Source organism: Megalobrama amblycephala, linkage group LG18 (assembly GCF_018812025.1).
Source record: "Megalobrama amblycephala isolate DHTTF-2021 linkage group LG18, ASM1881202v1, whole genome shotgun sequence".
NCBI lineage: Eukaryota > Metazoa > Chordata > Actinopteri > Cypriniformes > Xenocyprididae > Megalobrama > Megalobrama amblycephala.
The window spans coordinates 10727107-11015464 of NC_063061.1; the positions used below are offsets into that span (position 1 = coordinate 10727107).

At 36.1% G+C, this 288358-nt stretch overlaps 9 protein-coding genes across 20 annotated transcripts in view; 4 read left to right on the forward strand and 5 right to left on the reverse strand.

The window, feature by feature from the left end:
* Positions 1-16536: 16536 nt before the first annotated feature.
* mrpl22 (mitochondrial ribosomal protein L22) lies at positions 16537-20190 on the reverse strand. Its single transcript, XM_048165875.1, has 7 exons — positions 20075-20190; positions 19935-19977; positions 19638-19773; positions 19477-19542; positions 19307-19384; positions 19069-19138; positions 16537-16840 (listed from the first exon to the last, which is right to left on the reverse strand). Exons 1-7 carry the CDS (start codon positions 20100-20102, stop codon positions 16632-16634), a joined length of 630 nt encoding a protein of 209 aa, XP_048021832.1. The 5' UTR covers positions 20103-20190; the 3' UTR covers positions 16537-16631.
* Positions 20191-20624: 434 nt separating this feature from the next.
* On the forward strand, positions 20625-62769 carry gemin5 (gem (nuclear organelle) associated protein 5). Of its 2 annotated transcripts, none has more exons than XM_048165870.1 (28): positions 20625-20892; positions 20976-21130; positions 23170-23351; positions 23455-23606; positions 24696-24797; positions 24900-25032; positions 25870-26032; positions 27714-27926; positions 28008-28093; positions 28307-28389; positions 28743-28879; positions 28964-29037; positions 34416-34597; positions 37405-37544; positions 39625-39796; positions 45910-46125; positions 46263-46379; positions 50688-50810; positions 51755-51850; positions 51946-52083; positions 53220-53367; positions 53456-53575; positions 55828-56038; positions 56440-56694; positions 60107-60269; positions 60751-61183; positions 61268-61343; positions 62496-62769. In XM_048165870.1, the coding sequence occupies exons 1-28, from the start codon at positions 20751-20753 to the stop codon at positions 62658-62660; spliced, it is 4377 nt and encodes a 1458-aa protein (XP_048021827.1). In that variant the 5' UTR covers positions 20625-20750; the 3' UTR covers positions 62661-62769. The 2 variants fall into 2 exon arrangements, with proteins under 2 accessions (XP_048021827.1, XP_048021826.1); XM_048165869.1 differs by having other exon boundaries at positions 20626-20892; positions 61265-61343.
* Positions 62770-64191: 1422 nt separating this feature from the next.
* On the reverse strand, positions 64192-72244 carry cnot8 (CCR4-NOT transcription complex, subunit 8). Of its 2 annotated transcripts, none has more exons than XM_048165872.1 (7): positions 72111-72244; positions 71221-71408; positions 70414-70607; positions 70143-70304; positions 66152-66296; positions 65958-66068; positions 64192-65005 (listed from the first exon to the last, which is right to left on the reverse strand). In XM_048165872.1, exons 2-7 carry the CDS (start codon positions 71335-71337, stop codon positions 64877-64879), a joined length of 858 nt encoding a protein of 285 aa, XP_048021829.1. In that variant the 5' UTR covers positions 71338-71408; positions 72111-72244; the 3' UTR covers positions 64192-64876. The 2 variants fall into 2 exon arrangements, with proteins under 2 accessions (XP_048021829.1, XP_048021830.1); XM_048165873.1 differs by lacking the exon at positions 72111-72244 and adding an exon at positions 71946-72098.
* Positions 72245-73898: 1654 nt separating this feature from the next.
* Positions 73899-127646, reverse strand: wwc1 (WW and C2 domain containing 1). Its single transcript, XM_048165871.1, is given in 23 exon segments — positions 73899-78366; positions 80523-80641; positions 80728-80756; positions 80759-80957; positions 84469-84561; positions 84668-84832; positions 84943-85090; positions 87160-87224; positions 88203-88343; positions 88487-88679; positions 90750-90917; positions 91003-91120; positions 94294-94862; positions 97453-97542; positions 99646-99888; positions 102480-102550; positions 102687-102833; positions 108944-109073; positions 113427-113506; positions 113743-113819; positions 116092-116295; positions 117356-117465; positions 126615-127646. Coding segments are annotated over 23 exon segments (3345 nt in total). The 5' UTR covers positions 126734-127646; the 3' UTR covers positions 73899-78299.
* Positions 127647-129254: 1608 nt separating this feature from the next.
* Positions 129255-134336, forward strand: arl10 (ADP-ribosylation factor-like 10). The gene is made up of 4 exons (XM_048165874.1): positions 129255-129526; positions 130364-130547; positions 132659-132834; positions 133216-134336. Exons 1-4 carry the CDS (start codon positions 129389-129391, stop codon positions 133381-133383), a joined length of 666 nt encoding a protein of 221 aa, XP_048021831.1. The 5' UTR covers positions 129255-129388; the 3' UTR covers positions 133384-134336.
* Positions 134337-137575: 3239 nt separating this feature from the next.
* nop16 (NOP16 nucleolar protein homolog (yeast)) lies at positions 137576-141390 on the reverse strand. The gene is made up of 5 exons (XM_048167323.1): positions 141191-141390; positions 138631-138739; positions 138484-138538; positions 138268-138374; positions 137576-138166 (listed from the first exon to the last, which is right to left on the reverse strand). Exons 1-5 carry the CDS (start codon positions 141295-141297, stop codon positions 138029-138031), a joined length of 516 nt encoding a protein of 171 aa, XP_048023280.1. The 5' UTR covers positions 141298-141390; the 3' UTR covers positions 137576-138028.
* A 1443-nt stretch (positions 141391-142833) lies between these two features.
* grk6 (G protein-coupled receptor kinase 6) lies at positions 142834-204506 on the forward strand. 3 transcript variants are annotated; one of them, XR_007181424.1, is made up of 17 exons: positions 142834-143088; positions 153253-153348; positions 171415-171527; positions 176498-176575; positions 177460-177560; positions 179234-179326; positions 179904-179967; positions 180809-180949; positions 181554-181744; positions 181902-181939; positions 184434-184523; positions 184611-184819; positions 187039-187176; positions 187671-187808; positions 194539-194673; positions 200098-200435; positions 201588-204506. XR_007181424.1 is itself a non-coding variant. In XM_048167321.1 (16 exons), exons 1-16 carry the CDS (start codon positions 143037-143039, stop codon positions 200146-200148), a joined length of 1728 nt encoding a protein of 575 aa, XP_048023278.1. In that variant the 5' UTR covers positions 142834-143036; the 3' UTR covers positions 200149-204506. The 3 variants fall into 3 exon arrangements, 2 of the variants coding, with proteins under 2 accessions (XP_048023278.1, XP_048023279.1); XM_048167321.1 differs by having other exon boundaries at positions 200098-204506; XM_048167322.1 differs by lacking the exons at positions 200098-200435; positions 201588-204506 and adding an exon at positions 195899-195917.
* A 15426-nt stretch (positions 204507-219932) lies between these two features.
* LOC125252914 (proline-rich protein 7) lies at positions 219933-229574 on the forward strand. Of its 2 annotated transcripts, none has more exons than XM_048166586.1 (3): positions 219933-220399; positions 221779-222592; positions 226485-229574. In XM_048166586.1, exons 2-3 carry the CDS (start codon positions 222292-222294, stop codon positions 226919-226921), a joined length of 738 nt encoding a protein of 245 aa, XP_048022543.1. In that variant the 5' UTR covers positions 219933-220399; positions 221779-222291; the 3' UTR covers positions 226922-229574. The 2 variants fall into 2 exon arrangements, with proteins under 2 accessions (XP_048022543.1, XP_048022545.1); XM_048166588.1 differs by having other exon boundaries at positions 219940-220399; positions 226488-229574.
* Positions 229575-229644: 70 nt separating this feature from the next.
* Positions 229645-288358, reverse strand: part of dbn1 (drebrin 1) — a 95158-nt gene continuing 36444 nt past the window's right edge. The window contains exons 2-15 of one of the 7 annotated variants that reach the window (XM_048166581.1): positions 265075-265130; positions 262157-262269; positions 260569-260643; positions 253388-253534; positions 251625-251702; positions 250330-250481; positions 250179-250242; positions 249814-249867; positions 248422-248536; positions 246157-246261; positions 240556-240663; positions 234719-235173; positions 234388-234493; positions 229645-232305 (exon numbers count right to left, since the gene is read on the reverse strand). In XM_048166581.1, the coding sequence (XP_048022538.1) occupies positions 232253-232305; positions 234388-234493; positions 234719-235173; positions 240556-240663; positions 246157-246261; positions 248422-248536; positions 249814-249867; positions 250179-250242; positions 250330-250481; positions 251625-251702; positions 253388-253534; positions 260569-260643; positions 262157-262269; positions 265075-265130 (1681 nt within the window). In that variant the 3' untranslated portion in view covers positions 229645-232252. Of the gene's footprint in view, positions 232306-234387; positions 234494-234718; positions 235174-240555; positions 240664-246156; positions 246262-248421; positions 248537-249813; positions 249868-250178; positions 250243-250329; positions 250482-251624; positions 251703-253387; positions 253535-260553; positions 260644-262156; positions 262270-265074; positions 265131-288358 lie in introns of all 7 variants that reach the window. The other 6 variants (XM_048166582.1, XM_048166579.1, XM_048166585.1 and 3 more) reach the window with 6 other exon arrangements.

Below are 288358 nucleotides of genomic sequence, written 5' to 3' on the forward strand. Positions count from 1 at the left end.
AATATAAATTTAAATTCTAATATATTTCTGTTTAATTGAAAAAAGAAACATGCAATTTTAAAGGATTAGTTCACTTTCAAATGAAAATTAGCCCAAGCTTTACTCACCCTTAAGCCATCCAAGGTGTATATGACTTTCTTCTTTCTGATGAACACAATTGGAGAAATATTAATAAATATCCTGAGGCCTTCTGGCCTTCTGAAGCGAAGCGTTAGTGTTAAAAAAAAAAAAAAATCCATATTTAAGCTTCCGCCAGACGTAAACTGTAAACCGGCATTGCATCAGTTACACTTTTTCTGTAAGTTGAATAGGGAAAGGCGTTGGACGTAGCGTAAGCTTTTTGAACTACAAGAGTTTTACACTTTCTTCGTACATTGAAAACAGAAGGCAGTCTGCTGGAAGCTAGATATTTTACTTCATAACTTGTTAAATATGGATATATTTTTTTTACACAAACGCAACGCTTCGCTTTAGAAGGCCTTTATTAACTCCCTGGAGCCATGTGAAAGTTAATGATTGATGGATGTGGATGGAAGCACTTTCTTCAGCATATACTTGTGACTCCTGTTAACTGCCATTATAAAGCTTGGATGCGTCAGGAGGATATTTATCTCATATTGTGTTCATTAGAAATAAGAAAGTCATTTACACCTTTGATGGCTTGAGGGTGAGTAAAGCTTGGGCTATTTTTCATTTGAAAGTGAACTAATCCTTTAAGTGTCTGAAAACATTACATCCAGTTTGTACATAGTCAGCATGAAACGAAAGTTGCAATAGTCTTTTCGTCCCTATTGTGATGTATATCCAAGTGAAACAGCTACTCGAAGAAGGAAAAATGTAGGCCGGGACTTGATTTTGTCCTCCAGGAATTGAATGGTTTGCTATTGCTGCGATCTCATGTGAGTGACAGGTTGTCCCGCCCTCGCACTGTAAAACGTGCAAATGGGAGGGGAAGATATTTTGATTAAAGATTATGAGGGCACATGAATTTGAAAAAAAAAGATGTGCACAGATAAATCATTTATATTAAATACTACAATTCGCACAACGCAGGAAATTCAATAACAAAGTCTTTACTTGGAAACATGCAGGAAAATACAGGAATCAAACTCCTAGAACACTACCACACAAATATAAATGAGACTGAACAATGAACAGAGGAAACTAAGGGATTAATTACACAGAGATTGATTAACTGAACTAAGAACAGGTGCGTAATATAATCAGTGACCATGAAAACTACCTATAGCAAACAGAAATAAGGCAAACCAGAACATGGCAAAGTATAAAAATAGAACAAAACAGAACTAAAACGTAACAGCAATATTCCATCAAAAATTAGAATTGTCCATTTTGATTTCATGGTGACTTTTAAGTATATTTGAATCTGAATCTCCATGAATCTCCATTCTCCATGCAAGAGAGATGTTGATTTTAAATATATATTTTATTTAATATACAAAAAAGTGTCAATCAAAAGCAATTCATATATTTATTTGGTTGCAGTATAACATTGTTAGCTTAACAACATGCTTCAAACTCTTCAAAAAATTAATTGAAATCAATTGTGAGTCAAGTCTCCCATGCAAGTGTTAATTAGGGCCTATTCATAGGTGTCTATTCAGTGTCTATTCAGTTATGAACACCTTAGAATACTAATAAGCTTAGAAAGTGTCTGTGGTCTAGATAACAAGGCAGCTCACTTGGTTTTGGAGCCGAGATATAATGTAATGTAATTTAAAGACAAGAAAATGAGAATTTGAATGAGAATAGGATTTTATTGGCAAAGTAAAATTGCTCTTACAAAGAATTTGACTTGGCGGTCATTGACATGGGACATGGCATTCAGTAAGAAAATAAGAAATGGTCTGCGGTCTTCATAAATACAAGTAACATAAAATTCCATTAGGGTAAAAAAAAAATCGAAGCTTCTCAGTACCTGATAACTAAAAAAAAAATTCTCTGGAAGTTATATGGATTAACATTCATACCATAGCAAGTGTTACTCAGTTTGTAGAAGACTGCATTTTAAAAAAAAGAAGAAGAAGAAGAAGAAGAAGAAGAGGAGGAGGAAGAAGCAAAAAAGAAATAAATTAATTTATCCTATTGGGGCTAAGAGCAATTATGAAGCATCAGTTCCTTAAGATCCCATTAACACCTTTCAAAGTTGTGTGAAATTTTCAAAGCGATTATGATTTTAGTCATTGTGAAGGAACACCTGTAGAGAGCAATCACCATGGGACAGTGAGAAATGTCAGCACTGAAATTAATTAAGTAAAAGCCTTTTTCCAATTATTCATGAACAGTCTGCAGTGAATCCGTTTGCTTTAATGATGGTATCATTGCATTAGGGTGAGAATCTTAAGGCTCTCAAGACAGCACGCTCAAATGACTCAAGGCCATCATTTTCCAATTGTTGTTGTAAAATTAATAAGCCTGCGTTTATTTAAAGAAAACTAGGTTGGTAACTGAAACGTTGACGGTTCGGACTCCGCAGAAGTTCACTTAAATAGTCCTGCAGATGATCACACAGTCAATCAATTACAATTTTATTAAACTGTAATTTATCACATGAATTGCTTAAACTATCTGTGGACAAAGCTGTCTGTTAACTAATATGTGTATAGTACGCAATATGATAATATTGTGTATGATCTCTAACATCTTCTGTAATATACAAGAAAAGATATATAAATACCAAAAAAGTGTCATTAAAAATAATTTAATGTATTTTACGCTTATTGCAATTATGCATTGTTAGCATTGTTAACTTTTCAATAAAAATATCTGCTAACTGAATACAGTGCCCTCCACAAATATTGACACCCTTAGTAAATATGAGCAAAGGCGGCTGTGAAAATAAATCTGCATTGTTTATCCTTTTGATCTTTCATTCAAAAAATTCACAAAATTCAGAGAAGTAAAACAATTGAAAGTGGGGGGAAACTCACATTATGAAATAATTGTTTTTCTCCAAAACATGTTGGCCACAATTATTGGCACCCCTAGAAATTCTAAAAATAAAATATCTCTTAAGTATATTCCCATTCATATTTACATTTTTAGCACACCAGGGTGACTAGGAGCATGAAATTGTCCAGCCATGTTTTCCTGTTCCAAAGGAGTACAAATATGTGTAAACACAAAGGCCAAATTCCCATATTCATTCATCACAATGAGAAAAAACAAAGAATATAGTTCTGATGTGCAGCAAAAGATTGTTGAGCTTCACAAAATAGAAAATGGCTATAAGAAAAAAGCTAACGAATTGAAAATCCCCATTTCCACCATCAGGGCAATAATTAAGAAGTTCCAATCAACTAAAGATGTTACAAATCTGCCTGGAAGAGGACGTGTGTCTATAGCATGCTAATACACAGTAAGGAGGAGAGTTTGAGTGGCCAAAGACTCTCCAAGGATCACAGCTGGAGAATTGCAGAAATTAGTTGAGTCTTGGGGTCATAAAGCCTAAAAAAAATTAGCAAACAGCACTTACATCCCCAAAAGTTGTTTGGGAGGGTTTCAAGAAAAATCCTTCTTTGCTCATCCAGAAACAATCTCCAGCATATTTAGATGTCGGACACGACTGGAACTTCAAAATGGACTGGCTTCTATGGTAGGATGATACTAAAAAAAGAGCTTTTTGGCAGCAAACCCACCAGATGGGTTTGGTGCAAACAGGGATAAAATGTACTCCATTCCCTCTGTTAAATATGCTGCTGGATCTTTAATGCTGTGGGCCTATTTTTCTGCTGGAGGTCCTGGACATCTTGTTCAGATACATGGCGTCATGGATTCTATCAAAAACTAAAAGATAAAAATCTTAACCTGACCGCTTCTGCTAGAGATCTTATAATGTGCCATGGTTGGATCTTCCATTCGGAAATGATCCAAAACAAATATCAAAATCAACACAAAAATGTGTCACTGAGCACAAAATGAAGCTTCTGCCATGGCCGTCCCAGTTCCCTGACCTGAAGAGAAGAAGCACCAACATGGAGCTGGGAATCTGAAGGATCTGGAGAGATTCTGCATGAAGGAATGGTCCCTGATCTCTTGTCAGGTGGCCTCCAAACTCATCAGGCATTATAGAAGAAGACTCAGAGCTGTTATCTTGGGAAAGGGACGTTGCAATAATTTGGTGCCTAACTGGGTGCCAATAATTGTAGCCAACGTGAACTAGAGAAAAACATTTATTTCATAATTAGCTTTTCCCCCCATTTTTAATTGTTTTACTTAAATGAAAGCTTAGAATTTTGTGGATTTTTTAATAACAGATCAAAAGGATAAATAATGCAGATTTATTTTCACAGCCACCTTTGCTCATATTTACTAAGGGTGCAAATATTTATGGAGGGCACCAGGGGCGGATCTAGAAAATTATTTATAGGGTGGCAGAGGGGTGGCATGAGGTCTATGAGGGGTGGCAACACCAAATCAAGCACCCATGCATAGTTTTTGGAGATTTATGGCCTGACATACACAATTGTGTTCACAAACATTGCATTACCAAAATGAATAACAAGATTTCAATATCCATCATGGCACCAAGTAAAGGCACTATATGAAAAACATCAACAGACTTAAAATGAGTCTGACATTGTATCACTAAAGGAGATGAGCAGTTTTATTAATATTACACAGGTTACTTCGATGGCATAAATCACATGTTTTAGTGCAAGTTAAAGAACAACAAAAACTTGTTTTTTGCAAACAATTTTTGAGTTTCTGTTATTAACAGAGGTGGGAATGTCTGTGTGTGTTCACCCAAAACACCCTATCAACTACATACTCTAGACCCCAGCAATTGCAGCAAGAGCCTAGCAACAGATTCTCCTAGAAACCACCTAGCAACACTTTAGCAATCACCCAGAACATCTATATTCTGGCCTAACTCTAGTTGAAATGAAACAATTCAACATTTTCTTACAAACACAATGTCAAAACTATGCACCAATTTGTACAAACCTCAAACTTCCAGGTCAAAATAAAATGTTTAAGTCAAAAACTTATTCTTGTTTGACAAAATCAAACTCTGGCCTCAGATGACACACAAAACTTAACAAATACACAGACTACTGCACTGCCTAGTGAACACTAGTGAGATCAATTCATGTAACACTGTAACAAAAATACCGCTTACTGGGATTCAGGAATTATTTTGCAGCTCACTGTCTACTACACTTTACAAAAATAAATTTACAGATACAGTAAAATACAGCAGTGAATTTTTTTTTTTCATTTTACTATTGTAAATTGATCACGCAGTAGATATGTATGAACTTGGTATGCAGCACAATACAGTATACTGTCAATTACAGTAAACTAAATTCAGCATCCTCTGCACATTTGGCCAAATTTTATTACAGTATCTAAGGTACTATAGGCAGTGTATTGGTCTTCTGACACAAGGCAGTCATTTCTCAGTTCTGCAAATTACAGTATAACAAATGGCTACAGAGAAAGTTGACAATCACAAGTTTGAGGGTGTACAACGTGCTACAGTTTACTGTACATAGTGAAATTTCCCTCATCTAAAGTACTGGTACTGTGTAAGTTTAAAACCCCTGTAAATTATTCATTCAGCTCTCTCTCAGATTTTGACTGGTGTGTCATCAGTTTTGCTACCTAATGTAGTCATTGTTAAACGTTTTGAGAAATGTGTCTTTGTTTTGAGAACTGATGGTTTGGGAAACTGGGCCAACTGAATCACTTATAATGTGTTAGCAATTGAGAAAAGCTAAAATACATTTAGATTCTTACCTAACTAGTTTCTGTGATCGGGATCTTCTTATTGATTTCATGTTACCGTTTCGTCGGATGGCAAAACGACCTTTATCCATGATGAAAGTGGAGTGGGCAGTCGATGAATCAGCTCGCAAAAAATTACGAAAACTCTAGGACTTCTGAGTTAGCCGAGAAGCAGTAATTTTCCGATTCACGAACAAATGGAAAACAATTCGTAAGTGAACTTGGCTGTGTTTTTGACTCCCAAAGAACCAGTCCATACATAAGAGTCATTTGTTAATGAAGATGACTACATTGGGCGCGCTGCGTGCGCGTGCAACCGTCATGCAGCTTATTGAAAGACGTGTTTTCTTGCCATTATTTTGCAATACGCTGTCTTTTTTATGTCATCACACTGAAGCGCCGCTGCTGAAAAGTAGTAGTACTTGAAACACTGCTAACATTTATATTTTATTCTCTGATAATTTTGGGGTGGCAGATGGGGTAGCAAAGCTTTTTCTTAGGGTGGCAGTTGCCACCCTGTGCCACCCCGGTAGATCCGCCCCTGGAGGGCACTGTATATGTAAGCATATAGCTTTAAATTTTGCATATTAAAGCTAAATTCTAATTCTAACATCAAGTCTAAAACTTTTAAAGTGTCACTTCAGATAAGAGATTAAACTTAGTACATTATCAATAATGAATCTTTCGAATAGCCTTCTTGTGTTCTGCAAATAGCTTGAGGTTCTGCTAATTATTGTACAATAGCCGCAAAATACCTCCAGCCCGAGGAACATTACCACTCTGGAGTCGGGCACAGAAGAAAGTAATAGAGGAACAAAATGGCTCCCAGCTAAAGCACTAACCGCTTTAAAAACTTCCATGGCTTACAATACATTCTCAAATCAATATTTCATTAACTGGATAGAGGCGAAATGTTAATATATAAAAAGAACTTTTGCAGCACTTACACTGAAAGTTTAGCTGAAATAAAACATTGAGGGTGATGAAATGTTCATACTTTTTCGGTTCAATACTGCAATGTACAGACAGTACAGTATGATGCACTGAGGTAACAAAAAATTACATTTTATCTAAGCATTTTATTAAAAATGTTTTAAATGGAAGAATTTGGAACATTTCTGCTATTCATGCCTTCAACGTAGTGCTAAAGTGCTAAAACTGATGTCCTCAGCAGTTAAAAAGGTTTTTAAAAAGTAATGAAACAGAGTAAAAATGTCAATTGATTTAAGACAAATGAGTGACAAGATAAATATATTGGTTATGAAACTAAATCAGCCTTATTTAAAACCTAAAATTCTGAAGCTAATATAGATATATAATTTGCAACTAAGTCTTCTATTCACTTGTTTCAATGTGACATTGCAGTGAAATTTATTAAAACATATATAGCGTTATTGGTGTATTGAATGAAAATAAAATCGAATGGAATAGAAAGGATGTTTTTATTTGCTTAAAGATGTTGTGGAGAGAATTTTATCAAATTCCAACAGTGACACCTAGAGACTGCATGAAGAGGAAGCGTCTCACAGTCAGAACACTGCTCTGCATGTTTTATTCCTCTAATAAGAGTTGGAGAGATAGTACCGAGTTTTCACATTTAACATAAATGAAAAATGAGAACAGGATCAGGAACCCTGCAATGCAGTAGTATCATTCACCTTGTTCATGCTTATTAACAGAATAAATTGCTTTTCCATTCATACACATTTAAGCTTGCAAACTAAACTGTGACTAAACTGATTGCAATTTCATCTTTGCATTTGGTGCAAATTATTATTCGTTTGTATAACCTGGAATGTAGTAAAACAAAAGCTAACAGTTAAAGGGACAGTTGGGTTGGGTGAAATTGTTGTGTGGCTTTTACTTTGGCTCTCAAGGGCAAAACATCCCATAATGCCTTGTGGTTTTGGCCAAGTAGTACCTGCCACAGATTTTATTAGTAAGCTAAAATCATTTGTTACTAACACCCCCTACCACCCCCACAGGCTGATAAATGAACTTCTCTATGCACTCCCTGAAAACAGTGGACAGCTCAAAGTAAAAGTGTTTTCCTTCTTTTTTTTCCTGTGTCAACCTTAAATCGTACATTACAAAGAATTTCTTTTTTCTTTTTTTTTCAAAGAAGTTAAGGAAATTTTTTTACAAATACAAAGTAGGCTTTAGTTTACACCATAGCCATAATCCATGATTTTCTACTTGCTGTTACTAGTCAGGCAGTTGGTAATAGCAACAGGGGGCATACTAATTATAGAGAGCTTTTCTGTATATGTAAGATGAGTCATCAATGTTTTTTGTGCAAGACAAAGTTTTTACATTTGTTAGTTTATAGATGACCTGAAAGCTAACATAAATGGACTGAAAGCCACGGAAATCCATTTTAACACTGGATTCCAAAGGCAAATCACACTTACAGGTGCCTCAGATGCACATTTCACATTGAACCATATGCTATATATATTGCATTTAAGTAAAATGCTGTGCACATAAATTGCCTAAATCTTGGTTTGAGTCTAACAAAATGTCTCTGCAGCCGAGTGCCATTTGCTCATCTTTACATATGTCTTATTTATCATCATTTCTCATGTATATAAAAGTTTAGAGATGGATCAGGCTTTTGGCTTGTCTTGACATTTAAATTTCATGTTTCGTGATGAGTTAGGCAAGTCTCTAAAACCAATGACAAAATCACAGCAAAACAAACTGCCTGAATGAATACAAACATGTATTTTTTATATTCAACAAGAAACACTGAGCCCATGATATTTAGTTTTCCAAGAAAGCTGTTTACAGATTTTTTTTTTTATATATATAGGTTTACATAAGTTAACTGGAGGTCAACACAACATTAATCTGCACCTGATTATTATGTTTTCTACATTTTTCCCCTCATTCATTCATGTTTATGTAGGGGAAAGTGGGGTGAGTTGTGCCAGTTTTTACTCAAAGTGACTTTGAAGTGAGGCCATGGCAGTAATGCCTTCAACTTAAGAATGTACATATATTTCAGGATGTGGTGCATCCCTGAACTTGAGAACAATAACTTTGGATCTGAAATAAACTGTTTCAGAAATATAGCTTTTGGGAAAAAAGTGGTCTCGTGGCACAACTTGCCCCTGGTGCGGGGTAAGTTGTGCCTTTGGGGAGAATATGTTGGGGTAAATTGTGCCAGTCATTTCTGTAAAACAACATTTTAATGTTATGAACTGTAATGCTATATGAAATCAAGACAAATTCAATACAAAATTACTCATTTAAGGTTTATTTAGATATTGTCACCCTATTAAACTGTTGGAATAAGTCATATTTTGTAGTTTTTGGGAAAACACAAAAAACTTATACACAATATTTGATATTTGTGAATCATTTCGGAAAAAGGCTTTGGCAATAGATGCCTGTTGACATACATAGAACACTGTCTGTCAATTATGTAACATATAAGAATACACCGCGTTCCAAATTATTATGCAAGTGACATATCAGTAAGATTTCAGTAGAATAAACATTCAGATTTTAGTTTTTCTAAGAAAATGTTTGTTTGTTTATTTATTCATATCTTTTTAGATAACTGGTATCAATCTCAGACAAAAACCCTACATAGAAGTTGTTCCACATTATTAAGCAAGTCACAGTTCTCATGCAATATGGGGAGGAAGAAGGATCTTTGATGAAAATACCTGTTTGCTGCTCAACACTGGTTTTTTTTATAGCTGGCCTTGTAATACAATAATTTTGTTTGAACTTTCATTAATAAGCCTTTATCTGACTGAGTTCTGCTCTGCCCTAAATCACTCACAAATCATTCGATAATCTCCATTCAGTTTTCACACAATATTAGTTGTTTTCATGCCTTTTGCACAACATTGGACCATTTCATGCTTTTCATCTTCAGAAAGTGCGTTTTATAAGTGCGTGGCATGATGGGTTTTGGTCTAAAATCAAGGATGTCACATAGTTTAATTGCTAAAATGTAAGAGTACAATGTACAATTACAAATTAATAATATGTTGAAAATAATCATAAGTGGGGGTGAGTTGTCAAACCCACAAGATTGAAAAACTAGCATGATCCAGCAGTTAAGAGCTAACATCATGCTAACTGTGTAGACTCATTGTGTAGCCGTCTAAAGCACTAACACATGTGTGAAATGTTTTCTAACTTGTCCATAATTGACCCCTCGCAAAGACCCGCCCACCTTAGTTACTGTTGCTTTGTCCGACAAGCCGTGGCGCTATCACGCCACACAGTGAAAAATACATCGCGGAGCAAAGAGGACACTGTCAACATGTCGACAGACAAGACAGAGCAGGTTACTTATGATATTAAACAAAGTACCAGCTTTCAAACTGTGTAGTTTTTTAAGAAATTCAAACAATAAAAAACGTTTTGTGGCTCCACCGAGGTTAATGTTCTATACTGACTGCTTTGTCTGACAAAATGGCAGATTCGGCGTTCTGATTGGTTAGATCGCTTGTCACTCAAACTCCTGGCGAAGGGTGTTCAGACACTACAATCAAAAAACCTTGATCATAGAAATTTTACTTTGAAGGGAAAAAAAAAAAAAAAAATTTTTTTGAGCTAAAATGTGCTTTCCTCTCATGCCATGTGTCTCTCTTCTTTGGAGGATGAGTCAAAAGGATGGCTTTTCAAAATTATGTGGTCACATGACCAATTTCTTCTATGGTTTTCCATGGTTTTCTTCTATGGTGTTGCTTGCCCATGCTAAACATGTAGCCTGATGCTAAGGTGCTCTAAGTGGTGGTTAGCACACAAAATGCATTTGCTAGTTGGTTACTTATACAGATATTTTACTGTATGACTTGTGTCTGTCCTGTAGAGTAACATCATTGGATTTATTTATTTTTATCATCCACCATCAAAATTGTGTTTTGGAACACTTAGAAAGTAATAGCATACCTCTCCTCGTAAATAGGCACATAATACAGTGCAACAGTCGGGTTCCAGAAGTAAAAATCCTATTGATTTTCTCTATATATAGGGGAATAGAGTGCTGCAGGAATAGACCAGAGCTATAGTATTGGTGATGCTATAATAGAGATACTATAACGTACTAGTCAATTATTATTTGAAACAACACAAATCAAAGTTGCATACTCAGGTTAAACAGGCTATAAAAAAGCAATATGTATTTTGACATGGTTTCCAACTGTTCTCATAGAAATGTGAAGAAGTACTTGTAGTGCTATGTGTTGAGCAGTGAGAGTGAAAGGGAAGACCGGGGCTCTAACCTGAAATTGAGGGCACTTGTCCGCTGAAATTGGGGCCAGGAGATAGCATTTCATTTAAGACCATATCACAGGCCTCAGGAGCAGAGCTGTCTAACAAGAGCCACATGGAACTATGGGACATTAGCGACAACATTGAGAGCCTCAGCACTGAAATCTTGCTCTTACGCTGATCCAGGTTTGGGTTCCTCTAGTGATGGCTGGGGTTTTAATGGATTAAAAAAGAAGCCTGATACTAGATCAGTGTAAAAGGGCAAGATATGCCTGCAGCACCAAACCCCAAAGTTCCAGTGGCGAAAATTGAACAATTTGCAGTAAACAGTATACAGCCAGCATACAGTGTAAATAGTCCCAGCCTCAGATGTCACGCCCACATGAGATGTTCAACAGAGTTGAACATCTCATGCATAAGGTGTTGGTTTCCAACCCTGGTCCTGAGCTGTGTCCTAATTCAGAGTTTGCATCCTTCGAAAGGCCTCGGACTTAAAAGACCACGCCTTCAAAGGCCGAGAAGTTCAGACTGAATGTTGTTAAATGGGATGGTCAAGCCTTTGGAGGAATGTTCTTGTCACCTAGCAACTCTGACAGCTACTGTTGACGAGCGGCAGTAACGTTTGTACTGGCCTTTTTATATTCAACTGTCTTAAAACAAAACAGGGTTCAAAAGCTGTTTAAAACTGCAGTCCGTAGGTTTTGCCTCTTTGTTGCCATCTCTGTTTGAAACCTGCAATTGCAGTTCTTTGCAGAATTATAATCTTTATGTGGGTTGTGCATCGGCATGGCTCCTCAGCACGGATGAATCTAATGTTTGTTTGCTGTCAGTCACCACATCGGTGTGGATACTGTACTTCAGAATCACAGATTCTACATCTTGGAAGTATGACCAAAATAAGAATTTTCAACGGAAAATGTCATGTGAACAAGTAAGTAACAAATCTGCCACTTTTGTTCTGACCAACTGAGAAAAAAAAGCATTACAACAAATTCTGCTGCAGCATTACACCATCGCATTGATGGTAATTAAATCTAACGATCGCTTAGCTTGGATCAAGTCAAACCATACATATTATTATTGTTATACTTTGTTCTCAAATTGTTAATGTTAACAACATCAGTGTATTTAGTATATATGTATATGTATATGTGTATTTAGTGTGTATTAGCATTACCTATAGATTTAAATTTCTGTAGCCACTCCACAGTTTGGACCTTTCTGGATTACAATCTGCCATCAAAATGATAAGTTTAATTATTGCAGCTGCTGTGAGAAAAGGCTATAAATGATCCTCCACATGCCATAAAGCCTACTAGCTGGAACTCTTTCTCTCTGTAAACAGACGTGACGTAATGACACAAAGACGAATGGCTGCATGCTTGAATTTCCTGTGGAAACCCAGCATCCGGATTAGAAAAAAATATTACAAGCTTACTGTAGTGAATTGGGCTAAGGTAAGGAGATAGTTTTGAACACTGGCTGGTTATGTACTTTCTCAAAAATTGATTTTGAATAATTTTTTTTAGAAAAAAATATTACAAGCTTACAGTTGTGAATTGGGCTAAGGTAAGGAGATAGTTTTGAACACTGGCTGGTTATGTACTTGCTCAAAAATTGATTTTGTATCATTTTTAACTAAAAAAGTTATGGAATGCAGCTTTAAATATGTACACCTTGGTGTATTTGTGTACATAATTCAGAGCATAAACTTTATAAAATCACATCTCGATAAGATAAAAGTCAACAGTTAAACATGTTTATATAGAACCACTGCATTAGATTATTCCAGTAAAAAGTTTTAACATTAAAAAGTGTAATCTGCCAATTTCTCTCTCAAAAAAAATCATGTTGTCATCGGCACACAGTGAAATCTGGGGTAGGGTAGGACGCGAAGGATCAAGAATTGGGACAGAAATGGATCTTCGAATGCGGCCTTCGAAGGATGCAGCCTCTGAATTAGGATGCACTGTCTCCCTAATCAAACACACCTGATTCATCTCATCAGCTCATTAGTAAAGACTCCAAGACAAGTCAGATTAGAGAAACATCAAAAATATGCAGTGTTGGGGGTACTTCAGGACGTGGGCTGGAATGGGAAACACTTTGGGAGTTTCAAAGTTGCTATCTGATTGGTTGAATTATTTCCCTGGAGACGTGTGTCGCATTTTTTAACGGTCCACCTGGAAAAAAAGCCGTTGTGATGCCAAACCCTCTCATGGAAGAAGAAAGTCTTAGGGGCCGTTTACACAACACCGTTTTCAACTAAACATGGAAAACTTTTTATGCATTTTGGCCATTCATTTACACAAAAACAGCATTTTTTGGGTGGCCTGGAAATGCAAACTTTTGAAAACAGGTTTCAGAGTTTTTGAAAATAATACCATTATTGTCTATGTAAACTACAAAAAAAGCAAATTTGTGAAAAGGGTGACGTCATGCACATGCGTGTTACGTGTTCAGTTGCGTAGTGTTTCTTTACAAAGTGACATCGCCAACTACTGGCCTGGCATTCACAATACAGCATTTTTCGTAGTTTTCGCAGATCCGTATGCAAAAATGCAAACGAAAAACATTTCCGTTTTTAGTATATCATTGTTGTGTTAACATACCCTTAGTGTTTAAAACTGTCACAATGAGCGCTTATCAGGATCAACCAAACGCTGGATTTTCAAAAGTATGAGAAGATTGCGGCACCATTGTTGCAGTAAACTTTCACAACTGTTATCGTAGGGACATCAACATCAACATTTTTATGCCCCAAAACATGAAGCTGAACAAAACTAACTATGATTGGTTGCTTTACATATCACTGTCGGTCAGAAGGCCTCTTGGGCGTTCCTTGGTCAATGAAAGCTGCGATGGAATTCAGACCTTCTGCCATCAGTCTGAAGGTCTGGCTACACGAGAATAAAGTGTAATAAACAGTGAACTTTCAAAGATGAAGCAGAGTAAGATCCAATTGCTGTAAACAAGGAAACAACCAACAAGGAAACAAACAAAAGAATAAACTTAAGCGTGAACTCAATGTAATGATTTCAGACACTTACATGTTACTTGCAATTAAATTAATAAGTATTATAGTTTCTTGCAACTTATATTAAATGCAATTAGTTGAACTTGAGAGCGCTTTATTGACCCACTTTAGTGGAATTACCTACATCTTTATATTTCACGAGTTCACATATCCATATAAGTAAATAGAGTAAAGTTATGCGTATTTGGCATAAACTTTCAACGAACAGAGGTAAGTCTGCAGTATATATACCTCTTGTTGTTGGTTGAATTGATTAGCTGAACGCTTTCCACGTGTGCTAATTAGGATAATTATCTGAACCTGCTCCTCCTGAACTTTGTTAATAAAACATCATGTCATTTCATAATTACTTCTGTTGTCTTTTATTATCTTCTGTTCGGCAGTGTTCTTCAAACATTACGGTCTTTGCTGGTTTTGGAATGGTGGAACACTCTTTTACGATCAGATTCAAGGTTTACAAGGTCTCGGCTGATGGAGATGGAGGGAAATGCATAAAGCAACACTATTCCCTCAAATTATAAGCCATTAAGGAGCTGCTTCAATTTCACCCTTCTAATTTAATGAGGGGGACTAATGACACTGCAGAATAGGATAGAGGACCGTGTCTGTTTCAGATAGAACAACTAGAGCTGGAAGGGTTTCAGGTAATTTGGCATTGAACATTTTTGGGTGAATTAAATCCACTTTCTATAAATAAAAAATTCATTGCCTTCCTCCCTGTGCAGATGAAACAGTTTTGTATATTCAAATAATTTATAGGCCTACCTGATATACAGCAGGATCCAAGCGTCTGGGACCACTAGTGAAAAAGCTTTTTTTCTACATTCTTTTCTGATTTAGTACAAAAGTTTTATTTACAATCTGAGTTGAATTGAAAAATCTGAATTATAAAATGTCTTAGCGTTTGGTTTACTGTTTTTGCTGTAATGACAGCAGCACTAAAGCTGTGTAAATCCTGATAATTATGTTCACCAGTATGATTTGAGAATCTTCTAGAAAACATCTGCCAAGACTTGATTAATAATAAATATAATAAAACCAGAATTAGTCCATATGATGTTTTGCATTGTAAATGTTTCCAAAAACACAAAAGAAGATATTTTAAAGAATGTAATCAAACAGTTGATGGTAGCCATTGACTTCCATAGTAGGAAAAAAAAAAAAAAAAAAAACTATGGAAGTCAATGGCTACCGTTGACTGTCTGGTTAACAAATATCTTCTTTTGTGTTTAACAGAAGAAATAAATTCATAAAGGTTTGGAACAACATGAGGGTGAGTAAATGACATTTTCATTTTTGAGTGAACTATTCCTTGAATGGGAATCTCTAGGTGTTTGCATACATGTGTGTGTTTCAGGGATAATCTCATGCCTTCATTTGTTTGTGTTCTGGATTGTACCAGGTTTCATTTTATTTTTTTGACAAATAAAAAATTGCCCATTTTACCATTTTAACCAATTTTCCATTAATTGCAATCAACTCCAGTTAGTGTGCGTGTGTTCCAATTTCAGGTGGATGAAAATTAGTAGTTCCAAATGCGTAAGACTTTCGTTCACCTTCAGAACACAAATTAAGATATTTTTGATGAAATCCAATAGGTTTTATTAATCTCGGAATTACCACATTCAAGGTCCAGGGGTGAGTTTCCCGAAAGCATTGTTGGTGAACCATGGTCGTAAGTCCCATTGAACTCTATTGGTAACGACGGAACTTGCGACCATAGTTCGCTTTGGGAAACGCACCCCAGAGTAGTAAAGATATGGTTTAAATAGTCAACATGATTACAGTGGTTCAACCTTAATGTTACGAAGCGACGATAATACTTTTGTGCGCAAAAATGAAACAAAAACAACTTTATTCAACAATTTCCTCTCTGCCGTCATACTATGTAGTTTACGTTGAAGATGCATTGCAGAGCTTCCATGTTCTACATCAGAACACTGACTCTGTATTGGTCGGCTCCTGAGTCAGCATCACACACGTATTATTTAACATGCATTTCACCAGCTGAAGAGGAGACTAAAGGCAGAAACTCCCAAAAACAAGCAACCGTTGAAAATGGCTGTATCAAAGGGAAAGCATCTAGAGTCTGGTGATGTCTATGTGTCACAGAATCACTTCTGCGATTGCTTGCAAGGGATTTACAACTAAATATTAGCTTGTACACTTTTACATTTGCTTCAAGTTAAACCGCAGGCAGAGGGATGAAACTCTAAAAGTGCTGTTGTTCTTAGTTGGTAAAACATTTTGTGTTGAAACTGTCAATAGTAAAATGTGACAGAACATTCTGTACTTCTGCCTCATAATAATCTTTTAATCATATTTGTAGATGTCTTGACACCACAGCTAACAGAGTCTTTACTGTTCCAATACTTATACCCACGCATATATATATATATATATATATATATATATATATATATATATATATATATATATATATATATATATATATATATATATATATGCGTATACCCACGTATACACATTGAACCACAAGATTAAACAAAAGCTGTGCTTGGCATGATTTCTTTATTCTTTAATTATTATTTACATGAACACAAAAACAAAAAACAAAAACAAAACAAAAATCAAGGGTAATTTTACACTACAGTGAGTGAATAATTGTTCGGTTCCTCAGTTGCTCCACATACTCCTTGGCCTGGTCGAATCCTGTCTTCTGCTCGACTTTGGGCGGCACCCCCTCAACAAGCTTTACGAAGTAGTGGCAGTGCACTTTGTCCATGATGCCGAACATGCCACGTCCATGATAACGAATGCGCTTCAGGTATTTTCCCTTGCCAGAGAACGATTCAGCTGTAGAAGTCAGACCGAAGAAAATATAATTCAACTGTTAGAATGACTGGTTTACTTTGAACACCAACAGCCATGATTATCAAATGACGTTCAATTAAGAAAATAAACAAAAACATTACCCAAAATATAATACAAAATACAGAAGAAAACATACATAAAATATTATAATTAAACTAAAATAATAATTAATGCCTTTTCATAAAATAAATTTTATTTTGTGTCTTTATCCAACAAAACATTGGTAACTTTGCAATAAGGTTTAATTTCTTAACACTGGGTAATTATACTAGTTAACATGAACTAATAATGGAAATTACTTCTATAGAATTTACTAATCTAATGCCCAGTACACATTGTAAGATTTTGGGCTCTCAGACAAAAGAGGACCAATCGTGGCGATTTCTGTGGTCGTGGCTCCTAAACGGTGGTCCTACGCCGTACAGTGAGAGATTCAAAGATGGCCATTGTCACAGTCTTGCGACCAAAGATAGCCTGTGATCATTTTCTTTCAGTGTCAGAAATTTAACATGATCATCTCAAAATGTGTTTGCTGCCATGACCTACGTCCACTGACTAGCCAGTAAAAATGTAACAAGAAATGGTGTATTGATCAACGGATAAGGCAATAAAACCTCTTTCACTTCCTCCTCTTTTTTCATCACACATAAAAACCACAATTGCCAAAGTACGATTAATCTTGCTCTGTTTACTACTAGTGCATGCTGTTGACGTTTTATTCTATTCAAGAAACATTTAATGTGTACAATTGTACAAAATATTTGTGTACAATATTTTTTTCAGGATTATTTGATGAATAGAAAGTTCAAAAGAACAGTGTTTATCTGAAATCTAATCTTTTGTAACATTATAAATGTCTTTACTGCTTTGATTGATTTAATGCATCCTTGCTGAATAAAAGTATTCATTTCTTTAATTTCTTTTCAAAAAAATAAAAATAAAAATTCTTACTGACCCCAAACTTTTGAACAGTAGTGTATAATGCTACAGAAGCTTTGTATTTCAGATAAATGCTGTTCTTTTGAACTTTCTATTCATCAAGGAATCCTGAAAAAAAAAGTACACAACTGTTTTCAACATTGAAAATAATCATAAATGTTTATTGAGCAGCAAATCAGCATATTAGAATGATTTCTGAAGGATCATGTGACACTGAAGACTGGAGTAACGATGCTGAAAATTCAGCTTTGCGTCACAAGAATAAATTACTTTGTCAAATATATTTAAATAGTACACAGTTATTTTAAATTGTAATAATATTTCACAATATTACTGTTTTTTACTGTATTTTTAATTAAATAAATGTAGCCTTGGTGAGCAGATGAAACTTCTTTTAAAAACATTAAAAATCTTAGTGGTTCCAAACTTTTGGACTGTACTGTATATTAGGTGGGTAACGGAATATATAATTCATGTCTTTGTAAAGATGTAGTTTGTACCTGTGTTTAGGCCTTTTTAATAGGCCTATATAACATATCATAATACAATATAATTTGACAGTGGTAGAGAGTAGCCATGTATGGTTTCACCTGTGGTTACCAAGTCTCACTGTGAGAATATTTTAATTTAAGCCTAATAATTAATAAAATAACTTTTTACCAATAAGAGAACATTGTGCTTGGTATGTTTTTCATCTTTAAACCAAACTTGGGTCTTCAGCTGAAAAAGTTTAAATCCCATCTGACTAGCGCACTTTCCATAATGTTTATGCATTACGTCAGTTAGTAGGAGGAGAACAGATGGTCTTTAGTGGTTGTTCAAACACATTGAAAAGTGGACCAAAACGCATCTTAATACCAGATCGAAACAGGGCCTTAGATCCATGTCACATTTATTTTTTTCTCAAACGTTCAAAACATTTTTGCTCAAAATGTTTTTTTAAATTTTATTTGAGTTTAAAACTGTTTAGCTTGCAAACATTTTTATTTTTATTTTGCAACAATGTCAAAGCACCTTTTTTGCTAACTGAATTATTTTTTAGTTCAATTAAATGTTTAAGCTCTATGATGAATGACAGATGCTAATGAAAGCAGGGAAATGTTTACAGATTTTTTTTTTATAATCTTGTACTTTTAATTATATTTTTATAGCTAAAAAATGTATAAGAAAATAAAAAATAAAAAAGGATGCACAATAAAGACAAAAAAAAAAAAAAAATTAAACATGTACTAATAACTTTGATGTTAATGTTTAGCATGTTTGTGACTTACCAATATATAGATTTGATTTGTATTCCACATTGTGGTTCTTGACCGCCATGTCCTGAGCTTCCAAAAGAACCTTTAACACAAGCAATTTAACCCTTTAACTTCCAAAACAGATTTTGTATGACATTATATGATTGTTGACATTGTATGATCACATTGTTTTCACAGCAAACATCTTTTAATCAATATTATTTGAGCAATTAAAAAGATATTTTCAATTCATATAATTGTATTTTTTTACCTCTTTGATTATTTTAGCTCCTTTCTTGTCATTGAACTCGAGCTGAGTAAGTGCCTGGTCAATGGTCATACCTCTGATCTGTAAAAACACATTCATCACTAAAATAATGCAACCAACTCTATATCATCATCATTACTCCATATGCCATTTTCCCAACATATATCACTCACCAATTTAGCCAAGTACCACATCTTGTCTTTGCTGTATTTAATCTGACGTCTGCAGTGATGGATCTCCTATCAGGCACAAACAAAAACACAAGTCAAACCCAGCATAATTTAATGAACTTCATTTACATAGTGTAAAAGTGAATTAAATATGAATTACTAACAGCTGGTCTGCGAGTTTCATCTTTCTGTTGTGGTGGATATACAATCAGATTTCTCCTTTCCCAGTGTTTGCTGTTTAACTCTGGGCTTGTGTGAAGACATGACACCTGAGATAACGTGGATGAAGATCCAAGCAACCTTATGAAAAGAGCAAGATAGACAGATTGAAAAACATTAGAGAATACACAGGCTGTGTCTCAAAACCTAGCGACCTATTTGATACCAAGAAATACTTTTTAATCAGATAGACGCAATCTGTGTCCTTCTCTTTGCACAGCAACTGCATGGGATTTTCTTACCTAGAGCGAATATGTCCACAAGCACGACCAAAGGAGCCTAAACCTGTCGATAATGTTCATATAATTCCAGGTTAAATCAAAAGCAACTGAAATGCCTGAATAAATATAAATACAAAGTAAGTATATTTGATTTGACTCACCAGCCCATGTCAATGCGGAGGCCGCCATATTGATTATTAGAGATGTCCGATTCGTGAGGGAATCGTTCTTTTGATTCAGATCTTTTTGATGAGTCGGTTGAACACACGCCGGTCAGTCAAAAATATGTAAGTGAATTGTAGTATTTTTCGATGTCAATACAAATATGTAGGTTGTTAAGGACGTTGCGTTTTATGAGCCGAATCGGATGAAACAACAAAACAGTCTCATATTAAATTTCAATATATTCCCAATTAAATAAAAGAACCGGTTCTTTAGAACGAATTGTTCAAAAGAACCGATTCTCGGAAATTAGAATCGGTTGAATATTTTACGACGCTTCACTTTGCGGCAAATGCCACTGCAAATTAGTTTAAAGTTATGCTTTTTATTATTAATTGTTGTATTGTTTCCGACTAATATATTGTAATTACAAATAAGGCTCACTAATATGTTTTCCTACCGAAATAATTATTGAATATGTTGGTCTTAAAAAAAATTTGACTGTCTCTGCGGTCCCTTCTCGCGTTCCGTATAATTTTTACAACACACGCTGTCGTTATTCGGCAGCTGGTGTGTTTTCGGCAGCATGAGTACATGTGAGAAGTGAATTCACTGTCTGTCACCATCCGTTTATTTATTCTTTAATCTTAATGCAGCGATCATTTGCTCTTTATAATGCACCAAAGACATCTGCCAGCCTCTCCAAACTGGTACTGTTCACGCTGCAGTGACATAAATGGAAAGGGAGTACTGGGTTTTGGAGCAAAGAATACAATCTATCTGTTAAATGTGACCGCAGCATCTCCAGCAGTCACAGGTAAGAGCCCAGGGTGCTTTCATTCAATGCTTTGCTTTTGCAAAATCACATCGATCTTATCTGACCAGACCTTATTTCTACAGGTGAACTCAGTGGACACACTGAAAGAGTTTCTGGTTTTGCATTTTGCTCCCATGATGGTCAAGAGCACATTTGTGCCAGCACTTCAGACGACAAGACAGTCAAAATCTGGGATTCTGAGCAGAAAATTCTACTGAAAGAGCACAATGTCCACCAAGTGAGTGGATATTTTCCCTGCCATGCTTTATAGAGTTGTGACTGGCTCAGAAGTTGTTCTAGATTGTACTAGACAGCAGCTTTCTGTCTGCACATTTTAACTTTTACCATAGATAGTAACTTCAGGACTCAATAATACGATTTGTAATTGTCCTGCCAACATTTACACTGCCTCAGCGAATAACTAACTACATGTTATTTTGTATTAGCATATTTTAAATGTCTAAATATAATTAATTATTATACATATAGGCTACATTTAGACTAACTTTAATAGTTACACATTAAATATTTATTTATATTTTTCATTAAACAATTTTTCTTTACTAAAGTTTGCAATTTTAGGGGGTTTTTTTGTCTTTTTTGTTACAAATTTAGATTTTTATTTTTCCGTAACATCAGGAAAGTCATGATGTGGATTCAACTGCAATTGGTAAAAAAAAGTCCAAAATGTCTGAGTCCGTGTCAAGTCCACCCAATGCATCCAAGTTCATTCACAATCACAGTCTGAGTCCAAGTACCTCAACTCTACTATTATGTAACTCCATGACAACCATAAAATCATAACTACTTTTGCTGAAAAATTATGTGCAAACAATGCAAAACATAATTAGTTTCTAATTTTCTACCCATTTTAAGACTATCACAAGTACTTTTGACAACCTCATCTGTCAGAAAATGTCACACTGGTGACATTTATATAAGTTTCAACAACATTCAACATGAAACAGCAATTGTGGGAGCTTTAGGGTTTTGTTTAAATTTAGATTTTTAATTTGCAGTAACACTATAGTACATCTATAACATAACTTCATGACAACCATAAAATCATAACTACCTTTGCTATATATTTTTAAAAAAGAAGAATATGTGTAAAGTTACATTACTGACGTATATCCAGGTGAAGTGACTTCTCGAATGAGAAAAAGTGCTTTCTAGGCACTTAATGTTGTCCATTTTGATTACATATTACAAGGACACATGAATTTAAAAAATATTACTCTTGGAATATTTTCTAGAAACACTACAATATTCTATAAAAATAAGAATTGACCATTTTGATTTCATGGTGACAAAATACCAACTTTTTAAAGGTGCCCTAGAATCAAAAATTGAATTTACCTTGGCATAGTTGAGTTACAAGAGTTCAGTACATGGAAAAGACATACATTTTCAAAGTTTCAAACTCCATTGCTTCCTCCTTCTTATGTAAATCTCATTTGTTTAAAAGACCTCTGAAAAACAGGCGAATCTCAACATAACACCGACTGTTAAGTAACAGTTGGGATCATTAATATGTACGCCCCCAATTTTTTCATATGCCAGCCCATGTTCAAGGCATTACACAAGGGCAGGCAGCATTAACGTCTGGATCTGTGCACAGCTGAATCATCAGACTAGGTAAGCAAGCAAGAACAATAGCGAAAAATGGCAGATGGAGCGATAATAACTGACATGATCCATGATAACATGATATTTTTAGTGATATTTGTGAATTGTCTTTATAAATGTTTCGTTAGCATGTTGCTAATGTACTGTTAAATGTGGTGAAAGTTACCATCATTTCTTACTGTATTCACGGAGACAAGAGAGCCGTTGCTATTTTCATTTTTAAACACTTGCAGTCTGTATAATGCATAAACACAACTTCATTCTTTATAAATCTCTCTAACAGTGTGTAATGTGGGCTTTAGCCCGTTAGCCACGGAGCACTATCAAACGCATTCAGAATCAAATGTAAACATCCAAATAAATACTATACTCACATGATCCGACGCATGCATGCAGTATGCATGATGAACATCTTGTAAAGATCCAATCAGTGCATAGTTAATGATGCCCCAAAATAGGCAGTTAAAAAAATTAATTAAAAAAAATCTATGGGGTATTTTGAGCTGAAACTTCACAGACACATTCAGGGGACACCATAGAATTATATTACATCTTGTAAAAACTGGTTCTAGGGCACCTTTAAGTTTGCTCGGCATAAAACATGATCGACAAATGTAAATAGTGGTGACTCTGTTTGTGTTTGAACAGAGCACCATCTCTGCAGTCCACTGGTCTCCGGTGCAGAAACTTCTGCTGGTCACAGGAGATGAGAAGGGCATTGTGGTGTGCTATTGGTTCAGCAGTAATGACACCCAGAGCTTCTTCCCTGAACCCCGAACAATCTTCTGCTTATCCTGCTCTCCACATGAGGAAAACTACATCGCAGTGGGGTAGAGGCTCATTATATTATTATTTATTGTGCTTTCATTGTGATCCTAGAAAGATCCTGATTCACTAGAGATGCTTGCTCATTGTATATGCCTCCTCCTAAAGGTATAAGGATGGAATGATAGTAGTAATAGACATCAGTAAGAAAGGGGAGGTGATCCATCGGCTGAGGGGGCATGATGATGAGATTCACGCGTTGGCATGGTGCCCTCAACCCAGAGAAGAGCCTCTATACGGACGATCAGAAGACAACGCAGGTAAGCAAATTCAAGATCCATTTTTTGCCTCAGTCAGTTAATCATTTGGCAGATGCTTTTATCTAAAGTGACTAATAAATGAGGAGAGAAATAGAAGCAATCAAACCAACAATAAGGCAGCAATATGCAAATGCTGTGACTAGTCCCAGTTAGTCTAGCACAGTACACGTAGCAAGGTTTCTCTTTCTTCCTTTATATATATATATATATATATATATATATATATATATATATATATATATATATATATATATATATATATATATATATATATATATATATATATATATATATATATATATATATATATATTACTATATGTGTAATAGTAAGTGTTAGTATTAATGGGTCAAGTGTTGATGAAAAATATGCGTCTTCAGCCATTTCTTTAAAAGATTTACATTTCTTTAAAACCCTAAATTCAGCTGCTCGGGTTGATTTAGGCAGGTCATTCCAACAGCAGGGGATAGTCCAGGTAAAGGTCAGTGAAAGTGATTTGGTGCCTCTTTGGGATGGTTCCACAAGGCGCCGTTTACTTGCAGAATGCAAACTTCTGGAGGGAACATAAATTGGAAGTAGTGAGGTACAGGGGTGCAAAGCCAGTGGTTGTTCTGTAGGCAAACATGAGTGCCTTGAATTTGATGCTAGTGGCAATTGGCAACCAGTGCAAGTTGATGAAGAGAAGTGTGATGTGCTCTCTTCGGTTCATTAAAGACCACCCTTGCTGCATTCTGAATACGGAAAGCGGAAGCATGTGCAAGGGGATGAGTAAATTATCAGGAAATTTTTATTTAAAAGTGGACTAATCCTTTAAGACATGCATATTTCTGTTGTAACTAGTGTCAGTTGGTTCCTTGAGAGAGTGAACCCAAGTGTGAATCATGTGACCATTACCTGACATCAAAGAACTGTGAACATGCGAATGTGTCAATGAATTTTAAAAATGAAAAAAAAACCTCTGTATTCAAAAAACTCTGGGGGTACCTTAATTAAATAATTTATGTCTAAGGAGTTCGGCTGTCAAAAAAGTTTTGGATAAAAATAGATTGGACAAAATAATAAGTGACATGTTCTTGACTCTTTCCGTAGATGGAGGCAATGGGGCGACAGAGGGAGCAGAAGTGGGGTGTTACCTGGCCTCGGGTAGTCGAGATCAGACCATGCGGATATGGAGCACAGCCAGGGGCAAAGGTGACAAGGAGAGCTTCATTACCCAAAGATTGCACAGACAAAACTGGTTTATAGTAGCTTTCAGGTGCAGTGTCATTTAGATCACCGTGTGTCTCCTTTCAGGTGTAATGACCCTGAAACTTCCCTTCCTGAAAAGACGAGGAGTGGGAGTTGATCCAGCGTTGAAGGAAAGACTTTGGCTGACAGTCCACTGGCCAAAAAGGAGACCTTCACAGATTGTGTCCAGCTGTTTCGGGTATGGTTGTGTAGATTTGTTCCTAACGGTTATTGCGCCTCATACATGAAACTTTTGTAAATATATGAGTAAATTCTGAGTAATTTGCATGTAAAATGGACTTCCTGAAAACTCTCCTCCGCTTCGTAAACATCAGATCTGATAGTGAAACGCGTGAATGTAATTAAAATCATTCGTAAATAGGCTGTTTATGAATGTGCACACTCATTCATATTTAGCTTAATCACCGCCTATGAATTACAACTACGTAAATTACGTATCCAGGAATGCTGTGGAATCTTCTGGGCTCCCTTATCAGGTTTGGCTCCAGTATATTGCATAAATGCAAAGAGACTAATGCCTATTGATAAATATTCAATTAACGCGCTTCTGCCAAAGCGTATTTAGCCAGCTGAAAAAAATGCCTGGTACTCCTCTCAAAACGGCCAGCTGGTGGTTCTTGAGTGCGCTTTTGAAGCTCAGTCTATTTCCAACTTGGACGCTTTGGTTGCTGTGATGTGGAATATCCACAGCAGTAACGTGTTATTAGATTAACTTTTCCGTTGTTGTTCAGTCGTTGTACAAGTAGGATGGTCAAAATTTAGTGTTATCAGCTTGCCTAAAAGAACACAGAATGTTCAAATGTTTTACGCACCATTTACATGTGGTAGGGAGCAGGTGTAAATTTCTTTCGTACCAACTAACATTTTGAAAACATTTTCATGAATCTGAAAATTTACAAACAATTTACACTCCAATTCGTTCCACTTGTGTTTCATGATTGAGGCCCATTGTGTGTTGGAGGATGTTTTGTAGTAAACAAACATGAGTCGACTCACTGTGAATGTTGGCATGCAGCGGTGAGATGGTAATGTGGGATCTCATGAAGTCAGGGAAGCAGAAGTGGAGTCTGTTGGGCAGTTCCCCAGAAGGACAGAATCACAGCCGTATCGTCTTCAACATGAGCTCGTTTTGCTCGGGGGACAGAGAACTTCTGCTCAGTACCTCAATGGACCGAGAGGTGAGGCCTTCTTCTGTTAGAATGTGCTTGTAAACTGTTTTCACCAAACTCCGCTAACACAATACAGAATAAATACATTTATTACTCCTTACCAAAAAAAAAAAAAAACATTTTCTAATTTTGTGGTATGATAATACCATTGAATTGAAATGTGATAATCTTTCAGTATAATGGTATGAGTATCATCAGTGTATTATGGTACAAAAAAGTATTATGGTAATAAGTAACATTCTCCTCAAATGTGTGAGAAGTAAATATATAATGCAGCTTAAGCATTTGATTGGACAAAAAATCTGATGAGAAGCTGAAGTGCAGGGTGATGTCATCAAAATCGTTGATCCATATTGGTGGAAGTGCGAGACTTAAAGTTTTGAATGCTTACATCTTCTAAATGTGAATTTTGTCATTGTTTTAGAGCACACTAGCTTATAGATAACAGTAAGACTAAAGGCAAGAACACACCAAGTCGACGGTCAGCTGTTGGGCTGTTCATCGGCCGACTAAGTATTCTCAGTGTGTTCCGCACCATCGGCTGAAGTTGGTCCTCAATGGCTTTTTTTCCAGCCGATTCGACATGTTGAATCAGTGTTGGAGCTCATCGGTTTGTCGGGCCATCTGATCATTCTGATCATTCTGCCACCTGCTGGTACGGAAAGGCATTTCATCTTACGCAGGCGCAGAACAAACGTGCTGCTTGGCCGTCAGGTGTTGAGCGTCGGTTTGGTATATCAGGGCAACTTTGGACCGAGACCCTGCCGGCGTGAGCCAATCCCGCAGTCTGCTTTCGTCGCCACTAGTTCGTCGCCGTCGGCTTGGTGTATTCCTGCCTTAACTTATTCATACTAAAAGCCAAAAAACTTCCATTTTGATTTCATGGGGACTTTAACAATAGCAAGGTGGAGTAAGTTGTAAGCGTGAATCTAGGTTGTTTTCACCCCAAATTCAAAAATAATTACTAAGCTACTAAATTAAATAAAAATATTAAATAATTTTTGCATTAAGAAAACGTATTCGTTATACAGTTGATGCATTTAGCATAAAATTGTTATATATATATATATATATATATATATATATATATATATATATATATATATATATATATATATATATTATGTGTGTATGTATGTGTATATATTAATTATATAAAACTCTTCAGACCAGCTGATTTGTTCCAATTGGTCTATCGTACTGTAAAATATTTATTTCTGACCCAAGCTGGCTCAACTCCATGGGAATTTTCCTAGCCTCTCCTTCCCCAGCACCACCTGCCTAGTTCTGCTAGGGGGTTGTCCCAGCTGTCCTTGCAGCAGCTTGTATCCTATTCCCTGAATTTATGTGCATGTTTCGTCAGTAACCTTTACTCATGACAACAGCAGCATAGCAAATCTAGTCCGCCAAGAAATTGAAATGTGATAATCTTTCAGTATCATGGTATGAGTATCATCAGTGTATTATGGTACAAAAAAGTATTATGGTGATAAGTAACATTCTCCTCAAATGTGTGAGAAGTAAATATAGTAACCTTTACTCATGACAGCAGCAGCATAGCAAATCTAGTCCGACAAGACAAAGCTCATGTACATTCCATTCTTATCAATAAAGTGCTTTTTAATTCTATTCTGCGATTTGTCACGATATATATATGTATATAATATTCTGTATTGATGTCTCATTTCAGATTAAGTGTTGGGACCTGGCGTCTCTGGAGTGCTGTTGGACTCTGCCCACTTTGGGTGGGTTTGTGTACTGTCTCAGCTTCTCTCCGGTGGGCACCGGCTGTCTGGCTCTAGGGGTCGGAGACAGCATGATCCGGGTGTGGAACACACTGTCTATACAGAACCAATATGACATCAAGACATTCTGGCAAGGGATCAAATCTAAAGTCACAGCTGTGAGTCAGATGTGTTTAATTCAGTTATATTTCCCACACTGCCATTCAGTTAGTTTAAAGTCAAGCCCACTTCTTTTACAGTTGGCATGGCATCCACTGAAAGAGGGCTCTCTGGCGTTTGGTACCGATGATGGTAAAGTGGGCGTATATGAAGTTTACTCTAACAAGTAAGAACAACATTCATGCTTCTTGATTTTTGAACTGTTTATGCATATGAAATCTTGCAATTCCTTAGGTTCGTTTGGATGCAAGGTTCAATATAAGATATTCATCATTGGAAAAAAAAATTGAGTTATGACCGAGGGCAGCATAAAGTTTCAAATACATTTAATTAAATGGAAAATGACACATTTCACTTCATTATTTGTTTTCACACACAGACCTCCTCAAATCTCAAGCACTTACCACCGCAGAACCGTCTACTCCTTATCATGGGGCCCTCCTGTGCCGCCCATGTCTTTTGGTAAGTCAATTCATTAAACACACCACCATGACCCAGTAGACATTGAACTTGGCGTGGCGCCAAGAACAATCCATCAGCAATAAGTGATGCCCGACTCCTCTTTAACGCTCTCTGTAATTGAGCGAGCGTAAAAAAAGCGTTTACTTTCCTTCCGTAGAGTTGTTGGGTAATCAAGGAATGAAAACTTAATTTCACCCCACTGCTGACAAATGACACGTACTTCACCGTATCCATCTCCGATGCTCGAGGGGGTGGAGATAATTGCTTTTGTTTGTTCAGAGGGGTTTGTTGAAGTATGAGCAATAGTAATAGTGATGTGATCCCACTAATAATTGTGTATGTGCGTGACTCAGGGGGATCTGGAGACAAACCGTCCTACAGCTTATACAGCTGCGCCGGAGAGGGTGTCATCTTCCAGCACGACCCCTGGAAACTCTCAGGAGAGGCCAGTAACATTGACAAACTCATCCGAGACACCAACAGCATCAAAGTAAGATGAGAAATCGCTTGTTCATATTTGTCTTTATTAAATTTGTTCATATTGATCTAAATATAAAGTTATTCTGTTCTTCAGCACAAGATCCCCCCACACACAGACCTCAGCTGGAAGCCGGATGGCAGCATTTTGGCCATTGGAAATGAAGATGGGTAATAATGTCAACCAAAAATATATCCTCTCTGATGTTACCGTTAGTAACACTTTACAATAAGGTTCAATTTGTTAAGATTAGTAACAAATTATATGATTTGTATTAATCTATTAATCATTATTAGTCTAAAATAGTGTTAGATTATTAATATACTATTAGTTTATGTAATTCGTAATTTAACGAATTTGTTCTCGTAATTTAAAGACTTTTTTCTCATAATTTAATGACTTTATTCTCAACATTTTATCTCAACTTTTTTCTCGTAATTTAATGACTTTTTTTCTCGTAATTTAATGACTTTATTCTCAACATTTTATCTCGACTTTTTTCTCGTAATTTAACGAGTTTATTCTCAACATTTTATCTCGACTTTTTTCTCGAAATTTAACAAGTTTTTTCTCGTAATTTAACGAGTTTATTCTCAACATTTTATCTCGACTTTTTTCTCGAAATTTAACGACTTTTTTCTCGTAATTTAACGAGTTTATTCTCAACATTTTATCTCAATTTTTTTCTCGAAATTTAACGATTTTTTTCTCGTAATTCAACGAGTTTATTCTCAACATTTTATCTCGACTTTTTTCTCAATTTAACGAGTTTTTTCTCGTAATTTAACAAGTTTATTCTCAACATTTTATCTCAACTTTTTTCTCTAAATTTAACGACATTTTTCTCATAATTTAACAAATTTGTTCTCGTAATTTAACGACTTTTTTCTCGTAATTTAATTACTTTATTCTCAACATTTTATCTCAACTTTTTTCTCGAAATTTAACGAGTTTTTTCTCGTAATTTAACGAGTTTATTCTCAACATTTTATCTCGACTTTTTTCTCGAAATTTAACGAGTTTTTTCTCGTAATTTAACAAGTTTATTCTCAACATTTTATCTCGACTTTTTTCTCGAAATTTAACGAGTTTTTTCTCGTAATTTAACGAGTTTATTCTCAACATTTTATCTCGACTTTCTTCTCGAAATTTAACGAGTTTTTTCTCGTAATTTAACGAGTTTATTCTCAACATTTTATCTCAATTTTTTTCTCGAAATTTAACGACATTTTTCTCATAATTTAACGAATTTGTTCTCGTAATTTAACGACTTTTTTCTCGTAATTTAATGACTTTATTCTCAACATTTTATCTCAACTTTTTTCTCGAAATTTAACGAGTTTTTTCTCGTAATTTAACGAGTTTATTCTCAACATTTTATCTCGACTTTTTTCTCGAAATTTAACGAGTTTTTTCTCGTAATTTAACGAGTTTATTCTCAACATTTTATCTCGACTTTTTTCTCGAAATTTAACGAGTTTTTTCTCGTAATTTAACAAGTTTATTCTCAACATTTTATCTCAACTTTTTTCTCGAAATTTAACAATTTTTTCTCGTAATTTAACGAGTTTATTCTCAACATTTTATCTCGACTTTCTTCTCGAAATTTAACAAGTTTTTTCTCGTAATTTAACGAGTTTATTCTCAACATTTTATCTCAATTTTTTTCTCGAAATTTAACGACATTTTTCTCATAATTTAACGAATTTGTTCTCGTAATTTAACGACTTTTTTCTCGTAATTTAACGAGTTTATTCTCAACATTTTATCTCGACTTTCTTCTCGAAATTTAACGAGTTTTTTCTCGTAATTTAACGAGTTTATTCTCAACATTTTATCTCAATTTTTTTCTCGAAATTTAACGACATTTTTCTCATAATTTAACGAATTTGTTCTCGTAATTTAACGACTTTTTTCTCGTAATTTAATGACTTTATTCTCAACATTTTATCTCAACTTTTTTCTCGAAATTTAACGAGTTTTTTCTCGTAATTTAACGAGTTTATTCTCAACATTTTATCTCAGTTTTTTTCTCGAAATTTAACGAGTTTTTTCTCGTAATTTAACGAGTTTATTCTCAACATTTTATCTCGACTTTTTTCTCAATTTAACTATTTTTTTCTCGTAATTTAACAAGTTTATTCTCAACATTTTATCTAAATTTTTTTCTCGAAATTTAACGACATTTTTCTCATAATTTAACAAATTTGTTCTCATAATTTAACGAATTATTCTCGTAATTTAATGACTTTATTCTCAACATTTTATCTCAACTTTTTTCTCGAAATTTAACGAGTTTTTTCTCGTAATTTAACGAGTTTATTCTCAACATTTTATCTCGACTTTTTTCTCGAAATTTAACGAGTTTTTTCTCGTAATTTAACGAGTTTATTCTCAACATTTTATCTCGACTTTTTTCTCGAAATTTAACGAGTTTTTTCTCGTAATTTAACAAGTTTATTCTCAACATTTTATCTCAACTTTTTTCTCGAAATTTAACAAGTTTTTTCTCGTAATTTAACGAGTTTATTCTCAACATTTTATCTCGACTTTCTTCTCGAAATTTAACAAGTTTATTCTCGTAATTTAACGAGTTTATTCTCAACATTTTATCTCAATTTTTTTCTCGAAATTTAACGACATTTTTCTCATAATTTAACGAATTTGTTCTCGAAATTTAACGACTTTTTTCTCGTAATTTAATGACTTTATTCTCAACATTTTATCTCAACTTTTTTCTCGAAATTTAACGAGTTTTTTCTCGTAATTTAACGAGTTTATTCTCAACATTTTATCTCGACTTTTTTCTCGAAATTTAACGAGTTTTTTCTCGTAATTTAACGAGTTTATTCTCAACATTTTATCTCGACTTTTTTCTCGAAATTTAACGAGTTTTTTCTCGTAATTTAACAAGTTTATTCTCAACATTTTATCTCGACTTTTTTCTCGAAATTTAACGAGTTTTTTCTCGTAATTTAACGAGTTTATTCTCAACATTTTATCTCGACTTTCTTCTCGAAATTTAACGAGTTTTTTCTCGTAATTTAACGAGTTTATTCTCAACATTTTATCTCAATTTTTTTCTCGAAATTTAACGACATTTTTCTCATAATTTAACGAATTTGTTCTCGTAATTTAACGACTTTTTTCTCGTAATTTAATGACTTTATTCTCAACATTTTATCTCAACTTTTTTCTCGAAATTTAACGAGTTTTTTCTCGTAATTTAACGAGTTTATTCTCAACATTTTATCTCAGTTTTTTTCTCGAAATTTAACGAGTTTTTTCTCGTAATTTAACGAGTTTATTCTCAACATTTTATCTCGACTTTTTTCTCAATTTAACTAGTTTTTTCTCGTAATTTAACAAGTTTATTCTCAACATTTTATCTAAATTTTTTTCTCGAAATTTAACGACATTTTTCTCATAATTTAACAAATTTGTTCTCATAATTTAACGAATTTATTCTCGTAATTTAATGACTTTATTCTAGGGCTGTCAAATGATTAAAATTTTTAATCAAATTAATCCGAATTTTCAGTGGATTAATCAGGATTAATCACTATTTGCAATTACACCTGAATCCTAACCATTTTTTTTTCTGAAATGCATACCAAAAGATAAATAACATAAATAACAGTTAATTTAGTCTTAGTCTTGTGTCAAATGTCCTTGTTAGTTTTAGTCATATTTAGTCATTCACATATCTTTTTTTGTTAGTTTCTTGATAACAGACCGCTGCTAACTATAACACACCGTTGCCATGAAAAACAGAGCGTTGCCATGGACACACAGGATTCTAACCGTAGAGACGGAGCGCACTATTTTCTTTAGCGGAAGCAATACAATCGTTTTTAAATCAATAAACTCCTTTTTAAATCATAATTTTGTGTCAAATTATTGATTTATTTGGTAGGTAGCAATGTAATAAACGGGATCCGAACTCGTTCTGAATATTTTAAAGGTGTAACAGCTGATGAAAAAGCAGAGACGATTGTAGACGAAAATTAAGAGAGTAAGTTAGTTATCTTAGTTTTTATTTTATGCAAAACATTTTCGTCTCGTCTTTTTTCGTCAAATTCATGTTAATTTAGTCTTAGTGAGCGTTTTTGGACAGTGGTGCAGTCTTGCCATCGTCTCGTTTTAGTCATGAAAAAAAGGTCGTTGACGAACATATTTCGTCTTGTCTGACGAAATTAACACTTGACTTGGTTTAATTAATTCCAGAAAATAATCAAAGCAATGTTATTTGATAAGTTACAGACTGATTTACCTGCATGGGTAGGATTTACCATAGGCTACAAGCTTGAACAGCTCCGGTGAAATTGAAACTCCTTGTTACAAATCTTGCAAATAACCTTGTACTTGTTAACTGTACCATCATCATTCTTTTTATATTTGAATCCGTCAATAGGCCCACTTTGCTCACCTTACTCCATTTCGCCTCTAGCTCCCAACCACTTCCCTGACTTTCCTGACCTGAATAATTTGTCACACTGCGCATGCGTGAAATGCGTTAAAAAAATTGACGTAATTAACAACAAACAACTAATTAACGTCGTTAACGCGCTATTTTTGACAGCCCTACTCAACATTTTATCTCAACTTTTTTCTCGAAATTTAACGAGTTTTTTCTCGTAATTTAACGAGTTTATTCTCAACATTTTATCTCAATTTTTTTCTCAATTTAACGAGTTTTTCTCGTAATTTAACAACTTTAATCTCGAGATGGTTTTATTTTTTTATTATTGCTTGGCCCTAATCCTCTTCCGAGGTAAATATATTTATATTGTTACAAAAGATTCATCAAAGAATCCTGAAAAAAAAAAAAATCACTTTTCAACAAAATGCTAAGTAGCACAATTGATATTCAAAATTGATGATGATAATCAGAAATGTTTCTTGTACATCAAATCAGCATGTCAGAATGATTTCTGAAGGATCATGTGACTCTGAAGACTGGAGTAATGATGCTGAAAATTCAGCTTTACGTCACAGGAATAAATTACATTTTAAAATACGTTGAAAACAGTAATTTTAAATTGTGATAATATTTCACAATATTACTTTTTTTACTGTATGTATGATCCAATAAATGCAGCCTCGGTTGGGGATAAGAGACTTCTTTCAGAAACATTAAAAAAATCTTACCGACCCAAATCTTTTGAACAGTAGTGTGTCTAGAAACTAATGTTAACAAATTTAACCTTTGGTTCATTTTTGAAAAAGGAGACTATATTCAGTAGGTCATGTAGGACAGGGCGAGTGTATTCATCTGAGTCATGAGGCTGAGATATTACTTAAGATCATTTTTTTCAGCCCACATGGATTTGGTTACATCAGAAAATTTTAGAGGTGGAGAAACGTAAGATTAAAAATACAAATTCATGGATTGTGCACAATAAGACCAGACTCTATTTTGATTTCATGTTGTCTTTAAATATGAAATATATCATATGCAATCATATTGTAGAGTATTATGCATCAAATAAAGCTTATTATTAGAGGCTGTATTAAGTGTCTCACTCCATAAGGGTTTTTGTTGTAGGTCCATAGAGGTGTTGAAGGCTCCCATGCTGAATCTCTTGTGCACAGTGCAGCAGCATCATAAGATCATAAATTCACTGTGTTGGCACCATGAACACTCATCTCAGAATGAGCTGCAGTATCTGCTGGCATCCGGCTCCAATAATGCCACAGTCTATGTCCATGACCTCAGGAGCGCAATAGGTGAGAATCGGCTCTTGTATCTATCCTTGTTGGCTGTTCTATGCATACAAAAACATTACATACTGTGCACTGTATACATAATATATACTACAGGCAGTGTTGGGGAAAGTTGTTATGCTTTACAAAAAACTTTACTTTTTATGGAAAGTAATGCGTTACGTTACTTTTGCGTTACTTTTTCTAACCTGGGCTGGGCTTTTTTGGGAAAATGTAAAGGCCCTTTCACATCAAAAGTGAAATGGAAAAGGCCTCAGGCTGAAGGAAATTCACGCCTGTACAGTAGAGGGCATTAAACACTCTTAAAATAAAAATAATATAAAAAAATGAAACACAAATGTGATGTTAATCTAAAGTATTTTGCTTATTAGTATGGTTGAATTGGATCATCGAAGGTCAGCAGCAAAGCCACCGTTTAATAAAGTGAGATTAAATGCATTATGGCCCGGTTTCACAGACAGGGCTTAGCCTAAGCCAGGATTAGACCTTAGTTCAGTTAGGGCATTTAAATATCTTTTATAAACGTACACTAGAAAAAAACATTACTGGTGTGCATCTTTAGTCAAAACAGTGGCACTGACATATTTTAAGATATGTCAGTACAAGTTGCTTTCAGTTAAATCAGCTCAAACATGCATTTTAGTCTAGGACTAGCTTAAGCCTTGTCTGTGAAACCAGGGGAAAGTATATTTGTGTAATTTAACATATATAATTAGTGCAGGTTTGTGTGATATTCTGAATGTGCATTTCACTGTTTTTCAGGAATACTGAATCTGTTTTTGTGCAAGTTTGAAATACCTTTGCAGTGGTATACTGTTAGCGAACATCACGGGCAACAGGGCACATTTTGCATGTCTACATTGTTTGACACACCCATTTCAGTTCTTGGAGTCGCTACTAATGACCTGAATGTGACCCAGGTGTGTTTGATTGAGGAGACATGCAAAATGTGCATGGAATATGGTTGGGAACCACCGGTTTAGATGAATATGTAAATATGTGCTGTGTGCTTTCCTTTCAATAACAAAATAAACAACAAAAATGACAGCAGTGAGAAAACAGCAGTTAATAAAGCATCTGATCATAGCGATGTGGATATGTTTGTTCAAGTTCTGCAAATCAGTCACGTCATGTTTATTTATATACCACTTCATACAATATATTGTTTTATATATGTTTTCCATCCAGATTTTGCACTGTTTTGTTATCGGCAAAGTTAATATGCAAAACATACATTTGCATTTCCATCCAACTGGCCTTTTACTGATAAAATAATGACATCATCCCTCAAAAAACATATTGTTGTATAGGTTTTGTTGTATCACAAAAAAACTGCCCGAGCTGTTTCCATACATAATTTCACATATATCATTTCAATAATGTAATTTCATAGAATTTCAAATTATATTTTATCTTTCTCATCCCAAATATTTGAAATGTAGAGTAATAAGACAATTGAAATATCGCCACTTTACTGCTTACTATTTTCACAAATAGGCTACTTTAATACTTAGTACTTTAAGTACTTTAATATTATGTAATGCTTTAATATTATTAAGTAATATTATTTAATATTACTTTGTGTCCATGGGTTTGGACACAGGGCAGGGTAAAATTTTAGGGTCCATAAAAAGATTGGTACAGTGAAATGTTCATTCTTTGCATTTTGCAGCAAAGGCCTTTTAAATTTAGTCGGTTTAACATGGCCGACAATTCATTAGATCATTCTAAGCAACAAAGTTATTTGTTCTGGTTTTAGAGTTCAATAACATCAAATTGTTCCGAAACATCAAATTGCTTTTTTTTTTTTCCAGAGACCGATGCAACTCTAAAATTCAATAGAGCTTTTTGGATTCAATCCACTTTATTTTCATAATTAGTTTGAGTTAAAATTATTTTAATAAATTGTATTTATAAAATTATTTTATTAACAATTGTCATGTTTGTGAGTTTTATTTGTCATGTAGCCTAGTGCAGGTTCTGACCATGAAATAAAACTCTTGATTTTATGATGCATTAATTACAGCTTTATTTATTCAGTTACAGAAGTAACATGTTATTTGTGTATTTTACTTTTATTTTTGTCAGCATTGGAACAGCCTTCATTTGATGAGCTGCAGAGATTTTCAAGATGCTATATGTTCCTCATCCATTTGAAACAAAACTTTATTACACATTATTAAATTATGTAAAAAATTATTTTTAAGTGTCATATTTTTTTATTTTTTTTTATTTCGCTATTTAGACCAGTACTTTTCAGAAACAGATGCAGTTGTATTATTTTTCTGAATAACTTTTAGGGCTATTAGACTGTAGATGCTTGGTAATTGGCCTATTATTTTAAAATGGGTGAAACAACTGCCTGTTCTGAATTAATACACTGTAAAAAAAATATATAAATGTAAATATAAATGACATTTCTATCAGCTGTATCGGTAACCATTTTAAAGCACTAAAACTTTTGTCGCTAAAATTAGAATTACAACTCTCCAGTGTGTTTCATATTTTACGCATGTCTGACCTCAATGTACCAGACAGAAGAAATGAACTGGAAAAGATTTCCACATCAAAGAAGGCAGAGCCTCATGCCACTCATACCTATTACATAATGTCCACAGACCAATGGTCATTCGAAGGTGTTTCTGGAAAGCTCTCTTTGGCAAGTTGTTTCTAACCCCAGAAACAAAGTCCAGACAAACTTTGTTTTGGCCTGATTTTGTTCAAAGTTTGTTCTTCGATTATGCTTGAAGTATATCGGGGGCTTGAATGTGCTTGAATGTGTTTTTCTTATTAGGGTTTTTCTTTTACAGAAACTCCATCAGAGAGTCCAGTGCTGGTGACTGAACCTTTCAGAACTCTCTCTGGTCACACCAACAAAATCACCGGCCTAGCCTGGAGTCCCCATCACGATGGGCGTCTGGTGACAGCGTGTTATGATGGAACCTCTCAGGCAAGTTAGACTTTTTTTTTTCTTTTTTTTTTTGCTAAAAAAGGTGGTTAAAATAAAAAATGACGCAATAATATCATGGAATTCAAGGTGGTTATTTTATCTGGAAATTTAGATTAGTGGGGTCATGACATGAAATTTTTATTTTATGTTCCTTAAGGTTAAATTATAATGTTAATAATGGTTTTGCACAAGAAAACAAATATACATGTGGAAAAAATCTGTTATTTTCTACCCTTATTCTGAACCTCTGTCTGAAATGATCTGCAAACAAGCTTTTTAAACTGGACGCTTCAAAGCGAACGTTGTTAATGATGATGATGATGATGATGATGCATTTTATTTATATTGCACTTTTCTCAAACTCAAAGCGCTACATATATGAATAATGTAGACAAAATACAATAAATAAAATAAACCAGCAATAACAATAGTACAATAGTAAAACATAATAGTACACTCAAAGACGGTAAGCATCTTTAAAAAGATGGGTCTTCAAAGACTTATAACTTATAATTACTTAAATCAGTCCATTGTTGGGGAATTTCAAATAGCCAAGGGAAGTTTTTTTTCCACAAACGTGGAGCTGAAACAGAAAAAGCCCATCCACCCATAGACTTCAATTTGAAAGTGGGCTGCTGAAGAGTAAAGCAGTCAGAAGAGTGGAGAGAGCGAATTGGTGTGTACAGAGCTACTAAATTACAAAGGTATGCTGGAGCTGTCCCATGAAGAGCCTTATGTTAAAATCAAGATTTTAAAATCAATACGTGCCTGTACTGGAAGCCAATGCAATTAATAAAGAACCAGGGAAATATGCTGGCGAGCAGTTGTGTAGGGCAGTACATGTACTGCAGATTTTTGAATATACTGCAGTTTCTTGATATACTTATCAGGGAGACCAGAATAAAGTACATTACAATAATCTAGCTTCAATGTAATAAAGGCATGGATAAGCATCAGGCAGAGATAGAGAAGTAGTATGGCAATATGTCTGAGATGGAAAAACACAGATTTCAAGACCATTTTAATATGGCTTCGAATGACAATTACAAATCAAAAATAACACCAAGGTTGCGCACTTGTGATGATGGAGACACAAGGTCAGAAACGGTAAACAAATTGAGATTTTTGCATTTATACAAAGCTGTCAGCATCCCTACAAGGAGAAGTTCGGATTTAGATTTGTTAAGCTTAGGATAATTGTCATGCATCCACACTGTTATTTCTTCCAGACATGCAGTAAGAAATGTAAGAGCAAGATTAGGATCAGGGTATGTGCTGACATAGATCTGCACATCATCAGCATAAAAATGAAACCCCAGACAATACTTTCTAATAATGTCACCCAGAGGCAACATATTTATGCAAAACAAAATGGGTTCAAGTACTGCGGGTCACCTTTTGAACTAATGTTGGCGCAGACTTGTTTTTTCCCAGACAAACAAATTGAAAACGTTTAGAGAGATAGTATTTAAAGCATTCAGACACAAAATCAGAAATGCCTAACCAAACACGTAACCTATTCAGAAGGATGGTATGACATATAGTGTCAAAAGCAGCACTAATGTCTAGCAGGACTAGTTGGCAGAAGTAAGAAGGTCATTTGTGACCTGGGCTAGAGCAGTCTCCGTTCTTAAACACGCATCTGTATTGTATGCTATATCCGGTGTAGACAGTGTCACTGATTTATAATGGGTTCACATCCTGTGTAGGCAAATGTCAGCTGTTAAGTGAGTGAATGCCAGTGGGTGGGGCCTATGGTGCAATGAGGTATAACTATTCGTCGACGTTTTGCTCTGGAGGCAGTCATATTTGCCTGTGTTACGTCACAGATCCTGCAATATCAAAATGAGCCGTTTTTGGAGCTTGATTAAATAAATCCTTTGTTTATAATGAAGAGAACGTTTTAAGCTATGAAACTTGCAAAATGTTTTAAGAATGTACAAAGACACTCATGTCAAGAGATCAAGGCATATTTGATTTCTCATGTCATGGCCCCTTTAAATAATCATGTGTGGATAATCCATCATCCAGAAAAAATACATAAAAAATGTTATTGCTCTGTAATAACTCATTTTTCCAGGTGTGGGATGTGCTGAAAGAGCAGCCGGTGTGTAACTACAGGGGTCACTCAGGCCGACTGCTGTGCGTGCAGTGGTCCGCCGTTCACCCAGATCTGGTCTGGACCGGTGGAGATGACTTCACCCTCCAAGAATGGGCTGTATCCAAGCAGGAACACATCACACCTCCCAAGAGTATGTAAACTATTATATTTAACTAGTGATGCACTGAAACAAACAAACAAAAATATTCAATGAAAATTAATTTTTGGTTTTGTCCAAAACAGTTTTGCAGAGGCAAAATCTTTGACTGAAAATTGATGTTTAATTAACACTTCTCTAATGGCACATTGTGCCTGTCTATTTTGTGCAGAAAGCTGCAAAAGGTAAACATGTCAGCTATGTAGACACTAGGGCTGAGTTGACTATCAATTTCTCGTTTTAATCTATCTTTATTTTGAAGCAAGATCTTTTAATCTTTGCTGTTTTCAGTTAATAAGTTTCAGTTAGTAATTGCAATAAGCTTTGTGTTTTGTTACATTTGATATGAAACAAAGTGTGAGCTTTCAAATTCTGTCAGGTTTAATCACAAAATTCAAACAATAAATATCATTTTGTCACTCTTTAATGTGGCATCGCTGTAGTGCCTCAGTTCAAGCAGCATGTGAATCAATCATCTCTTCCACTTTACTACTAGCACATGAAATAAATATGATTAAACATCAGAAGACATGTTGGAAGACAGAACAACTTACTTAAATGTATCATGTCTCATGTAATGTCTCAGTGTTTTAAAGTGTGCAAATTTTAGCGGCATCTAGCAGTGAGGTTACGAACTGCAACTAACGGCGCACACCCCTCCCTTTCGGAGAAGCTACGGTGGCCGTCTGGCCAAAATGTTGTCCTCTGAGAGAGCAGAGAGTAGCTCTCTGCTTCTAATAAACCGGATTACTACTATTACTACTTTGTGCATATTCAACGATGCAAGCTGCCTCTAAAAACACGAACAATTTAGAAGAACAACAACATTGTGACGTAACGTGCTCTGTAGAGTGTTTGCCCGTTTAGGGCTGCTGTAGAAACATGCCGGCACTTAAAGGTGCAATATGTAATGTTTTTGCAGTAAAATATCCACAAACCACTAGGCCAGTGTTTATATATTTTGTTCACTTGAGTACTTACAATAGCCCAAATGTTTCCAGCTATTTGTAAATCATGAGAAAATTGCAATTTTAACCAAGGCTCCGGGACGTGTGAGGAGTCGCCTGTCAATTGCGTCATACCCACGTTAACCCTCGGTCTGCCTCGGATTCAGGTTTTATTTTGTTGAAACCATGGAAACAACAAAGATGCTTTAATATATTACATGTTTTAATAGGCAAGGAAACAACTGTTTTAATATATTTATAGACTGAAAACTAATTATTGTTATACAGCTCAACACGTTTAGTCTTGTTGTTTAAATCTAATTTTCTTGATTTTTTGCGCGAGTACCATGCCTCAGAGAAAAACATTATTTTGTCAAGTAGCTAACATAGCATAATCAGATGGAGCTTTATTTTTAGTAACAGTAATACAGAATTTTCTCCATCATAATGAATTACATGCCATTATCAATACAAGCCATCCAGTATTTAAAATGATATTCTAAAATTGATCTGTCTTACTGCAGTGACAAGTGTCAAGTGTCTCTCAGCAGCTGCCGAGTGAACGCACAGAGTAACGCTATAACAGCATTTTCAGCACTCTCAAATGTATCTAATATGATAGTCGCCGGCGACTGTGTCATAATAAAACTTCCGCTGCTCGTGAGGCGTGTGTTGCGCAATCGCTCCAGCGGCCTCGTTTAGCTCCCACAACACTTGGTCCTGCTCTGCTTCATACTACAGTAACGTTAATAATCGCATCCATGAACATGATTTCTTGCCGAGTCCTATCCCAATTGTTTTCCACTGTCCGTTGAGGTGGAGACCACATGTCCCAAGATTCCGCTCTCAAACTTGCCGTCATCAAGCTACGCCTTTGTTTGAATAGGCTTCTAGCGACCTTTAGCGGACAGAATTCTTACATACTTCACCTTTAATGGCGACTTGACATGGAGGGGGGATCCGCGGTGGATGAAGATTAGTGATGTGTGGATCGCGGTTATATCCGCGGGCGCTGCAGATAATCTGTGAGTTGGGCGGGCGGGTCAGGTAATAAAAAATAACATTCAATTAATTGCGGGTGCGTCGCGGGTGGATGAGAGATAAATCATGAATATATTGACACAAACTCTCATTTCACGGTAAGATGCAATGAACGTGCATCACGCTTAGTTTTGTTTTCAAAGGAAAAACCAATTTCAGGGAAAACCAATAAAGAAAAACATTTGCCGAGAGCAACTCCTAGTGGACATTATAGAACACATAGGAAGAAAATCTACATGAGATATTGCTTAAAGGTGCCCTAGAATCAAAAATTGAATTTACCTTGGCATAGTTGAATTACAAGAGTTCAGTACATGGAAATGACATACAGAGAGTCTCAAACATCATTGTTTTCTCCTCCTTGTGTAAATCTCATTTGTTTAAAAGACCTCAGAAGAATAGGCGAATCTGAACATAACACCGACTGTTACGTAACAGTCGGTGTGTACGCCCCCAATATTTGCATATGCCTGCTCATAATCGAGGCATTACACAAGGGCAGCCAGTATTAACGTCTGGATCTGTGCACAGCTGAATCATCAGACTAGGTAAGCAAGCAAGGAAAACAGTGAAAAATGGCAGATGGAGCAATAATAACTGACATGATCCACGATAACATGATATTTTTAGTGATATTTGTAAATTGTCTTTCTGAATGTTTCGTTAGCATGTTGCTAATGTACTGTTAAATGTGGTTAAAGTTACCATCGGTTATTACTGTATTCACGGAGACAGGAGCCGTCGCCATTTTCATTTTTAAACACTTGCAGTCTGTATAATTCATAAACACAACTTCATTCTTTATAAATCTCTCCAACAGTGAGTATAGATATATAAACAGTATATATATTAGCCGTTAGCCCTGGATCACAGCCTCAAATTCATTCAGAATCAAATGTAAACATCCAAATAAATACAATACTCACATGGGGGCGGGGAGCGTGCGATTTAAAGGGGCCGCAGCCTGAATCTGCGCATTTCTAATTATGCCCCAAAATAGGCAGTTAAAAAAATTAATTAAAAAAAAACTATGGGGTATTTTGAGCTGAAACTTTACAGACACATTCAGGGGATACCTTAGACTTATATTACATCTTGTAAAAAAACATTTGATGGCACCTTTAATACTAATTGTAATTTTTCGTCAGGCACTAATTTGCAGACGCAAATGCGGGGTTCAATTGTTAAGCAGCAATGGAGGCAAAACAAATCTGAGAGAAATTTCAAAAAAGGAGAATTAAAAAAAGGGAAGGTAAGAAAAGTACCGTGTGGGAGCATTTTAGTGTTAACTAATCAAGTATTGGATGTGTGATATGTAACAACTGTGAAACGCTGTATATGATAAATGAATAAAGCCTATCCAGCCTTTGCTTGGGCTTAACGTATTTAATGACGTGTGTGTTTGGGAAGTTGCAGTGATGGAAACAATGACATTCCAATTTAAGTTTGAAGGGAATAAAGCCTCTAAGTCTAAAGACAAGCAATTTTGCCAAAGAAGACCCTTTTATTACTTTAAATAAGTTCTAAATTCATTTAAAAGCAGCCTAGTTCAGTGTAATATGTTACCATATCATGAGCTGATCCGCGCATCACTAATGTAGCTAGAAATGACTCATTCATAGTTATGTATGTTATATTGCATTTCTGTCAATAGATCCTTTAAATGCTGAAATATGTGAGCAAAAAACCTTGTGAACAATGTCACGTAACATTACGTTTAGGAAAGACACTCAATGTTCTTAGCTTGATAGTCAGCTAGAAAAAAGTACTCGAGAGGAGCATTTTGAGAGGAGTATATATTTTGTAATATATACACTATATTACATTATCATTATTTTTTTGCTTGTTGTGTTTATTAAGGTATGTCTGAATAAATGTCATGAAAACACATTTTATTAGTGCCAATGTTTAAATATTTAAACAATTGCAAAAGAAACATAATTTAATTGTTAAATTAATTAATTAAAAAGTTGATATAAAAACTACATCCAAAATTGTTTTAATTTATAAATAAAAGGCATTTTTCCTACCCTGATTTTAACCCGTCTGTTTTGAACGCTCTGTTTTAAGGGGCATGTCTGCTGTGAGACTTCAGTGTAAATGCCCACTGCTGTGATTGGCTAACATCTTTCCATTTGAAATAGCCAAGTATTACTCTCTCTTTTACTATTACAGCTCTCAAGGTTAACTAATCGTGAAAAGTTCTGCATTACATTTAGATCTATGGCATTATATTTAGATCGTGGCATGAAAGGTTGCAGTGATGAACATTGTAGCCGATCACAGACGTGTTGAGCTCATGAAAGCAGTGATCTCGTTATTGAAACTCAAGTTCTATACACTAACAAATGCTTTTATCTTCACTAACAGTGCAAACACGGTATAACTAAGAGATTCGTTGAATAAAACGGGAGTTTTGTGCGTCAGTCACTGATAAACACGCACTGTTTGAATGACAGCTTCAGCGTGCACTGCTCCAACAATTGCAAAGGGAGCTTTCTTTGATCGCTTTCTTTATATAATTTAATCACCATTAAATAACAGATTATTTTCATCATACTAAGAGAAACAACGCAAGTTGACGTTTTGTCACGGGTTTGATTTACTGACACACAGACAAAAAATCTGACTGTTCATGAATCATTACATATCAGATCAGGCATTAGAATTAACACAGTTACTTACATGTTGTTGCATTACTGTCGAGTCCAGGCACTGCACAATATTTTGTAATCCTCAACGGCATGTTTATTGCTTGGTAGCTCGATCTGGTTTAGCACCACGTAGGCTTATGTTACTTAGGCTACCTATTCTTTTGCATGTTATGCATGAATCGGTGGGCGGGGCTAAACAGGCAGTGATGAAGTAGGCGTTGATCTTCTTCTGCGGAGGTGGTGCTTGCTGCCCTTTGACGTCATAGATCCCCACTTTGTAAATCCTGTTGTTTGCTTGGTCTGGTGTCAATTAAAGCTTTTATTGGACTAACAAGGAAGTTTTCAGCTCTAAAACTTACAGGATATTCTTAAAGTATGATCACCTCTTATATATCAAAAGCTCAAGGAAAATTGGATTTCTCAGTTCATCACCCCTTTAATTTTGGTCAAAAGTAATTTTAATGCATCATATGGCTGTACAATCCTGGATAAATTGAGAATCACATTTTTTTTTTTTTTTTTTTTTTCAAATAGAGATCACAATTCTCCAAGGATTCTGAATAGACAACTAAACAAAATAACATGTAGTTTACTAGAGGTTCTGAAATGTTTATATATTTAATTATAATATATTTTTTATGAATATGAAAAATTAATTAATGACACACTCTTAGAGACTTAACTTGCTTCATTACTGAATTAATGTGTTTTTAAACAAATCTCTTGAATGAATGATTCAAAGACAAATACATTTTATTATTAGCAGTCACTTGTCACCACCTACTGGTGTAATGATGTAATTGATACAATCTTTATTTAAAGCGTCAAGTTAACGGGGTGCAATGTGCAATTTTTAATACTCCTTAATGATTGTTGCTTGTCAGACTGTACGAACATGATCCTTATGTCACATTGTGGGATCTCAGCTGTCCTATATGTCAGACTGTACGACAGTCAAACAAACTTGTCCGTAGTTTTACATCAACCCATACACATTTGGTGAATGAGCTGCATTACATGCGGGTCGAAATAGTGGCTAACAAAGAAATCTGTAGCTTTAATTTTGATCAAACTGCAGGACTGTGCGCCAAATCTTCTGACACTGCCAGAATTTCGTCAGAAGTAAAATTTGATCGCAACGGTCATTAATCAGCTGTCGGTGAACATGTCAAAGTACCGATCAAAGGCTTCAGATTTTAGCCTAGGATCAGAGGAATCATTTAGGATTCTCAAAATTCATGGCCAAAATCTGTGTGCACCTGCTTTTACTTTCAAAAGGTGAAAGTAGTCAGAATTTATATCAGAACTATAAACATTGAATTATTGTAACAGAAATAATGATACTGTGTGGTTGAAGAGAAGCTGTCGAAAGTCTGGTCTGCGCCATTTCACACTCTGTCTGATAGAGCCAAGAACTGTATAAATATAATTAACTATACACATACTTTGATGATTTCATCAACAGGTAAAAAACGTGTTGAAATAGAGAAAAAGAGAGGACCGCAGAAGAAGTCCAAGAAGAAAAAGAAGGCACCAGGAAAAGGAGGGATAAAGCCCGAAGAAAGCGAATTGCCTTTAGGTGAAGAAATGAAAGGAGCAGCAGGCAGCGGAGCAGAAGAGGGCCAATCAGACAATGACGAGGAGGAAGAGAAGGAGAACGCAGACGGTCTGTCCGTCACGGGTAACTTCTTTCTTGCTTTCATCTCTCGCTGTCTGTTCCAGTTCCTCTCGCTTTTGTGCTTCCAGCTCAGTCTTTGAAATGTCACTCCAACTGTCTGGGTGTCGTGTGATGAATAACCTTTATCATTGGGGTCACAGGCTGGTCCAGAGAGAGCAGTGTGGACACACGTGGCACTGAGACGGTTCAGAATGGAGAAAAGTTCATCCATGCAGTTAAAAGGGAGGTCAAAGAGGAGAAGAAAAGAGAGAAATCAGGTTGGTCTCTGCCTCGTATGTGTGTGTTCAATACATTCTTCTATTCCACCTTAACTACTATGTACTTAAGTAAAAAAAAAAAGTTAGGTACAATGTGCTTGTGTTCATGTTGAATTGCAAAACACTTTTGCTGCTATTGAGGTGGGATGCAGATTCTTTTTGAACATGTATCATGCAAAAAAACTTAGTGCACTTGTGACCTCTGATTCAAAATACAGTTCAACAGTTCCCACCCACTTTTTCAGCGGCGCTGGTTTTGGAAGTATTTTCTCCAATAATTTTAAGCCAAAGCCAATCAGATACAAGGTGAATCATATATATATATTTTTTTTTTTTTGCTGTCAAGACTGTGTACTTTACGGCTTTAGTGAGGGGAAAGAACTACAATCCCATGAAGCATTGCGAACAGCATAAAAATGATGGAGAAATATAAAACTTCTCATGTACAAATGTTGATTTTTTTTTATATATATATATATATATATATATATATATATATATATATATATATATATATATATATCCGACTCTGATTGGTGGAATTTTCTGCACAGCATCAAGAGAAATGTAGTTTTCCACAAGGAATTCCACCGTTAAACGGTTGTTTTAAAAATAAGCTAAAATAAGCTAAAATATATACATGCATATAGTTGCTCTCGGCGAAATTCGCCGTTTTGAATCAAAATATGTCATCCGAAGATTTTTTCTTTTAAATTTGCGGGCACAATAAACCTCACAATAATCAAAAATTGGCTACTTTCCCATAGACTGCAGGTCATATACGTCTCGAGCTCTCCTGGGGTCTCATTTATAAAACTGTGCATAGGATCACTACTAAAAGTGTACGTACGCGCAAAAGCTAGATTCTGCGTACGCACAAAAAAAATCTGATTTATAAAACTATGCGTACGCCAGATCCTGCGCACAAATCCCTTTATAAATCCCAGTCAGCAGAAGATTGTGCGTACGTGCATCTCCACCCTGTCTCCTCCCCGAAATCACCATATATGGAGCTTACGACGCCTAGTTTTACTATGCATAACCTCATCTGCATATCATTTACATACATATTCCCATCCACGTGACTCCACGGTTAACACGTCAAAGGTACAAGACATTGGAAAATATTAGATATGGACTATAAATGCCATTTGTGCCACACATTATATTGATAAAGATCATCCAATATCCTCTTTATGTTTTAGAATAAATATATCAAAATATCCATAAAAACAAAATTGTAATACTTCAGATAAAGGTTTTAGGATAGAGTTGATTCATTCATTTCCACTGGTCAGATAGTATTTTAATAGTTTTAAACAATTCAAATCAAATTTGCAGTTTTGCTGATGAGGTGAACATATCTTTTAGGAAGTTTATAGGCTATTTTTAGTGGAAACAGATCGGCCTACTTATTTATTGCAGTGTAAATACAATTGTCCGAAACGGCGCGTCACTGACAAAGTATTTTAAAAAGAAAACATGCAAATCTTACCGTTTTCCTCAAATTATATCCTTCAAATGGTAATTATTTGAAGATCCTTCACACGAACACCTCCTGCAGCTGTGGTTGTACAGTAAGATATTATTGGACCTATTCAAACTGGACAACAGACCGTTCGACCACCGAATCCAGCAGTGTCTTCCATAATATCGAAGTTAAGTGTGCATCACTGATCGTCATTCTCGAAAAAATATTTTGTCATAACATCTGCAGTGTGGTTTAAAGAGGAATTATTGTGCTTCCAGCGCTCCTCGCTGTCATTAAAACAGCGTGTCACTGGAAAAGTGAACGAAAGTAGCACATCTACTATCTCAATTCATATCACTTTTGTCTCCAGAATGTGCGTACGCACGGCTCAAAGTTTGCTTAAAGGTGCGCACATTCTCCCGTCAAGTTTGTTTTTATATATCACAACCTTTGCTTGGGAACTGGCGTACGCACGTTTCCAGCCCTGTTTTGTGCGTATGCACGCTTTATAAATGAGACCCCTGATCTTTTTTGGTGCTCTGTGGTGTGACTGACACGTCGCTGTAGCGCTTCAGTTCACAAAGAGCGCACGTGAACCGATCATCTCTTCTGCTTTACAGCACGAAATAAACATGAATAATTATCCGAAAGGTATATTGAAAGATACAGTACAAATTACCGAAAAGCCGTTCAATGTCCAAAATCTCGTTAGTCAGCTACAAAAATGAACTTAGAGAGGAGCATTTTGATATATATCCACTGTGACTAGGCTATTGCATATTTATTGTACTTAACATGTTCTTCAATATTGAATGTATAAAAACGTTTTATGATGGCCACCATTTAAATGTTTAGACCTATGTAAAAACGAGTAGAAACATAATTATGTAATTAAAAATTTATTATAACGTTATTGTAAAAACTTCTTTTGTGTAATTTATATGTAAGTAGCTTACAAATCAATTAATTTTAACCTTTAATATTATAATGATGTACCAGCTGTGGTTCCCTGTATAGTTTACAGCATTAGTTGAGAGATATTTTTTTCTTTGAGGAAATTTGCCATGTACTGTACCTGATAGACCCCAAATTAATCAATTTTGAAGGTAATCGAATTGAAATCAAATGGCAAGCTTCTGAATCAAAATTAAATAAAATTGTGAAATTTGTGTCAATGCCCAGCCCTAGTGTCAATAAATGTTTTTTAATTTTTATTTCTTTTTTTTTACTTGAAGCAAATGTTGTTTTTTCCACTTATTTTCTTGTGGGAGTGCACCAGAATGCTTAGTTTATGTTAAAATCATATGAAAATAATGCAGGCTGACAGCTTCAGCAGCAGCAAATACCATGGATTAACAACCTCATAGCTCACAGTTGGTCTGTCTTTAAAGGGTTAGTTCCCCCAAAAATGAAAATTATGTCATTAATGACTCACCCTCATGTCGTTCCAAACCCGTAAGACCTCCGTTCATCTTCGGAACACAGTTTAAGATATTTTAGATTTAGTCCGAGAGCTTTCTGTCCCTCCATTGAAAATGTATGTACGGTATACTGTCCATGTCCAGAAAGGTAATAAAAACATCATCAAAGTAGTCCATGTGACATCAGAGGGTCAGTTAGAATTTGTTGAAGCATCGAAAATACATTTTGGTCCAAAAATAACAAAAACTACGACTTTATTCAGCATTGTATTCTCTTCCGGAATCCTTTCCATTGAATTGATTCCATTGAATCCTTTCATCCGTTGGCGTTGGTAATGCACTTTTACATCGCCGTGGTTGTTTTTGGCGATTAGGACATCCGTGACATTTTGAAGCATTGAAAATCAATAATAACAAAATGGTAACAATAATGGTCCAAAAATAACAAAAACTACGACTTTATTCAGCATTGTATTCTCTTCCGAGTCTGTTGTCAATCCGCGTTCACGACTCCGCAGTGATGCTGCTGATGTGTTATCTGGTGTACCCGAGCTTCGTTTACAAGAAGGGGGTGGTAATGCACCAAAACGCTGGATGCCAGCCGCCGTAAAACAAGAAGAAGCTTCGTTTACAGTCTGAGGGAGACGCACGCTGTATTCAAGCTATTCTACATTGTTTGTATTTTGGTATTGCTATATTTTTTAAAATGGTGCGTAAGTGTGCATGTCGCGAATGTCCTAATCGCCATAAACAACCACGGCGACGTAAAAGTGCATTACCAACGCCGACAGATGAAAGGATTCAATGGAATCAATTCAATGGAAAGGATTCCGGAAGAGAATACAGTGCTGAATGAAGTCGTAGTTTTTGTTATTTTTGGACCAAAATGTATTTTCGATGCTTCAACAAATTCTAACTAACCCTCTGATGTCACATGGACTACTTTGATGATGTTTTTATTACCTTTCTGGACATGGACAGTCTACCGTACATACATTTTCAATGGAGGGACAGAAAGCTCTCGGACTAAATCTAAAATATCTTAAACTGTGTTCCAAAGATGAACGGAGGTCTTACGGGTTTGGAACGACATGAGGGTGAGTCATTAATGACATCATTTTCATTTTTAGGTGAACTAACCCTTTAAAAGTATTTAAGTTATTGTTCAAAATCAATTTCCCTACAGAGAAAATGAATGAGTTTTTACTCCAACAGTGCAATTGTTTATTCATTTTTTATGACTTAATATTATTTATTTATTTAATAAATGAATTAATCAGTTATTACATTTAAATAAATAAACATCTTGGGGCTTTAAAAACCTATGGTTTTTGTCGTCACTGACATCAAACCTGGTGTGAGAAAAAGGAAACATTGTAAAGGCTCTTATGATATATTATTTATTGTTCATTTTAGATCTGTCTTTAAAAAAGAGAAAGCCTCGGTCCATTCTCCCGCTCAGTACTTCTATGGATCACCGACCCAAAGAGGAACTTCAACAGGACTGTCTGACACTCGCTGCTGTGAGACACTCACATGGTAAGTCAGGAGCCCAACATCAGGCTTAAAAGCATGTAGAAACATTAAAGGCCTGTTTTCACAAAGAACCATAACTAGATTAGCATCCACACCAACTCAAAATATTATTCCGTTTATTTTAAGCGTGCACTGCAGTTATGTGTTTTGCCGCTTTAAATGCTCGAGCTCTTAGAGCAGGATGGATACTGAATGTCTATCAATGTTTTTGTTGTTCATCAGCTGGAAAAAAATCGTTCTGTAAGTGATTCTAACTATATTGTTCATCTTTGCCATTATTATATAAGTTGTGGTGTGGACTCTGCTTTTGTGTTATATTTAGAACTATATAATTATCGTGATCATTATAGTTATCGTCCCTGGTGTGAACGGGCCTTAAGAAACAAGCTTTGCATATATGCGGCTGTTATATATTAAATATATATAAATCTCTGAGATGTTTACTGTGGTATAATACTGCAGTTGTCCTGCTGAAACACGTTCTGTCCTAGTTCTTCTGTGACGAGGCAAATGAAATGCAAAAGGATTGAATGCTGTTTGTAAAGTTTCAGGAACATCATGTAAAACGTTGTTTTGGCCATGTACCAAAGTAATACCATAGGATTCTATGATTTATCTTGGACTGTTATGTAGACTGCTGGTCAAAAATTTGGGGTCTGTGCGAAAAAAAATAAAATGTAAAATAATCTTACTAACCCCAATTATTTGAATAGTAGTCTAAATGGTTTATGAATATGGAAATCATTCATTTCCATATATCAAATTACATTTATGGTATCAGATGGTATTATCTTGGTACCACTGCAGTACTTTTTATAAGGAGTATAAGCGTGTCTTCTCATGTAGACATCAATGAGAATTTTCAATTTTAAACTGCTGCAATGACAAAATGAGAGGAAATATGTGATAATTTGCATAGCACATTTCCTTTCCCTTCTGCTCCTCAGGGCAAAGCAGAGCTTGTGTTCCAGGATCTGGAGATCATATACAGCTTGGTCTGTTCACAGACAGGGATGCCCTCTACAGGATGTTTCAGGAGGAAGGTGAGTCGGGCCCAGTGCGGGTCAATATCTGCTTTTATGCTGAAGATTTGATGTAAATCAGGGCGTCACTGACTTGGATGTGGTGTTTTGAACAGAGGAGAGCCACATGGAGGCTGGTCATTATGACTCAATGGTGTATCTGAGGCTGTGGAAAGGAGACTTGATTGGAGCAATAAATCTTGCTGTGGAGAAAGGAGAACTGACTGACCATCTCCTCAGTTTAGCTCCAATGGGTGAGACGTTTTGCAGTATTATGGAAATCATACAGACAATGTTGTGGGGTAAAAAAAAAAAATATATATATATATATCAAAAGAAAAAAAAATGTCAAGGTGGTGTAACTGTCCAGAGATTGTAAACAAAGAAAAAGGTCTGGAGGACCTGTGTCCGGAGGACACAGTCTTTAATTATTTAAAAAAAAAAAAGTGGAGCAGTTTTAAAAGGTTAGTTCACACAAAAAAGAAAATTATATAATTTATTACTCGCCCTCATGTCTTTCCACACCTGTAAGTCCTTTGTTCATCTTCGGAACACAAATTAAGATATTTTTGATAAAATCTAATGGCTCAATGAGGCCTCCATAGCCAGCAAGATCATTTCCTTTTTCAATGCCCAGAAAGGTACTAAAAACATATTTAAAATGGTTCATGTGTCTACAGTGGGTCAACATTAATATTATAAAGCGACAAGAATACTTTTTGTGTGCAAAAAAAAAAAAAGGTACTTTATTCAACAATATCTAGTGATGGGCGATTTCAAAACACTGCTTCGAAGCTTTACGAATCTTTTGTTACGAATCAGTGGTTCGGAGCGTGTATCAAACTGCCAAAGTCACATGAATTATTGAAATTTCAAAACACTTGTGATGCAACAAAGCCTCGTTTACTGAAATCACATGATTTTGGCGCTCTGAACCACTGATTCGAAACACAAGATTCGTAAAGCTTCATGAAGCGCCCATCACTCGATATTGTTGAATAAAGTCGTTATTTTATTTGTTTTTTTGGGCACACAAAAAGTATTCTCGTCACTTTATAATATTAAGGTTAATCCACTGTACTCACGTGAACTGTTTTAAATATGTTTTACTACCTTTTAGTACCTTTTTAGTCTTGAGCAACGACATGAGGGTGAGTAATAAATGACATAATTTTCATTTTTGGGTGAATTAACCCTTTAAAAATATTGGCCAGTCAGTGTGGTGTAACCAGCATTCAGTAAACACTGTTGTTTTGCATGTGACATGAAAATCATAGTCAGAAGAACAAGTGTTTCAGGCATGGCAAGGTTTTTGTAGGTTTTTGAATAACCCCAAGAAGATTTCTCCTTTTCTCCTGGACATCTTTATTTGTCATTGACCCTCTCTCAGCGGGCTACCAGGTGTGGGCCACGACTGTAGAGGCGTATGTGAAGCAGCTCTGCCACCACGAGCAGTTCCTCAAAGCGGCATCACATCTTGTCTCCATCCAAAAACTCTATGAAGCCATCAACCTTCTGAAGAGCCACCAGTTGTACCGGTTGGAAAAATTACAATAAGCAATTGTTTGTCATGTTGGTGTTTGGCCTGAGTAGAAGGTTAAAGTTTGTTTTTGCAATAAACTTCAGTGAGGCCATCGCTTTAGCCAGAGCCAGACTCCAGCCAGAGGACCCTGTGCTGAAAGATCTCTACATGAGCTGGGCTGCAGTGCTGGAGAAGGATGGCCATTATGCTACGGCGGCAAAATGGTGAGTGAAAATACACAATACACAAACGTGACAGTTCGGTATGTACCTCCGTTTTGAAGTCACGGTTCGGTACAGCAGTGGGGAGAAAACTAATCATAAAATTGCCTGTTTTATTATTAAACTGTTTTTTTGTTTTTTTTGTTTTAAACAAATGTGTCTCTGTGTTTAAATAAATTCAATTATAAATATAGCTGCAAGCAGCAATTAATGGGGTTCAAGCATTTTAAGGCCTTTAAGCCAATGTGTAAAAAAGTATTGTTTTATTTAGCAAGCATGTAACCAGTTAAATCATAGAAGGAAAAGACAATTTACAGCCAATACAGGCAATTTACCATAGGAAGTATATGGTTTTCAAAGTTTTTTAACAGTTATAGTACCACCTGCATATGCTCACGTAATGATGCAAAATTCTGAGTTTTCGTTTAGGAACAATAGGCTTTTGGGTAGACTTGGCCATGCCTGTTTCTCAAATGACCCTGCTATTGCTATCCAAAGGCCAAAGTTCAACCTTTTTTTTTTTTGCTAACTATTAACCTAGAGAGTCCCGAGAATTGTGCCACAGTGGTTTTATCGAGGTTGAGCCAAAAACCTAGGACTAGTTCGCCAAAGTTGTTCCATGTTTGGTGAAAATATCTTTCCGTTCACGAGTTATAGCCATTTTAGTAAAAGTGGCCCCGCCCACTTTGAACGTTTTGGCACCCCTTAGCGACTTAGAATAAAAAATTCAATTTCTTTCAATAACTTTTTGACATTTAGAATGACTCCAGAGAATCGTTCTGCACTGGTTTGGTTCCGATCGGTCCTAGGAAAACCTAGGACTAAGTTTGCTAAAGTAGGTTTTTCAAAAAATCCAAAATTTCACCATATACGAAATGCTCCTCTCTAGAGTTAATTTCTCTAGCACTAAATGCCTGAGGTAAATGTAATGCTACGGGAGATATTATTCTCAAGCTCATTTATTGATATCTTACATGTACCGTTACACCCCTAAAATATATATATATATATATATATATATATATATATATATATATATATATATATATATATATGTCTTCTCTGAAAGAATACATTTTTTGGAAACATATTTGTCTAACTTTTATTATAGTTTCTTTTAAAATAAATTCATCACAGATTAGCCATTAGAATTTAACACGGTTACTTGCATGTTGTGCGTTATTGTCGGGTCCATATCTTATAGTAAAAGTATGCTTGCAAAGCCTGTGCTGAAATTGCGACTGATTTACCAAAGAATCCACAGTGAAATCTACTGAATAAACAAATAATGTGAGAAATAAACTTAGAAATTCACATAGTTGAAAATAACCTCTTTCCTAGCATTAGTATCCTTTAGAAGGTAATGTTATTTTAGTTCAGTGATCCTGTATGTATCTTCTGTCCTTCTAATCTCACTTTCCTTCTCATCTCACTAAGTGATGTGATGTGACAAAGATGTGATGTATAAGCAGGCATTGATCTGATTCCACAGAGGTGGTCTTTCATCACACTATTCCATTATAATATGACAAAATCCGACAGAAGTCATTTTCTGGGCTTGGTTTCAATAAACGCTGTTTTTGGACTCACAGGATGTTTTTATAATGCAGTGACCTCTTACATGTGGAAAGATCAAGGAAAATTTGATCGCTCAATTCATGATTCCTTTAAATGTTGTGTTTTTAATAGGGTGAAATGCATTATGCATGCAAAATGTTGGGCTGCTAAATATTACATTTTTGGTAATAAAGTTAATACTTTTAAAATATACTTTCTACAATTTAAAGGGATAGTTCACCCACAAATGAAAACTCTGTCATTTACCCGTGTCATTCCAAACCTGTATGCATTTCTTTCTTCTGCCAAACAAAAAAGAAGATATTTTGACGAATGTTAGTAACTAAACAGATTCGGTTCCCATTGACTTCCACTGTATACACAAAAAATACAATGGAAGTCAAAGAAACTGTTTAGTTACTAAATTCATCAAAATATATTCTTTTGTGTTTAGCAGAAGAATGAAATGCATACAGGATTGGTATGACATGAGGGTAATTAGACAAAGAATTTAATTTTTTTTTAATTTTTGGGTTAACTATCCCTTTAACTTAATCTGTCAACATATACCATATCATAATATTGAATGCATAATATTGTGGTATGGTTTTAATTGCTGTATACAGTCAGTGGGGTAATATAATTAAAACTCAAGAATTAAAATACTGACCAAAGTATTTTGTTCCTTCACCTGTCAGTTACTTCGCCACAGACTCTAGCTTTGATGCAGCTAAAATCGTTGCCAAGAAAGGGGATGTGATGTCACTGAAGACCGCGGCTAATCTGGCATGGATATCAGGAGAAAGTGAGCTCGCACATTCTCTCTCTCTGAGGTGCGCCAAAGACTTGATGCTTTCCCAGGACTGGACCGCAGCCCAGGAAGTCCTGAGGACGCAAGACTCGCTTTTGGTTTGTTTCCAGCTGTTGGTTTTCCGTTTGTTATTAGATATACATGCATATTCAATAAATTAGTAAGCTAAATTGGCACTGATATAAATGAAAGGGAAGAAAAATATATTTTCAAGTGTTGTCTTTTAGTGGATTTTTTTAGATCACCATTAATCTTTGTGTTTTGTTTGAGGCAACAGCAATATAAAAGACAATAAATAATCTAATACATAATAAATATATTATTATTACTATGAATATTGTGTTGTCTATCCAACACTTTGCCGTTTGAAACGTTATGAAATATATTTTATTCTAAGGTAAATGTCACCTTTTGCTCCTTACAGCGTATTCATGGTAACTATAGTAACAGTATCAGTGTTCAGGGTATGTAAAGCATCTTTCTCTCCTCTTCTTCACAGGGTCACAGACTGATGTTCTGTGTTAATGAGATCCTCACTCATAGACTGGCAGATACAGATGTGGTCACCTGGACTGTGGCTTCTTCGCACACCTGGTCTAAGTCCTGTGAGGAGAACTTCCTCTCCACGGTGCACAAAGTGTGGCAGAGCGAGTTTGGAGTGGCGGCTGCTGACCTGGTCAAAGTGAAAACGCTTCATCAACAGCTGAGAGCCATTGAGAATCCTCCTGCCACCACTAGTGTTCCCATGAAGCAAGTATGTGTGAAAATAAGATGCCAACAGATCTACTTTACAGATTGCAATACAATACAATTCAGTATAATATAATATTTATTTAATGAAATACATAGTCAAAAAGGGTGATAATATTACCTTGACAAACGATACATCATTAAAAAGATCTAAGACTCGAGCTTCAATTTTTAATCTTTATTTTACTCTCAACATCGTATAGTGACCGTTATTTGTTAATATGCGTCGGGAGTTATGAATATGAGAAACGGAGTCGTTACCTTTTCATTGAAATATGAGCGTCAGCTTCAGCCATTGAGAAAAAAACTCTGTACGATCATCATGAAAAAACTCCACAAAATAACATCCCTCGGGGCTTTTAGCTTAAAAGCATGCACATTTGGAGAAATATTGATGGACTGTCATACGTTTATGTCAATTTTCTATACAGAGGAGTAATTTTTATTCAGTTTTTACCCAAAACGCGCTGTTGTCATTATATGAGCGCTGTATACACGACTACTGTGTTTTTAACTCATACCTGCAGCCGGAGGGCGCTCTGTGCACCTTTAGTCCACAAATAACACATGATGAACAAGAGGCAGTCATGTGACATACACGGAACTAACAGAGGCTACCAGACATCGCTATAATCATTGATATAAACATACAGAACGTCACTTTTGAAAGTAATCAATACACGATTGTGACGATATGTGGTTTATCTGTGTTCTTCACGCCATGTCAGGTATTCATAATAGTAGATTATATTTATAATGCAATGCTAATCGAGATAGCTTTTCTCATTGTTCAGAATAGCCCAAAATGATATATTTTCTGTCTGATTTTTGATCCAAAGCCACATCAAAGAAGGTTATTTAAAACAATCGACTAGTAAGTTTGGAGAAAATACGTGGCTTTAATCTTATAAATTGTCGTGTTTTGTTGGTGTGCTAAGCTAACATGCTAACGAGCCCAGAGATGCACCTATTCTGAGCTAATGCAAATAAATAATTTTTAATCGTAAAGCTCACTTTTTTTTTCTCTTTTTTTCCAAGAAGGGCATTAGATACAGTTTGAAAGAAGGTGAAGTGAGAAGTTTGGTGAATGAAATGAGGGATTAAATCATCTTGAATAGAACATCAGTAATTATAATAGAGACAAAAGAAAAGAATAAGAGCCATAAGCTGGCTGGAGAGGTGTGAATGTGTTCAGGGGAGACTGAAACTAAATGGGGCAGTTAGCACGACAAAGCATAGAAAATACACTTGAATAGATGACAGTAAACATCAGTTAACATTTTAGAGTCCTTTCTAAATAAAGTCTCATGACATGGTCTTGAAAAACATGTAATAAAACTCAGAGTTTTAAACCTATCATCTTCAGATTTGAAATATAACATGGTCAGACATGTGGCTTTAGCTGCAGTGCATTTCTAGATTGCCCCAAGGCCAACTTCACTTTTATTTTCATAAATATATTTCATAAAAATACATTTCTAATAACTTTTCAAAATTTCGAAGCTATTTTTAACTATTTTCTTCATTGTGACAATAATTAATTATGAGTTTACCATAAACTGCAGTGTCTGCTTTCAAATGAGACCTTACTTATGCTTTTAGTGCAAAGGGTTCATGAACTGTATCTATTTTCCAAAAGCGGGGGTGCTGGCTAACAGGTTAAACTGAGCAATATCAGTATATAATACAAATATGCAATATCACACTAGTAGTCGTGCGATATGGTCCTGATGTTGAGCCATATCGCACGATTACGCGTGATATTGCTTTTATGCAACAGTTCAATGGCATGAGTGTATAAATAAATGAGAAACAATGATGGAGAGTCTTTTTTTTAAAACCCTCTTTTGTGCAGAACTACTTCCTTTCACCACAGATTCAAATCTAAAGTTGACAGGTCAACAGATAAACCCAAGCCTCCATTACTAATTCTAAAATGTCACTTTAGAACTAGCAATGAAGGAATGCTGAGTTGCTTCATCGAAGCTTATTGTATTATGCGGAGTAGAGTATTATGAGAGAGAGATTGACTTAGCGAGTGTTATACCTGCATCTGATATTCTTCAGGACAGTGTTATATTCGTAATCAAAACTGCGCTGTGCGAATGTGTGCTGAGGAATGCAATATCTTTGTCTTAGTATCTTTTTAAGAGTTAAGGGGATTTCCCATGACAGCACTTGTCAATGCATTTGACTAGCATTATGACCCCCCCCCCCCCCCCCCACCCATTATGTCAGTCATTCAATTATTATATTATCCATTGTCCACCCATGTCTCTAGATCATTTCTGACCAAAAATGAGTTTTTCAGTGACCAATACTGACAATAAAAGCTATTTTGAGAAGTCTCTTTGATGTCATCGTCAAATTCACTAATCTTTCACTCATTAGGGCCTGAGCACTGGTGGTGTGAGGACCCTATTGTAATTGCTCGGCCAATTTTTCTTCTTCTCCAAAATGAATCGCATTTTTGAGGGCCTAAACATGCTAGAAAACTCATGAAACTTTCCACACACATTAGAAGTGGTGAAAATTTATGTCTGATATGGGTTTCAGAATTAGGTGTGGCAAAATTTCAATTAAGCGCACTTCGCGCTACGTGTCTCAAACAGGTATGAAATTCAGTAGATGCGTATAATAGCCCAATACCTACAAAAAATCCCCAGGTGCAAAATCTGTAAACCCAACAGGAAGTGAGATATTTTGACTTTTCTCTGCAAAATTTTTGCTTTTTCCAGACGTTGTTCTTTAATGAACTCCTCCTAGAGCATTAATCAGATCAACATCATATTTGGTCAGTCTAAAGGCCTTTGCATTGTTAAATTGCGAAGATCTTGAGTTTTCGTTGATGGGCATGTCTGTGACGGCCTGACAAAGTTTTTCGCCATGAAACAGAAAGTTGTTGTAACTCGGGTATACAATGTCCGATCTGCCCCAAACTTCGCGTTTTGTTAGAGTCTTGACCTGAAGACATCTACATGGCAATATTCAGTTACAGTCATTGCACCACCTGCTGGCAACAGGAAATGGCATGCTTTGCACTGTAATTCACTCCCAGAAACACATTTCAATATGCCACAAAGTACCAAACATACTAGAAACACGTTAAATCATGCAACGTTAACACGCTAAGTGCTAATGTACGCGATTAACGCCACGAAACAGGAAGTTGTTGTAACTCAGGCATACAATGTCCGATCTGCTCCAAACTTTACATGTTTGATAATACTCCTGGCCTGAAGACATCTACATGGCTATATTCAGTTACAGTCAAAGCGCCACCTGTTGGCAGCAGGAAGTGTGACACTTTGAAATGACTTTGCCATAATTCTCCTGTATTTACTTGCTTGTGGGCATGTCGCCCACTGTTCATTGGCCCTTTCATTGCTGCTTTAATTTTTTTTTTTGTTCCTCAGCTCTTATTTCACATCTCATTGGACGTGACACTGTGTGCCTTGAGTCAGCTGTTGGGTGAATGGCCGTCTACACTTGAGGAGCTACTGCAAGGACTGACTCGAGGTTCAGAGGCAGGACACTTCACGCTCATGACGGAGATGTGCCAGCTGCTTTTACCACAAGGTGAGGTACACCACATCTTGAGATACACCATGTCACTACAAATTAACTTGAAAGTCGGCATGAACCGGAAGTTGCCATAGTTTTTTTTTTCCTTCCCTAATGTGGTGTATATCTGAGTGATACAGCTTCTCAAACCAGAAAAAATGTAGTGCGGGAATTTATTTTGTCCATTGAAAATTGACTGAATAGTTGTGGTTTGTAATTGCTATGATCTAATGAGTGACAGGTTGTCCCGCCCTCACGCCAATGAGCACATCATCAGAGCAGGGGATTCGCTGCAAGATGAAGGGGATGTTATTTTGTTTCAAAGATTACAAGGACACATAATAAAAAAATGATGTGCACAGATAAATCATTTATAATAAATACTGCAATATTCCATTAAAAAACAAAACAAAACAAAAAAAACAAGAATTGTCTGTTTTGATTTCATGGTGACTTTAAAGCAAGCGATTAATTTTTCATGATCCTCTTCTTGCAGGTTTGGAGTCGGTGGCACTTTACAAACAGAAACTAGACACAAGTGATGAGAGAAGCGTAGCGATTTCTCAAAGTGTGGAGGCTTTTGTCTGTTATCAGCTCATGTATAAGAAATGGTGGAACTACAGTAAAACATCAGCTTTGACTAATAACACCATCAGCAACGGTCATCATTTAACAGAGAACAGCCACAATGAAGATGAAGCAGAATGTAAAGGAGAAGCTCAATCTGATGGCACTTTCTCTGAGGGCCTCTGGAAGGTTCTTCTCTCTGAACCTCATGCCAACCTTCAGGCCACCCAGAGAGCCATAGCAGAGATTCAGAGGAGAGTGACGAGCCTGATTCAGCAGCACAGCCAGTGTAAAGAGACTCGTGTGAGCCCGGAAGCTCTTAGTACTTCAGAGGAACCTGGAGGATCTAGTAGTGGAAATGGGTATTTCTGATGCTGTACCTTTTGAGCTTTGATTCAGGTGCTTCAAAGAAATGCCTAACAGCTCTTTTTGTCTCTCTTTAGCAGTGAATCTCTCGCTACACTGACTGCCCAGGTTGCTGAACACCATAAAGTGCTCTCTGCCATTCCTGAGCTCATCAGAGTAAGTTACTCAGTTTCCCTAAAGGGGTAGTTCACCCAAAAATAAAAATTGTCATCATTTACTCAGCCTCAAATTGTTCTAAAACTGTATGAGTTTAGATTTTTTTTTTAAGAATGTGGGAAACCAAACAGTTTCTGGTCCCCATTGACCTCCATAGTCATTTTTTTTCATACTATGGAAGTTAATGGAGACCAGCAATTGCTTGGTTTCCCACACTCTTCAAAATATCTTCTTTGTATTAAAACTTTGACCGGCTCTAATGACAGAATTTTTGTTTTTGGGTGAACTATCCCTTTAACGTTGTAATGCTTGACATAAAATTATAGTCAGAAAAAGTTTGCATACATGTTTTTTGTTGACTCTTATGGCTCATATATAATGATGTAGGAGAAAATGGAGCTCAGACAGAGTAGAAAAACCAAAACACCTAAAATTTATTCTGAAGCCCAAGCAGAAATATGCAATTTGATATTTATATGGCCGAGAAGTAAGATTAAATTCTGAGATGTACAAATAAAAATTCCTCAAAAGCCTGATGTATCATATATGATACTCAAATATGACGGATAATCAAGAAAACGTTGCTTCAGTGTAATTGTTCATAGTTAAATATTAACAATATGAAAGTTATTCTTACTTTCACAGCAAAAAGATGTTTTAGCATTATATTAAAAGACCTTTTACTTGCTAAAAAGTACAAACTCTCAATCAGATGATAGGTTTTTAGTAGAACGTTTAGAAATTTGTGTATCAAATATGATAAAGTAGGCTTTAGAGTTAAATTAAACATTTTAACATGCATAATATTTTAAAGGCTGCTCTAAGTTTCCTGTTGTTCAGACAGCTGTTCAGGATTGGCTGCTAAGCTTAAATTATGGGGGCAAAAAGTCACAAAATCTTTCTCTATTGACATCCATTCAAGAGTAGCCATGTATTCTGACAAAACTGATTTCATTTTGTGATAGATGTTTTACCATGAACTATTCTTGTAAGGCTAAAAAAATATATATATTATGTAATATTAGTTAGGTAGTATTTTTATTTTTTTTGTATAGGTTTTATTAAAAATAAAAACTGCTGCTGTAAGCAATTTATAAATATATATTTGCAAATGAGACGCATATTATTATGACTTTTTCCTCTCTATTTTAGAAATACCCTTTTCCGGACGTCATGGAATGTTGTATCGTCTCTCTGCATATGGAAAAACACTTTACTCTATTTCCACAGCACATCTGTGCCGAAGCCACAACTTTGTTGCACAAATACGGAACTGCAGAATCACTCTGTAAAGCCTGGCAGAGACTGACACACTAACACCTAATGTCCAAATAGCACTTAGTGTTTTTGATATGCAATTACTGTTGTTTGATATGTAAAATTCACTTGACTAATGCCTGTAATAAAAAAAAAAAAATCCCCACAATTTACTGTTTTTATTGTAGTAGATTCTATTTTTTTCTCTCTTTTTTTGTCAGCCGAACTCCTTTCACCTAAAATATTTAACCACATTTGCATGTTCACAGATCTTTGTAAGTTAATTGTCACATGACATGGAGATAACACCAAAAAAAAAAAGGCTAATTTTGTTTAATTTTTTCATTTTTAAATTAATTTAATTTGACACTTTGTGATTTATACAGTATATACATTTAAGATATTTTATTCAATATGAAGTCTAATTTAAAAAAAAAATGTAAATGCTGTAGTTATTGTGAGACTTAAAATCATAATGAAACAAAAGTAGTGACAATTCTTTCCTATATTGAGTGCAGGACTTGGTTTTATCTATTAATTACTGATTGGCTGGAGGCAGATCTGAACCCGAGCTTGTAAGAAAGGGACGGGGTTTAAGTAAATTAAATGATTGGAGTTTAGCATACATCACCAATGATAAGTCTGTTACAAAAAAAAAAAGCATGAATCGTTCACAAAAAGATGCATTTTGGAAATATGGTGAATGTCTACTTTAAACGCATTAAATACGCTGCTTCTGTGGGAAAACACCCAACAAATCTAAAGACTTCTGACTTTAAAGGAATAGTTCACCCAAATATTTCCTGATTATTTACTCACCCTGAGACCATCCAAGATACATATGTCTTTCTTTCCTCAGATGAAGAGAAATTAAGGTTTTGGAGGGAGAAAAATCCTGGAATGATTTCATCGAATGCAATGGTGGTCCCACCATAGACCATTTTTGATGGTCCAAAGTCCATTTTTAGGCAGTGTCAAAGGGCCCTTCGTGATGAACAAAGGTCTCCTCTAACAAAATGATCAGTCATTTTCAGAAAAAAAAAAAAAGGATTTTAACTACAGATGCTCGCATTAGTCCAGCTCTGTGAAGCACATTCGAGAGTTGAGTAAACATTATTACATTTCATTCATACTGAAAGGTGCAAAAAGTCCAAAACAGACTCATTAAATAACTTATGACGTTCCAGGTAATCCCTTATATGGACAAAGGCACCTGGCTTAGGTAAATGAAAAGCAGAAATGTTTTGACTGATGAAACAATCACGAAAAAAGACAATCACGATAGTGACAATATGTGGCTGTGTTTTTCAAGCCATCTCGAAGTATTTTCACAACAATTAAGTATATGAATAATTCATGAGCTGGGGTCATATGGAGCCCTTTGAAGGCGCCTAAATATGGATTTGGGACCGTCAAAAATGGTCTATTTTGGGCACTCTTCAATTGCATTAGATGGAGAAAAAAGTCATACACATCTTGAATGGCCTTGGGGTGAGTAAATAATCAGAAAATGATAAACTATTCCTTTAAAGGCTGTAATAAAGGGTCAGTTTTCAGTACACATGCCTTGTAATTGGACATGAGACCACTGTGGCGATAGAAAACATTTTAATACATAACTGCCTCGAACAACAGATACAATAAAAACACGTACCACAAACAGTCGAGAACGTGTGACGAACAAATTTAAAACTGTTACATAGGACCAGTGGACTCGTGTTCTCAAAGATGCCCCAAACCTCAATCTAAAATGTATTTATTACAGGAAAAATGCTTAAAGATAGCAATTTCTTTTGAAAGTTTATATTTTAATATACATACATGCTGGCATATTTTAAAAACACAACCCCAAAGTCATGTGTTCCAACATTGAGAAGGCATATCCTCTTATCTCAGTGATGATTAAATCTTGAGCCTTTATAGAAAATATCAAAACAATTCTAAAAAGGACTGAGCATATTAAAATGCCTGGAGTCTTGTAAGTAATAAGATACACAAGCGCTGGTCCCATGCTTAAAACGATGGTGTTTTTAATACTGTAAAATAAAAGATAAAATTTTCAAAAAGCAGCCGATGGGAAGAACAGGAGCACATCTGGAGTCCTGGAACGTTGCAGTGTGATGGACTACAGAGCAGAACAGAATCTGAGATTAGCTTGTTTGCATTTCCCAATGTCCCTTTAGAATGCATGAATCATTTGAAATCATCTTTGTAAAGAACAGGAAAGAACAATGCTGAGTGGGATTAAAACAAGTGCGTCATCCACTTGATTTTAGTCAGTGCTTGTTGTTGGCTTCCTCCTGCGAGGAATTAGAGATTCCATTCTGACTTTGAGAGGAACCGGATCCCAGGCCATAGAGCCGCCCGCAGTACTTGGCATCGTCGATGTTGTCTTCAAAAAACAGCTGAAGAAAAGAAACATGACAGCAGAACGAAGGTTAGAACTGATCGTCTCGTTTAGAGAATTTTAACCTCTTTTAGGGCTGCTCGATTATGGCAAAAATCATAATCACGATTATTTTTGGTCAATATTGAAATCACGATTATTGGGCGATATGATCAAAGTCTTATTTCACGATAGGAGTAATTTTATATATCAGTGAAACAATTTCACAATTATAGATACTTTAGCAAAAACGAATACTAGGTCAACTAATAAGAAAAAGGACCTTAAAATAATGACATAATGCAAGTAAGCAGTCAGCAAAATAATAACAAATAAATAATACAAAAATGAAATAAATAGCACTCTTTCATTTTGTTGTAAGTTTTTCAGGAATATTTACTAATAGCTGAGAAGAAAAGTAATAGCCTACCAAAAAATAATACAGTTTATAACACTGTGGTCTTATTGTACACATTAAATATAGATTTGTCCTTATTAAAGCTACCCAAGTTATTCAGTCAAGTTCAGCGAGTTATTTTCCTTTTGTCATTTGTTTTCTGATTATCATTAATGACAGATTGCAGCATGTTTATTAGGCTGCTATCACTTTAAGAGCTAATGCGAGGATCCAATATACTGTTACACAAGCATTTTCTTTCTCAACAGTGTACGCTTACTGTGTTTACGTGAATACTCTACAAAAAGGCATTTCGACATTTGTGTGTGTACGCTTTTAGGCGCATATCTGAAGCCCATTTGCTTATCCGTGTTCAGCTCTGACTCGGAGCGTGCACACAGAAAGCCATCTGGGAAACAGTGTCTCTTTTAGGGAGGAACGAAAGCGCACCACTGTGAAGGACAGGAAGGTGCGTTGGACGGAATGCAGCAGAGACACAGTCTTTATACCTCAAATATCTTGTTTTCATAATCGTTTGAAGCCAAAATCGAAAATTAAATCGCACAGCCCTTACCTCTTTCATGCGGAAGAAAGCCATTCCAGTGAGCAGCGAGTCTGAGCCAGCCTGATGCTGCCTGCCGATCCTTTTTAGCTCCAGCTGGTCCGCCACTTCCTGAAGTCCTCCCTAAACACAGCAAAACTCACTGATCTTCCTTAACAATGACAATACACAACATCTATACTACACGGGTTACAGTTTTGACATACCTTTAGGTTTTTGCAGCTCTTCATTAGATATTTTACATCATAAATGGCTGGGAAAAAAAGGTTTAAGATCTGAAAGAACTCGTGTTCCTCTTCTGGCAGCCGGGAGTCTGTGAGGAGCTTCACCAGGTAACCAAAATCATACCCACTAGAGAGGACAGACAAAACACAAAAAAACCCTTGAGATCACACTACCTGTAGATGTGCCATTCAACACACTGCATTTTCCAGTACACAAGTCGTGTTCAGTGGCATTACTTCGTTTTTAGAGGGGAGGGGGGTGCTGGTTATATGAGAAGTGTAAAAAAAAAAAATAGATGAATAAAAATAACATTATGATGTCCACAAATCAATTCTAATAGTACATAGTTTCATTTACCGACATAGAACTTATGCTTAATGTGATAGTTTCATCCTTGCATCATCTATATTACAATATATTGTTAGTCTCGAGAGTATTTACACTAGTGTATAAATGTGTAGACCAACGAATAATTTTTTTCTCATTAAAAACAAAGATGTTCATTAGTGATTGTATATCAAGAGCAGGGACATGTTTGTGTGCATTTTGTTTTCACAGAAATGAATGTGTCTCCGCAACAGCCTTGAGCCATAGAGTCTGTGTGAAGACTGCGCAGTGTGTAAAAGCGCCAAGAACACTGTTGCCTTTCCGCCACTGATAACAGCAACAACGAGCACACAGCATGATTTAAAAAAAATAAATAAATAAAAAAAAAATTCCAGTGCCAGATCGCCTCTTATTTAACACAAATGAATGAATGGAGAATGAACAAATGAAGATGTTTCTTTCGTATTAAGTATATCTTTGCGCCGCGAGATGTTTCAAAAAGTGATGGGGACAACATTGATGCTGGCAAAAAGTGGTGGGGACATGTCCAACCCACAAATTACTTGCTGCGACATTCCAAAGTGATTTGTATAATGCAATTAATGTCAAGTTGCAAAACATGCTCAAAGCGAAATCATTTGGATGTGTGCTGAATTAGCCCAAGTTTATGTGTATGCCGCATTTTCAACACGCTGGTAGTTTTGGTTAAATTACTTTAGGCTTGGTGTTTTAAATGGTGTTTAGTGTTTTTAATGTTTGGTTTATTTACTGGTATTTTACATTATTTCTCAGGGATGCAAACAGGTAAGGGGGGAAAAAAAGGGAGAACATTGCGTGGTGCGGGGGCATGCGCCGCACAGAATTTTTTTTTTTAAGATATTTGCTTTACATGTTCATTTGTAGTTACTTTAAAGGTGACCTAGAACTTTTTTTAAAAAGATGTAATATAAGTCTAAGGTGTCCCCTGAATGTGTCTGAAGTTTCAGCTCAAAATACCCAATAGATTTTTTTTTATTCATTTTTTTAACTGCCTATTTTGGGGCATCATTATAAATGAGCCGATTCAGGGCTGCTGGCCCTTTAATTGCTCGTGCTCTCCGCCCACGGAACTCGCGCTTGCCTTAAACAACATAAAAAAAAAGTTCAAATAGCTAATATAACCCTCAAAATGGATCTTTACAAAGTGTTCGTCATGCAGCATGTCTAATCGCGTAAGTACAGTGTTTATTTGAATGTTTACATTTGGTTATGAATGAGTTTGATAGTGCTCCGTGGCTAACGGCTAACATTACACACTGTTGGAGAGATTTATAGAGAATGAAGTTGTGTTTATGAATTATACAGACTGTAGAGTGTTTAAAAAAATGAAAATAGCGACAGCTCTTGTCTCTGTGAATACAGTAAGAAAAGATGGTAGCTTTAACCACATTTAACAGTACATTAGCAACATGCTAACGAAACATTTAGAAAGACAATTTACAAATATCACTAAAAATATCATGTTATCATGAATCATGTCAGTTATTATTGCTCCATATGCCATTTTTCGCTGTTGTTATTGCATGCTTACCTAGTCTGTTGATTCGGCTGTGCACAGATCCAGACGTTACTGGCTGCCCTTGTCTAATGCCTTTCATAATGTTGGGAACATGGGCTGGCATATGCAAGTATTGGGGCGTACACCCCGACTGTTACGTAACAGTCGGTGTTGTGTTGAGATTCGCCTGTTCTTCAGAGGTCTTTTAAACAAATGAGATTTATATAAGGAGGAGGAAACAATGGAGTTTGAGACTCACTGTATGTCTTTTCCATGTACTGAACTCTTGTTATTTAACTATGCCAAGGTAAATTCAATTTTTGAATCAAGGGCACCTTTAAGGGATTTTTTTTTTTTTAAATGTATTACCTTATATGTCCAAAAACGTAATTTTTCACGGAAAAAAACAACAACATACTGCTGCAACATTTTACCAAAATCAACATTTGGTCAAAATCTCATGTTATAGAAGTGCTATGCAGGCTATTAAAGACAATATTGACTGATTAGACGGCAATACTGAGCTGAACTGCAAACTCTCTCTCTTCATCATTCCCACATCTCAGACCTCACATACATAAAATATTACCCTTTATAGACATCATTTTTAAAGTAAAGCGTAAAGGAAACACTGTACAGTACTTATTGAAACAACCTGTTCTTTATTTACCTCTGTAAGTTCACAAGTACCCTTGTAAGAGCACATAACCCCCACCCCCTAAAAACAATTTCTTATTGGATCTATGCAAATCCCATAGGTGACCTATTTTGATCTCAAAAAGGTGAGGAGTTTCCATCTATGATTTCTGAATTAAATAAAATGTCACATACACCAATGCTTTTTTTTTCTCTTAGCAATGCAATATTGACCTGGTGTGAATTATTTTTCGGAAGCTGGATGGTTTTTAACCAGAATAACCTGCAAAATGGAACAGACTTGACTCTAAAAATCATGCAAAAAGTTACTCTCCTAGACCTTAAATACAAAGGCTAAAGCTATAGGCTAAAGTTAGCCCAGAACTTAGTTCAGTACTCGCACTCTATCTTTTGTCAATGCTTTAAACACATGCAAATAATTAAAAAGGGTCATGAATTAAAAAAAAAAATAATAATAATAATAATCTAATTTTCCTTGATCTTTTGATGTCAGAAAAGAGGTCATTGTACGATAAAAATATTCTGTAAGTTTCAGAACTCAAACCTTCCTTGTTAGTCCAAAAACAGCTTTTATTGAAATCAAGCTCAGAAAATGACTCATTTCGGATTTTAATATTACAATATTACGTTATAGTGCGACGACAGACCACCTCTTAATTAATGCCATTCACTGAATCAAAGCCATAAGCCAAAGCTTGTAATCCTGAATAAAATTCAGTGAGTGACATCTTCTGTTTTGTCATCAGTGAGACATTACAACACGTTTCATTTTATTTAAAACATGACACTGCAAATGACAATGTATATGTTTTTCAGTTTAACAAATAGGATGAGGGTAAGTAAATCATGGGATAATTTTCATTTTTGGGCGAAATAACACTTTAAGCAACCCAACAAACCAAACTCGCAGCATATGCAAAGATGGGAGTTTGAGACGCGCTCCACGCATGTAAATGATAACTGCAACACAAAACGCTATGAAACACAAAGCGCGTCAGATGCTTTACCAAAGGCACCTTATTGGAAACCCAAAGAAAACCCAATACTATAGACCGAGTTCACGTGGAGCAGCATTTACTGTGAACGGAGCCACTCTGAGACACACGTAACGTGCTGCATACATATAATTAATTTAAGTGCATATATTTGTTTGATTTGTGATTTCACAATAGCAACTATGTTATGGTTGTATAAAGGTTTTAATATATCGTACAGCCTTAGAAAACAGTCTAATAACGCGGTTCATGGATTCTCGTCCGTGGATTGCTCCACTTCCAGTATTTTGCCGGGTAATCGACAGGTAAATTGCAATCGAGAATTTTTTTTTTTTTTTTTTTAAATCGAGTACCCGAATTTAATTGAGGAATCGATCATGACAGCACTACAATAGATTAAAAAAGTGACTGAAGTCATAGAACCAGCAGTTATTTGTGGATTTTTCTATATATTACCTGTGAAACGAGAGCCACTTGACATTTTCACACAGCACCAGGCCTGATGTCATCAGGAGCTCTGCGAAGTAGAGTGTGTCGATGCCCTCCTCCTCGTGCTTCTTAAACTGCAGCCCAGAGTTCTGGAGAAGATCTATGGAGTCCTGGGAGTACATGTCCTCTCTGCAAAACACAGGGCCAAGCAACACCTACCATTACTGGCTCAGGCTATATCTGTGAAAACACTCTGACACTAATGTCAACATAAGAGATGAGAATGCTGGACACCTACGTCAGATTGAACTTGAAGTTGAACTGCCATGTTGTGGTTCCAGGCGGGTAGTCTCCATCTTCATTCATAAACGTCAAGCCAAGCTGGATGATTTTTAAAAGGTCCACGTTGCACCTCAGGAGCTGATACTGATAGTCAACAGTACTGCGGAACTCTCCAATGGGACGAACCACCACACCAGGAAACTCTGTGTCCTGATGATCCAAAGCACAAATATGCATTTTTTGCTAAAGGACTTACTGCTTTTATTCAGAAAGGACACATTAAATTAATCAAATGTGACAGTAATGGCATTTATAAAGTCACAAAACATTTCTATTTCAAATAAATGTTGTACTTTTCAGTTTTCACAAACATATTAAGCAACACAAACTGTTTTCAAAACTGATAAGAGCCACCATCATTAATAATTGAGCATCAAATCAACATATTAGAATGGATTTCTGAAGGATCATGTGACACTAAAGACTAGAGCAATGATGCTGAAAATTCAGCTTTGCGTCACATGAATAAATTACATTATAAAATATTTTCAAAACAAAAAAACAGTTACTTTAAATTGAAATAATATATCACAACATTACTGTTTTTACTGTATTGATCAAATAAATGCAGCCTTGGTGAGCAGAAGAGACTTTTCAAAAACGATAAAAAAAATTCTTACCAAACCCAAGCTGTTGAATAGTAGTGTATATAAACAAAATATGCTATTTGACTCGAAACATTGTCTAAACTACCATTTTAAAGTTATTATAGGACATTTTTTCATGTTATTAGTAGATGGAACATCAACACAGCCTCACACACCATGGCGATGTAGTTGTAGTTTTGAATTATCTGTCGGATCTTCCTCATCTCCTCCTCCACATTGCTGGCCCAGACCTCACAGATAATTTGACTGGTATCTGCAAGTGCGGCTGGCATGATGATGATGAAGGCTGAGGAACTGATCGAGAATCCCAGCGATCCTGAAGCTCTCACAGGCAAAAGAAACTCTGCCAGGAAGAGCAATTGAGTTAATCAATTATCATGGCATTTATTCTGATTTATCTCTCATGAGCATAGAAATATTAACAAGTACATGAATATTAATGAAAGACTGATGAATATGAATATACTTATGAATTGCTCAACTCAACCAAATAACTACTCAAGCAACTCAAATCTTGAGCTTGAATCTTATCAGGGAATGTTATATACTTTACTTCATAGTGGACATACAACAAAAGTAGGTGAACATTAAATGAAACATAATTAGTGGACATGAACTTAATATTAACATTCACAACGTTTCCAGACCAAAACAAACAACTAGCAAAGTCAGTTATCATTTATTCTAAAAGTAACGCTTATGGGCGTGGAAATACTAAAATAACCATATATATTAATTAAATGTTCATGAGCATTAATGTCTTAAGTCTAATATAGACAACAACAATTCACAGGCTAACGAATTTCTAATAATTAATTTGATTAAACATCTTAATTGTTCATAAAAGAAGAAGAACAAAAAAAACGTAAAGAAAATTAACCATGTTTTTGGTCCAAGGGTTTGATATTAGCTTAAAACGTTAGCTTGTGTTATTCTGCTGCCGCCAAACACGCTAACCAAAAACATTTCCATTCCAGCGAGAGTATGAACCGCTACTTTAAAAAATATAATATGGAGAAATACAAAGTTTCAGACGACTTGTTACCTGGCAGGTTGTTAAGTGTTGTTAAAGCGTAGATGTAGAAGCAGCTGGACAGCTAGCAGACTCCAAACACACTGCGCGCTGCTTCCGGTTCCGCGGGATTGTGGGAAAATACCCGCCAAAACAATAGCCTTTCAATCATTGGCAGTGTAGAATGAAAAAAAAAAAAAATAATAATAATAAATAAATAACAGCCCTGTGTCACAAAATGATTTATATTTACTATTTTGAATATCCTAAATGCACACACACGATAGATAGATATATTTAATTTTAGTATTCTTCACATTTAAATATTTTAAATTGTTTAAATTAAACTTTGAACTTGAATATAATGGGCAAGAGGTTATGTGAGTGTTTGCTATACATCTATGAGCAAGTTGGACAAAGTTTTATGTTTAAAGTATTTAGGGCATTCATGAGAATCAGTGTCATTTGTGGACTGTGTGTTTTTATATCATTAATTGAATAATTTGCTGAAAATGCCCCATATTTAGTCTTCTGATATTTTTACTGTTAGTAGAGTCATTCCACAAAACCTGTACGATTTGGACTTAGATTTTTTACCAAAATGTATTACTTTTCGGAACACCCCACAACATTAATGACATACTTCAAGAAAAACATATTTTCATCAAATCTCTATTATTATTGGTCATTATTTTAAGTTATGGACACTACTGGAGCTCTCTGAATATTATTATAAAATGTACTTGAGATAAAATCAACATTTTCCTATTAATCAAATGTCCCTCACACTAATTCAGTAATTGCAAATATAAAAGTTATATAAAATCTCACACTTATATTATAAAATGGGCACTTTTTGTGACAGCAACCTCATCATTTTTTATTTTTATTAAAGGCTTAACTTCAGAATTTGAACTAAAATCAGTATTCTTATGATTGCTCTGAACAGAATTCAACTAACGTTAGTCATAAACTTAAAAAAAATAATAATAAAAATGTAGGTGTGACGGCGTTGGCCACTGCTCTAAATCTAGTGAATAAATGGACATGCATGATATTAAGAAATCATGAATAATGTTGAAATAACAAAGATAATTTTCACAAGTAATAGTTTTCTATCTTTAATTGATGTAACGGGGTTGAGTCGTTAAGCTTGACAAACACAATTTCACAACATAATTTAGTTATAATTATTAAAGAAGGTGGTAACTTGCCCGTGTCTGCTCACAGTGTTGTTCAGAAGACTTCTATGATGTCACTTCCTATTAATGATGTCACATAAGTATCAGTTCATTATTTTTATAGGGGGAGAATGGTTTGTGTAACGGGGTTGAGGGGTTACTGAGGTACGGAACTAAATAATGTGATTTTAATGAATAATCATGAATTTACTTTACCAGTAAAAAAAGCACAGATGGATATTTATGGGTTTGGCAAAATGAATGGACTTTTTTCTCATTTTATTATTCATATCCCAAGTATACTTTCATAGAAGGTCTTGAGGGACATGACAAAATAGGTGGTATCAACTGGAAAAAAACTAAATAATTTATAATATGAAGATAAAATGTATGTCATGTTTTTAAACATTATTAAAGGAGACATTTCAATTCATACAAAAAGCTTTTAAAAATATTTTTGGTGACCCATTAGATAAAAGGTCAGAGGGACTCAAATCATACCGGTTTCGTGGAATGACTCCGTAACTGCACATAATAGTTGGAATAAGAAGAAAACTGAGTGAAATCTGATTGGACTCAATCTCAATACAGGTAAATCTATTCTAAATGTGACAAAATAAATACCAACACACACAAAACATTATAAAGATTAGAAGAAAGGAACTTTTTATATTTGTTGTGAAACTACAAAACATACTCTTGTGCTGGTGATATATTTACAATTCTGGTTGACAGTACAGTGTCGATGATAAAATTCACAGCTTTCAAAAGTCTCACAAGAAAAAGAAAGAGAGCACACCCAAATCACAAAAGTGCAATAAATACAAGCTGTACTTCTCCAACCATCACTGTGATCAGATCAGGGTTTTTTTTTTTTTTCATCATTAATACAAGAAAAAAAAATGCACTGGAGTTTTCAGAATAAAAGTCCTACTGTGAACAATAAACAAATGAATCATTCATGACTACCAGCATCAGATACTGACAGATTTTTTTTTTTTTCCTTTTGATTATTTTAAGCAAGTATTACATGATTTAGGCATGACTGGACCAAGCATCCAAATAAAAAATAAAAAAAGCCAAATATTATGTCCTTATGAACCTCAGATTTGATAGTTGAAGAGCACCTAATCAATCAAGACAATTCTCTCTCCAACACATACTGTGAACGGTAAGCATACTGTACGACCAGTGAAAACATAAGACATTCTCTCTTGTTCGACTACTCTCAGAATAAGCTCAGCTGTAGTGTTTCCAGGTAAACAGTACACATTTAAAGGGGATATACTGTTTCCATCACAATTAAATAACCGTAAATTGGTAAAAACTGTAAATCTGAAAAGCTCTGGTAAAAATAATAATAAAAAAGTACCTTAATTAAAAATGCCAATGTGAGAAATATACATCACGCAGCAGCTTAATAAACTGAGCTGGGATGTATAAGTTTGGCGGTGTACTGTCTTAACTGGATCTAAACAGCGAAAATAATAACATTAAAAAAGCTGAAACAAAGCCAAAGGAAAGGTTGTACTCTAATAAACTAGGTTAAACTACAGGATCTACAAGAAAATGTGCTGCAGAAGACAAAACAACCGAGTACAATGGCTTTAAGGTGAAAGCTATATGATGCTTCTATTTGAATAAGATATGTGGCTAAAAGCTTTGGGACAGCATGATTCAGTTGGGTCTTTAATGTCGTTTACAGTGCGCTGGGGTCAAAATAAATATGCAAACTCCATCTCCTAAAATTTTTTAGGTGAAATTACAATGGAGAAGAAATTACGGTTTCAGAATGAGTGCTACAAGGAAATACAAGTTCAGTTCTGTCTGTACGCCACTAAGTGGAGCAAGAGACTAGGCCACATGCACATGTACATTGCAGATGATGGGTACTGAATCATCCGTACCAGATTCCACGCTAGTTTCGGACATTGTGATATCTATACGTGTTATGACGTTGCTACTACAATTCAAAGGACATTATCTGGGTTTGAGTAAATGACAGTACAATCAATACTTCCTTGAGGAACAAAGGCATAATGAAGTATAGGAGGATCTAATTAAGAACACAGTTGTACATAGTTAATAATATGAGGCGTTCCAGGAGGGAAACTGAGCAAATACAAAAACATGTTGAGAGCACAACTGTAGAATTTCACGTAACATTTTAAATGTGAGCAAAATCAATGAAATCGGACTGGTAATGCCATCCATAACTGGTTAAATTAAGACAAAACTGTGTAAAAAATAACGTAAATCAGCATCAAATAAAGGGTCGCATGAATTGGGGCTTTTTTTAAAAAGTGCTACATCTTGGCCTGTGATTCAAAGCTATCGTTGCGTTGAAAAGGGATTTTAATGACACGGTAGTAACATTCATAGTCATATACTATCGAGATACTTCAGAAAAAGATTTGACTGAATATTTAGCATGTATATGAAGAGTTTAGTGAAAATCAATATTAGATTAGCATAGAGGGAGTGCTCATTTACATAATGCAAATCACAAGTGACTCCCTCCGTATGAGGAGTCTCCAAACGGATCTCTGCAGTGGCGTGCGATACATTATTAAGTGTTTACAGGGAGAACTGGGAATTGTCAACTGTGTGCCTTCACAGCTTTCAGTGCCCTAGATGTGTAGCTGTTTATTTGCCTCGGTAAAGATACAGTTCCAGATTTCAATAGTATTTTTCATAAACGTGTGGGTCATATTTTTGGAAATAATAATAATAAATAAATAAATAAAATAAGAAATTACAGAATTTTTTAATTTTTGGATTTGGACTAAATTTTCATGGCAATTCTCCCCAAATCTAGTGTACTGTAATGCAAAAATAAACAAGTTTTCTGTCTCACTACAAAAGTAAGGAGTTAAAAAAAAAAATCAAATTTGATAATAAAAGTAATGATATATATATATATATATATATATATATATATATATATATATATATATATATATATATATATAAATAAACAAAAAAAAATCTGAGAAAAAAATATACAAATTATCTAGTGACCTCCCCTTATACTTGAGCAGGAACCTGACTCTCTTAAAGGTGCTATGTGTAAAATTTGGGAGGATCTATTGACAGAAATGCAATATAATATGCATAACTATGTTTTCAGTGGTAAGACCTTACATAATGAACCTTTATGTTTTTATTACCTTAGAATGAGCTTTTTCTATATACACCTACGTATATTTCTATTACTGCTCTACAGAGCGCGTTTCGTCACTATGTTGTTCTTCTTCTAAATTGTTTGTATTTTAAAATGTAGCTTGCATCGTAGCTACGTTGAATACCCATGAAGTAGTAGTTGTAGTAGTAGTAGCCATCGTCTGGATTATTAGAAGCAGCGACATCTGTCTTGTGTCGGCCAGACGGCCACTGTAGCTTCTCTATGTGCTTCAAAAGGGAGGGGTGAACGCCATTGGTTGCAGTTCGCAACCTCACCGCTAGATGCCGCGAAAATTTACACACTGCACCTTTAAATCCTAAATGGAATGGAAAAGGACTGGAAGGCCAAGAAAACTTTCAAAATCTGATGAGAAGTTTCAGAGTCTCTTTGAGAAACTGGAATAAGTCCAGGAGGTCACAGTAAAATACTGATTTTTGCTTAAAGAAGCCATTTTGTTCAGATTTTTTTTTTTGTACATATCTCAGGTATTTTCTGTTTGTATATTAATAAGAGAAAAAAAAAATATGGATGGTCATTAAAACAACACAGTACTGTGTGTGTGTATATATTAAAAAAATATATTTTTTTCCTTCACATTGCAGTCATAAGAATTTTGGGGAAAATGCACTTAACTGTCATCAAATTAATCCCACATGATAAGTAATTTTAATGGTGTTATGTAAATCTTATGCAAAATAGAACTCATCTTCATTTGTTTATGGTGTGAAATATGATACATTTTTGTGAGATTCAACACTCTAAATGCTCCTCTACTTGTAGGTAGCAATAAAAATATATTTGGGTTGGACGTAAATAAAATGATGCTAACGTTTTTGTTTTGAAGCTTATTAGTCACATACAAAGCTAATCTGTTGAAGAACGTGAGGGGTATTTTTAGATTAGAAGAGGTCCATATCAGTAGAAATGAAATACTATTACAACAGGCCACTGTAGAAACCAGCATGGAAAGTTAATAAAACCCAAAAAGATGCTTGAAAGTTTCCAAAGATGCAACAAGAGCTGGTTTCACTTTAATGGGATAGTACGATCTTTGCGTTCACAATGTGCTTTTTTGCTTTATTCTCTATTTCAATGCCTTTTCCTATTAAAGTGCATGAACTATCTGATATTCTACCTGAGAGTCTGTGGAACTAAGTGCAGTTTCTACATCATTTTACGAACATTTGCACTAACGTGTCTTGTTTGCATGTGCAATTAACAAAACGAACACGGAGAGCAGTTAGCAATCGATTTAGTCTACTAACCGGTCTATTTAACTCATCATGCTTTAGTTTCATGCTTCCTAACATCTGTAACCATTTACACATTTGCAAAAATCTTGAGACTGTCGAACATAAATGTGGACAGATGTGCTTGTTTCTAGAGGGACGTGACTGGAATAGCAGGATTTATGCCCGTTCATTTTGTCATAAAGTTCGAGTCCTGAACCCTTGTGCTATGAACAGAAGTAGTACCATAAGTATCTGTATTCACATCTTCAAGAGTTACAGTAAGCAGTCCTGCCCGATAGCAGAGCAGCAAGTTTCACACTCGTTTCAAAGACGCACTGTTGTTTTTGAATGACCACTAAAATACCTAGAACAGATACTGACATACTCTTATTAGTAACAGAACATGGTGAAATTTAAAAAATAAATCTATCTAAAAAAAAAAAAAAAAAAAAAAAAAAAACACGGATCTATACAATTTCAGTTGAGAGTTAAAACCCAGTGTTTTAAAATGACATTTTTCCTGCCCAACATACATTTTCCTGTCACACCATTCTTCATTCTTCATAATACCGCAAGATGTCAGTTTTGTCTCCATGGAAACAGAAGCAGTTAAGAAGGATATCTTCTACACGTCGTCGGCTGGTAGGTCAGGAACGTTTATCTTCGCTCTGGTGAAGAAGGCCATCTTTTCTCTAAGAGAGGTTACAGCAGACAATAAGCAGAGCTTGAAACAGGATGGTGTCAGATATAAGGCTTTACTTGATATTAGCTTTGTTCCAAATCCCAGTGAACTGCCTATGAAAGAATTTTAAAGATGCACTCCAGATGTGTTCATTTTGGGCAGACTTTAAGGTAGCATCACATATATCCTTCAAAGAGAAGGCAATTCCATAATGCATTGCAATGAATCACAAATAAACAGAAAATGGTTCAAAGTCTTTGAAAACTGATTATTTTACCCCAATATTTGTGTGTCATGTATTTTTATGTTTATGAAGCCTTTTTCACATTTCCAGGTTCTCGGAAGCGGAAGGGCCAGACTTAGGGCCAGATTTAGTAAACGGGGCAAATAAGCGCACAAGTGCAATTTAAAAAAGCACCGATGGGATTGAAAAGTTCTGCGAGTGACCTACTGACGACGCGCAAATTAAAGAACACAGACGCAGCCTGTGCATCTGAAAGGGAAACTCCTACAAATTCATATGCAATACGTTCAGCTGCAAAATAACTGCGTCCACGCCTTTTCAGCTCTAATTTTTCATTGCACATCTTTAGTAAATCCTGACAGTAGTTTTTAACGCCAAAAGAGGGTTTGTGCTGTTAATAAATCTGGCCTTTAGAAGGTAGTTGCCTATGTAGGCAGTAGACAACAAGGCAGCTCAGTAGGTTTTAGAATTCATCCATTTCCCCCACCAATAACCTAAGATGTTTAGGATCAGTTCAGAAACAGTGGCTTGGATAGGTAGCAATTAGGGGTGTAAGGTACACAAAAATGAAGATTCAGTACGTACTTTGGTTTTGAAGTCACGGTTCAGTATGTTTTTAGTGCAGCGGGGGGGGAAACATACCATGTTTCTTTTTTCATATTAAATTAAAAAGTGGTTTACTGAATTATGTCTGTCTTTAAATAAAAAAAAAAGTCTTTCAATATTGCTGCAACCGGCAGCAACACACTGCAGTTTAGTTGTAATTGGGGGAAGAGATTTGAAGTGCTTACACTCTTGAATGCAAAATGTGTCAGCAAAATATTTTAGAATAAGGTTAGAATTATTGGGCTCCCATTCTAATCCGCTCCATCTACTCATTCATTCTAGTCTGTGAAGTTAAACATAGACTTGCATGCTGTCAGGATAATCCTTTATGTGAAATGGAAATACTTGCGTGAATTTGTAAAATTTACAGGTAAGTATACAGACTTAGGGCCCTATTTTAACGATCTAAACGCAAAGTGTAAAGCGCACGGCGCAGGTGCACTCAGGGCGTGTCCAAATCCACTTTTGCTATTTTAACGACGGAAAAACGGTCCGTGCGCCGGGGCGCATTTTTGAAATGGGTTGTCCCTATTCTCTTAATGAGTAATGGGCGTAACGTTCAATAAACCAATCAGAGTGTCATCTCCCATTCCCTTTAAGAGCGAGATGCGCTCGCGCCATGGCGGATTGCTATTTACATGGCGGAATTTGTTGGTGTAAAAGCTGAACGCTTTTCAAGCGAAGAAACCGATCTGCTCGTGCGTGAAGTTAAACGTTTAGTTAGAAGTTAAACGAAGTTACATTTTTATATTTATGTAGCCTACACAATAATATTCTTTTACACTGTAATCCTTTTGTTTTTAATATTTGGCATGTTTGTGTGATGCGCATCCCTGTGTGTAATAAGCAAAGTCAACGCGCTCTAACAAAAAAATATTGCGCCATTGACTTTAGACTTTAGACCAGGTTTGAGTTGGTCTACGGCGCAGTCTAATTTCAGCTCCTTAAAATAGCAATGCACTTTTTTCGACCAGCACGCCCGTGGGTGCACTAACTGGCGCAAATGCATTTACTAATTTAAGGACGTGGCGCTGAACGGGAAAACGCGAACGGCGCCGGACGCAAACTAGCAAACACACTTGCGCTGCGCCTTGCGTCGCATTGCACCGGGTGTATTATAGGGCCCTTAATGTGTAAGTTGTGCGCTAAGGAAAACATGTCTCAAACGCTTTAAACAACACGTGCATATGATGGTAGGGCAAGCCATGTACGTTTATGATTTAGTTTTAAGTGCTTAATATAAAGCACATCTCATGTGCTTTATCATCTCAAAAATTTTTGTGAACCATTACACCCCTAGTAGCAAAAATGCCCACCTAAAGGACTGGACCCCAGGGACCTCCTTGAGGCTCTGTCCACGGATCTTGTGCACATCCTTGGCTGCTGCTCGCATCATCTTCTCTACCCTCTGTTCTTGTAGCTGCTCTTCCTGGGTCTGAGGAGAGAGTGGCAACTCAAAATCAGATGCTGGACAGAATGACAAGTCGTTTGTGTATTTGTTCTGTAGGTAATGGGACTGACTTGTCTCTCAGCATGTTTGAGCAGCAACGAAAGCGCTCATCCTCCTGTACCCATGTGGGGAGGACGTGCTGGCCCTGCTGTCGGGCGTTCTCCAACTGCTCCTTTAGCTCCCGCAGCACACGCAGTTCCTCATTTAATCGGCTGTGCCGTGTGCGAGTGACTTGCAAGTCTAGCTCCAGATCCAGAGAAGTGCGCAGAAGCCCGTCCAGACCTTTGACCTGCATGGGTGGCTGTGTGTGTGAGAGAGAACAGAGAGGTGAAAACTCATTCAATAGTACTGTTGTGTCATCAAGGGCCAGTTACTTGAACTTAGCCTTTAATGTTAAGACTGTCTTAAAGGGTTAGTTCACCCAAAAATTGTCATTAATTACTCACCCTCACGTCGTTCCAAACCTGTAAGACTTTAGTTTATCTTCGGAACGCAAATTAAGATCTTTTTGATGAAATCTGAGAGCTTTCTGTCCCTTCATTTCCTTCATTGACAACCAATGCAATTGAGATTTTGATGCTTCAAAAAGTTCATAAAGAGATTTTAAAACTAATCCATATGAATTTAGCGGTTTAGTCCAATTTTTTAAAAAGACTTAATCGCTTTTTATGATGAACAGATTTAATTTAGGCTTTCATTCATGTTCACGTGAGAACAAACCTCTTGCGGAAGCTCAAAAATGCTGCGTAACACGAGAACGAATCTCATTGGTTATTGCATGTCAAGCGAGCATACTTGAGCTTCAGTTTACCACAAATGATGTGTGAGTTGATCAATGTCTCTTCAGAAAATTTGGACTAAACCGCTCAATACATTAGTTTAATTAGTTTTACGATCTCTTTATGAACTTTTTGAAGCGTCAAAGTGTCAATTGCATAGGCTGTCCATGGAGGGACAGAAAGCTCTCAGATTTCATCAAAAAGATCTTCATTTGTGTTCCGAAATGGGCGAAAGTTTTACGGGTTTGGAATGACATGAGGGTGAGTAATTAATGACAGAATTTTCATTTTTGGGCGAACTATCCTTTTAAGAACTAGTTTGACAAGAGGCAATCAGTCTAACTTTTAAAAATTTAAAAAAAAAAAAAAAAATGAGATGACAAACTTTAAAAAAAAAACTAGTCTAAGCAGTTTATGTTTACCGAGCAGTTTACCGATCACATCAACAATCCATGCACAGCATTTTACATGCTTTGAAATGTTTTAGTAAAAAATATATGTAGATAAATATTGTTTGTTGTTGTTGGAACATCTGTGAGCACTAATGCAAATTCTTCTTCAAAATCTTACAGTTTTGTGAGAGTTTTTTTTTTTCTTTTCTCTGAACAATTAGTTTGTAGTTCACATTTTAATTTCTTATTGATTTAAGTTAATTGCATGTGTTTTGGCATGTGTGTGCAAAAGAGTAAGTGCAGTTGTCTACAATTTGCACACTAACACACACACACACACACACACACACACACACACACACACACACACACACACACACACACACACACACACACACACTCACTCACTTATATACAGTACAGTCCAAAAGTTTGGAACCACTAAGATTTTTAATGTTTTTAAAAGAAGTTTCGTCTGCTCACCAAGGCTACATTTATTTAATTAAAAATACAGTAAAAAACAGTAATATTGTGAAATATTATTACAATTTAAAATAACTGTGTACTTTTTAAATATATTTGACAAAGTAATTTATTCCTGTGATGCAAAGCTGAATTTTCAGCATCGTTACTCCAGTCTTCAGTGTCACATGATCCTTCAGAAATCATTCTAATATGCTGATTTGCTGCTCAATAAACATTTATGATTATTTTCAATGTTGAAAACAGTTGTGTACTTTTTTTTTCAGGATTCCTTGATGAATAGAAAGTTCAAAAGAACAGCATTTATCTGAAATACAAAGCTTCTGTAGCATTATACACTACCGTTCAAAAGTTTGGGGTCAGTAAGAATTTTTATTTTTTTGAAAAGAAATTAAAGAAATGAATACTTTTATTCAGCAAGGATGCATTAAATCAATCAAAATTGGCAGTAAAGACATTTATAATGTTACAAAAGATTAGATTTCAGATAAACACTGTTCTTTTGAACTTTCTATTCATCAAATAATCCTGAAAAAAAATATTGTACACAAATATTTTGTACAATTGTACACATTAAATGTTTCATGAGCAGCAGATCAGCATATTAGAATGATTTCTGAAGGATCATGTGACACTGAAGACTGGAGTAATGATGCTGAAAATTCAGCTTTGCCATCACAGGAATAAATTACTTTGTCAAATATATTCAAATAGAAAACAGTTATTTTAAATTGTAATAATATTTCACAATATTACTGTTTTTACTGTATTTTTAATTAAATAAATGTAGCCTTGGTGAGCAGACGAAATTTCTTTTAAAAACATTAAAAATCTTAGTGGTTCCAAACTTTTGGACTGTACTGTATATATATATATATATATATATATATATATATATATATATATATATATATATATATATATATATATATATATATATATATATATATATACACATTTGCAAGAAAAAGTATGTGAACCACTTGCAGAATCTGTGAAAATGTGAATAACTTTAACAAAATAAGAGATCATACAAAATGCATGTACTTTAGTACTGAATAATAATAATAAATATTATATATATATATATATATATATATATATATATATATATATATATATATATATATATATATATATAATTTCATGTATTTCATATATTTCAAAATCATATATTTTTTTAATTGAAGAGTCTGTGGAACTAAGTGCAGTTCCTACAACATTTTATGAACATTTGCAAAAACATGTTTGCATGTGCAATTAACAAAATGAACATGGAGAGCAGTTAGAAATTAGTTTAGTCTACTAACCAGTCTAGTTAACTCATCATGCTTTAATTTCATGCTTGCTAACATCTGTAATCATTTACACATTTGCAAAAAAAAAAAAAAAAATGAACTCCTACTTAAGACCGTTTATAACAAAACCTACATCTTTAACCCCTACACCACACCACCATTTACCTCACAATTCTAGGATGCTATATTTTTACATTACAGCTTTAAAAGGGGATGGCACTTTACTCCCTTTTAGGGGACTTTAAAAGCCTGTACTATAAATCATTGAAGCTCTCTGTACAGTCCTCATTAAGCAAATCAAAGTTACACTCTCACTATGACACAGCTTTAAAAGACTCAATGTAATGTCTCCCCTAAGGCACAGTGAGAGCAAACCTGACCTTTCCAGACTATTTAAGGCCCTGTGGAGTGGCTCAGCAAACCCATTTCTTCACTCCGAAACTGTGCTTCATTAACACTGACCTCAGGTCAGCACAGAAATGTCGGTATTAAATATTAAACTACTGCTAACAAGCTTAAACTCCTCTTTCTAAGGAAAGTGTTTAGCTTTAGGGTTAGTGAAATGCATGCAGTTTCCTAAGAAAAATCCAATGGGATCCCTAAATGGAATCTGATTCTAATTCTCATGTTCTCTTGAGATTAACTGCACAATTCTTATGATTGGGGTCCTATTTGAGATGGTTGAAGCATGTTTATCCAGTTGAAATTTTGTTTCAAATAGGCCACTGAAGCTATTAAAGGACAATGAGGACCAAACTGAGCAATCAAGGTAAGTGGTTTTGAATCATGGCAAATTTTAAAATAGTACGATTTTTCCAAATGAGTGGATGTAAATGTGTAATATTAATACTCTCTGTTACCTTCTTCATTCGAACACTGCGTCTCTCAGAAGCGTTCCGGACAAATGGAGATTTCTTAGAAAGGGTAGAGCTGTCACTGTCGCTGCGGTTGATCTGGAGATTTGATGAATGTGGGCATTGGTAAAAAGTTGTGAAAATTTTGAGCTCTAATAATAATTTCAATATTTAAATACATTTGTGTGTGTATCTATGTTCTCACCCTGCAGATATACTGGCTTTGAGGTCCAGGGGAAAATGTCTTGGACCGGATGATGGTGTTTCCTCGCATAAAAGGGTTTTGCTGATGAACATCATGTCGTCGTTCCTTAGGCCGAACTACAGAAGCAGAATGGGGGAGTCCATCCATACTTGTCTCCTTATTCACCTTATGAGGCAAAGAGAGGATGTCAGCAAGTCTCATTGGAAAGGTACAAAATAATCTCCCATAAAAACAATAAGAAAGTTTTTGCTGTGTAAATGAATCATGGCTGTCACCTTTTCCGTTATGACTGTTGTTGGTCCAGGTTTAACTGGCTCTTCCTCCTGTTCCCACTGGCACTCATCGTGGTAGAACTCCTCATCCTCTTCAACCTCACTACATTCTCCATCATCAAACACGTCACCCTCTAAATCCTCTGTGGGCCTATCAGATCACACATATGCCATTTTACACCAGGGTTATTATGGCTCAGACATTATCATTTTCCTATGCAATTTTGTTTTAGGTAGTTTTAATGGTGCATAAATAGCTTTTATTTTGCTTAAAAGGTAAAGTATGTAATTTCTGCAACACTAGTGGCACCTGGCGGAACAGGTAAAAGTAGCATATTTTACAATAAATATTCATATTTTTAGCTGTGTTGCTAAATGTCATGAGCAAGCAACTGAGTAGACGAACACTCTGTCTAGAGCGAATGTGAGCTTCACTCAAAATAAAACCATCCAAACCCATCGCTTTAATGTGTTCATGACATGGCTGTTTAATCTCTGACAGTCTAAATGCAATGAAATTTGGCTTGCACTACTGTACCCAAAGCTCAGTATATTTTCCCATGTAACGTGTCAGTCATGAGCCCACACCAGCTAAAGAGCCTCCCATGAAGCATTGTGAACAGCATAATAGAATTAAAAATGATGGAGAAATATAAAACTACTCATTTACAAATGTTAATTATATGTATAAAACAATATATTTTAAGTTTATTGCAAAATATGCATTTATATACAAACATTTAAGTATTTTGAGAGTGTAGTGAGATTACGTCATTCGCAGTGGGAGTGGGTGGAAAGAGCTAAAGAGCTATTTTGGAGCATGTTGCTTTTTTCGACTCTCTGATTGATGTAATATTCTGTACAGCATCATGGATAATGTAGTTGTTTTTCCACCAGGAATTCCACTGTTAAACAGGATTATTTTAAAAATAAGCTTAAATAACGTGGGCTGACGGCTTTAGGGGACGCAAAAACCATGGATTAACAACCTCACAGTAAGGCTTTCTTTAAAGGTTTATATGTTATCGTTTTTTACTTCCGGAACCCAAATGTTGCACTCTATTAGTTAGAGAATGACAGATCTGTGTGGACCACTCTCAAAGTTTAGATGATGCCTGGGAGGTTTACACTTTGTTTACTTGGCCTCTTTACACTTTATGGCATACTAAGAATAGTTAATGAACAATAAACTGGGTAAGAGAATGGATTACATAAAAATAAACCATATGTTTTTATATAACAAAAAATCTTACATATTTCACCTTTAAGTAATTTCATTTTTATCTTATGAAAATTACTACTTTTTAGTTTTGCTTTCATTTAATTTCAGTGTTACTTTTAGTTTCCGTCTCTTTTAGTACCCAATTAAATTGACTTTTGGTAGTTTTCACTAATGATACAGTAATAATTCAAAATAAACACTTTTAATAATAAAATTTAATAATACCATGAACAAGTTTATGTTTCAGACCATCAGTACTGAAAGTCACAGTGCTCCAAAATAAATTGAAAGTTATTGCTGTGACTTAAGAAACGCGATTGAGTTAAACCGTAATGATCCTAAAACAGCAACACTTTTACTTATCTAGTCTGTAACCTTTCAGAAGCGAGTGAGAGAGGGTGGAAATGCTCTTGAAAAATGCTGCCGTGCCACATTCCTGTCCTTGTTTTTAATTTCCATGACATGTGGTTGTGGTTGAATCATCGTTTGAAACAATCAGGCCTTGTATAGTGCAGTTTTGGTTATAATCATGAGACTGCCCTTCAGCCAATCAAAAAGAGGCACGGAGAGCTAATTTACCAAGTGCACACGTGTATCGAAAGTGTCCAGAAAATCGTATGAGAGAGGAATGCTGCTCAGTGTTGCTCATGCACTGCCCTTGGATCAGTTGTTCACCCTGTTTATGTTACTAATGTAATTTTGGCAGAGCAGATCAAACACCAGGGAAAGTCAGTCATTGTGTGCCGTCACGCTGTCATGAATTCCCGAGAGACAGCAGAAAGGAGGTCAGTCAATAGGAAAATAGGGGTTGGAAAAGAAAGAGACGTAATACGAGATTCAAACTGCTTGTTAATTGTTTGTGTTGATCCTGGGTGGGATACTGGATGTGATATGAAACCCAGACTCACACTGACACATTGTTAAGTTGACAGTTGTGCTGAATGGGATTAAAGATTATTATACTGGTGCTTCGTCACAAGTTGTGGCAGGTAACGTACCAGTCCTCCAGAGGAACGTTCTCCAGGTGTGCAGTGGTGGTCTCTGAGGTGCTGGGAGCTGAAGTCTAAAAATACATAAAGGGATACATTAAGGCTTTTCTGGCAACAGATGGAAGCTAATATCATCTAAAACTTTATAAATGTAAACTTTTTTTAAATTATCTAATTGTAAGTCATTTTGGAAAACAGGGTCTGCTACATGATTAAACGTAAATGCAATAAGGCACTTTTTATGAACAGGGTACACTTTTGTGTGCCGTTATTGTTTTAAAGGCATTAGATGCATATGATTTTGTTGCAAAAAATTGATAGTTCAGATTAACTATTATTTATAAAATTAACCTAGCATGAAAGGAAGATATATTTAAATGCATGAATTCCTTGTAAAATGGTGATTTTGGTCTGTATCCAAATTAGAGGTCATGGCCTTCTCCACTGCATTCAACAATTAAAATCAAACTATAATAATTTCCACTTTGTCAAAACTACAATTTTTAATTATCAATTGAATTAAAGTAATATTATAATATCAGCATCTTACATTTTGTTCAAAAATATACATTTGCAATCCCATTACCCATTTTGCATTTTTATTTATTTTTAATTTCATATATTTTATCTGTTTAATGTTGATGCCTATTGATGTTTACTGCTAGAAAGTACCAAAAATCATCTCACAAGACAAAAAAAAAAAGCTTCAAGCCTTATTTTGTACCTTTTCATTGAAAGTGGCAGCAAAATGCAGATATAATTCTTTAATCCATCTTAACAGAAAAGGCTGTTTGTAAATTCAAAACTGCTGAAAAGAAGTGAAGCAACTAATTCTATGTAATTTGATCATCAACAGCATTAGACAGCAAAAAGGACACTTTGGGCAAGAAAGAATCCATTTTTCATCTGAATGACGCAACCGAATATAATATTCATGAAGATTCCATGTTCCTCAATGAGCTTAACAGTTTGGCAAGACTGTTTCCAAGAAATGTTAGTAAGGCATTTAGCTGTGATAAGGTAACATAAGTTATGCATTGTGTGTGTGTTACCAGCTCCTGCTGAGCGGAGACCTCTGTTTCCTTGTGCTTTCTATCCATTTCTGGCATGTACGTGCAGTTGAGGAGGTTGTACCACTTGGAGCACCACTCCTCTGAATACTCCTCATCAGCCAAACTGATCTGAGCACCAGCCTTTAAAGACAAAGAAGACAAGAAATTAATTACCTAGGCTTGTATTCACACAGCATTACATAGAAGGAAATATGATTGTATTTAGACACTTTATTGACATTTAGCCATCACGCCGTTAGCTCAATCTCATATCAGACACTCACTAGACAGTCCTCTCGGCCAGATTTGCTGGTGGTGCAGACATCAATGCGTAGGGTCTTCTGTCTGAGAGCAGTGGAGGACATCTGCAGGCTAAAAGCTTCTTTGAGCTCTAAGGGTTCCTGCGGTAGAGCGCCGTGGGTGCGGAACAGACACCGAACGGGCTCTGAGCACGGCAGCACCACCACACGAACATATCTGCAAAAGATTAAATGCAACCGAAGTTAAAATCTAATTAGAGATGATCTTTAAGTAAGTTAGGTGACATGTGAATGCCAAGTATGGTAACCCATACTCGGAATTTGTCCTCTGCATTTAACCCATCCAGTTAGTGCACACACTTTAGGAGTAGCGAGTAGTTAACACACACACACACACACACACACACACACACACACACACTGCAAACTGTGGACTAGGGCAGCATGATAAATCGCAATTAACATGAAATTGTACATTTGGAAATTATGAAATCGCAATAGCTGTAATTTTTTTTTTTACGCGCAGCTTGTTAATGAAGCATGACTCTGTGATCAGTAGTACATGCTGCTCCATCTGAAAGCACTGTGAGTTTGAGTCGCTTATAACGTGCATTTGAAAAAGCAACACGCATCAAATATCTTTCCAAAGATAAGCATTTATGAACCTCTTTTCCAACAAAAGATAACATTTAATAACATACTTTTACTCCAAACTCCCTTCATAACTTCAGTGGAATGTTTGAAAACATCCTTCTGTAAGATGATGTGGCTACTTACACAGAATAAGGAACACAACATATTATTTCATAGTATTCTATACAGTGATAAAGGCTATATCGGTTAGCACTGTAGTATAAATATACTTTATTATCATGAAAATACCCGAGAAGGAATCAATCAAAGCGTTTCAATCTTCTGTTTATTCAGCTACAGCAATAGCATGATGCCCATAGGGATTTCACGGAACAATGTGCTTTATATTGTACTTCTGCGGTGCATATTTGGAGTTTCTGCGTGAGAGCGCCCTCTGGCTTTCAGATGGAGCAGCATTTACTACTGATTACAGAGCTGTGCTTCACTGAGAAGCTGCACATAAAAAAACAGCCTTTGCCAAATTGAGTGTGGTTTAATTTCGTGCAGCCCTACCCAGAGCAGTGGGCAGCCTTTTTATTTGCTGTGGTGCCCAGGGAGTGATTGGGGGGGTTAGGTGCCTTGCTCAATGGCACCTCAGTCATTTCTTGAGACACGAACCCACAACCTTTGGGTTACCAGTCTGACTCTCTAACCATTAGGTCATGACTGCCCAAAAAGTCAGAGATGCCCTTTAAAGTCAGAGATGGGCATGTACATCATAGATCAATGGTCCTCAAATGGTGGGAAGAATAAACTTCAGGTTTAGGCATCAAATAATTCAATAAAATGTCATTTAAGGAGTCACGATTCAGTTCAAGATTTACTAGACCTTCCAATCTGTCACATACCTGGAGGCAACAGATGCAAGCTAATTATTATACGATACTTTATAAATGTAAACCTTTCTGTCATTTTGGAAAACAGGTTCTGCTGAAAGTAGAGGCATTTTTATGATTAGGATACTATTTTGTGTCCTAACCTAAACTTTCAAAAGCATAAGATGCACATGTTTTTTGTTGCAAAAAATGGACAGTTTAGATTAACTATTATTTAAAATAAAATTAAGGTAGATAGTGAAAGGTATATTAAGGTTTATTGCTAGAAAGTAATACAGAGAGCTTCAAGCCTTATTTTGTACCATATTTGTGAAAGAACTGGCTAATCACAGATTAGTGGTTTTTAACTGGTGGGTTTTAACTCCAAAAATGGGAAAATGTACTTTGGGTCGAGGCATCAAATGATTCAATAAAATGTCAATTCAATGAGTCACGTTCCAAAATGATTCTCAATGGATCTCAATTTTTCGGGCAAAACTGTAGGGGTGTTATTGTCGCTTGCTGCTAAATTGTGTGTTAATACACATAAAAGCCATAATAAAATGTCTGTTCTGACATGTACATGAGAATGATTAAGCACTATCAGGTTTAATTATTTTTGTGGATTGATCCACAGTCATTTAAGAAAGTATTGCAAAGTATCTGTGAATTGATTCCTCCACTTCTTTTACCATACAACTTTTTAACGGGTTAATTCCATTTGTAAAACCCAGCACATTTCCCTTGCAGAGATGCTTCATCAAAATTACATCCTGCTGATTAAAATTAATGTCTCCATCAACTTTAAATGAAGCTGGCTGAGAGAGCGCAATCCTTACATGTTCTGGTTGGCTGGCAGGGAGAGCGCGCTATAGTTGGAGAGCTGCATTACGAACACTGTGAACTTCTTCTCTTTCGCTTCATACTTCAGGCCGAGTTTGATCTGAGCGCTGCTTGATGAGCTCCCGTCATCATAACCCAGCAGCTGCTCGACAGGAAGCCCAGGCCTGAGGGAATGAACAGCACCGTTATACTATCCAAATCAGAGTCTGTGAAAACAACATCACTTATTATAAAACTCTAGTGGCCTACCTTTTCTCTGAGGGCTCGTATACCCCACTGTCACCTGCAACCGATTCGTCAGACACTGCCGACGTTACTCCCGCCTTCTTCGATCCAGGCCCGGGCACCCTCATTTGCGTAACAGCATCTTCATGCACAGAAAAGTGGTGAGTAGAAATGTGAGACTGCTTCACTCTGGAAGGGTGTTAGGTTCCTGAGCTCGAGTGAGTTCAACTGCTAGGCTACTTGGGAGTAAATCTACCCTAACGTACTAGACATTCAGAGGGTTTCTCTAGTTTCAGGTGGAATTCTGGGTTGCCAATGACAAACAAAGTGTGTCCAAGATGAAGGAAAAGGAAAAATCTTGTAGCTCTTAGACATGTACTCTTTGTATTCATGTTGGTTTTATGTGGTTTTGGAAAAAAATGTATACCATTTTCAAGAAAAGTTTAAATGTGCTACTAACGATTATTTTGATACAAATTAATTTCCCCCCAAGTCGATTAATCTAACGATGATTTTTAACAATTATTCCATTGATTATTTGACAACTTCTGCAGTTGTCAGTATTTGCTTACAGATGAGAGTTTTAGCTTCTTGAATACATATCTGTATGAATGAACAGCTGAAATAACAACCGTATTCAAACACAGGTAACCAACAACAGTATCAAATATAGCGATGTCCGTAACGCCGAGAAGTTTTAGAACTGTGACACCGAGTCACTCTGGAAGAAGTTTTAATAAATGTGACTGTTAATTAAATGAGTACAACTGCAACACGAGTTCATCCTTCAGATATTTTAAATAACCAACAATGGCTTTAGATGCTTTGTAACTGATTGCAGAGAGTACATTTGGGTCATGCGCCTCATAGCTCACACCAAATGCAGCTCTGTTTAATCTTCCAATAAATGCAACTCATTTCATCCGTATTTACGTAATCAACTTCACTGATCGCACTGGTGCATCTTTTTGGCTTTACATCAAGTAAAAAGTTATAAACATATAAAACATATTTGAGTTAAAACATATTAATTATTTTCAAATATGTTTTTGATGTATTTTTTAATATATTAAAAAAAGAATTTGATAGGACTCGGGAAGAAATCATGTTCATGGATGTGATTATTAACTTTACTGTAGTATGAAGCAGAGCAAGACCAAGTGTTGTGGGAGCTGAACGAGGCTGCTGGAGCGAATGCGCAACACGCCTCGAGCACCCACAGTCGCAGGCGCAGCTTCCGCTTTTCCGTTCATGAGTATGAGGTAACGCAGCTCTGTTTATCATATTAGATACAATTGAGTGTGTTGAAAATGTTATAACGTTACTCGTGCGTTCACTTGGTGGCTGCTGTAAGACACCTGTTGCACTCTGCAGTACGTTAGATCGATTTTAGAAAATCATATTAAATGCTGGATAGCTTGTGTTGATAAATGGCAGGCAATTAATTTTAAAACGTGTTGTATGATGGAGAAAATGCTGTATTACTGTTACTAAAAATAAAGCTGCATCTGATTATGCTATGTTAGCTACTTCACAAAATAGTATTTTTCTCTAAGGCATGGTAAAGAATGGTACTCACAATTTTTTTTTTTTTTAAAAATCAAGAAAATTAGATTTAAACAAAAAGACTAAATGTGTTGAGCTATATAACAATAATTAGTTTTCTGTCTATAAAATATCAAAACAGTTGTTCCCTTGTCTATTAAAACATGTAAATATTAAAGCGCCTTTGGTGTTTCCATGGTTTCTACAAAAAAAAAAAAAAAAACGGAAACCGAGGGTAACGCGGGTATGACGCCATTGACAGGCGACTCCTCACACATTCCGGAGCCTTGGTTAAAATTTCCTCACGATTTACAAATAGTTGCAACATTTGGGATACTGTAAGTACTCAAGTGTACTTGAAAGTATATAACACTGGCCTAGTGGTTTTTGGATATTTTACTGCAAAAATTCTTACATATTGCACCTTTAAGTGTCTGCATAATATTTGCAGTAGGATGGAGTGGGGCTATATAAAATGTTGTGGGCTATATAAACAGTTGTGTACACACTATGCCAACACACATATATAGCCAAACACCATGCAAAAGTGAATTTTGCATAATAGGTCCCCTACATTTACTGAAGTAACATTTTATTAGGGTATCTCTACTTCGTCCACCACTGGTTTTTGGAGAGTCGCACCACTTGACATTTTACAACCTGAACGAACCTTGCCTTTCATAAAAAAGTGAAATCATCTGATATTTTAAGACTTATTCACCTTGACACAGTCATGAGGGTCTGCAGGGTGTTGTTCACACCAAATGACTTTGATTTGGTGAACCACATGATTTTAAAGGTGCCCTAGAATCAAAAATTGAATTTACCTTGGCATAGTTGAATAACAAGAATTCAGTAAATGGAAATGACATACAGTGAGTCTCAAACAGCATTGTTTCCTCCTTCTAGTGTAAATCTCATTTGTTTAAAAGACCTCAGAAGAACAGGCGAATCTCAACATAACACCGACTGTTACGTAACAGTCGGGATCATTAATATGTATGTCCCCAATATTTGCATATGCCAGCCCACGTTCAAGGCATTACACAAGGGCAGCCAGTATTAACGTCTGGATCTGTGCACAGCTGAATCATCAGACTAGGTAAGCAAGCAAGAACAATAGCGAAAAATGGCAGATGGAGCGATAATAACTGACATGATCCATGATTACATGATATTTTTAGTGATATTTGTGAATTGTCTTTCTAAATGTTTCGTTAACATGTTGCTAATGTACTGTTAAATGTGCTTAAAGTTACCATCGTTTCTTAAGGTATTCATGGAGACAAGAGAGCCGTTGCTATTTTAATTTTTAAACACTTGCAGTCTGTATAATGCATAAACACAACTTCATTCTTTATAAATCTCTCCAACAGTGTGTAATGTTAGCCCATTAGCCACGGAGCACTATCAAACTCATTCAGAATCAAATGTAAACATCCAAATAAATACTATACTCACATGATCCGACTCATGCATGCAGTATGCATGACGAACATCTTGTAAAGATCCATTTGAGGGTTATATTAGCTGTGTGAATTTTGGGGGGGCAGGGAGCGCGCGATTTAAAGGGGCCGCAGCCTGAATCGGTGCATAGTTAATGATACCCCAAAATAGGCAGTAAAAAAATTAATTTAAAAAAATCTATGGGGTATTTTGGGCTGAAACTTCACAGACATATTCAGGGAACACCTTAGACTTATATTACATCTTGTAAAAACTGGTTCTAGGGCACCTTTAATAAGCAATGAAACAGTTTGAGCCATGTACCTTTTGAAGGCTCTACTGCGGCCATAATGTTGTCTTGTTTGTTGTCACGGTAGGCCAGCTGCCCCTGCTGCTGGTCCTCATCTAGCCGGAGCTCCATCAGCCTGGTTTGCAGATCTAAATCCAACTGTGAGGCCGGACCAGAAAAGGCCTCTCCTGACAGGAAGGAAGCATCAGTAACGAGGGGCGAGCAAGGAGGAGAGAGGGAAGACAGTGAGGAACGTGGGGACAGGGAGCTCATGGAGTGAGGGGTCTCCGACAGCCGCAACACTTGGGCTCTCTGGCCCATCCCCGGCCCGCTGCCCACCTGCCTGGATGAGGATGAGACCTCATTCTCATGGATGGTGGTGATGGAGCTGGAGGGCCTGTAGCCAGAGGTGCTTCCCTCCTGCAGAATAGAGTCCAGTTTGTTTTGGAAGTCAGGGTCGCCCAGTTCAGGCTGCTCCAGGTAGATGTCGGTGAAGCTGAGAGAGGAAGTGGAGCCCAAGCTGGAGGTGGCCAGGGATCCTCGGCTGGAAGTCAGTGATCCACGGCTGCTGCCCGAGGAACATGACAGCGTGCTGGCAGACAGACTGGAATTTTGATGTCGATGGAAAGAGACAGCGGGAGGGATGGAAGGAGAGCAGGAAAGTTAATCGAAAAGCAGCTCTGGTTCATGCATATCATCTCACTCTACCCTATTTCAAATCCTGACATCAATTGCATTCTGCTTTAAAGTAAACATGCTAATTAAGGCATGGCAGGCTCACTAGTGAAACACACAAGGGACTGTTCCTTCATGCAACATGCCTTTGATGTGCCTCAACTAGATGCTGAGGATAAATTAGGCATTAGTCATAATAAAAAAGCAAGGGAAAAGCTATTGTTTAAGTTAACAAGAGCGTTCGGTTGCATAGTTTTCTAACTTCAAAAGTCTGATTCTTCAGATATTCTGAGCATTCTTATTGCAAAGTCATTACATCATATATATTGATGCAAAGTTACGCAATGATATGCAGCCTCCTCTTCCTACTAATATTCAAAACTGCCAAATAAATGAGTTACATTCACAAGTTACATTTTTGCCTTTTTATCATAACTTTAACACCATCAGAATGTTTTTCAATGGACTAGGGATGCACAATATATCAGTATCATATTCATTATTGGTCAATTTCCTGTATTTTTACAGTAAGATTTTCTATGTGGGTCATTTAATGCTCACTTAAAGGGATAGTTCACCCAAAAATGAAAATTTGATGTTTATCTGCTTACACCCAGGGCATCCAAGATGTAGGTGACTTTGTTTCTTCAGTAGAACACAAATGATTTTTAACTCCAACTGTTGCAGTCCATTTAAAGGATTAGTCCACTTTCAAATAAAATGTTCCTGATAATTTACTCACCCCCATATCATCCAAGATGTTCATGTCTTTCTTCGGTCGAAAAGAAATTAAGATTTTTGATGAAAACATTCCAGGAATATTCTCCTTATAGTGGGCGTCAATGGTCCCTCCAAACGGTTGAAGGTCAAAATTACAGTTTCAGTGCGGCTTCAAAGGGCTTTAAACGGTACCAGACAAGGAATAAGGGTCTTATCTAGCGAAGCGATCTGTCATTTTCTAAAAAAATACAACTGTATATGCTTTATAAACACAAACGATCACCTGCTTCCGCTTTCCGTATTCTTCAAAAAGCTTACGCTGTATGTCCTACTCCTTCCTTATTCAACTTACGGAACGAACGCGGCGCCAGTTCCGTTTCTTCTCTAAGTAGAATAGGAAAGGGTAGGACATACAGCGTAAGCTTTTTGAAGAATACGGAACGTGGAAGCACGTACAAGGTGATCATTAGTGTTTATAAAGCATATACAGCTGTATTTTTTAGAAAATGACCAAACGTTTCGCTAGATAAGACCCTTATTCCTCATCTGGTATCGTTTAAAGCCCTTTGAAGCTGCACTGAAACTGTAATTTTGACCTTCAGTCGTTTGGAGTCCATTGAAGTCCACTATAAGGAGAATAATCCTAGAATGTTTTCATCAAAAACCTTAATTTCTTTTTGACTGAAGAAAGAAAGACATGAACATCTTGGATGACATGGGGGTGAGTAAATTATTAGGAAAATTTAATTTGAAAGTGAACTAATCCTTTAAACTACGCCAGAGTGCGTACACACCTCACACACCAGATGCCGTGCGCAAGGCAGTTGGACATAGTGGTGTATTAGAGGTAAAAAAATGATATAAATACTGTTCGGTTTCTTGCACAAACCGATAATATCGTGTCTTAGGACATCAATGTGTCGTCACGAGCCACAGGGTTTAATTTGGATTTGTCTGTGCGTGTTTTTTTTTTACTCTTATAGATTGTGTTCCCATTTCCATGCATTATACGACTGACAGACTGCAATGGTTGGAGTTAAAAATCATCATTTGTGTTCTACTGAAGAAACAAAGTCACCTACATCTTGGATGCCCTGGGGGTAAGCAGATAAACATCAAATTTTCATTTTTGGGTGAACTATCCCTTTAAAAAGATATTTCAACCAAAAATAAAAATTCTGTCATCAACCGTGCATGCTTAATGTGCGAAAACAAACCTTGTTGGTTCTTGCAGAAGCTCAAACGTGCTTGTGTGGCACGCTAGAACAAATTTAATTGGTTCTTAAGCTGCTACATTTAAGCTTGTTTATCATATTTGATGTGCTCCATGTATGTGCGAATATAAAGGTTTGTATGTGAATAAAAGCCTACATTAAAAGCGTAATTCATCATATTAAGCGACTTGATTTATATGGATTATTTTTTACAATGTTTATGAACTTTTTGAAGCTTTAACATTTTTGTTGCATAGACTTCCAATAGATGGACAAAAATGTTTGTGGATAATAATAATAATAATAATAATAATTTAACAAGAATATGAAAAATGTCTTCATTTGTGTTCCAAAGATAAACAAAAGTCTCTCTCTCTCTCTCTCTATTATTATATATATATAATTAAAATCTTAGCCATTTATGGTTTATTGGCAGTAATGTGACTATAATTAACAGTATTCGCCAGAATGTATTAACATTGGTGCATCCTGATTAAACAGGTAGAAAAAGTAAATATATGTTGTTCATATTATGAGTGTTATCTGTATTGTCCATTTTATTTAAATGTCAGTGTTAGAGGATACCTTTTCAGCTGGGTGTGCAGGGAAGACGCCAACCTCACCGTCTCCTCCAGCTCCTTCACTAGTTTGTTTCTCCTATAGTGCAGCCTTAACCTGAGCAAAGCAACACATAGAACTTGGAGTTAGTACTATAGTGTGTATATATATATATATATATATATATATATATATATATACATACATATACATATATATATATATATATATATATATATATATACATACATACATACATATATATATATATATATATATATATATATATATATATATATATATATATATATATATATACATATATACATATATATATATATATATATATATATATATATATATATATATATATATATATATATATATATATATAAATATATATAAAAATATAAATATATTATTTACAAAATAAGAAGAAATGTAAGAAAAAACTAAATTAAACTTCAATTAACTTAAATTAACTTTCTTAATGTATATATAGTCTTTCTGTGGTTCTTTTAATGAAATGATGTTGGTTTGTTATTCAACAGCAGCACATGAAGAAGGCACCCATTGTGTTCAACCTTTTGTGCAGCTCAGGTTACAGGAAGAGTGCAGACGCCAAGCTAAACGAGGATACAGTATCTAGAGTAGAGAACAAGGACCCTGTTCAAATAACTGAGAGAGAACGAGTGAGAATAAGACCAACAGAAAGAGAGAATGAAGAGTGAGTGAGTCAAGCAAAAAAAGCCTAATTGCTTCTCACCTAGGTAACCTAATCTGAAAACGCAGGTGCCTCTTCTAAGACCCTGTTTACGCCTGGTATTAAGATGCATTTTGGTCAATCAGATCACAACGCTAAATACAGGTGTAAACGGGGTGTAAAACGTTTTGAGCTTGTCCACTTTCAACCGCTTCCTGAGGCAGTCGAAAACGCATTCGACTAAATTGCTTTCGCGGTGTAAACGCCCACAAAAGATGCCTAAATTATGGGAAGCACGCTAGCCAGACGGGATTTAAACTTTGTCAGCTGAAGACAAGTTTGGTTTGAAGACAAATAACGTACTAAGCACAATGTTCTCTCACCATTCTTGATTTCTAACACGCACTCACCGCGTTCGGAGTGGTCTTGTGGCTATCATGTTTTTCTGTCATCTCCTTTTGAGTTCAGATATAAATTGCGTGAGCTTATTTGGTTCATTAGATCAAAAGATCTGCAAAAGCCCATACATTTACCTGTGCAGAGACCCTCCCCTTGAAGAAATCAGGACAGAAGTGGTTGAAAGTACACAAAAGAAATGGATTAAAAAACTAGGTGTAAACGGGAATGTGTCTGCCTCATCCACTTGTGATCCGATTGACCAAAATGGATCTTGTGCAAGTGCAAGACTCACTACAAACCACAAGAGATAAAACTAGTAGACTTTTATGAACCATTTGCATACATGACAACTTCTACCATTTTAGGCCTAAATTTACAAAACCAAATTGTGCCATTATAATGGAAATTAAATGGACAAAGTGACTGCTGTGCTGCTCATTTTGCATAATGCGAAATATCTTTGCGAGTACGGCCTCTGCACATCAAGCCTTAAGTCAACATTTTTAAGTCTAAAAGAGGCTTTCAGAGTTGGTTTTGGTTAATAATTATCGAGTAGATTTTCCTTGGCGGACACATTGAGAGCACAGCTGTAGCGTCCCAGATGGGAGCCCTATCGTGTTTCCGCAATAATGATGCCTTTACCGTTCACACTAGAATGGATTTTTGAGGTGAACTGATCTAACATGCTGTCAGGAAAAAGGAAAAACATTGGGTCAGACGTCCAATCCTGCAGTATATTAAGTGGATTGTGTAGCCTAGTGGTTAAAAAACGAAAGATCAGAACCAAAAGATTTTAGTTTTGAATTCTGCAAAGGGTGATCATCATTCCCACACTTACTGACCAATAATTTTCCATGACGTTTACAATCATTTGCAATGGATGGATAAGGATTGCGTTTATTTATTTATAGCTAAAGAAATGGGGCACAAATGAAATTATTATTATTTTTTTTTAATAGAATATAGAGAATCAATTTCCAAGATAGTGGGAACTTTGAAGGCCTTTATTCCTGCATGAACTTAACACGTTCCCATTCTATGGTGCCGTCGTGTAACCAAAGAAATATACCACTGGAACTAAATACATGGAACTCTGCTGGCCCAGTTAACCATCTCACCTCTCGGTCAGTGCTTTGCTCTGGTTGTCCCGTGCAGCTTGCAGGTCCTTCTCGAGTCGTTTCTTTTCAGATTCAATCTTCTCTGCCTCGTTGGGTGCGCGCTTGCATGGCTTTACATACTGCAGTTCCTTTAGCAGCTCTTCCTTCTCGTTGATGAGGATTAAGCGATCTCTCTCCGGGTCCAGAAGGCCCGGCCATGCCTCGCTATCCAGTTTAGCAATCTGGACCTCAATATTTGCAATCCTGATTGAGCAGCAAAGTGATTAAGGCAATGTAAAGAAAGTTAAGTATGTAACTATTGTCAGAAATCAATATAGCGACAGGTTGACATCAAAATCCATTTACAGCCTGATTTGTAGACAATATTTTGTTTTTAAATTTTAAGTAAAAATAATTTCAGTGTGCATTTCATTTGCAGACCTGCCAACCTTGGAAAATTTTTTCGAGTACCAGTGTGATGGGACAGGACACAGTTTTTTTTTTTTTGGGGGGGGGGGGGGGTCATATATTTTTTTACATTTTTGAGAATACAATACACAAAGCACAAACACACACCCATCTTCGTTAATCTAATTTTGACTTTTATTTTATATTTTCACTACACCTGCTCAAAAGCATTTTTTTTATTCATGATTAATATTGCATTGCATAATGTGTGCTTATACAAACTGACAACCACAAGTGAATCACATTCACATATTTAATATGGACTAAAAAATTGTGTTTGCAATTTCAAGTAGGTTATATTTACATACAACTAACCGGACAGTTGAGTCTTTTACACAGGTTTTGTAATGAAAACTAGTCTAAAATTAAGAAACCCTTAGAAAAGAGTAAACATTGAGTTTATATGTGATTCATTTAAAATACTTAATTTATTATTCCAATATCCAAATATGCTAAAATATTTGGATATTGGAATAATATTGGATATACTTAATCCCACAGAAAAAAAGGTATCTATTTGTAACATGTTTGTATTGGCTAACCTTTAATCAGCGAATGTTTGTCTTGTTCAAATACGGCATATTTATAGAAAACAGTTAACAGTGAATAGACAGTACCCATAAGTGCAAAACGAATCGAGAATTCAAGAATATCAAGAAGTTAGTTATATAACGAGGGGTTGTGTTAACTAAAGAGTCCGTCATTTACCGAAACTTAAAAACACGGGTGGATAATTAAAAATGTTTTCTGACAAAAAATAACACAAACAAGAACAAATTTTAAACCAAGCACGTCAATTTTCATTTTACAATGATCTTCCCTCTCTGTGCTCGCGCGCGTTTGTGTGTATGAGAGAGAGCTCGCGCAGCACTGAGACAACGGTGCTTTTAAATGCATAAGTAACTAATGTGCTAGTTTTCTTACAAAATAAGTAGGCTATGTAACATAATTAGGTACTTTAGTTAGTATTAACACAATAACGCAACACATGTAGGCTATACGTATCAAGAGAATAAATAAATAAACGCCTGTTTCTCCAGACTCGCGCTTGTCAGTCAGTCACACATCACAGCACTTTCATAATCACTAAGCCATATAGCGATTTCAATTTTATTTAGATTTGTTGTTCAACATTACTTGAGCATGTTATACCCGTTTTTCAAGGAGTCAGAAGTACCGTGACTGCTGTACTGTCCTCGCTTGAGAATTCAGTCAACTGAGACTGCAGGAGTGGAAGGAGGATCGCGCGGGATTTTGTGTTGCTGTCGATTTGCAGTCTCTTTTTATTGATAGGTCAATCATCCCCGCTTGCTATTTGGGGAAATGAACCCAGCGATATGATTGGTCAAACTCTTTCTTTTGCTGGATTTGAGCACTACGCGTGCACAGAGGACTCACCGGGTTTTTGCGTAGTATAGAGTGACAAATCGTACCAGCGTACTTTGAGGTCAAAATGCGTACCTGGTACGCAAAATGCGTACATGTTGGCAGGTCTGCATTTGCTATACAGTGGGGCCAAAAATCTGAAACCACTAACCAATTTTGCATTTGATTACTTACACTCAAATAAAAAATATAAATAAAAAAACTAAAAAATAATTAAAAAAATTTTTAAATATAAAAATAAATTGAAATTGAAAAAAAACACACACAATATATTTTTATACTGTAATAATTTCACATTTAATCTCCAAATGAATGAAAAAACAACAAAGACAGTATGCCTATCTTTTAAATATTTGAATAGTTATCAAACACTTCACAGTCTTCACTGCATAAATTATAAATTAAATATAGATTAATCCTTTATTAAAGCTACAAAATGTATCCAGTCTAGAGTAGTGCGTAATTTTCCCTTTTGTTCTTTGATTAACATTAATGACAGACAACACAGCAGCAGTTTGATCTGGTGCTGCCGCACATGACATGGATCTGATACACATACAATGTCCTCACTACTCTTTATGGTCATTTAAGACTTCATTTAACCTATTTAAGACTGTGCTTATGAGAATACTTGACAAAGCGGGCATTTTGGCATACTTTTGTATGTTTTTGTCTGTTTAAACACAAAAGAGAACTCTATTGCAGCTTTCTCTCTCTCATATATATATATATATATATATAGAAAGCTGCTTCAGACACAGCGCTCCGGCCACAATATATATATATATATATATATATATATATATATATATATATATATATATATATATATATATATATATATATATATATATATACACACACACACACACAAAATGTATTGTATTATATCGACCATTAGGCCTCCTGCTATCAGTATTAGCATTGCTGATTAAAAATCTTTATTGACCACTAGCTAAAACTAATCATTTAGGAAGAAAATTCAGAAGAAAAACAGATACCTTCTTTTTGCCTCCTCATATTTCAGACTCAGTCGTACCTTCTCAGCCAGTTTATTTGAGCTTGATACAAACTAATTCAAAAAGAATCACAATTTAAAAAACAAATACTTCTCTGAAATTATGAAAGATATTTTATTCTACAAAAGACACCATAGACATTCATCATTTACAAGCATGTAAAACCCAGTGCTGAAGGCCGTCTCTCACCTCAGCAGGTATGTCTGTTTGAGACTCGGCATCTGAGTAGAGACGGGGCAGAGAGAGGTTTGAGTTGGCCAGGGACGGATTGCTGGCCCACAGGTCAGACTGAGAGCCATAATCTAACTGGAAATCATCCTTCAGCACAGCCAGTTTCTAAAATAAAAACACAATAACCAGATGTCAGCATGCGATTTTGTCCCAGCATTTCACCTTTAAGTGAGGTCAGAAAATATTTGCTGTTCTCTCACAGATATCGATTGCAGACAGAACATTCAGAACATTTCTGAGATGACAACCGCCAACAGCAACTTAAGCATAATTCAGGTGTCGAGAGAAATGAAGTTACCTGTGTGATTATTAAATGAAGAGTAAAGAGAGGCAGTGAGACTACAGGGAGAAGAGTTTATTTGCAAGAAAGAAACACAAAGCTATGAGTGCGTATGTTACGGGTGAACACACGCATGACGGAAGAGGTCTGCCAGCTGCAACGGGGGGCATGCATTATTTAACATTGCCCGCCTCTCCATATGCTCGTCGAACAGTGTGAGGAAAAGTTGGAAATAAATAAATAAATAAAAGATGACAAAAGACAGGCAAAACAAGAGGTAATAATACCCAAGGAAAATGGGGTCAAGCTTGGGCTCACTGTGAGCAGAAAAGCTGCTCTCTGACAGTTTAAACGCTTCATATACTACTGTGACATTTGGGAAGACTGACTCCATCTGCCAAATGTACTCTACCGTTCAAAAGTTTGGGGTCAGTTAGTATTATTTTTAAGAAATTAATATCTTCATTGTTACCAATAACTCTATTTCAAATAAATGCTGTTCTTTTGAAAACACTGTATCACGCTTTCCACAAAAATATTAAACAGTTCAACTGTTTTCAATATTGACCAAATGTTTCTTGTGTAGCAAATCAGCATATTAGAATGATTTCTGAAGGATCATGTGACACTGAAGACTGGAGTAATGATGCTGAAAATTCAGATTTTACATTACAGGAATAAATTACACTTTAAAATATATTAAAATTGAAAACAGATCTTTTAAATGATAATAATATTTCTCAATATTACTGTTTTTACTGTATTTTTTGAGAAAATAAATGCAGACTTGGTGAGACTTCTTACAGGCCCCAGACTTTTACAAACCTTTATAAATGCAGGCTTCGTGAGCAAAAGAGACTTATTTCAAAAACATAAAAATATTAATTATCATACCTGCAAACATGTCACCTTTTTCACAAAAGTGGTGAAGAAGGTGACATGTTTACAAAGTAAATAGTAGTGGGGGGGATCTGGGGGCATGAAGGTTTTCATGATTTTAACATATAAACTAAGCATTCTGGTGCATTCTTCAAGAAAATAAATTAAAAAAAAAAAAAAAAAACAATACTTCAAGAAAAAAAAAAAAAAAAAAAAACATTTATTGACACAAATTTCACTATTGGATTAGATTTTGATTCAGAAGCTTGCGATTTGATTTCAATTTGATTAACTTCAATTCAATAATGATTAATTTGGGACCTATCAGGTACAGTACATGGCAAATTTCCTCAAAGAAAAAATAACTAATGCTGTAAACTATACAGGGAACCACAGCTGGTACATCATTATAATATTAAAGGTTAAAATTAATTGATTTGTAAGCTACTTGCATATAAATTACACATAAAAGAGTTTTTATAATAACATTATAATACATTTTTAATGACAATTATGTTTCTACTCGTTTTTAATATCGGCCTAAACATTTAAATGGTGGCCATCATAAAATGGTTTTATACATTCAGTATTGAAGTACATGTTAAGTACATGAATATGGCCTATAGTCACAGTGGATATATCTCAAAATGCTCCTCTCTAAGTTAATTTTTGTAGCTGACTAACAAGTTTTTTGACATTGAACTGCTTTTCTGTGGTAGCCTAAATGTGACATTTTTACAAGCTATTTTATTGGCGCTTTTCCGTGGTTGAAACAATGACTGATCAATTAATGTTACATATGACATGATACGGATTTCAGTAAGTTGTTCTGTATCTTTCAACATACCTTCGGTATTCATTCATCCTACATCCATTCATGTTTATTTCGTATTGTAAAGCAGAAGAGATGATCGGTTCACGTGCGCTCTGCCTCTGTTTGAACTGAAGCGCTATAGCGATGTGTCAGTCACACCACAGAGCACCAAAAAAGATCAGACAGCTTGAGAGACATTTATGGTCTCACTCCAGTCTATGGGAAAGTAGCCCATTTTCGATTTATTGTGCCTGCAAACTCACCCTGACACCCCCCACCCCTGAAAAAAAAAAGTCTTCGGATCTACACGATTCACATAAATGATATATTTTGATTCAAAACGGCAAATTTCGCAGAAAAGCGACTAGTTTGCAGGTATGATTATTCAGTTATATATGTATCAGAAAATGCTAAATAGAAACATTTTTAGTAGTGGTCTCAGACTTTTGGGCCCCACTGTATATGATTAAATACAGTTTTACAATAGCAAACGAGATGTGCACTGAAATAAATTATATTTACTTAATTACTTTATTAATTACTTAGTGAACAGGCTTTAAATGGATTTACAATATATAGTAAAATAGAATAGAAATAGAAAAAAGTTAATTTAAATTGTAATAATTTTTCACACATTTTTCTAGGTTAACGTTAAGGTGAGCGGCCATGTAAAGTTGCTAATACTTGTTTGAGATGACAAGCCATATTTGAGGACGATAAATGATAGGCGAGCATTCGGATGCCCAGCTGTTAATGATCTGTCTGTCACAGACTGTGTGACTTTCCCACTTCCTGTGGATTTTTTTCCCCCTGCGACTAATAAAATTTTGGTCGACTAAGCCTCTTCTCATCAACTAACGGTTAGTCGACTATTAGGGGGCAGCCCTAGCATGTTCGCAATCAAAAAGATGAAATGTTTAGAAGAAATTTCAATATCTATCCAGTAAAGAATTGAATAAAATTAGGGTCTATGGACCAAAGCGTGATATAAAATAGTAAATCTATAAAAAGTTTTTAAAAAGGGGGTTTTGAATTTTGATGGGGCCTCAAACACATTGCCAATGGGAGGCAAAACACATTGTCTTTACCGGCTTCTTTAAATTTACGTTGCTACAATCAACAAGTTCAAATGTATAAATGCACACAAGAAAATTTAAGCCTCCAGTTAAACCTGATTTGTACATTACGGTAAGTGGGTGCAAACCAAATACATAAGCAAATATTTTCTTTAGGCCTACATTCAAAAGCAGTAGGTTAACAAAACATTATGCAAACAAGGAAACTTCTCACTCTGCAACGCTAGCGCAAACACTCAGTGTGAAAACAAACAGGTCCTAACATTTATCCATATCGCATTACATGAATTATCATTATAATCAAATAATCCACTCGCTCATTTTTTCCTCTGAATCTCATAACGTTGTATTTTGGGTTGAGTTGCATTCTATCCTCTTTTAATGTGTGTTTTTGGAGTTGTATAGACAAGCTTACCATCTATAATTCATTTAAACAACATTTTGCTAATTATTATGAATGAATAGTTTTTAGGAACTCAGAGACTACATGGAAAATTTGTACTTTTTAAAAGAAAGTTACAAATCACAGGACCAAAAATAAACAAGCCTTTAAAAGTGGTGAAAAAAATGTTATTATACATTCACATACATTTACATCTAAATTCCTCACAAATGTAGGTGTATTGTTGTGATGATCTGACATACATTTTTGTAAAACTCAATTTTAAATTAGATTAAAGTCCCTGTAAAGTCAATTCTGAGAATTGCTTCTAAACACGTTATAAATGTTACAAATGTATTGCTGAAACACATTACAAAGACTGTGAATTATGTAGTGCTGATTTGTGAAGTTAGAGCGTTAAACAGTTTTTCACTAATTCTCTGTTTAAGATTTTTTTTGGGCGGAGCTAAAACAGGGGTTCGATGACGCACTGGAGCCTCCGAGCATGGTGCCGCCCCTAACGCTACAGCAGCTCACCCGCTCAATCTCGAGTGTCATTACCGCTAGTTATACAGCACTTTGCACATTTAGCTAGTAATGCCTTCGTCACGCAAATGCATATTACATGGTTGTTATAATATACAATATTGCTCGGTCTCCTTATTTAAATTTCCTAAAACGACGATATGAAAAAGGGGTGGATTAATTTTGTTATAATTAGTAGGTAGTCCACAGTAACTCTACTAAATTTTGCAACCCTCTAACGTGATTCTTTTGTTATATGCATCAGTATGTTTGGCTCATTAGACAAGTAAGTTGAAACGGCAGCTCTCGCGAGTGGGTGTGGTTTCAGCGCCGACAGCGGACACGCCCCTAGCGTTTGAGAGCATCATTTTTTCGAGATTTTGATAACTTATTTCATTTGTTTGCCGATTTTTTTAATCATTCAAATTTGGCTGCGTGGTTAAAAACATATTTTTCTGCGGTGTGATCATTCAGAACACAGAACACATACTTTACACAGACTTTACAGGGACTACGATTTTTACATTTTTTATGATTTATTTTTATTTTTATTATTTTATGAAGTGGACCGTTGTGATGGCATGTAAAAATAACAAAAAATGCAGTGACAAGTTATCTTTTAAAGATATTAAGGTAGTACATATGTACTACTTTCAAAAGTTTGGGGTCGGTATGATTTTTTAAATGTTTTTGAAAGAATAGAAAATTATTTGATAAAAAAGAAGAAAATTATTTGATAAAAAAGGATAACAATTTAAAAGTTTTATATTTGAAAATATTTTAAAATGTCATTTATTCTTGCGATGGCTGATTCCTTCTTACATTTTCAGCAGCCATTACTCCAATCTTCAGTGTCAAATGATCCATGATAACTTTTTTTTTCCACAATACTTCATGAATAGAAAGTTCAAAACAGCATTTATTTAAAAAAAAAAAAAAAAAGTTGTTTTTGTAACTTTTGATCAATTTAATTTAATTTAACTTAATTTAATGAGTCCAAACTTAAAGAGTGTTAAACATATTTCTGTTTAATATTTCCTATAATTTTACATTTTAAGTCTCTCAATAATATGACATAGTTTTTTTTTTTTTTAAATAATATAAAGATACAAAAAACACATCAACGGCAACGTTAGATATGAACGGGTGCCATAGAAAGTAATTATTTTGTGAAAAAGTGGCATGGTTCACAAAGTGTCCTGCTTCTATATGCTAACACACAACTGTATTTTGTCAAATATTCACATACTTTTTTGTGGGAGTATGAGAAAAATAATCGCGCTGAATGACACAGACCAGTTAGGGATGCACCAATACCATTTTTTAAGGACCGAGTACAAGTACAGATACTTTTTTTCCTAGTACTCGCCGATACCTATACCGATGCCTATACATTTTTATGTCCACTTAAGCCATAACCGACTGTATTTACGTGGGATAGTTCACATGATGGACATTCTGACAACTATGTGTGCATCTGACCATTCAGGCACAAGGAGAACTGATCGCGCTCTGTCTGAGAGAACTGGGATCGCACGCAAGAAAGAGAGAGAGCACGTGAGAGACAGAGAGAGAGAGCGCTTCGGTGCATCCCTGCATTTGGTTCATCCCTAATGGCATGTGTTTGTGATTGTCGTCTTCAGTGAAAAGCCCCACCTCACTAAAGCCGCGCACACACTTAACGATTGTAAGGCCGATTATGAATGTAAATTGATACTTATGACTGATCGCGCTCAAACGCGTCCAGTCAGAGCCAGTTGCATTCAGTCTGCGATTACAGTCGGTGTTCAAATTCCGTGTGCAAGTATATAAATCTGCTTCAGTCGCAGGAAACAATCGTTTGTATGCTGAGCACAGTCTTAGAATGTTTTAACCAGTCGTTAAATGTGTGCCCGGCATAAGCCATTCCTATCTGCTCAAACACATTAGCTTATTATGACATTCAGATTGGCTATAATTATGCAGCAAGTAGAGCACTTCACTGCGGTTTTTATTTGGATAGATTGGTTTGCCTACTTCTCTAGTGTGTACTTAGTCATTATGGATTATCGCTGGCTTGACTATTTGTATATGTACACCTGGAACTGAGACAAAAAGTGCTCCGCAATGTGCTAATGATAAAAGAATGCAGGAATGTGTTCCTAGAACACTCTTAAGGTGTAACGTTTTGTCCTTTCGTGACTTCTTTGAGGTTGTCATTGCTTAGGGAATGTACTGAGAACTGAATTAAGGTTCAAAGAGATCAATGTTCATTTTTACCCGCATGAGCTCCTGTTTCTCCTTTTCCCCAGAGCTAATGGCATCTTTAATGGTCTTCACCTCCTTCAGGATGGCCTGGGCTTCATGCAGTTTGTAGCCATGCGAGGCACTGGACACTTTGTGATCAATTCTGGTGAAAGACAAAGAAAAAACAGTCAATTAGCAATAATTGTGAATCATCCATATTATTTTTTAATGACTTTGTTGAATCTTGGAATCTGTTGGACACTTGGAATCTGCTTAACTGTAAAGGAATCAAATGTTTCAGTGAATACTTTTTTTGGAATCTGTCAGGCCTGCTTGATTTGAGGAAAAATCTAATTGCACTATTTCTGATTAAAAATTGACGCTTATTGGACGCTCATTGTGCTTTTTGGAAGGAGGAGCTTAATAGAGACTGGAACTAAACTGAGCGTTACAGACAGACTGGGAAGAGAGGTGCTGAAATAATGTAAAATATGTAAAAAAAAAAAATTAAAAAAAAGTGTTTTTTGAACATTCAAGCATGAAAACCTATTCTAGTAAATCCCCAAAACAAAATAAAGACTTTAAGATTCCCCTTTAAAGGCAGGAACACACCAAGCCGACGGTCGGCCATCAGGCAGTTTTTGTTCGCCGGCCGACTAAGTTTTCTCAGTGTGTTCTGCGCCGTGCTGAAGTTGGTCCTCGTCTGCTTTTTTTCAGCCCATTCGACATGTTGAATCGGTGTCGGAGCTCATCGGTCCGTCGGGCCATCTGATCATTCTGATTGGCCGTTCAGCTACTGCCACCTGCTGGTACGGAAAGGCATTTCATCTTGCGCAGGCGCAGAATGGACATGCTACTTGGCCATCGAGTGTCGGTGTGAGCCAACCCCGCAGTCTGCTTTCGTCCCCACTAGTTCGTCGGCGTCGGCTTGGTGTGTTCCTGCCTTTAGACTTTTTTTTCCCCCCAGGGCTGTTTTAGGAAGCCACTGACATAAAGCTTTGGATTGGGCTGTTTTTGTATGTGAAAGGGTGTTGAGATGCTGGGCTGATTCCTGTTGACTGCTTCCCTCTAGCTCTCTTACCCAGAGGAATGTGGACTAACCTGTTACTCAGGTCCGCACATGACTTACCGATGACTTGCTTTACATGCCCTCTTCTGCTAAACAGAATCCCCCCCTCCCCCCTGTATTCTTGGCTCTACTGGAGCTTGACATTCCAGGAAATCGCAAGCAAAACATTCAACAGAGGCGTATATGAGTATTTCGGCGTTAGTGCGGTCTACGCAAACTCGTGCCTCGCTCAGATGACCAGGAGCAGGGTACTCAGTCTGGAGGTTTGCATATATCTCATAGATAAACTTTTGTACAGAGTGAATCCTTGTTTTCTTTTACTGTTCTTGATGGCTCATATTACTATCATATTACTGCTATGGTGGTTTGGTAGTGGAAGTAGCCATAACTATTTGCTCTGGGTATCAGTTGGCTTCAATTATGGAAAGGCATTTTTTGAAAGTGTATTCCTCAAACAGACAAACTTTGGTAGTCATACATGTGACTGACAACCAGTTTTAGCAGGAATTAGTCAGTCTGATTTGTTTAAGTGAATTAGTTCATTCATATGATTCATTTCATTTGATTAAATAAATATATGTGCTGTCTGTTTCAGAGTGAAGCACAATCAGCTCATGATCTGGTGTTTTCAGTGTTTAAGAGCAACTCTGTTCTCATTAAATGCTGTTCCACACAAATCATCTCTGTATCTGCTGTGACTTTGGGTCACTAATAACATATATTTGAGAACACAACATATGCCAACCATCTTCCCAAACTTGTAATGAGAACATAACCAGCTGATTATAAGCTTTAAGGGCTCCCTGTGGTTTTCTGCCAAAATAAAAGCTTGATGGTTTAACATTTGAAAATAAAGAAATGACGACAGCCATAAATATTATTATTGTTATTATTATTATTATTATATTTTCTTAACACTTGAGTAAAAGGATTCTTGATTTTTTTATTTAGAGTAGGGATTCTCAATTCAAGTAGAGTAGAGATGTGTGTTTCAACTAATTTGACAGTCTTTTAAACAGAAGTTTTGTGACCGACTAGTCTAAAGTAAGAAATCCCCTAAAGACTTCTGAAGCATTCTCCCTCAACAAATCTCTGTGGTAACATGTCTGTTGTTGTCAGTTATTTTTCAGAGTTGAAGTGAATGACACGATGGGCATTTGCTTGCTTTGTACACATACTGTATGTGCATGTGCTGAATATGGTCATGCATGGCTCCAGTGGAATTATGCCAGTTAGACGTCACAGCTTACATAAAACCTTTTAGTTTTTTTTTTGTGTTATCGACTATTGTTTTCAGTGTCGACTAGTAGCAGCTGTACAGTTTAGTCGACTAGTCTTGGACATCCCTAATTTAGAGGTACAACTTCTTGAAATAAGCGTGTTATGATGGGGTCCGTGCTTTAGTATGCTTAAGATGCAGTCACATGTACCGCTATTCTGTGAATTTTCGCACGTAAAATCCAACACTACAGTAGGAATCCACGTGATCTGGAATCACAGATTTAACGCGTTGACCAACAGAAAGCTGCTTGGTTTTAAAGTGACTTCTGTGTGAGCTGTGCACGGTACATCGATTCGCTACACTATTAATAACAATAGGCAATGGACCTTTTTTGCCCATGAAATTGTGTCAAAATTTTGCTAATGTAACAGCACCTGAGTGCTGGACTGGACTGTCAGAATGGTAAAATGGTCACAATATTAGATTTCAGCCAAAATATTTTCCTAGGATGGACATCCTTTGATATCAACAACCAAAGATATGGTTAATGCAAAAAAGTACATTTCTATTTTAGTATTGTTTTTCCATGCCATCAGCAAGGCCCTATTAGAACAGAGTAATTTTCCAGATATAGCTGCAAGCAGCAATTAAGGAGCACAAAGAAGGCATGATAAGTCATGGTAGCATGGCTGGGAGCATCAGACCAACTGCAAAATTGAGCAATTAAAGACATTTTATGATGATTTTAGTCGAAATGGCTGAAAAATCATAAATACAATAACTAGTATGATTAACTGGTTTATCATTTTTACCAATATGTGGTGCTGCTACCAAATGTCACACATAAAGGTTAGAGTCAATATGTCAAAGCTTTGCAGAGATACAGCCTCAGATGCAGCTTGGCCATCAAATTCAATTCATTGATGTGGTATACAAAAATGCTTTTGTCTATCAAAACAAAATTCAACTTTTTGCCGCCATGTTCTGAAGATGATCTGATTCAAATTTGGTGAAAAACGGAACAACGGTCTAGGAGCAGTTTGAAAAAGTAGGACAGGAAGTTCGGCAGACTATGGCAAAATTGGTATCTATGTTATTGGCATGACCAAAGGACCAAGTTCTATTACAACAGGCAAAATTAATCAAAAGGTATTAGCATTTTTGAAAATTTCCTTATAAATTTTTTAATGAAAACTGTCTCGAAACTTGTCGGGTACCTTCAGGGCATGATGCCGATGGCACATACAGAATTTCGTAATGATATGTCAATGTGGCCCAAAATGTCTGATATGGGAAAATTGGGTATCATTCAACTCTGTATTTCGTACTGAATCTAAAGAGACCAGAGCTATTTTTCATATCTCCTCAACACTAGGTGGCACTGCGCTGAAATGCAGGTAACCCTCAGGTCATGGTTGTCATAACACACACTTAAGTTTGGTCTAAATAAGTTAAAACGTTGCGAAGATATAGCCTCATATCTATTTTGGCATGCTTTTCGTCAAATTTGTTTGCACATTATTCAAGAACAGTCTGACAAATCAACTGGAATTCCATAACTTTTTGTCTGCATGGTCTGAAGATGATTTGCATGAACTGGTTCTTCATAGTGAATCAAAAGCACACAATGAGATCAGTGTAATGTTAATCAATAACTCCTATGTACTGGTTCTTTTTTAGTGAATCAAAACATACAGCATGTGGTCTGATTCCCAAAATGAATGACTGTTCTTTTAATAGATTTTTTTGAACTCAAAAAAGATATTTTCAGTGTTTCTGCCATAATTATGAAAAAACTGCTTGTTTTGAAACTTATTGTATTAACAGAAACAGGGGTATTTATTGATTTTATTCTTTGACCTCAATAAATTAACCACAATTCATTTTGTGATTCCAGAAGTTCCAGATGTTCTTTAGTTAAAAACAATATTTATTGAGGGGGGAATGATTTCTTGATTTAGATTTTTTTTTTTTTTACAATGACTGTTTAAGGTGCATGATGTTTTGAAGAACAGTAAAAATATCAACTTTTACAACAACAGCCAAGACAGAAGTGAGCTCACACCATCACAATAAAGTGCCAATGCACTCATAAAATGGCAAGAGATAAGATGCTACATTTTTGTCTTGCACAAAGACAAGGTGTTTTCAGACTGGAATGCTTTTAAACAAGAAAGCGATCAGTTGTTGGAACGTGATCTACAATGAGGTCAGATTACACTTACTCTTTCAATGTCTCAAAGCCTTGCTCCTTATAAAGTAGTTCTTGCCTCATAAAGGCCAAATCTCTCTTCAGCTTATTTACCTGAACAAAAGACAGCAACAGAGAGAAAGTGAGCAGGTGAATGAATGAGACACTTGTGTAATTACAAGACGTCTTACATTTGGCTTTAAATGTAATCTCGCTGCCTGTCATCACATTTGAAATCCATGATGTACGGAGTGCTGCAAATATTACACCCAATTCATGTCTTGCATAAACAAGATAACATTCACAGCAAAAAAATCAAAGGCTCCATGTTAGGTGAAAGAGCTTCTTACCCGGCTTTTTGCTGTAACAATCTCCGCTTTGAGGATTTCAGGGTCATATTTACTGCTTGATGAGGATCTGGAATTTACTGTAGGAAAGATAAGAGTTCAAAGGCTTTATCTTATCTAGAAAACCATTTGACACGGCTCTGGAATTCCATAGTGACTTATAATATTGCTACAGACTGTGTCATAAATCTGCATCCATTATAATGATGTTTTATTTAAAATAAAGAATTTTGCTTGCAAAAGATGTTTGAAGAGTGAGATCATTGCAGGTTGGGCTGCACAAATATTTTAAAGCGAATTCAAGATTGTAACCTCATCAACCAAGCATGCAGTTCTCGCTGTCTTATTTCCACAGATAATGTATGGTTTTAAAATGATGGCAATGTTCCCTAAAACCACCTGTTCTCTGTCTATTACTCAATACTTCATATAGATTTAAAAATATAGAAGTTAGGATAAAGAAAACTGTCTTTTACATAGGGCTGTCAATGTTAACACATTATCACATGCAAATAATTCAAAATCCTTAACGTGTTAAAATAGCGTGTTAAATTACTGAAGCATGTGAAATTGGGTCGTTAACATAATTTACCTCACGCAGTTAGATAATCTTAGAAGTTGGTAGTTTATCACACTGAGCATCTACAATGGCACAAGCACCTATAAGCCTGGTAAGTGGATATTTCTAATCTAACCCTTTAACTCTATTGTCATATCTTGTGATTGTTTTTTGAAGAGTGCGAGCCCTCACATATCACACTGTGTGAAATACAGACTGAACGGAACGTCAAAACATCCCAACGCTGTATGTCCAGATCGTACTGATCACACACTGTATTTATGCAGACATATTTCAGTCAATTCACGTTGTTTCCACACACATTCAGGATCATGTTTTGATTTGTCATGTGTTTGTTGTTGTGTTTAGTAATTCTGAATGGATCCATAGTAGGTAAATATAGTCAGGTCAAAGCAGTTAGTTTAGGGTGGTTTTTTTTGGGGGGGGGGCATCTCAATGTGGTCCTGTTCGGTATCGCAACTTGATTTGTCTAAAATGTAAACAAGCTCTTTGCTGTTATACTGTACACATAATATACACTGCGAATTCTGAAAAGTTTTTTTCTGTAATGTTTTTTTTTTTTTCATGGGTGCTTTGGTGTGCATCAGTTTATGAATTATATGGACTCCTTGGGCCCTATCATACACCCGGCGCAATGCGGCACCAGGCGCGACGCAAGTGTTTGACTTGCGTCAAACACTTGCCTGACCATTTTTCCCGTCCTTAAACTAGCAAAAGTGGATTCGGTCTTGTGCTTTAGACCATGCGTGCAGATCATTAAATTAGGGCCCATTATATAATTTGGTTAATTTGTGCCATTTTGGATTCTCCAAGTGTCCTTTTTTAGAAAGACACCTAATTTTACCTTGAAAAAAGCTTGCAGAAAATACAGTTTTGTCAGAATCACCCTTCAATCTGATGGTTTACTTTTTACTGAATATAGCAAATGATGACAAAACAAATGTGTTAAACAAGATAAATGGTGTATGCTTAATTTCACGATAAGTGTGCGATTACGCGATTAAAAAAAGTAAAAAATTTAAACTATTGACAGCCCTACATTTAAATAAGCACTACTATGTAATGTAATGTAATGTCTTCATAAATGTCTGACATTATATTATATTATATTTTTAAACCTTTTAGGACATAGTGATGAAAATGAGATAAGAGGAAAAAAATATTTCGGTGCTTTTGGGTTCACTCACTAAAGTTTTGCATTCCCCCGAGAAACTGTGTTCGCTCACAAAACTTGCGTTCTTTGCAAACGGACGCAAAGTTTCTTAGGGGAACGCAAAATCTGTCTAGGCAACGGAAATCATTTGTGAGAGAACGCAAAAGCATTGACAAATAATTTTTCCTCCCATTTCATATTTTTTTTCCTTCACCATGTCCCTACAGGGGCTCCGTAAGTATGTCCTAAAAGGTTTTAAACATATAATATAATATAATATAATTTAATTTAATTTAATTTAATTTAATATAATATAATAGGTGCATTGCTACTTTTTGTCAACAATGTCAAACATTTATGAAGACATTAAATTTATTGAGGGTAAAATCAAAGACAGACATATTTTATATTAAAGTATATTAAAGTCAGTCATTTCCATATTTTGCCTAGTGAGTATCATGGTTGTGCCACATAATAATTCTAAACATGTTGCAGTTGTACAGATTAATCCAAAAGAATTCCTTAATACACAAACTTGTCTCAAGAATCACTGTAAAGTAGCTCTTAATTAAGAACAGTCTTTAAGTGACAGACCCATTAATAGAGTCACAAGTCTTACAGCTGGTCTGCGAGGACGACTTGTCCCTCCAAGCATCATTTAGCTGCCGATATTCCTGCTGGGCAAGGCGAAGTCGCTGTTCTTTGACCTGGTAGATCTCCTTTTGGGCGCTCAGTGCTTCCTGAACTATGCTCAGATAATCCCGCAACATGAGCTCCTGCTCCCGCTGCCACTGAGCCCGCGGATCCTCCAACTGGGTGCTCTCTGAGGGAAGGAGAGAGAAGACAGAAATATCTTAAAAATATACCACTGGTCAAAATTTTAGAATGATTAGGATTTTTATTTTTTGTATAGAAGTCTCTTAAGCTTACCAAGGCTGCATTTATTTAATCAAAAATACAGTAAAAACAGTAATATTGTGAAATATTATTACAATTTAAAAGAACTTCATCCTATTTTAACATATTTTAAAATGTATCTTGTTCCTGTGATGCAAAGCTGAATTTTCACCATCATTACTCCAGTCTTCAGTATCACACGATCCTTCAGAAATCATTATAATATGCTGATTTGCTGATTTACTGCTCAAGAAACATTTCTTATTATTATCTATTTTGAAAACTTATTTAAAAAAAAAAAAAAAAAAAGGTTTTGCTGCTTAAAATTTTTCATATCTTTATTAATATTGGTTAAAACTTTTATTCAGCAGGGACACATTAAATTGATCAAAAGTAACAGTAAAGATAATTATAAAGTTACAACTGATTTCTATTTCAAATAAATGCCATTCTGTTGAACTTTCTTTTCATCAAAGAATAATGTAAAAAAAAAAAAAAAAAACTGTTCATCAGTGTTATTGTTAACTAAAACTAAAATTATTTAAAAAAAACATTTTTTTAACTGAAGTAACGCTGAAATAAAAATACAAATATTGGATGAAAAAACTTAACTGAAACAAAAATTAGAAATATTAAATATGACAAAATACATTTAAATAATTCTAAAATAAAACTTTTTTATTACAAATATTTCTAAAATGTTGAAAATAGTAATGACTAATAATGAATATGTGTGTCCAAGTTAAAATTGTTATAGAATAGTACAAAATACTGTGCATTTGCGACTAATTATCTGCACATAAATTTGTTCTTGTCATGTTTCAGGAATGAGGCCCACTGAATCATCTGTTTCAACCCTCAAAGCCTGTTTTCATTTACGTCAAATTCAATATGCCATTCCATCCATCTAAAACCCACAAAAACACACAACAGACACCCTATACTCCTATGAATGCATAAGGTGGGCTGCAACTTGTTCAACTTACTGGTATTGTGGTCGACATAATAGGCTCCAACGTGGGGGTCGTAGGCCTCCTCCCATCCCACCGGCAGCTCATCTCCAATACAGTCCGCAAAAGTCAGAGGCTTAGTCTGCCTGCAAAATCAAACAGGGAATCCAACTGTCAGTCAACAGCAAATCAGAGAGAAGACAGCAGGATATTGGACCTCCACCCTTCATGCTTCTTTTAGTGGGATGTCACTCACTGAGTTTGAGTGTGGCGCAAGCATGTGTGTGTGTGGGGGGGGAGGGGCATCAGAGGAATGTCAGGCTATTCACCTCTAGTGTGCTGGTCGAGCACAATAGCCGGAAACCCAAGCCGGGCATTCCACAGGCCCTGCTGACCCATCGCCTGGAGGTTTCTGAGGCAACACACTGTGGCTCTCCAAGCCCAGTGCTTTGGATCACCGCAGAGCAACAGGGACACTCACTTGGCCGAAAAGAGCGACGCTAAAACTTTTATTAGCAGGCGCACGCTAATGCTAACAAAGTAGTCTGGCTGAACTTCAGTGGAGAGTACTGCTGGCACTTGCTAGCTAGACTAATCAATTAAAAAGAAAGAGCTTGTTGAGGATTTAGAGTAAATTTAAAGAGCCTAGGGTAGGAAGTTTATCACTAATCTGATATAAGGATGCTAACCAAAGACATCAGGTAACAATATTGTAAATATTGTTTAAAAATGCTTTAAAATTATTTTGCTTTAAATGCTTTAAACACTCGATTGAAAAATTCTAAATTGTTTTTATGATGATAAACTTTTTTATTAATTTAAAATTACTAATAATATATATATATATATATTTTTTTTCTTTTTCTTTTTTTTTCTATTAAAAAAAATTAAACATGCACAATAATACTGGTCAGAATGGAATAATCAAGAATTTTTAATTAAGATGTTTTGAAAGACATCTCTTATGCTCAGCATTTATTTGATGAAAATAAAGTAAAAACAGGAATTTTAAAATATAATTTATTCCTGTGATGGCAAAGCTGAATTACTCGTCTTCAGCATCACATGATCCTTCAAACGTCATTCTAATATGCTAATTTGATGCTCAAGAAACATTATTATTATTATTATTATTAATGTTGAAAACTGTTTTTTGCAAACCACCTGATTAAAACCTGGAAGATTCACCTTGGGCCGACCAAATGTGGTTTAATCATTTATCATAAATGTAGCTATTGTAAACGGAAAAAAATATATATTTATTTCTTAACCTGTTGCGTGGACAAATTAGCAAAAGATTTACAATTGTGTTCAGGCATTGTTTTCATGCAGCAAAGGAATGTCATATTTCCCAATTTCAAATACTTCCACTTTCGGACTTTGAGAGGAGTATTTTCTAATGCTGATTTACATCCAGCAGCAGGGTTACGCAATAAATTCAGCTCTGTGCTCCACAGATTATCAGGAACATTCCACATTAAATCTGATTTGTGCAGCATATTAAAAGGATTAAACCATTTTCCACAAAAAAAAGTCACATTAAGCTACATGCAATGTTTAAATGTATTACATAAGAAACAAGGTCCCAGTTTATATTAGATGGCCTTAATTACTATGCACTTATTTTTTTATGCAAGTACAATGTATAGATTGTGTTCATATTGTAAAGCAAAACACTTTTGCTGCTTATTGAGGTTATATATGGGTAAGATTAGGTGCAGGTTTGGTGGTATGGGTAGATTTAAGGGTGGGTTAAGGAGCAAGGGATAGATAGATAGATAGATAGATAGATAGATAGATAGATAGATAGATAGATAGATAGATAGATAGATAGATAGATAGATAGATAGATAGATAGATAGATAGATAGATAGATAGATAGATAGATAGATAGATAGATAGATAGATAGATAGATAGATAGATAGATAGATAGATAGATAGATAGATAGATAGATAGATAGATAGATAGATAGATAGATGCTTGCCTTGGAACTATATATATTTGTATTCATAGCCAGTTTTGCATTCATATATAGGCAAGCTGGTTTTCATTCAAATCATCTTACAGTTGTCTCCAGCAATAACGCGCAAGCTGTTGTCTTCCCCTGTCGATTCAAGACTTTCAAAGAGGGTGAAACTGAACTAGCTCCTTTTTCATGTTATGAATAATGAAACTGTGCTGAGAGACCCCCACTGGCCTGTTCTAAATTTAACTCAGAGAAAAGAAACTTCTGCAACGTAACAAAGACCACGGCTGCAGTGAAAATCACTCATCTTTTTCTCATCCCATAATTCTCCAGACTCATTGATGGCTCATCTGAATGGGTGTCATTAATCTCTGGGCTCAAGCCTGCATATCTGAGATCTTTAAATGCACAAGAGCCAAGGAAACTCAAAAGCCCAAAATCCCAATCCCAAAGCATGCTGTTGAGATTTGCGCATTAGAACGATTAGGTATGAACAGAATGAACATGGCGCAATGACCTGCTTTTTTTAAAATGATGTAAAACAAGAACTGCAGAAAGGCTTCAGAAAGATCTCCTGTTGTCTTCTTGAAGCTCTAGCAAACCTATGAAGTCAAAGACTCAGGGCCCATGGTCTAATGCAAAATGACAAAGCGCACAGCCGAGTGCAAACACAGGACATAGCTAAACGATGAGTCAGACACTTTCATTCAGCGCGCTCCATAAATTCCCCAAGTCATTTATGAGGCTCCAACTAGCAGCACAACCGCGCTCAAGGTCCGACAATAAAACTACACCCAGACGACGGCCAGTCTCCTATCAGAGAGAGCGTGATAACATTCCATTTACCTGAGCGCATGTTTTCAGCATGTCACACTGAGGCAAAACAAAACAGTTCCGCCCAGTGTGGTACATGTGGGCAGTCCACAGGAATGCTTTCTCTGCATTTATGTGGTTGGACCTTCATTAAGTATGCAACTTTACAAACACAAAAAAAAATATGAGACATCTGATAATTCTTGTTTTAATTGTAGCATCAGCAGAGAATCCAAAACTCTGACAGCACTATTGAACATGCTCTAATTTTTCTTTCTTTTTTCTTTCTTTTTTTACAAAATATATTATCAGCAACAATTTGAGTAAAAAGTCAAAATATGTACATGAAATTCACAATGTCTTAAGCCCTGTTTATACCTGGTATTATTTAGATGTGTTTTGGTTGATCGGATCACAAGTGGACAACACTAAATACAGGTGTAAATGGGGTCTAAAACATTTTGAGCTTGTCCACAGAGGTCCAGAGGTAGTCGAAAACGCATTCCAATCTGGATTGCTTTTGTAGTGGAAACGCTTTCGAATAGCCACTAAAGACTGCCTACTCTCTGCCTACTGACCTAATGCCTAAACATTATGGGAAGTGTGCTATCCAGACCAGATTTTAACTTTGTCGGCTGAAGAACCAAGCTTGGTTCAAAGACAAAAAATGTACCAAAACATACCAAACACAATGTTCTCTCACCATTCCTTATTTATACTAGGGCTGGGCGATATATATCGCATGCAATTGTCATTTAATAGACAGAGCCGTAGATCACTGACAAGCTACGCAATATCGAGTTCATTATCGAAGGCGATTCATCTGCGATAATGAATGCGATATTGCGCAGCTTGTCAGTGAACTTCGGCTCTGGCTATTAAATGCCGCTCCATTTGAAAGCAGGTGATGGCGATTTAGCGGTAATCAGGGAACCGGCTTTACTGACGAAATGCGCGTGACAGTCGCATTCGATATATCGCCCAGCCCTAATTTATACCACACAAAACACATCTGAATACCAGGTGTAAACAGGGCCTTGCCTGTTTGGTTTGCCCTCCTTTCACTCTGATAACAGTGCTTGAGCTGACATATAAAGGTCAAAACCTGATGATCCATGTTATTTGACCTTTGGTAATGACCTAGAAAAGTAGAATCTGATCAGGTACGCATGCATTGTAAAAATAAATGATGCACACCAGAAATCATGGAGGGAAGCGCTTTTGAATACCAACATTTTTGGGGACCGGTTCACAGGGACACGTTTACTTACTGGAGTAGGATTGTTCTTAATCTCTGGTAAGATAGCAATCACAATGATAAGTGGGTTCTTTAATTATTAGCGGAACAACGGATCGCAGTTAATCCATGATCTGTACGGATAAGGCCCAACGATTCGGCACACATGTGATTCGCAAATTAACTGCTAAGTTTAACCGTCATAGAGTGAAAGTTTATCATTTGGATGTGTTTTGTCTAGCCAATTAACACATTCAATTCACATTCGAAGAAGAGGCAAAAGTCGGGACTCGTGAGCTGTTATCTGCGTGCACAGCCTCAAACACCCAAAGTGCGTGCAAGCAGAGAGAGAGAGGCGCGTTTCAGACAGCGCAGGAACACCAAATTGATTCCTCTTTCACTTAAAGAGACACATACACACAAAATTATGTCAAAATACCTGTCTCGGCAAGTATTCTCTCAGTTATGTCATTAGCGGACAGTTGAGAAACGGATGTGTGTCAGTATTCAGTCTGTGCATTCAGTCTTAAAGTGACAGCAGCCTAATATTCTTGCTGTTGTCTGTCATTAATGTTAATTAAATAAAATTTAAAAACAAATCATCATCATCATCTACCATGTTCGAGAGAAAAGAAAATAGTGATGAGAGCAAAGTGTGAGTACCAAGCAACATCTCCAGGTTCTCTCTTGAGAACCAGACCAAAAAAAGTTATGTGCACCCCTGTATATATTCTACTTTTCTAGGTCATATATATGTCCTTTTCTGACTTTATTTCTAGTAACATTACATTATTATTATTATTATAAAGGCATAATAATATACTGTTCTTAAATATATTGTTACATTTTTTCCTAAATTTAGTCCTAAAACTTTATTTTTAGGTTTAAATAATAAAAATCAAAAAAATCAAAATGGAATAGATGTTTCAACGCTTTTGCATTCCCTCACAAAACTTTTGTGTTTCTGAGAAACTTTGAGTTTGCTCATATAAAAATTGAAATTTTTCCTCCCACCTTATGTTATTTCCATCACAAAAGTTTTAAAAGTGAACGAAAAAGCTTATAATTTTTTTTTTTTTTTCTCATTTATCACCATGTCCCTTTGCAGGCTCCATAATTTTGGACTACACTGTATAATTTTGTTTTGCTTTCTGTCTTTATTTATTATATTGTTATTATGATTATAAAAGCATAAAAATAATATATTTTGCTATATTATTTATTAGGGGTGTAACAATATATCGTGTCACAATATATCGCAATACAGAAATGCAACAATTTGTATCGTGGATAGTGACAATCTGTATTGCGTATAGTTACCCAAAATGAAAATTTTGTGAAAGTGAAAATGAAAGTTTTCAGAGTTTTAGTGTCAGTACTACATTAAACTACTATTTTGTCAAGATGATACTCTGTGACCATGTGCAGACTATGGGGCACGTTCTCTCATTTTACATGTACATACACACATTATACATTTACATTGACTTCAGGGATTTTGGGAAGCTATAGGTTGGGGCAAAATATGTGAGTTGTGTTATGTGTGGTTTGTGTAAACATGTAATTATTTGTGGTGAATGTGTTATGTTGCCTGTATCATGGTATCTTCCGTAGGCGGGGCCATGACTTTAAGATGGCCACCGGAACATTCAGTGGTGGGTGTGGTGAGACTGGCGTGAGCGTGGTCAGAGTACCGCCACTTTTAGTCTGTTTGGTGAACGTGTTTTGTATAATTTTATTTTTTTTTTTTGGGTTTATTTTTGGTTTGTAGCACTATTTTATGCATTGTGGGATTGATTTTTTTCTACTTATTTTGTAAAATAAAATCCTGCATCAAACGAACTTCCTGTTGTCCTGGTTACCTTGTCACCTCTAACCGCAAGGTTCATCCACAACATATATATAATATAATGTATAATATTTGTGGGTCCTCATAATGCCAAATGTCTTATGTTACCAGTAAAAAAGTGGCCTACATTATTTTATATTTGTCTAGTCAGTGACAAAGTGCAAGCATATTCATCTAAAATAATTCTGTATTTTCAGCTTCAGAATCATGAACATTTTTATTCTGGTGTCACTGTGCATTGGGTTACAGCACCAAGTCCAAGCCTATTCATTTCCACCCCCAATGTAAATCAAATGTAGCATTTTTTGTTAACCTTTTATCATATGTCTTGAGAGTATCGCAATAATATCGTATCGTGAGTTCAGTATCGTGATATGTATCGAATAGTGACATGAGGGTGTTGTTACATCCCAATTATTTACGTATATGACAGTAGTAGTACACAGATGTGATAAACAGAAAAGTATAGAGGTAAGAGAGAGAAGTGGAATCACAATTCCTTCACTTCCTCTCTGTGCTGAGCATGTGTAGTCCACTGCGCCACAGCTGATGTCACCACGCACAAAAACTACAGAAAATTACAGCCATAACAATCAGTGATCGGATTTCAATTACTGATATTTCAATTTGAACTTCTGGCTCCCTGTATATCTTGAACATTTGGATCCATTCTCAAGCAAAAAAAAAAATGAAACCTGGTTGTTTCAAAGATGACACAGCGGCCAGCCGTGAATAGAAGCACAGAAAACTAGGAACCAATTTAATATGTAAACAAACGGCATAATCTCGGTTTGGCAAAACACAAAGCTGATTTAGCCTGCAAGTGTTTCCATCTTTTTAAAACATAAAAAGTGATGTGATGTGCAACTACAACCAAAAAGCCAAACAGCTATACAAAAAGCAACTGCATGAAGGAGATCATTACTAATACCAACACTTTGATTACATGTAAATTACTCAAGCAAAACCCCTGATTTTCTAACAATCCCAGGCAGCACATTATTATTATTTAATGACTAGAGGGCAGGCAACACCTCGGCAGCTCTGTGCATTTGCCACAAGAACGCTGTCAAATGGGAGCTCATTACCAAGAAGAGCTACAAACATCAGAACACACTGTCAACTAACTGTTGCTCAGCAGTGGAGAACCAGCCGTCTGAGAGATGCATGCTGGGGGATGGGGGGAGGTGGGTCTGCTGACAGTTTTGGGTCAGGATTTGAAATATTTGTCATTTTTAATCAGCGCCTTTGATGCACCACACTGTGCAAGACAGACCAGCCGACCAGGCATGAGCGTGGAAACGTCTGTTATGCCTCGGCTTTTGTTTCCGTGCAGTTGCTCAACTCAGTGCTGTTGAGTTTTAGGGACCATTTTAGTACAAGCAAAATTAAATTGAAAAAAGAGTAGGGTTGACAAGCAAGCTTCAAGTCACCCAAAGTTCTGTCATCATTTATTGATTTATCTTAAATATTTCTTATTCATTATACATCAAAATTCCTGAAAGAAGTGTTTTCTGTTCACCAAGGGTGCATTTATTGTATCAAAAAATACACAAAAAACTGTTCAAAAAACAATTTAACAGAACTGTTTTCTATTTGAATTCGTTTTAAAATGTCATTTATTCCTGTGATGCCAAAGCTGAATTTTCAGCATCATTACTCCAATCTTCAGTCTTTCATGATGATGAAAACAGTTGAGCTACCTAATATTATTGTGGAAACATGATACTCTGCCATTACAAATTTGGTGTAAATAAACAAGTTAAGCATTACATAATAACCTGTATTAAAAAGTATTACAATTTCCACAAAAATACGATGCAGCAAAAAACAGTTTTCAACATTGACAGTAATCAGAAATAGTTTTGAGCGTATTAATTTCTGAAGGATCATGAGACACTGAAGACTGGAGTAATAATGCTGAAAATTCAACTTATATAATATACATCCAGTCAAACCGAAAATTTATTCAGACACCTTGTACATTTCATTCATTATTATAGTTCATCTACTAAAGTTTAAAAATATGGAAATAAAATATAACATCTCAGGGTTAAACTGTGTCAGAAAAAATTTATCTTAATTATGTCAGATAACACATAAGCAAAACACGGTCAGGTCAAAGTGTCTGAATAATTTATAATTATATCAATTTTAATAATTTTCTCAATTTTAGTGGTAGTCCACTGTATGAAGAATTTTTGGGTATATGTCAGTTTACTTTATTTTGCTATCCTCACTTAACGATAGTGTCCTGCACCCACTAGTAAAAAATACAAAAAATTATATCTAGTGTCTGAATAATTTTTGGTTTGACTGTATATTATAGCACAGTGTTTTATATATATATATATATATATATATATATATATATATATATATATATATATATATATATATATATATATATATATATATATATATATATATATGCCCTTATTACACCATTTTTATAAACCCAAAAATCCTAATGTTGTTCCAAACCTGTATACCTTACTTCTGTGAAACATAAATAAAGATATTTTAAAAAATATTTCAACTGTTTTTGTCCACAAGACTTTCAATGTATGTATAAAAAAAAGGAAAGAAAGAAAAATTAAAACACACATATACAGAAACATTTTTCAAAATATCTTCATTTGTATTCCAGAAGGAAGCCACTCTGGTTTAGAATGACATGAGGGCGAGTAAAAGATGACAGATTTTTTAATTTTTGGGTGAACTATCCCAATTCTTTGGCAAAAACGTAGCTCTTGTACCAAACGAACAAGTGCGGAATGTATCAAAAACTATTTGACCATTCTTGTTAAAGTTTGCATAGCTCGGGTGCACTTTGAACCCGTCATGCACCTTGACTCGCAGTGAAAGGGATTTGAGGGAATCAGCTGTGGGCTTCGCTCATGCTAAGGAATGTGTCCCAGGTACTTGTTTACAACTTTCTGCCATCTTGGTTTCCTGGCTACAAGCAAACCTGTTGCACCACACAAAGGGGAAAAATATGTGGTCTGATTGCTATCATATTTCCATTTTGTGCATGCTGTAAATAACTGAAAATCCAAAGGAGGAAAGGAAAAAAACACCCAGTGCACACATACCAAAACATACCAAACCTCTAATATAATCTTATGCATTCCTACACAGATTTTGTGTTAAAGTCCAAGGGGACTTAAGTGGTAAAGCTGGCACTGATCATGGGTTCCAGGATGAAACAAAGCCGTATTTGAACACTGAAATGGAACCTAAAATGCATCTATCCATTCATTTTTGTGCATTACTGCAAACTGAGCTGTATTACAAAACAAAGAGGATTTAAATATGAACACATTCACTGAATTACAGCAGTACACATGAGTAATGGACTCAGTATGGGTCTGTATACTGAGTAAGCAAGTATGCATTTCCTAGAACGTGCAGTACTCATCACGTACCTATCCCTTGGGTCAATCCAGCTGGTGGTTTGATTAATATGGTCTATATAATAGACCTTCCCGTCAAAATCTCGGGCCTCTTCCCAACCCTCTGGCAATGGTAACTCCTTCCTTGGCATGACCAACTAGTCTCCATGTAATTTTCTCTGTAAGTCTTCTAAATTGATTTGAAAGCAAACCATGTGTTGCTTTGCGTGGACTAGTCCAAAGAAGTTAAACTCAACGCATAAGGAAAGTGCCATTAATTAACCACTGACAGAGTTTTATTCCATATGATCCATGACACGTGTTCCAATATTCCAGTTCAGTTCGTGCAGCCTATATTGAGCATTGTTTTCACAAGCAAATGATGTTAAATGAATGGATGAGGGTGTGATGCTCTGAATCTCGTAACTTTGCCGCAGGAATTGCGCTTTTATGGTGAGAAACTCCTCGTTTTTTGTGCATTCTCAGTCAAGCACGCACTACATCAATCGTTCAATCATCTTTTCTCGCGGAGCTTGATGGATGGTTAACTTGCGCGAAACGTCAAAAAACTTTCAAAGGTCGTGCGCGAGTTTTCCTCCAAGAAAAGAAGTCAATGGGCAGTTTTAAAGTCCACAAAATTCCCTCCGAACAGAAAACTAGCAACCGAGTTAATTTCCCAGTATTATCCACGAATATTTGAGCGAGTATAGAGGGTTTTTTCGCTCAGTGTCTGCCCACCATGTTTTAGCGACAACTGTGCTAGCCTGTTAGCCCAAAAGCTCGTTGTATGGGCAACGCAAACAGTTAGTTATTCCACGCAAACGTATTCCGTATCTTCTCGTTTTGTCGATGCATTCATATCACCTCCGGTGCATTTTGGCAAATTCTTTGAAAAGTAGCGCGTTTCTTTCTCATTTGTTTCCAAATGTTGTCTTTTCCTTTAAGTGGCTGTGTGCGGTTCTCCCCCGTAGTCAAGCTCGGTCGCTATGCTGCGGTTGGAATGGATTACGTCATACAGGTGATGGCCGTAGCCCTTCTAGTAGCGGGGCACACTCAGATTAATCATTACAGAAACCGAGACATGTTTTTATATTTTCGTATGTTATAAAAGTCCTCCTATTTATTAAAGGGATAGTTCGCCCAAAAATGAAAATTCTGTCATTTACTCACCCTCAAGTTGTTCCAAACCTCGCCACCTTCGAATTATAAGGTTCTAATCTATCTGCATTCTGAGCAATATTGAGCTTCAAAGATTTTGCATTCCGTTCTCCTTTGTAGATAGACCTTTTTGTTTTCTACAAAAAAAAAAAAGTCCCAAAATGTACACAACCTAAAAAAAAAAAATTGTCACAGAATAAGAATATGTGAACTCAATTTCGACAAAAATGTCAGATCAAAAAGTTGATGGACCCCATTGACTCCCATAGTATTTCTTTCATACTATGGAAGTATGAACTGTTTGGTTACCCATATTCTTCAAAATATATATTTTTTGTGTGTTCAGCAGAAGAAAGAAATTAATATATGTTTGGAACAACATGAGGGTAATGACAGTAAGTGATGACAATTTTCATTTTTGGGTGAACTATCCCTTTAAGTGTGGCCTCTTTTGGGGACATTTATCACATGATCTGGAATTAAGGATCTGATCAATCTTCAAGTGAATTTTTCATGATAATGATGTGTGATGGTAAAAACATTTTATCACTTTCTGCGGGGTTAATTTCGAATTTCTAAAAAATAAGAATTGTGTTGTTTTTGAATTACTAAATTCAACCTCTTAAAATGTTATAATTCATCAAATAAAATAAAAACAAAATAAATAAAAATATAAAATAAAATTTTTGACTCAAAACTTTCTCTAACATGCTTGTTGGGAATCTAATGATGGCAGTATTGGGGACAGTGATTATTTGTTATAATTTGCACATAAATACAAAGCTAATAGAAAATCTGCTTTTAAAAATCTAGAAGTATACATTCTCACTTATTTTGACACTATTTATTATAAAAAGAAAGATGGAGAAAAGAAAATAGCACAAAAGTATACCAATTAAAGAGGCACAATATAAAAGTTGTCATAATTTATCATCTGATAGGCTACACGGAATTTAGGATGATTTGTTTTTCATTTTAAACATCTTTGAAACAGAAAAGTTCACTTAACTAAATAATCAATGCAAAACAAAGGAACCAAAGTAAAACCAGAAGTTTGCACAAATACAGCCAGAGATGTGCAACTTCATTTGCAGTCGTGAACTGTTTTGTGCATGTTAATCTCTACCAAGAACAATTCATGTCAACCCATAATACTGTCAACACAAGTTCCCCAAATTTCAACTAAACGACGCCCTCTAACGGCGAGTAGGAGAAAAAATTACACATTACATTAGTTTGAACGAATTTTTTTTTCGTTTTTTCTTTCGTAATTTCTTCTGTCTCTTTGTTAGTTTTTGTATTTTTTTTTTTTCTAAACCAAAAATATGTTTCAAAAGGCTATGCACCATAGTTTCAGTGTCACACACACACACACACACACACACACACACACCACGTTACAACATAATTTATAATAGACAGCAGATCTGTTAAGTTGAACTGTACGTTTTTTTATTACCTTATAAAACCATGTAACCATCCTTCATTTGTAATCTCAAGACATGATGGTTTCTCCGCCCCTCATCTGTCACCCGCTGGAGAGAAACTGGGCGCGTGCTTTTCAAAACAAGCCGGGGCGGATCACGTGCACTGGAGAGCAAAAGCAGCAGCTCGCGCTCTGATCACAGCATTTCGCTTCAGGTGCGCTCATGGTTGTACTGCGTCATATCTCCGTGGCGTGCAGCGCCGCGATGGCTGCGGTCGGGACCGCGCTGTTTATCGCACTCAATCTCTTTTATAAAAGACGAGTATGGACACCAGAGTCAGACTACTACACGTTCCGAGAGGTTAGTATGAAACGAAAGAAATAGTTCCTCTTTTTGTGATACCGCTTATCGTGCGTGACTGAGACAATCATCAAGGGAACTCTCAGTTAACTGAACTGAACTGTACGCACTTCGTACTGTATGTCTCATATGCAGTTGGATTATATTTTGAGAAATCACTATCTAGATGGGAAAAAGTAATTCTGTTGGTTGTTTTTTATCTTTACTTTCTATTTATTTGTAATGCTTTTTAATATTTATCACTAAAAGTTCAATACCCAGCTGCATACAAGAACAAAAAACTATTTTTAAACGAATTATTGCTTAATATAATATAATATAATATATATATATATATATATATATATATATATGGTATTTAGATGAGTATACAGCCTACATAGTTCCCAAGGTCATGGAAAACTTGAAAATATCAGAATTTACATTTCATAATATCATAGTGTTACCAAGCCTGGATCATTGAGAATATACAGTTGTAAATGCAAAGACACATTTGTATGTGCCACAAAAAAACAGTATGTTAACATTTGCTGTAGAGTGCTTCTTGAAGATGAAAGCCAAAATGTATATTGTTGTTATTGTTAAAAACAGGCATAAACCTGTTTTTTTTTCTCTCTGTAACAGCAACAGAATAGACAAAGTAACAGAAACGGGGTCACTCTGTCTTTTATTACACAACTAAAACCCTAATTAATGATGGCAAGACTTTGACTATTTGCAGAAATTGCATAATTAATTCCTGCATCATGCGCTAAAATCCCAGTAAAAACAGACTCTAAATCCAGTCCTGCTGTATTGCTCATTTCACTTCTCTTCCATTAATGTGTGTATATTTAGGAGGAGGAGGAGGAGGAGGAGCGCAGTGAGAAGCAGGTGCTTGTTCTTGGGTTGGATGGCGCTGGTAAGAGCAGTGTTCTGCAGAGGTTGAGTGGAGCTGGCTACAGGACGGGCTGCCGGCCCACACGCGGCTTCAACTTCATCAGCCTACACACACCTGCATGCCAGCTGGACTTCCTCGAAAGTACGGATTAGTGCCCTTTTCTCATATTCACCTGCATACCTTTGTGAAAAAGAAGTACGCTTTAACATACTAGTATTTATAAGTTCAAACTGAATGTAATGTTTTCAGACACTTAATTGCATGATATTTATGAAGCATGATTAAATGATGGTTAAATTTAAATTGCAATTGCAATTAGCTGAAATTAAGAGTGCTTTTTTGACCCACTTAATTTGGACTTAAGTACATTTCAGCCAAATGCAAGTTTGCAAGTAACACAAATTAAGATATTTTAGTTGAAATCCGATGGCTCAGTGAGACCTCCATAGGGAGCAATGACACTTCCTCTCTCAAGATCCATAAAGGTACTAAAAACATGTTTAAATCAGTTCATGTGAGCACAGTGGTTCAATATTAATATTATAAAGCAACGAGAATATTTTTGGTGCATCAAAAAAAACAAAATAACGACTTATTTAGTGATGGCCGATTTCAAAACACTGCTTCATGAAGCATCGGAGCATAAATGAATCAGTGTATCGAATCATGATTCAGATTGCGTCAAACTGCCAACAGCTGAAATCACGTGACTTTGGCGCTCCGAACAGCAGATTTGATACACTGATTAATTTATGATCCGATGCTTCCTGAAGCATTGTTTTGAAATCGGCCATCACTAAATAAGTCATTATTTTGTTTTTTTTTGGCGCACCAAAAATATTCTCGTTGCTTTATAATATTAATATTGAACCACTGTACTCACATGAACCGATTTAAATATGTTTTTAGTACATTAATGGATCTTGAGAGAGGAAATGTCATTGCTCCCTATGGAGGCCTCACGGAGCCATCGGATTTCAACTAAAATATCTTAATTTGTGTTCCGAAGATTAACGAAGGCAGTTTGAACGGCATGAGGGTAAGTAATAAATGACAGAATTTTCATTTTTGGGTGAATTAACCCTTTAAAATAATAAGGACAGAAAACTAATAAAAAATAGCAGTCACAGCAGCAATCGTTTTCCCCTCCGCCATGTTTAAAGTTTATGGTATCCCAACTCGGGAACTTGAGTATCAAAATAAGTGTACTTCTTTAAAGCAGAACAAAAGATTATTAAAATTATTACAAAGTGCACTTTTTAAAAGTGTACTTAAATGTTTCAAGAAACTCAGTCATAAACAATTAAAGGTGGGGTAAGCCATAATTCGAAAACGCTGTTGGACATTGTTTATATTTGAAATCAACCCAAACAAACCCACCCCTCTCTTCATTGCTCCACCTCAAACACTCACCCTCCAATCCGAACCACCCTGCTCCGAGTCAGTCTCGAACCCCGATCGCTGCTGGAAGGTGAGGGGAGTGCACTAACAATGACGCTAAACACCGCGTTCACTAGTGACTGTCAGTGCGCAGTGGAACGTACAGTACACAAGTGTAAATACAAACAAGAGTTTGTTGTTAGTCACCAACAGCACAGCAGCTCCAGACAATCAATGACACTCAAACCCAGTGTTACTCACGTGTGAAGCGGAATCAATGCTGCCTCTGCTTCTGTTTTCAGGCCTTCCCACTTAGCTCTCTCCAGTGCTGGAAAGCTTTTCTAATGTTAACGCAGATCCTAAAGCGCTTGCCCTGTCATAAACATTCATTCCAGTGATATTGTTTTGAGCTCTTTTGTATTGTGTCTCATCTCTATTTCTGCAGTCTTTCTTCAAATCTCCCTCTTGCTCATTCTCTCTCCTCGACCGTCATACGCCCCCTAATGCTGATTGGCTGCATGTTTGTTGTTGGTGTCGATCCGACTAACTTCCAAACAGTGTTTTTGAAATATGGCTTACCCCACATTTAAGTGGCTTTTTATTTTTATTAATAGTATATTTGCATGTAGTTTTAAAAAAAATATATACTTAAGATTTGAAATACAATACAAGTGCACATTCAATACAATTAAGTGCACTTTTTCACACGAGTATGTTCATATTACTCATGAGGTATACTTTAATTCTTGCTCTCAAAGTGATAATGACTCAGTTATTGCTTTATCAGCCATTTCATATTTCCAAAAAGCCTGTTCATCTGTTTATGGCAGTAATAACACATTACAATTAATTCAATCGCCTTTTCCCATCAGTTGGAGGTGGAGAAGACTTGCGAATGTACTGGATGGATTACCTAAGGAAAACACACATCTTGGTGTACGTGGTGGACTCCTCTGATAGAGGCCGGCTCCCTCAGGCCAAAGACGAGCTCCATCGATTACTGAAAGCACACACTGATCTTCCAGTGGTGGTCTTGGGAAACAAACAGGTGACCAAAAGCCCCAGTTCATGGTTGAACTTTAACCCTGTTTAGTGTCGGAAAGGCTTCATATTGATTTCCACTGCGTTTGTGTTTTGTTTTGTTTTAGTTAAGTGGAAAGTTCACCCTATTTTGAAGAAATTGTTTTTGCACATACAATAAAAGGGGTCCAAAACAGCATTGGACCCTGTTGACCTCATTTTTTTAAAAAAAAAATGAAAAAAAGCCACCGAGACATTGTCAAAATATGTTTTTGTTTTCGGCAGAAGGAAGGCATACAGGTTTGGATTTAGATTTTTGGGTGAACTATACCCTTAATAGAGTACTAAACTCCCTGGTTTTTATTTCACTGTGAATCTTGGTTAAAATGCTTTTTATTCCCTCATCCAGGATAAGCCTGATGCTGTTAGCGTCCCGGAGCTGCGTGAGGCTCTTTCCTTGAGCTCAGTGGAGGATCAGAGGAAGCTCTTCCTGCTGGCTGCTCAGTCGGGATCTGACGGATTAAGCAGAACCTGCAGCCTCCAAAAGTTCCAGGAACTGCTTCTGACATTGGTGTGACTGGTTGGCACTGCGGTGCCAGAGAGGACTGGCAAAGGGATCTTTTGTAATGGGAGCATTCCATGTATGGTTTTCATCCTCGAATCCTGCGAGGAGTAAGGAACTTTTACGTCAGGATAACACTACTGTTGTAACGGTTACAGTGTACAATATCTTACTTTGCATTAATATGATTATATCCAGCATTTCAAAGAGTGTATTACATATTATGTTTTATCTCTGCATGTGGAGTCATATTTCCAATAACAAACTTATATATCGCTGACAAGTTCTCCTGCTTGCAACAGGATGTATTTAGTGTGAAAATTAAGCCTGTTTTAAGGGCAATTACAAATGTTCCTCATTTGTAAATATACACACACGCACACACATTTTTACAAATGAAGAATAGTTGAAATATATATAATTGTCTGATTTAAAAATTCATTTAAAAATATGCTTATATTTCAGGACAGGGATGTTTTTTTGTATTATTGATATGATCATTTAGGACATGTCCGTAATTATCATGACAATAATGTCACAGTGCAAAAACATTCAATATTTATTTTCTTTATGAGAAGTCTAATCTTTCTTTGGATTTTGGAGTGAAATCGGGACATTCCATGAGTGATTAACCCAACTAATCCTTGAGCGCTTTATTTTGCCTCCAGCATGCCAGACTGTGTAGTTGATAGTGGATACCTCAGATAATTCTCTTTTCATAACTGTGATTTAGGCTTCAAATAGAGATGTTGTTTTGAAGTTGTACAGCTGTTTAAAAATAAGGCCTCTTCACTGTGAAATCAATTCAGTCTGGTTATGCGAGTGCTTTGAATTAGCATCACAAGAGCTAGTGCAACTATATGAAGAGTTTCTTGAAAAATACAGCTTATTTACACCATATTAACTGCAAATTACATTGGCTACAGATGAAATGCCACTATGTAATAAATGTCAGTTTTGCAATGCAATGCTTTGGAGTGTATTTTTAGTCTTGTGAGGATTCTGTAATGCTGATTTGTAATCAGAACTCTTATACATCTGAAAATCCTGAAAAACAACCGTGTGGCCAATGATAACTTTTATAACAGTTGGTCGAGATTTTTATTTTATCTCATTCGCAACCACTCATGCTCTTTTTATTCAGTATGCATCATGTGACATCTCTAAGATACAGTGATGAAGCAACAGCAGTGTCTACAGGAGCACTACTGCAGTGCAAACATGTACAAACCTCTGTAATTGTTCTGTATTAAAGGAATGCTTAATATAAGTTGACAACTCTATTAATGGCATTTTTGGCATAATATTGAATACTGCAGAAAATAATTGACATCAGATAAAAAAAATACCTTTAAAAAATAATGTGACTATATTTAAAACATTATTTACTATTTATCCTAATGTTTTTTTTTTATTAATTTTGCGGTTACATTTGCCATTGCTCGGCGGAACTTAGCGGATGAAATCCAGTAATTTCAATAGGAATCTGTGTGATGTGGAAATTTTGCACAAGGACGAAACATTTCAAACAAGACTGTTGCAACTTCCAATAGTTTTGCGGTTTTCACACAAATTAGCTTTTTCTTGACCAACAGAGTGCTGCTTTGTTTGAAAGTGACTTGTCGTGCATCGCTGACAGTGGACACTGGACAATGAACCTTTTTTGCTAGTGACATTTTGCTAATGTGACCGCGCCTTTAGTGTTTTTGTGATTACAACAACAAAAAAATACAAATGGAGCAATGGAGTATCATGGTTTCCACAAAAACATGGAAGCAGCACAACTGTTTTCAACATTAATGAGAAGAAATGTTACTTGAGTAGCAAATCAACATATTAGAATAATCTTTGAAGGATCATGTGACACTAGCTATGTTTCCATGCAAATTTTGGGATATGGCATAAAAAACACTGAATGGAAATTGCGGATCACCTCAAATCATCTCAAATGTTTTAGTTTTTCTGAAATACATGAGCCAAAGGCTGCATCCAAAATTGCATACTTCCCTACTGTATAGTAGGTGAAAAACAGTATGTGACAATAGTATGCCCGAATTCACAGTACAGTGATATTCAACAGTGATTTGATCTGCCTGCATTGACACCATTGTATGCGAACTGAACTGAGCTGGACGATGACATCACTGTTTACTCCAGTGCTGATATAGATAAATTAACTGAATTAATAACTATTGATTCTTACATCGGAATGAATCAATACTGAATTTACTTAAGATGGATATTATTTACTGGATATTATAAATTATTTACCAGTTATCAATGTAAAGCTGTTTTGACACAATCTGCATTGTAAAAAGCGCTATATAAATAAAGGTGACTTGACTTGACTACTCATAAAAGAGTAGGCAAAAAGTACCTGGATGACTTACTACTTCCGGCAAGATTGTGAAGTGTGCATACAGTGGGCACTTTACTTTCCCGTGAGGCCACGGGAGATGTATGGTCACATGATAATGACAACATGGTAAATATAATACGCCCAGATTACATTCATACGACACATTAATACATAGAACGTAATATTTTAGCAGTTGTGAAGTAATTACTTATTCAAAATAAGTACCTACTCAAGAGAGTATGCAATTTCAGACACAGCCATTGTCTGTCATCAGAATGATTTGGTATAATGACCATCCATAAGTGTCTCAAATGACTGCGTTCACAAACATCAGGCATCCAAACGCAATTAGATAACATAACAGCATTTGTTGCAATTCATCTGTGTGCTTTATGACATAGGAAAAAAGAGCCACAGTAGATTCCCTGACCTTACATTTTTTATTACAGACATTTTCTGACCATTTCACAGGAATTGATGAGTTAGTTCTCTTAAACACTTGGAAACTCTACTCTCACAAGTTCACGCGTACATATAATTCAAGAATAAAAGTTATGCGTATTTGGCGTGCTGTCCAGGGTGAGGGCTCCAAGCTCAGAATATTGGCCCGAACACAGAGTACTACCCCCAGTGTGGTAAAAATAGATAGAACTAGCAGTGAGGCGATAGGGTGGAGGAGAGACGCTGATAAACTCTCAGAAGAACAGAGGTAAGTCTGCTGTATTTATACCTCTTGTTATTGGTTGAGTTGATTAACTGAATGCTCTCCACCTGTGCTAATCAGGTTAATTATCTGAACTTGCTCCTCCCGAATCTTGTTAATAAAACATCATTTATTCCCAAATATTTTATGCGACATTCCAATCTTGTACACAAGTTAAATTCACACTTTTGGATGGAAACATAGTTACTGAAGACTGGAGTAATGATGCTGAAAATTCAACACAGGAATAAATTACATTTTACAATGTATTAAAGGTTTAGTTCACCCAAAAATGAAATTTCTGTCATTAAGTACTCACCCTCATGTCATCCCAAACCTGCAAAAATGAAACAAAAATAACGACTTTATTCAACAAATTCACCTGTCCCGTCATATTGCTACGCTATTTTCGCAAGCTCCTGCGTTAGCATCACACGCATGCGTCGTGCTGCTCACGTGACCAGAGCCGGCCAATATTGAGATGCCATTCAGACGTAAACACTGACGCTCTGCAACGAAAATAGCGTAGTAGACAGGACAGATGAATTTGTTGAATAAAGTCGTTATTTTTGTTTTGTTTTCGCACACAAAAAGTATTCTCGTCGCTTCATAATATTAAGATTGAACCACTGTAGTCACGTTGACCGTTTTAACGATGTCTTTAGTATCTTTCTGGACCCCAAAAGGTGCAATGTCGTTGCTGCCTACGTGTGGATCAGATACCGTCGGATTTCATCTAAAATATCTTAATTTGTGTTCCGAAGACAAGCGAATGTCTTACGGGTTTGGGACGACATGAGGGTGAGTACTTAATGACAGAAATTTCATTTTTGGGTGACATTTTAAATTTTAATATTTCACAATATTGCTATTTTTACTGTATTTTTGGATAACTGCAGCCTTGGTGAGCATAAGAGACTTTTAAAAGACATGAAAAAATCTTACCGACCCCAAACCTTTGAATGGTAGTGCATGTACACAATAAAGCTCTTTAAAATATCAATTATCTTGAGATATGGCTGAACATATACCGAACCCAGATTTTTCTTTCATGTTGCAGTGTCAAGAGGGTTGTTTTCACTCTTGTGTATTCATTTTAATTGCCAAAACACACTAAACGCATCCATTAAAAAGTCAGAATTAACTTATTTTCTAGGATTTTTTTTTTTTATGTCTGCATTTCACTTCACAGCATACACTTACAAATTCAAAGCTTATATACATCTGCAAATACTCAAGTTGCTCACTAGATTCATATAAACACTTAAAAGTTAACATGGTCTTAAAGATGCCATAGTAGAAAGGAATTGTTGAAAATCTTTTCTGTGTCCATACTCATTCTGAAGACTCCCTAGGTCAGAGATCTTCAACCCTGCTCCAGGGGACCCACTGTCCTGCAGAGTTTAGCTCCAACTTTAAACAAGCACACCTGAACCTGCTAATCATCTCTTCAGGATCCCTTGAAAATCACATGAAGGTGAGGTGAAGCAGGTTGGATATAAACTTTGTAGGACAGTGGTTCTCCAGGAGCAGGATTGAGGATCTCTGCAGGTGATATAGTGACTAGCAGTTTGAGACACCAGTTCTTCACCATGACATCATGAAGACTTCTGAGATTGCAAAGATGCAATGAACGCAGCATATTCCTCAGGATGACACCGTTTGTATAATTCCACTTTCCGTTTGATCTGCTTTGGCGTGTCCTGGTAGTAATTCTTCTCGTCCCTTGCCATTGCCTGGAATGCCAATAAAGCATAATCAGTCATGTGAACTCTATCTAAAGAGTCTTATTTGTGTACATGTAGAAGGCTCATGGATATATACAGCTCTCTTTCACCTTGTAATCCTCATTGTGTTCCTTCACCATGTGTTGAACATATTCAGTCATGTCAGTAGAGCATGTGGTTCTGTCTTTCCCACGGAGACTGGCCTCTGCCTCCATTTCTGCAATTGAGACACCAAATCATATTGGCAGGGCTTATGCAGCAGTGCATGAAAATATTATTACATTTCAATAATAACAGATTACAAAACCACTGGTTTCAAAACATACCTTTAATGACATAGGGTTTCAACACATGTGTCTCCATCGGTTCACTTTTTGTGTCCTGAATCATCAGTTAAAAGCAATCCGTTGTCATAACAATCAGGCAGTATTTGTATAAATACACTGTAAGGGTGATTCATGCTTGACACTTGCCTTTTTAGCTTTAATAGGAAGCAATCCCTTGGTCCCAGGTGACAGCCCCATGTCTTGTAGATTTTGCTTCACTGTTTTGCGGTCATCCCAAGCTTTACGTATCTGAGGACTTGTTAAATAACCCATTTCATGACAAAGTTCATAATGCCTAACATTGTTGACAGCACCCTTGTGAAAATACACTTGAGCATACTTCTAAAAATAGTATTTAGCCCTTGTGCATCCTTGAGGACATTTTTTTTCTTTTTGTTTTTCATACATTTTGGTACAAGTGTGTATTTTTATTGGAATTTTACTATTTCACCCTCATTTCTTTTAATAAATCTATTTTACACCAGGTAAAGAAAATAGTTACACTCGGGACCTTAAGGACCAAAATGTCACCATTGAAACCCATTAAAACTGCAAGCTTTAATCCCAGGGCCATTGCACTATAAAATTATGCAGTCTTTGTTAATAGGCTTTCATTCTGTTGGCAAGGCTTCAAAATTAACATTTTTATTATTTTTACAAGGCGGCGCCATTTTTTCAGGTTTTGCATATAAAGCAAATACTCGCTTTTGTCCCATTTTCTGCTTCTGTGTATTATAGAGACAAATGGATAAATTATGCAGCTATAATTGTGTGGGTGTGGATGTCAGAGTGTGGTTTGTAAGTACAGTCATGGTCAGAATTATTGGCACCCTTGGTAAATATGATCAACGATGGCTGTGAAAATAAATCTGCATTGTTTATCCTTTTAATCTTTCATTTAAAAATTCAAATAGCACCAACATCATGTTGTTTGGGGGTGGTTTCAAGACAAAACGCTCTGCTCTCATCCAAGAACAAACTCCAGCATATTCAGCTGCCAGGCACTACTGGAACTTCCACCAGGACCAGGTTCTATGATCAGATGAAACCCCATGCCCACAGTTAAATATACTGCTTGGTCTTTGAAATTGTGAGCCTATTTTTCTGCTGGAGGTCCTGACCTAAACCCTATCTGTAATCTGTATGAAGGAATGGTCTCTGATCTCCAAACTCATCAGGCATTATAGGAAAAGACTGTTATCTTGGCAAAAGGAGGTTGCAAAAAGTATTGAATAAAAGGGTGCCAATAATTGTGGCTGTGTATTGAAGAAAAAAAAAAATTATAAAATAAGAGATTTTTCCCCCCACTTTCAATTCTTTTACTTCAATAAAAAGTTACATTTTTGTGATTTTTTTTTAAATAATGCAGATTTATTTTCATAGGCTTCTTTGTCCATATTTACCAAGGGGGGCAATAATTCTAACCATGACTGTATGTATGTACTAAAAAAATGGTATGTGCGAGACGAAATTTAAAGGGATAGGTTCACCCAAAAATGAAAATTCTGTCATAATTTACTCACTCTCAAGTAGTTACAAACCTGTATGAATTTCTTTGTTCTGTTGAACACAAAGGAAGATATTTTAAAGAATGTCAGTAACCAAGCAGATTACCATAGTTGACTACCATAGTATTTATTTTTCCTATTATGGTAGTCAATGGGGGGCGAGATCTGTTTAGTTAATGACATTCTTCCAAATACTGTATCTTCCTTTGTGTTGACCAGAACAAAGAAATTCATACAGGTTTGGAACTACTTGAGGGTGAGTAAATGACAGAATTGTCATTTTTGGGTGAACTATCCCTTTAAGTCTGTGTTCCAAAGCTTACTTTTTTTTTATGACCATTTTTGACAGAGATTTTTGTCCTCTATGGACCTAAGAGTAACTTTTTTAAATTGACGCACAATTATATAATATCACACACAATAATAATATTGATGTAAAAAATATAGAATTAAAAGAATTCAGCAAACTGAATGCAGTGTTTTCAGACACTTAATCCCATGTTTATTTTAATTAAATGAAAGTGTAGTATAGTTTAAATTTATATTAAGTGCAACAGAACTGCTTTTTTGACACACTTAAGTACATATTTATATGTAATATAATTTCTTATATGGAAATTGGCTAAAGTGTACAGCAAAATGTACTGACAAGCATTAAAGGTAAACTGCAATATGCTTTAATGTCGTTTGATTTATCATTTGAACTTGTCATGTAAATATATTGTAATAACCCATTTGTAATGATGAAGCTGCCATTTAGTAAATTTAAAATATAATAAGATTAAATATAAAATAACACACTACAGTTAAAATTATAATCTAGTACTTTACATGTGCTTTAGTATGCTAACTAGTCAACACCTCAAAATAAGTGTACTTCTTTAAATCATGACAAAAGATTATTAAAACATAATTGTTTAAACAAAGTACACTTTTTAAAAGCTGTTTTAACTGAAAGCAACGTGCACTGACATACTTAAAATATGGCAAAGCCATTGTTTTGTCTCAAGATGAACACCAGCGCTGTTTTTTTCTAAGACATGTTTAGAAAAGCTACTTAAATGTCCCAGTTGAACTAAGGCATAATCCTGACTTAATCTAAGCCCTGTCTGTGAAACCATGCCTATAACTTTTAAAATATATATATTGTTAGCAAGAAAGCCCTTTCTAGACGGCATTTGACACGTCCTTGAACTTACCATTCAATGCGCGGTTTCTCCTTTCTTCTTAACTTCCTATTCAGTTTCTTTTTGTTTTTATTGTAATTAAACGTGTTACGTTTACTTTGTTTCTTGAGTTTACCCATTCCTGTATAATACACCAGTAAACCAGTCTTAACTCTGCAACACGCGTGTTTGAGGAACGCGGAAATAGCGACTTCTTCTCCAAAGGCAAAACACATCAACATGGGACGATATCGCCACCTGCCGTCAAGGAAATGTACAATAACGGTTCATAACACAAATGTAGAGACGAGCCTTGCGAAATAGTGATATTGAAATAAATTCAAGGTGTTATCGCGAATAGAGAAGAGTGTGGATGAACAGAACATTAAACACAGGTTATACTTTAGGTTACATTCATGCTACTTTCTTAAGGGGAGGAGACACGAGTAGGACGCAACAGTTCATGATAGCACGTTTTGTATTCAGAGCAATTGATATAATTTAAAAACATACACTTAAAAGCGTTAGTAGTAGTGGTAGCATTTATTTATAGTATTATTATTATTATTATTATTATTATTTATTAGGACGATTGGCTTTTATTAATTAGGTGTAACAGTTTTACCTCTAGATGGAGATATAAACTAAGCTTTGCAAAACCCACAAGTAACGTGTGCATTTCATCTTCATGTGAATACAAGTTCAGAGCTGCACAGTCTGCTGTGGCATGCCATATGTCTGAAAAAATGCGCATGTTTAATGTTTATCATCAAAGGAAATACTTATATTGATAAATGACAGCGATCAGCTTATACATTTAGAAATATATGGTTAGAATAATAATACGTCGTATAATAAGCAGTTATATATTGGGATAAGGAAACATTTTATAGTATCTTACAAAAGACAAGTGCAAACATGCAGCCGTCTGATTGAAAAAGAACAAAACCTACTATGGCGAAGATTTGGTCATGAATATTAAACAGATCACGTGATGTTTTTATACGTTGTTTGATTTTTTTACTTCATAAAGCATTTTCAGGACAACAATATTGAGCATTAAAACAAATATTCCTATTTATATACACAACAAAATAATAAAGGAAAACGAAAAGAAAAAAAAAACATACATGATGCAAAGTATAACATTACTTTTGCCTTGTATATATAAAAATGTACCATATAAAAGATTGTATTACTAGATGTATTACTATAATAACAAATTATAGATATCAGATTAAAGGACTAGGCCATGTTTGAAAGGATTAAAAAAAAATAAGAGTACAAATCAGATCAGAAGTATATATAGATATTAATAAGAAGCCCTACCTCATGTCAGCATAATCCTGTAAATATTCATGAGTTAAGCTTGGACTATTATTTCTTTAAGCCTTCAAATATTGCCTAGTCCTTTAATCTAACATCTATCATTTGTTATTATATTAATAGCCTACATCTGCTTGAGAATATGTATGTCATTCCTTCTTTTTATATGCTAAATCATTTATATTCAACGTGAAAGTAATGCTCTTTTAATAATGTTTTCTTCTTCTTCTTTTTCTTCTTCTTTTGTTTTCCATCGGACCGTTCAAGCAGGACGCTCGAGGTTGGTTACCAAGCAACGTCAGTTTGTCTCATTAATATTCATGATCTTAGGCTTTGCCATAGTAGGCTCTACGATCGACGTAAGTCCGAAGCTTCTGGGCGGGGAATCAGAGGAGCGAAACGGCAGAGCGGAGAGTCATTCAGGGTTAATAATATTCCGCCGTGGGGGGGAGCGGGGGAGGACACACATACACATACACACACACACACACACATACACTGCCAACCCGGCGACGAGGTTGGGCCTGCGGTGCCTGCCTGCAACCCAGGAAACATGGAGCTCGAGAATATCGTGGCCAACACTGTTCTGTTGAAGGCAAGAGAAGGTAAGACATGACAGTCCTTCTGATCATTGTCACTTTTGACAGCTGTGATCCTCAAACGCCGTGCTATCTGGCTCAAAATGATGGGGGATTCCCCCAAAGGAAGTTAGGCCAAAAAAAGACAAGAGCAATGCAATAAATGCATTCTTTATTATGCTTAATTATTTACAAATCACCGGATCAAACCTGAGAATTATACATTGATCATGGTGTGTTGCTCGCCGCCTGCGTTGTTGTGTTCCTAACCTTGAGCAAAAAAAGATGGACCTGTCAATCAAAAAAAAAAAAAAAAAAAAACATCGTTTCTGTCAAAATCCTGTTTGGATTTTACGACATTTTTGTGAACTCTCTGAGTTTCTGTTTGAAGGAGAAGCCAAAAACACTATGTTGTCAGTAGTGTTATATATTGACAACAGTCATTCGTGTCTGGTGCTCGAGATAAGCGCCCGAATTAACTGAACCTTTGAATTAACCGACCATCTGATTTTTGAAAGTGTTTTTCAAAAGAGTTATCTACCTACCTAAATGGCTAGGCGTTACTTCATAGTCAGAAATGGTGTCTAGTGGGCACTTTCAGTTGTTTATCATTTTTTCTGCAGGTGTATTTCTCAAACATGAGGGAATCCTGCTGAATTTTCTCGCGTCCGTGTTCGAACGTTCTTGTGCTGCACACTTGGGCTACTACATTGTAGTGTTGCAGCATCCGTTAAAGTATACTGGCCTTACGAGAATTTTTGTAGGTTTTTAATTTTTGTAGGTTTACATTGATTACAAATTACAAAAAAGTTGTTAATTATATACTAAATATAACAGGTGATGTATTACAAATGATATTTGTTAACATTAGGACTTTTTAAAATTTTGAAAGCTGTCTTGTTTCATAGATGGTTTCAGTTTAGTCACTGTGCTGTATGATTGCTTAACATGTTGTTTCCTCCTTTTTTAAGTGACATTTAAAGGTGCAATATGAATACTTGAATACTTATATTATCCCAAATATTTCCAACTATATGTAAATCGTGAGAAAATTGCAATTTTAACCAAGGCTCCGGGACGTGTGAGCAGTCGCCTGTCAATTGTGTCATACCCTCATTACCCTCGGTTTCCGGTTTTATTTTGTAGAAACCATGGAAACAACAAAGACGCTTTAATATATTACATTTTTTAATAGACAAGGGAACAACTGTTTGGTTACGTTTATAGACAGAAAAGTCATTGTTGTTATATAGCTCAACACGTTTAGTCTTATTGTTTAAATCTAATTTTCTTGATTTTGTGCGAGTACCATGCTTTACCATGCCTCAGAGAAAAGCACTATTTTGTCAAGTAGCTAACATAGCATAATCAGATACAGCTTTATTTTTAGTAACAGTAATACAGCATTTTCTCCATCATACAATACGTTTTAAAATTAATTGCATGCTATTTATCAACACAAGCCATCCAGTATTTAATATGATATTCTAAAATCGATCTATCTTACTGCAGTGTGCAACAGTGTCTCACAGCAGCCGCCGAGCGAACGCACAGAGTAACATTATAACATCATTTTCAGCACTCTCAAATGTATCTAATATGATAGTCGCCGGCGACTGTGTCATAATAGACGTTCCGCTGCTCGTGAGGCGTGTGTTGCGCAATCGCTCCAGCGGCCTCGTTCAGCTCCCACAACACTCGGTCCTGCTCTGCTTCATACTACAGTAACGTTAATAATCGCATCCATGAACATGATTTCTTCCTGAGTCCTGTCCCGATTGTTTCCACCGGCTGTGATGTGAAGACCACGTCCCAAAATTCCACACTCAAACTTGCCGTCATCAAGCTACGCCTTTGTTTTGAATAGGCCTCTAGCGATCTCTAGCGGACAGAAATCTTACATATTGCACCTTTTACACTAGCTTATCTAAATAGGCAAGGTTCTATATTTATGTTGCACTACATGAATTTTTATTTTATTTTGGGAAACATGTTTGCGTCTTATCAAAATTGGCTATTCTTTTTCATGGAATATTGCAGTATTTATTATAAATGATTTTTATCCGTGCACATCATTATTTAAAAAATCAAATTAACTTACCCTCACTCTTGAAGCGACACCTCTTCTCTGATGATGTGTTTACTGGTGTGAGGGTGGGACAACCTGTCACTCACATGCGATCAACCAATAGCAAGCCACAATGATCCAACCTTCCAATCAATTCCCGTTTCACTCAGAAATACTTCACAATTGAGAAGAAAAGAATATCGCAATTTTCATTTCATGGCGATTATAAAGTTTTAAGGATTTAAGGAATTTATTGATGGTTAAGTTTTGCTCAGCATTAACAAGCTGTTAATTATTGTAGAAACTAATCTTGACTTCTAGCTCAGTCTATAAAAAACAAATTAAAACAGCGTTGACTAGGGCTGCATGATGTATCATTTTAGCATCTATATCACAATGGTCACATCGCAGGAAGTGCGATGTCTAGTATAGGGATCGTTAAAGGGTTAGTTCACCCAAAAATGAAAATTCTGTCATTTATTACTCACCCTCATGTCGTTCCACATCCATAAGACCTTTGTTCATATTCAGAACACAAATTAAGAAGATAAGAATGTGATGAAGTCTGAGAGCTTTCTGTCCCTCCATAGAGATCCAACACACACCAAGATCCAGAAAAGTAGGGAAAAGACATAATTTAAGTACTCCATGTGACTCCAGTGGTTTAATCTCAATTTTAAGTGACGTGAGTGCTTTGCTTGCGCAAAAAGAAAACATAATTTACCGCTTAACTTACAAAAATATTGATCTGTAACGTGCGTTCACGAGAGCTTTACGACACATGCATGTTGTGTTTGGACTCGCGCATCAACTCAACGCATATGCGCGAGTGTTCATGAGAGCATCACCAAGCATGCGTTTTGTGTTTACACAAGAGCTGGCATTGTTGCATGAGCACACTTTGAATAATATTATTTTGTAAATAAAGTAGTAAATTATGTTTTTTTTTTTTTTGTACAAACAAAAGCACTCGCATCGCTTCATAAAATTAAGTACTTTAATGGTGTCTTTTTCCTACCTTTCTGGACCTCGGAGTGGTAGTTGCGTTGGATCTCTATGAAGAGACAGAAGCCTCTCAGACTTCATAAAAAAAGATATTAATTTGTGTTCCAAAGATGAACGAAGGTCTTACAGATGTAGAATGACATGACGGTGAGTAATTAATGACAGAATTTTCATTTTTGGGTAAACTAACCCTTTAATCCGTACAGACCAGGCATCATGGTTTGAAACGCATGTGATTCTCGTTTTAATTGCAAAGTTTAACCATAATATAGCGAAAGTTCATCATTTGCACGTATTTTAGGTCCTGTCAGTTGTGCACACAAAATTGTCAAAATTTCCATTTCTGCGAGTATCCTTGTAAACACAGTTGCTTACGGCTTAGGTAACGCAAACAAAGAAAACGAATGTGTATCATTATAATGGATCTGCGCATTTGGTCTTAAAGTGACAGCAGGCTAATATTCTTGCTGCTTTCTATGTCATGAATGTTATCAAACAACAAAATACAAAAAGAAAATCACTTTTGCAGCTTTAACACAGATTGATTCTATTCAATTTATACAGTGAAGACTATAAAGTGTACATTTGATTATTTATTTTCTGTACCTGAATACTTAAATTCTAGAATGATTAATTCTTTTCATAGATTCCCATTGAAAGTGCATTGCATTTACCATTGCATGGTGAAATTTTGCAGACAAAATCCACTCATTCCAATAGAAAAATGTGCAATTTGTCATGAGGACAAAACAAGTTCAGCTGGCAGATTTTGCACATTCAAGTTGGTCACGCACATTTGCTGTGCTGACCAACAGAAGGTTGCATGGTTTGACGCTATTGACAATAGACAATGGCCTGCGAAATTGTGAATAAATTTCGGTAGCCTGACCACACCTTAAATGCACATAACTAAACACATATTTAACTTCTTGTTTACTCCCTTACACTCTCTTCACATCTTTTCTCCTTACGACAGGATGTAGTCATGTCCCGGTTTGATTCTTAAAGTTGAGCAGTTCTTTTTTAACAATGGAGGTGTTTCACAATCCAGGGAACCCATGCACCGGGTTTATACGGCTTGTTCCACTTTTTCTCAGAAGAGCTGTTACACAGAAAGCACAACAAGGAAGATGAGTGTTGTATATGCAATGTTCTATACTTTGTTGGTGATTTATATTGTGAATAGTGTGATGAAAGCGGGGCCTTTTGGTAAGTGCTGGAGGCAAGTTTTGCACACAGTGAATGAAACCTCTTCACCTCTGCGCTGCTGCATAAACAGTACATTTCACAAGCCATTTGCATCTTGGCAACTTCCCACAACGATAAAGCCGGAGGTTTGATACTGTACCTGTACCATCATAATATCGTCACTGCAAACCATTTGTTTGAATTCCACATAGCACACTCTGGCATTAAATACATTTATGTTACAAAAGATTCTATTTCAAATAAATGATATTTCTATTCATTCAAGAATCCTGAAAAAAAAAAAGAAGTGTTTTCAGCATTGATAATAATAAGAAATGTTTCTTGAGCAGCAAATCAGCATATTAGAATGATTTCTGACAATTGCAAAAATTAAAGTGTATTAAATAGAAAACAGTTATTTTAAATTGCAATATAGTTGACAATATTGCTGTTTTTCCTGTATTTTTGATCAAATAAATGCAGCTAAGGTGAGAATAAAAAAACGTTCCGGCCCGAAACCTTTGAATGTTAGTGTATATGTAGTGTATATGTCTCAAATAAAAAAAACAGTACAGTGACAGTTTTATGTTTGATGATTTTTACATCATGATCAGTGAGCATGATCATTTGTTTGAACTGCAGATAGCACACTGCCTGACTTTCCGTATTAATTATTCGCGAGTTATATCTTTGAGGTAAGTTGAGGTACAATGTCTGGACTTGCACAACAGGTTTTGATTATGTAAGATAATGAGGTTTCTCAGCTGGCCCCTCTAGAGTCTCTCATGTGGGAAAGTCTTTGTTGTAACCTACAGTCCTGTTTTGAACTCTTATCAGATCACAGTCACAAGCTTCTCCCGTACATTTGTAATCATTTCATCTTCTGCCCTCCCAACCCATCCCATTAGCATCAAATCTATTCCTCAAATTCTCTCATAACCTAGCAACAATGCAAACACCTGGCTGCAGCTTTCACAAGAGTCCTCTCCATTCCCGACGAGCGTGTCCCACGCGCAGCATCGCTTCCTGACCTTTCTCTGCGCTGTCTGTTGACAAGCTCGGCGGGCCCAGCACCTGGGCCAGTCATTCTAATCGGGGAGCCCGAGCTGCCCTGATGACGTTAGCTAGGACAGGCTTGGGCCAGCGGGACATTCTCGCGGCATTGGCGTGATTCTTTTCCTGAAATCAATCCAGGGACGTATTAGATGCGAGCTGAATGTAAAGATGTACAACAGGGACTAACGCCTGATCATGTTAGACTGGAATATTTCAAATTGAATTTGATAATAATTTAAAGGGATCCTAATATGCTTTTTCTTTTTTCTTTTTTTCAACTCTCTTTAGTGTGTAATGTTGCTGTTTGAGCATGAAAAAGGTCTGCAAAGTTACAAAGCACAAAGTCACTCTGAAGCGAGATATTCTATATATCAGTAAGCACTTTTTCTGAACTCCCTGAAACACCTCGATTGTAGTCTTGAGTTCTCTTCTTGGGAACTAACGTGTCACAATATCCCAAATTTGAATAATTCCTGCTTAAGGAATATGCAATAAAAGGGCGACAGACCTAGCTGAGTTGCATTAGTAGTGTATCGTCGCCATGTCGAAGAGGCACTGTTTTTTCCACCCCTTCACATGTCGTGCTTCCGAAGGTGGTTCAGTGTTGATCAGCTTGTTCTTTTTGATTGTCATCATCAGACTCAGGCTCGAACTGATGCAGCAAAACTGATGCCATAGTTAGAGTAGTTACAGTAGTGTTTACAGCAGCACCTTGGGAAGCCTCCGTAGCTGATTATGCCAGTTATGATAAGGGGCATTACATTCCAACATAGACTCTAAGTGATAGACCAATCACAACAGACAATCAGAGGAGACTGTGCTTTAAAAAAGTGAGTTTTAAAGAAGTCTAAACAAAAACAGATCGTTCGGACAGAGGGTGAAAACAGAAGCTGCAACAATGTAAATGATAAGAAAAACAATGAGTTTTTTTAACATTTAAAGGATTAGTTCACCCAAAATGAAATTTCTCTCATTATCTACTCACCCTCATGTCATTCCAAACCCGTAAGAAAACAAAACAAAACAAAAATAATGACTTTATTCTCCTAAAGTCGTTTTTTTTTTTGTTGTTGTTTTTGAGCACAAAACGTATTCTCGTCACTTTAAGATTGAACCACTGTAGTCATGTTGACTATTTTAACGATGTCTTTAGTACTTTTCTGGACCTTTAATGTTTTAATTATGTTGCTTTCTATAGGGGATAAAAAAACCTCTTGGAATTCATCAAAAATATCTTAATTTGTTTTCCTAAGATGAACAAAGGTCTTATGGGTTTGGAACAACATGAGGGTGAGTACTTAATGACAGAAATTTCAATCCTTTAAATTATGTAAACGTATTCTAGTAGACCCTATAAACAAAATTATGAACCTGTAAACGAGCATAATGGGACCCCTTTAAACATTTTATCACCGATCACACGGCTGATACATATAGACGGGTTTCCTTGCAACGTCATCACAGAGATGCGCGCGCAACTAGGGTGCAGAAAGCAATTGTCTCACCATTACTGAGAGTTAATTTCTTAATATAATCGACCAAGTCTGCACTACCTAGGCTTCCAAAGTTATTGATACTAGCCATTTCCTCGCTGTCACACGTCTCCTGTCTTGTATAGTATGTTTACAGTATCAAATTTCTTTCAAATGTTGCAGGTCGTGTGTAACCTTGTCATAAACATTTAGGATAGAAAGGCTCAACGACCAACAAAACCAGGTAAATTCATAGGGTATGTCAGGTTTTTATGATTTAGCAAACTTAGTTGGACAATTTCATTCGAGACCTGATGACTAACATTACTTAGCCTAGTCAGCAAACATTTTACATAATGTTATATTAATATGCAAATGAAACAAACAACCCAACTCTGAAATGGCAGTTTATTATTGAGTCAACAACAGTTTACAAACTATGCGAAATCTACGTTAATTACAAAGGTTGACTAACGTTGCAATCTTCTACAGGTGTTATTCTGAGTTCTGCATAACATTATATGCCAAGAATTGCATGCACCTCCAAGTACTGTTTAAAAATTATATATTCTTTGTGGGGTGCATTAATGGTGATAAATAATTTGGCAGAACAGATGTTGTAGGCTACCTGCAGAGATTTGCATCCACCTCTTTTCGCAGCATAAATGACTGTTACCTCCCGTGAGGTACATGCAGAACTCGCCATAATGGGACGTTCTAAAACGTGTAACGTGAAAACGCTTAACATGAAAAAGCTTAACGTGGATTAATTTACTAAGACAGTGTTATTAACAAACCAAACTTAGTAAACACCATACTAATAAAGCATACTATGTACAGATAAGCAGATGAGCCCATAATGTGAACGCAACATGTTTAATGAAGCATTTTCCTCCCATAAAGAAAAAGCTTAACGTGGCTTAATGAACTAAGACAGTGACATTAAAAGACCAAACTTAGTAAACACTATACTAATAAAGCATACTATACAGAAAAATTGGTTCGTGCAGAATTTGATCTTTTAATATCACTATCTTTTAATATTAGTAGGCTACATTAAGCTTTTTCTTTATAACGGTTTTCTATGGGAGGAAAACACAACGTGTAATTAAACGAATTGCGTTCATATTTTGGGCTCAAACGGAAAACATTTTAGCAATTTGTCCCAAAAAGTTTCTAATTTGGTTATGATTGGTCATAATTTTATGATTTTTACATCCTGATTAGTGAGTAGGTTTATTAAGTTTATTACCAGAATAGGGCTAGATTTACAAAACAGGGCAAATTAGCGTGATAGCGCAATTCCAAAAAAGCGCCGTTGGGAGTGGAAAGTTCTGTGCATGATCTACTGACAACGTGCAAATTAAAGAACACCGACGCAGCCGGATCATTTCCATAATTATCGTTTTAGACTTCTAATTTGTGACCGGTGTTTTGTTTTGCTCTATCCTCTGCGCTTTGCTTGCATCATTACATCATGCGTTGGGTCAGGGGTTACTCTTCTGCTGCAAATCGATGCATACGGCCGTCTGCCGGAAGCTAGTTATTATAGTTAAAGTTTTAAATAAGGATATTTTTCTTACAAAAACCCATCTCTTCACTTCAGAAGGCCTTTATTAACCCCCTGGAGCCGTGTGGATTATTTTTATTATGGATGGATGCTTTTTTTTTTTTTTTTGGCTTCAAAATGTCCCCCACCCCTCCTTCACAACCATTATAGGGCTTGGAGGAGCCAGGGTATTTTTTTAAATATATCTCCGATTGTGTTTGTCTGAAGTAAGATAGTCATATACACCTAGGATGGCTTGAGGGTGAGTAAAACATGGGATAATTTTCATTTTTGGGTGAACTAACCCTTTAAAACGTATGCTTTTTTTGTGTGGGGGGTGAATAATGACGCAAATACCAGTAAACTGACTGCGCAACCCTTAGTAAATCACTTTGCGTGATTAATTTAAATACTCTCCTCCCATAAATTTTGCATCTGAAAAGGAAACTCCTACAAATGCATATGCAATAATGTCAAACACAAAAATAACTTTTCAGTGCTAATTTTTCACTGCGTGCCTTTAGTACATCCTGACAGTAGTTCTTTTTTTTACACCAAAAGAGGGTTTGCGCTGATGCAAGCTGTTAGTAAATCGGCCCATGGTTTATTGACCTTATTCCTGACTAGCCTACTGCGTTTCGAATTATGGGTTCCACTTCCGGTTTGGGGAACTTCCATTCAAAAAGACTGAAATGAATCGTTTCAAATCATAAGGTTGACCTACAAATAAAGCTTATCCGTCAGTTTGACTGAATGAACTGTCAATTTTTCTTTCATGTTTTATTTTCAGACATTATGAGAATTGCGTAACGCAAATATCTATGGCAAGAGCTCTTTTCAGTCGCTGCTTTCTATCCTCGTGATTATTTTATTTTGTCCCTTTGTATACCGCTGTAATCGTATGAAAAAGGACAACATATACTGCACATTTGTGGTCTGTTCTCCCGATATAATTTACGATATATCCCATTAATAATTCACTGGAATGCATGAAGAATCTCTCGTTTTTCTCACGTCAAAGCCTCACGTCTCTTTCATAGGTAAATACAATTTATTATCTGTAAAAATGACGGAAATCACTATGAAATAGTATCACGCAATGCTGAAGTTTATGAACATTTTTATTAAGGCAACGTATGTTACATAATACATATATATCACTATAGTTATATTAACCCGTCCGTTATTGCTGTGGAAAGAATCGCGCTTTTTCATGGTCTGTTTAAAGTACCTTGTTGATGCTTTTACACATTTGAATGTCCTTTTAATGTTCGTTGGTTGAAGGGTGAGTAGAATAATGTCATCTCATTGTACCCAGTTTAAAAATAAAACATATTATTGCATTCATAGAGCGAGCCTTTCACTGACTGTTTACATCTTAACGGAAGTTACTCCCATAATTCGCGTCATGTCATGGGGCGTTGGAATAAGGTGGATAAGAATTTTAATTTCAGAAAAAGTCCATTTCTTTTTATTTCCAGTTCAAAGCTATCTGTTGTATTAGCCAGCCCAAGTCTACTCTCAAAAGAGAGGAATGTTGTTACCATCACATAGTAGCAAACATCCATACTATCACGCATTGTACAAGAATCCACTTGACAAATGTGAGAAATGTTTTAACATTGGTGAAACAGTTTGAAGAAGTCTTATTTTTCAAGCTTTCAAAAGTGCCCTAATTGAAAAATCACCCGTATATGGCCTATTTATATCATATAATAGGATGTGATATAAACGTATTCATATCTCGCTCTGTCTTCTAAAGCCCACCTGTGTTAAGATAGTAATCTAATAGCATTTTAGAGCCTGTATGCAGTTCCTGCCTCTAATTTGATCTTTGCTTGATTCCTTTGCAGGAGGGGGTGGGAACAGAAAAGGCAAGAGCAAGAAATGGAAACAGATGCTTCAGTTCCCTCATATAAGCCTGTGCGAGGAGTTACGTCAGACTATAGGTACACAGCTCACGCTTATATCATATGTCATATATGTGTTGATATGTAAGTCATTTTCATGTCATATGAAGAAATGTGGAAATACTGTTCATACAGTACTGTATGAACTATTTTTGTACTGTTCACACAGTTTTTGTTGTTGTTTTTTTCTTTCCAAGAATTATCAAATTCTTGGTCATTTTAATGTGGCTGTTTTCTGGTGTCTTAAAGCTATCTGAAATGTGACTGCAGAGGAATATGGCAATATGCAAGGGAAAAACCAATCATAAAATGCTGTGGCTCGTCTGGTGAATGTTACAATGAGTAAAGAAATTACATGGATTTACATTGAAGGAGTATCTTAAACATTATAGCAGAAGTCTTAATTATCATTTTTGGAGGTCTTAAATTTGAGCACAGAAAAACAGGAGTCACCATAAATAAATGCGAGCACTGCATGTTCAAATTCAAAATGTGGCGCTGTTGTGCATTTTACAGGCTCGCGGTTTTAGAGCAGTTCGCAATTATTGAATACCGCACATTTATGCCAAGTGATTACTTATGATCTACTGTTGTTGAACTATGTTTAATTTATGCTGTCTATACTGTAAATGTGAATGGTTATAAAAGTGCACATTTTATCTCCGTCATCTTTTTGAATGAGCAGCTGAAAGTAAAGCATAGACATTTCAAAATAAAAATCCCAGGTGTTTTTCGGGCTCGTTTATAATTAAAAGTTCCACATTATGCCAAAAAAAAAAAAAAAAAGTTTTATGGTTATTATTTGTATTTTGATCACATAATTATTGGCCGATATATTAATAATAATTGGCTAATATATTAATAATAATTGGCTAATATTAAAATTCTGTACCGTTTTGTCTGATAAAATAATAAAATAATAAAAAATCAATCATTTTAAATGCTACAATTTCAGAATCACACACGCTTCTTATAATGTGTGCAGTATGAAAAAAGGAACCAGTGTTATTATTAAAATTATTAAATGAGCTATTATCAAAAAATGTCTGAATGTTCCATGTCGTGAATATCCAATATTGACCAACACCAAAATTTAAAAAAAAAGTGATACAGGCCCATAACCATTTATTATACTGATAAATCAATCATACCTTGTTTTCGTTTGGCAAGCTATATGATTTCTAAGGTGTTTTGTGTGTTTTTTGGCATGATTCTCTATGGTTGCTAGGGTGTTGTGTGGGTGGTTGCTAACAGGTTTATGGGCATAATATCATGCATCAAAAAATGAAAAGTTTAAGCACATCTCTTCTCAACAAGCCATGATTTGAGTTATCATTCATGTTTGTTGCACAAACAATGTGGGATGAGTTACGTGCTGAATTTACTACTTAGAGTTAGGTGTTTGTTCACAACCTAAGCCTGTGTGTAAGCAAAGCTACAGTAACCATTAATTTGTATGAATTAATAAATTAGTACATAAATTTCATATATTGAAAAAAACATCTTGAGTTACCCTGTTTTGCAGTTGAATGTGTGCTTTAAGGAAGGGTAGGCAGTTGTTTTTTTGTTTTTTTTATTTTAGAAACACTTTATAGATTATCTTCAAATCCTGATAGCTATCTATAATAGAAGTGGTATAAATAAAAAATAAAATAAAATAAATAAATACATTTTTAAAAAAAAAAGTATTTATATCTTCTGTTGAATTCTCAGGACCAAATAAAATTTTTGTCCAATCATCATCAAAAATCTCTTACCACACATCATCAGCGGCTATGCTGAGTTGTAGACAGACAGTCACCAAGCACCGCAAACAAACAGCAGTCCCCTTTTACAGTTCCTCCTGAAACAAAAGAAAGAGTTATGCTGTGTTCATGGCATGTTTTAACCATAATTATGAGATGACAACCTGTGACATTATACTCTGTGTGCTGTTCACATCCTCAGACTCAGTAGTCAGGTGGTACAAGTAAGAGCTCTGTAAGTTGTTTACGTTCAGTATTGTATTGTTACGTGCTTTGAGACATGAGGTAATTTAATCTCTCTCGTGACACTTTGAAGAATCTGCTCTAGCTGTGTGCAACCTGCGTGTTCATGTGCTTTGGAGGAGGCGTGGCTTTGACGAGCGCTCTAAAGGGAGGGTGGGATCTAATGCTTCCAAAGCTAGCTTGTTATAGCTAGCCTCTCCAAAATTGCCTACCCTACCTTTAAATAAAAGTTTCTGAGATACATGAATTATTTGGAGATTATATGGGTTTGTTCAATATGGACATACGATATTATGCAGGTCTCAAAAAAGGCCTTAAAAAGTCTAAAATTTGATTTTAAAACCTAGCTTCTAAAGCAGCTGCAGATGACTCGGGATTTATGCTGCCTTCACGTGCTATCAGAATTATGGTAAATACTGGTTTCCTAGTTAAAAATTGGACATGAATGCCCTCTCAAGTTGTATTTACCACTAGGAACTTCGGGGATTTTGATACCCCAGTTCCCGAGTTGGGCAGCCCATAAACATTAAACATGGCTTTGGGAAGAACGATTGCTGCTGTGACTGGTATTCTTTATTAGTTTTTTCCACAACAGCTACATCGCCTTGTCTTGTCGCTAAAGTAGTGCATATTTACATATATGAATATTCATTTGAAGCATATTGTATGTTTTATACACAGCGAAAATAGCCTGTCTTTGACTGACATACTAGAATTGTCAGCAAGCTGACTATCTAGATAACGTGGTGAATGTTTATATGTTTGTCAGTGAATGGGATGTTAAATATCATTTTGGCTTTAAAACAATTTTCCAAATAAAAGGGCAAGAATTAACCTGGTGTCCTACATGATTCCTGTTCTTCCTGACAACAAAGCACTTGAATGCAACAAGCTTGTAATCATGACTTCAGAAGTGGGAAGTAAAAAAAATTCGATAGCATGTGAAGGCAGCATTATTCCGCGATATTAGGCATTGCACTTTCTCCCATTCATATTAATAAGACTGAACCATATAAATTATATATATATAATTTATATACAATTATATAAATATATGAGAGCGAGAGAGAGAGAGAGAGAGAGAGAGAGAGAGAGATGGGCACCACAAATGGGTGTTTCATTGTTACAATGATAATCTACTTATGAAAGTGAAAATTGTGGCATCATTAGCAAGTGCAAGGTGCATGTCTTGATCTTTGTGTGTTGGGACAGGAGGTGTTTCGCTCATTATTTTTGATAATTAAGCATAGCAGAGCGTGTGTAAGGCTGGGCAAGGCTTAGCCTTCCCCTGGCCATGGACTTGAGACTAGCGTGGAATTTTCTTAGTCAATTTACCACTGACTGCTGCTGCTGCTTCTGATTGCTTTTCGAGGAAAGGACTGCCCATAGCTTCTGGTCTAGAATAACTTTTCTCCATAATAGTAGCACATTGGCGAAACTGGTGTTTGTGCAGGTATTTACAACATGTTTTGCAGCGTTGAGCAATGTAGCCAATCACAAACATATCAGTTGATTTCTTGAACGCAATGGCGAATCAGACGTGTTTACATTTAAATCCAGTTTTATCCAGTGCTGAGTTCTGCATGCCTTCAAATCCTCTCGTTATAAGTTAACTTATAACAAAGTGTAGAAATGAATAAGAGATTAATTGTGCTTCAGTGAGTTTCATTTATTATAGCGAAACTGTGAGATCGCAATGAATTGAGGTGACAGCATTTTAGGGATTATAAAGGGAATGCTCTTTGCGTGCTTTCTAGGTGATATATAATCCATTCAGATTTTTAAGAAAACTTTTGTTTTGCTGCATTAGGTAAGGCAGTGGTTATTTATTTTTGAATTGGCTGCCATGCTAAATCACGCATATAGTGTGCTTGCTTTTGTTAAAATTATAGTAGTTTGCGAAAGTAGCGCTTTAATAACAAATAATTTAACCGGAGCGTTTATGCTGGGATATGTGGGTTGTTGCTAGACGACATGTAGCCTAACTTGAAACTGCTTCATGACATTCTATTTAAATGTGTTTTTAAGGAGGAAGCGCGTCTAACCCTGGAGTTGGTTTACCCTCCGCCTATGCAATCAAGGTGTCACACGTGCAGAGACTAGCACATATATAGATTCGCACACAAAAACACATTCCCATCTTCTTTTGTCTGTCTTGCTCCTTCTGAGGGTAATACATTAGTACAGCTGTTTTGCAATCTTTGTAATGGTTATGCATACTTGTGCAATATTGTCCACATTATGAAGTTGTTAAATGTAAACCGGGATGTTGAGAATGTAGGTTGGCCACAGAGTTTCATGCCTGCGTCAGCAACAAAGTACACAGTGTAAGTGTGCGGCTGTTGTAGAGGAGAGGAAACTGTGGCCGGGCCAGAAAGAGGAAGTTAACTGTCATTTTTTGATGTTAGTCACTTAATCCTTCTCAAGATGGAAAAAAGTTGTGAATTGTGCTGTTAATGTCTTTGATTTCGCACTGGTAAATTAATGAATTCCATATATTTTGCAGGTGTTTTGTGAATTGAATTGTTTAGACTTCAAATTTTTATTTACAGTTACAGTATGTGTGCCTTGTGACCAACTTTTGCTGAATCAGTTTCCTTTAGAAATCACATAGATGTTCTTACCAAATCTACTGTTGCAATGTGCATGCTCTCTCACTGCTGCACCTCCCAACTCGGTTCATTTTGAAAGGAAATACACAATTCAAATAGGTCAGAGTTCATGATTGTTAAGGTTGTTATATTGATATTTTGTCATTGTAGATGTGTTATTTGACAACTTAAAGGCCCACTGAAGTGCCTTGAAACGTGCAGCATTATTCAATTATACACCTAGGATGGCTTGAGGGTGAGTAAAGCTTGGGGTAATTTTCATTTGAAAGTGAACTAATCCTTTAACGTAACTTCCACTGAAACACGAAGACAAGGTGGGACATATCAAAGAAATCCTCCCCTTTTTTAAAATCACAGTTTGGCCAGATCCACTGTTCCTTCTAATCTCTAACAGTTTCTCCTCCTAATATCCTCCATTATCACATTAAAATACAGCATTCTGTGCAGAATTCAACAGGATCCAATGCGTGAAACCAGACCAATGGAAAGCATGCAATTCAACATGCAAAAAATAGTAAATGTGTGACCGATTTTAGCTGCAGCTTCAGCCTGTATTTATAATGTAGGGAGCGGGATGCTTTAGACTCTAGAGAGCATTTGATTGGACAGAAAATCTGATGAGAAACTGAAGTGCAACGTGATGTTAGGGCTGTCGTGGTTAAGGAATTTCCCTTGCGGTATTTTTGAGTGGCTCAATAATAGCGCGATATGCGGTATTACCGCCATATATATATATATATATATATATATATATATATATATATATAAAAGAGAGAGAGAGAGAGAGGTCATATTCAATAACGAAACTAAATAGAGCATTGAAGTAAAGAGAATGTCAAAATAAGGGTCTACAAAACAGAACATAAACCTGACAATAAGATGGTAGAGCTATTGTTGTATGTGTAATAGTTAGTTTCGATCCTCCAATCTGACTAAACAAGACTTTCTGCTGATATTTCACGAGTATAAGCAGAACTAACGTTACTCATCTCTGTCTGTTGAGGCTTGTTTAGTGCAAATCTACGGAGCCTCTGTACAAATCACCATGGTACACATTATGCTATCATTATTACCTTATTTAATATTTAGTACACGTGTATGAAGTGTAAAACGAGAAGGACATAGCCTTTCAAAAAATAGAAAACATGCAAATATCGCGTTTGCTGCGGTTTTTGCAGCGTTCTGTGGTTGGCTCGTCAAAAGCGCGGTATTACGAAATTGCGGTTATCGCGACAGCCCTACGTGATGTCATCAAAATCGTTGATCCATATTGGCGGAAGTGAGAGACTGTAAATTTTGAATGCTTATATCTTCTAAATATGAATTTTGTCATTGTTTTGGAGCACGCTAGCTTATAGATAACAGGAAGGCTAACATCTTCATACTAAAAGCCAAAAAACTTCCATTTTGATTTCATGGCAACTTTAAGGCAAGCTCACACTACAGGAATGTAAATCTACCTGAATTGTTGTGGTGCTCACACTACACAACAAGGTTTCTTGTCATCTGTTGTCATCTTGTCATAGCAGCGTGCGTTTACTAGTGCTGTCAAACTTGGTATCGCGTCGGTACTGAAATTTTAAAAATGTGACGCTGTTAAGCGGATTCATAAACACCTCTGATTGGCAGTTGTGTTCACACGCTCATCAGATATGTCTGTGATAGTCACAAACTACAAGACATTTGGTCAAGAGACAGTCAACAGAAAACAAAGTTTCCTCACATAAATTCCCACGAGAATTTCACAATTAGTTCAACCTTGTTGTTGCATTGCACACACTACAACTAAAGCCATTTGAAGGCAAGCCTGCAACCTTAGCTGAAAAAGCATAATGCCTGCTAACGCTGTGGTATGCAGGGAAGGAGACAGGATGGATGTCAGTGGAGGAGAGGCTTCACTATGCTGAATAAACTGCATTTGTGAGGAAATACCTTATCTTTTAATTAATCAACAGCCTATTGGTTAATCTTCAACATGTTTGCTCTTAAACTTTTGCTCTGGATTGATCTATTTTTGAGTTTAACTTTACACCGAAAAAAATGCTGTTTTAAGAGAAAGGTTTACCGCACCTCTCATTCATTTTTATGGTTTCTGCAAACAGTTATAGACTATCGCACAACTCTGAATGAAATGAAATGGCTGTAATGTGTTTGGTTATCAAAGCACACGTGATGCGAGTTAGCTGTTATGCTTTCTCCAATGGTTGCCACGGATCCTCGTTTCTTCCAATAACAAGACCATGTCTGACATAGGTCTTCAACCCTGCTCCTGGAGGCCCGCTGTTCTGCAGAGTTTAGCTAGTCAAACACACCTGAACCTGCTAATCAAGCTCTTCAGGATCACTTGAAAATCACAAGCTGAAGCAAGTTGGATATAAACTTTTGGATATAAGTTGGATATAAACCGCAACGAGCACTGATCTGGGGGTTTGTCACAGCCAAAAGTTGTGTAGTGTGAGCCTGCCCTAAGATGAAGTAATAGCACTTTGTAGAACAATGTTTTTGAAGGAAGGTTGTGGAAGAAACTTGAGGTGTTACACAATCACTCTTAACTTCCTGACCAATCTTGAGTGTGTGCAATGCCAGGGAAATGTGGCATTTCCTTCTGTTCTCACAACAAAAACTTCTCCTTGTATCGAGATAAAATAAATAAAAATGCTCAGATAGTAGATGTTAACATTTTATTTTGAAAATGTAAATGTTACATGGCTGTGCAAATGTGTGAAGAGTCTAGAACAGGGGTGTCAAACTCATTTTAGGTTGAGGGCCAGAACGGAAAAAAAATAACCATGTGTGGGCCGAATTAATTAATTTAAAAATATATATATATCGCTGATAGTTGCATTAATATTTACCATATAAACAACAAATTAATTAGCAAGAAATCTAGTACACTGCTCTTTAAATCTGCATTTGTTTTTACAGCAAAAAAAAACTGTTAGATTTTTAAAATAATGTTTTTTTGTTTGTTTTTTTTAATTAGTGATGCACCTATTTTATTTTTTCATGGCCAATTCCAATTTTTTTAGAAGCAAATTGGCAGATTCTGATACTGGTTGCAATTTTTTTTTAAAGCAAATTTATTTGTATTTGTTTAAAAATATGTGTAGCTCTTTGATATTAGATACTTGATACTGCATTTTTATCACAATCCCAACAAAGATGTTATGCATATGAGCATGAGCAGTTGTTTTTAATTTAAATTATTGTATAATTTCAAGATTAACAGCAAAAAAGCATGGTCTGACTTTAGCTTTGTGAAATTATGCTACATAAGACACCTGCACAAAACCAAATCAGCAGACGGACTGAATGAAAATGCAGATTCACTCTCTTGATAGTAGGTGACGCTTATGGAACAGCAGTGATATGGTTACCGCTATACACAAAGCAGTGCTGCGTCGATAAATAGGCTACTACTTTATAAGGAGATAAGAGGAAAAGCCATCTCAACTTTTCTGAATACAGGTCTCTTCAGAGCTACATTCATATCAACCCCAATTTAATATTTATATTATTCTTCCTATTTTTCGCAAACAGTGAGCTTGTGTATGGTAGAGTATTTTCTCTGCTGGCGCGTCTGTTCTCTTTTTGTCCGTATTCAGCATGTGCCTGTGTTAACGTCCTGTTTACAGACTTCGTAAATATTTCCATACAAATGAAATTTTGGGAAATTATTACAAAGCATTTTGTTTGCAAGCCCGGAATAATGATTGACAAAAAAAAAAAACCTTTGGATTTATGACCAGTGGACTAGTGCATCTCTATTTTTTTTATTATCGTTCAAATCATCCACCGGGCCGGATTGGACACCTTTGTGGGCCGTATGTTTGACACCCCTGGTCTAGGATTTTGTGTATGATTTTAAGGCTGGCTGAATTTTTTTTTTTTTTTTTTTTTTTTTTGTATATTCTGACTAATACCTATAAGCTAATGAAGTTATGGCATTTTGTCTGAAATAAAATAATTTGAAAATAAATTGTTTAAATGCTACAATTTAGGCATGAGGCATCACAGTATAAAGAATGCACATCACAGAATAAAAAATACAAAGCAGTGTTATTATTAAATGGATAATTAAAATTATTACTGTTTTTAAAGATTAAGTAAATGTTAGATGACAGCAAAGGCATGCACAATTGAATATCCTTTATTGACCATAGAAAAAAATTATGATACTGATATATCATGCTTACCTTGTTTCCATTTGGCATGCTATATGATTTCTAAAGTGTTTTGTGTGTTTTTTTGGCACAATTCTCGATGGTTGCTAGGGTGTTGTGTGGGTGGTTGCTAGGTTTATGGGCAAAATATGCAACCGTTCATTTAAAAAAAAGTTTAAGCACATCTCTTCTCAACAAGCTATGATTTGAGTTATCATTCATGTTTGTAGCAGTGTGGGATGAGTTACGTGCTGAATTTACTACTTTTTTTCACATCCTTTGTTCACATCCTAAGCCTGTGTGTAAGCAAAGCTGCAGTAATAGTGAGGTTCTCTTTGTAAACAGCACTGTTACTGTACAGTTGGCATACACAGATGCATAATTGAGGAGTGGGGTTTGGGGGGGGGGGGTTAAAAGTACCTATTAGTTTAAATTCAATCATATAATTTCCTCTGAGTTGGAGCCTAATTTATCCTAATGTCACCAGATTCTGCAAATGAGATGTGGTTTAGATGGGAATCAGCTGTGAGCCGCCCAGGAGTCTACTCTGGGAAAATATTGCCTCTTGATGTTGAAGAAAAGCTTTCTCTGTTTCCCATGATCCCATTATATTAGCATGGTACCTGACATAACTAGAGTTCATTGGTGAAACTGGTTCAAAAGGAAACACAGTCCCATGAATATTAATCAACTTGACTTGGGCAGGAAGTGAAACACTTGGGGGGGGGGTGTGTGTGTGTGTGTGTGTGTGTGTGTGTGTGTGTGTGCGTGTGTGTGTGTGTGCGTGTGTGTGTGTGTATGTGTGTGTGTGTGTGTGCGCACTGTGCCCAAAGTATCTCAACGCCTGTGTCTTGCTCACTTACTTCCTGTTTCCTTTGTTATAATTACTGTGTCAAGCCATTCCACACTTTTTTTTTTTTTTGAAGTATTTGTTGTTATTTTTTCTCAAACAGCTTCAGCTTTCTTTAGTTGGCCAATGGAGATCTAATCTAATCTAAAAAATTTATTATTATCATTACTACTACTACTACTACTACTACTACTACTATGACCAATGCCATTACACTTTTGTGAATTATTCCATGTCTCATGTAACTTTGAAGCCTTTTAAGTGTAACAAGAATCATGCTGGCTTCGCCTTAGGTGTCTGAAGAAGGAACTTGAGTGCAAAACCACAAACGAAGGCCCAAACAATATAAACATTGAAATGAATGCTTAAGAGCTCAAGATATAAATGACTGCTTTAGGCATCTCTGATTATTTTCAACCTCCCATGCCTGGGGTGTTCCCATCCCATTTTATGTGCTCCATTCAATAATACCCCTCTTCATCATTTTATATTGTGAACACGTCATATCTTGCCACTTTGCTTCTAGGGAGGCTGAAGATCAGTGCATTTGATTTTTCTCCACTTTGTCAGCAGTATTATATTAAAATGTTCCTTACGGACAAGTGTGTCCCTAAATAATTAAGCTTTCTCTTACAGGTTTTATCTTTGATGTGCCTCACAGTGAATTGTGCCAAAGTATGTTATGTACATTTCATATCCCAAGTGTCAAAACAACCTAATAAACAAAATATTATGAATTCCTATTATTATCATGAATAACCAGTTGTTAAAGGGTTAGTTCACCCAAGCTGATTGAGACACATCCTAAGTAGCAGGCTGTTTGTCTAAAGGTATTCTATGCTAACAGGCTAATCGGTTAACAGTAAAGTAAGCATACTAATCACCTAATTGCTAGCAGGCTAATTGCTAATCTAGCAGGCTAATCTTTTAGTGGTATGCTACTGATACTGTTAGTGTCGCTTACTGATAAACCATAGAATGACAAATGTTTAAATTTATCATTTGTAGCTTCCTTTATTTAGTATAATGTGACTTAAAGAGACCTTTATTGTCATATATACATTTTGAAATGCTCTCAGGGGTGAACCTGATCTTCATTTTTCATATGACTCAATTCCTGGAACGAAATTTTCTTCCTCTCAACATTCAATGTTTTAAATGACAATCACAACAAGATATAAACATGAATGAATAATACAGATAGATAAAAAGGTTCAGGGGACCATTTTCACATGTTTACGCAAGACAATGTTTCCAAGCTTGTTCAGTCCTGTCTAATTGTTGTGTTTAGAATCCATTGGTATTCTCCTGAAAAAGGTCATTCGGGAAAGCCTTGGGGATTTTTTTGCCCTGCTGTGTGTCAGATTGTGATGACATCACCTTAGGGAATTGAGAAAACATGTCTGCATCGACTTTTGTCAAAGGTCATGTTTGAATTGTTTGTATGAGAATGTGTCTGTTTTATTGCCATTGATTCATAAGCTTAGAAGCGTCTACTTGCCACTTCAGGCCAGACAACAGCAGATGTTCAGCCATTTTTTTCTCTGTTTTAAAGCACAGACGCTTGGGCTGGCACCTGAGGAAGTTCTCAGCTTCCGTGTTTAAATGCAAAGAACCAAAAAACAACCTCCACAGCAAATGACAACATGCCCAGAAGCACACTGTAATCCACGCAGACACCTTGGGTTTTCTTTCTCTGCTCACAGTTCTCTGCTACCAGACAGGAAGGCTGACTGATTTTCAGTTTTGACAAAAACAAAACTATCCAATTCAACATGCATCCATGCCTAGATATATATAAACAGCCATTATGGTTTCCATGTAAAGCTCCAGTGGCCTTCTGTCTATATGGATTTTGTGAGCCACCACTGCAACCGTTAATGAGCCTTCAATTCAGGTTTATGACATTGACTATATTCCCCTGGCTGTATATTTGACTTTATCACAGAATTGCCCCCACTAAACAATGACAAATGAAAGTCTAATATCACCCAGTGCTCTTGGAGATTTTAGCATGATGTTGACCTTGTTGGAACCAGCAAACAAACTCCATCCTGAAGTCCTGTTTAGTGTAAAATTTTCTCTGGCCCCAGCATGAAAACATGAAAAAAAAAATTTCATTGTTTTTGACTCATGTAAACTTGTATTTTAATAAATAAGCCCTCCAAATGCTCTCGGATATGTGTGTGTGTGTGTGTGTGTGTGTGCATATATATATATATATATATATATATATATATATATATATATATATATATATATATATATATATATATATATATATATATATATATATACACACATACACACACATACACAGTGGGTACGGAAAGTATTCAGACCCCCTTAAATTTTTCACTCTTTGTTATATTGCAGCCGTTTGCTAAAATCATTTAAGTTCATTTTTTTCCCTCATTAATGTACACACAGCACCCCATATTGACAGAAAAACACAGAATTGTTGACATTTTTGCAGATTTATTAAAAAAGAAAAACTGAAATATCACATGGTCCTAAGTATATGTGTGTATTATATATGTATGTGTGTATATATATATATAAACCTGATCAGTTATCAGTTATTTTTTCTGTATTTTTTGCCTTTCACAATTAGAGAAAAGCAGCAGTGTTACTGAAAACACACAAAGCTGGGGTCTGAGTTCTTATGAGGTTGTGGTGTGAACAAGAAAGGGTCTGAGATCACTTCAGTGCTGAAGAGGACCAAAAAAAGAACTGGGTTCTCTTTTGACTCCACTAGATGGTGAACACAAAAAGGACTGAGGTCACTTTCGGCTGGTTCCCTTTCTGGTTGACTTTGAACTGGGTTTGGTTCTTTTAAAATGAACTATATGTGAAAACACCCTTATTACCACTTTTACGGCCCAGAAAGGTACTAAAGACATTGTTAAAATAGTCAACGTAACTACAGTGGTTCAACCTTAATGTAAACCTTTAAACAAAAATAACAACTTTAATCAACAATTTCTTCTCTTCCATGTCAGTCTCCTACGCTGTTTACATTGTAAACACAGTGCAGTGCCTTCCGGGTTCTTCCGGGCTTAGTATTGGCCGACGCTGTTCACATGAGCAGCACAACGCATGCGTGTGATGCTGACGCAGGAACTGGCCAATAATGAGCCGCCGTTCTGAAAAGAACCCGAAAGTGCTGCACTGTGTTTACTATGTGAACAGCGTATTCATGAATCTAGTATACTGAGACATTCAATGTTCTCACAGATGTTTACATTCATTTAAGACATAACCGACTGTGTTAATATGTCATAAGATACGAAAGAGACCTCAATTCAGTATTCGTGCGCTGATGGAGAGTGCACTTTGGGTGTGCGCGTGCAGAAAACCTTTATCAAACAGTGTGCGAGTAACAAATTGAGTTCTCTATCGCATATCCTTGCTCTTAAAAGGTTTCAAATTGCTCATATTGAAATTGGTAAGATTTAAAAAGCATGCAAATGATAAACTATCGTGACAGTGCCAGTGACAATTCAGTTAACTGCTTCAAACATCTTTCACACTGTGCCTGGAGCCATCAGGTAGTCCTTATTTTCGAGCCCTGATTTTAGAATTTTCCCTGACAGTTCATGTTTCTTGCACCAAAACAGTCGTAATTTAGCTGTACACAACAATTTTACACAAGTTGTGGTTTCAGTAATATGCATTGACGAATTGTGTGCTAATGCACTCAATTGGATCAATTTTGAGGGTCATGAAACCCCTCTGAGAATTAACATTGTAACAGAGAGCAAGACCCTCTTCCAAAGGCCAATCTCTCCATCGCTTCCGATGACTTTGTACACTCAAAGCAAGCCTTGTGACTGTATGAATGAAACCATGTTACTGCTCATTTAATCATAAAATGGGCATGGGGGTCAAACCTGGTTTGTCTTTAAGGTTTTTAATGGTGTTGTAGAATTGAAGACCACCCCAGGAGGGGGAGGAGAGGAAGATAAAGCAGTCCCATTTCATGATCAATTATTAACAACATAAAATTACTCACAGTCTTCTTGCTACAACTGAGACAGTTTAAAACTCATCACTAAAGCTTAAAGTAGTCAATCAGAAACCCATTGATGTAAACCACTGAACAAAATTGTGCACCACATATTGTGTGATAAATTGACTTTTTATGACCCCAAACTCTTTGACGTAATCAAATACAGTGGCACCAAAAAGGATTTGAACACTTACACCAAGAAATAGAGCTCAAATACACTTTTTAATCAGTACATTTCATAAAAGGTACTGTCTGGTATGAAGCAATAAATACATTGTTCAAAAATGACCTCAAGACCAGCTGGTTGAAAATAATCAAAAAGTAGCTCATGAAAAGTGACGTTCTGAGAAAAACTCCTAGCATAATTCATTTCCAGATGCCACTTGATTTTAAAGTTTGTATCTAATGCAGTTAAATTGTGAGTGCATTTTAGAATGCACATTAGCTTTTTTTCCATCTACCGGTTAAAATTTACATCAAAAATTTGGTTTGATTTTCACATTGATCTGAACGGCTCTGGTCTGAACAAAAACAGCAGACAGGCTGAATGAAAATGTAAATCCACTCTTTGAAAGTAGTTGGCGCTTATGGAACAGCAGAAATAGAGCTGTTTCCAACTTGCGATACACAAGTTTTTCAAATCGCAATAATTAAATATGGTTTTAGTGATAATTAAAATATGAAAAACACTGATAAAAATGATTTTATGGAGAAGTAAATACTACTGAAAAAAACTAATGTAATTTCAACATGGAAAAAGTTAGTTCAGGCAATAATTAAAAAAAAAAACTACTGTAAGTAAATTCTATAGACCTTATGTAGCCCCGCCCCTTTTCAGCGCTGCGCTCGTTGTCTTTTGACTTCCGGCTTGTATTTCCACAGCGATCTTATGTATTTATGAATGAACGGCTCATTTTAAAATCTTCCCGGTCTACTGACATTTGTTAAGACATCTGCTTTAAACATAACAATGCTCATGATAACTTTCATTAACTCTACAACAGGTAAATCCACTTCACTAGCTAATTATTCTTCAACAACTATGCCATAGAAATATATACAGGGCTACCGCTAAAACGGAAGTTCAAAGACAATATTCTAAAGATGGCGGCGCGCTTGTTTCTCTGGAAAATAAGGTCTATAGTAGCACTCAATTCAAGCTTGTAGAAATTAAAGCGTAAATATCAACATTCTAAAATTAAGTAAAACTACTCAACTTTTCTGATACTGGTGCTCCCATCATTCACTGGTCCTTGAATAATTAATGAGGTTGATTTTTCGCTGTTTTCTAGCTGTATTTACACTTTTATCATTGCTTTTGTGGTTAGGTTTAGTAACCTTGCCATTTTGTGACATTTGGAATTCATTTTCTACTCAAAATGGCACATTCATACTCAAAAACGTCCATCGAATGTTACCGTCGATGTGTAAAGTAGAAATTACTCAACCGTTTAGCCTACTGGCCAAGTTAAAATTACTTATTTTCTTTGTTAAGAAAAGAAGTAATAGTTTCAGGGATTTTTTCAGTGCAGTAATACTAACCATCAGGCATTTTTATGATGGTTTATCATCAAACCGCTTCATCCATATAGGCTTAAGGGAACGAATCAAAAGAGAGAGAGGAAATAATAATAGCATAAGAAACAAAATACAACATTTCAGTAAAACGCTCTCTTGTGTATGTCTTGCATACATTTAAATATGGCAGATAATGCTACAATGGCATTAGCTGACATGTGATGTCAAGCTTGATTACGCATTAAGTATTAACAAGCTATAAGAGCAGAGGACAATATTTTCAATGAATAATGTCACAAAGGTTTAATATATGCTTCAGAAGCTTTATAGTGATATAACACACAAGTTGTTTTATTGTGCCTATCACTTCTTACATTGAATGAAAAAGAGCTGCATAAAGATTCTTCAGAATGTCTACACAAAATAATAAAGAAAGAAATAAACATACGAGTTTCCTAACGAGGGTTAGTAAATGAGAATCTTTTTCCTAAGCTACAGTACTTAAGATTCTTGATGGAGACACCAGCATCTCCACAATGTATGGTGGTGGCCACTTTCAGCAGTATATCTGAAGACAAATATTTCTCTAAAGAGATCTCATCTACTCTAATTAAAACAAGTGTGTATCAACAGCAATAATGTTGATTGTTATCTGCACTCTACAGTACATCTTTGCGCTTTGTGCCAGCAGCGTTATGAAGGAGCTGTAAGCTCTCCATGTATTTATGCGGCATTGCTATCAATACCAGCCTCCTACACACTGCCTCTATATTGCTGCAGGTCCACACACTCCCATCCTGCTATCTCTTTGCATATACCTGAGAAGCAAATGCAAATCTCAGCCACTGGCAACAGCCTTCCCACTCTGTTCACTTCAATGCATTCTGTCTTCATAATCACACTCATTTCAGCCACTCCATCAGGTGTGTGGCCAAAGACGTGGTCTAGAGAAACTGTTACAGTCGGAGCCTTGTGGTTTGAAGTAATTGCATGTTAGGCTATTGCTTTATCTTAAATTGAAAGAGCTCTTTATCAATTTGGGTAATTAATCGACCAACATTTGCCTGTTTTGAGTTTATTTGCTAGTAATTGTGAATTTCTGTTTGGAAATGTTTTTTGTGTGTTTGTTTTGAGTAAATATTGTGCAAAATAAGTGGTCTTTTCATTTCATTCAGCATTACGTTGACCATTGCCACCCTGATCTCTAGATCAGTGTTTTTTTGGTCCATAAAATAAAATAAAATTATGAATTAAAAACAAAATAATTCACAAATTTCAATTAATTAAAATGAGATTTAATTTTTAATTAAAATAAAAATTAATAAATGTTACATTAAATAAAATGACATTTTAAGACATTTGAGTTGAATTAAAATTTTTAAATTAAATTAAAATAAAATCGATTTTAAATAAAATTAAAATTAAATTGCATTCAGTGCTCCAGGCTAACATTTCAGAACATTAGCACAGGTGCCACCAAGTTCTACAGATGGTGGCGCCAGCAACTGATTTGGTAGTGCTGGGGGGTGGGGGACTTTTAATCATAAAATGACTATTGCTTATTACCTGTATTGCTTATTACATATAATGACTAATTGCTTAATACCACCTTTTCAATAATAAGTGCAACACCTAATAATATTACACGCCTATTTCTTGGAAATGCACATTTGACAGTAAAGCACTGAGCTTGAGCTGAAATGCAGATAAAATAAATTTTTATTAACAGTAACGTAAAAAAAAAACAACCTAATTTTATAGAGAAAAATGTAAATATTATTATTTTTAGTTATCACATTAAAATTAACATTCAAATTGGATAATATTTAGAGCCTTGAAGTGCTGGAAAAAGTGTGAAGCACGTTAAAGTCCTTGAAAAGTGCTTGAATTTCACTCTCTAAATGTTGTACGAACCCTGAAATGAATAATATAAAAACATTTCACTATTTCTTTTACAATACCATGGTTACAGTTAGCATTACTACATAAAATTCATGGTGAATGTTGGTGATTTGTGGACTGAAAAGCCAACTTGTTCGTTCATGGCACATGATCTTCTGGATTCTAAGTCAGCACTATTTGATCTGATATGATTTATAACAAAATTCTGCACAGAATTTGAATGCTTCTCACTAGATCTCGCAGCGATGTTATTAATACTGTGGCGAATTCAAACTCTTTCTCGCTGGATCTCCCAGCCAGCGTAGTGTAATAACGGTGTAGCGTAATCAAGATTGGCCCGAACAGTAAACCTGTTCTAAGCTCGCGCCGTATTGCTCCGAGCTGATAAACTGTCTGCGCAGTTTCGTTCCCCTTTTGTTTTGTTTGCCGTTTGATGTTTTTCATATGCAACAGAAATGGCAGTTCTTATCAGTTGGGCAATGTAGTGGTTGCACCAGTGCGACCTCTAACAAAATTTACTCTCATCCAGCAAGAAAAAGGTCTCAATACTCAGTGCTCAATGATTTCTCAGATCTCAATCATTTTTGCACATTGTCAGGCTTATGCAGTTCATGAATTAAAAAATTTCAATGTTACTTTGGTTACGCTAAACAATTTTAGTACTGTGTTGGGTCACCACTTGATTTTCAGTGTAAAACTTGGGTCTGAAGCAAAACTTGCTGTTATCTGTTATTCTTTAAATTTGGCTTAAACGCAACAGCTTTACCAATCCTGGGCTGTGCCTTTGATATTCTGAAGATGTTGTCGATGTTATTATCCATTTTGTTGCGGTCAACTAATGGTTTCGTCTCTTCAGTTTCCTTTCCAAAGCGAAAAGAAGAGAGGAAAGTGCTATTGATTTTTATTGTATTCATTGATTGTCCCAAATGATATTTACTCCTCCTTCTCTCTCTCTCTCTCTCTCTCTCTCTCTCTCTCTCTGTGTGTGTGTGTGTATGTGCTTAATACCACCTTTTCAAAGCCCTTAGTCACTGTGTTTCATGTTGGTCTCTTTCCACAGAGAAAGACTACAACAGTCTTTGTGAGAGGCAGCCAATCGGACGCTTGCTATTCCGTCAGTTCTGTGACACCAGGCCGGAGTTGAGGCGCTGTGTCAAATTCTTGGATGTTGTGGTGAGAATTAATTCTCTTTAAACTATTTTTGTATCTTTCCCTTTCATCTGCAAAACATCTGGCCTTACGTACAATGAAACGAGCAAGTTGAGGCTAGTTGTGGAGCAGCTACAGGAATAACTTTAGCCCCTATCCTACCCTTACCCTGTTTCATAACATACTGTGAGGTCAGTGTGGTGTTTAGGTACACCTATGTATGATATTAAAACTTGCTATGATTGCCATTGCTAAATGCTACAGCTATGGAAAGAGCCTTTAAGATCCGTTCACACCAAGGACGATAACTATAAAGTATTAATAATCACTCTGAGAATAAGGAAGTCCACACCACAGCAATACAATAACAACACGGAGAAACAATATTGTTAGAATCACTTTTAGAAATTTTTTTCCAGATAATCAAAGATAAAAACATTCATAATTATATGAGTAATTTGCACTAAAAATAGACCTGCCCAAAAACTCTTCTGGATTCACAAACACTTTTTAAACTTCAGATTTGATAGTTAAAATTGTGTTAATCAATTCCAATAATTCGTAAATAGGGTGTGTGTTCACGCTCATTCGCAATTAGCGGAAATTCTGGAGATGTATTACAACTACATACATTTTTTGTACTGTATTGTTGTGGGATATTTGGACTCCCTTCCCAGGTTTGGATCCAGTATATTGCAACAAAATGCAAAAGAGACTAATTGGCCATATGCTTAAAAAATTATTCAATGAAAATGTAAGCTTGCAGACAAATACTACTGGTGCTCAGAATAAAAAAAAAAGAGAGGAAAAAAAAGAAAAAAATAATTTATAATAAAATGTATTGTCACTATTAGTTAACTAATTAATTTTGTTATTATATGAAATTAATAGCTAAAAGATTACATACAGTACTGGCCAAAACTGATGTCCTGTCTATGCAAATTTACATTTACATCCTTTTTCAAATATTATAAAAATAAAAGGATTTTGTTAGCATATTAGGTAGTTATGCTTGGAGTCAATTATTTTATTTGTGAAAACGCAATGAAACATGCCAAATTATGAAATTTTTGGCCAGGCTGTTATACAAAGAAAGGTTTCATTTGTTAACATTTAGTTAAGATTAGATACTTCCACATCAGTTATTAATCTTAGTTATGTTAAACTGAAAATTTAACAAACTACAGATTTTTTTTTTTCCTGTGAGCATTTTATTTTTCTATCCATTTTGTTTTGACATAGTAAAATAAAAACTGTAGCTATAGTTTGCCTTTTATTTATATATATATATATATATATATATATATATATATATATATATATATATATGTGTTTTGGGACGCCTGCCTTTACGCGCACATGAACTTTAATGACATCTCATTCTTAATCCGTAGGGTTTAATATTGAGTTGGCCCACCCTTTGCAGCTTCAACTCTTGTAAGAAGGCTTTCCACAAGGTTTAGTAGTGTGTTTGTGGGAATTTTTGAGAAGCTGTTGGACGAGAAGGCCTGGCTTGCAGTCTTTGCTCTAATTCATCCCAAAGGTGTTCTATCGGGTTGAGGCCAGTCACGTTCCTCCACACCAAACTCGCTCATCCATGTTTTTATGGACCTTGCTTTGTGCACTGGTGCGCAGTCATGTTGGAACAGGAAGGGGCCATCCCAAACTGTTCCCACAAAGTTGGGAGCATGAAATTGTCCAAAATGTCTTGGTATGCTGAAGCATTAAGAGTTCCTTTCACTGGAACTAAGGGGCCAAGCCCAACCCCTGAAAAACAACCCCACACCATAATCCCCCCTCCACCAAACTTTACACTTGGCACAATGCAGTTTGACAAGTACCTTTCTCCTGGCAACCGCCAAACCCAGACTCGTCCATTGGATTGCCAGACAGAGAAGCATGATTCGTCACTCCATAGAACACGTCTCCACTGCTCTAGAGTCTGTTGGCGGCATGCTTTACACCACTCCATCCAACGCTTTGCATTGCACTTGGTGATGTAAGGCTTGGGTGGAGCTGCTCGGCTATGGAAACCCATTCCATGAAGCTCTCTACACACTGTTCTTAAACTAATCTGAAGGACACACGAAGTTTGGAGGTCTGTAGCTATTGACTCTGCAGAAAGTTGGTGACTTCTGCGCACCGTGCGCCTCAGCATGCGCTGACCCCACTCTTTTGATTTTACGTGGTCTACCACTTCGTGGCTGAGTTGCTGTTGTTCCCAATTGTTTCCACTTTGTTATGATACCTTCTAACAGTTGAGCGTGGAATATTTAGTAGTGAGGAAATTTTACGAATGGACTTATTGCACAGGTGGCAACCTATCACGAATTCACTGAGCTCCTGAGAGCGACCCATTCTTTCACAAATGTTTTTAGAAGCAGTCTGCATGCCTAGGTGATTGATTTTATACACATGTGGCCATGGAAGTGATTGGAACACCTGAATTCAGTGATTTGGAGGGGTGTCCCAATACTTTTGGCAATATAGTGTGTGTGTGTGTGTGTGTGTGTGTGTGTGTGTGTGTGTGTGTGTGTGTGTGTGTGTGTGTGTGTGTGTGTATACAGTCAAACCCCAAAATTCTTCATACATTGGACTACCAGTAAAAATTATTCAGACACTTTGACCACTGACCATGTTTTGCTTAAGTGTTATCTGACATAATTATGAGTTTTTTCTGACACAGTTTAACTCTGAGATCTTGTCATATTTTATTATCATTATAACTATAGTGAATAAACTGTATTAATGAATGAAATGTTCAAGGTGTCTGAATAAATTTTGGTTTGACTATATTCATGGTTAAATTGAACTTGTAGGATCATTAAAAACATATCCCCTCTGGATATAATTTTTGGCCCACTACGGTATATGGGCAAACAAACTTTTATTATATTATTCGGGTAGATAGTGTTATCAAAATGCAGTGTCATCAGTTTTCCTAAAAGAACAAAATTGTCCAGATGTTTTATGTGTGCTTTGGAGCAGAAAATACTTTGGAGTTTGAAAATACAAACACTTTCATGAATCGAAAAATTTACATCAGCGTGGCTTTACGATCTGCTCTTAAATGAGGCTCATATCTTCAATGAGGCCCAAAGGCGAAATCCACCAGACTTTTAACATAATTACTGCATGTGCACATAATAAACAGAACATTATTGACCGTTGGTGTGAACTCTAATATAATATTGTTATAGTTATCATAATGGGTGTGAACGAGGATTTAGAGTTGTTAGTTTAGCAACATGCTACTTGTCATACACTACTTGCCTGCCAACATTTTCAACTTGCCCAAACACAAAATGGCCCAATAAAGAAAGTGAAATTTCCTTTAAGTGTACTCTTATTATTATTGTTGAGTTGCTGCTTATATGTATAGCTTTTCAGTTCCATCAATTATGAGCTTCCTTTTCTGTTAGTATGCAGCCTTATAAGGCAGCTACCTGTAGATAGTAAATAGCATGGTAGGACATAAGAATTTGGAACAGAGCCCATGTCTTTTGATTTAAAGTGATTGTAGATTCATTTCACTACTAATACTGTTCATAAAAACATCTTCTGAGCCTCCTTCATGGCCTGCCTCTTTTTGTTCCTTTGCCTCCACCCCTTTCAGAAGTCGGGCGACCCAGCTCTGAACAGGAATGCTGGGGTCACATTTGCACCACTGCCTCTACCCCGAGTAAATGCCTACCAGCAACTTTTCCACGCCCATAACTTAGGGGCAAGCAGATTACAAGATTTAAGATCTGTTATTATAAAGCTTGACACACTGGCCTTGGAAATAAAATTACATTCAAACAGAGAGTACCAGACTCTCCACTAAGCATTTAAAACTACTGCTTTGAGATCAGTTCTGCCCTCCAAAATCCTGTTATAGGGCAAATCTTGTCTTTGTAAATATTTTGACGTGACATGCAGTTTCAGATATGGAATGCAGACTCATACTCTGTTCCTTCAAGCTACAACATAAACATCACAACACGCATGTCGTCTTACGCGTACATGCACACGCCCACATGAAAAACTTGCTAGTGTTTGCTCCACCTTGAAAGACCTTGATGCTGCATATTTTGTAGAGAAATTCTATTTGTGGTGTTCTGTAAATAAACATGAATCTAAAACCATATTGTACACATTTTCTGAAGCAAATGTGTGCGGTGCATGTCTGTGCAAAACTCGCTGCCATGGTGCTAGGGTGTTGTGGGTGTTTGCCAGCACATTGGTATGTGATTGCTACAGCGGTTGCTTGCTGGTCCAAGTTGAAAAAAAAAAGGTCCCTGAATATGGTTCTGGACCCTTCTTTAATATTTGCATGTTTCTCATAGACCGAAGCAGCAGTCAGTTGCATGTAGGAAATTATCAAGATAAGTAAATGATTGGGATGCATTTTAGTAAAGTGGTAAAGACTTCAGTGTTTAAGCAACAGAAAACAAGGCATTGTAGAAGTGTCCCCACATATTCAGAATATTACGCTGCAATGTAATCTTTGTGATATAGTGAAATATCTTGCAGTTTTGATTATGATTTCCTTTGATGTTGCTTTTATTAAAACTAATTTTGATGGATCAAAATTGTATTCTTCAGATGTATTCTTCCGTATTCATCATGATGAGTTTGGATAAAATCCTCATAGAAATAAAATAACTGTATTTTACAGCCTTTTTAGGTTCACAAATTTAAAATGTACAATGTTGGTTATTTTGTTTTTTTGTGTGTGTTTTGTTCCGTTTTATTTTGGGTTTCTTTTGTTTTTTTGTGTTTTTTGTTTTGTCTTGGGTTTTATTTTGTTTTTTGTTGGATTTTGTCTTGTTTTTTTTTTTTATGTTTTGTTTTGTTTTGTTTTCAAATCCATGCCTTTGTAAACTAAAAAATGAAACTGACCTGAAATTGAAACTGTATTGAGTGATGATAATGTAAAATCATAAGTGTGTAAATAATGAAGATTGTAGACATCAAAAAATATTACAGCTAATGTTTCTCCATAATTTCAGGCGGAGTATGAAGTAACACCAGACGAGAAGAGGAAGGAATGTGGACAGGAACTCCTAGACAAGTACCTCAACCCAAAGGTACAGAGAAGAGTAGCACAGGGAAGACCTATATTATTATTATATTAGTGTGTGTTGCAAATATATTTATTTAAAGGGTTAGTTCACCCAAAAATGAAATTTCTGTCATTAAGTACTCACTCTCATGTCGTTCCAAACCTGCAAGACCTTCGTTCATCTTCGGAACACAAATGAAGATATTTTTGATGAAATCCAAGAGCTTTCTGACCTGCCCATAGACTACAATGTTATTACCAATTTCAAGGCCTAGAAAGGTAGTGAAGACATCGTTAAAATAGTCCATGTGACTACAGTGGTTCAACCTTAATTTTAAGAAGTGACGAAAATACTTTTGTATGGAAAAGCAAAACAAACAAAAAACGTCTCTTCCCTGTCAGTCCCCTACACTGTTCAAATAGTAAAACACAGTGCAGCGCTTCTGGGCTTCTCAGAACGCCAGCTCAGTATTGGTCAGCACCTGCGTCAGCATCACACGCATGAGTCATGGTGCTCACGTGTACAGCGTTGGCCAATACTGAGCCATGTAGTCACATGGACTATTTTAACGATGTCTTTACTACCTTTCTGGGCCTTGAAATTGGTTATGACATTGCTGTCTATAGGAAGGTCAGAAAGCTCTCGGATTTCATCAAAAATATCTTAATTTGTGTTCTGAAGATGAATGAAGGTCTTACATGTTTGCAATGACATGATGAGGGTGAGTAAATATTGACAGAAATTTCATTTTTATCATGATTTAATTGTTTTGTTTTTTTTCATTTGATTTTGATAAGTTTCACTGTAATGTTTCCTCTTTTTTGCTTTGTTTATTGTATAATTCATGAGCATGAATGCATTTATTTTTGTTAAAGGATAGTTTCATGTACTAATTCTTCCATTTGCAGTCAGAGGACTATGTCCCTGAGGTAACAGAGGAGATGGTGACTAAGTGTGCAGAACGCTTGCAACAGGAGGCATGTAAAGAGCTCTTCATGGAGTGTACCAAGTAAGTCTTTTAGACAGGAAACACTCTTATTATCCCATTAGCACTGATAGATGCAACTACACTGACACTGTCTGCCAAACACATGGCATCTGAGCAATACATTTCTGAAGGAAACGAAATTCTGAGCATTTTCAAGCAAATCAATTAAAGGCCACGTTCACACTGTCAGTTTTTGGGATTGACAACCGCATTTATTTACAGGTGTGAGTCTTGAAATGTCTCGTTCACACAGCAACTTACAGTAGGGTCTGGAACACTGCCTGTATGAACGTGCAACAAGAGTCAAAGCCCGTATTCTCTTACGAGTAACCATAACGACAGTGACCAACGTAATATTAAAGATGGCGACGTCCATAAAACTGAAAAGTATTATCACTTGGCATGACAAGATACCATTGGAACCGCGAGTTCATTCATCAAAACTTAATTAACCGACAGCAGCATGTAAACGCACTAGCCGGAGTCCTTAACCGATACATGTGTGCGACGTCTCGCGCATGACACGGCATTTGAATTTGGAAAAGAAACAGAAAACTGATGGGAGTCGCTCCGGTGGAGAACAGTGACTGTGAACAGTGAGAACAGTAAAACACCTTAACAGAGTGGCTCTCTCGCACTGTATGACATGACAGACAGCTAGTTGTCCAGTGCGGTTCCGTTCACACAGCGCAAATATTCGTAGAATGCGGTTGTGAGTCCTGAAAATTTACGGGTGTGAGTTTGGTTATAGAATGCGATTGTCACTCCCGTAAATAACCGTACTGTGTGTGAACATAACCGTATTAAGGACTCAAATACAGGACTGACAACCGTATTCTGCTGCTGTGTGAACGTGGCCAAAGTGTATCTTGGTCGATTTTCAACCCGCTTCGTATTGTTACAGTGTCGATAGTATATGTAAATGAACAATGTTTACTCATTCTCTCTGTTACCTGGAGCTAGAAATTCACGTTTATTTGTCAGCAAAAGTCTGCCAGATGAAGCAAAATGTGTCACCCGTTGGACTTGTGACAGCTTCGGGGCTTTTGTTATAACTACAGATTATACTTCCACATTTTTGTATCCCCGCCCACAGACAGTCGGTTCGACAGAGCGTTTTTAACGGAACAGTTATTTTGGGCGGGACTGACAGAACAGCCATTTCTTTTAGTTTTTCCATTTGGCCTAAAACACTGTGTTCGTGGTCATCCACACAGAGGTTTTTCAGATTTCATGTCATGGCGTTCTCTCCATATTTGCAATTCTTTGCAGCCTTCATCCACAGCCTACAAAGTGCTGGATCCTTTACTTGAAACTGAATTCTAAAAACTGAATTGAATTCACTGGAATTCTTGCACCCTGGAGCAATACAAACCAACACCATTACGACTAAAAGTTTGCTAAGAAGTATTTCCTACTAAATCAAGGTAGTATTTGACTCTGGTAAGCGTGTCCATAGCAGACTGGGGGGAGTGGCCTTGGACGGCAACATGCCCAGTGCATTATGGGTGTTGAAGTTTTCCTTTTTTTGGCAAAAGGGAAGAAAACAGACTTTTTTCTGTTTTCTCTACTCAGGTAGCACCGATTTTCAAGTATTATGATGAAGTACCCCTTTAATTGAATCAGGATGCGCGAGTGAGATCGTGTTTTCACTGTGCAGTCTAGTAACTCTTTCTCTCAATGTTCTCTTGTAGACTGATCCATGACTACCTGAGCGTGGCCCCCTTCGCAGACTACCTCGATAGTATGTACTACAGTCGCTTCTTACAGTGGAAATGGCTTGAGAGGTATAAACAACACCTCAGCACATTTTTTACTTTTTGGATTTGTTTACAATGTATGAACTCAGTAATTTTCTATAGTTCTGATGTTAAATGAGAGAAATTATTTGTAGCTAAGAAGTTTTTCTTCACTGCCAAGCAGATTCTAATTATTCCTTTGGGTGCCATGATTTATTTATGAAGCTGAGCTTATATAAACCAGATGCGAACTCTGAACTTGCTATTTATTTACTTTTAGTCATAAAAATGTCCTCTGACTGAAAGTCTAAGCCAGGCTTGGACAGTTCCCATCCAGACCTTTTACAGAGAAGTATATGATATGCCGGAACAAATACTTTCACTGTCATGTACACATTAAGAGGCCTAGTACACTAGCTATCTACTGAATACAAAAAAAGTCTTAATTAGATTTAAAGCTTGCGTTTTAACATTGTGCGTCAGTGTCTCTTGAGATATAAGCTTCTTGTGAAGGCAACAGGACGTTATTTTTCTGTAAAAGTATGTTATAATTAAATAAGACTGGGTCATGTCCGTTCTTCTGAAATGTAACTTTTGTTTATTATTCTCTTCCTCTCCTTGACAGACAGCCAATCACAAAAAACACATTCCGTCAGTATAGGGTTTTGGGAAAGGGAGGCTTTGGTGAGGTGAGTCTGAAATGATTAAACGTCGCTCTGTTTATGGCAGAAACATAATCTGGGTGTTATTAGTTATTATCTGTAATGCCACTAAATCAAATGTTATCTGTCCATTCCAAGGTTCATAAGGCTAATATGCTATTTTTGTTACACTTATCAGACATAAAAACTTCAGATTATCATACATACTGCCAGTCAATGTTGGCAGATATAGGGAAAGCAAGTCTCCAATTCTGATTTCCCTACCAGATAGCTAATCACATTCAGAGTCTTTTTATTGCCCTCCGCTGCCCTGTGGAAGGTCCTTTTGGATAAATCCCTGTGAGGAACTTGTCATTTGACGAAATGAAAAAAGATTTTTTTGCATCGTAACATATTAGTTGTATTTATTGAAATGTTATTTATTGAAATATTTTTTCATCATGGTAGTAAATGTTTTTTTTGTTGTTGCTGTTTTTACAAATGTTTTTACACTTATAGTATTGAGAATTATTATTGATAAAAATCAGTAAAGATTTCACAGCAAAAAGACTGAAGTGGGTATTTTTAGAATTATACTAAAAGGCCTTTTGCAAAAAATCTTCTTTTTTTTTTGCAAAATTTTGATCATGTTGAAAATTTAGAGGCCTTAGAATTATGCATATCAAATAGAATACAGTAGGCTTTATAGGGTTAAGGGTGAAATGTGACCCATACATTTGAGATTCACCCTCTTAGTACAAACTGGCTTTTTGTAGTTTTGCTCTCAGTCCTCTTTATTAACGTAATGCACATAAATGAGTATTTCGTGTAACAAAATTACAAATAAATGGGCCTTTAAATTCTCACACTGTGTTTTTTTGCACCCAAGGTCTGTGCATGCCAGGTGCGGGCCACAGGGAAGATGTATGCCTGCAAAAAGCTGGAGAAGAAACGCATCAAAAAGAGGAAAGGAGAGTCCATGGCCCTGAACGAGAAGCAGATTCTGGAGAAAGTCAACAGTCTGTTTGTTGTAAGCATCTGTAGTGCATGTTTCGCCCAATCTTAAACGTGGCTTGTTTGAGCGTTATCTTATTCTTCTATCTCCTCTGTTAACCACATGCTTTCTATAAAAAACATGAAGTCACTGTAGTTGTGAATTCTGTTTTTGGACTGATTAGTTCACAGATGCTCTGCTTTTTATGAGTGCTCATTCTGGATCTTCAAATTTAGGCATGGAGATCTGATGCAGAAACATTTTAGTTTTACTATTTATTTTTTTTAAATAGTACTATTGAACTATTTAATGTTAACATTCAAAATTTTATTTAAGAACAGAAACCGGAAAATTGTTTCTTGACACCGAATTGAAAAGGTGTTTCTCAGCAGTCTTTCAAAACCTTAACATCTGATTGTAACCCCTAGTTTAATGAAATGATAACTTTGTATTTGGGATTTGTATATCCAAAGGCCTGACCTCGAGCATGCTATTTTGAGTTGTTTTGTTTGGCTATTATTCTCAGGATTTTCTTGTAATTTCTTCCTACATTTTTAGATACTTTCCCACGCAGGCTTTATCAAACATGGGAATTGTGTTTTGTAAATGAAGCGATGTACCTTTCTGTTTTCTCATGGAGGTGAGTCTCGCGTACGCGTATGAGACAAAAGACGCCCTGTGTTTGGTGCTTACGCTGATGAACGGAGGGGACCTGAAGTTCCATATCTACCACATGGGAGAAGCAGGTTTTGACGAGAAGAGAGCTGTGTTTTATGCTGCTGAGATCTGCTGCGGGTTAGAAGACCTCCATCGGGAGAGGATAGTATACAGGTGAATTTTGTTTTACAAGGGGCTGTTTGCAAAAAAAAGAAAATACTCATACAGTATTTAAATGCTGTTTTATATGCGTTTTTTTTATTTATTTTTTTATGCCACACATGAGTCTACATAGTTGACTGACCTGCTTTCTTTGTTCGTCTTCTGTCAGGGATTTAAAGCCAGAAAATATACTGTTGGATGATCATGGTAAGTTAGCAACTGATGTTTTCTTTGTGATTTACCAATCAAATTCAGCAGATAGTGTAATGTTATTTGGTATGACAATGGTAAAACAAATTTCTTGAAGAAAAGCAATGCCACATGGAACATCGCATCCTAAACTGTAGCACTTATGTTTGCCACAAGAGGGAGTGCAGTGTATAATATTGTTTTTGAGCCATACAATTTAACATCCACGTTTATAACATACTGTGGTAACAGCTGTATGTATCAATTAATTGAACTTAGGCTTTTAATTAATGATTTATTTATCAAGCGAATTACATGACATGCTGCAGGGTTCCCTAACTAACTAACTAACTCATGGTTAATTTAAAAATGTTTTCCAGCCCTAAATAACTACATACAGTATACTATATACAGTTCTATACTATATAGAACTACAGTAGTCAATATTTGAAGTGAATCAAAACCTTCTTCTTAGGACAGCTTTGATTAACTTTTTTGATCCACTTCAAACGCTGTCTACTGTATATAGTATATACAACATGGTTCTACAGTATAGTTCATTGGTTATTTTGAGAAATGAATACAGCAAGGATGCAATAAATTAATTTCAAATAAATGCTGTTCTTTTGAGGTGTTATTTCAAAGAGTCCTGAAAAAAAGTGTATCACATTTTCCACAAAAATATTAAGCAGCACAACTGTTTTTAACATTGATAATAATAAGTGTGGTTTAAGCACCAAATCAGCATATTAGAATGTTTTCCGAAGGATCATGTGACACTTAAAACTGGAGTACTGATGCAGCTTTGCCATCACAGGAGTAAATGACATTTATCATTTGATACTGTATATATAGTGAGCCAAAACATTATGACCACCTGCCTAATATGCTGGTGGTCCTCCGCGTGCTGCCAAAATAGTGCCGACCCGCCAAGGCATGGACTCTACAAGAGCCCTGAAGGTATCCTGTGGTTTCTGGCACCAAGACGTTGGCAGCAGATCCTTCATGTCCTGTAGGTTTTTTGGTGGTGCTGCTGTGGATCAAACTTGTTGGTCCAGCACATCCCACAGATGCTCAATTGGATTAAAATCTGGGGAATTTGGAGGCCAGGGCAACACCTTGAACTCTTGAACCTCAAACCATTCCTAAACAATGTATGCAGTGTGCATTATCCTGCTTTGAGGCCACTTCCACCATGGAACACCATTGTCATGAAGGGGTGTGCCTGGTCTGCAACATGTTTAGGTTGGTAGAACGTGTCAAATTTATGTCCACATCAATAGCCGGACCCGGGGATTCCCAGCAGAACATAGCCTAAAGCATTGCACTTCCTCTGCCTGCTTTTCGTCATCCCATAATGCAGTCCATCACTTCCCCAGGAAAATGACTCACATGTACACAGCTGTCCACATGATGTAAAAGAAAACAGGACTCATCGGACCAGGCAACCTTCTTACGCTGCTCCAATGTCTTTTTTTTTGATGCTCACATGCCCATTGTAGGTGCTTTCGATGGTGGATGGGGGTCATCATAGGCACTCTGATTGGTCTGTATGACTCTGACACATTCCTCCCAAAACCATCATTTAAATTTTGTATGACTTGTGCCACAGTAGACCTTCTGTTGGCTCGGACCAGACGGGATAGCCTTCGTTGCCCTCATGCATCGATGAGCCTTGGGTGCCCGACACCCTGTCGCCGGTTTGTCATTTGTCCTTCATCGGACCACTGTTGGTAAATTCTCACCACTGCTGACCGGGAGCCTTGCCGTTTCAGAGATACTCTGACATGGGCCAAATTGTTATGGCAAGGCGACCCAAGTCACTCAGATCTGTATTCCTGCCCATTTCTCCTGCAGTCAACACGTTGATTACGAGAACTGATTGTTTGCTTACCATCTAATCTACCCAGACATTAATATGTAGCATGGTTAGGAGATGATCAATGATATTTGCTTCACCTGTGACTAGTCATAATGTTTTGGCTCATCAGTGTATATTGTAACAATATTTCATAACATTACTAAATAGTTAATGTATTTTTGATCAAGTAAATGCAGACTTGGTGAACATAAGAGGCGTCTTTCCAAAACATAAAAAATCTTACCAACCCCAAACTAGTGTATATTGTACAATGTTAAATACTAATTGATTTTGAAATATAATATAGTATAATATAGCTTTTAAAGTGTTTGTGAGTTTATAATTTGTTAGATCATAATACTGAAATCAACTCACAAACCACTAGAGATATTCATGGAAAAGTCATGGAAAAAAAACAGAAATTGATTGAACCCTTATGTTAATTGAAATCCCTCAAATGAAGATAATTCGAATATATTAAATGATTTTGGCAAATGAAATTACAAAAAAGTTATTAGTATTGAAAAACTAGTTATTGTAAATGCACTAAGCAGCTTTTGAAGTTATCTAGTGGCTCAAACCACTGACAGACATCTTTTAAGCTTGCTTATGAAAGGCCTAATGTGACAGAGCTGTGACGTTTCTTCTTAGGTCATATACGTATATCAGACCTGGGCCTGGCTGTGCATGTACCAGATGGTCAGACAATCAAAGGCCGGGTGGGCACTGTGGGGTACATGGGTACGTCTTTGCCCTTATTAACCTCTAAACAATATCAGCAGCAACTAGAGCAATCAATGTAACCTCCAGATGTTTGTGTCCTATCAGCTCCAGAGGTGGTGAAAAACGAGCGTTACACATTCAGTCCAGACTGGTGGGCTCTCGGCTGTCTCCTCTACGAGATGATTGAGGGCCAGTCACCCTTTCAGCAACGCAAGAAAAAAATCAAGCGAGAGGAAGTGGAGCGGCTAGTCAAAGAGGTGGAGGAAGAATATTCCAGCAAGTTCTCAGAGGATGCCAAATCACTCTGTAAAATGGTTAGTATCCAATTAAATATTAATTATCCAATCCAGGGATGCACCGATATCACTCTTTCCAGAATGAGTCGTATGAATCGATACTTTCATTTTTGGTACTCACCAATACTGTTTACTGATACCTGAATTTTCATTGCATTTGTACATTTTTTAAAAATATTGCTTAGAAAAACCAAAAGAATATTAATTCGTTTAGCAAATATGTTTCCTTCAGTTATTTTCATACTTAATTATGCCTGATTAAATGTAATGTACAAGCTTCTGTTACTTGCACTGTTCATTCTATTGCACTATTGTGTCATCTATAATTTTATAACAAATCACGCCACAACAGCTTTGAGGCTTTCTACACTGGATGCGACAACTCGACCATTGCAAATCCATTTGTTCTTCATGTCTGTAATAGCTCAGACGCTTGAAGTATGTCAAAAATAGAACAGGACTTCAGTTTACTGTCGGGAACATATCAAACCGAACGACCGAACTACAAACTTCTCAGCAAAGTTTGTGAGAAAGGGATGTGCCCTCGACAAGCTTGCGCGTCTTTGCTGTGCTTTGCTATGTACGTGGGGAACAGGACTGTAAAATGAAGTGCCACCAACTTCTTTAATCTCTGATATCTCCATATCTCTGTTCAGTTGTCTGTGTTTCTTTGTCTGGACACAAACACTGTACACATTCTGTGTGGTATCGAAGCTTTTTAATGAGTACGAGTACACGAGAGCAGTATCGGCCTGATATCGGGATACTTTACTAATTAGAATAATAGCAATTAAACACTTAAATCCAATATTTCTGAGAAAATGTACATATCAAAGATGCTCTGTCAAGTTAACCCTCACGCAAAAATAAAAATTCTGTCATCATTTACGCACCCTCATGTCGTTCTAAACCTATAAGACTTTCTTTATTCTGCAGAACATAAAAGAAGATATTTTGAAGAATTTTGCTAACCAAATAACTGTGTTCCAAATTATTCTGCAAGTGACACATCAGTAGGATTTTAGTACAATAAACATTCAGATTTTAGTTTAGAAATACACTTTCTAACCGTTTTATTGCTGTGGTGTTTTTTGCTGCATGGGATTGTGCGTTGTCATGCATGAAAATCCTTTTAATTTCAGAAGGCATTATCCATCTTTATAGCAGAAAATGGTCAGTTCTAGCAGATGTCATTTTGACACCCTCAGAGACCCCCAGGGACCTTCCATCTTACTTCCCAATATTCCAGCTCAAATCATCACCCACTAGCTCCTTGCTGACATCACAGTCTTGTTGGAATTGGGTGGCCATTCACCAACCATCCACAGATCCATTCATCTGGACCAATTATTGTAGTACGGCATTCATCAGTGAATAAAATAATTTAAAATGAGTCTTCATGTATTTCTAAACCCACTGTAAACATTTCTCTTTGTGAGCTTTGGTTAGAGGTGGCTGAAATGCAACTTTATGCACAACTGTCAGTCTACATGGAGAGGTTCTTGAGACTCCGAAAACACCAGCAGCTTCAAATACCTGTTTGCTGCTCAACAGTGGCTTTTCTTTTTTACAGCTGCCCTTTTAAAACAATTTTGTTTGACAGAAACTTTCCTTAATAAGCCTTTATCTTTATCGTTCTTCTGTGCTCTAATCACTCACAAATCTTTTGACAGTTCGACAATCTCTATTCAGTTTTCACAAAATATTAGTTGTTTTCATGCCTTTTGCAAGACACTGCACCTTTTCATGCTTTTCATCTTCAGTAAGATCTTTCTTCCTCCTCATATTGCTTGAAGACTGTGACTTGCTTAATAATGTGGAACAACCTCTCTAAGTATTTTTCATATTTACCTAAGAAGACCTGGCAAACTATTTAACAAAGCTGTCTGAGATTTGAAAAATAAAAGAAATAAAACAAACAAACACTTTAGTTGAAAAACTAAAATATGAATGTTTATTGTACTGAAATCCTACTGATATGTCACTTGCATAATAATTTGGGACACAGTGTAGTTTTTGGTTCCCAGTGACTTGTTTTAAGAAGAGTAATTGTATATTTTTAATATTTTAATTGTATATCTTTAATTATTTAATTGACTGTTTTGCCATAATTGTATATATGATGTTGATATGACATTAAAATAAATACATTTTGAACTTAACCGTTATCAAAAAGTGGGCATGTCAATGAAAAATTATGTATTTTATGTTTTGTTTTTTCATTGTTTTTTGCTTAGCTGCTAGCCAAAGACCCTTGTGAGAGGCTTGGCTGTCAGGGGGGCGGAGCCTCAGAGGTGAAAGCCCATCCTATTTTCCGTTCCATCAACTTCAAGCGGCTTGCAGCTGGCATGCTCGAAGCGCCCTTTATTCCAGATGTAAGTATTTTCTGAGACTGGCACTTTAATTTAAATTGTTTTGGGGAATATCAGTCATAACGATTATTATTACTATTGCTCTTTCACTGTTTAAATGAATAGTTCACCCAAAAAATGAAAATTCCACTATTTTCTTTTTTTTGAATAATCATCCTCGCATTGTTCCAAATCCATTTGAATTTCTTTTTGGCTTGGAACACAAAAGGAGACATTTTGAATAATGTACCAGTCGCTCTTTTCCTTGCAGTTGCAATGAATGGGAACTTTACATTATGGGAGCTTTCAAGCTTTAAAAAAGGACACAAAGGCACCATGGAAGTATCATAAAAGTAGTCCATATTACTTTTTTATTCATACAACAGCTTTGGGGAAAGAAAAGAACAAAATTTAAGTCAAATCAGAGTGTGTCTTGTGAATGATTTGTTCATAAAATCAGACATCGCTTCAATCAGACAACGCACAGATGTGTAGCATGATATGTTTCTATGTTTCAGCCTCAGGCCATCTACTGTAAGGATGTGTTGGACATCGAGCAGTTCTCCACAGTAAAGGGGGTGGAGCTGGAGCCCAAAGATGACTCCTTCTACAGCAAAGTATCCACTGGATGTGTTCCCATCCCCTGGCAAAATGAGGTCAGGTCACTACCCAGAATAACCTCAATAAATGTTTTACTCTGAACACTGATTGCTGGTTTATGACCAGCATGCAATAAAAAGGAAATTAACATTGACTTTGATAATGTGTACAAACAGACTGCAATCAATGCAAATCGGTGATATTTTCTCTTGAGAATAAAACAGGACGTGCATGCGATGTTGCCATCATGAAATTTACTTAATGAAATGAATTGAGATGTGACTACATATCGTATAGTTTTATTTTATGACAGCTTTTATCCTATAACCTTAAATAGTTTCATATTTTTTTATTTAGAATCAGTATCAAGACATTAGAATGCAAGGTAGAAATATTTCTAAATTAACCATTATAAATTAAATGACTTTTTTTATGAATAAAAGTAACTGTCATTTTAGTTCGGAGGACAGAATCTGTTTTGTTTTCCTGTTTATTATTTAGCTTTCATTCATATTTTGAGTGAGCTTTTATTTGTATATTTTAATTGTGCTTTTGTCATTTTTATTAGTTTTTTTTTTTTTTTTTTTTTTTTTTACAAATATTTCTAAATAGGTTTGGAAACACTTTACAATAAGGTTCTATTTGTTGACATTCATTAACTACATGAGCTTAATTCACGCCATGTCGCAATGCCCGTAATTGCATGATTTCAACTTGTAAAAATCATAGAGCTCGTAATTACATTTTGTAAGCTAGCAATTTTCTGAGAGTTCCTACATGTACCACCTGACTGCTGCAGATTCATTTGGGCATTGATAGTGTTGTCATAAAAATGCATAATTCCCAGTCCGTGGACGTGAACAGCTTCGAGTAGAACGTTACGTGTTGTCATCTCAAAATGACGGTAATTATGGCCCTGTCCCAAATGGCACACTCCGGACTTGTGGACTTCCACACTTTGGTGACGTCACGTAGTGCAGACCTATAGGGCCCTTGGCGCGAGTCCACGAGGGCGCATTGAGAGGTATTTTTGGGACAGACTCGATCGTCACGGCGGAAATAACGGTCTGGCTGTTTTTTGACAGGAGCTGCAGGTTCGAGGATAATATTTAGCATCGAGAACCGGTTTCTTTTCTTTTGCAAAATATTATCTCCATGTCAACTACACAGCCTGCTTTTATATATCAATATCAATATATCAATATATACATGCTTATTTAAATAATGTATACAGTTGTAATAATACATAATGTTCCATTTGAACTAAGATTACAATTTTAACACATAATTAAAGCTGCAAGCAGCGATGAAAGGGCCCTCGCACCCGGGCTCACCGCCACCCGTTGGCCTTAGGAAAACAGTGAACAGTGGTCGACATGCATGTAAGCGAATGAATACAGGAGAATTATGCCATTAAGTCATTTTGAATTGCCACACTTCCTGCTGCCAACAGGTGGCACTTTGACTATAACCAAATATTGCGATATAGATGTGTTCAGACCAGGACTGTTATCACGTGAAGTTTGGAGCAGATCGGACATCATATGCCTGAGTTACAACAACTTCCTGTTTCATGGCGTTAATCGCATACATTAGCACTTAGCCAAGTGTTGCATGATTTAACGTGTTTCTAGTATGTTTGGTACTTTGTGGCATATTAAAATGTGGTTCTGGGAGGGAATTACAGTGTAAAGCATGCCATTTCCTGTTGCCAGCAGGTGGCGCTATGACTAACTGAATATTGGCATATAGATATGTTCAGGCCAGGACTCTTATCACACATGTGAAGTTTGGGGCAGATCAGACATTGTATGCCTGAGTTACAACGGCTTCCTTTTTCATGGCGGAACAACAGACTTTGTCATGCCGCCACGGGCACGCCCTTCAGCGAAAACTCTAGATCTTCGCAAATTAACGTCACAAAGGCCTTTAGATTAGACTGACAAAAAATGACATTGATCTGATTCAATCTCTAGGAGGAGTTAATCACAGTGTAAAACATGTCATTTCCTGTTGCCACCAGGTGGCGCTATGACTGTAACTGAATATTGTTATGAAGATGTCTTCAGGTCAGGACTCTAATAAAACATGCAAAGTTTGGGGCAGATCAGACATTGTATGCCCGAGTTACAACAACTTCCTGTTTCATGGCGAAACATCGAACTTTGCCAGGCCGCCACAAACACGCCCTTCAGCGAAAACTCTAGATCTTCGCAATTTAACATCTCAAAGGCCTTTAGATTAGACTGACCAAATATGATGTTGATCTGATTAAAGCTCTAGGAGGAGTTCGTTAAAGTACAACATGTGGAAATGGCAAAAACTGCCAAAATTTTGTAGAGAAAATTAAAAATATCTCACTTCCTGTTGGGTTTACAAACTTTGCACCCAGGGGCTTTTTTGTAGGTATTGGGCTGTTACATCTGTCTACCGAATTTCATAACTGTACGTGAAACGTAGCACGAAGGGCGCTTAATTGAAATTTTGTAGGTGGCGCTATCGAGCCATTTTGCCACACCTAATTCTGAAACCCATATCAAATGTAAATTTTCACCACTTCTGATGCGTGTGCAAAGTTTCATGAGTTTTTGAGAACATTTAGGCCCTCAAAAATGTGATTCATTTTGGAGAAGAAGAAAATTTTGGCTGAGCAATTCCAATAGGGTCCTCACACCATCGGTGCTCGGGCCCTAATAAACATGTGCGTGAGTTTCAGATAAATTTACAGGTTTAAATATAAATACTAGGTTTACATATGACTCAGTAAAGCCCTGACATTCGGTTCTATTTATTTAATGAATCATAATGCGATCGTATTATTCAACGCGCTATTATTATGTTTGAGATATCAACCACTTGGTCGATGACCATAATGTTTGTATAAACTGTAGGTAACAACTGGTAAAATGTACACCTAGGTCATAAAAACCGTAATGATACCTACACTTAAATATTTTCTTCTCAGCCATGTCATCAATTGCTCTTGAGTGAAATCTCCTCCCATCCGTTGTCTGATTGGCATTTCGCAAGGATTCCTGGGTAGTTAAAGTGTGCTGAAGACAGCTTCAAGGGTACAAAGGGGGTGCCGCTGAGCACACTTCAGAGCGTTAAAATGCTGAATGGAACGGCCTACGGACACGTAGACTCGGCAAGCACGCGCAATTTAAGTCCACGAGACCGAAAGTCCACATGAAGTGCGCCATTTGGGACAGGGCCTATGACATGGCATGAACGTAGCATTAGTTAACATGAACTAACAATGAAAAGCACTTTTTCTAAAGCATTTGTTAATCAAAAGTTTTGTTTGTTTATATTATTTAGTGATAGGAGCTAACATGAACAATGAACTAACATTATGAACAATGAACTAACATTAACAAAATTAATAAATACTGTAACAAATATATTGCTTATTGTTAGTTGATGCATTAACTAATGTTAGCTAATGGGACTTTATTGTAAAGTGTTAGCACAGATTTAATGAACTATTTCAATTTTAGTTTTAATTTTTACTTAAACTTATTTCACTTAAACTTATTTCAGTTAGTTTTCAAGACATTATTTGAAAATTATTAAAATTTATATAATTTATATTATCATTATTTATATACTATTGTAGTTTTTATTATTAACAATTTGAATTAGGTTTCATTTTTATATTTTCAGTTTTTAGTTTATTTTTGTAATGTTGTGCTTTTGTCATTTTTATTAGTTCTTGTTTTTTTTAACAAATATTTCAAAATTTTAATTTATAAATATTTGTTAATTTAATAGTTTTAATTTTATTTCAACAACACTAGACAGAATAAAATAATACAAGTTTCTTAATAAAAATTATAATTTAAGAGGGTTTTGAACATCTACTGCTAGAAAAAAAAGCCGGTTTAATTGGACATTTGTCTCAAACCCTTGTACTTACTGAGATATTAGTCGCAGCCTGAGAACGTCTGATGCATAAGGCACACAAAATTGGAAACACTTGAGGAATTTCAAAGTCATCATCCGATTGGTTGAATTCTGCATGATTTACGGGAGACGTGTGTCGCGTTCTTTAACGGTCCATTGGAAACAAAGCTGTTGTGATGCCAAACCCCCTCATGGAAGAAGAAAGCAGTCATGTTTACAAGTGTGACAATGAGTGCTTATCAGTATCAACTAAACTAGAGATGCACTGATTGATCGGCCAGGGATCGGAATCGGACGATTTTCCTCATGATCGGCCTGGATCGGCGATCGGCCGATCAGTCTCACTTCTTACCGATTCCGAGCCGTTCTTTTTTGTTACCAGCGGCACAGGCAATAACGTAAAATGCGCGTTCCAGTTCTCTTCTCTGTCACGGTGAAGTCAGTGACACACACCCGCGCGGGCGCCTCCTCTCTCTCACTCGCCTCATTCGCTCCGGTTAAATAGTGCTTACTGCGCATAATTTTAGTCATTCCCTCAGGTTTCGCGCTCACACGAAAGCCCGCGCTCCACTGATCTATATTAGTGAAGCGAACAAGCCACGCTCAGTCTCAAACAGAGATAGAAGTCAAACAGACTCACAAGTACCAAAATAAGCGCCTTCCTGCGCTCAAACTGTCAAATACATACACAAGTATGTCAAAACCAGCGGCACAGGCAATCTTGGCGAGTACACAGATAAACACTGTCAGTTTTGAATCGTTAAATAGCTAAGAAAGTGTATAGAGTGCCCCAGGGATGACGCGTTTTTGTAGGCCAACCCGGAAGTTAGCGGCGCGCGGGTTCCCTCGACTGAAAGCCTATTCATTTTTCCCATAGACTTTTGGAAAATCGCAGAAAATAAGCTCTGTGTTTAACAAAGGGTTATGACACTTACACGTTTTGTCTATCAAGATAATCTTTACAAGTTAACACAACATTTATAGATTTTGAAGCCTAAATAAAGTCGTCAGATATAAAAGGCTAACAGTAGGCTATAAACGGACTACAGCACACCATGATCGCGGATCAACGTCGTCACCACCAAGCGTCCTCAAACTTTATTTAGAAAACAACTCTATTTAAAAACATGCTCACTGATTATGATCTGCGCTGTGTATGAATACTTATCCACTTTTTCATGAGAAATGCTGTCCAAATGTCCCGTTTTTAATGATGACGTCTAAAGTCCCCGCCAAAGGAAGTAGTCCCTTTTAGCAATTTGTTAGCAACCGCCGATTTGAAGACGCAGTAAAAGTTTAAAAAATCACAAGTGGGTTATAACTGGTGTGTTTTATGTCATAGATCAAAACGTGAAAGTATTTAGAGGCTTTGTTTACCACAGACCTTATTTCAGGCGATTTAGCAAAAACCCATTCAAAAAACCCATAGACTTTATGGCGTTGGAACCGGAAGTCCTAAAATGCTAACTCGCTTTCGGGTTTTGCCTACAAAAACGCGTCATCCCTGGGGCACTCTATAGAGTGCCCCAGGGATGACGCGTTTTTGTAGGCCAACCTGGAAGTTAGCGGCGCGCGGGTTCCCTCGACTGAAAGCCTATTCATTTTTCCCATAGACTTTTGGAAAATCGCAGAAAATAAGCTCTGTGTTTAACAAAGGGTTATGACACTTACACGTTTTGTCTATCAAGATAATCTTTACAAGTTAACACAACATTTGTAGATTTTGAAGCCTAAATAAAGTCGTCAGATATAAAAGGCTAACAGTAGGCTATAAACGGACTACAGCACACCATGGTCGCGGATCAACGTCGTCACCACCAAGCTTCCTCAAACTTTATTTAGAAAACAACTCTATTTAAAAAAATAAAAATCACAAAAATCACAAGTGGGTTATAACTGGTGTGTTTTATGTCATAGATCAAAACGTGAAAGTATTTAGAGGCTTTGTTAACCACAGACCTTATTTCAGGAGATTTAGCAAAAACCCATTCAAAAAACCCATAGACTTTATGGCGTTGGAACCGGAAGTCCTAAAATGCTAACTCGCTTCCGGGTTTTGCCTACAAAAACGCGTCATCCCTGGGGCACTCTATTGGGTCTGTTGAACACCGTTCATAAACTCTTAAAGGGACAGCAGTCCAATATTCCTGCTGCTGTCTGTCATGTTAATCAAAGAACAAAAGACAAAGAAAATCAGTTTCAACTCTTGACTGAATACATTTTATAACTTTAATGGTAATAATTGATCTGTATTAATATTTACAATAAAGACTACAGAAATTAAAGTAACCAATGTAAAATAATACTGAATGTGTCATTTTACATCTGATTACTTTAATTTCTGTAGTATTTCTTACCTGAATAGAAACCCAGTTAACCCAAAAAACTTAGTTTCATAGCTCTCTTTATTCTATTGCATTTATTTGAGCTGTTTATATTTTATTACTGACTTTTACTTGTTTTTTTTTTTTGTTTTGTTTTTTTAAATGAAAATAAAACTTTGCATTGAAGAAAAGTAGATTTTTGTTTGTATATGTTGTCAATTATAGTTCTTAGAAAGAAAATCGGAATCGGCAAAAATCGGTATCGGCCGATCTCACTAACAAAAAATCGGAAATCGGAATCGGCCAAGAAAATTGCAATCGGTGCATCTCTAAACTAAACACTGGATTTTCAAAAGTATGTGAAGTTCACGGCATAGATTCTTTAAAATACGTATAAAGTTTTACACGCCGGTCTGTTATTGTAGGGACATCGACTTCTGAAGGTCTGTCTACTAAAGACTACTGAGATATAGACCTTGTGACAACAAGCCCCAGATTTCCCTATATTAGTTTGACTTTAATTCTGTGTGTGTTGTCATTTCATGAATCCATTCAGATGATAGAGACTGAGTGCTTCAAAGAACTCAACATCTTGAACTTGGATGGCACTGTGCCCCCTGACCTGGACTGGAGAGGTCAACCCTCCCCCCCACCCAAACAGGGCTTACTGCAGAGACTCTTCGGCCGGCAGGTGAGATTTCCTCACATTCTTCTATTATTTATATGCATTGTTTTTGCTCCAAGACATTATTGTTTGTTCCATTAGTGAATGAGGTTTTCAGCCAAAGTGTATCTGAACCTTTTTGTGTCCTGTATTATGTTTGATACTGAAATGGTATACTGGTTTGCAGGCGATACTTGTAATGCAATAAAATATCAGTGTGCAGGATTTCTTCCCCTTATACCTTCTGTATAATTTAGTCAAGTATGACATGATTAATATAATATAGACAGATTACAAATGTATAAATTTTTAGAGCCTGTTGCCTTTGTTCTCACTTTTATTTGGCTCTCTTGGCACTCTTTAATCACAATGTAAACTAAATGTAAAAGCATGTTAGCCTTTATTAGCACACAAATTTGTATCTTAGACAAAAAGTATGCTTGTTGCTATGAAATGGTAGAAATCTTGTGAAATGGTTGAAATTTCTAAATACGGATGCACCAAAATGAAAATTCTGGGCTGAAACGGAAACTGAAAATTCTGGATGCACTTGGCCGAAAACCAAAACTGAAACTTATTTTAAAATAGCTTTATTTATATATAAATATATATATATATATATATATATATATATATATATATATATATATATATATATATATATATATATATTAGACTTTTTAATGAAATTCAATTAATTTAATGATACTGAATTTAAAAAATACAAGCCAATAAAATAAAATAACCACACTTTTATTGAAAGTAACACTAAAATTAGACAGAAAATATATTATTATACTACGGGGGCTGTTGAATGCTTAAATCTGATTAGTTGATCAACGTTCTAAGGTGAACATTTACTTTCAGGGAAATGCACGGCTAAAGTAGTTCTAGGCAAGTCTTGACCGCATTACAGTTCCATATCACTTCGCCAAATGATTTCAGTTATTTCAAAAGGTCCTTACAGCCTATAACAGCAAAAGAAACAAAACCCACAACGACACTGGCCAAGTAAATAAATATAGTAAACTATAGGAAGAAAACGACAAAACTCTCTCTCTCTCTCTCTCTCTCTCTCCCTCACTCTCTCTTTCAAACGTACACATGTACTGTATAACATTACACACACACTCGCACAGAAACTTGTTGTCAGCGCACCTCTGATGAATTAATCAGTAAAATGACTCACCAGCAAGGTAATAGCTGTGCGATTCTTGAGGTAGATAAACTTATAGTTTCGTTTTGCTATTAGTAGAGACAGTGCTGCCGTGAGAAAGACACAGACACTCAGGTAGGCTAATTCACATATGCTCTCTCTCTCTCTCTCTCTCTCTCTCTGCATTAATAAGTGTGTTAATAACTGTATCAATGGTATTTTTCTGCTATTAAGGCTCAAGCCTCTGTTACTAGTTCTGAAATGACGTTTTGGAATTAGCAACGGAGGCTTGGGATGAGATGCGTAAGAAATTAGTCTCACACACAAGAGTGTTTTAAGGACAAAAACCTGATAAATGTCTTGAAATACACCATCAAAACAGTGTCTTGAGGTGCGGTAACCGTAGTATAAGCAGAATAATTGACGATGGGCCATTAAATTATTAGAAAATAATGCACACCCACATATTGAATATCAATATATTATTCTTTATTCAGTTCTATGCAACAGAATTCAGATTTATTTTTTGACCAATTATCCAAATAATGTACAGTACAGTCCAAAAGTTTGGAACCACTAAGATTTTTAATGTTTTTAAAATAAGTTTCGTCTGCTCACCAAGGCTACATTTATTTAATTAAAAATACAGTAAAAAACTGTAATATTGTGAAATATTATTACAATTTAAAATAACTGTGTACTATTTAAATATATTTGACAAAGTAATTTATTCCTGTGATGCAAAGCTGAATTTTCAGCATCGTTACTCCAGTCTTCAGTGTCACATGATGATTTGCTGCTCAATAAACATTTATGATTATTTTCAATGTTGAAAACAGTTGTGTACTTTTTTTTTCAGGATTCCTTGATGAATAGAAAGTTCAAAAGAACAGCATTTATCTGAAATACAAAGCTTCTGTAGCATTATACACTAGGGGTGGGACAGAATATCGATGTGGTGATATATCGTCATCCTTCTCTGTGCGATACGAGAATCGTATCGCTGCGCCAAATATCGATATTTTAATTTTAAAAAAAATAAAGCGCTATATATACATTTCTTTGCTCAAAGCGTCCTACTTCAAGGCGGCGCTCGACACATGAATGAGGGAAACGTGAACTTAAGTTAACTAGCCTAAGAAAAAGAGGTTATTAACAGGATGGCGGACAGCAGTGTGAGTAAAATAGATGCCCCAGCCACGTTTATGTTCAAAGTCTTGACGCACTTTTATACCATTGATGTGACAGTCGTAGACATCTTTGACGTTCTTCACCGAGGGCTTAGATATACACGGGAGCATTTGAAAGCATATATTAGGGATCCTCTGATAGACGCCTGCTTTCGAACGCTCCCGTTAGGGCTGGGCCATATATCGCATGCGATTGTCACGCGCATTTCGTCAGTAAAGCCGGTTCCCTGATTACCTCTAAATCGCCATCACCTGCTTTAAAATGGAGCGCCTTTTAATAGACAGAGCCGTAGATCACTGATAAGCCACGCAAAATCGGGTTCATTATCGAAGTCGATTCATCTTCGATACTGAACGCGATTTTGCGTGGCTTCTCCGTGAACTACGGCTTTGTCTATTAAAAGGCGCTCCATTTGAAAGCAGGTGATGGCGATTTAGCGGTAATCAGGGAACCGGCTTTACTGACGAAATGCGCGTGACAATCGCATGCGATATAATCGCCCAGCCCTAGCTCCCGTGTATATCTAAGCGCTTGAAGAACATCAAAGGGTCTGTTTGCACCTGGTGACTTCATGCATTTTCTCTGATCGGATAGCTATCCGATCGTGAAAAGACCAGGTCTAAATGCCTAAATACGCATTTGAGACGGATTTAAATCCGATCGCTCAAACCACTTCAGGAGATGGTCTGGAACGCATTCCAGTCAAAACTGTCTATGCTCAGTCTAAATGCATCTGGTTGTTGAAACTACATATGTAAATTTTACTTCTCCCAAAAATACTAAAACTGAAACATGTGAGAGTCAGATATGACAACGCTACTGCATCACACATCGCCGCAGATCTCTTCAGCAAGCTGACGCGCAAACGGCCGCATATGAAAGTGAAAGTAAGTCGCAGACGCATAACACACAATTATCTTCATTAAAAGTAATGAGACCTTATACCAGTGCTGTTGCCGCTCTCTCCTATTGCAGTCTTTGATTTTGAAATTAACTGATGGTCAATAAAATGCACCTCATATTTCTTGCTTTCGGTGACGTGAACTCTATTAAATGTACATATAAGATCGGATTTATCCGTTAACCTGCACTTAACCTTTTCACGTGCATTTTGTTTTCATATTAAGACCAATATCGCGATGTATCATTATAGGATTGTCTAGCGATATATCGATTATCGCAGAATCGCTGACTCGCGATATTATCGTTATCGTGAGCCATTTATCGTGATCGTATCGTATCGTGAGGTACCCTCTGATTCCCACCCCTATTATACACTACCATTCAAAAGTTTAGGGTCAGTAAGAATTTTTATTTTTTTGAAAAGAAATTAAAGAAATGAATACTTTTATTCAGCAAGGATGCATTAAATCAATCAAAAGTGGCAGTAAAGACATTTATAATGTTACAAAAGATTAGATTTCAGATAAACACTGTTCTTTTGAACTTTCTATTCATCAAATAATCCTGAAAAAAAATATTGTGCACAAATATTTTGTACAATTGTACACATTAAATGTTTCTTGAGCAGCAGATCAGCATATTAGAATGATTTCTGAAGGATCATGTGACACTGAAGACTGGAGTAATGATGCTGAAAAATCAGCTTTGCCATCACAGGAATAAATTACTTTGTGAAATATATTCAAATAGAAAACAGTTATTTTAAATTGTAATAATATTTCACAATTTTACTGTATTTTTAATTAAATAAATGTAGTCTTGGTGAGCAGACGAAACTTCTTTTAAAAACATTAAAAATCTTAGTGGTTCCAAACTTTTGGACTGTACTGTATACTCCTACAAAGCTATTATAACAGCATGTAAGCAGAGTATATCATACTACTACTTAGAAATTTCATGATGGCATGATATTTGAGCAGACTTTGCTTGTCCAATGAGCGGTACATGAGTGGAGTGTTCGTATGGGGCGTGAGCAACTGAGCCGAGTGCACGTGAATAGATAGGAATATTGAGTGGATATACACTGTTGTAGTGATAATGGCTAAACCTGATCGCTGAACACTGAGGGGTGGGGCAGTATATATTTTCGGTTCATACTTTGGCCGCTTTTCTCTTTCGGGCCAAAAAATTAAAATCATTTTCGACGGCAGAAATTTTGGTGCATCCCTATTTAAAAGTATAACCTATTGACCCTGGAAGTTTGGGCTGGACATTCAAGGCCTTGTGCTTTTATTTTATTTTTGTAATAGAATTATCTTTACACTTTAGATCACCCAAAGGTTAGATCAGGTTAAATCACCCAAAAATGAAATTTCTCTCATTAATTACTCACCCTCATGTCATTCCAAACCCGCAAGACCTTCGTTCATCTTCAGAACACAAATGAAGATCTTTTGTGATGAAATCCGAGAGGTTTTTTATCTCCCATAGAAAGCAACGAAATTACCACATTCAAGGTCCAGAAAAGTAGTAAAGACATGGTTAAAATAGTCAACAGGACTACAGTGGTTAAACCCTAATGCTATGAAGTGATGAAAATACTTTTTTGTGTGCAAAAAAACCACAAAAATAATGACTTTATTCAACAATTTCTTCTCTTCCCTGTCAGTCTCCTACGCAGGTGACACAGTGCAGCGCTTCCATGTTTACATTCAAACGTTGCTTTGTAACATTAAGGTTGAACCACTGTCATCACATTGACTATTTTAACAATGTCTTTACTACTTTTCTGGACCCTTGAATGTGGTAATTTCATTGCTTTCTATGGGAGACTTAAGGATTTCATCAAAAATATCTTAATTTGTGTTCTGAAGATGAACAAAGATCTTATGAGTTTGGTGAGTACTTAATGACACAAATTTCATTTTTGGGTGAGCTAACCCTTTAAGACACACCACCAAAGCATTATTTACTACATGTTAACGCTAGACTGTTGCAGGTAACATTGAGGAAGGATAATTTTTTTTCTAGAGAGCATTTGATTGGACACGGCCCTAAGTGCAAGATGAGTCATACATTTTTAGGGGGCTGTTTTCCATTTCAAATCAACTTTTATTAGCACACTAGCATACAGATGAAAAGGTTGATGTCTGCTGATGTCCCTGTGTTTGACTGTGCATGTTTCTATGCTGCTCCCACAGGAATGCTGTGGAAATTGCAGCGACAGTGAGGAGGAGCCCACACGGCTGTGAAGGCATGGCCTGCCAGGGGCTCCTCCCCTACACCACTGAGGATCTCATTTGTTTACAGTTTTTGCACATTTGTATTTTTAAGATAGCTCTATATAAACATTGGAATGTATATTTTCACTCTATAGCCATGCAGTGTATCTTATTTAAAGTCATCGAAATGAAAAGGACAGAAAAAAGGGTCCCAATTATTGTCCTTTGATCATGTGTGAAGTATGGCAAGGACAAATGGTTCAACACTGCTCAAGTCTCAAACCCGGTTGACCCGACCGATCTTGTACATTTCGTAGGTATGTCTCGCAGCCTCTTTGCGCTTTTCTTTTCTTTTTCTGTTCTTGTACGATTTCACACATGTACAGTATGCACTCTAAATATTTGTTTTAGACGTGGGGAGCAAAGGAAATTTGCTTTTGCAGATATTTTTATATTTATATTTTGAATTTTATTTTCTTATGGTAATCTCGACAATCAAATGACACCATTTGTATAAAATAGTGATAAATGTGCATTAATGGATTTTAAAAAAGCAAAAACAGGAAAGGACTATAAAACAGAGGGAAATGTTAAAATCATAAATTCGCTACCGAAGTCTCAAATATGTTATCTAAGGTTACTATAGCTAGAGATACCTAGTAAACCAAATAGGCGTGACTAAAGTGCATATGCGTACAATAACAACTGCAAACAGTTGTACCGTGTTGTAAATATGGGACACTCATCTGTAAAGTCTTCAGTGCGTCTTCCTGCTAATTCTTCTCTGGATACCTGAGAAGAACATCCTGGTTAAAGTCCTGTGTGGCCCATATGTTACATAATGAGTCAAACCATGAGGCATTATTTTCCATTTTACGATATATTTCACAACGTGACTGGTAATAACGACATTGTAATTTGTCAAATTCCAGCTCTGAAGACTGAAAGACTTTAATACTCAAACAATGCTCAGCAATTGATCATGCTAATAGACATTATAAATGTTATTTAATGTTTTTATAAGTAGATATGCGCAATTTTATGGGCTGCATACAATTTAATTGCTGCTTTTTTTACATGTAGGTCAAACAAAAATTAATTTGCCAAAAAGAAATGTTTTGTTTTGTGTTACGTATCCCCTGCGATCACAATAAGCTCTTTATGTTTTCAGTTGCTCAGAAATATGATGTCTTGGGAACCTTGTTGTAAATTTGATCTCTTGATGCACTTAAGACCAAACAAGTTCAATTTTTGTCCTCCATCTTCATAGAAGGTGCCTTTTGAAGTTTTAAGGTACTCTTGTCATTAGGGTTTTTTATTCAAATATCTCCATGATATTTTTGAGTTGGCTTAGCATTTTGTGCGCACACTTTCTCTTTTCTCTGCTGTTGTTTTACCTCAAATATCTGTGCCCTGTGGATGTTCATATTTTTTCTAAACCTTGTGAATTCTTATTTTGGACATCGTAGAATCTCGCAAAAGGCTTTGGGACTTTGTATTGAAGCCTAGCTGAACGCGTAACATCGGTGACCTACCAACTCAAGGGTCTGTAATACATAAAATACTTGGAGGAAGTCTTTGGAAGTGCCGTCAGTTGATGGTCCACATTTCTCATCCACCTGCAGTTTACGTTAATTCTCTTGGATAAACTCAAATACATTCCAGTCTCTACCGTACTGTACAGTTGTAAAATTTATTCAGTTTTTTTGTTTGTTTGTTTGTTTATTTAGCAATAATGGATTTGATAAGTATAACTATTATGTAAATGTGTATAAAATGACAACATTTCAAATCTAGAGCGAGACGAAACTTAGTTTGACTCAATGTTTTCCTGAGCCAGGCTTTTAACACTGTGAAGTGATCATTTCTGTCACAGTTGTACTTTTTTTTTCTTTTGTGCAATGCACTGATATTTTTTTTTTCTTTTTGTTTGCGAATTTATAACTGTGTATGTATGTGCGCGTGCCTAAATGCTGTATGTCTGAGTGTATGTGCGCTTTTACCTGCACTGCATGTGCCCATATTCTTTATCATAACCACTAGTGGATGCCATTTTTTTGCCCTAAATGAGTGAAATGTTACATTTTAGGGAAGCTTTCAGTGTTTTTCTTTTCCAAGAGAGAACTTCAGGTTCACTGATAATAATGTTGTCTATTAGTAGTAATACCAATCCTTTCAATATTATAGATTTCACGTTTACCTCAAGGCAGAGCGAAACTCAAACTTTCATACAGAACAAGACTTATACTGAGAAATAGACATGCCAGTGCTTTGGAAGTCAGTGTCAAAATGGAAATGGCACACTTCCAGCCACATTTGTCAGTGTTATTAATCTATTCATTTCAGTTGTAAACAATAGAAACAGACCCCGTGATATGAATTCTGTCATACTAGTATTTTTGTTGTTTTGAAGAGTATAAACAAGTGAGATTATTCCTACATCTTATAAGCCTCAAAGTGTATGGTGCCATTTTAAGCATCATTTTCCATTAGCAAACATGCCATTGAGGGCTATAGAATCAAATTTTACATTTTAGTAACTGTATAATGTGCTAATATGAGTAGGGTAGGGTATATAACTAGATGATTTGGCTATTCTAATTTTAAAAGGTGGTTTAATTTGTCAAAGTGCCATTGTTATATTCTCTCACTATTGAAATTGTGTCAAGTTTTGCTGATAATGACTCAATTTTGTTAAAACAGATTTTAACATATCTGTATTATTTTGAAGCATCACTTTTTCTTTTGCCTAATATGTATGTAAAAGTCCATAGCCCTTTCATTTAAAGGGTCAGTTCACCAAAAAATGAAATAAATTGTCAATAAATATTTACTCACTGTCATCTTTTGTTCATCTTCAGAACACAAATGCAGATTTTTGTGATGAAATCTGAGAGCTTTCTGTACTGTCCATTGACAGCTACGCAACTACCACTTTGACGCTTTAAAACATTCATAAAGAGATTTTAAAACTAATCCATATTAATCGAACAGTTTAGTCCAAGATTTCTGAAGAGACAATCGCCTATGATTTATATGATAAACGGATTGAATTTAACATATAAACATTGATCAGCGAACATAAAAAGTTCAGCCGTGCTTGCTTGACGCAAGAGAATGAACCTCATTGGTTCTTGCACATCAAGCAAACATCCTTGAGCTTCCGTTTACCACAACTGATGTGTGAGTTGAATGTTTATATGTGAATAAAAGCCTAAATTTATCTGTTCATCATATAAAGAGATCTGGGGCCTCATTTATAAATTTGATCTTACGATCATTTCTCAGATGTGCGTACGTGTGATTCATAGAATGAACGTACACACAGAAAACGAGCATATGCCACTCTTTAAGGTGCGAAATCTATAAATTACAAATGATCTTGAACTTGCGCGCAGCTGAATGGTTTCAGTTCTTCACGTTATAAAAGACACCTAATTAGTGTCATTTAGTAATCATACAGTAATCTGATAAGGAAAAGTGCGTACGTCTGCTCAGACCCTGACGTGGCACTAAGCACTTTTCCAAGTCAAAGACCGTTTCTATAAAAATGAGCGTTGCCGTGGATTTAAGTGATTTAAGATCAAATCAGTGCGTACGCACGCTTTATAAATGAGGCCCAGAGTTTCTTCAGAAAATTTGGACTAAACCACTCAATTCATATGGATCTCTTTATGAACTTTATTAAAGTGGTAGTTGGACTGTCAATGGAGGGATGGAAATCTCTCAGATTTCAATAAAATATCTTCATTTAATTGAAAGATAAATGAAAGTCTTGCTGGTTTGAATGACATGAGGGTGAGCAAACAATAAAAGAATTATCATTTTTGGGTGAACTAATCTTTTAAGGCCAGAAGAATGTGTTTGGTTGTCTTGTACCTGTTTATCCCTGTTTTTGAAGCCTTATTTGTATGTGATACAAAAAAAAAAAAAAAAAAAAAAAGTTCCTGGATTGCACATTGAAAACTAATTTTTTGCTGATCTCAATAGTTAATTCTCACTCAGGTTACTGCCATTGTTATGTATGTTTTTATTTGCTTAATATATGTACACGGCCTTACTGATAAAATAATGTCAAGTTACTGGTTTATATTTGTCAAAGTTGCATAAAAAACATGCCATTGGGAACGTTGTTTATAGACTTTGATGTAAAGTTTGATTGTGATGATGATGATGATGACATTGAAGGAATTTGTTTAGTAATTGTTCTTGTCAAAGCACTGATGCTCATTTTCCCTGTTTAGTTTCTGCTGTCTGTCTCTGGCCTGTGAAGCCTGTACATTACGCATGGCCTCTCATGCAGGTCTTCTGTGTAACAAACTGAATTTTGTTTCGTTTTCCTTTTTTTCTGCATTAGTATTCAACTTCAATAAATTTTTATTTGGTTAGTTATTGTGTAGCTCTTCAACTCACTTCATATTTGAATTTATTCTGTCTATCTAAAATCTATCAAAATTGACAATTCTTATTTTTTTATGGAATATTGCAGTATTTATTATAAATTATTTATATAAATGATTTTAAAGACTTTCACTACTTCAGTTTCGTGCTGACTTTAAGACCTTATCAGTCTGACTGATTGCAAAGGCACAGTCATATTTTTTAATTTTTATTGGGCAAAAATATCAAACCAAGCAGCTTTCTGTGGTCAACACTGCAAATTTGTGTGAAGAACTTGAATCCGATGAAATATCTGCATAAGGGAATTTTGCCCTCTCAAAATTCCTGCAGATTGCTGTTGAAAAGACCATATTTCGTATGCAAAATTTGGTGTAGTAAAGGTAAATGTTACTGCACTTTAAAGTCCTTAGTATACACCCAAAGCAGGGAATATACTCTAAAAAATAATTGTGCTGTTTCAACCCAAAATTGGGCCAAATATGGACAATCCCAACTGTTGGATTAAAAATGTAATATAAAAATTTAACCCAACTGTTGGGTTTGTCCATTGTTGACCCAAATTTGGGTTGACAAAACCCTGCATTTTTTAGAGTGTAATCTGGTGGGTGTCATGTCCTCTAGTATTTCACTAGTGTCAACTCCGCCCCGCCCCTGATGTGGAAGAGGCACCAGCATAGCCACTGGCCCCTGGGCTTCTACGTGGCTTCAGCTAGATTCTGTAGACTAGGCTAAATGCTTACCTAGAGCGCCAATATCATTGCCACCCTCATACAGGTGCTGTCATATAATTAGAATATCATCAAAAAATTTATTTATTTCACTAATTCCATTCAAAAAGTGAAACTTGTATATTATATTCATTCATTACACACAGACTGATATATTTCAAATGTTTATTTCTTTTAATTTTGATGATTATAACTGACAACTAAGGAAAATCCCAAATTCAGTATCTCAGAAAATTAGAATATTACTTAAGACCAATACAAACAAAGGATTTTTAGAAATCTTGGCCAACTGAAAAGTATGAACATGAAAAGTATGAGCATGTACAGCACTCAATACTTAGTTGGGGCTCCTTTTGCCTGAATTACTGCAGCAATGCGGCGTGGCATGGAGTCGATCAGTCTGTGGCACTGCTCAGGTGTTATGAGAGCCCAGGTTGCTCTAATAGTGGCCTTCAGCTCTTCTGCATTGTTGGGTCTGGCATATTGCATCTTCCTCTTCACAATACACCATAGATTTTCTATGGGGTTAGGGTCAGGTGAGTTTGCTGGCCAATTAAGAACAGGGATACCATGGTCCTTAAACCAGGTACTGGTAGCTTTGGCACTGTGTGCAGGTGCCAAGTCCTGTTGGAAAATGAAATCTGCATCTCCATAAAGTTGGTCAGCAGCAAGAAGCATGAAGTGCTCTAAAACTTCCTGGTATGTGGCTGCGTTGACCTTGGACCTCAGAAAACAGTGGACCAACACCAGCAGATGACATGGCACCCCAAACCATCACTGACTGTGGAAACTTTACACTGGACCTCAAGCAACTTGGATTGTGTGCCTCTCCTCTCTTCCTCCAGACTCTGGGACCCTGATTTCCAAAGGAAATGCAAAATTTACTTTCATCAGAGAACATTACTTTGGACCACTCAGCAGCAGTCCAGTCCTTTTTGTCTTTAGCCCAGGCGAGACGCTTCTGACGCTGTCTGTTGTTCAAGAGTGGCTTGACACAAGGAATGCGACAGCTGAAACCCATGTCTTGCAAACGTCTGTGCGTAGTGGTTATTGAAGCACTGACTCCAGCTGCAGTCCACTCTTTGATGAAGTTTAATGTTCCTCTCATTTAGACACTTATTAGCAACCACATTTTTCAAGGTAAAGGTTTAAAAGATTAGTTCACTTTAATAATGAAAATTACCCCAAGATTTACTCACCCTCAAGCCATCCTATGACTTTCTTCTTTCTGTTGAACACAATCAGATTTACATTAATAAATATCCTGACACATCCAAGCTTTATAATGGCAGTGGACAGGACCAACGAGTATGAAGCTCAAGAAAGTGCCTCCATCCATCATCCAACAAGTTATAAAGTAAAATATCTAGATTCCGACAGACCGCCTTCCATATTCAACTTACGAAAAAAGCGACGTCAGTTACATTTTTTTCGTAAGCTGAATATGGAAAGCATAGGACATTGTGTAAGCATTTTGAACTGTGAGAGGCATTACTCTTTCTTCATAAGTTGAATACGGAAGGCAGTCTGGCAGAAGATAGATAGTTTAAGTACAAGTAGGAGTATAGATATGAAGAAGATCAGATAAGTATGAAGGGGCAAGATTATTGAGTGCCTTGTAAGTAAGAAGAATTTTAAAATCAATACAATATTTAACCTGGAGCCAAAGCAAGTGTTGTAATATGGGAGTAATGTGTTCAGTTAGAGTAGTTTTGCAAATAATTTGTGCAGCTGAATTCTGTTCAATTTTATTGAGAGGCTTTGAAGGCAAGCCATAAAAAAGACCATTACAGTAATCAATATTGGAAGTGACTAAAAGCATGAACAAGAATCGCAGTGCTCTTTACTGAGAGAGCCGGATGAAGTCAAATAATATTATGTATGTGAAAAAGTGCAGAGTGAATGACACTGTTTGTATGTGTATTGAATGGTCAAGTAATGTCAAAGATGATGCCCAAACTTTTAACCTGTTTAGAAACAGACACTGGGGGGAAAAAAAAATGTATATTATATATATAAAAAAGTATAAGGGGTAAAAGGACCCAGAACTGAGCCCTGCTGACCAACATTCTTCAAAATATCTCCTTTTGTGTTTCACAGAAGAAAGACATACAGGTTTGGAACCACATGAGGGTTAAAATGATGAGACAATTTTCATTTCTGGAGAAATTTCCTTTTTAACACAGATACAGATTGAATTGATTTTATAGTAAGAGACAGATTGAACCAAATCAGACTCTTTAATGGGACGTTACTGTACACTAATCCAGTGCCTGATAGTAACAGTGTCCTGATGCCACTAAATTTTTGATACCCTTCTTTTTTTACGTCAGATGGGCCGATAAACAGTAGATGGGCTTCATCTGATCACTCAATACCTTGTTATCCAATCCTAATGAAAGGTAGTGTTACTTTTATTATGCCGGACGCTAGTTTCAGTTCAACCTTGTTAGACAGCTCAAATTGTGAGTGCCAATTTCTGTTAGCACATCTCCTGTTCTGAAGGGTTGACTCGTCCATCAGGCGGCTCATCGCTGCAAACCGTCCATGCTGTTCCCTTGCACCTCACTCTCCTTTCCACTCCTTCCCTCTGTTGCTGGGCAACGATCTTTAAGAGGGATTTAAAAGAAATAAATAATGCCGCAAATAGACTCTTCTGGGTTTTTTAACATTTTCTAGAAGAGCGAAACAGAACCCATCACACACCGTCTGTGAGGTGTAGACATGGCATCTGGCTCAAGGCCCTTCAGCAAGAACAGTGAGGGGGGGGGGGGGAGGTATTGACGATGAGAGCGCTGAAGAGCGTTTCTGCTGTACCTGACCAAGGTTGCTGGAGGGACAGCTATCGAAATAGTGTCTGTGAGCTGTGAACTGCTGTGGTATTGTTCACACATTTATGGGTCTAATAATGTTCGGCCATTTTGTCCCCCCAGAATCTTATGCTGCTTGGACCCCAAGAGGTAGCCATTTATAATGCCTATTCAAAAATGTGTATTGTTATCACAAAATCTTCTTGATAATCAAAATACCATTTCCAGTTATTCTGTTGTATGAGTTGTAGCTAAGCTAACATGCTAATTGGCTTGTAAATTGCAATGTTCCTCATTTATTTATATAATGCTTTATACAATACAGATCGTTTCCAAGCAGCTTCACAGTAATAAACAAGAAATGCAAACTTCATCAAATATGAGACAAATTCTGCTGTTAGGCAGTTAGAAACAATAGCTTAAAAATTGTCATTATTGAGCTCAAGTCAGTTAATTTCAATAACTGTGTAAAGTTCATCAGTCATGAAACTAGTTCAACTAAGCAGCTCTAAGTCGTGTTATTCAGCTTGAGTCAGTTCAATGTTGATTCAGATCGGTTCAATAACATTGTTGATGTTGCAAAATTCATTAATTATTAAATGAATTTGATTCAGCTTTAAAGTAGCTCTACAGAAGGCAATAGTGTCATCATCCAGCTCAGTTCAGGTAAAAGTAAATGCTAATCTAACAGGCCAATTAGTTAGCGTTATTTTTAAGTTGTAGGCTAGTAGTACAGCAGTATGTTAATATTATAGCAGGTAAATTTGTTAGCAGTATGCTAAGTTAGCAGGCTAATTAGATGCAGCCTCAGACGTCACGCCCGCGGACCGTTGGCTGAACGTCTGATGCATATGAAATGGGAAAAAATGGGAAGTTTTTTAAATTTGAATAAAATGAAAACTAAAAGATTTTCAAATCACATGAGCCAATAATTTATTCACAACAGAACATAGATAACATAAATGTTTAAACTGAGAATGTTTATAAAAGCTACTTTTCTGAACTATTGAACTAAAGCCTGGCTTAATTAAAGCTCTGTTTGTGAAACCAGGCCATAGAAAATGTCTGGTAATTTTGGCTTTTATTGGTGTTGTAAGTCAGGATAGTCAATAGTGCATATTATAATCTGAATATGGATCAAAACATTGTGTTCACTGGTTAGAGAACGTTGTGTACGCTGTGTCATGAATTAATTTGTCCTTGAAAGCATAATTATAAAACATAAAAAGGCCAAACAAAACAAAATGCACAAAATTTTGTTGTGGCTTTATTAAACATGTTGATCCAGAGTTAATTTCTTGCTAAAAGAACAATATGAGCTTATTCATCTACATAAAATACCAGAATTTAATAATAAAAAATCAGATCTTCAGGATAAATGTATTTTTGATAGATGAGATTAATTAATTAAACACTACCTGAAACTGGGTGGTTTGTACTCACTAGGAAATTCTACATTGTACTTGAAGAGTATTAGAGTATCCATGTCTCATGAAGACTATGAAGATCTATGTAGATCTATGAAGTATCCATGTACTATGAAGATTAAGATGCAGATCTAATTGCAGCTTAACTTTATTAAATAACACAAAAGGACCAAATCTAAAATGGAAATAAAACAAAACAGTGTGTTCTAAACACAATCAACACAAGACCATGAACTGAGAGAACTGAAGGCATTATATACACATAATAATTGAACCCAACATGAAACAGATGTGAACTAATCAATGAAACAATGAATCACCGTAACAACCAAACAAAGACAGGAAGAAAACACAGGAAATAATGATAACAAACTAAAAGTCATTGAAAACGAAACTAAAACACGTTGAGATGTTGAGAAATTGAGTCATTCAGCACAACAAAGACTCTAAACGCAATCTCAAAAAATCTACAAAACTCCTGTTATTTGGAACACAATGTCAAAATGAAAGGTAATGTCAAAAAGATTACAAGAAATCTTTGAGGTGTGTCAAAATGTATTTCAGACAATGAGCTGGGTTATCAAACAGGGGCTAGTTGCATAAACTTAGTCACTATATTAAGACTGTGTCTTAAGAACTAGTTTGACCAACTTGCAGTTAAACAAGGGGTAATCAATGTTATTTTTCCAATTCAAATTACACCAATCTACCTTTTTATGTAGCAGACTTTAAAAAATTAGGACCACTCTTCAAGAAAAACATTAGTGTCTTAACTTTTAGGACTAGTCTAAGTGGTTTATGCAACCGGCCCCAGGTTAAGAAAATATTTTTCTTAACAATTACAATAAATTTTGTTGCTCATATCTTCACAGCAATCAGTGTGTCCAAAACAGACAAATAAAATATGCAGTATTTTCCCTTTAAAAAAGCCTATGTATTACAACCCGAATTCCAAAAAAAATGTTTTTTTAAATTTGAATAAAATGAAAACTAAAAGACTTTCAAATCACATGAGCCAATAATTTATACACAATAGAACATAGATAACATAACAAATGTTTAAACTGAGAAATTTTACAATTTTATGCACAAAATGAGCTTTCAAATGGTTCGAATTTCAAATTTGATGCCTTCTACAGGTGTCAAAACAGTTGGGACAGGTGCATGTTTACCATGATGAAGCATCTCCTTTTCTTTTCAAAACAGTTTGAAGACGTCTGGGCATCGAAGTAATGAGTTTCTGGAGTTTTGGTGTTGAAATTTGGTCCCATTCTTGCCTGATATAGGTTTCCAGCTGCTGAAGAGTTTGTGGTCGTCTTTGACATATTGTTCTCTGTAGGTGAAAGATCTGGGGGGAGGGAAGGTCTCCCTCCTCTTTAGCCCTGAGGACACGGTATCCGTGATTTCCTACAAGAATGTCAAATTTGGACTGTAGAACACTTTTCCACTTTGACACGACGGCGCTTCTGGACCATGTTCACATATGGCTTCCTTTTTGCATGATAGAGCTTTAGTTGGCATCTGCAGATGGCACGATGGATTTTTCTTTACCGACAGTGGTTTCTGGAAGTATTCCTGGGCCCATTTAGTAATGTCATTGACACAATCATGCCGATGAGTGATGCAGTTTCGTCTGAGGGCCCAAAGACCACGGGCATCCAATAAACGTCTTCGGCCTTGTCCCTTACTCACAGATATTTCTTCAGTTTCTCTGAATCTTTTGATGATGTTATGCACTGTAGATGATGAGATTTGCAAAGCCTTTGCAATTTGACATTGAGGAACATTGTTTTTAAAGTATTCCACAATCTTTTAACGCACTCTTTCACAGCTCTGTCCATGTTTACTTCTGAGAGACTGTACCTCTCTAAGACATCCCTTTTATAGCTAATCATGTTACAGACCTGATATCAATAAACTTAATTAGTTGCGAGATGATCTCCCAGCTGAATCTTTTCAAAATTTCTTGCTTTTTCAGCCATTTGTTGCCCCTGTGCCAATTTTTTTGAGACCTGTAGCAGGCATCAAATTTGAAATGAGCTCATTTAGTGGATAAAAGTGTACAATTTCTCAGTTTAAACATTTGTTATGTTATCTATGTTCTATTGTGAATAAAACATTGGCTTATGTGATTTGAAAGTCTTTTAGTTTTCATTTTATTCAAATTTTAAAAACGTCCCAACATTTCCGGAATTCGGGTTGTAGTATTTTTTAAAGAAATTAATACTTTTATTCTGCAATGATGCCTTAAATGGATTAGAAGTGACAGTAAAAACATTTTTATTGCAAATAAATGTTGTTCTTTTAAACTTTATATTCATCAAAGAAAATTTATGTTGCCATCACAAGAAAAATAAGATTTTTTTAAATATATTAAATATAGAAACCATTGTAGTCATATTTTACTATATCAGTGTATTTTGATCAAATAAATACAGCATTTGTGAGCATAAGAGACCTTTCAAAAACATCTTACCCAAACTTTTGAACTTTTGCTTTTGCATAATTTGGCCACTTTTTCCATTATCATTTTCTGGTGTGATATGTTTATTTACATACACTGAAAACAAAAATAAACCATGAAAAAAGATCTTTTGTCTCTTAGCTTAGTTTATAGGTCAAATTAATGAAGAACTAAAGAAAACTGTCAAGCATTGTCACCTTTGTAAATTATAGACTAACATAATCATGCATCTACTAATGGACAGTGTTTGAAGCTCTATACAATTATTAACAATCATTAAGAAAGTTTCACTCAACAAGTTAATAATGGGCTTGTTCCTAGGATAATGATGCAACTAAAACATTTTGTCTCCCAAGGAATCAAGGTTAAACCAGCGGTCTAAATATTCACCAGTGTGAAGAAGACATGCTCCTGTAATGTGTTAGGCTTACTTATCTTACTGATCTCAAGGCTACGCTCATGCAAAAATTCTGTGAATGTTGCCAAAGCATAAAGAGAAAAACGCAAGCAATGAAATTTTTGCTATTACTCATCGGACAATGACTCTCATTGTCTCAAGTGTATGAGTCAATGTGTCACTGATTGTATCTGTATTGCGAGGCAGGGCAGATTGTGTCACACTCTGAGTCTCCTGGCATGGGATCCGTCACACTGAGCGTCTGTGGGTCAATTCCTGTCATTGAGGGCACACCACAGAGGCAGAAGAAGGTCAGCCAATCACAGAAAGAGTGACCTTTTGCCTCCTTTGAGATCACTGTGTCATTTTTTCCTGAGTCATTTACCCCATTCAGAATGAACGACATTGCCTTTCTCCTGGGGGATAATGCAGGAAATTAGCTCAAACTTGGCTGAAAGCCCTGGTGAGTAAATAAAATGTGGGAAATTGGTCATCTCCCAAGAAGACTGTATAACATAATTTTGCATAAGGCTTTTTTTTTTTTTTTGGTTAAAATATGCAATATACAAGTCAAGTCATTCTTGTATGTGTATGTTTTTAAACATATCAGCATATCAGAATCAACTCGCAAGAATGTGCATACAAATTTTAACTAAATCACGAACACATAGCTAGACTAAACACACACAAACGTACAATTCTCGCATACATACAGTAGGAAATGAGAGAGTGGAAATGAATTTGAACAATAACATAACAGGGGAATGAAGCTATGAAAAGAGTCACTTAACAAGATGGAAGAACCATCAGTTTCTCACTCTAAAGCACCTTTGTTAACAAAGGGGTTCAAACTTAATACTAAATCGCCATTTAGTGTTCAAATGATACTTGCAAATTTCCTTAGCTGTTGAGGAGTTTCCAGGCTGAGGAGAAATTCTTGATGGTTCTTGTCCGATGGTGCTGAATTGTAATCAATATCTTCTGTGTTGAATGAAGAAAATGACAACAAATTGCGCTGTTAATTTGACCCTGTTGTGGTCGAGGAAATTGCGCATGTCTTGAAGTGAATGAGATTTTAATAATAAATATTATCTCTTTATTATTTACTCACCTTCACGTTGTTTCAATCCCATAAGATTTCTGTTCATCTCCATAACACAAATGAAGATATTTTTAAAATTTTAAAATTAAAATTAATAAAAATTAAAATAACATTTTTGTCCATCCATTAAAAGTCTACACAATGAACATTTTCACATTTAAAAAAGTACATAAAGACACTGTAAAAGTACTCTATATTAATTGAGTAGTTTAATCTAAGTCTTCTGAAGAGACAATGATAAACCAATTTTACTTTAGTTTCAACATTAAAGTTTATTAATACATATTAGTTTGTTAATACATTGAGTGCATCAAATATGGTAAATGAAACCTCAGATATGCTTGCTTGATGCATGACAATAATCCTCATTGGTTCTCATGCCTCAAGCATGCATGTTTGAGCTTCCATTAACCGTATTCAATTCATTTGGTATGGAATATTTTTAACTTTGAAAATGTTTAATGTCACTACCTAGTAGGTGAAAAATTACAGGAATTCTAGAAGTCCGTAATCTAAAATATATATTTTTAATTTGAAAGTAGCATGTTATAAGTTTTAGTTTTGGTTGAATTTTAGCGTAGATTTTTTTCACAATTCCATTTGGTGCAACAATTTAGTCTACCCGTTGAGTTTAGTCCATCTAGGTTCTAAGGGGGTGTAGCCATATTTAATCATATCATTTTTTAAAAGATCTAAAATGGTTGTTAAAAAAAAAAAAAAAAAAAAAAAAAAAACACATACATTATAAAGGTCCTAGACGGGCACAAATAAACATGCCGATGGGAATGGTCATAGTTGTGTTCACATTTAGCAGGGTCCCTGAGCAAAAGAAATCAGTTGAAGTTCACTTCACTTGACAAAATGCAAACATTCAGAACACACTGTAATGTCATCAAACATAGACAACCATTTGAGTCGTGCATAATTGGAGAAGTTTAAGCAATGACGAAATAATATACTTCTGTAAATTAATATAATTTATCATACATTCATGTAATATATGTGTATATAATACAATCATGTATAATTATACAAATATATTTTTTAATTAATTTAATTGTGATATCTAGTTCAGTAATGAAACTCTAGATGGCGCAGGCTGGTTGGTCCTGCAGTCTACAAGCAATGAAACCATCCACCTCCCCCAGCTCCACCTGCCTAGATCTGCTACAGGATTGATGTATGTCAATACATGCAACATACTGTACATGCTCACAGCAGCGTCTATAATGGAAGTAGCATGTCCGTATTGCTCTGCAGCAGCAGCAAAGTCTGCCAAGACCAAATACATCAACATGCCATATTCTTTATCATGCCAAACTGCTCCAGTGATAATGTCTATCGCAATGTTTAATATGAAAATAAACCAATTAGGTTCTTTTGATGTGTCTTTTATCTTTTAATTACTGGTAATCATAATTGCTGCACTCTGTTACATGAACAACCGTGTACAAACCACAAATTAAACAAAAAACACCGGAGCCTTTATTTATTCAAATTTCTTGCAGTACTGGAGTGATGTGCAGTGACGGTTGGGTTAATTTCCCTCTCCATTTCCTGTGAAGTATCGATGTTCTGGACAAACTGGACATGTACACTCCCTTCGGATTGGAATCTCACGGATGGCAGGAAACCCTGTGAAGTCCACTTCTCAGGGCACTTAAGGTTGAATGGAACTCACCTATTGACTCATAGAAAATACTGCAGGGCAGCACTCAAGAGAAATTCTGGTGAGGTGAAGAGATATATGGGACTGATTGTGAAGATATGAAAATGAAGAGGAGAAAATGTTCCCATATTTCTGCTCTCTAAAGGAACTGCATGCTTTAATAATAGCTCAAGGTTGATATCTCTGAACTGCCTTAAACAGAATGTGTATGTGATAGATAGATAGATAGATTGACAGACGGACGGAAAAATAGGTCTACAAAGGTGGGCAGAACATGCATCAAATGATAGTATTCATGAATTTCAATATAATGTGTCCATTCTTTGCTGGAAAATAAAAAGCAAAAGCACACTCTCTGATGTCTTTTATTCATCCACAGGGCCAGCAAGGAGAGAGAATGTTGTTCAACATCAAAACAAAGAATGCTTCAAGGAGGTTTTGCCCAGGGCTTTCAAAAATGAACACAGGCATTGTTGGTGTATATAGTATGACGAGTCCAGCAACAGAATTATTTTAAGTTAGAGGTGTGTGTGGAGAGGCTATGTTTAAAATGAACAAAACATTGCTCTGAGGTAACAGAACTCTGAGGTGTGCATGCTAATAATGGCGTAGCCCATTGTCCGTCATCAGGAGTTTTGATTTTTCGTCTGACTATGATGAACAGTGGAAGTCCACAGCTACACTGTATGGTGAAGCACTGCAAAACAATAGTGGTAAGCAATATGGCAATCTCAGAAATAAGCAATGACTTTACAGTCCACACTGTGAAGCTGGTGTTCATGCAAGTTGTCATAGCAATGCTCTTTTCCCTTATGTCCAACACTGTAGCACAAATTAAAAGAGGAGGTAGTAAAAATCAGTTCCATTCTGCTAACCTGATGAATAGCCAACACTAAATACATTCCACAAGATCTGTCTTATGCAACATTTTCATATGTTCTGTGGAAAAACTGTTCTAGTATTCTTGAGCATCTTCTATTCTGGGCATCTTCTATTATGGGAAAAACCTCCTGAACGTGTTCTATCCTACTGTATACATGTTCTGTTAAATTCTGTATGTTCAATGCAAAATAGCAATGTTCAATGCAAAGTGTTCTTGTTTCCTACAGTGTCAATGTTGGGTTCCAGAAGTAAAAATCCCATTAACTTACAGTATATATTTGTATACATATGGTTATTTTTCAATAATCTTATATTGATTTTATACAAATCAACTTTGCAATGCTTTATTGGATTTAAAAAAAAAAAAAAAATTTATATTGCTTCTAATAAAAGTTTGTAATGTTGTGATTAATTAGTGACCATTTGATAAATGGTTGGTTTGGTTCATGGCTTATAACTCTTTAAAATCCCATTGAGAAAAATACTTACGTCACCAAGGCCACTGTTGCACTCTACACAAAATGTTCTTGAGCATAATTTTATCCTATTCAAATGGTTCTTGAGCATGTTCTCTCCTATACATAATGTTCTTGAGCATGTTCTGTTATGCAATATATTCTTTGCAAAGGTTTCTTGAGCATGTTTTGTTATGAAATGTATTTTGTTATGAAATTAATTCGGGAGGAACATGTTTAGATAATCAAACCAATTAACAAGAGAGGAATAAGCCTATATGTGACCCTGGACCACAAAACCAGCTATAAGTCGCACGCGTATATTTGTAGCAATAGCCAACAATACATTGTATGGGTCAAAATTGTAAGTAATATGCGTTACTAAGGGCTTCATTTGGAGAACTTTAAAGGTGATTTTCTCAGTATTTTTTATTTTTTTGCACCCTCAGATTCCAGTTATTCAAATAGTTGTATCTCGGCCAAATATTGTCCTATCCAAACACACCATGTATCAATGGGAAGCTTATTTAGTCAGCTTTCAGATGATATACAAATCTTAATTTCAAAATATTTACCCTTATGACTGGTTCTGTGGTCCAGGGTCACATACAGTATAGCCGTCTCTCACCTCCATCCGACGATCCCAGCATCCCTTCGCCACCCCTTTCCCAGCCAAGGATATCGGGGGGAATACTCTGGGTTTGGGCCAATTCCGAGATCAAACCCTCCCCTTGGACAGCATGCAAAATATGCAAAATACCCTATCCGATTATATATAGGCCCTACGTCTAAACTCGTGAAATATGCAAAGTGTAGTACAAGAGAATAAGCAGCTGCTAACCTTTCCTTCACCACTAATTCTACCTTAATTTTTAATCAGGTTTCACCTTGGGACAAAACAAATGTTTGTGTGTTGGAAAAGGCATTTTGTGGGACAGCAGCTGTGATCGATTTGTGTTTGTACTCTGCACTTGGTCACGCACATATTCTTAATTGCTGTGGTGCAAAATAAGGTGCTTATTTTGAATAAGTACTTACTTTGTGACCGCTAAAAAAGTATGTTCTATATAATATTAATGTGTGTAGTATGAATGTAATCAGGACATAATACATTCACCATGTTAATATTATCTTGTGACCTAGTTACGTTGCATCATTGCCATTCACAAATCCTCTCCTGTGGCCTCCTGGGATAGTAAAGTGTCCATCTTATGAACACTTCAGAATCTCGCTGGAAGAATTAGATAGGTAGTGCCTACTCTTTCATGAGTACTATGAATTCGGACATACTACTCTTGTCACATACTGTTTTTTTGCCTATATAGTAGGGAAGTATGTGATTTCAGATGCATTATTTGTTTTAGACTGGCCACACTGTGATTTTCAAATCTTAACCGATTTTAAAACTGTGGGAGACCACAGACACAGACACAGTTTCAACTGATTTTTAGCATTATAATCCTCCGAATGCACACAGAAGATTCGTCTGGACCACGAGACCACACCTGTCAATTGTAGTAACATTTTTACAGTGAGACGAGATCTCACGGAGACTCACAAGTTCAAAGTGACTTTGTTTTTAATTGGTTCAAAGTGAAGAATAACAATTGGAGGATGATCAATGTTGTCAGCTAGTTCTCCTGGTGTGAGTTATGAGAAGAAAAACAATGAAGAAAAAAGAATATGGGTGATCTTTCTCAATACTCCACTTTCAAGGCATGTTTGTGGCTGCCAAGTTTCAGCTATAGAAGCACCCAACATCCGGTTGGTGTAGCTTGCTCACCCTCATTGGCTATCACTGTATTACGTCAGAGGCAGCCCGATCAAGAGTCATAAATATCAAGCCTGTTAGATATTTGCAATTTGCGATCATGCATGCTTCAACATGATCGGGAGCAGTAAAATTATCGTAATGATACCACACAACTGAGGATTTTTTGGACAAAAAGTCAGTTGCAAGAAGCCTCGACTCTGGCCACACCTCCAGATCTTTGGGGGTTGCAAATCAGGCCCAAAATCGGGCTTCAATGCTGTGTCTGAAATTATGTACTGTTGAGTAGAGGTACTACATTTGAATTTAAATTTACTTCAAGGGTTAGTTCACCCAAAAATGAAAATAATATAATTTATTACTCACCCCTCATGTCATTCTACACCCGTAAGACCTTCGTTCATCTACACAAATTAAGATATTTTGATTAAATCCGATGGCTCAGTGAGCCCTGAATAGACAGCAATGCCATTGTAACTTTCAAGATCCATAAACTGACATATTTAAAACAGTTCATGTGAGTTCAGTGGTTCTACCTTAATATTAAAAAGTGACGAGAATACTTTTTGTGCACCAAAAAAACCCCAAAAATAACGACTTTTCAACAATATAGTGATGGGCCGATTTCAAAACACTGCTTTTGGAGCTTTATGAATCAGATCAGTTAATCAGAGCGCCAAAGTCATGTGATTTCAGCAGTTTAGCCGTTTGATGGGAGATCTGAATCACTGATTCAATTTGTAAAGCTCTGAAGCAGTGTTTTGAAATTGGCCCATCACTATATGGTTGAAAAGTTGTTATTTTGTTTTTTTTGGTGCACACGAAGTATTCTCGTCACTTTTTAATATTAAGGTAGAACCACTGAACTCACATGAACTGTTTTAAATATGTTTTTAGTACCTCTTGAGAGTTACAATGGCATTGACAACATGTGACGTTAGATTCAGAGCTGTTCATGTTCTTTGACTGGGAATTATGCGTTTCTATGACACCACTATCAACGCCTAAATGAATCTACAGCGGTCAGGTGGTACAGCGGCCATGTGGTACATCTGGGAGCTTTCAGAAAACTCCCAGCTTACAAGCTGTAATTACGACATCTATGAGGACGTGAACGCTTTTTACAAGCCTTAATCTCGTAGTTACAGCAATTATGATATGGCGTGAAGGCACCTTTACGCCCCTTCAACTTCATTCCCAAATCCTATAGTAAAGTAAAGTGACCATTGTATCTCACCGGAAGTAGTAAGTCATCCGGGTACTTTTCGCCTATACTGTTTTTCAAATACTATGAATTCGGACATACTACTCTGTTCGCATACTATATAGTAGAGAAGTATTTGATTTCGGACACAGCGCAAGTTTGAGCCCAGCCTTATGGTGCGACCCAAAACTGTGTCCCCATGTCAGGGTAGAAGTTGAAAACCACTGATACAGATACTTTGTGTCTTGAGTGAGTCTTAATTTTAAGTGAGTGTACATCATTTTAATTGTATTTCTCAAATGTGCTTTAAATTTTTTTATGTGAAACTTTTTTATGTATAAAATAATTGATTGTACCTTTAATAGTCATATCAACGGCTCTTTCCATGTAGTGAGAAGCATTTGTGAAACACAACCTAAGAGATTTTTGAGATCATTACTGAAGTAGGGTATATGTTCATAGACTTCATTTAACTAAACAATCACAACCACATCATAAACATGACCGAAACAGACACAACAAACAAGCCTATTCAGACAAAACCGTGCCACTTCAGGCTCTTTGTTCTACAAACAGTTAAAAAGGAGGAGCGAACATGTCAGTTTGTTTTTATAGAGAACCGTTATTCTCAATTTGATACACAGAGTCCTCGTGACAGCAGTAGCGCATCTCGCGCGGAGTGTCAATGTGGGTGTTTCATGACGCGCGCGTCAATTACAGGTGTCCATTAACCACCGCGCGCATCACGACCAAGGAATGACGCGGAACACGAAACGCTTTCTATTTATCCAGGTAAACATTAGTGAAGACACTAAAAAACACACGTATCTACAGACAAGTCTGCTATTAACATCCAGTGCCACTGACAACTACCGCAACTTTATTTGGATTGAGTCACGTCCCGACCCGACCATTCAAACGGTGTCACGCGTCTGAAAATGAACTCATCGTGACTGGAAGACGCTTATCATGTAAGTACGAGAATATATTTAAAGGAGCATGTTTGTTTCTATTTGAAAATTACGAACACATATATTATATGTGGTTAAATATAGTATAAAAATGTGGTATACGCCTGATAATAGCCATATAGTGATGCAGACATTTAAAAGGGAAGATTTTCAAGTCCTTGAATGTTGTAGTTTACTGTTTGTAATAGATAATATGATGTTTATGTGTCATTATCAATTGCGCACATTTTTCCACGAATATCACCCACCTGAGAGGCTGCATGTCATCACTGCTATATTAAACTATCGTTTATTTATGGATTTATTCATTTATTGTGAAGATTGTACATGTGCATATTAGCTTACCAAACACTGAAAACTGTGTTGTAATTAAATAAAAACAGCACAGCCCTTATGTTTCTGTTATGTGATAAATAGATAGTTATAGATTTTTTTGCAATGTGCAATGCTTTATATCAATGACATTGTGTTAACAGGGGACATTATTGAGGTTAGGCAAAGTCATATTTCTTTCTCAGTTAAGTAAGAGGTGATGACAGCATCCTTCTCATTCATATAATGAGAGCCAGTGTATAATAGAGTTCTCTGACCATTCCTATAAACTGAATGACTATCATGGTATGTTAAAAAATACTGAATATAACCACTTTCAGGATTTGGGGGACCATATGTAAAAGTTTAAGAATCAACCATTATTTATTGACCAATATTGGCAGGGACTTGTCCCCAGTGTAAAGCAGCTCTGGTAGTTCCTTCATGTAATCTATAGGTTATGTCCTCCAAAGATGACATAGATTCCATTTTTAAGGCAGTGTAGACGCAATCAGAAATGGATGACCACATTCAGTGGAAACATCAGATGTCGTCAATGATAATGAAGCAGGACAAAGATTTATTCTGCTTTCTCAAGGTCACCAAGATCTCGGATAGAGATGTGAATATGTGTAGGAAATAAAGCTTTTACTAGATCATTTTACTAGCTCAGACTTGGTTACATAAATTGTCTTAATGTTAGTGATAAAATGGCATATGTATTTGTCAGCACTTGAGAGCTATCATTAAGAGCTGAAGAGGTGCCATGTTGAAAGCCATCATTAATGTTCAAGCAGTCTCAAAATACATTAGTGAATGAAAACTCATGCTGCTGACACCATTTCTTCACAATCTTTCTGGAAAACTATGTGTACTACCACTCTCTCAATGTATGAAATTGATACTTACCCCCTAAAGTCATTGTGCGAGTTGTGCTTGAACAGCTGAGGTTAATTATGAAATGGGCCATTGTGTGTGAAATATTAAGGGTCTGTGTTTTGAAAATATGACAAGTTCATAACTTATGACGGTTGCCCCCTTCTACGTTCTTTCCCTTTGTTGAGCAGCGTGACTTCTGATGTCCTCTGGAGATCTAAAGAGCCCTGATCTGCTCAGCGGAGGATCACAACACAGGAGGAGACCCAGGCACTGTGAGACGTTAGCATTCCCTCATTGCACCAGCTGTCACGAAAAGAGCATCTGCAGATATTCATTTCTTCTTGTGAAAGAGCCCCTGGAGGACCTTCGGGAAGTGCCTCTTCAAGTTCACTTTTGCAATATATCAGACATTTTGTGTTTTCGTGGAACGTGCTTCAAGTGAAATCAGGTCACTTTCTTTGACCTCCTGTCAGTGGGAAAGCTTTCCGTTGGTTAACTTTGAAAAAATGAGCTCAGCAAATGCTTGGATAGACTCTTAATGGTTTTAACCAACAGGATTCATAGAAATATGATAGCTATGGTCTGTTCATGTGCTTTGAGACTTGGTGCGTGAACTCTACGACACAACCAGCAGGTCTCCTTAAGACTTTAAATCTTCCCACTGGATCCTGGAGGGCACAAATTTAATCAAGGTGATCATCATGGTGATGTCGCAGGGCACCTATACATTTTTGGCATGCTTTGCCGGATTCTGGCTGATCTGGGCTCTCATTGTCATGCTTTGCTGCTTTTGCAGCTTTGCCCAGCGCAAGCTCAAGCGCCGGCGTGAAGAGAGGCTGAGGGAACAGTGCCTGCGGGCGCTGGAGATGGAGCCTCTGGACTGCACTGGTGGAGGATACCCTCCTAGAGAGCCCCCTCAATTCTGCCCTCCACTTCAAATGATGTCTCCTCCGCTGCCTGTTACACACACTCTCCCTCAAGCAAACTGGACCGTCTCTGAAGGTAGGATGTTTAAACAAGCTCAGTCATCCAGTGCAATCAGCGGTATGGGGAATATTTTAATTGAGGAGGCATGTAGAAGTTTCTACATTCATCCGCCCACTCACATTTTTGGAAGAAAATCTTTTTTTTTTTTCCAATGAGCCATGCCTTAAAGATCCCATGAAATCAAAATTTGAGGTTTGTGGATTTTAAACCAAGTCTATTAACAACTCTTAGCAGAATATAAGCAAAATAAAACTCAAAAAGGGACTAGAGCTTTGATATGATGAAAGTTTCGATATGTCCTTCACCAGCTGTCTGGTTAGTTGTAAAAATCGCTTCGTATAATTTAATGTGACTTTAGCCAATTTTTAAATCATTCTTACACCCTTTCCTTCTAATGTTTAATATCTCTTAGATATTAATCTATGAGAATATATTTTGTAATTTTATTGACTTTTAGAAATTTAGAAATTAGGTTTGTTAACACCTTTCACATTTCTGACTCTTACCGCTCCTAGAGGTTTTAAGATACATCCACTAAGCTCAGCACAGTACAGAGGCTGTCTCTTTCTAATCAGACATTTCCTAATTAAAATTCCTAAGACTTCCACTTCAACATTTATGCTATATACGCTTCTTGAAGCATTTAAAGTACATAATGCCTTTACAGCTTTCATACCAAACAGCTTTTTAAACTTCCCTGCTGAAAAATACAGCATTGCTGGTCACCTGCATAAGGTATGTTTTGCATGCTGAGACCAGCATAGGAAGCCGGAGTGCTGGTGGCTACACCAGCTCAGTTTTTGTTGAGAACAGCATGATTATGCTGATATACCAACTATACCAGCACTATATCAGCATAAACCAGCCTGGACAGACATGAAATTATGAAAAATATTATGCCGGTTTATGCTGGATTTTTCAGCAGGGTTGTCAAGACAGTGTCAAAATTTGTCTTGAATTTACCAATTTCTGGAAAAACTAGGTTGCTGCTGGAAGAGGTGCTCACCCAGTAAAGCTCCAGTATAATGATGGGAACACTATACTGTCAAAAAGCACAGTCCTCCAGATGAGTCTTTAAACCAAGGTCCTTACTTTCTGTGGTCATTAAAAATCCCAGGATGTCCTTCGAAAAAGAGTAGGGGTGTAACCCCGGCATCCTGGCCTAATTTGTCCATTGGCCTCTGTCCATCATCATAGCCTCCTAATCATCCTCATTTACCCATGCAAGCTGGTGTGTGTTGGGCCTTCTGGTGCAATATGGCTGCTGTTGCATCATCCAGGTGGACTTTGGTGGTGGTTGGGGAGATTAACCCCTTCCATTTTAAAGCACTTTGAATACCCAGAAAAGCGCTATATAAATGTAATGAATTATTATTTCCATTTAGAATGATCATCTTAATAGCAATCAGCATAATCCAATAACCAAGCAGACTACACCTTCATTATTTTTTATTAATACAGTAAGCATGTTGTGTTTCAACACTGTTTACCAAGCAACAAAGATAGTCCATAAGGGCTGTACAACTGAAAACCTCCACTCTTCACACAGTGTTGGCAGCCCGAGCTGCATTCTTTCATGTATGACATGGTAACAGTGAGCCTTGTGTAGGTGTTGTGTAGGCAGATGAGTACAGCACTGAGATAGCAACAGCTAGAGCTGGGCTAATCATGTGCTTTGGCAGACAGGCAGACTGCCAGAGTTGGTGGATCCCTGGCCATGGGCAAAGAATGTCCCTTTAAACCTGTGCCAAACACACAGGATGAATGACCACACATTAAAACAGGGCCTGAGTAATAAGTCAGCTCATAAAAGAGTAAGAGTCAGAAAGAATTCTGCTCTTTAAAGGGACTTTGTATTACTTTTACAACAACAGACTCATTATGTCCCCTGTGACTCCTTGGGCACCATATGAGAAAATGGTATTTGATATGATATAAAAGTCTAAAGAATTTGCAATTTTAATTATAATATTTTAATATTAGGTATTATACAGATACCATCAGACCACTGTCTATCATAAGTAAACTTTCCCCAAAGATTATTTATTGAGAAGTATATGAATAAGTTTCAAGCTAGAGTCTCCATCAGGACTGTGTTTGGAAATAACCTCTCTGTCGTAACAAATTAAGGTTTTTGATGAAAACGTTCCAGGATTATTAATTAATTAGGTAACCGTCAACCGTCTGGAGGCCATTGAAGTCCACTATAAGGAGAATAATCCTGGAATGTTTTCATCAAAAACCTTAATTTCTTTTCGACTGAAGAAAGAAAGACATGAACATCTTGGATGACATGGGGGTGAGTAAATTATCAGAATTTTTTTTTTATTTAAAAGTGGACTAATCCTTTAAGAGGGGTGGGGGGTGAATAATCATTGACATGTGACTGACCACATCATAACTGACCACTTGTACAGTTAAATACTAAATTCTGCTAGATGAATTAAAGAAAATAGTTTTAGATTATGTTATAAGCAGACCTGAACACTATAGGGTGTCTGGAAATAACCTACCATATGAACTATTTAGTTAATGGTGCTTGCCAAGACAAACACGCTTGCCTGGACTGGCCATATCATGTCGTTCCAAACCTGTAAGACTTTTGTTTATCTTCAGAACACAAATTCAATTTTTTTTATGAAATCTGAGAGCTTTCTGTCCCTCCATTGACAGCCTACGCAACTACCACTTTCAAGCCCCAGAAAGGTAGTAAAGACATCATTAAAGTAATCCATGTGACTCCCGTGGTTTAACCTGCAGTTTTATGCAGCCACGCAAGTGCTTTGTTTGCACAAAAAAAATAAAATAATAATTTACCACTTTATTTACAAAATATTAATCTCCAATGTGCGTTAACGCAACAATGTCTGCTCTCATGTCTCACGCATGTGTCGTGGTGCACTCATGAAAGTGTTTCAAAATATCTTGAAAAGATCAAATATGTTTGATTTCTGATGACTGAATGGATTTATAGTCTGAAGTTAAAAAAAAACATCTTAAAAAAATCATGTGTCCATCATACTACACGATTTTCTGCAAAAATCTTATTCAGAATACGTAGACTGGCTCTGACTTGTGTCTAAACTGCAAATCAGAGCAGAAATCATGTAATGTATTCCAGCTTTTTTGACGTGTACACAGCCACCCAGAACACCCTTTAGCAACACCCTAGAAACCACCCAGAATGCCCTACCAACATGAAAGGAATGTGCTAACCACCCAGAACACCCTAGCAATCCCCTTGCAACCACTCCTTGCATGGGGAAGCACCACTCACAATTGTCTTGAGAAAATTTGTTTTTTTCTCACCAAGTTGGGTTAGCAGTACAGTTTAAGAAGCACTGCCTCCATTTGCTGCAATCCTATATCAGAACACATGATAATTAAGAAGTGCTGCCTCATAGCACTGCTAGCCCCTAGGAATTTTTTCCAGTTAACTTTCATCTTCCATTCTAGTAAAAGCACAGATGATAAGGGAGAAAAACACTGGTCTCAGCCAAACACTTTCTTATCTCAGACCTCAATATGCTGGCTATCACTTCCCTCCACAAAAAAAAAAAAAAAATCTATCCTAGCTTTCATCTTAGAGTGAGAGGTGACCTTGGAGGAAATGATAAAAGCTGCAGTTCTTCTACCCTCCGCTGATAAAATATACAAAGCCCTCATTTATGTTGTCTAATGTCCTCTGATAACTTTATGCAGAGGTTGTTTATCTGATAAATTGTGTGATTGTGTATGTTTAATGATGTCTGGGATGACTTTGAAAAAGAAAGGCCTACAATATCTTGGGGTCATGAGGCAATAAGCGTTGATGTATGCTTATAAGCGTTAATGTTATGGACTAAAACCTTGCGTGTTTGGTACAGCTTGTTATTTGTTCCTTGGTGAACCATTTGGTTTTTCTCAGCAGACACCGATGTCTTTGGAAAACCTCCATGCTACGAAGAGGCCGTGTTGATGGAGGACCCACCGCCCCCTTACAGTGAAGTTCTGGCGGACCCCAGGGGAGGAACTTACACCAAACCTACAACCAGGTCCTCCAGGGAGCACCAGGAGTCGGAGACCAGCAAGATGGCCCCCGTGACCGTGTTTCCCGAACGTGGCTACTCGTCCCTCATACGCCTACCTTCGGCCAGACGCTGGGACTCGCTGGGGCACCTCCTGTCCACCATGGACCTCAACCACAACAACCTGCCAGTCGAACCCCAGGGCTCTGCCATCGCCACCATGCCTCGTGAGGGCCGGACTCACACAGACTTGGGCTTGCGGGGACTCCACGGTCTGGATCAACACTATGGTTTGCCCACCGCATTTCCGCTTTTGGGTAGAAGCACAGCAGTATGAGCCCACAAAAATAGACCTACAGACCACTTTCTGAGATGAACACTTACAATGCTGAGTCATATGTGGTCTGAAGAGTCTGCCAGAGGCATTTCGAACGCCGTCTTTTGGGGGCAGAATCGGTTTAGGATGATTCAGCTTTGTTCAGGGGTTCATTTGCAGATCCATCACACTCGCTTTTCTCTCTCGTCCTCTTTGCTCTCCGTGGCATCTCTGCCTGATGCAGAGCAGCAGCTATTATGTGAATGCTGTTGCCATGGCTCCCAGGAGCTGTCTGCAGCCCACCAACGCCTCGCCCCTCACATCCTCTCTTCCTCCTTTCTCATCTGCAGCTCACTGATATAATACAAATGACATTTCAAACCCTGTCTTTGTGAAACAGGGTAAAACACAGAAGTGCAACATAGCGAAATGACAGCGGTTGCTCCGTACTGTAGCTACACAATGCTGCTCAGCTGTACAAAATGTTGTTTCACAAACTGGAAAACAATACCTGGCATCTCTTTCTGGATTTTGTGCCAGTTTCTTTCTCGGGAAGGAGTCTGAACTTTGGTGGTGGAAAAGCTTCAAAGTAATCACACATTCCTCAAAAGGAAGTTGCCTGAGGAGTTGCAATTTTTGAAACATGTCTGTAGTGTCCAGTGAAGAAAGCTGTCTCTCACAGCTTTTAATACATTACCATGCGGGTACACTGAGAAACTGCCTTTAATTTCATGTCAGTAGTACTATTCTCTTTTTTACAGATTCTGAATCTCTGTATGAATAATGATTTTTTTGAATAATATTAAATCCATCATCCTGAAGTGCTCCTCAGATTGATGATAGCACCTTGTTTGTAATGACCTGCAAATGGGATTTGTCAACATTTTCAAGCATCACCATGTTGCCCACGGTACTTCCTGCTGTCGTTGCAGCCACATGTGGGATTTCCAGCATTTATTTAAAAAAACTGCATTCATTTAATGGTGCTTGTCCAAATTAGACCAACTGAATCTCTTTTCCCCCCCTGAAATCAATGTGGTGATTGCTGTGTTGTGAAATGCTTGATTTCATTCTTTTTCCTTTTACTGCCATCATTTCTATTATGTATGTTTCCATGCCCTTAAACGATTCTACCTCAATCCATCTGATGGCCGTCTTTGTCAGTTTCCCAGCATAAAACACTGCTTTCATGCATGTGCTGGATGCTTTCAAATGACATTTGATTAAAATAAGCTCTATTTTGGAAATGTGAAAAAGCAATTAGCGGCGTATGTGGGCACACGTTCAGCACAATGCTTTTACTACATCATAGTGATGTCTTTTCTTCGTTTTTTCTTTTAATTGCGCAGCCATTACTAGACTGCCCGAAAATAACAAAAGCATAAAGGAATCGTACTTCCCACAACCCACATTATTAGGCTTGATGTACGAGGCATTGTTCCCTCCTTCATTATAACCTGTGCAGACTAAATTAAATAATGCAATTAAATGAAGAATATAATATTTATTACTTTTTATTTCTACAAAGATGCCCATGTCAAATGTTGGAAATTGAAACAAGCACTGCTTCTTGTTACATAAATGACAGAATGAAGGTGGACAAATTGGACAAATGGATTCTTTTGAAAAGGTTGAGGAAAAATGCCTTGAGTACCAAAATGTTGAATCTCTTTTTGAAATAAAAATAAGAATGTTGTGGGAAAAAAAAAGAAAGAAAAACAAACTAAGGAACTAACCTTAAATGGCCAAATATTGATCAATTCAGGGGAAATATTCATATTTTGCACAGATCAAAATGCAAAATTGTACAAGACAATCAGTGAAATTTACTGCACCTTAATGCCATTTCAAAAACACCCTCTTACAGTAAGTTACACTACAGCATTCAAAATGTGACTATAGCCCCCAAATACTTCCACTGTAAAATTAATCTATGGGACAGGTTTGATTGTTCTTTTGGGAAAGTACAGTTTTTTTTTTTTTTAAATGTCTGTACTGTATATGCTTTTATTCACTCTGTTTTTATATATTCAGTTACATCACAACAGAAGCTAAGGACAGAGATGTAAACGGTCTTCTCTCTGCCAGCAATGTGTTGCTAAGCGACCGTAGCAGAGCCGTGTGAATCTGTTTGCATAGATGAAGTGAGCAGTACCGTCACTGCTCTGGTACACAGCCTTCTCACATCCACTATGATAAGTGGACTGTGGTCTGCAAATTAGCATACAGTTATACGAGACATTATGTACCAAATGTACCGCGTTTGTGCCATTTTCAGTGAAAGCTGTCATTAAGAGGCTCTGATGTATCAATCAAAAGGGTTTTTGTGCGTAAATCTCTTTTGATCTGGCAAGAGTCTCAATTGAGACCCATTTTTGTTCCTATTTGACACCAGATTTACAGTCCAGATTTTCTATAGCGCATTTTCTTTCTTGTCACATGAACTGTGAATGGCAAACTGTGAAAGTGTATCATGCAATGTTCATGTAGCATGCAAAGTGTGCTTGTGTGTGCGGACACACGGTAATAAGAGCTGTACTAATTCATAGCTGCTATATATTTCAATGTTCATGTGAGGATTTTTGGTTCGTTTCTAAAAATACACACAATTCACAAACAGGGCCAATGAATGCCTAACATATCTGATTAATAAAACTGAGGTGCAAAGTCTTAAGTTATATGACGGTGTTTCAACATTTCTGTGTCTGTTTGGTTGCAGACAGAAGAATGTAAAAGTGCACAAGTTTTCTGAAGGATTTTAAAGTCTTTTATTAACATACATAAGCACATAGCATGTCACAAAAGATCTTGTGCTTGTTTCAAAAACAGCGTGTGAGAAGCGGACGGAAAAAGGAAGAGATAGAAAAAAAATAATTAAAAAAAGAGAACTTTCAGGAGACGCTAAGCCTTGCTTCAGGGGCAAAGAAGAAATTACTGTAGTAGAACAGTACTAGTAATAGTAATAATAGTAGTGGTGGTAGTAGTAGTCTCCTAGTAGTTTGAGGGAGAAAGAGAATAATAATCACTACTAAGGAGGTTGGAGGGTGAACAGGATACACGGAAGTCATTTCAAAAGGGGCTAAGTTACTGTTAAAGATGCGGGTTACTTCCTACTAGGTTTCATACTGAGCAACCTCGTTTTCTCTCTCACCAAAGAAATGCAAGAAACCCAATCCAAACGTACGCCAACCCCCGTTTTTCATGGGTGGAGAATCAATACATGTTAGTGAATTGTAGTACATTTTACATGAGCACAAAATTAGAGCTATTTACAGAACAATACTATTGGTTTAGGCTTATTGCTCGCTTTTCCACTCAAAACAACCCTTTGTAATGTAAAGCCAAGATATTGTGATGTGGCTTTTTAACATGACTAAAAGTATGAGGAAGACAGTGGGTGGTGATAACTTGGCGGTTAAGGATGTGGGCTGGTGCAACAAAGATTACAGTTTGAGTCAGTGTTGAGTTAGTGAGAACCTCTCACTATTCTGCCCTTGAGCAAGGTGATGTGTCCCTGCACTTGTGTAAAAGTTACAAAATCCAAATTTGATTTGAAGGTTTGTAATCATTTTAGGTTTATAAAAAAGTCTTAAAAAATTCTAGACGTCCATAAGGGTAACATCACTCTGAAGGAAGTCCTGGGTTAAGCATTTTTAACTAGCAACAAAACTTAAAAAAAATAAATAAATAAAATAAAAAATATTACTGGGGTCATTTTAATTTTATATTCAATAGAGGAGGTTACCAGGGTTTGAAATGTGTAATTACTAGGAATTTCCTTCTTTTGGAGCATAAAACTAAAAGGATCAAAATCACATCCACGATAAATTGAGGTCAAAACCATACTCTACGCAAGTACACAAACAAAAATGCTTCGGTTTCACACGTCTCCATTTGCTGAAATGTGTTAGAAGAATGCAATTCATAACACGACGCTAAGCACTGCATTCTCAGCCACAAGGGGCGCTATAGCTAGCATTAGCATAAATAGTCTTCCGAAAGACAAAAAAGACCATAGATCATTGACTACTCTCATAATGGAGTGACAGTTTGAATCTTGGTAAGCAAGTTTATAGCTAGCAACTTGGATAATTGCAAATCGAAGGTATTTGGCTTCTTAAAGGGATAGTTGTAGCTGCATCATATGACTTTCTTTCTTCTGTGAAACACAAAAGAGTATATTTTGAAGAATGTTGGTAACCAAACAGTTTTGGGACAAAAACAAAAAAAAACACAGACTTCTCAAAAGATCTTCTTTTATACTCCACAGAAGAAAGAACGACACAAGGGCGAGTAAATGACAGAATTTTTATTTTTGTGTAAACTATCCCTTTGAGAACTTGTGGTCTGTTAACACCACAGTAAGTCCGCATGCTAACATGTACACCGGGACTGTGTGCTAGCATTCGCGTCAATGCTTGCGTACTTATGTAGAGTTTCAGGCCTGAGCCTCTCCAATAATACGGGACTCTCTTCTCCCTTTATCTTTAAACTAGATGTACACACATACAGTATATGTACACACACTACCGCATATGTAACTAAAACAATTCCCAAAGGAGTTCACTATAATTGTTATTGCCTAAGTTTCTCAACAAATCAAAGCTCTATTGCAGTTGTTCAAAAAAAAAAGTCAGTTTCAGCCATTGTTTATACACATTGTCTCATATGTAGTCAAAATATACATATGCCACCTGGCGCTAAAGTCCTAAAAGGCCGTTACACTGACACATCATACTCAAAATAATTGGCACAACACAAAATTGTTTCATAATCACATATAAACCCCCCTCATTTTCCGTTTGCTAAATACGATTGACTCAACTGAAGCTAAAATCGAGTTCTGAAATGTCTTTGCTTTGATGAGGGTGAGGGTTCAACCGTCCCTGACCGACTGAGTCATCAAAGCAAAGACCCCTGTGGGCATAACACTCAAACACATGTGATTCAACTAAGCAACTAAGATTGTGGGGAACTTGATTGAACTGCTGAGCAGACCTAAGCTCAGCGTCGATTAAGGAATGATCTAATCTGCTACTACACACACCTGTTAGGCACAGGGATCGATACAACACAGGTGAGCGCTAGAGACGCACTGTGCTATACTCTGCATAGCAAAAAAAAAAAAAGAGAAAGAGATAGAAATAAATAATAAACACACTCACTCACACACACATACACAAACCGAGAGCACTCATACCCACTGGCATCTTTAACAATAACCCGAGTCCTTTTCTTCTGTGGCTAACATTGTTGTTGTTTTTTTCTCTAAAACATTTTGATGCAAGACTTCAGTAACTGTTGTAAAATCAGTTTTCGTCGAGGTGTCGCCTCTGTTCCCCTCAGTCGCTCCTAATCATCATCTTCCATCACGGGGTCTGTATCCCAGCACGTAATGTCGATTTCTGCAGGAGACAATAAGACAAACAACGTATATTAGGATCTTTTCTGAGACAAGGGAGTGATGTAACAAAAAGGAAATTAATTTCTTTGTTTTTCTCTCTTTTGGAAAAACGGACCAAAAATATTAATGACCCCTCATGTACTGAGGGGTGTAGACAAGCCAGGCCTTTTATAGTTAACTAAAACTAAAATCATAAAAAACAAAATGTTTGTTAAAATAAAATTAACTATGAAAAAAAAAATTACACCTTTTCAGTGCATCTCACTTGTCACCTCATTTTGTCAGTGCCTCGCACCATGAGCGCCATATTTTTTTGGATGCCATGGTAATGTAATTTTTTTTACATGTAGTACAGACATTATTTTTGTTACTTAAAATCAACATTAACTGAAGTAAATTAGAAAAATTATACTAAAATGTATTTGAAATACATTTATTTTGTGCTAAGTATACTACACATACATAACAAATGCATACATACTTAATAAAAATATCCAGCAATTGTACTTTTGGTATACTAAATTGATATACTTAAAGTCTGCTAAATTGGAACAACTAATTTTTTACTTAATGCACTTTAATTGTGCGGAAGTAGTGCTGAGGTCCAACTAAATATATACTTAACTGTATATTTGATTGTGCTAAAATGGAACTATTGCAAGAATACTTTAGGTACACTTTAAATATCTTGCATTTATTATATATGATCATAAAATCCTTATAATAGTGATTTTAAACTTTTAGGCATAATATTAACAAATGTGCACTGTGCAATAAAGAATATGTCAATGGATTTGAAGTATACTTAGTATGAAATAAATGTATTTTAATTAATGTGCCCCTATTATGCCTTTTTTAATGTTCCTAATATTGTTTTGGGAGTCTTCTACAACAGGTTTACATGCATGCAAGGTCAAAAAACATTTTCGTTTTCTCATAATATACATTTAATTTCACCTCATTTCTCAAAGATTTGTAAACGATTCGTTAGAAGCAGTTTGAAGAATCCGTCTCTCTAAACCCCTCCTTTCCGTGAGCCTACACTGCTCTGATTGGTCAGATGGCCCAATCTTTTGTGATTGGGCTACTGCACGAACCGCGCGCCCATTGCCATAACTGAATGACAGCTATCAATTTGCAAGACATTGTATACAATGTATGGACAGAAAAGACAGCATCGATTTTACCATATCAATTCAAGCCCAAATCTGCCGATGAAACGTCTGAAGTAGTCGATCAACCAGATACTGATTGGCAATCACGACTGGAGTAGGATGTTTCTCCATGGTAAGTGTCAACTTAGTTTGCATTATTCATAAGACGTGATAGCAGCGTCACTGTTATACTTTATGTAGGTGCACCAGTGGGAACTGTGTATCAGAATGCCAAGAGAAGCTGAAAACTTCTAACATAAGATAAACATTTAGGCCAGATGTGATTTTTTCGCCATAACTATTAAAGTAAATAACGGCTAAACCACTGTTTGACATTACAATGGGTGTTTACTGTTTACAGAGAGAATACTTCAACTAGTTATAGCGTGGACTAGCATCTTAACATCCTATTACAATACAGATAGAGCTCCACTCCATTGTAATAATAAAAACGCAGAGGAAAAATTACATTTGTTTTACAGTTATGTAAGCAAACCGGATCCACAGTAATGTTGTAAACTTCCATCCTTGATCGTTACTCCAAGTAATAAGACAGAGAAGCTGCATTAATCAAGACATTTTTAGACAATATTGGACCCACATCTGAATAGCAGGACTACAGAAACGTGAGTTAGCTGGTCAGCAGGAGACATACAAAAATAAAAAAAAATAGTATCTAAGGGATACTAAAAAAACAATGATACAAACACTTTTCCAATAAATCTCTCTAAAATGATAACTGGCCTCCCCATTGACTGTAAATACCATTTACCTTTGATTATCAATAGATTTTAAATGTGAACTTATTGGCTACTTGATGAATGAGCCCTTCATTATATTCCATCCCAACTTCCTGTTTAACATCAAAACAAGATCAAGAATTGCATTCATTAAATCGTTTCATGTGCTTCGATCTGAGGCGATCTCACCTGGTGGTTTGTTATAAAAAACTGGTGTTGGGTTGACTTTTGCAGTGCAGTCATCTGACTGGGCAAAATCCTCCTCCTGTGATTGGCTGAAGTAACCTTCACTCGCCTGCATAAATGCAAACATATGATGGCTATATGTAAACATCTAAAGCTCTATGCAAGTGCCCTGAATATAGCTAGTGCTTTGTTATGTGTCTTTGGCATAACAATAATGTCAAATATACAAAGTACATGCTGCCACCTAGTGGCAACATAAATAATATGCATAAGTAAATAAAACATGCAGCAGATTGAGGGGCAAGGCAGCATTGCATTGTCTGTTTTAACAGACCTGGGTCCCTTCTTTAAGCAGCGTGTCTCCATTGGTCAACAGTAGCTGTCCGTCATCCAGGTCCTGGCTGTCGGAGCCGGAAGCATGCTGCAGGGCCTGCTGGTAACTCAGGGTCATCTGGTGGGGTCCGGCCACATCCACCAGGCTGGAGGGGTCGTCTTCTGTGCCGGTGCAGTAGGGGGCGTCAGGCACCTCATCGAAGCTCATAAGCGGCTGCGGGAGAGCAGGGGAGGAACTGGCGAGATGAGGCTCCGGGGTGTCCTCCATCAGGTCCATAATGTGAGAAGGGGCCTGGGAGGGAGCAGTAGCTGGCGCTGGGCTGCTGTCCCACAGGTCTAGCAGGCTGTCATCTGTGCTGGATAATGGAGCAGCGTTGCTGGGCTGGGGAGAATCACTCGGAGAGGTCTTGGTGAAGCCGGATTCCTGCACTGGAGTTTGCTTGGGAGTGTCAAAGTCTTGAGGAGGAAATTTAGAAAACATTTGTGAACATATAGAACTATACTATGTTCATGTTCATGAAATTTATTTGGAAAGAATGGCATTAATGCTTTCTATGAAACCTTTATATGCAATGCATGAGACCAGGGGCCCGAGAACAATTTTAGAGCAAACAAAAAAAAAAAGTGTAAAACAATTTTTAACATTTACAGAATAAAATTTTTGCTGTTGCGGTTTGCCTTCTGAAGAAAATGAATTATTTTAATTTAATTTACAGATATTTATAAATATACATATAAATATAAATAAATATTTTAACTACTTCTTTTGATTTTACTGCAGTGACAATGTGAAAACCTATTTATTAAATGTTAATAATGTAAAATCTGGTTAATATTTTAAGTCAGTCATTGTGTGTAAAAATAAAATGTAAAAAATTATTTGGGGTTTCTTGGCATCAGAAAGTCAGGCAATCTAATCTAATCTAATCTAATCTAATTTAAAAAAAAAATTCATGTGATAATATGAAGTAAAAATATTTCATATGACTGAATCTTAATCAATATTGGATTACGCCAACAAAAGTCATTTTTAAAGGTCAAATCAGATACTCAGGTAACAACTACTCATTTTTACCTTTTTACAATGTATAAAGGTTTTCATAACCCCACATAATATATAATGAATTCTGCAGATATAATATACTATCACCAATATGGTAATGGTACCTTAAAAAACTATAATGAATTTTATAATACATTATTTAAAGGGTTAGTTCACCCAAAAGTGAAAATTCTTCATTTATCTTTGGAGCACAAATTAAGATTTTTTTGATGAAGTCTGACTGATTTCTGTCCTTCTATAGAGATCCAACGCAACTACCACTCCAAGGTCCAGAAAGGTAGAAAAAACATCATTAAAGTACTCCATGTGACTCCAGTGGTTTAACCTCAATATTATGAAGCGACACAAGTGCTTTGTTTGTGCAAAAAAACATAATTTACCACTTAACTTACAAAAATATTGATCTGCAATGTGCGTTCATGAGAGCATCAGGACGCATGCGTTTTGTGTTCACGCAAGAGCTGACATTGTTGCATGAACACGCTTTGGATAATATTATTTTGTAAATAAAGTAGTAAATTAGTTTTTTTTTTTTTTTTTTTTACGCAAACAAAGCACTCGCATCGCTTCATAAAACTGAGTTTAAGCCACTGGAGTCACATGGAGCACTTTAATGATGTCTTTCCTACCTTTCTGAACCTTGGAGTGGTAGTTGCGGTAGTTGCGTGGAGTGGTAGTTGCTCTATGGAAGGACAGAAACCTCTCAGACTTCATCAAAAACATCTTAATTTGCATTCCAAAGATGAACTTACGGATGTGGAATGACATGAGGGTGAGTAATAAATGACAGAATTTTCATTTTTTGGTGAACTAGCCCTTTAAGCTAACACATGACATTTAGTGTTGCTCATGTATTAATGCATTATATTCTTTGAGTGCTTTATATTTCACTAAAAACAACTTCGGAATACTGCATAAATACATGCTTGTTATGAAAAGGAAGTAGATGAAACCTTTGATGCAGAACAACTCTTCATCTTTCTCTCATCTTAAGGAAGCATTCATGGCAAAATCAAAGATATTTATGGGTACGTTTTCTTCCTGTTCTGATTATGAGCAGTAAATTGAGCCCCAGTGAAGTGCTTTTGATACTTAGTTCAGTCAGGGTGGACACACAAGAGCTGAGAAAGTCAGTCAGCTGTGAAGGCAAACACAACCTGGACAAACAAATGAGCCCCAGGCTGCATCACAGGGGCCGGTTTGCATGTGATAGATGATTTTGTGGGAGCGATAACAGCCTCCCATTTTTGTAACTTATTAAGCTGATGAGATTCAATATATTCTACATCCCAAATAGTCCTTGCTAACTTATTAACTAATTTTCTGGAGGACATGGTGGAAGATTTTTTTATTATTTAAAATAACACTGCTGCTTTAGATAAAATACTGTATATTGAAGGTCTGTTGGTCATTTTCATTGTTTCCTAAAGGCTCAAATTCTGTGGTGTACTGAAGCATAATATACCCATATATAAAATACCCCAAAAGGATAAAAAACAACAACAAAGAGTATTATAGTATTATAATAATAAAATAGCAATAATAATAATTACTAATATTATTAAAATTTTATATTTATAAAATATATTTATCATATATTTATAAAATGTATAATTTATGATTCTAAGCATATATATATAGAATTATTATTATTATTTACATTTATAATTGATGACCCTAAGAGTATATTAAGTATTAAAATAACATGACTTGCAATAATATATAGAGAGCAATAACAATAAAAACAATTAATACAAATAATAATAATAGTTATTATGGTTAAACTTTATTTTACAGTGCCGTAGTTACATTGTAATTACTCAAATAAGTACTGAGTACTATTAATTAACTACATGTACTTACTATAGAGTTATAGATAGGGTTAGGGTTAGGTTTAGGGTTAGTTACTTGTAATTATGCATAATTTACTGTTATTACTATAGTAAGTACATGTAGTAACGTGTAACTACGGCACTGTAAAATACCGTTATTATTATTATAGCGTTATTATTATTATAGCTGTTACCGTTATTATTATTATAGCTGTATAATATACTTTTTTCATTATTATTTTGCCTTTTTTGACACTTTTATTGAGAGATAACTGTTAATGATGAGGTAAGAGAGGGGAATAAGGTTAGGAAATGTCCTAAGTCAATTTCAAACTTATGTTGCCCACATAAGCATGAGGTGTTCAACCTCCGTAAAGTTGGCACCCCATAAAACGAAATAATCCCCAAAACTATGCCATTCCTTTGTGCTATGTTTGTGTTGATTTGTTCTACAAAAACAATTATTTGTTATATTTGTTTGTTGTGTGATGTCACTCTCCACCCCATTTAGTTTAAATCGTACAAAACCGGTATTGTTCATTTGTGCCGATTTGTGCCGTTTAAATGAACATTGTAATTATTCACCCTCCTTATAAATAACAAATACAATTTAGGAGCTGTGACGTCACTCTCCACCTCATGCCGCTCCAAATCTGTGCCATTCGTTTGTGCCGTTAAAACAAACACTGTATCTATTTCCCCTCCTTAGAAATAACAAATATAATTCGGGGCAGAACGTCACTCACGCATGCCATCTGAATTGCTCCAAAATGGTGCAGATTGGTTTGTGCTCAATTTGTGCCATTAAAACAAACCCTGTAAGTGATGACTTCTTCTTAAATATAACGTAGAAAAACACTCTCCACCCCATGTTATCTAAATCGTTCCAAAACAGTGCCATTCATTTGTGCTCAATTTGTGCTGTTCAAAGAAACCCTGGGAGTAACTAAAATAAATTATTTTTTTTAAATATTTAATGAAAAAACGTAATCAAGCTCCAAATCGAACACTCTCTTTATTTGTTGACGTTAATCATTAGTTTTAAAATTCTCATTGTATGTATTAAATTGTTTTAGCATGCAGAAATATATTGCGACTTAATATTATAGCTATATGATTGTCTGTTTTCCTCTTCATCGCTACAGCAGTTATTTAATTTGTTACAAAAAATGGTAACCTAAAATGTAACATTTAGGCCATCAAGGAGTCAAAAATCAACCTAAAAACATTCATTTATAGGCTACTAACAAAACTAACTTTATCTGTTAAATCAGGTTCTTTAATGTAACGATTGCAAGTCACTTTGTACAGTGTATCATTGTTTATATTCAAAGAAAATAGTAGCCTTAGCCTAACTTTACCACAGGAACAATGATTAAAGTGTACTGCGTTATGCATATTGCAGATGATGATTGTTTTGCATAACTTGATGTGTTATTGTGTAATGTCATACACAAGCTCATGTGAGTTTTTAAGGGGGGGAGTTTAAACATCTAGCTGTTAATATTTAGAAAACTTACCATCCAATTATATTTTTTTTAGTGTTTATTGAATATCTGTCCCAGTACAGTATAAGTACAGCTAGACATGTTACAGTAGTAGGCTACAGTTCACATTATTCACATGGCTTTGACAATATCTGGCACAAAAACCACAAAATTCATGTAAAAAAAATAAAAAAATAATAACAGCATAAACCAGCACAGCACGAGAACAAATGACCGAAACAGGAATTTGGACGCGATGGATGAAGGCCAGCTTGCTTAATATCACTGTGCTTGATTTGTGCTCAGTTTTTGCAACGAACAAAGTTATGGAGTTTCATAACTGTTTCTGTTTTTTGTTTTCATTAAATATTTAAGAAAAATTGATTTTAATTACAGCCAGGGTTTCTTTAAACAGCACAAATCAAGCATAAATGAACCGTTTTGGAACGATTTAGAAGACATGAGGTGGAGAGTGTGGTTTTTCGTTAAGAAGGGTAGTTACCAAGAGGCAACCTCCCCCAGTTTCTCTTGAAGCCAATACAGAAGTGCCTTAAACTGCAATTCATCGACTGGCCGCAAGGGACAGGCTCCAAAAGAGAGCAGAATCTCATTGAGTCCCATGTTAAAATGCCCAACTTTACAGCAGAAAAAAAAAAACAAGTTTACAGCCTGGTACAAATTGTGGTTTTGGTCTATACAGCTAATTTTGCCCTTCATAACAACTGTGAGGGGGGTGATTTTTTTTGTAACTCATCCATTTAAATTATATTAAGCCTTACATTTCTGCATAATTAAGGGTGTGGTCACTTGAGTGACAGGTGGATTGCCTCTGCTGTCATGTCACCTCAGCCAATAATCCTTTTTTTTGGATTATTTCATACAATTATCAAATAATATGTCTTGCATTTTGGAACATTTTAGACAACATGGGGTGGAGAGTGACGCAACTGTTCCTAAAAAGTTTTATCGTTATATTTAAGAAGGGGTCATAGTTACACAAACCGGCACAAAAGAACAATACCGGTTTTGTGCGGTTTTGACGAAATGGGGTGGAGAGTGATGTCACAGCTCCCGAATTATATTTGTTATATCTATGGAAGGAAAATGGTTACAGTGTTTGTTTCAAGGGCATAAACCAGCACAAACGTATGGCACAGGTTTGGAGCTATTTGAACGACATGGGGTGGAGAGTGACATCACAAAACAAAAAAATAATGTTCAATATCTCAAACATCAAACTGGAAAAAACATTTGATTTTGCAGCACAAATCAGCACAAATGTAGTACAAACGAATGGCATAGTTTTAGGGATTATTTCGTTTTATAGGGTGCCAACTTCATGGAGGTAATGGGTCATTATGTTCTGGCTCTCTGATGCAATATAATATTAATACATTGATCAAGATAAGACACTAAATGAATATCAAAAAGAGTTCCCTTGTTCTTAAGGCCTTACCAAACTCCTTTCGAAAGAAGTCATCTTTGTCCTCCTGAATGGCGATTTTAGGAATGGGAGTGCATCCAGTGGTCATGCTGCGCTCGAGGATTCCTTCATCAGAGTCATCTGAGACATCAAAGAGAAGGTAAACGTTTGATGTGGGCTCAAACTAATCTCAAGCAACACATGCCAGCCAAAATATCAATCACAACACAGATCACAAAATTTACAAATAGTCTGAAAGAATTGCTAACAATGCCAAACGATAGCAAGCAGTGTTTTGTCTGTCAAAAAGTGCATTGTCCCCAGTGTTCTGATCAGTGATTGCGACATGCCAATGTGACCATAAAGACACAACACAGTGTGCAGCATAGATAATGAGTTCACAAATTTACAAATGCATGTAGTTTTCTAAACATGCACTCAAGAAAGTGTAAAATGTTTTATTAAAAAAATGTACACTCAAAACAGCACTGAAGCATGTATAATCATGTGCATCTACCATGTGTCAGGGCTTTATGAAATAATACGCATACATAAATACTAAAGGTTGACCTCTCGATCTCATGACAATCTAAAGCAAGGTTAAAAATATTCAATGAATTGAGTTTAAAGTGACAGGTGGTCAATATAAGACAAGATTTTAAAATGTAATCATGCAGACAAGATCTAGAATCTATTTGTCTAGCAATTTTTAGAAAATATCTAAATGATGACACACCAACCCATTGTAAAGAACAATTACAGATGAGTTCTCTTTAATATCTCAATTCTTTCTTCTGCTCAGGATTGCACAGATTTCAAAACATCTGCAATCAAAAGTCAAGTAAGATCAAATTATCTGAGCTCATTCGTACTGTATTCCAACAATTGTCTCATTTATAAATTTATATTTTATAAATTTGAGAAAAAGTTACTTATGAAAAAACATTATGAAAAATCAAGCCTCCTGAGCTCTGAAAGAGCAACCTCTGAACTATGAACCCAGCTAACAAAAGTATGTTCTAAAAACATTTTTCTCGGATATGCAAATGTTAAGGGAACATTCAATTTTTTCATTTTGCAAACATTATGGGAATGCTTCTTTTGAGTGTTCTTTGAACAATCTGAAACAAGTAGTAACATTTAAAAAATGTTAGATGAACATCAAAATAAATAGTTTCTGAAAAAAAAAAAAATCTTCCATGAAAAATATATAAACAATTGTATTGTGTTAATGTTTTGAGAACATAATTAAAGACCAAATAACTTTGAATGAACATTCTATTAAAGTTACTTGAAGAATGGTAGTTCATAACAGAGAAAATTACGTTAGCCACAGTTCTGAGAACATTCCCTGTTAGCTGGGAAATGTTTAGTACCAAAGTCACCAATTTGAAATGCAACAAAAACACCAAGACCTCACACGACATATGACAAACACAACTCATGAAACCACAATGACCATCATACAAACTGGTTGCACAGGCCAAGTGACACAATTCAAATTCACTCATTTCTGAAAGTGAAATCAACAGTATCACTCTATATAAACTCTAGATGTTGGGTCTTAGTACAGACCCAGTGTTTAGTCCTCATAGGCGCCATTTGTCCCCGTGTTGCTGTATAATTTTATAGTTGAACACACCACAAGGTCGGCTCCACAAAGGTCACGCACGATACCACAGTCACACAAGGTCCACGGAACGCAAGCCCAAGGGCTCGGAGACCACAATCACATGCGGTGCAACGTGGCGTACACTCACAGGTCAACAGGACGAAAGGAAGCACAGGCAGGGCCACCGGTTATCCGTCAGAAAGAGCATGGGAGGAGAGGAAGGGGGACATGAGGGGAGTAACATTGGTGAGATTCAACCAGATCTCCCTAACCAAAAGAATCAGTTTGTCTCAGTCCTCCAAACGTCCATGGCATAGCTTCAAAATAACACACACTAAACGTTTACAAAGTCAACGGACAACAAGTATAGAACACATATACTGACTATGGACCCAGAGAAGATGGCAATATGGATCAAATAGTCGTCTTGAGAAAGAAATGGATTGTGACACTGAGAAGGCTGTAGTTTAGTTAGCTAGTACAACAGATTACTTGAGATGGGACATACAGAAGGGGAGATGGTTACTTGAGATTGGACAAACAGCTTAACATGTACGAGTTGAGCACCTGACTGTTGTGCCTTGAAAAGTGGTTCTGTCATCATTGTATTTATTAAACGCAGTTTTCTTATCTACTTAATATGAAATGATATAATTTTGTTCTGTTCTGTGTGACTTCTGCTGCAGACTTGTTTAGAAGGATTACATGTTAAACAAGACTACACTTTAAGTTTAAGACTTAAAATAAATACAATTTTGTGTAAATGTTAAATCATTATTTTTGCAATAAATAAATTATTGTGATTACACTTGTGTGTCTGTTATGTTTTTCTTCATATTTTAAAGAAATTATTGGTATCGGTTGGTATTGTTATCGGCTCAAAATATCTTTTCAGTGTTATATTGCTAATAAAGTTGTCTTTTTCTTAAACATTTCTGTCCATTACGCTTTATATATTCTTTTTATTTTCTCTGTAAAATGGTTATGTTTAGGTTTGGTGGTTGGGTTAAGGGATCTATAAAATGGTAAAAGGGCAATAATACAAATATCTTTACGGAGTGTCTATTTACACTAAGTGCAAATAGTGTCCTTTGTTGGCAAACGCTATTTACACTAGCTCCGCCCACCAATGTCTTGTTGGGCCACTCAAGTTTTAAAAAAGACGCGTGGAACGCAAAGTCTTCAGTGGCACAGCAGTAGCAAGTAAGGCTCGCAGACCTGGCTTTTAACGCAATCGACACAGGTTAAAATCCACCTTTTGCCGAGCTTGTATTTATTTTCAATGAAAATGAAAATAATGTTCTAAAAGTGGAAATAAACTGCAAACAAGTGTTTAATAATATTAAAAGTGTTTATTGTGTAGGGTTAGGGGAAGGTGAGGGTTTTTATTCTCCCAATTAAATGTGCTAAAGAGGATGTTTTGTTTTATACATTTTTGCAATATTACTTGAAACTGTATTTACTAACTGATAAAAGACTATTTATTAGGTGCACTGAAAGGAATAATCTGTGCACGAGGTAGGGCCTTAAAAACATCAGCCAATCGTTTGTGTGATCATCGCATAAACGATTGGCCCTCTGGCTTGTCAATCACTGCCATTACGTTCCTTGTGAGAGACGTGCGCGCTCCAGTAACTTTCCACACTCCACAGGCGCCGCATGCAATGTTTTTGTCAGGAGTAACAACTGCAGATTATGAGTTACCTGCGGTGAGTCCGACATAATGAATCCACTAACACGACACAGCGAATGCCGGTGGTAAACAAACAATACTTGTTACATTATTGTTTACAATAGTGTTCCAATACTCATGCACGAGTTTTGGGAGGCGTTCCCTCGAAATGAGCTGTGAAGGAGGGGGGTTGTTCTTACGCATGCTCATTTCAAAAACTCAGTATCAGTCTTTGGTTTCTCAGTCGTCGAAAACATCCTCTTTAGCACCTTTAATAATTTTTATAAATATAATCATTTACACTCTATGATATTATTGCATCCTGTTAATGTACAAAAATTCTGAGGTGCAAATAGTATCTGCCAATAAAGTATAGATAGCATCTAATTACTAATTTACTCTTACTGCAAAGAACTGATACTTTTACATGGTGTAAATAGAATCTTTCGCTATTTCCACTTAGTTTAAATAGCATCTACAGCTATTTGCACTTAGTGTAAATAGCATCTATCATTAAGAAAATACGCTATTTTCACTTAGTGTAAACAGATGCTATTTACACTGCAAATAGTGATAGATTCTATCATTAAGAAAATATGCTATTTTCACTTTGTGTAAATAGCATCTAACTGTTATTTACACTTATTGCAAATAGCCACTGCCATACCTTTATGACACAAAATATTGTTTTTTAGCAGTAAATACGTAATAATGTTTATGTTTAAATGTTGTCACTATTGTATGTTTCAGCATCTATCCAATGGTACAAAAACGTACGTTTTGTAGCTGTAAGTTTTATGTATTAATACCTACAAAATACATATTAACAATGAGACCAGGCTGCCCACTTTTCTTACAATCGATTGCAAGCTTGTACACAGTTCAGCCTCCATCCAATCATCAACCTATGGATAAAATCAAGTCCCCATCCTACATTTTTTGTCTGATAATCTGTTAAAATAGTGACTTTATTCAACAATATCGAGTGATGGGCGATTTCAAAACACTGCTTCATGAAGCTTCAAAGCTCTATGAATCTTTTGTTTCGATTCAGTGGTTTGGAGCACATATCAAACTGCCAAAGTCACATGAACTATTGAAGTTTCAAAACACTTATGAAGTAACAAAGCCTTGTTTACTGAAATCATGATTTTGGCACTGAACCACTGATTAGAAAAAAATGATTCGTAAAGCTTCGAAGCTTCATGAAGCATCGTTTTAAAAATTGGCCATCACTAGATATTGTGGAATAAAGTCGCTATTTTGCTATTTTTGGTGCACAAAAAGTATTCTCGTCACTTTATAATATTAAGGTTAAACCACTGTAGTCACATGGACTGTTTTAAATATGTTTTTAGTAGCTTTCTGTGTATTGAAACAGGGAGTGTTATTGCTGGCTATGCAGGCCTCACTGAGCCATCGGATTTTATCAAAAATATCTTAATTTGTGTTCCGAAGATGAACAAAGGTCTTACGGGTGTGGAACGACACGAGGGTGAGTAATAATTGACATTATTTTCATTTTTTGGGTGAACTAACCCTTTAAAGGATTAGTCCACTTCCAAATAAAATTTTCCTGATAATTTACTCACCCCCATGTCATCCAAGATGTCCATGTCCTTCTTTTATTCAGTCAAAAATAAATTAGGGTTTTTGATGAAAACATTCCAGGATTATTCTCCTTATAGTGGACTACAATGGACTGTCAAAATTACAGTTTCAGTGCAGCTTCAAAGGGCTTTAAATGATACCAGACGAGGTATAAGGGTCTAATTTAGTGAAACGATCTGTCATTTTCTAAAAAAAATACAAACGTATATGCTTTGCAAGTGCTTCCGCCTTCCGTATTCAGGAAATTTTCATTCAGAAGTGAACTAATCCTTTAAATGTGATGCTATTATGTGTGGCTTCAAAAGACTAGGAATACAGCAAATTAATAGAGTCATATAGACTCTTTTTATGGTAATCCCATGGTACTTTTTGTCCTTTTTTGGAGCAACATACCCACTTTCATTATATGGAAAAGAGCTGCTTGGACATTCTGCAAAATATCTCCATTCGTGTTCCACAGTAGAAATTAAGTCATAAGGGTTTGGAACATCATGAGGGTGAGTAAAAAGTCAAAGACATTTAATTTTAGGGCAAACTATCCCTTTTATACTAGCACGTACTGCACTGGAAGACCTGATGCATCCCGGTGCAGTGCAGCTACAGTGAATGCTCACAGTGTTGCTGAGGAAGCCAAAAGAAAAACGGTAATTCAGTGAGAGGGCTGGCTACAGGCTAGGCTGGTGAGTTGGTGATCCTACGCTGATACAGTGGCCCTCAGCAAGATCTGTCCAGTACCTACCAGGTGGGCCTGGCTGCCGCCGCGTATGGGGCGGAGTGCGAGAAGGGGGTGGGCTGCAATCGGATGGACTGTGCTGCTGCCTCAAGAATGGACTGTCCAAGCGGCCTGGTAAACGGGAGACGGGACCATCGTGTGGGACGCATGGACACCCACACACACACATAGAGTGACGTACACAGATGTGACAGACAAAGACCAAACCGGATAGACAGGAAGAAATAAATCCAGTGATAGAGAGGGGAAGAAATTTGTGTAAAAGAGAAAGACCAGAGAGATAGAGAAGCACGAGTTCAAAACAGAAGTGATGACGGATGTGCAGCAGTTGGGTGAAGGTTAAATAAGATCCAGGATCGTCAGAAGGAGAGATGGAATGGATCGATGGTTAAAAAAGGACATGTCAACAATGAAAAGGAAGGTGTGAGCAGAAGAAAAACAAAAGGAAATTACCAAGAAATAGAGAGAAAAAGTTAGGTAGAAGGGAAGAGGCAAGAAAACAGCTGTTAGTGTGATGGTCTCACACCCTTCAACAACAGATGGCAGTGAAGAGTTTGACATTCTCTCCAACACTGAAAAGTCTATGATCTTAAATAATCAATGAAATGACACAATCACCCAGAAATAATATTGCATTGTTCAACAGGATCATACAGTCTGTTGGAAAATGGTACTAATAAAACATTTTTGACAGTACAGCAATCTTTGCTTTAACATCCCTGTTGAAAAAAAAAAAAAAACACTGCTTAAACTTGCCTAAAGTGGGTTGCTGGTTTAAGAAGGTTTATCTCAAATAGCATTCCATAGACCAATTCTGACTCGTTTTCAGTTACTCATTTTTTTCAGCAGGGATTGAAATCACTGATTTACTCAAGCTCCAGAAGAAGGCACATTTGAAGCTATTGTGATAAATTTGAAAATAAGTTGTAATATGAAACAAAGCAGCTATTTGGACCAAAAAAGTATCTTCTCAACTAGCCACACAAAAAACAAAAAACAAAACAAAACCATCAATCAGCAAACTTTATGACTTAGCAAAGCACAATCAACCAATTCATTCCAAATGAGTTTGCAAGTTAGCATGTTGCTAACTTATAGTATGCAATACTCTATTAGGCATAAAAATACATAGAACACAGAAATGTTAAAAAAATAAACTTAGAATAAAATTAGATTAGACTATTTGTATTGATCAAAATGACCAGCATGAGGAGGTTTAAACTAGTTTTAGCACATATACAGTATGTTGCCACTTCCTTTGATATTTTGTTCTATAATTCAAAGACACTGTCACTAACCAGTGTTGGGGAAAGTTACTTTTACAAGTAATGTGCTACACTTTTGCATTACTCCCTAAAAAATTAACTAATTGCGTTAGTTACTTTTTATGCAAAGTAATGTGTTACGTTACTTTTGCATTACTGTGTTACTTTTTCTCATCTGGGCTGTCATCTGTTTGTCACCAAAATTATTCTATTTTTGGCAAATGTAAAGGCCCTTTTACACCATAAGTGAAATGAACAAGCCTCAGACTGAAGGAAATGCAAATGCACGCCTGTACAATAGAGGACACAGCTTAGACAAGAAAGTTCAGCACTCTTCAACAATAAAAACAAAAAATTAAACACAAATGTGATGTTTAACTAAAGTAATTTTTGCTAATTTGTATGATTGAATTGGATCATTGAAGGTCAGCAGCAAAGACATTGGTTAATAACGTGAGATTAAATACATAAAGTATATTTGAGTTTTTACATATTTAATTAGTGCATATTCTGAGTTTGCAAAGTAACTTGCATTACTTATTTGAAAAAGTAACTCAGATATTTTCTTGTAAATTTAAAAGTAATGCTTTACTGTACTAGTTACTTGGAAAAAGTAATCTGATTACTTAACTTGCATTACTTGTAATGCGATATTCCAACACTGATTGTGAGATTTATAACTGTGGCTTACAATAACTTTGGGGCCACCATATATGAGGGTTAGATCCTATTCTTTTTTACCTCTGTTTGCTATATAAATATATCAATATCTATCTACATAATTTACCTATATAAATAATCTGTCTATGACCCTCACAAATCTGTTGTGGTGATTCAGAGCAGAGTTTTCAGACAGATGGTCTCTCCTGAGCTGTGTTGTTCAATTCACATTATATGACAGATTGAGAGACAAGTCAAGAGCAAGTAGCAGGACAAACAGAGGCTTAGTGGCATCAACCGCCTTCCTTATCCTTCTCCGCTTCTCCACCCTTTACTATGATCTTACCGGTCCTGTGTGTGGTGACTGGTGAGATGTCCACACTGTTGGCTATGGCTCGCTCTCTCTGCTTGAAGAATTCCCGTGGGTTATCGGGCCTCTGGGCAATGATGGCTGCTGCCTCCTGTAAACATATTTAATATTTAATACATAATGCTACCAGTCAAATGTTTGGAATATATATATATATATATATATATATATTTTTTTTTTGTTATGTAATTTACACCTGTGATCAAAGCTGAATTTTCAGCATCATTACTCCAGTCTTCAGTGTCACATGATCTTTCAGAAATCATTCTAATATGCTGATTTTCTGCTCAAGAAACTTTTTTTTTTTTTTTTTTTTTTTTTTTTTTAATTTTTATTAATGTTGAAAACAGTTTTAAACAATAATTTGGGGTAAGTTTAAAAGAAAATAATAATTGATTATTGTGCAAGGATAAAAATTATATTAATTATTCAGCAAGGATGCATTAAATTGATCAGAAGTGACAGTAAAGACATTATAAAGTTATTTTATTCATCAAAGAATTATGCAAAAAAATGTATCGCTGTATCCACAAAAATATTAGGCAGCAAAACAGTTTTCAACATTGATAATAAGTAGCATTATTAATAATTGAGCACCGTATCAGCATTTTAGAATGAAGGATCATGTGACACTGAAGACTGGAGTAATGATGCTGAAAATTCAGCTTTGCCATCACAGGATCAAATCTATTCAAAATGAAAACAGTTTTTAAAGTGTGAAAAAAAATTCACAATATAACTGTCTTTACTGTATTTTGATCAAATAAATTCAGACTTGGTGAACATAAGAGATTTCCTTCAAAAACATTAATAATCTTCATTTTTCCAAACTTTTGACCAGTAGTGTATTAATGTTATAGCTACACTATAAAAAAAGAACTGTTGGTTTAGCTTGAAAAAGTAAGTTACCTGGTTGCCTTAAAATTTTGAGTTCATTGAAATAAAAAAAAATGAGGTAATACAATGAATGCGATTGGTTTAATCAACAGAAACTCAAAATGTTATGTTATCTGAACCACATTAATTATCTAAGTTGATTTGACAAAAGAAAAATGTTATAACAAATCATGAAAATAGTTTTTTACAGTGTGCATGCTGTGCAGGTAAGAATGTTTTGCATTAGGATTTTTTGTCCCCTTCTCATCATGAAGATCCTATCGACTGCACACGCACAGAAACACACTGTCTTTAAATAGCCAGAGGAATCCCACTGACCCACATGTAATTCCCAGCAGAATATCTGTCATCATAACACAAATCTGCTCCACATTTGAGCTTGTTGGGTCAGAGTCTGTTCTCCTTTTAAAAACACTTATCTGAGAAATGAAGCGATGCTAGTGTGGCCCTAACAGCTCCGTTTCAACCCACCTCAACCTCTGATTCCTTTTTCTCCAGGGTAGGATCGTCATAGCTGGGCTCTGTCTGTAAAGACAATCGATGCACGTTTATTTCCAGCAGGGGGCAGCAAAAGTTTTTGTTAATAACAGTTAAATGTGGGTTACTCCACATACCTCTGTTTGTAACTTATTTACTTTACAAATGACTAGTGCAATAAATCTGAACTGATTTTGTGTAAATACTTCTGAAGCCTGTGTACTGCCCATGGAAGAAACATGGGTCATAGGTCAAAGTAACTGGAACGCATAGATTATCATGCATTCTTCGCATTTTTCAAGCCAGAAAACATCTTGTAAGACACAAAACCTGGTTTACTGAATGCAAAGCACACGCACTCTTACAATCAAGGGTTGATTCCTTGACCTCTCTTTGGCCTCTTCCTCCTCCAGCATCTTCTTCCTGTGACCGCGCATGTAAACACAGATAGCATCATAATAATGTATGACAGAGGGTCATCGGTATTGGCCACTGTGGCATCATTCCTACCTGTGTTCCTCGATCTGCCGCTCCCTCTCGCGGTACCGCTTCTCTCGTTCCTCTTGCTCTTTTCTCTCCAGCTCCATCCTCTCTTCTTCAAAGCGCTGCCGTTCCTCCGCAGCCTTCCTTCTCTCTTCCTCCTTTCTCAACTCCTCTTCCCGCTTTAATCAGGAAACATGTCAGTAAAATATCAGTCAAATGTATTTATATAGGATTAGAACAATAACATTTATACTTCATTTACTATTTTTCTTGATGTCATTTCTATTTTCATGTATAATTTTCATGTTTAAATACTGTAGAACACAAAACCACAGTGAATTGATGTATGTAAAGGATACAGGCCTCCATTTTTTCCATTGCAATTAAACCAGAAGAATTTTAGCATTTTTCCGAACCAGAAAATTTGAAAACAACATTTTAAACATTTATGTAAAAAATGTCAGACTCCTTTGTCTTAAACAGCTAGGATTTTATATATCATAAATGGACACAATTAAATAATTTGATACTGAAAAATAATATTAATATTATTAATAATAATAATAATTACTTTTAAGAATAAAGTATATTTAAATATGTATTATGTATTTTAAAATATGTATTAGTAATAGTAATAATAATAATTTAAAATTGTACAATTATAGTATGGTTGGAAAATTATGATCAACAAAAATGGAAAACAAGTACACTATTTTTTATATACAAATATAAAACATTATCAGGGCAAAACTAAGTGGCTGTTGTCAGCTTCAGCCAATAATAATTAATATATATATATATATATATATATATATATATATATATATATATTTTTTTTTTTTTTTTTTTTTTTTTTTTTTTTTTCCTCAATATTACCGCTATTTCACTATGTTTAGATGATCAAGTTTTACAATAAAATGTTTTTTTATGATACATTTTCATAATTTAGGATTTAAATCTCTGCACACACACACACACACACACACACACACACACACACACACACACACACACACACACACAAAATAAATAAATAACAAAAAATTAAGGCACAGTAAAAAATGTCCAAGGCCCTCATAAAAATAAACGTTTTAATAAAAATCAGCCCTTGGTTCATAAAAGTGACCATAGTTGAAGACACACCTAGTTATTCTAAGCAAAAAATCTGATAGAATCACTTCCTCGTTAATGTTAAAACAAAGAGAGCGGTCAGCTGAACCGTCACATTGTGCTTGCACTGGTTACAGTGGTTCACACTGCTATCCTCAGAGTCTCACATCAAGCATCTTAGCAGCAGAAACCTAAAGGAATCAAATTTCTACCTTGGCTTGTTCCCAGAACTCCTCTCGATTGATTTTCTTCATCTCGATCTCTGCATTTGTTTTCTGGTAGGTGGTGCCCTGCGGTCAGGAGGAAAGGGGAAGTGTGAGTACTGGCCGTTTTAATTGGACAGCCAGCTAAGGACAAAGATGTTGATCCAAGAAAGGCACTAGGAGGACAGTTTATTTTTTCTTCAAATATAAAGTCAGCGAGAGAGCACACACATATGTTGGGTTTTCATGTTTTATAGGGACATTCCACAAACTATATATTCTATCCCCTAACCCTAAGCCTAAACACAGCCCTCACTGAAAACTTTTTGCAGTTTTTACATTTTCTAAATCATTTAGTATGATTTATAAGCTGTTTTCCTCATGAGGACCATAAGAATGTCCTAACAAGATTAAAAAAAAAATCTGGTACTATTCTTGTGGAGACATTTCACTGTTTGAAAGATGTAAAAACTGGCTTTGTGATTAGATTATACCAACATCACTTGGTTCTTGAATTTGATTGGTGAAAGAATAAGGTATGATACAGATACACTAATACCAAATTTTAGGGGATACAATAAAGTACAAATTTGGAATTATTAAGATTTTTTTTTTTTTATGTTTTTGAAAGAAGTCTCCTGCAAGGCTGCATTTATTTGATCAAAAATACAGTAAAAATATTGTGAAATATTATTACAATTTAAAATAACTTTTTTTTTGTTTTTAATATATTTTAAAATGTAATTTCAAAGCTGAATATTCAGCATCATTACTCCAGTCTTCAGTGTCACATGATTCTTTAGAAATCATTCTAATATGGTGCTCAATTACCACCATGTCAATGGTAAAAACAGTTTATGCTGCTTAATATTTTTGTGTAAGCCATGATATTTTTTTTCAGGATTCCTTGATGAATAGAAAGTTCAATGAACAGCATTTATTTGAAATAGAAATCTTTTATAACATTATAAATATCTTTAATGTTACTTTTGATCAATTTAATGAGTCCCTGCTGAGTAAATGTATTAACTTTTTTTAAATTTTACTTAGCCAAAACTTTTGAATGGTAGTGTATCAAAGTTTCTATAAAAATATTAAACAGCACGACTGTTCTCAACATTGCTAATAATAAGAAATGTTTCTTCAGCAGCAAATCAGCATAAAAGAATGATATCTGAAGGATCAAGTGACACTGAAGACTGGAGTAATGATGCTGAAAATTCAGCTTGGCATCACAGGAGTAAATTACATTTTAAAATATATTTAAATCAGTTCTTTTAAACTGTAATAATATTTCACAATATTACTGTTTTTACTGTATTTTAGATCAAATACAAGCAGCCTTGGTGACCAGAAGAGACAGCTTTCAAAAACATTAAAAAAATCGTAATTATTTCAAACTTTCAACAGGTAGTGTATACTTGGCAGAGACGTCATTCAGATAAGTGAGAAAAAGCAGGAAGGATCTAGGTTATTTTAAAGTGTGTGAATCAACTCTCTGTTTCGCATGCACATAAGCAATCATTGTTTCAGTTCCTCTGTATCAACAATGTGGCTCTAAGAGCACTTTCCTCTAAAAACAGCAACAAGGCTGTACCCTTGTGTCAGGCATCACACTATTAGAGAGCCATTCACAGACAACATGATTTGACCCCTTTCCAGTGTGCACACAAACAAGCCCCCCCCCCCCCCCCCCACACACACACACACACACACACACACTCGGCCCCGCTCTCATCCCTTAAGCAGCCCTTCTGTCACCAATCACGCACAACGTTCTCTGCGTTCTCCTCGTCTCTCATTCGCAGGCGGTTTAGCACTGGGCTGGCCACTGGAGCCGTCCCATTGGTCAGCCTCTGTCCGATGGCTGAGGGGTCGATGTCGTCTATGGTGCTAGCGTTCACAATGACGTCAACACCCTGGAGAGAGAAAAAGAGCATCAGTAGTACTGCTGCACACACGCACGCACACACGTCACCTGGCAACCAACATCAACCGCGCATTTAAATGACGAGCACTCTTTTAAGTCGCTGTGGCACACAGCCCAATTGTCACAAGAGAGTCAGACAAAAGAAGAAAGTCACAAAAGTATCAAGCTGCACCAAAAGACAGCTTTGACAAACTCTACTTGACAGCTTTCCTAAAGACATTTTATGAAATATGTTCATGTGAGATTTTCTATTCAAATACACAAATATAAAACATATTAAGATACAATTTTTCTAGCTAATGCCTTGCCATAATTTCAATTGGTGCAAGTGCAACAAAATGTATACCACTGTTCAAAAGTTTAGGGTTGGTAAGATTTGTAATGCTTTTGAAAGAAGTCTAACCAAGGCTGTATTTATTTGATCAGCATTTTAGTGAAATATTATTACAATTTAAAATAATGTTTGTTTGTTTTTTTATTCGAAAAAAATAAAAAATGTAATTTATTTCATCAGCCATGACTATTAGCAATTGATGCTTCAGAAATCATTTTTATATGCTGATTTTCTGCTCAAGAAACATTTATTATTATTATAATCAGTGTTGAAAACAGTTGTGCTGTTCCTAATACTGTACTATTTTTCAGGATTCTTAAATAGAAAGTAATTATACAGAAATGTATTTACTGTCACTTTTAATCTTACTGACCCCAAACTTTTGAGAGTGGTGTACATTATTATTGTATCATCAATCACATTATTAATGAAAGAATTAGTCCAAAGTGAGTAACTACAGTGAATAACATATGAAAGGGTAACTATGAATGAGTATGAATCATTCATTCACATGCTATTAGGCTTTTCCTGCAAGATAAAACAAGTCTTCAATGTGCTTGTAAGCATTTGTGCGAGCATCACAGAATATTGAGCTTTTCCTCTAACTAAGCTTTTGTACGAATATCAAACAACCGACTATATCTGGTTCATGTGTATTTCTCTGACATAGCTACATGAATGCTGCCATCAGTGTTTTCAGCTCAAAAAGAGCAGCCGGTGAGTTGACTGGCACTTTAGATCAATTCATTCCTGATAGCACCGTCTCTCTTTCAACCGAAAAGCACAATCTCTGCGGCGGCCTTGGTCCTCTCGCTGTTTTATCGTGGAGTTTCTCTACCTTAATACCTCTATTCTCTCTCTCTCTCCCGCTCTCCCTTTATCGCCCACGTACCCACGTTGAAGAGATTGAGAGGTTTGAAAAGTAGAGCGGCCCCCCATTCAGATGCCTCACACCGACAGACACCTCCAACACAATAGCCCTGAAGAGGAGCGAGTTAGTCATCTAGAAACATCTTCTGCTGCACATTACCAGTTGTTAGGTACATACACACAGAAGCACATACACATCCAACAAACCCACCAAGACTCTGTGGCCCACCCACATAACTTGTGTGATTTACTCTTATCTACTGGAGCACAGTACTGAATTACTGCAGAGCTAAAGAGGCATGCTGTTAAACAAAGCCATAAGAAAGCATTAACAACAATAGAGGGGATGGTGGTATTGAAAGCACTAAAAAACATGTTAGTAAAAAATTCATGAGTCAATGTTTGAAATGAACACTTCTGATGAACTTCTGAAATGGGTGAATCTCACAAAAACATGTCCAGGTCTCATTTCGCTGAAAAATAAATAAATAAATAAATAAATAAATAAATAAATAAATAAAAATAAAAATAAAATAAAATAAAATAAAATAAAATAAAATAAAATAAAATAAAATAAAATAAAATAAAATAAAATAAAATAAAATAAAATAAAATAAAATAAAATAAAATAAAATAAAATAAAATTAAATTAAATTAAAATAAAATAAAATATATTTAAAAGATATTTAAAAATATATAAATATATTTAAAAGATATTTTAGTAGGCTACTGCAAATTAATTAATTCAATACATTTCTAATTAAAGTAATTTCAGTGAAAAAAATTATAAAATAAAATATTGTTTCTATGCATATACTGTAGATATAAATGAACAAAAGAAATATAAAAACAAAAATAATTAAATTTCATTTTTATTGTGTTTATTCAGTGAAAGCGGTGTGAAAATTATGATTATTATTATGTCTAGATTATTTTATTTATTATTTTTGTATTGTTTTCTGCAGTAATTAAGGTCATTCCACTGAAAAAAAATTAAATAAAAAAAAGTATGCTATGCTGTAAAAAAAATAAAACAAAGAAAAAAATATTCAATATAATTTTTCTTGTGCTTATTTAGTAAAAAACTATAACTATGTGAACAACATTTTACCAGAAATGCTAAGATTTGGTGTCGTGCGTTGCCGTGCTCCCACTTTATAATGAAGGATGACACGCATGATCAGTGTGTTATCTGTTTGGGAGCGGAGCCCGCTTGGTCAGCCCTCAAAAAGGGCTCTTTTCTTTCCTCTTTGTGAGAGTTTCGCAATAGAAGCTCCGCTCCTGTCTGGCTCTCTTCACAAGCGATCAGAGTCAAGCGTTTGCACCTCGCGGTTCGGGTCCCACGTCTGCTGAGGCGCCCCTGCGGCTTTGATAATAGGGATCACAAATTGAGTTGGCAGAGGTGGAACTTGAGACAGGTGTTCCCCTATCTCTTGTCATCTCTACCGATTTTGAAAGCAACCTCGCCGATCAGATCCCATGTCCCGTGTCGAGGCGGCGTGTGGATTATGCTTGCAGTTTGAGGTGAGAGCAGACAGGTGTCTCGCTTTCTCTCTCCGGCTATGGAGAACAACTTGTCTGGTTAGTTTACTGACTGTATTTGACACTGTGAGGCTGTTCCCTGCCAGTAAGCTGTTACAGGGTGCCAAACAGGGCAAATCACCTTTCATATCTTCAAGTTCAGTGGCCTGAGGGCAAGCCCTCTCAGGGGAAAAGTGTGTCACACCATGATAAAATGGGTGCTCATTCTTTCACAATGCCTTCAAAGAGCTGACTTGCTATTCCGCCAAGTTACGTGTTTCAGGAAGAAGCAGTCTTCTGCGGGATTCTGTCCAGAAGGTTGTTAAGGCTGTCTGCCGCCTCTAGAAAAAACATGCATCTCCTTTCAACTAGTTCCCTCTTTATTACATTCAGTTATGGTGGGACAGGGGGTTGCGTCCAGTTTTGGATTTAGTAATAGAAAGTATCCTGGGTTTTCTTTTGGGAATGAATGATACCAACATTGAGTTTTTCCCTTTGGGACACCTTTGGGAGAATGCTGTAAACCGAGGCACATTACCAGCCTCTATTACCTCTAATAATTATTAGGGTATTTCGGGGAAAAGAAATCTCCGGTGTGTATCAGAACACATAAGGTTGTTACAGCAGTTTGCCCCCTGGAAAATGCTGGGTACTGTCTTTTCAATCAGTCTCATAGTTGCAAAGTTCAACTGTTCCCTGCTAATAAGCTGTTCAGGGCACTGAACAAACCAATCACCAAGAGTTGGTGGCTTGGCATCAAGGTGTCATTCTCACCCATATAATTCACATTTTCATTTCACATTTATTTGTATAGAGCTTTTCACAATACAGTACATATTTTTTCAAAGCAGCTTTACAGAAAATGCATTTCGACATCACAACTTAGTGTAATCTGTTATCAGAGGTGATTGTGTCCAAATTATGTAATTTCAGAAATGTACATATACAAATCAGGCAGTTAGCTAACAATGTATTAATTTAAGCAATGTATTAATTTAAGGCCGAAACAATGAGCTCATTGAAGTAATGAATACATGTTAACAATGATTAGGATATATAGCAAAATTTGGAATGGCTATGCTAAGGCATTACAAACACTTGAGAAACTGTTTTAAAGGGGAGGGCAGTCTATATTCCAGGGCATGCAAATCTGGGAGCAGACATCTTGTCGAGGCAGGGGCTGAGGTCTGGGAATTGCCACTCCATCCACAGGTGGTGGAGTCCATATGGCCCAGGTACGGTCAAGAGAAAGTGGTCTTGTTTGCCTCAGAGAAGTCGACCCACTGTCCCCTTTAGTTCATCCTCAAACCTCCAGCTCCTTTGGGGCCGGACACCATAGTACAGATGTGCCCGAGGCTTCCCCTGTACACCTTTCCTCTGATAGCTGTGTTCCTGGGAGCTCTAGTAAAGGTTCACCAAGACCGAGTCCACCTATTATTAGTGGTTCCTTTTTTGGCCAGCCTGAGTCTGGTTCTGGAATCTAGTGTCTCTCCTGGATGGCACTACTTGGGAGATTCCCATCCAGAGAGATCTCCTGTCTCAAGTGCAGGGGTCGATCTATCACCCCTGGCCGGAGATCTGGAAACTTTGCTCATAGATTCTTATCTCTCAACTGAGGTTGTTGGAACAATTCTGAATTCCAGAGCTCCCTCCACAAGGAAATTGTATGCCCTAAAATGGCAGCTCTTTGAGTCATGGTGTGAACAACACTACTTGAACCCAGCCCACTGCCGGCTGGTAGAGTGCTGGAGTTCCTCCACGAGCGCCTCTCAGTAGGGTTAGCCCCTGCTGCCCTTAAGGTATATGCAGCCGCTATTTCCCCTAGACACATACCTTCTGTTAGAGTTTCTGTGGGGGGGGGGCATCCTTTGATGTCTCCATTTTCTGTGGTCCTGAAAGGTTTATTAGAAGCTCTATTTGAACCTTCTATTAGCAATGAATTTGTTTAGAAGAGCAGAAGATCTGCAGGACCTTTCAGAAAAGCCTCCTCCTGCTTAGACTTTGCACCTAAGACCAGATTACATTCAAAACATACTTGGTCAGTCCTCGAAGGGGGTTGACTGTATTCATTGTGAGCATTTCTCCATAAGGATTTCTGCTCCTTCCTGGCTTTCTTCTCGAGGGATGTGATTCAGGCTTCTGGTTTGGGTTCTGTGCCTGCTGAGGCAGCACGACAGCTTAGATCATGGGGTTCACAGGTGAAGTTGGAGGAGGAGCTTGAGATGGGTGCCCCCCTCCCTTCTCTTGCCATATCCACTGACTCTGAGGATCCCTTTTTGAAAAGCTTGAAAGGTTTGAAAGCTTGCTCTGCAAATTCTTCTGATCCAAACTAGGAACCAATGCTGTCCACATCTGACTCAGAGGAATTAGACATGGTCACGTCTGACGCGGTTACAGCCTTTTGCTACCTCTCATCCGATCATACTTCAGCCTTCTTCTTCCACAGCATGAATGGATGGAGCATGAAAGGCTTCACTTATTCACACTCTTAGGATTTATGTCCACCACTTAGGCCAGTGGTGTAAATACACTCAACTGCTGGCCTGCTTGGAGGTCACAGCAAGGAGTCGGTGTTCACCTAGAAATGCCTTTCACATTGAATAACAGATGTAATTTCGTTGGCATATAAGGCGTGTGGAATGGCTTCGCCTCTAGGTGTCAGAGCTCACCTGATGCGGGGTATAGCATCTTTCAAGGCATTATCCAAAATCCCTGAAAGGGGGTGCCTCTACTTATCGTGCCACCCTTGGTGATTTGGGAGGTGAATGTGTCTGACGGGCCATTCGCCCAATCTTCGCTTACAAATGAATCCTCCCTTCACTTAGTTTGAGGGTTCACCTCTATTGCTGAGGTGCTACGCTATGTCACCTGACATCACATAAGCCAATTAAGATGGGATTTAAAAGGCATTTTTTCACACATGCTTCAGATACCAGTCATGCAGAAGCATTAACATAGTGTCAACTTCATTACACTGCATCTCATTCCCTTCTCAGGTAACCAGGTTATATGTAACCTGAGACAATTTATAATTTAATTAAATTAAATTTATTTTAAGGACAATTTGCCTTATTTCCCAACAATTCTCATTGTAGTGAATTAAAAGTGCAGTGTGTAAATTTTAGCGGCATCTAGTGGTGAGGTTGCGAATTGCAACCAACGGCTCAGTACTGTGCTCAATACTCTCTTTCAAAGCACTTCAGAGAAGCTACGGTGGCGACACAAAGACAAAGATGTCAGTGCCTGAGACAGCAGACAGCCAGTCAAGCAATGAGGTTTCTTTTTACTTCTAACAAACCAGATGACTACTACTTCTTCTTTGTATGTATTCAATGTAGTGACAATGCAAGCTGCTTCTAAAAACATCAACGAACATAGTGACGAAACACGCTCTGTAGAGCAGTTTGTCCATTTAGGGTTATTTTTAGAAATATGCCGCCGCAAAATGCTGCCGAGGACCTGCGGTGTATGTAGATATAGATGAATTATTCTAAGGTAAATACATAATGGTTCATTATGTAAGGTCTTTATACAGCACTCAAAACATAGTTATGTATATTATATTGCATTTCTGTCAATAGATACTCCTAAATTTTACACACTGCACCTTTAAGATGTTTTATTTTTTAATCTTCATTATTCTCAATGACGATTCCCATTTGATTCTCATTACTATTACAAAGTAATAAAGATAATATTGTCTGGACACATTTTTTTAAAATAAAAATGTGCATAAGTATAGGCAAGGTACGTCAAATTAACTTCAGTGAAATGTAAATATCTAAAACTTAAATAATAAAATTTAAATACTTTTTTTTTTTTTTTTTGCATTATGGTAATGAGAACTAGATTTTGTTTTGTATTATGGAAATGGGATTTGGAGGGAAAACATGCTTAATTGTCACCAAAATAATGTCAATGTTTAATATGTTATATTTGTAAAAAAAAAAAAAAAAAAAAAAAAAAAAAAGGTACAAAATCTTTTTTTTTTCCTTCATGCAAAATATAATTTCTTATTTCTTTCATTTGATTTTGTGGTGAACTAGACCTGCTTTGTGAGTTTCACCCCAACACTAACAAGGAAAATCGTTATGGATGAATCACATTTCCTTCTTTACAGACAGTTTTAACAGGAAAGTCACAAAAGATGACTGCGAAACATAACAGCTAACACTCCTCACATGCTCAGAGGAGAGATGTCAAAATGAGTGACAGTGGGTTCATATATCACTGAAATGGGTCATTACCTAATTTAAAAGGGAAGTAAAAGATGTTTGTTTTACCTTTGGGAGACCCACCTGGAAAAACTCGGCTATGGTGGCTACATGGCTGGCACAGGCACACTTCCTGGCATCGGGCACATCTTCACCAACCTGAACAAACGTTGTCATGTATGTGTTTATTCAGAGAATACAACTGCTGTGTGAATCAAAAAAGAAAAAGTCTAGCACACTTCAGAGTACTGCCAATATATAATTGTCTCAGATTGCTCCCCTAGGTAGTTACAACCTCCCACTGCATTCAGAAAACCAAAAGAAAATCACACTCTTGAACCTTAAATTGAGTTGAATATTGTGTTCCACTGCAACCATGACGTGCATTTCCACATTTAAAGAGATAATGTCGCTTTAATAATTCAACTAACAACAGGGACATTTCTCTGATCAGCACCCATTCAAAATAAAGAAGCTCACACAATTTAAAATAATTGATGTGACATAAAGGGCTAAGTACTAAGAATACGAAGTACAAAATATGCTTGTAATTAAACGAAAATAAAATAATGAAAGGATTTAAGAGTGTCTTTCATTTGAGTTGTGTGCAATAGCCAGTACTTTGCTTTATATACAGCATTTGTATGCACCTCAACATATTGGTGCAAACTTCAAATTGAATGATTGACACTACTGGTCAAATGTTTGGAATAATTAAGATTTTTTTTAAATGTTTTTGAAAGAAGTCTCTTATGCCCGCCAAGGCTGCATTTATTTAAACAAAAATACATTAAAAACAGTAATATTGTGAATTTTTTTTTTTTCAGGATACTTGATTAAACATTTATTTGAAATAGAAATCTTTTGTAACATTATAATTGTCTTTACTGTCAATATTGATCAATTGAATGCATCCTTCCTGAATAAAAGTACTAATTTCTTTCTTTCTCTTTCTTTCTTTCTTTCTTTCTTTCTTTCTTTCTTTCTTTCTTTCTTTCTTTCTTTCTTTCTTTCTTTCTTTCTGTTTTTTACTCTTATTCACCCCAAACTTTTGAAAGGTAGTGCATCACATTTTCCACAACAAAATTAAGCAGCACAACTGTTTTCAACATTGATAATAATAAGAAATGTTTCTTCAGCAGCAAATCAGCATATCAGAATGATTTCTGAAGGATCATGTAACTGGAGTAATGATGTTGAAAATTCAGCTTTACCATCACAGGAATAAGTTAGTTTAAAATATATTAAATAGAAAACAAGATTATATAGTGATCCCTCCAACTCATGTTTAAAAAAACAAAACACCTTCAAGTCACTAATAGTTATACTGGCCTATATCAACCTGACCACACAGTAACAAAACATGTCTTCTAATCTAATTATTCTTGGATCTTTAGCTAAGTACTGTAGTAATTTCATAACTACTAATTCAGAAATGTGGGGGCTAAATATATGGATTCGACTTGGGGTCTCGCTCCCACCACCATCACAAAATTGTTTCCTTCTTTTGTAAGATAGAAGAATTCATGTATGATTAAATGGTGGCACTGATGTCGATTGACTGTGGTTATGTTGACTGCTCTGTCTTTGTCGACCTCTAGAGCTAAAGTGTTCTTGCTAACGGCTTGAAAAATTTCAGTGTCACTGAATGCAGGTTGTTGCGTCATCTCACCCAGTTGATGAGGACGTAGCGCGGCAGGGCTGCGGTGGGGTCCTTCAGGCTGCAGAAACCGTACATGATCCGGGTGTTATCGAAGGTTACTGCGATCTCTGCCAGACCACCATCTGTCAAACACAACAATCACAGAGTTTAGAATTTTTTTTTTTTTTTTTGCATGAGGTAGTAGTGTAGTAATTGCAATGATAATAATAATTGCATTGTTTTTTTGTCTTGTTTTTCAGTAAACATATCAAAATATGGCCCATACTGGCCTGGACACACAGTAAAAGAACATGCTTTCTAATCTAATCTAAATGTTGGATCTTTAGTGAAGTAGTCATTTCATAACTACTATTTAGGAAATAGGATTGTGGGGCTTGTGTGGGGTCTGGCCGCCACCACCATCAGAAAATTATTTCCTGCTTTTGTAAGATAGTCCTTAGACCCATAGTTTTTCTATAGCAGTTAGTAGTGTACAGTACTAAACTGTACTTAACTGTACTTTTTCTTTTTCTTTTTTAAGATAAACTTCACTAAAAATTCAATTGGGATATATATTTATTCATTAAAAAATACTTTAAGATATTATCTAAGCATGTAATAGACTTAATATCTTGGAGTTTTCCTTATCAAATAAATTTATTTTGTTTTAAGAAGAGTAAAGTAAACTGTGACATATAATACACTGCACGATTTTACCAATCCTATAAGATCATTACTTTATCACACTGTGCGACATGGATCTACTAAACTTGGGTACGACATGCATGTAGACTGTACCATGATAACACCTATTCAATCGTAGGCTACGATGCAAGTTTCTATAGAAGAATAAAACGTCATCAGCATGTGCTAGTGGTAAACAAAACACCATGTTGAATCACACTTTGGCAGTTGTAGTTTTTATGTGTGCTGAAAATAAAAAGGAAGCGGCGAAAAAAGAAGGGAAAAGAGCTTGAGGTAAGCGGTTTTAAGTTTTAGCGCCATGTCGCGTTGATTTCATGTCACATTTTTATTGGCTAGTCAGTAGACATAGGTCGTAGCAGCAAACACACTATGCGTTGATCATGCTGAATTTCTTACACTGTCAGAAAACTACCGTAGGCTATCTTTGGTCGCAAGATCGGGAAAACGGCCGTCTTTGAACCTCTCTCACTGTATGACATAGTGAGAGAGGTTCAAACATATGACACCGATTAAGAGCCACGATCACAGAAATCGCCACGATTGTTTCACGATGGCAATCTTTCATCTGGGACAGCCAAAAATTTTTGCAGTGTATCCCGGGCTATACACAAAAATTCTTTATACAGTGGATTACCAGTAAAATTGATAAAAAATTTGGAACCAAAAATTATTCAGACACTTTGACCTGAACAATTTTTGCTTAAATGTTATCTGACATAATTAAGACTATTTTTTTCTGACACAGTTTAACTCCAATATATATATACATACACATACTGTATATTAGTAGTAGAAGTAGTACCAGCAGTTGTATTCTTTTATAAATAATATCTAAAAAAATATATATAATAAACTAATAAACTTCACTAAAAATTCAATTGGGATAAATATTTATTAATTAAAAAATACTTTAAGATATTATCTACACTGTATATTAGTAATATTACACTGTATATTAGTAATATTAGTAGTAGAAGTAGAACCTGCAGTTGTATTCTTTTATAAATAATATCTAAAGAAAAATTAAATAAAAGTATTAACAAAATAATAAAAACTATTAAAACAAATTAATTGCTAGTAGAATACTATACTGTAAAATCAGTTGCAAATGTGCTGGCTACCCATTATGCTGATAAGTATGACTGATGGGTTAGTTACTGCTGCTCATGAGAGGTATAAATGTGCCAATAGACAGAAACAAATTCTCTGGAGAGGGTTTGGACTGACATAAATACACACATACACACACACACCCACAGTCTGGTGGAAGTTCTTTCCTGCTCCGGAAAGAGGAAATTACACAAAGCAGCAGACACATAAGCCCACTACTTACTGCCCACATTAAAAAATTGTAATTCCATGTGTATGATTTCAATGTGCAATTTTCCCCAAACTCTGTGTACACTAAACTGATCTAAATAAAATACCAATCCTTGTTATTTAGACTGATAAGTTGAAATTGCACGTGGACAAATTGGATCCTTTCTGCTTTGAAATCTGAATGGCCGAGCTACAAGTTTGCATGGATACTTTGCATCATTCTCATATTGTGAGATTTACAGGCATTTTTAACATTGCTAAGAGATAATGTTGAAAACTGCAGCAAAATGATGGATTTAGACACAAATACTTCAGAAACAAGAAAGTCAAAATGTTCACTGTAAATAAACATTGAGGGAAATCTCTTGCAAACAAAATTCCCACAACAAACCTAACTTCTGAATGGTGCCCTCTGTGCTAATCAACACAGCCCTTAATAATAACCTTCCATCAGTCACAGACTAAATGATTGTCATCAGAGTAAAATGACAGGTTTCCCTCCTCCAGCTCTGAGGGAAAATAGAGACCGTGCAGTTTGATGCACATAATAGTTTGAAAACGCAGTTAGATTTGAACTGTTGAGTGACGGTTACTGACGCCAGTGTTTGGGATCTGTCCTGTTTTTAGATGGCAGGATTACAGTTCATTGAGTTCTATGAATAATTGGATAAGCTGCAAATCCATAAAGATGTTTGTCTGTGCACAACTCCAACAGTGTTAATATCACATTTAATGCGTTTGGCTTCTGTGTCACGATACAATCGCACAGTGGCATTCACCGGCATAATCATGGTACATCATCAATGCAAATGAATGTCATCTGTCAGAGCCAACAGCGTTATTGCTTGTGCATGACTAGATTCTGGTTGGTTATTATTAGATCGTCTATATTTGTACAGGAGGTATGTTGAGATGTAGCCTACCTCCTGATGAAGACAGGATCAAATCATTACTGTCATCTTCATATGTGTATAAGGCCCTGGAGAACAGAGAAAGAGGAGAAAATTCAGTAAAGTGGCTATTCAGTCAAAGAAAGAATTCAGCAACAACATCACAATGCAAAATTAATAACAACAGTAAAAATCAACACTTATGAATGATGTTAAACTAAAATATTTTAGCTGTAAATATCTGTATTATATTAGGACAATATACTATACACAGCATAACAAATGACAACTACTAACTATAATCATTAATAATAAATAAATATAATAACAAATATAATCTTTATCTAATCTCAAAATAAATATACATTTCTCATACTGTGAATTATAATGTTGTGATGCCTAAATTCACTTGTAAGATTTAAAACGACTTATTTCAGTTTTTAATATTTTATTTAAAATTTATTTAGGCAAAACAAAGTAATTCAGTTGTGTTTTATCAGTTATGGGCCATAATATGACAAGTGCATAATATTCTTACAGAGAAAATAAGTCTGTTCATTTAGAAAAGCACACCTGACTTCAACAAAGCCGCATGATTTGAGGCATCATTCATATCTGTAGCACAATTGCTGCGGGACAAGTTATATGCCCCGAGTTCAATATTTAGGCCTAGGTTTGTTCAAAGCAAGTACATAAAACACAATAAAACAAACTAAATGAAAAGGTTTTCATTTCCATGTCAGTCCTATGCACAACCTCTTTATAAAACTCATCTCTACACTACAGACAGACTGGAATGCATTCTATCCAGAGGGCCAAAGCAGTGCACTCTGGGTCAAGGGTGCCGTTAGCTCGGAGGAGAAAATGGCATTATCCTCTGTCATCTGAGAGCTCTGTGTAGGAGGATAAAATATGGAACACTAGTACTTGTTATGCTTCTAATAAAAGTGCAACTACTGCTTTTTCATCCTGTCTCACGATTACCTGCAAAAGCTAGAAGGATTCTGATACAACAGATATCTAGAGATATTAATGAATTGCGTATGCTCAGATAAAATATATCCCAGCATTTCTACCATGCCAAGGCTTTGATGTTTCATTCTTTAAATAATGGAGATAATCATTAACATACTGTAGCACACAGCTAATCTCATTCCCCATCACTGCAAAATAATGAGTAGGAGTTTGGTGCTACGCTAGTAAAGACAACAAAGAGAGGAACAGAAGTTCTACTGCCGTAAGCTACAGCATGAAGCATGGGAAATGGATGAAAATGGCGTGTCTTGCTGTTTAGATGAAATGATGTACAATGCTGTGAATATGTTGAATATGAGTCCAGTTCTCTAAATTAGCTAACTATGTCTTGTGCCTCAATAAACTCCAAATTACTAGTTATTAATAGCTAGTAAGGTAGTTAAGTTTAGGTATTGGGTAGGAGTAAGGAATGTAGAAAATGGTCATGCAGAATAAGGCATTAATATGTGCTTTATAAGTACTAATAAACAGCCAATATCCTAGTAATATGCATGCTAATAAGCAACTAGTTAATAGCAAGAACTGGACCCTAAACTAAAGTGTTACCCTTAAAAGTCTATTTTTATAAAATTGTACTTGCAAACAATATAATATTATAAAAGGCCACTTAATACATTTTACTAAACTGCAACTTCAGTACAAATGTGTAATTACAAATACATATTTAATAGGGGGGTAACGGTACAAGTTTTCGTCCCGCAGGTTTTCGGTACATGTTTTACGGTTCGGTACACGTGTTACACGAAGAATACAGAGTTGCAGCCTATTAACCACTTTTAACCACCATCAACCACTAATAACCACAATAAGCTCTGTTTTGTTACTTTCGAAAAGAAACAACGTTTAATCTTTCAAACTATGTCAATTTCATCACGAAAATCAAACAATAAATGCCGTTTTGTCATTCTCAGTTCAAGTGAAAGCGCGAGTGAATGCGACTCTCCCTTTCTCTTCACTACTAGCTATAGAAATTAACTCTTTTGCCAAATATACGTGCTATATTAGCCTATATATTCATTATATTTCACTTAACCTGTTAGTGATTATTTAATGTATGTTTAAATAAATCTGTCATGAAAACAAGACTTATGACAGCCACTTATTATTTCAACAACGAATTGGAGTAGAAACATAATTTTATAAATAATTAGATTTAGAAGTTATTGCAAAAACAGGGTGTTTTGGTTTCTAAGGTTTTCTGTGTGTTTTTTAGTGCTATTTGCTATTTGGTTGCTAGGGTGTTGTGAATGGTTGCTGGGTGGTTGCTCTAGTCTGTGGAACTTTTCTGCCAGTTTTTTAATTCGCAAAGTTAAAATCGTGTCCAAAGCACATACAGGCTGATTTAAACAGTGTGGACTTCCCTCACCCAACACTATCCTCAGCCTTTATCAGCCTTTATACTGACAGGCTTACAAAGAGACATATATTATAATCCAAACAATCATATGCAAATGTTCTGGAGTGCTGGAAGAGAAAAAGATCGTTTGGCTGCAGCCAAGGGTAAAATTACTCTACAGCTCTTCTTAAATAAGAATTATGTTGTCACATGTTTATGGGGGTAGAACAAAATGAACAAATATTTCAACAGAAAAGCATGTCAGTGTGGTTGAAGGTCAACAAGGTTGATTTGAATGTGTTTGAAATATATACAAGGTGTAGGTGGGGTCTAACTACCCCTCATCTGACTGTGTGCCATAATGAGAGGAATGTTGTGTGCAACGGCCATTTAATATTCATTCCCCAAATCATTAATTAAACATAATCAGCTTTAGTAAATGACATCTACCAGAGATCACTTCATCATGCCAAATGAACTAACAGCATAACGACAGTATCGGTTCTTCACAGCATAAGGGCTTCTTACCATCATTCATTTGCCAAATACAATTTAACTTATGCATCAGCATCTGTTGCTCATAACATTAAATTTGTTTGAAAATAATGCAATATGTAATTTAATGCAATAAATGTGTAGCAAAGCATGATATATTGATATCATATTGGTTATTGTCCGATATTACAGATTTTATTAATTAACTGGTGTTGTTTGATATTGGATATTAAATTGTGCATATGCACTAACCTTATTTTCACAATTAGATAATCTTTATTGTAATCTAGAGACCATTTAAGGGGTAGTTTATTAAAAAATGAAAATTCTGTAATCATTATAACTCCCATAAAATTGTTCATTCATCTTTGAAACATAAATGAAGATATTTTTAATGAAACCTGAGAGATTTCTGTTCCTCCACTAAAAGTCCATTCCATCAAAACTTTGAAGCTTCAAAAAGTTCATGAATAGATCGTAAAAGTAATCCATATCAATCGAGCAGTTTAATCCACAAAGTCTTATCAAGAGACACAATCTCTCAATACCTTCATTTTTTTGAAGGTGAACGCAAGCCATATGAGTTTGGAACTACATGAAGGTGAGTAACTGATGACAGAATTTCTTTTAATTTTCATTCAAAATAGTATAGAATTTTAAAGGGGACATATTATGCCCTTTTACAAAGTCTTGATTTTTTTTTTTTCAAAAAAGAAAAAAAGAAAACTTTATATAAACATTGTTTTTCATATATATTACATTGTTGTAGCACCTCTCTTCCCAGTCTGTCAGTAACACACGGTTTAGTTCTTGTCTCTATAAAGCCCTCCTTCCGAAAAGTGCAATGTGCTCTGATTGGTTGGATGAACCAGTGTGTTGTCATTGGTCAACCGCTTCAAACGTGCTTCGGAAATGTCACGCCCCTTACCATGTTAGATTGGAGTAACTTTGTTCTTTGTAAATTTGCAGACATTTTTCATGCTCAAGCAGCAACATTACACACTAAAGAAAGTTGAAAATCTTTAATATCAGCCATAATAGGAAAATACACTTTTAATAGTAGTGCATCCCTACTCAGCATGTAAAACTCAAGTTCAGAATACTCTAAACATTTGAGGAAACTTGTTACCTCAAAAAATATAAAAGTATACTAAATCATCTTTTAAAGTTAGTAGAACTTAAATTTTTTGTGACAAGTGGGGTGGGGCCGAGAGCCGTGGAAGTGGAGCAAGGCCAGTGTGGTGCACAGGTTTCTCTCATTAACAATCACGTCACCCGCATCCCTTCCCTCCCACAGTTCTCAGCCTCGCCCCACTCATCATAATGTTAATTACGTACAGTTTATTTACACAAACATCACATTCAGATCTTGGTTAAATGTTAGATAGCAAATAACACATGCTATTATAACTATCAAAGAGACTGTCATTATATCCTTGCAACTCTTCACCACAGTGGTAACCCTACAAAACTAACATAACAGATCCCCCTGTAAATCCCAACATAACACAGCAGTAAAAACATCTTATGTCTCCCTTCGTTAATCTTGTGCAAAATAACAATACATTTCAATATTTCTTTTCCATATACAGTCTGACGTAAAGCATGCTGGGAATTAGAAATCTGCTGTAACTCAATCATATTAAGTTCAGCTCACTACCATCAATTTTGAGTTCACACAACTTTTTTTCTATTTAAGTACAATGAACTTTCATTATTATTTGAGTGAAACAAACTCATTTCATTCAATTAATTTCACTGTTTGGCATTACAGTGCAGGCAACTCCATATTTACACTTTCTGAAGGCTGTAGGTGGTTTCCAGATCATTGCTAGGGGATTGCTTGGAGGAGACCCTAAGCAGAAAGCATCACTAATAAAAGTGTACTAATGAGATGAGAATCTCTCATAGAGTGAGTGAATATGGTTCTGCTGAGACTTCAGCCGGTCATTATTTGTATCCTTTAATGTTTATTTTAGTTTCTGGTTTATCACAGGTCTAAAAGACACAATAATGTTGAAGGAGAATAACACTGGCCATCAGTGCAGGGTCATGCATTATGTGTATCCTGTACAGAAAGAGTTGAGTGATTCCAATCTATCACATGTGATTTCTTGGATCCTGCAGTTACTATGTTGATTATAGAGGAGCTGAAAATAAGTCACGTGTTCTCTGGAAAATATATACCCTACAGCACAAAAATAGACCTACTTGACTACACTCTAATTGTTTTCCATCTGAGTGGTCCCACAATTAAACATCTAGGGCAGAATCCTAAAACCTCTTCTTCACCAAATATCCCCCTGCTCTCCGAGTTCCTATTTCATCACCTCTAACCGAACCATTTCCCCTCAACCAAATATCACCCTTCCCGTCAGGGGCCCCAGTCTGAGTCATTAGGTCCCTGGCTCATTCACAGTCTGTCTCACGATCACCCCAGCTAGCATAATGGTAAAAAACACACACAGAGAGCTGAATATGTCACGGTAAAGAGTACAAGATGGATGAAACAATAGTAAATAAGAAATACTGCAGAAACTATATCAGAGAAAATAATACAGGAAGGAGGTGCAGCGTTTGCTGTTGTGCGCTTCTATAAATATTCCATTTAAATCAGACTCGTTTTATTATTCATAACAGACTCTCATGACCTAGAAAAGCGGCTCAGAGCGTCAACGAGTCCAGAGTGAAGCTGAGCGTGATTTGCTCAAGCCTCAGAGTGGGGGGCTCCTCTATTGTCTCGCAGGGTGGGAAACATGCGAACAAACTCTCTATAGCCATGCTAATTAAAGCGTTCCTTTAACGTGAATGAACTGTTGAGGCGTTCTCGCCTTAATAACTACATAACCTACTACAGTGACGTGATGCTCATTTTTTGTTCTGTTTTATTAATTTATTGATATTTATATGATATCTGTAAAGTGGTTCACATGTAAATAACTGGTTATTTAGTTTTGGTTTACAACTTTATTAATCCCACAAGGGACAATTACAAAAGGGCTTAAATAACACACACAACAGACACATCACAAACACATCCAACCACATAACCCATGTTACAACATATTAAAACAAAAATAAAACATAATACGTATTATAACATGTTAATTTACATTTTAGTGCTGTCAATATGTCAGTATTGTATGTTTCAAAGTCTATGGAAACGTAACCACATTTTAAGCAAAAATATATGAATACTCATGAGATCACGTTGCGCCATCATAGAGAGGACCCCTGCAGACCCTCTTCATGACTGTGTGTCAAGGTCAAACACATAAATAACAGATAATTTGATCTTTTTATGACAAAGCAAGATTAGTTCAGGTTGCAAAATGTCATGGGGTGTAACTCCCCAAAAACTTCATAATATTTATTTAAAAAATTCCTTTTACCTCCAAAACATTTATCACTAGCTTCCGGTAATGGCCGTCCGCAAGTTCACGAGAGAATGGAGTTCTGGCGGAAGGGTGACCTCTGACCCGACATATGACGTAGGTCGTATGACGAAGGCATAGCGTAAGCTCAGTTGAGAAATGACAAAAGTAGTAGTGCAGAGGATAAAGCAAAACAAAACAGCAGTCATGAATTAGAAGTCTAAAATGAGAAGTTTTAAAGAAAAATGTCAGATTTCGATATGAGAGGAGCTACTTCATACGTCGGGTCAGAGGTCATCCTTCTGCCGGAACTCAACTGAAAATGTGCGGACGGCCGATACAGGAAGCTAGTGATTACAGTTTATAAAGTTATAAATATGGATATATTTTTTACAAAAACACATCGCTTCCCTTCAGAAGGCCTTTATTAATCTCCTGGAACTGTATGGATTACTTTTATGATGAATGGATGTGCTTTTTTGGGCCATTCACTCCCATTAAAAAGCTTGGAAGAGCAAGGACATTTTTTAATATAGCAAACTCCGATTATATTTGGCTGAAAGAAGAAAGTCATATACACCTAGGATGTTTTGAGGGTGAGTAAATCAATGGATAATTTTCATTTTTGAGTGAACTAACCCTTTAAATATGCTATTCTTTTAATGTAATCTTTTTTCGATAATATAAAAATTCTTCAAAACCGTATGATGAACACAAGAAGTTTTTCAAGGCACAATTCTTGTGTTTTCACATTTTTAAGAGTTTAAAAGTTTTAAACATTTTTAAGAGATTTTGTTTCTTTATTTTGAACAATCTTGTATGTCACAGACCCTGACGCTACAAAGATGCGAATGGTTTAAGCAAAACATATGTATCGGCTAGTGACTTTCCTCTTTGTTAATTACATGGCAGACATACAGAAATGGCCAAATTAAAAGGTATGCCAAAGGACGAGAAAAGAATGTGCATGGAATTTGGTCAGTTCGGCATTGCCACAAATAGTTCCATTCTGGCTTTCGGAGTTCATTCTCCACCATGTCATTATAATTACTCCGCCGCACGCCTAAGCAAGGGCTACTAATCCGATTGTTTCTCAGAGGGTCGCCGTGTCCAATCTGCCCCATACCCATGACTGTGCTCTTTTTTTCCAGGAAGCCAAAGCAATCAAACATTTCCGAAATGTTTCCTACAGCCTCATAAACTGATACCACATGTATAACACATCTTGCCTCTATGAGAAACAAGTCACAGGTAGTTTTCTCTAAAGTGAATGCACATGTCCCTTAAAGCAGTACTGGAAGAATTATTTTGACATTGGAAAGAAAAGGTCACAGGTTTTGTAGTTCATGTGTTTCATGTGGGAATGAATATGTTGATCAATGAGAGGAATGGCTGTGATAACAGATTTCATTAAATATTATCAGGTGTGCTCTGGGAAAGCTCTGAAACTGATATGAATAGATTGTAGAGATTAGTGGTCAACAAAAATGGGTTATTCAATGGCTTATGTCAATATCTATCAAACCTGATGTCCAATAACCAGTATATATATATATATATAGCATACTTTGTAATAAAGTATATAGATAAAAAAGGAATGCAATAATTTACAAATCTCATAAACTTATATTTTATTCACAATAGAATATAGATAACATATCAAATGTTGAAAGTGAGACATTTTGAAATGTCATGCCAAATATTGGCTCATTTTGGATTTCATGAGAGCTACACATTCCAAAAAAGTTGGGACAGGTAGCAATAAGAGGCCAGAAAAGTTAAATGTACATATAAGGAACAGCTGGAGGACCAATTTGCAACTTATTAGGTCAATTAGCAACATGATTGGGTATAAAAAGAGCCTCCCGGAGTGGCAGTGTCTCTCAGAAGTCAAGATGGACAGAGGATCACCAATTCCCCCAATGCTACGGCGAAAAATAGTGGAGCAATATCAGAAAGGAGTTTCTCAGAGAAAAATTGCAGAGTTTGAAGTTACATCATCTACAGTGCATAATATCATCCAAAGATTCAGAGAATCTGGAACAATCTCTGTGCGCAAGGGTCGAGGCCAGAAAAACAATCCGGGTTGCCCGTGATCTTCGGGCCCTTAGACAGCACTGCATCACATACAGGAATGCTACTGTAATGGAAATCACAACATGGGCTCAGGAATATTTCCAGAAAACATTGTTGGTGAACACAATCCACCGTGCCATTCGCCGTTGCCGGCTAAAACTCTATAGGTCAAAAAAGAAGCCATATCTAAACGTGATCCAGAAGCGCAGCCGTTTTCTCTGGGCCAAGGCTCATTTAAAATCGACTGTGGCAAAGTGGAAAACCGTTCTGTGGTCAGACGAATCAAAATTTGAAGTTCTTTTTGGAAAACTGGGACGCCATGTCATCCGGACTAAAGAGGACAAGGACAACCCAAGTTGTTATCAGCGCTCAGTTCAGAAGCCTGCATCTCTGATGGTATGGGGTTGCATGAGTGCGTGTGGCATGGGCAGCTTACACATCTGGAAAGGCACCATCAATGCTGAAAGGTATATCCAAGTTCTAGAACAACATATGCTCCCTCCCATTCTCTTTCAGGGAAGACCTTGCATTTTCCAACATGACAATGCCAGACCACATACTGCATCAATTACAACATCATGGCTGCGTAGAAGGAGGATCTGGGTACTGAAATGGCCAGCCTGCAGTCCAGATCTTTCACCAATAGAAAACATTTGGCGCATCATAAAGAGGAAGATGCGACAAAGAAGACCTAAGACAGTTGAGCAACTAGAAGCCTGTATTAGACAAGAATGGGACAACATTCCTATTCCTAAACTTGAGCAACTTGTCTCCTCAGTCCCCAGACATTTGCAGACTGTTATAAAAAGAAGAGGGGATGCCACACAGTGGTAAACATGGCCTTGTCCCAACTTTTTTGAGATGTGTTGATGCCATGAAATTTAAAATCAACTTATTTTTCCCTTAAAATTATACATTTTCTCAGTTTAAACATTTGATATGTTGTATTCTGAATAAAATATTGAAATTTGAAAATTCCACATCATTGCATTCTGTTTTTATTCACAATTTGTACAGTGTCCCAACTTTTTTGGAATCAGGTTTGTAGATGTACACCCTATGCAAAAATTGTACCTTTAGCTTGTCAATAAGGCACTACCTTTTTAGTACCTTAAGCTAATAGTATGAACCCTTAAGGTACTAGTGTGCAATTTTTAGGGGTACATAAGGTAAAAAGTGGCCCATTTGAGTTACTGTTCCTCCCCTGAAGGTACAATATTTGCATTTTTACATTATATTTTACATTATATTTGCACTAAAAATTAAAACAATTATTCTTTTAAAAACCATTTTAAAACTATTTTAACTTGAAGCGCCATTAAAATACTTCACACTCAAAAGACTGTGTTTTTTGAAAATGTCTGTCTAAATGTGTATGGCTGTAGTGATGGCACTTTAAAGAGGATGAATTTTGAAGATGAAAAGACAAAAAAATAACAAATCTACATACAAGCTCTCTACTAGTGACTGACCGATGTTTGACATTTATAAGAAAAAAAATGTTTTGTGATGTTTTTGAAAGAAGTCTCCTAAGCTCAAGGATGTATTTATTTGATCAAAAAAAATACAGTTAAACAACAGTAAAATTGAAAAAAAAAAAATATTTCAAAGAACTATTTTCCTTTTGAATATATTTTTATTCCTGTGATGCAAAGCTTCAGCATCATTACTCCAGTCTTCAGTGTCACATCGTCCTTCAGAAATCATTCTAATATGCTGATTTACTGCTCAAGAAACATTTCTTATTATTATTAATGTTGAAAACAGTTGTGCTGTTTAACATTTTTTGTGGAAACAGTGATGCATTTTTTTTTTCAGGATTCTTGATTTATTTGAAATAGAAATCTTTTGTAAAAATTATTTATAAATGTCCTTACTGTCACTTTTGATTAATTTAATGAGTCCTTGCTTAATAAAAGTATTAATTTCTTTGGTAACACTTTACAATAAGGCTTCATTTGTTAACATTAGTTAATTACATTAGGTAACATGGGCTAACAATAAACAATACTTATACAGCATTTATTCATCTTAAGTAATGTTAATTTCTACATTTACATTTAATACATTATTAAAATCAAAAGTTGTATCTGTTAACATTAGTTAATGCACTGTGGACTAACATGAACAAACAATAAACAATCATATTTTTATTCACTAACATCAACAAAGGTTAATAGATGCTGAAAAATATATATATTTTACATAGTTCATGTTAATTAATGCATTAACTAATGTTAATAAATGAGACCTTATTGTAATGTATTACCATTTCTTTCTTTCCAAAAAATCTTACATACCCCAAACTTTTGAATGGCAGTCTATATATTTCTGTCTATTAGTAGTACTCAAAAGAGCTATGAAAAGCAAATAAGTTTTTACCAAAACAAACTTACTGTTGAATCGCAGCAAAATAAAATGCACAGGTCATCTTGTATAAAACACCCTGCTATTCTCTTGCAAAGCGATTGCCTTTTTGCAAAGCTCAGCAAAACGTCCAGCCACAGAGGAGCTCATGCAATTAAATTCAGTGGATTGCAAATCAACGGTGGGAAGCAGAATCCATCTAAATATAATTATCAAAGGAAATAAAAATATCATCATTTAAAAGAGGCCGATACAGCCACTTCAGATAAAGAAAAGAAAAGAAAAGAAAAGAAAAGAAAAGAAAAGAAAAGAAAAGAAAAGAAAAGAAAAGAAAAGAAGAAAAGCAATCCTGAACAGTAGTAGTTTAGTCAGTAAAACTAAAAACACTTGCAAAATTGCATTACAGTGCTGTGGAGCCCTTAATGTCCTAACGAAAAAGATTTTTACAGATCCAGTACTAGTAGTGTATAAAATACAATTAAGCATCAGCCTAATATAGAATCTAAATGTATTTTCACACAAATTCTGTTTCTGCACCAATATATATACTGATGCAGGAACAGATTTGTGTGAAAATAAAATGATTAAAAACACAAATTCAAAATAAAAGTACTGAATTGAATTTTTTTTTTTTTTATCCAAACTTGGCATGCACAAATATGTATATCTTTCAGCTGTTTAACTGCAGAAGATGAGTGACACATCCAAAAGAAATAATGAAAAAAAAATGGAAGGACCTGACAGCCTTTATGTGATACACAAAAATCTAAGAATGCCCATTTATAGGCCACATTGGACACCATCAGCCCTGTGCATTTATATATGCACTATGTTTGATGTACTGAAGAACAGACATTTTAATTGGAACACAAATTGAGAGAAAAAAGGAAAGGCTCATTAAAGGGGAAAATGGCATGCACTTCAAAGAGCGAGGAAGTGTTAAAGATAAAGAAATAGCCTGAAATAGAACAGTACTTCTCGTTCTCGGCTCACGGTTGATTAGGGCTGATGCTGGATTATAGTCCAGCACTAAATCATCACCTCTGTCCCGTGGCCAGATCGGAGCTGGTTTCCAACATTTGGCCCAGATGTTCATTCAAATAATCTGTTTAGCCTCAGAGAACAGAGCGATTGAAAACTGTGATGAAAAAGAAAGCTTTGAGAAAAAGAAAACCTGTTTCTTAAAATAAATAAATATAATTACATTTTAATGATAAACAGTATCATATAATAATAATAAATACAGCTGCAAGCAGCAATTAAGGGGCACGCACAAACGAGGCATGATAAGTCATGCCAGCATGGCTGGGAGCATCAGAGCAACTGCAACTATGAGCAATTAAAGACATATTAAGATGATTTTAGGCGAAATAGCTGAAAAATCATGGATACAATCAATAGTAATATGATTTAATAGTTTATCACTTTTGACCAATAGGTGGCACTGTGACTAAATTGTGGTGTGTTCAGAGAAAAGTGACAATGACACATGCAAAGTTTAGGGTCAATATGCCAAAGAATTGCAGAGATACAGTCTCATGGTGCGTTCCAAACGGGATATATCGCCCTCTGAAGGGGACTTCGGAGTGAAAATAATCATGGCCGCCACGTTGAAGGGTCGTTCCAAACCAGAGTGCTCAAAACTGGCCACTTCAAAGGGCCCTTCAGAATGAAGGATTTCGAAGGGTACAACTGATGGACACTTCGGGCCCCCATGATCCTTTGCACAGGGAAGTTCTTTGACGTCACAGAATGGGTACAGGAGGTTAGGAGTTCGATTTTACCTATAAATGTATATATAGTATTTTTCTATACTACTGTAATATTTACAAGTTAGATTTGGTACATTATTATGGTCAAAATGACATTGTACTTCAACAAAAATACTTTACAGCTCACTTTATCAGTCCATTCAAATGTTTAAAATACATAGACACAATATATCCCACGTGCGATAAACCTAAAATAAATAAATAAACTAACGTTAAACAAAAGGCGCAGCTTGCACAATTTACTCCTCTTTGATTGTCTCGTTAAGATGACGCAGAAGTGCGTTCCAAAAGAAAAGTAAGTAGTTCAATTTTTGTGAAAATCTGAGCTACGGCATATGAGGACTTAGAAAAAGTAGATTTTTAAAGAAAATCAAAATGGCGGACAGGAAGTTGAGCTGACTATGGCAAAATTGATATCTATGTTCTCTCCGCATGACCCATGGAATCTATTAAGACCAATTTCATTACAATAGGCTAATTTAATAAAAAGTTATTAGCATTTTTTTTTAATTTTCATTATAACTTTTGAGCATAAGGTGGCACTGTCTCAAAACTTTTTGAGTACCTTCAATGAATAGTGCAGATGACACAGAGTTTCATAATGATACGCCAATGCATTCATAAAATATAGTATTTTATGACAAAATTCAAAATGGCCGATGGCCAAAATTGGTTCGACTCGGCATGCTGCAATGAATCTATAGAGACCAGTTTTGTGACTTTTGGCCAAACCGTTCAGAAGTTATCAGCAAAATTTTCCATTTTTCATATCTCCTTGCCACTAGGTGGCACTGTGCCAAAACTGTGCAGGTACCCTAAGGTCACAAACCAAGTTTAATCAGAATACGCTAAAGTGTTGCGAAGATATAGCCTCATATCAATTTTGGCATGCTCTTCGTCAAATTCGTTTGCATGTATTTTTTTGCAAGTATTTTTTTTCGTAATTTCTAGCCCTTATGGTTCAAAAATTATAAGCAACTTTGGACAGTTGGTGGCGCTAAAGCAATTGAGTTTAAAAATTTAAAAAAGATTTAAAAAATGCTGTGGTTTATGTTTAGACTGTCCTCTATCTGTGCACCAAATTTCATAACTTTCCCGCAAACAGTTCTATGGGCTGCCATAGGCTTCAAGAGCAGAAGAAGAAGACTAATAATAGCAACACTAATGATTACAATAGGTGCCTACGCACCTTCAGTGCTTGAAATCTCATTCTGGTCCCCAATCCAGTTACACTGTATACAAAAGCAGAAGATTCTGTGTAGAACCTCCTTTTGTGTCCTACACAAGTAATAAAGCCATTTACTGCAGATTTCCAACAAGGAGAGATTATTATATATATATATATATATATATTTTTTTTTTTGATTTTTTGGATAAACTATTTCTTTAAAACAATTAAATATGGCATGTACTCTTAATAAGTGGACTGGAAGAAGGGGGGAGAACGAAAGAAAGGTTTAGAGAAAGAAGCAGATGGACGCATCTGGCAGTGTAAGCCTGCGGGCTGCAGTGGGGTCATGAGTTGAGAGGGGTCAGGGCGACACGTGGCCACCACACTGACAGCTGTCAGCAGGACACAGCATGACAAAGGGATTCCTAACCAGGCCGTCAGCAAGTCTTAATATAATGTGTGAAGATTGCACATATACTCACACATAGGGTCCTGTTATTCACACCTCTCGAAATAAGAAAATGCAAATTCTGTTGCTGAGCAATAGTACAACTGGGCGCATGCCCATGTTTTTTTGGCAGATTTGCTTGTTTTCACTGTAAATAGGATACACATGCTATTTTTACTTCACCAGTTTATACCAGTATACAGTCAGGATGATGCACAATTTACACAATTTGGTATCGGCTAATATTAGAAGACTGATATTTTGGACTGATTAAGATAATATTGGACACACTAAATCTATACTGTTGTATATAAATTGCATTTTGTGTTATATAATATGTACTGTATTTTTTCATTTATTGCTAAATATATTCTATAGTTTGTACAATGCAATTAAACTGTATATCAAATAAAAAAGACAAATTAACTAGTGTGAATGCAAAAAGATTTTGAAAAAAAAAAAAACAGGATGCAAGATATAGATTTTCTTTTATACATTTTAACCTAAAATATTAATATTTGATTTATGTCAACTGCCCATTAAATGACTATTGGTATCAGCAAAAATTGTTGCATCCCTAATAAGCATATGTTTGAACGTTTGACAACATGAGCGAGTCTGGACTCTGGAGTGGATTTTACCGTCTGCCATCACTCCCTCTGTTCCCAGACAGTTTTCCTCAAGACTATCTTAAAATCCCAAAATCAATAATTTAAGCTCAACCTCCGCAGCAAAAGCGTTCATTGCTAGAATTGAAAAGCTGCTGACTTATTCATGACAGGAAGCCCCCTCCCTTCACCACAAAGAAAGGAAAAAGAAGGGGAAGGGGAGATGGGGGAGGGGGTGATGAGACGGTGAAAAAAAGAAAAATCAATAGCAGGATTTGAAATTGAGGTGAACCAATGCAGACATCTGCTACCCTGAGCCAAACTGTCCCAGCAGCCTGCAGAGCTTTTCAGAGAGGGGCGGCACACAAACGCAGTTCATGACAAATTTAGATGAATGTGCACACAAACCATACACACTTAAGCAGCAATAATCTTAGTCCATGTGTGATTTCAGCTGATTTTGTGTACACGTACATGCAGACACAAAGCAACACATATTCCCAGCTCACATTCATGTTCTCCTCTACCTTCACTTCAGAACAAGTTAAAGCTTGCCCTCTCCACTCCCAACAGAGCATCATTAGGACAGCCAGCAGCATCCCTGCCGTTACCATGGCGATTGCTGGTCCACGGGCATCTCACTGCTAGAGGGGTGTGTTCATGCTCCAGTCTTTGTCGACTGCATTAGGATGTTTCACAGCGGTATACACACACACACACACACACACACACACACACACACACACACACACACACACACACACACACACACACACACACACACTAGTATGCAGTGCATTTGCCAGATAAGACTACCCAATTCAACACACAAAAAACAGCTGTGTTTTAAACCCATTGTGTGTGGAAGTGGACAGTTGACTAATTTCCATGCAATAGAAAGTGACAGCAAAAAAATTTAATGCATGGCTTTGAGTATTCTTTGCTAATATATTATATTAGTATAAACATACAATATTATATTTTATGTTTGGCTGCAATATCAAATTGAGCTCAAATTAATAACTATCAGGAAGGTTAATTTTTTTAGCGAGAAAAATCAATACAAAAAAAGTTTTTTTTTTTTGTTTTGTTTTTTCATGTTTTAATTATATGGGGTGCTAACCCCACAGGCGTTGATCAGCTTTCTTAACATAAGAGAAGACATCAAACTGCTAATGAAGTTAAATATAAACCTTTGTGCCTTCATTTAACTTGAGAGAGACAAAACAATACCAGCCCAGACAAAACAGTGTCAGTGTGAAAGCATGTAATGTGAAAACATCTTTTGCTTTGAATGGAGTGGAATGTCTCCAGAAATTTGGTCAAATTGCAGACTGTCACTGTTCTTGTGGCTGACACAAGTAGGTCATTTTCATTTGAGCATGACATTTATGCATATACATGTGCATGTCAATGTCTGTTTGTCAGTTTGAGTGCAAGCTGCTGTCTTGAGTTGTCTTATCACAGCTCGGTCCAGTCAAGCGCAATCCAATCAGAGACAGTAGCTCATTTGAAGTTGTAAAGTACATCAGCTGTCTCTCAGAGTGCAAAGTGTACAGTAGGTGTACTTGATTTTGAAATATAAATGAGATTGCTAGATGAAACATCACTTATATGATTCTAGAAGGCCTTTAAGTTCAAATACAGAGGTGACTTTACCCTTACGCAGCTATGCACAGAATATCAGGATATACAGGGAAATCGCACTGTTGTCATGGCAACCAAAAATTCCCATAAAATGCATAGGGGAATATGGTTCCTCTATGCAGCATCTAAAATGGCTGAGCTGCCAGATTTTGCTGCTAGGCATTGCTCTCAAGACTGTGAATATTTTGGAGATTTATCTGCTAATGTTCTGGAAATACCCAGCAGCTGTGTAATGCTCAGAAATTATGACTGTGACAAAAGAGAAAGACGCAGTAATAACAATAGCGTTTTTCTCAGCTAATGATCATTCCAGATCTCGATGCACTGTGGTTCTCTGACAAACCAAGCAAACGTGTTTTAAAAACTGGACCATATTTGCCACACATATGGAAAAAACATTTTGCAAAAACCCTCATGTGTGGAAAAGCCTTATGCTGACTATGACAAATATTCCTTCAGGAAAGATGATCACAAAACCTGGTTCATTTTCTGCACATCATTACATAAAGATCCTTGTTGCAAAGGAAATTAGTTACTAGAAAAATGTGCTGAGGGCTGCAGATTTGTTGGCCCTGTTTTGGACATACTGGGTTGGAGCTTAGTCACACAGCATCTCTCAGCATCTCTGTAAAGAGTGTTTAATAAAGGGCTTCAGAATGCAACTCAAATAGTTACGAACATTTTGAATTGAGACCATACGTAAATCAAGTTACCGGAGTTGTAAGAATGATTTGAAACGTTTGAAACATTACAGGCAACATGAAACGACATTCACAAACCATTTTACTTCCATAACCTGACATATTTGTAAGTGAAACAGGATATTCACTGAGAAAAAATGGGGATCTTGGTGAATCTTCAACCACTGCAATGGAATGTGAGCATGAATGAACTGAATGATTAATGTACCATTATAAGATGCTTTCATGTAATGCCATGGTCCTTTTCATAACTATTTAGTTAGTAGGAGTTTTTATAAAATTGGCTAATGTCAACTCTATGGCCCAACCTGAGACAGATGGATCCTGGCTCTGTTTCATAATAGGATCCAAGTAAATGTTTAGATCGGTGCTGGGCAGGGTTGGAAATGAACAGCGGCTTGAAGAAAAATATGCCATCAAAACGAACAAAAAAGGAGCTAAATTCAAGATAAGGGGGGGAAAATGCCCCTGCACAATAAAACTAGGGCTGCCCTTGGCTAAAGTTTTTTCTTGTCGACTAGTAACCGTTCATTTAAACCATTAGTCGATTAATCGCACGTTTATAATAATAAGCCAAAAATCAAAATAATGAGCCTTTTATTGCCTATATATAATACATAGCCTAATCGGCGCTCAAGCGCATGCATAAAGTTTGCCAAAGCGCACCGCCAAACGTAATGATTAAGAGTGTGTAGTGAAAAAACAGCAATGAGACTATCTAAACATTTTAATAATTTATTGATATTGTTTTCTTTGTTTTTGGCTGCAGAGAATAAGTCAACGTTGCTCACTCATCATCTCCGCTGTAGTGGACGCGCATATATGCATGTTTCATACGGATTGCATAATCTGAGAATATTTATTTTCCATTTGAATTGGAAAAATAGACATTTCAAGCTTTCCACAGACATATTTTTCGTGTCTGTGAGGCAAATATATACTGAGATTCTGTTCATGTTTTTTACATACTCAAGTTCACTGAGACCAAGACAGCAGAAAGCGCATCCTGATTGTTTTCATTATTTTACAAAAGCGCAATGTTTTGCTGTTTTTGTGAATTTACAGAAATAAAAGTGGACCCTTTACAGTTCGCATTACTTTTATCTGTATGACCAAACTGATGGAGTATTTTAGGTTGAATGCAAGTGATCGCATCAGTGCCTCTATGTCATGCAGTAAGCGAGCTCTCCACACAAGCATGGATTTGCGCCTAACAATAGCGCACATTTATCTAGGACTAGGCTAACATTAGAGCGAGCGGACTTGTAAAGTTGCTACTACTTGCATGTTTCAATTGATAAGCCATATTTGAGGTTGACGAATGATAGGCGAATCTTTGGATTTCCTATCACATAAAGCTATCAAGTCTCGTCAGAAAATTTGGATTAAATTAATCAATTCATATAGATTAGTTTTACAATCTTTATATGAACTTTTTAAAGCGTCAAAGTGGTAGTTGCATAGCTGTCTATGGAGTGACAGAAAGCTCTCAGATTTCATCAAAACGATTCGAATATGTTTTGAATATGAAAAAAAGTCTTATGTGTTTGAAACGACATGAGGGTGAGTAAATATTGACAGAATTTTAATTTTTAGGTGAAGTAACTCTGTAATACGTTTTTTATTTTTTACAATTTATAATGTTTAGGCTATTTACAACCTTGGAGCAGCATTAAACAATCTAATACACAATAAATAAAGACAACACACACACAAAAGACAACACAGATACATTTAATAAGGTAATTATAAAAATTGTCCTTACAAAAATAGAGAATGCCCATGGAAATTAATTCCAGAGGGCAAATATTGCCCCTTAATGGAAAAGTTAAACTAAAAGCCTATATTCAGACTCTTTGCATCACAGAAATACATTATATTTAAAAGTATAATATAAAACCATTACTTTATATTGAATATATTTTTCTGTATGTTTCATATATCATGATGAGCTTGAGACATTACAGAAGGTTTTTTTCACAGCCTACCTGACTGAAATGCCTCATTAATATGCAAGTCATTTCAGCTCATTACTATGCAATTCTTTTGTCTTCTCAGGTGAGAATGGCCCATTATTCAGTGGTGATTCACGCCTCCACGCATACTATGTTTCTTGGCAAAAAGTGTCTTACAAAAACTAAATCAATATATTGTCTTATATGAAGGAGTAGGCAGCATAATTTTTACATAATTTTGAAGCAAAAACTCTAGTTTACAACCTCCAATACCCTAAAGTATTGTAAACACAGATTTACTATACTTTTTTTGGCCTTATTTCAATGACTTAAGTTTTTTGTTTTTTCAATAACCACGCATAAATGTTATTCCTTCAAAAACACAAACATGTACATACATGTTCCTCACATATTATTGTAGCCTAGTTTGTGCTGAATACAGTGTAATGACACTTTTTCCATTAATATGTTTATGAACAACTGAAAAAAGCACAAATGTCAGGGCATGTCAAAACTTCTCCAGGCCCCAAATCAGCCTCAGACTCCAGAGGGTTAATTTCTGACCCTTGTGCCGGGTAATGGAAAATATAATAAACTGTAGTACAAACACCAAGATGTCACCAATAAGAAACCGCAAAAGAGTCTAAACACAAGAGCAATACCTCTTTAAAGTCAATCATTAATTTGAATGAAAGACACAGAGTATGAATAAACCCCTTCAACAACAAATTGCAAATGCATGACATTTTCTTGGAAGAATGATGAATGAAGGCTTATTCATATGGCATCCTCAAGATTATAGAAACTCAGATAAATTCAGCAGAAGTTTCACCTCCATAAGGGTTTTTACCATTGTGGTCAGCCAAGACAAAATTTTCTCAGGATATCCAGATATCTACAGCGAAAACCTGCGAGTTCTTCCTGGATTAAAATACCTCACATGTTGTTCCTGTTTCAGGGACATGCCAAAAAAATAAACTTGAATTGATGAGGCTTTAGAGACTATGAGACATTGAATCATATGCACATCTCTGGAAAATCTATGGCCTGTAATCAGGAGCAGCCTGTTCGAAAGTGCGGTGGAGAAGGAATTTGAGCAACATGATTCTAGATGGTACATTTGCAAACTATCCCAGAGGCCGATCGACTGCTCTACCAGACCTGAAAAGAACGCAATGAACGTAATCGGCACAAAGTTGTTTGTGATGAACCAGACGTGGGGGGGTGGGAATCTGAGTTATGTCGACCTTTGACCCGCAGCTAGAACATGATGACATCATTCCCTTGGCTTGTTTAGTCATCGTGCTGTAAAACTAGAGGGGCTGAGAAGGGGTGGTGAATACCCAAAAGTATTTCTTCAGTCTGGGAATGTGTTGTGAGTATGTGGCGGTGTATTAGCATTGGGAGGAGGTCGAGAAGCTGGGAAAATACCCTTATATAGTCATGGGTAAAGCAAGAACCTGGAATCCATGAGGAAATGACCATGTGCTTTTGGAGAAAATTCTATTGGTATCAATAAATTAGGCCACCTCAGAGGAAATACAAGCCACCTGCTGAGCTATCTGCTTTCATTACCACTTCAGTGCAACATTGAGGAATAATTATGTGTAATTGCAGTGATTACACGGGTTCCACAAGGTTTTCCATTTTTGAGTTTCAGAGTAACAGGTTCGAAGGCAGAGATGCGCAGGGACGGCCGAGCTTGTGAAGATGGGGTAGGAGAAAAAAAGTTTTTCCACAAAAGAACATGGATAAAAGCAAATCACATCTACTCCGGGGGCTGGCAGTGATTGTGGAGCAATACATGGTGAGCAATAATGATTGATATCTGATACACTGATGATGCAGAACTTACACATACACATACATATAACAAACATGCTGACATTGTGCCTACACTCTTAAAAATAAAGGTTCGTTATTGGCATCTATGTTTCCATGAAGAACCTTTAACATCCATGGAATCTTTCCAGTGAACAAAAGGTTCTTTAGATTATTAAAATGTTCTTCACACTAAGATTTTTTTTTTTTTTTCCAATATTGTGCAACCCTAACTGAGTACATCAATACATGCTTCTGATCTTACTGTACATGATTCATCCGTGCATATTCCAACAAAAATTGTTCTGCCTCTGAAATGACTTTTGTTCTCATTGAATATCCTGAAATACCTCACAATACAATGTAAAAAATGTCAACGTTAAACATATCCACACTTGCTCACACATATACACACATAAATAACAGCATAAAGAGAAGCATTACTGCAGAAACGGGGTCACAAGGTCCTCATGGAGATCAGGTCACATCCCATCCAACATCAGCGCTGCTCTGACTCAAACTGTTAGCCATAAATACCCTCTCCAGCACTTACTGCTTACTCAAGCTCTCTAGATTCAGAAATACTACACACATTGTGCACGCATAAACAGTGTATATTACTCTTTTTAACAGCCGAGATTTTTCATGCCTGCACACACACAAACATACGGTTACATCTGTTTCATTCAGCTAAGAGATGAGTGATAACTAAAAAAAACTTCATTCTACAAGAGTTTCTATAATTAGGGAACCCACGCCTCTTCAAAGGGCCTATTAATGTAGAACCGGCAGGAAAATTGCATTGATTTGAAATAGAAAGAAAGAAATGCTTAAAATCATTCATGTCAAGGGCCTTATGTGGAGTTATCCAAAGAGGAAGATGAATATCTATTCTTGGAGCAGTGTGGATTAGTCCAGCAAAAGAAAACAAAGATAGAAAACAGAATGTACCATAACCACAAAAGATCTGAAAAAGAAAATGCACTTTAATCTGACTTAAAGTAATCAAGACATTTGAGAAAGATGCCAGCCGCTTGATGCCAAGTCTAATTGTGAGTCCAGGATAATTTAGGCGTAACTTCCACTGCATCCAATCACAGCTGACAAACTCACATTGTCATTTAAATGAGGTTGTTTGTCTGCATAAAGGAGCATCACCACAATTCATTTAAACAAGTTGTGCTACTGCCACATAGAAGAAAAGACAAAGAAAGTGAGTAAAGTGCAAGTTAATTCGGACACTTAATTGTATGCTATTTACAATTAAATGAAAATGATTATAGTTTCATTTTATAAGTAAAACTTAATTCAAACTTTACATCTTTACATCTTTCAAGATGGCCACAGAGTAGACTGACCTACCTTACTCAGAGACAGAGTTTAAGTAAATTTCAGTGTTGTACTCAAGACCAGCTCATTCGAGTCCAAGCCAGAGACCGGCAGAAGGTCGAGTCCGAGTCAAGACTGAGCCCACATGCTCCAAGACCATGACCATGAAAATATGGCCCCTCTTCTGGTCTTGGTCTTGACTCAGATTTGAATGAGCTGGATTCGACTACAACACTGGTGAATGTAAACTGGTGGGAAAAATCTGGTATATTAAATATTGGATCTTTGAATTAAGGGCCCAATATACTCACACACAAATGTTTTTTTTTTTCTTCACTTAGGGGAAAAGAGGTTTGAAATACCTTTTCAGCGGTACACTGTTATCAAACATCCTGTGCTGCTAAGAGAGGCTTTTAGATGAATTTCGATGAAGTTCGTTTTGACAATGGCAAGCTGTTTTGAACTGCCGAAACAAACTCCAAATGAACTTCGTTTTGGCCCGATTTTGTTAGAAATTATGTCACACCAGTTTGTTCTTCAATATCGCTTGAAGTATATCAAAGCCTTTAGGCCTGGTCTAATATAAATGCAGCACAAAAAGACAACCCTGCTGAAAAATTTTGCATTGCTGGTCACCAGCATAAGGTTTGTTTTGCATGCTGGGACCAGCTTAGGATGCCGGTGGACAAGCATATGTTGTCCTTTGGGAGCTGGTCTGATCCCAGAAAGACCACAACAAAAGTTGTGTATGTGTTACATAACACGTTTCTTAGTGTGTGTTGGTAGTTAAAGACCAAGACAATTTTCCAAATTAATTTTAATAAATTATTTAATAAAGAAAAACACATGTTGCTGGTTATATGTTTATACAGTAGAATCCCCAGTGTTAAACAAACACTGCTCAGTTTTCATATGGTCCCAATCTATGATAAAAGTAACACTGAATCAATGTTGCAATAGGTGAAATAAAGCAGATTCACTCTACAACTGATGATTGAACATTAGTGATGACACCTGCAGTTAACAAGAAGAATCACTGAAGATAAGAGGGATAACAAGAACAGAAAAAGAGAAGAGATGACTACAACTGACTTACAGCCACAGAGCCTTAGATGAAATCAACTGCAAAAAAATCACCAGAGGGTGATTAAACAACTCCAGAAAAACAGCTAATCTATATCC

Coding starts and splice junctions, on each gene's coding strand:
- mrpl22 (XM_048165875.1), bottom strand. CDS start 20,102: ATGGCGGCCTCCGCATTGACATGGGCTG. Junction 19,385..19,476: donor TGTGGTACTTGGCTAAATTG/GTGAGTGATATA, acceptor GTGTTTTTACAG/ATCAGAGGTATGACCATTGA. Junction 16,841..19,068: donor CAAATCAAATCTATATATTG/GTAAGTCACAAA, acceptor TGACTTCTACAG/CTGAATCGTTCTCTGGCAAG.
- gemin5 (XM_048165869.1), top strand. CDS start 20,751: ATGCACCAAAGACATCTGCCAGCCTCTCCAAACTGGTACTGTTCACGC. Junction 34,598..37,404: donor TGACCTCAGGAGCGCAATAG/GTGAGAATCGGC, acceptor TTTCTTTTACAG/AAACTCCATCAGAGAGTCCA. Junction 61,344..62,495: donor CCATTCCTGAGCTCATCAGA/GTAAGTTACTCA, acceptor TCTCTATTTTAG/AAATACCCTTTTCCGGACGT.
- cnot8 (XM_048165872.1), bottom strand. CDS start 71,337: ATGCCAGCCGCACTTGCAGATACCAGTCAAATTATCTGTGAGGTCTGG. Junction 70,608..71,220: donor ACTACAACTACATCGCCATG/GTGTGTGAGGCT, acceptor TTGGATCATCAG/GACACAGAGTTTCCTGGTGT. Junction 66,069..66,151: donor AGAGCTGCAAAAACCTAAAG/GTATGTCAAAAC, acceptor TGCTGTGTTTAG/GGAGGACTTCAGGAAGTGGC.
- arl10 (XM_048165874.1), top strand. CDS start 129,389: ATGGTTGTACTGCGTCATATCTCCGTGGCGTGCAGCGCCGCGATGGCT. Junction 129,527..130,363: donor ACTACTACACGTTCCGAGAG/GTTAGTATGAAA, acceptor GTGTATATTTAG/GAGGAGGAGGAGGAGGAGGA. Junction 132,835..133,215: donor TGGTCTTGGGAAACAAACAG/GTGACCAAAAGC, acceptor TCCCTCATCCAG/GATAAGCCTGATGCTGTTAG.
- nop16 (XM_048167323.1), bottom strand. CDS start 141,297: ATGGGTAAACTCAAGAAACAAAGTAAACGTAACACGTTTAATTACAAT. Junction 138,740..141,190: donor GAGAAACCGCGCATTGAATG/GTAAGTTCAAGG, acceptor TTATTTAACAAG/TCCTCAGATACGTAAAGCTT. Junction 138,539..138,630: donor TTCCTATTAAAGCTAAAAAG/GCAAGTGTCAAG, acceptor CTGATGATTCAG/GACACAAAAAGTGAACCGAT.
- grk6 (XM_048167321.1), top strand. CDS start 143,037: ATGGAGCTCGAGAATATCGTGGCCAACACTGTTCTGTTGAAGGCAAGA. Junction 176,576..177,459: donor ACAAGTACCTCAACCCAAAG/GTACAGAGAAGA, acceptor TTCCATTTGCAG/TCAGAGGACTATGTCCCTGA. Junction 180,950..181,553: donor AAGTCAACAGTCTGTTTGTT/GTAAGCATCTGT, acceptor TTTCTCATGGAG/GTGAGTCTCGCGTACGCGTA.
- LOC125252914 (XM_048166586.1), top strand. CDS start 222,292: ATGGTGATGTCGCAGGGCACCTATACATTTTTGGCATGCTTTGCCGGA. Junction 222,593..226,484: donor AAACTGGACCGTCTCTGAAG/GTAGGATGTTTA, acceptor GGTTTTTCTCAG/CAGACACCGATGTCTTTGGA.